The 288358-nt window shown below is 41.0% G+C and overlaps 5 protein-coding genes and 1 long non-coding RNA gene across 9 annotated transcripts; 5 read left to right on the top strand and 1 right to left on the bottom strand.

The window, feature by feature from the left end:
* The first annotated feature begins 32358 nt into the window (after window positions 1–32358).
* foxq1b (forkhead box Q1b) lies at window positions 32359–34037 on the top strand. The gene has a single exon (XM_079670109.1). It carries the CDS (start codon window positions 32542–32544, stop codon window positions 33418–33420), a length of 879 nt encoding a protein of 292 aa, XP_079526235.1. The 5' UTR covers window positions 32359–32541; the 3' UTR covers window positions 33421–34037.
* A 4293-nt stretch (window positions 34038–38330) lies between these two features.
* On the top strand, window positions 38331–42042 carry foxf2b (forkhead box F2b). Its single transcript, XM_079680659.1, has 2 exons — window positions 38331–39791; window positions 41423–42042. Exons 1-2 carry the CDS (start codon window positions 38819–38821, stop codon window positions 41593–41595), a joined length of 1146 nt encoding a protein of 381 aa, XP_079536785.1. The 5' UTR covers window positions 38331–38818; the 3' UTR covers window positions 41596–42042.
* Window positions 42043–58917: 16875 nt separating this feature from the next.
* Window positions 58918–62316, top strand: LOC307025390. Its single transcript, XR_013804152.1, has 3 exons — window positions 58918–58995; window positions 60932–61139; window positions 62002–62316. It is a non-coding gene; the product is annotated as an uncharacterized lncRNA (long non-coding RNA).
* A 6849-nt stretch (window positions 62317–69165) lies between these two features.
* foxc1b (forkhead box C1b) lies at window positions 69166–71364 on the top strand. Its single transcript, XM_079654974.1, has one exon. The coding sequence runs from the start codon at window positions 69482–69484 to the stop codon at window positions 70883–70885; it is 1404 nt and encodes a 467-aa protein (XP_079511100.1). The 5' UTR covers window positions 69166–69481; the 3' UTR covers window positions 70886–71364.
* Window positions 71365–77087: 5723 nt separating this feature from the next.
* gmds (GDP-mannose 4,6-dehydratase) lies at window positions 77088–281424 on the bottom strand. Of its 2 annotated transcripts, XM_079680042.1 has the most exons (11): window positions 281184–281422; window positions 245496–245540; window positions 241355–241442; window positions 237049–237158; window positions 199400–199592; window positions 198153–198257; window positions 182603–182730; window positions 114251–114369; window positions 113089–113185; window positions 78824–78892; window positions 77088–77586 (listed from the first exon to the last, which is right to left on the bottom strand). In XM_079680042.1, the coding sequence occupies exons 1-11, from the start codon at window positions 281280–281282 to the stop codon at window positions 77524–77526; spliced, it is 1116 nt and encodes a 371-aa protein (XP_079536168.1). In that variant the 5' UTR covers window positions 281283–281422; the 3' UTR covers window positions 77088–77523. The 2 variants fall into 2 exon arrangements, with proteins under 2 accessions (XP_079536168.1, XP_079536169.1); XM_079680043.1 differs by lacking the exons at window positions 77088–77586; window positions 78824–78892; window positions 113089–113185; window positions 114251–114369 and adding an exon at window positions 144741–145435 and having other exon boundaries at window positions 281184–281424.
* On the top strand, window positions 256480–260580 carry LOC307030759 (zinc finger protein 862-like). Of its 3 annotated transcripts, XM_079667398.1 has the most exons (14): window positions 256480–256807; window positions 257062–257141; window positions 257306–257468; window positions 257578–257661; window positions 257742–257912; window positions 257985–258160; window positions 258238–258413; window positions 258519–258688; window positions 258799–259037; window positions 259125–259382; window positions 259466–259675; window positions 259752–259982; window positions 260099–260251; window positions 260319–260579. In XM_079667398.1, the coding sequence occupies exons 2-14, from the start codon at window positions 257064–257066 to the stop codon at window positions 260493–260495; spliced, it is 2286 nt and encodes a 761-aa protein (XP_079523524.1). In that variant the 5' UTR covers window positions 256480–256807; window positions 257062–257063; the 3' UTR covers window positions 260496–260579. The 3 variants fall into 3 exon arrangements, with proteins under 3 accessions (XP_079523524.1, XP_079523523.1, XP_079523525.1); XM_079667397.1 differs by lacking the exon at window positions 257062–257141 and having other exon boundaries at window positions 260319–260580; XM_079667399.1 differs by lacking the exon at window positions 257062–257141 and having other exon boundaries at window positions 258018–258160.
* Window positions 281425–288358: the final 6934 nt, after the last annotated feature.

Raw genomic sequence — 288358 nt, 5'->3', positions numbered from 1 at the left:
CATGCTGATGTGAACCCATTCACATGTCTCATACATAAACCAAGTCTAATACTCAGCCATCAAGGCTTATGTTTGATTATAAATAGCAAACATTATCATGGGTGATACAGTGGGGCAAAAAAAGTATTTAGTCAGCCACCAATTGTGCAAGCTCTCCCACTTAAAAAGATGAGAGAGGCCTGTAATTTTCTTCCTAGGTACACTTCAACTATGAGAGACAGAATGGGGGGAAATAATCCAGGAAATCACATTGTATGATTTTTAATGAATTAATTGGTAAATTTTTCGGTAAAATAGGTATTTGGTCACCTACAAACAAACAAGATTTCTGGCTCTCACAGACCTGTAACTTCTTCTTTAAGAGCCTCCTCTGTCCTCCACTTGTTAACTGTACATGGCAACTGTTTGAACTCGTTATCAGTATAAAAGAGACCTGTTCACAACCTCAAACAGTCACACTCCAAACTCCACTATGGCCAAGACCAAAGAGCTGTCAAAGGACACCAGAAACAAAATTGTAGACCTGCACCAGGCTGGGAAGACTGAATCTGCAATAGGTAAGCAGCTTGGTGTGAAGAAATCAACTGTAGGAGCAATTATTAGAAAATGGAAGACATACAAGACCACTGATAATCTCCCTCGATCTGGGGCTCTACGCAAGATCTCACCCCGTGGGGTCAAAATGATCACAAGAACGGTGAGCAAAAATCCCAGAACCACACGGGGGGACCTAGTCAATGACCTGCAGAGAGCTGGGACCAAAGTAACAAAGGCTACCATCAGTAACACACTAAGCCGCCATGGACTCAAATCCTGCAGTGCCAGACGTGTCCCCCTGCTTAAGCCATTACATGTCCAGGCCCCTCTGAAGTTTGCTAGAGAGCATTTATGATCCAGAAGAGGATTGGGAGAATGTCATATGGTCAGATGAAACCAAAATAGAACTTTTTCGCAAAAACTCAACTCGACGTGTTTGGAAGAGAAAGAATGCTGAGTTGCATCCAAAGAACACCATACCTACTGTGAAACATGGGTGTGGAAACATCATGCTTTGGGGCTGTTTTTCTGCAAAGGGACCAGGACGACTGATCCGTGTAAAGGAAAGAATGAATGGGGCCAAGTATAGTGAGATTTTGAGTGACAACCTCCTTCCATCAACAAGGGCATTGAAGATGAAACGTGGCTGGGTCTTTCAGCATGACAATGATACCAAACACACCGCCCGGGCAACGAAGGAGTGGCTTCGTAAGAAGCATTTCAAGGTCCTGGAGTGGCCTAGCCAGTCTCCAGATCTCAACCCCATAGAAAATCTTTGGAGGGAGTTGAAAGTCTGTGTTGCCCAGCTACAGCCCCAAAACATCACTGCTCTAGAGGAGATCTGCATGGAGGAATGGGCCAAAAATACCAGCAACAGTGTGTGAAAACCTTGTGAAGACTTACAGAAAACGTTTGACCTCTGTCATTGCCAACAAAGGGTATATAACAAAGTATTGAGATGAACTTTTGTTATTGACCAAATACATATTTTCCACCATCATTTGCAAATAAAGTCTTTAACAATCAGACAATGTGATTTTCTGGAGTTGTTTTTCACATTTTGTCTCATAGTTGAGGTATACCTAGGATGAAAATTACAGGCCTCTCTCATCTTTTTAAGTGGGAGAACTTGCACAATTGGTGGCTGACTAAATACTTTTTTTCCCCACTGTACATCCAGTTTTCATTGCAATTTTCCTCACCTGAAAAGGTTCTTCAAATTGTTTCTTGAAACAGGACAGGATAAGCCAGATTCCTGCACAAACATCAAGAAAGTTGATCTGAACACCTTTGGAACAAGTTGAAAAGCAATGTTAGCAAGGTAAATGATTTGACCCGTCTGGCAATATTTTTTAAAGAACATTTTTTAAAAAGCCCAACTTATCACTCAGCTGTTGCCTTTGACATTTGTGACATGTTGTTTTTACTCCAGAAATATCTAAAATTCCAATGTGCAGCCAGAACAGTTTGCTGCTGGATCAATCTTCAGCAGAGTTCTTGACTGAAAAGCTCAAGGATATTTACCCTTTGGGGAAAATGTTGTGCAGATACCTGCACGATTAGCACACGCTCGTTGAGTTCTGACGCAAACACATAGGGTACAGCGATGTGAGGTATGCACCTGGACTACACTGTGTGCAGGAGCCCAGTTTGAACACACCTGGGGGACAGGCTCAGGTGAGTCTGGAGCACCTGTCAATCACAGGCCCGGTGGGCCCCGTGGCACGCTGCCAGCTCAAATGTACTGCCCTGATTGGGTTTAAACCTGAGCTTCTGTTCTGAGATCTGTCCTATATAAACATACAACCACATAACACACTTGTATGTGAGACACACAAACACACACACAGATTATCTTGGATGTTTATACAGAACGACTGCAACACAGATCTGATAAGGCTTATCTGATCCGAGAGCACAGCTCATTTAATCAAGTGTAAGAAATTGTCACGCACCTATGTGCAGCTTAAAGAATGTGTGCATTCTTTTTGCATTATTGCATCATTATGATTATGTCTGTTTTACATCTGGAGTCTGATTTAGTTTTTCTCTTTCCACAGCACTTTTTCTGGGTATGAACACAATCAGTGACACAAGTAAACATTAGGCAATTACAAACAATAAAGTGAAGCTCTTTCATGGTTAAAAAAAAAAGGGATGATAGCTGCTGATTGATGATGCTGCGACTGCACCAGTTAGTTTATCTCATGAGTCTACATTTCCTGGATTAGACTGCTGATATCAGTGTCTTGGCAAGTTGTCTGATACCAGACACAAAACGATATTACAGCTAGAACAAGACCATGGAACTATTTGTCACTTAAGTCAGACGACACAGAGTACATTTGCGGCTCAAAGCTGTGTCCAAAACCCCTCCCCCTCATGCACTCTAGATCAGGGGTTCCCAACCTTTTTTCCCAAGAGCCCCCCCAAATGGCTCCTGTTGGAATTTGCGCCCCCCCCCCCCCCCACACACACACACACGGGGGGGGGATCGCAACAGCCGTAATTAAAGTTTAAACGTCTCAAAAATGCTACAACTACTGTCACAAACTGGAAGAATGTGAAGTATTTTGTTAAAGGAGGGTGAAAGCGTAATTAACGAGAATTAAAGGACGGCGCAAGTGGAAACAATTCACAAAGGGATTAAACTGTTTAAAACACATGCTCAAAGTAAGCCGCATTTTGCCGATGTATTTATGTGGATTCAAAAGTCGTAAATAATCTACAAAATGGAGGAGACCGATCTGATAATAATCCAACTGAAACCGGCATGGACAATGACTATGTTTTTAAAATGCGCTTATCCAGATTGGTCCTGGTTTGGAAACTTTACGGGCAGAAGAAACATTTCTATTCAAGAAAGAATTATACATTTCTGTCTTTTTATGCCTTTAATAGCTAGCTTGAATTTTTATTTAAATTAATGAATCAATTATTTTTTATATTTTATTGTAATGTAGAGAAAAGGCTTTTAGTGACAAAACGCAATAGCGTTACAATTATATGTAAAAAAAAAAAAAGTAAAAAAAAAATAAAAGTCTAAATATGCCCCCCAGGTTGGGAACCACTGCTCTAGATGATAAACACTTCATAGTAAACACTAAATGACAAATAAACTGCTTCACTGCAACACAAAGGGTATTTTAAGTGTTAGATATTGTGCAAATGCATGCATTTCACAAATCGTTTCATAGCTGATAAAAACGTCCAGTATGTGCAAAGGAGGATGTGCCTGCACACATTTGAAATGAGTCATTTGTACTCTTATAGGATTTTGTTTTTCATCCGACACTGTCTTGTACTCAGTAAACTAGAAATAACTTAACTTTATAAATCGAGGTATTATCTTTGTATCAGTACAATTTGTCCACATCTGTCATGATCTGATAAAAGCCAGTGTGGATTGACACATCCAGGTTTACCAATCCACACTGCACCAAAGGGTGTTGCTAATAGACATTGTGGGTCTTTATGTTGCTCTCATATTTACCAGAATTCGGACAGGATTAGAAAATGTTAAAATCAAATATAGAAGTAAATGTTTCTTATATAGTTATTTTGGAAATGCGTCCCGCATGAGATCCTGAAAGCATTGGCACTATTTCGTTGTAAGATCAAAACATGAACAAAGAGAAGAATCTTTACTTTATGTTTTTGTAAGGGTACAACTTAATTTGAAGATGAAAAGAACAAACTAATCTAATTTTCTCTTTTATTTTAGGGAGTTTGATGTACTCTTAACGACGTGCGATGGGGAAAACAGCTTCTTTATAGCTTAGTCACACTATCTGATTGATTGTTTTTTGGACTGTACATGCTATGTGTTCTGTAGCTGCTTGGCTCAGTCAGATCAGATCTCCTGCCCCGCCTCTGTGACATCACACACCTCGCTGAGCGTGCCAACACTCTGAACTGACAAAAAATGCCCGCATACGCTGGCACGTTATTGTCGCATGCGTGATAATCTGACTGCAGCAGGAACAGAGGAGTGATGAGGGGACTGATAGGCGGTGGCCAGCCACTGGTGGAGCTGCTCCACGGAGTGTGCAGAGGAGGTGAGAAGGAGGACTGTGATTAGAATGTTGTTACATCTCCAGTTGCGGTTCTAGACCAATTTGACTGGGGGGGCCACTGGGGGGCCAGTTATTTTCTGAGGGGGGCACAATAAATGCAGGACGAAAAAGAGAAGTAGACAGTATGAAGTAATTGGGCATAAGAAAACAATGCAATACAGTTATTGGTATTTGTTTCAGTACACTTATTTATTTCAGATATATCTTATAGTTATTACTGTTAGCTTCAGCTTAAGTTATAGTACCATTTTTGCACTAACACCATATCATATTTATATACAAATAAAGGCAATGAACAGTTACATCTCTACTTTACATAAGGGTGTCTGCATCCCAGGCTGTAGTTTCCTTCCCAAAATCTCACATTACAGCAACAAAATCCTGCGGTTTTTGGCAAACCGATCAACAAGTTTACGCAACAAGAGTACCAGAAAATATACATTTTTAAATCCACAGAAAAGGATTTAATGTAAAAGTCTACAAATCTTAAATGTTGACTTAAATAAAATACATGGATATAGATAGAAAACATAGATTTCAGATCTATTATTTCCCATAAGCACAGACACGTAGGCTATTTAACAAACATGAAGACTGAATACAGAATGCATACCTATTCAGCACGCGCACTGATCAGTTTTGTCTATTCCGTCACATTTCTAATAAACGTAAAACAGTGATATCTGGAAAACACACAGATTTACATATAAAAATAAAGGCAATGAAAAGTTACATCTCTACTTTACATAAGGGTGTCTGCATCCCAGGCTGTAGTTTCCTTCCCAAAATGTCACATTACAGCAACAAAATCCTGCGGCTTTTGTGATTTTTGGCAAACCGATCAACAAATAAGTCAAGATTCAAAGCCTTTGACCCCCTTGACTCAATACTAAGCACAGCCAGATTGCTCAGTCTCGCATCAGTTATGGTGGATCTGAGAAAAGTGTTGACCAGCTTCAATGTAGAAAAACCACGCTCACAGGAAGCAGAACTGACTGGGATTGCGACTGCTATTTTGCAGAGTCTGAAGAGCTCAAAAAACACTTCTTTATAAGGCTCAATGAACTGAACCAGCTCCACTGTACTATCAGGTCTCCGCATGCCAGTCTTTATTTTCCTATCTAAAATTCTGCTGAACTGATGTAGTTCATGCCCCAAGTCATCAATATTTGCATCGTACAACTGAGCAAATTAAAACAGAGTTGTCTCCTTCAGAAATGCATCACTTTTGGGGTTAAGAGCTTGGATGCTATTCATCATGTCACAGTTTGTGTTTGAAAACCGTCTATTAAGCTCATTGAGCCTCTGATCAATGACAGGGTAGAAAAAGGCTGTACGAAACCCGTGTTTATCTTGTTCTGTCTCTCTCTGTCCAACAGTAGTCAGTACGAAGCTTTCAGCAAGTTTAGAGCTCAGTCGTTTTTGTCGTTTTGCTGCTGGCTGAATTGCACATTGCTCAGAAATGTTCAACACTTCATCCCACAAGTTATCAAAAAATGACTCCTGCCGGAAGTCATTCAATGTCTGAACTAAAGACCCAACTAAGTCAACAGCTTTTGAAAGGTCAAGGGATGAAGACTGTAACATGTCAGAGAGACATTTTGTTTCTGCAAACACTTTACGGAGAGTTACAAGATGCACAATGAATTCTAGATCCAACTGTGCCAGCAGACCACGTGCCTCAATAGATCTCTCACCATTGCGTTCTTGGGCTTTGTCTTGCAGTACTCGCTTGAGGGCCGGTAATCTATCCATAATGTTAATGTTTCTATTATGCTACAATGATGGGGTTTTCTTTTCTCTTACTGTGCCACAGAACAACACAAACACTTGTATTTGTATTGTTATTATTTTTAAAGTAAAGTAACTTGTCACTAGTTACTTTTATAATTTAGTAACTAATAAAGTAACGAGTTACTTTTTTAAGAGCAGTAACTATAACTATTACTAGTTACTTTTTAAAAGTAACTTGCCCAACACTGGTAATAAATCATCATTTTTTTCAAATTTTTAAGGGGGGCCACAGGGGGTCAGAAGTCAGTGTTAGGGGGGCACTGGCCCCCCCTAGAACCGCCCCTGTACATCTCTGCTTCTGATTGCAAGAAAAGCACATGGCTCTGAGGAAGGAATTTGAGCCCCAGTATCATTAAATACATCTTCTTTTCAAATGGATTTCGAACATTGTATCACACTCAAAGGGTTAACATTTAATTTTGCAAATACTTCTAGAGGTACTGCCAAAAAATTCATCTTAAAAACATTGTTTTTGTAACTCTACAGTTTGTATTCAAACATGTATGAATACGAGGAATTCTGATAAAAATTGAATCACCTTTCCTAGAAAAATATACCTGGAGGAACCCTGGGATTTTAAGCATGATTGTGCATCTGAATCTGTGGGCCTGTATATTCTCACACTCCAAACCACATCAACACAACTGTCAAATAAAAATACTAAAGTCTGAACCTCAAATGCAGTTAAAAAGAAACGTTACTGCTGCGTTGGTTGCGTGCACGTTAAAATTGAAGTTTACAATCCAGATATGTGAGAACAAATTCATTTTAAAGACCACATTAGTGATCTATTGTGTCATTTTGGCATTAACATGACTTTCTTGGGAAGTTTGTGTACAGGAAAATAAAAACACTATTGCCAAATGTTGGTTATGGATTATTCTGCAAATACAACATTCAATTGTATTGACAACAACATTTTGCAAAACTGTAATGTATAGGTACAATATACTGTAGATGAATGGGTACTATAGTTCTGCAGTTTCTGTAGAAAAAACAGGGCAATGGAAAACAGAATATGTCAACTGCTTGATAAAGATCTTGCTCATGTGCGTGTGTCTTCACTAAAAAAAAAACAAAGCAGACGTAAGAGTCTGGGAACAATTTCAATGGCATTATAATTTCAACCTATTGTTGCAGGTCGTCATGGTATGTGTTAGATGCTGCCCTTCGACCCTGTCTTGTCTAGTTCTCACTTGTAAAAGAGGATTTCATCCCATTAAGATGGTGAACCTGTTTAACATTACCTGCTAAATATTAACATGTTAGCATTGTCATTGTAAGCAATTATAATAATGCTGATGTTAGCATTTAGCTCAAAGAATTGCGTGCATAAATCCACCTAACAAAGCTGCTAGCATCCATGGCTTCAGAGATACTTATGATGTGTTTAATATCACGCACTTCAGTACTTACTTACTGTTTTGGGTGCTTAAGTGCGTCCCAATGCGAAGTATGGCAAAGTGCAGTCTACCTGGATGTTCCACTCATAACGTTCAAAAAGGTGTGGACTATAGTTACTTTTTTAAAAATATATAATTACCACTGCTGCTAGCTAGCGCTGCTTCATAGCTGAAATCAATTATCAGAATTTTAAGCGCAGCGCTGTGTGACAATTGTAGGCATTGCGCAACACCCAAAGATAGCGCTTCCCCCTACACTGACTATACTGGTGCCAAAAATAAGCCAACGTTCATTTTATAGGGTTTATTGAGCAGTCTGCTATGTTTTGGTATTGCGTACGATTGTTGCTAGCTAGCAGTCTAGCTCTTTAACAGCTATTGTCACTTCCAGTGATGGCACAGCACTAGTGTGTGATTAGAGACCCAACCCTGTTGATATTCACACACTGCATGTGTGTTAACAGTGTACGACATGCCATATACAAAGGGAGGTATCTAAATTGAAACACAACGTTAACCTTGTTTCAAGATGTGCTGTCTAATTTACTGTCATGGCCTGAGGCATTCAGAAGAATTATGAGAGGTGACAATTTATACTCAGTGCCACACCTTACATGACACAATAGTTACGCCATAAATAAACTGCCGATTGTTACTAAAGGCCACAACTTCATGACATCTGCCAAAGTTTCCAGTTGAAAGGCCGATGGGTTTGCTGCGCATAACAGACTGTGGTCCTGTGTAAAATCACACACACACACACACACACACACACACACACACACACACACACACACACACACACACACACACACACACACACACACACACACACACACACACACACACACACACACACACACACACACACACACACACACACACACACACACACACCCCAGCACAGGTGTTAAGCAGGAGAATAGGAGGAGTAGGGTTTTAGGTGTAAACCATAATTATGGACTTTGTGTTATTTTTAGAGCTTCACACAGGGAGCAAGCAAGCAGAACAAAACATTAACAAAAACCTTTGCGGCATTTAAGCCACAGACATTTCCTCACCTCCAAACCCAGTGAAGAAGTTGAATCATAAGAGCATTATAGGCCAAAACTAAATGCCAAACCCAGCAGTAAACAAAAGCCAGGAAATCAACATGAGCTTTGTTTGTGACTGTGGAGGGAACCCCTTGCATCTGGTGATCCCTGTGCTATTGATATCTGCACAGATACAATTTCAGAAGAACCTGTTTCTTTTTTAAAGCGCCCACACACACTAACCCCAACTGATCCACACACACGCGATGGCATACTCTCAAAGATGACTCACAGCTATTACCTGACACTATTAGGCATTGTGAAACACTGGCTGGGTTACCCTCAGAGTCCCAGATTGTCAGTCACTGTTTCCTCATATTTCATGCTAATCCTTTTTTAGAAAAACATGGGGGCGAGCAGCTAATAGCTTAAGTATGTTTGGACATGTTGAGTAAGTTACCATGTGACAGGTGATCTGTCACGCACATTGTACATAAACCATGGACCCCCTCCCCCCACAATAACTTGGGTCCATTTGATAAGAAACAAGATAGGGGCCGGACAACAAAGCCCCGGGTCAATGTCAGTCACGCATCAATCTCAACACATGATAAAAGGGGCCACAAAAAACATGCTAGTTATGTAAAATGCTATCTAAACATTGCATAAAGCAGACAGGCGTCTGGTATTGTTGGTTTGATCCCTCACCTGTGTTGAAGATGAAGAATACACCCGTCACTTGACGTAAGTGTGTGTAGGTGTGACGAATGTGTTTTTCCATCCATACAATATTGAGCCGTTATGGTGTGGCCCGGCAGCTCACAATAAAAACTTTAAAGCACAAAGAAACACAGGACCAGAGGCGTATAAGGAGTGGGTGTTTTAGAAGTATAACATTGTGCTGAGTTAAATAAACCTGCCACTTGTAAACAAAGAAATTAGGGCCTATGATCTTACTTTTGATTTTTCCGTTTGCAATTACGAATCAAATGATTGTATTTGGGTGTGGAGGTGCCATTGTTTTGAGTTGTTTTTGGCATTGACACAACTATTTTTGCAAGTCCATTCATGTAGAGAGCATGTTTAAAGTAAAATAATATGAAGATTAAAATAAACTTAATATTTATAGCAATAGGAATATCAATATGTTTGCATTATATTGCAGCAAAGATAAAAAGCTAATACATTTAGCTCAAATTGTATATCATTGGTATACTTTATCAACAGCTCATGACAGTCTGTGTTATTTTCTGATGATATCACAGCTAAGGGGTGCTTCTTCGGCCAAACAGGGTACAATATGACACAGAGGGATCTGTAAACAACAGCTACATTTTGTGTGCTTCAGTCTTCTTTAATTCCTTCATGGAACAAGGTTTGTATTTGCCAGTCAGCTTTAAATATGAATCAGTTCACATCAACAGAAGTGCAGGCCTTTACTGAGACATTAGGGGAGCTCCTGAAATAAGAAGATCCAGGTTTGTGATTGCAGCAGCAGGCCTCTGAACTATAGCTCCCTTCCCTCCCTTGCACATGGACCACCTGGGTGATCTGTTTATGGAAGCCATCCCAGCTTCTGGCCCTGAGCACATTCGAGCTATTCATGCCTCTTTTGTTTAAAGAAAGTCCATTTATAAAGTCTCCAGCACATGCAGTATGCAGATTAGAAGCAGAGTGACTCCTCCAATCATTCCAATGCTTTCAATCTGGATATAAGGCAGCTCGATCCCGTAACATAACCACCACAACATTAAAGGCTTATTTCACTGTTTTGGATTAACATTATTCTTTGGTGGATTACATATAAGAGAAGTCTCGTAATTCTCTAGAAATCTCTAGATTTGTTTCCCTGCTCCCAGAGGAACATCATGTTAGCTTGTGTAAAAAAAAGAAGGAGCAGGTTTTACGTGTGTGTCTCGTGCGAGGCCAACATTTTTCGACAGGTTAATTTGTAGGGAGCAGCTCCCGCTCTTATCACGCACCGCACAGCACTTTGTTTTGCTGCTGCCGTGAAAAGTGTTTTTGAGCTAACCCAAACACAGTCTATAGTAACAGTGATATTATCTACCTGAGCACGCGGGGCCCACCTGCAGGGCTCTGACACAGCGAGGGAGATGTTTTACCTCGTCTGCACGAATGGGCCCGGAGCAGAGGTGGGAGGCGAGGGGGGGGGGGGAGTAAAACACACGGAGAGGGGGGCAGGATGGAGAGTTTTACAAGCTAACACGCATGATGCTGTTTGGGCAGGTTGAGCCTGCAGACTCGATGACTTTTCATCAGCTAGTTTTTCTTCGCCTTAACGGCCACACTGTAATTAATCAGGCGCCTGCGCAGGATAGGCACGCAAGGGCTGGGTTAAAATTCACCTTTTGTTTGGATAGATGCCTGGTCAGGTGTGTAGCTGTATAAATAGTTACTGACTGTTTTCTCAAAACGCCTTTCAGAGAAAGTTCAATTAGAGTGATGGGGGAGCATCAAAGCTCCTGACAGGAATGGGAGCTTGAATTTCTTCTTCTTTTTATGAGCAGTTTTAGATAATTGGACTTGTGTGTAGCAGAGGCGTTCACCGTTCACTGAGCAGTGATTCTATTTACGTCAACACCTGAGGGAAATGTTAATGCTCTCGTCTCAGCTCTGAAACTGCAAAAACAGCGAGACGCTCACAGCTGAGGGTCATTTGAGTTGAAAACGAACAATACTGCTGCATTTAATCCCATAATTCTACGGTTAGCATGCAGCTAACCACCCATCCCAGTCATCTAACAGGTGCTGCCGTTTCCCTCCCCTCCATCCACCTGGCTGTCCCAATGGCCAAACCTGTTTCTCTGGCATGCAGGGGGAGTTGAAAAATCTGAGATTATAGGCACATTTAAGGCCAATTATTTCCAAATTAAACACAAGGGTTGGAGATTGTGACAAAAATATGCCCAAAACTGCTGATCATTGGCAGTTTACACATGGGTGGCATCCATCAAAACTGATGAAAAGGTTTATGTTTGATTGATAAGCCTCATGTTCAATAATATTCAGTTGAAATAAAAAAGTTGTATTATTTTGTGTACGATGTTGTCATTATACATTTAATTAAAGTCAACGGTTCAATGTTTCCAGTGTTCTCCAACTCCCTCCTGGTCTACTTGCAAGTGCAGCTCATCCAGAATGCAGCAGCCCGACGGATCCTCAACCTCCTAAAGTTCTCCTACACTAGACTGCTCCTCCGCTCCCTTCACTGGCTATCTAGGCTGCCTTGAATCCGCTTCAAGATACAGCTACTGGCCTACTGTGCTGTCTATGGATCAGCCCCTTCCTACATCCAGGAAATTATTAAACCTTACACTCCAGCACGCACACTTCGCTCTGCATCGGCCAATCGGCTTTCAACTCCTTCAGTGCGAGTGGGACCCAGGTACCACTCAACAAAAAGCCCTTAAAATGGATGAACAACTCCCCATTGATATCAGGACAGCAGAGTCCACACATCTTCCGTTGCAGACTGACAACCCACCTGTTTCAACTGAATCTTTGCATATAAAAAAAGAAGAGAAAAAATAACCTCTCTGTTCTGTACGTAGCACTTACAAAGGACTTGTCTGAAGCTAATGCAGTAGCACTTAATCTGGTTGGGCTGATAAATATGGAGTCTACCTGCATGATTTTGCTTTTGAGTTTGTCTCTTCATGGTTGAATGCACTTATTGTATGTCTCTTGTGATAAAAGCATCAGCTAAATTAAATGTAATGTATAATCTATTGTCTATAAACAGCCTGATTTTGTTCTCCTTCCCATAGAACGCCAATGCATTCCAAAATTAAACACATACATAAATACATGAAGTGTAATACTTTTGCATGGGGTGACAATAGATCTGGTGCACTTATGTTTTTTGGAAGTAGGCTACAGTAAAAGTGTCATTAATTTTCCCATAAACAAAGTTGTGTGAGTCACATTTCAAGCACCTCATAGGATCAGCATTAAACTCTACCGGTTAGATCCGCAGTACAAAAGAAGCACACAAGACAGTTTACATTTACAGTAAAGGTCACCTATTTTGCAAAATCCACTTTGTCATGTCTTTTATACATAAACATGTGTCCCCTCTGTGGAAAGAGATTCTGAAAGTTTCAGGAAAAAAGATTTGCTCACTTTTTGTCCTGATCCATTTACAGTATATAAAAACCTGTCTGAAAATGAGCTGATCAGATTTTGGCCACTTTATGATTTTTTTGGCTTGTTAAAAAACGAAGAGTTTTTTATGGTTTGTTATTGCCTTCTTTGGACAATGGCTGACTTCTTCTTGACGGCCTCAGAGGCTCATGGGTATTGCATTATATAGAGTTGCCAAATGTTAGACAAAGCAGGATTTCTCAGAAAAAATGTTAAAATCGTCGAAACTTGCAGCTAGAGTCATTGACCTAACAGAGGAGTGTCCTGTGTGTATATGTTACCTTCTATCTAACATGTTATATGATGTTATATGGGTGCTGGGGTTTGCTGTGCAGCCAGGCAGCTGCTGTTTGCTCCATTGAATCAATGCCGGAGCAGAGGCAGGACACATTATAACCAAACAGCCAGCTGGAGGAGATTAGACCTTTTTTTCCAATCAAACTTCCGATTCCTAATGATAATAATTTACGAATTATCACCGGATCAATATCTAATAGCACGTACTACAAACAGTAGCATCTGCACAGGAGCCCGGGTTTAATCGCCCCTGCAGTGAGCCATGGAAGATCTACAGAGATCAGAAACATAATGATATGTGAATGGGGGAAAAGGGGTTAGTTAGACTTTCTCTGTTTTGGGATGTGGACCAACCAAGTGATCAGACAGAGAGACATGGAGGAGATTTCTGGAGTGCTTGCTTTCAATATGTTGAAGTTTTGATTTAACACTCTATGGAGCTGCTTTTCTGCATGTAATTGTTAAATACTAAACTATTTCATCAAATTCACATTTAAATCTGGCAGCTGTCTAGCTGGATGACGTCATTAGTCTTTGTCAACCTACACAATGTGGTTGTAGACCATGGAAGTTTGAGAATATTTGAGGTACACATTCAGTATGGTTCAAGCAAACCCTTCTGCCACAAAAGGGGCTTAATAGGAACTTGACACAATGCCCTTTTAAAATTCTCTATTACTAAAAGATGTCCGCAAAAGCTAAATCCCAAGAAATCTAAATTTCTATTGATATTAAATTAAATTAAAAAGTGATTGGCCGTCATGGCAAAAGTGTCAAAGATGTTCTGCCTCATGCTATTCTTAGTCATGTACTCTACATTTTTTCCTTAAAACAAGCACAATGACTTTAAAAAGCCGAACATTTCCAGGATAAGGGCCTGTGATTGCCGTTTTTAGAAACAGTTAACTTTGGTTACACATAGCCTACTGGTGAGAAAAGTGGAATCTAAATATAACCCAGAGACTAATGTTGTCAATCAGGGATAGGTTTGTTGGGGTTGTCTGTGGTTATGACTCCTTGGTAACTGCTCAAAATCACTGCTATGTTTGCAGTTAAAACCCCCGAGCTAGATGTTCCACCTCTCAATCAAAGAAATAAAAGAGGCGGTTAAGGTTCAGACGGTGCAAAAATAGCGCTACGGAGCCCCGCGGTAGGTTGAGAGGCGGGCGAAACATCTCGTGCAAACCTCTATGCGTGAGTAGAGTGTTTGGATCCTATTTCAAGTTTAGACAGAAAAGGGCTGAACGGCTGCCAGGTAAACAGTGCAGCGCAGGTACTGATTTGGCCCTGTGTTTATGCTTACACAAAAACAGCCTACAGCACTGCTGAATAGAGGTAGGTCCTATCAGCTGCAGCGATAAAGCGAGGTGTCTATGGCTAAGATCAATCATTGCTCCTTTTTCTTCTTTATCCACCCCTCATCCCCTACACTCCCTCCCAGCCTCCCAGCTCGGCATGCGAGGGGACTCTAGCGTGTGAAGAGCTGAATTTGACGATAGCGGGGCAGTTATTGAGCCTGTGTTGCCTGCACGGAGGAGGTTCATTGACAGACACACACTAACAGTAACATTTTACATGCAGGATTAAGGGGTGCACTGAGGTCTGCTTCGCTCTTGATGGCCTTGTGTTTTGGGTTTCTCTATGCTGCAGACCACCATCTGATCGCAGGTTTTTGGACAATATGTTCGAAGTCAACAAAGGTGTTCAGGTGTGCAATGTCAAGGATAGAAGTCGACATAAATATAAGACCACAAAGTAGACATATTGTCATGCACAATCACAAACACTACATATAGGGTTAGCAAAATGCAGAGGAAATGGTGTGACCATCTGGGGTTCCTCTTCCATTGGGGTTGGGATTCAGGTTTGCTCAATAAGTTCAGGTATTTCACGGCTGCTAAGCCCCCGAGATGAGTATTTTATGACCAGATGACCACTTGGTTAAAAAGGGTGGACCTTGAGCCAAACGAATTGGCAGTTAAGAAAAGGTGTATTTTAGTCTGGAGAAAAATACATTTGGTTTCACCAGAAGCTTGACTTTGGGTCAAAAAGGAAACTGAGGAACCAAAGGAGCTCTTTTGCCACCCTGAGCTGCTCACCAGATGGGTCCATGGGCTGTCCATTGGGGAAATAGCAAGAGATTTGCTTGGGCTGACCAGAGTGTAACTAAAGTGGTATCTTGGCTGACGACATGGGCACTGCCAATCAGATGTCCACTTAAGGTAACTAGTGGGGAACTTGGAATTATTGAGGTGCTGTTGGATTTACCTCAGAGTCATTTTGGGCTAACCATGGTTAAACTTTTTTCTCTAAAAATAAAAAAACAACCCACTCTGTAATAATAATGTAGGAATTATAAAAGTGTATTGCATACCAAAACAATCAAACACAATGGGGGACACGGAATGACATCAATACCATTGCATGAGATTTAGGTACTGACAGTGCCAGGCTGCATTCACCTGCGCTTCACCTGTACTTCACTTCTTTCCTTACTTACTTTAATTATACCCTGTTGGCTCCGTTTATTTTTATCTATCTATTTTTTTCTCTCTGTTGGTCTAGCAAGGTGTGAGCACCTCAGGGTAACCCAAAATAGCAACATGTGGTTGCCAACTGACTGCAGGATATGGCGCTTCGTTTTGTCAGATTTTATTTATTAATCGTTGACAGAAGCCAAGATTTACGCTTATCACATAGCCCATGAAACTCTTTGCGTCACTGCTTGTACTGTATCTGTCTGTGTGTACCAGGTATCCAACAATAAAACGTGTATGCTACATGCAACAGTTGCTTAGTGCATTCAATATGGAAGGTTCTTACTTGACGTATCAAAGTAGTTTGTGGGAACTTTTTGTTTGTCACTGTTAAGTGTTCAGGTGTGCCTCTGATTACATGGACTAGGCGCCCCCCCCCCCATCATTTATCTTCCAAAACACAAAGGATTCTGCAGAGACGCAACAAAGCAGGCAGCAAACGCATGGAAGGCCGCATTGTTGAGTAATTACAGTAATCACTTCTCGAAGAATAAACTAGATGGAATGTTTGCGTCTTACTCTTCTATTTAGCCGAAGCAAATGTGTAATCTCACACACTTTCACACCCACACCTGAGCAGACGCACAGTTGCGGACAAACATACACCCCCATATACAAACCCCTGTGCTGGTGCCTACTGTGCCGAGTGCAGGAATGAGGGGAATTGATGTGGAATGTCTGTCTCTTTTTAAGGTTGGCTTTGAAGTAGACACATTGCCGTACCTGTGCAAATGAAGCATGCCGATTATCAGCAGCCTCTGTCAAGGCTAAATCTGCTGCAGGGAATCTTGGGAATCTCAGCCACGCAGCAGTTCTTGTTGCCGTTCTTCACAGCCCACACTTTGTTTATACAAAGACATGGGGGCTGGACACCCTTCACTCATAGAGAAGAAAGAAAACAAAGATTAAATACAGGTAAGATGTCATCGTGAGACATGCAGACAAGGGTTAGCGTGTGAGCGCAGACCGCCACAGAGGTGGGGCTATTTTTGGAGCTGCGAAGGATTCACCCATTGAATTTACATTACTGGAATTCCACTCATGTCAGCACTTAAAAGAGATTCCTCCTCTGGCTCAAAGGAGACACTTTGAATCTCAAGGTGCCAATTCTAGCAGAAACAGCTATTAACGGGTTGTATAAGCATGATGTGTTTTTCTAGTCTTACTGTAGGAGACTTCTCTGACCTCAATGACCTTGTAATCAAAGCCATTTAACTTTATGAAACATATCTTCTTCCATTAGAACCTAAAGGTGAAAGATGATCCAGACCTTCTCAAATGATGCAATGTAAATAAATAAGCCAAAATGTCCAGGGAGGAGTGATAATATGATACTTTACTGATCCCTGTGGGGAAATTGTCTTTCCACTTCTGATTTCAAATTGTCATGTGGAAGATTAAAACTGAAAACAGGTGTGCTGCCTTTCACACCAAATCACTTCAGCGCAGGTGTGCGTAGACGTCTTGGCAGAGTACCTGAAATCAAATACAGCCTTATCACTTTTGCAAAGAAGAAAATACACGCAGACACACCTACCACCAGTGTGTGTTGTAAGAGTGTTGTACAGTGGCGGGGATAATGATAGCACACATGCCGCTGTTTCCCTCAGCTCTGGTTTTAGGCTCACAGCGGTCGTCCTCCTGAGTTTCAACAAAAACATTTTGGTTTCAACCCTCCAGCTGCTGCAGCAATTCTAATTTTGATTTGAGGATGTCTGACGACCTTTGGTCTATGACTTCCTTTCTCCCGTCACAACTACAGAGTTTCTGATATTGACCTGGCTCTGGCCTCCAACTGTTCTGAGGGCATGGCATGTCCAAGAGCTGTCATAAATGTACAGTCAGCATTGCCCATTTTTTACATCACTGCCACAAAAAATTGACTTGGAATGGAAACAAAGGTTACTCTTCCTCTCCTACAACAGTTATCAAGATAACATTTCCCTTTAGCTACATGTGAGTAGCAAGAACTACAAAAATATAGAAAAGCTGACTGAATTTTCACTCTCAGGCCATCAACCTTAACCCTAGCCCTATAGAATAAAGTCAGGATTTAGTATGTTCCACTTTTATGCTGACATATATCTGACAAAACACTCCTAACTCAAGGTCCAACTACAACCTCTGTCCAGAGATTTCAAACACAGCCCACATTCTTCTTCAGAAGAGGTGTTTATACTCAATACTATACTAAATAACCACGGAAAGCGGGTTGAGATGGATGGGTCAAACATACGCCGGAAGTTTACCCAGGAGACCAGTGTTTGTGTCTCGCGAGAAATCTGTGTTCAACATTGACCTTTTTTAATGTACGTATGTGTCTTTAAATAGCATAACCTACATATTTTAAACAATACCTTGAATACCATGATGTTAACATCAACCTTATCAAGTCGTTTTGTTGCCATCATTCAGATTCAATTTTGAATATTAACCATGTGTGTAAGACTGTGAGTAACTTTGTAAAAGACAAGGTTGTTAATGACGATGGATCTGTTGCTGGTAGGATTTCTTCATGGCATTTTTAACACGTCCATTTACAACTGAGAAAACACCGTGTCCTAGTAAGGACCATGTGATATGTTTAGGAATCGATTGGAAAAGATAGCAAGTAGACTTTCAGTTTTGCCAATCTTTTTTCAAAGATCTAGAACGAACATTTAATCACATTTTTTTTATCAGAAGGCACTAGATTGATTGTTTCCGGCGTATATATACCTTAACATGCTAACAGAGGGACAATACACAAAAAAACCTAATGTAAACCCACTGTTTAGGATAAAGTTTACAATCAAGCCCACATACATCTTTCATTTCTATTCCAGGGATGAACAGTGACATTCGAAAGAATAATGATGTATCTTTGTTGGGTTTTTTGGAGCTTATCTGTCATCCGGCCTTTGTTTTCAGTACTTTTAACTCGGTGGCTTTAACACACTCATGCGCACACCAACAGTGTTGAGTACTCTTTAATCATTGCTGTCATGTAATCCCAAGGTGATAATTAGGTGATCACATTTAAGCATGTAGACACACAAACCGTTGAAGGTGGTAAACATAGATTCATATCTCAGTGCTGTCATGAACAGACGGCAAGTTTTCAGTGACCTTTTCTCATATATGATGGTATTACTGTCACATGATTTATTCCTCCTTTTTTTTCATGTGGGTCTGTTTAAGCACAATTCCCAAAATTCACCACTGACTCACTATAAATATTTTCATAAACAAGGTGTATGCAGGTGTAGTATATACAGAGTTGAACTTACAGTAAGTTGTTCAGGTCTCAGCAAAGTCCGAGCCGGTGAGATCGGAGGAGTGCCGGAGAAGACAGTTTAATGATTATTACTGGCCCGAAGCCAAGCTCATAACTCACGTTAACTCTCCAAGCCTCGCTCTGCACCATCAGCTGGCTGTAGGCTGTTGACAGGAGAAGAGTTACTGGGAAAAACATACATTTGCTTTAGAGGTGTCAGGAACATCAGTTTACTTAAAACCTGTTAGGGAAGCTACACTCCCTACTGTATAAGCGTATTGAATATAATTGACGAAGCATCTGCAGACAAATGTGACAAGTCATTAATTTATGTGTCATTTATTATTTGGTCATCAGGTCCAGAAATGTATATCACTAAATTGGGGCTACAGCAAAGACAAGACTTAAAGAGCTTACGAAATGCTATTAGCACCTGTTAGTGGGCTTAGTATAGATGAGAGTAACACCTACGTCACTTCCGGGCAAAAATTACGGCCCCGCCCACTATTTGGGGAAAACAACGCTGTCATTTCAATGGCTGTCAATACAAATTCTGAAGTTTTTGCCCATCCGATAACAAATTTTTGAAAACCGTGGTTTTTTTGATCTTCAAAGAGCTCGATTACGATGGCCAGTCAGGCAAACAATTACATTCGATCATTGGTAATCGACAATCGGTCTTGATATATGGTTAAATTAAAATCAGTAGGCGAGGCTGTAATTTCTCCAGCTGTTACTCTCATGAGTGAGGCGGAACATAATAGTTTTATCATGCCAAAAAGCTGCTGTGTCGTTTATTGCACCTCAAACATTAAAACAAATCCAGAGTTACGTGTTTCCGTACTTCCTTTAAGAAGAAAGGACAGTAACAGAAGATCTCTGTGGCTTCAGGCTCGATCGCCATTCAAATGACAGCCGTTGTTTCCCCCAAAAGTGGGCGGGGCCGTAAAGTGACGTAGATGTTACTCTCATCTATGAAAATAAATAGCCTACTGCTATATTTAAGCAATAGCTCACGACAGGCCGTGGTATATGCTCATTATATCACAGCTAAGGGGCGTGGTTCGGCCCGACGCGAAGCGGAGGGTCGACAACCCCCTTAGCTGTGATATAATGAGCATATATCACGACCTGAAGTGAGCTATTGCTTTTATAAAACGGTCACCAAGTGTAGAAATATGAAAGAAAAATACAAACTCTAATTTAAATAGTTTTTATTAGTAAATAATGATGTCCAAAATAAAATAGTCCCTCCGTTGCCTTCTGCACAAAACATAGTGCAAGGTGGTTGCTATGCAAAAACACTAACAGCAAGCGAACATATCAGACAGGGAGCGTTGATCCATTATTTGGCTGTTTATTTACATTAATGTGTATGTTGCTGTTTATTGTGCATCCACTGAAAAACTGTCCAGCATCAGTAGCATGGCTTACGTGGTCACTTGTATAGGTTGAGGTTGTTCGAGGCTGTTGCTTGGCGTGGCGAGAATATTGCTCCACTTTCTCCGGTCCCCGAGATTGGGCTTCCAGTAGCTCTGGAGAGAGCTTTCGCATCTGTGGCCACTACCGGTCATAATTTCTCTAATTTGTTTCAAGACCTTCATCAGAAAGCTTTTGAATGGTGGTACTTGTTGAGATTTGATGGGATATATGTCCTCACTTTTATGTGGTACTGTACTGTTCCATGTGATGTGCAATGTTGTGCTTGTGCCACAGTGAGGCGCAAGGACAAGGGGTATAGGATGCATGCCTGCCTCCTATAGGCTAATCACAGCTCTTGATTGCCACGTGTGTGTGGAACCAGTTCATTCCAGTGGAGGCTGTCCCCGTGAGAGTGATGCGTGCAGCCCTTATAATAAAATATGCCAGGCTTGGCTAAATGGATTACATCTTCGTGTTTTTCTCCGAATGCAACGTTAAGCTGCAGAACTAAGCGTAACTTAACAGGTTATGGGCCCAGGAGTCGTTCGGAAGAAAAGTTTGTCGGTTTCCACCGTGTAGTAGTCGCAACAAACAGCGTGCTAACGGGTTGCTAAGCTAGCAAGGAGAGCAAGCTAGCATCATGGATCAACGAGGAACAAGCAGGTTGCCTCGACTGGCGTTCGACGGAGATGAGACCAAATATGAGATTTGGGAGACCAAAATGTTGGGACATTTCCATTTAATTGGACTAAAACACACGGTCCTGGGAGAACCGAGGACTGAAGCGGAAAGAGCGGCAGACGACAACAAAAATGCCGACGCGTATGCCGAGATGATTCAACTGTTGGACGACAAGAGCCTCTCATTAGTTATGAGGGATGCTGCCGACGATGGAAGAAAGGCTCTAAACATATTAAGAGAGTATTATGCCGGGAAGGGAAAACCCCGGATAATTAACCTGTACACCATGCTTACATCGCTCCAGAAAGCGGGCGACGAAAGTATTATGGACTACATCGAGCAGAAACAGCCATCACAGCACTGCGAAATGCAGGTGAGACGTTGGGAGATGGTCTACTAGTAGCTATGGTCTTAAAAGGACTGCCTGGGAGTTTTAAGCCATTCGCAATACATGTGGCACATACAAATGATAATATCACATTTGCTAAATTCAAGACTAAGCTACGAAGTTTTGAAGAAACAGAGAAGACAAATGCAGCTGAGTTGGGCGACAGTGTGATGAAGACCCAGGGGAGAACCGGGCGGCGATCCGCCAAGACAAACGCACGTGACCGGTACAAAGAAGACACAGAGATGGTGTGCTTCAAGTGTGGCACCAAAGGTCACCGAGCGAAAGACTGTCGACAGAAGACATGGTGTAGTCGATGCAGAAGCGACACACACAAAGACGCCACATGTAGGCGTAAGGATAAGGACGGTAAGGACAAAAGGGATGGAGCGTGTAAAATCACAGAAGATGATGACGGTGCCGACTTCGCGTTCAAGATGAGGGACGGGGAGCAGCAGCCGGCGAGCGGCATCCAGGAGAAGGGCCTGATGGTGGACACGGGAGCCACATCACATATCATCACCGACGTGACCCAGTTCAAAGATTTCGACAGCGCGTTCAGACCAGAAAAGCACAGCGTCGAGTTGGCAGACGGCACCCGATGCAGCGGGGTCGCTCAGAGAAGGGGGAATGCTGAGGTTTCCCTAATCGACAGCGGAGGACGGCGACACAAGGCGACGCTGAGAGACGCTTTATTCATACCGTCGTACCCCCAGAACATCTTCTCGGTAAAGGCGGCGACTACCAGTGGGGCCACGGTTGTCTTTAAAGAAGAGGAAGACGCACTGATAACCAGAGACGGTACCAGATTTGACATTCATGTTTATGGAAAATTGTACTATATGCATACTGAGGGTGAGTCTAATGACAAATGTAATGCATGTCATGACATTCAGACATGGCATGAGATATTAGGCCACTGTAATTATGACGATGTTCTTAAGTTGCAGAATGTGGTTGAGGGTATGCAGATCAAGGGCAAAGCAGTTAGGCCCGAACATGAGTGTGAGGTGTGTATTCAAGGAAAGTTTGCCCAAACGAGAAATAGAAACCCTGATACCAGAGCAGAGGCTCCCTTACAGATGGTGCACACAGACCTAGCAGGTCCTGTAGCCACACAGTCAGCAGATGGTTACAAATATGCGCTGTCGTTCACTGACGATTACTCGAGCGCAGTGTTCGTATATTTTCTGAAAAAGAAAAGCGACACAGTACAAGCTACGGAAAAGTTCCTAGCAGATATATCCCCTTATGGGAAAGTGATGTGCATGCGATCAGATAACGGAACGGAGTATACATGCAAAGATTTCCAAACACTGATGAGGAAAAATAAAATCAGACATGAAACGTCAGCTCCGTATTCCCCGCACCAGAACGGGACTGCTGAGAGGGGTTGGCGTACTCTATTTGAGATGGGCAGGTGCATGCTAGTTGAAAGCAAGCTACCAAAACAGCTATGGCACTATGCAATACAAACAGCAGCGGTGGTACGTAACAGATGCTTTAATAGGCGTACAGGGCAGACCCCTTACCAGCTGCTGACAGGCAAGAAGGCTAATGTATCTAACATGCAGAAATGTGGGTCTGTATGCTACATGTACAAACAGGATAAGGGTAAACTGGATTCCAGGTGTGACCAGGGGTGTTTTGTGGGATATGACAAAAACAGCCCGGCGTATTTGGTATATAATCCAGATACTAATAAAGTACACAAACACAGGCTAGTGAAGTTTGTGAGCAGGGCAGCTGTAGAGAAACAGACACAGACAGGAGAGACAGACCCAAATGATGGCTATGGCCATATGAGACAGCCTAGGACTAGCGAGACCACGCAAGAGGTCAATAGGAGAGCGGAGAATGCTCAAGAGCCAAGTGTGCGGAGTAGAAGTACACATAGTGGTGGTCCAGGTGCAGTTATGAGGCCAAATGGCCATAACCAAACACAACAGAGTGTGACAGGTGATGAACCTGAGACTAGGAGGTATCCAACTAGAGGAAGGAGGAAACCTAGTCACTTAGATGACTTCGTAGATGAAGACAGTGATAGTGATGGGGTTCATACCACTGTAGACTACTGCTACAGAGCGGTATATGGTGTTCCACAGACTTTTGGGGAGGCTATGAGGTCGGCTAACTCAAAAGAGTGGGTAAAAGCAATGGATGAGGAGGTCCACTCATTAAATGAGAACAAAACATTTACCCCAACAACCCTGCCAATAGGCAAGAAAACAGTGGGGGGTAAATGGGTTTACTCCATCAAGAGTGATGTAGAGGGAAGAGACAAATACAAAGCACGGTTTGTGGCCAAGGGTTACAGCCAGGTAATGGGAATAGACTATGGGGAGACGTTTTCACCCACAGCAAACCTGACGAGTGTAAGGGTGGTGTTACAGAAAGCAGCGCAGGAGGACCTGCTCCTACACCAGATGGACGTGAAAACAGCGTATTTGCACGCTCCCATAGACTATGATATATATATCAATCCACCAGAGGGTTATGAAGAGAAGGATGATGGTCTAGTGTATAAGCTAGAAAAATCACTTTATGGTCTCAAACAATCAGGGCGAAATTGGAATAGAGTCTTGCACGATTGTTTAACTGAAAACGAATACACACAAAATCCAGCCGACCACTGTGTTTATGCCAAAGAGTCAAAAGACAAAAAGGCGATCATAATCATATGGGTCGATGACTTGATCATTGCAGCCAGCAATGAGAAGATTTTGAGAGAGGTGAAAGAGATGCTCGCAGGAAAGTTTCAAATGAAAGATCTAGGCAGACTCAAACATTTTCTGGGTATCGATTTCAGCCAATCTGATGGATGTGTAACCATGTCACAGGAAAAGTACACTAACAAGATACTACAGCGTTTTAATATGGAAAACTGTAGAACCAGAGAAACGCCCTGTGAACCAAAACTAGAATATACTGAGGATGCAGTAAAAATGAATGATGTCAGGATGTACAGGGAGGCTGTAGGAAGCCTTATATACCTAACCACTTGTACCAGACCAGACTTAAGCTTTGTGGTAAGCAGGTTATCAAAGTATTTTGCTGAGCCTACAGAAGAGCAGTGGGTTACTGTGAAACATGTTCTAAGATACCTCAACGGTACTTCTGAGAAAGGGTTAAGTTTCAAAAGAAACAACAGTGAGAAGCTAGGTATACAGGCCTACAGTGATGCTCACTGGGCGTCTGATGTCAGCGACAGGCGCAGTACCACAGGATACTGTGTGAGTCTTAGTAAGAACAGCTGTCTAGTTTCATGGAAAACTAGAAAACAGCCCACAGTAGCGCTCTCCACATGCGAGGCGGAGTACATGGCACTGGCTTCAACCATACAGAAGTGTCTATACCTAGAACAGTTACTAGAAGGTATAGATAACTACAAGTACACACAAACTGTAGTACATGAGGATAATCAGGGAACGATTGCTCTCGCCAAAAACCCTGTAAACAGACAGAGGAATAAGCACGTGGACATAAAGTATCACTTTATCAGATCCACTGTGAGTGAGGGGAGAGTCATTCTGATGTATTGTCCTACAGATGATATGGTTGCTGATATAATGACGAAACCTGCAACTAAATTGAAACTGAAGAGGTTTGGTGCAATTATTTTTGGAGTTTGAAATGTGTAACAAGACACAGGGGTTCACATTCATTCTGTATTTTTTTTCTGATGTTTTTGTTTTGTTTTTCTTGTTTAAGATTATAACAACCTGAGAACAAGTGGGGGTGTTGAGATATGATGGGATATATGTCCTCACTTGTATGTGGTACTGTACTGTTCCATGTGATGTGCAATGTTGTGCTTGTGCCACAGTGAGGCGCAAGGACAAGGGGTATAGGATGCATGCCTGCCTCCTATAGGCTAATCACAGCTCTTGATTGCCACGTGTGTGTGGAACCAGTTCATTCCAGTGGAGGCTGTCCCCGTGAGAGTGATGCATGCAGCCCTTATAATAAAATATGCCAGGCTTGGCTAAATGGATTACATCTCCGTGTTTTTCTCCAAATGCAACGTTAAGCTGCAGAACTAAGCGTAACTTAACAGTACTTTTCCAGTTGTTCTACCTGCTCTTCACGTAGCTCTGCATGTCGTAGTTTAGGTGCTTTTTTTTTTCTGGAGATAGGCACTGCTCAATCCACTCCTTCATACTATAGTAAGACCCCCCCGGAGGTCGAAGTTAATCTTAAATGTTTCCATTTTATGCTTTGTAAGTTTGTTTCGTAACGGAAGAAATTTAAATATATTTATAAAACTGACAAGTCAAATCAAGCAATCTGATTGGTCGATAGCGTTTTTGCGGACCTCTTTGATTACAGATTTGAAAACATCGTTGCTTGCTTTAAAAGTAGCACAATTCATTATGTTAAACCTTCAAAAGTATCTAGATATCCCTGCCCTAATGCCAAAGGAACTGCACACTGAATATGTTTTGCCGTTTGATGTTTATGTCTGGACCGCTGCGTCAAAAAGGAGGGCTTCTGCCCCATTACTTCTCCGCTGCTTTCTTGTTCCAGTATGAAGCCTGCAGTTTGCTTTTCAGCCCAACGGTATACTGTTTTTCTCAGATGCGGAGGGATACTGACTTGTTGTGAAAAGTAACTTACAATTCTACCCGTGGTATACGCTCAGTATATCACGGCTAAGAACCAATCAGATTGCTTGATTTGACTTGTCCGTTTTATAATTAACCATATATCGAGCCCGATAGTAGATTTCTAATGGCTTAATGCAATTGTTTGCCTGTCTGTTCATTGGAATCGGGCTCTTTGAAGATCCAAAAATCTCTGGTTTTCTTACATTTCTGATCGGATTGGCAAAAACTTCAGAATTTGTATTGACCGCCGTTCAACTGACAGCATTGTTTTCCCCCAAAAGTGGGCGGAGCCGTTATTTTTGCCCGGAAGTGACGCATTTGTTACTCTCATCTATATGATAGAGGTTGCATTTGTATTGTGAAATGTGCCATATGATTTTTTTATTACTGATCTATTTTTAATAAATCACGATTATAACAGCATACAAAAGTTGTCAGTTAGTAACAATCGTTCGTTGCGCCGGAAACATCAACTTCGGCCATTTCCGGCGGTGACGTCATGAGTAGAACACAGCTGAGCTCAGTCCCGTTTGAATGCATTGAAGGGCCAAATATTATTACAAAGGATGCAGAGTAATAAGACGCCAAGAATAATTGGCAAGCGATATGTTGTATGGGGATGTGGGGCCGTCTCAACATCTGGTTATGGGATGTTTTTGTTGGCAAAAAATTATCAAATGTTGCGTATATGGACAAAACAAGTGCGTCGTACGAGGCGTACTTTTACTGGACCAGGTAACCCGGGGTAGATGAAACCGACGATGTGTGGGGGCAGCACATCGAGAGATCGTGTTTCGAACAATCAACAATGCCCGCTAAGGAGAGAGAGTAAAAGCTTTCTCGAAGGTTCGTTTTGCTTTCTTACAACGTTAAGTTAACTTAAAGAGCAACTTCCAGGTTAAAGACACCTGTGAATAAATGTGTAGGAAAATGATGAATACACTAGATTTTCTAAAAAATATTCAGAAATATACACTACAGTGACATCTGGCGTCGTTTTTGTAAGAAATGTTCACTTTCGCATAAAAAAGCCTCGGCACGTGACCTCCCGCTTGTGACGTAACACGGGGGACACAAGGGGGAGAGCGGCTAGGCGTCCAAGAGACCAGGAGCAGCCAAGGATTAGAAGAAATAACGGCCATCGGAGAGAAATTGAGCTGTCGTGTGAGGAGAACCAGTGGAGAACTGGGCAGCTATCTTGGTGAGTGACCGGCATTAGCTACAGAATGTTAGCTAACGTCACATCACAACATTGTAAAGTTAGCTATCATATATCAGGCTATAACTAAAGTAGCATTGATAATATAGTAACGTTACTGGCAGGACTGTTGATACTGATCCATAACAGAAACTAATGCGCAAGTATCAGCTGTATCTCGCGTTAACTAATGCAACTCCACACTACGGTGCTGTGTACCGGAGGAGAGACGCGAGATACGGCTGATACTTGACGATCTGGCGGAGAAAGGTTGTGGAGCCTCCGTTGATATGCCGTTGTAAATGGCTTGATGGAAAGCAGGTGTGTAGTCGGGGAGGGTGCACAGCTGATTGCAGCAGGTGAGTGGAGGTTGAGCCGGGAGCCAGGAGTGACAGCCACCACGCACACACAAACAACACAAACAGGGGGAAACAAACAAACACAAAGGAGACGGCTGGAGCAGTACAACCACCACAGCGTTACCTAATGCAACTCCACACTATGTCTTACGGTGCCGTGTACCGGAGGGGAGAGAGAGAGAGCAGCGAAGGGGGGGGGGAGAGAGAAGTAATACGGTTTCCTGATAAAGTTGTGGAGAGTATGTGCTGCAGGGAGGTGGATGCACAACGCACCCAGGAACGAACGCTAGCTCCGGTCCTTTTTACTGTGGACTCGATGTCCTGACAGGCTGGTATTTGTGCAACCTGCACAAACACAATACTGCACCATGATTACAAATGGCGAAATACAATGTAAAACTACTGAAAAATACCAATTCCTTAAAACGCAACCGCTCTACTCAACGCAACTCTACTATACCCGCGGTCAGAGAGCGGAGATGTGTCCCCTGTGTGATGTAATATGACGCGTTTGACGTATGACCTTAAAAAAAAGCCGTTTTTAAGAGCAGAGCTCAAAATTGCTCCTTTCCCTCTGAATTCCTGCCCTTATGTCTCGTAAAACATATCAAATCCTGCATTCACTTTTTTAATTGTAATTTTCAAGCAAGTCTAAGCATAAATGTAGAAAAAATAAAAACCTGCAAGATGCTCTTTAACCTTAAGTTAGCCATGAGGCTATGTTACTTCCCTTAAGAGCTAGCTGTCTTAGCTAACAACAGTTAGCAGCTAACGTTTTCTGCAGTTTGTGTTTCCACTGAAAAAAGTGATGTAGTTATTTAAGGGTAAGTTATCTTACAAGTAGAGAGAGTTAAGTTGTGTTTAAAATCGTCAATGTAATGCACGTTAAAGGTTTTGTGTTGAGCATGAAGTTAGCGGCAGCTTGCTTAATACAAAGAGGGGTTTTGTGCTTCATTGTAAACTTTTCTTACAAATGTGTGTTAATCTACCTGAAATTGTATCGACAGTTTTTTTCTACTCAACTATACAGACCATTATTGAGGAGATGCAAAACATACTGTAAATGAGTTGGGTCCGACATATACTTTGAGTAATGTTAGTTTGCTGCTAAAAGAAATGAAACATTATCAGATGAGGAAATCACCAAAGTGTGTGAGTCTGTCAGGGGATTTGATCTGTTCTCTGCATGTCGCACAGGGCCTATGTACACACTGCTCTGGTATGAATTAAAAATATAATTGTAAAATGTAAGTCTCTTGCTCTTGTCATCGTTCAGGCGTTGCATTTGAACTCCTATGACTGGTTACGGACTTGAACGGAACGCCTTCCTGACGTCCAGGAAAATGGTGAGATTCTAAGCCATTTCAATGCCAAAAGCAAGTCATTGTTTTTTACTTTTTTAATATGATTTTTTGGGGAATTTCTGTTTTATTGGATAGTAGAAATCTACTGGAACCTAACACCAGAGAGAGAGAGAGAGAGGGAGGAGATAATATGCAAATGTTAACATAAATGTCAAGTTGTCTTTTTACAGTGTACTTATATCTGTACATTGCCTTTCACTTTGCTTCAAGAAGTGGCTTCAGCAGACAGAAGTGCAGTCCAGATTGGGAAAGGCTGGACGCTACACAACGGGAAACATTATAGACATGAACAAGGAAAAACCAAAAACACTTTCTTTGTTGCCTTTTTCTTATCATATATAGTGTTACTGTTTTTGTTACCATTTAAATATTGAATTCTATGTCTTACTTTTATTTTTAAATCAAATGCACCGGTTTTAGATAATATATTTATTTTGATGTGTAGGTTGATTTGCAGGTTGGTTGTTATTTGTATAATTATTGTATTGTTACTGTGTATTTTATTATATTAACTAGCTATTTATTAAATTAAAATAATGTTATGAACATACATGTCTTTATTTTTTGGTAGATACCAGAATACATGACACAATGAATCTTTGTAATATATTTATGTTCTCTTGTTTAAATAATCATACCAGTATTTAATGTGTGCTGGTCACCTGGAATCCTGGTAAGCTCCGAGCAGGGTATATTTAATACTATTATTAAACATAAACTGGTGATATATGGATGAACCAGCCATCCTGGCCAGCTAAAGTGTCCAAAACCCCTCTCCAGCCAACAATTCCAGAAACTGAATCTACTGGCTGGTCAATTTACAACAGCCTGACCAGCTAAATTTATCTAAGCTGTTTTTTTCAGCAGAGTCATTATTATTTATTGACTATTTATTGAGAATCTCTATGAATTATAGTCAAATGTATAGCCTACCAGTCTCTGTTCTGTTGCCTGCTACATTACGATGTATTATTATTGATTAACTATTTATTGAGAATCTATGAATTAAAGTCAAATGTATATCAGTCTGTGTTCTGTTGCCGCACCGGATCTCCGCCAAATCCAGGATCATCACCCCCCTAGTTCAATCCCGTCCGTACTTGAATACTGTGGCTCAAACTGCTATGGTTCCACCACGTTAGACTCGCCCGCAGGATCTGATTCCACCACACCGGCATCCTCTTCAATAAAATCCTCCTCTTCTTGAAAGTGCACCGAGTCTATTGACGACTCACTGTCACTCGATTCTGTCTCCAGAGTCCGACATCAGCCATATAGTGTATTATTCAAAAAGTGTTCTACTCGTGACGTGCGTGACGTCACTAAACGGCGAAAGCTGTTTTGTTCGGAGCGGTCGTGTAACATAGGAAGCGAGCATGGAAAGTTGTAATAAACCACGATTTATAAATACAGCGGGCATATTGTCATCATGAATGACATGATTTCCCATTAATAATAGTATCGTAATAAGAACAGTATTGTCCTTCATTTCGTAAGCTCTAAAAACAAATAGACTGAAGGTCCTGCATTTTCCTCTGTCTATTCATAACCATTTTGGCTCAATATTTGCCTTTTCTTTTAGCTGGCTAACTACTAAAGTGTTTCTAATTTTAGCTGATTCAACATGTTTAATTGGCCGCAGAGTCCATCAGTGAAAGAAATCGCTGTGATTGGCTGTAATCAGTGAAAGCAAGCAGACGAGTCAGCATGGCACAAACAAATCATTTCTATGCAGAAAAACTGAAAATTAAATAAAATGGTGTGATTTTATTGGGGATTGTTTTACCATGACCTGCTCTATATCTGCCTAATACTTTACAAGCACTTTGATGTTAATTTAATGAATACCTAGATACAGTATTTGACATTTTGAGATGTATTTAAAAGATAGTGAGTCTCTCTGAATGTTCTCTCCATTCATGGTGATTTTAAATTTCGTGGTAAATTGGTACTCGACAGCTCAAAGGGGACATCAAGGGCGGTGTCATCACACTGCAGGCTTTATGGGAAAATAACCACCAGCCTGCACTGCAAAAAGACAATTCTAGGAACACAAAATATCTGGGTCTGGCCCTGCCTCTCAGTTACCCTATCCTTAAACTATGCTATGATATGCCACTGTTTCTTCACAATATACATTTTAATCAATAGCACTCAATAGTGTTTTCTAAACCATAATGTCAGAAAAATTGTCTACATAAAAAGCCCCAAAAAGTAATATTCTTTAGAAGTATTCCCCTCTACATCCCAAAGTAAGATATTTCCAGATGTTTTGAGAGACAGACACTGCCCCCCCTCTGCTTATTTGCATCACTAGTTCAGCCATGAGTTGCCTGTTCTGGCTTTTTTTTGCTCTAGTCTAGTGTTTCTTTGCATGCAGGTGTGGTTGTTCTCTGAACTTTATATCACCTCTTAAACAATATATTTTTGTTTTGTATTCCCTCCTCAACCCTGTTACTTAACCCGAGAGTTACATATCATTCATTGGAACTCCTCCAAACCCATCTCTATTATTTCAGATGTGCGTCTGCATTACTTCCCCGTTCCACCAGTGCAGTGAGCAGCAGGTTGATGTGAACAATAACATTAATCTACATTTTTCCGTTTAGTGTTCTTTCATTTTTATATTAATTCAGTGTTTTTACTATTTATTTTTCATTTACTGAATGTTCAACCCACCCTAGAGGCTTTGTTGTTGTGTGAAAAAAGATAATATTCCCCAATAAACAACCTTAAATCTAAGTGTTTTAATAAGAAGCGAGTAAACCAATCTAAAATATATAAACTGGACCTGGTAAAAGGCATTTAAACTATTTTTTGACACTTTCAAGAATTGAATGAAATCCAAATAGGAGAAGGGGAACTAAGAAGAGCTATTGTGTTATGAAACGTTGATGTAGGCTACATAAGTGTACTTTATTATCTGTGTGATAAACTACTTTTGGAAAAAATAAAGGAAATGAAAGACAGACAGACAGACAGACAACAAGAAAGTAGATCGATCGATCGATCGATAGATAGATAGATAGATGCTGGTTGCATCTCAGACTTAATTATTATTCATACCTGCCCTCTCTCTCTTCCCTCCCCCACTCCCTCCCTCCCTGGCGTGGCACGGTAGCGTCCAATTGTAAACATACACTAAATCACTCAATCGCTTCAATGGATTGGGGCTGGAAACCCCGCCTGTGGGCCGTCCCTTGCCGAGGCATTATATTATAGCAAGACAATCGTGTCTCCGGAGACAGATCTGTATTCTGCTCCAGACTGAGGCTCAGGGTGCCTCCAGCGATAAAGACAAGCCTCTACAACACAAACACACTGAGCCATTGCTCTGCTGTCAGGACACCTGCTCTGCCGCTCAGCACAGAACACTCTACGGAGGAGACTTAAGAGTAACAATCAGCTTTTTGTGGAGGAGAAAATGAAACTAGAAGTTTTCTCTGCACACCACTTCGCGCAGAAGCCGCTGGAGTTGTGCCTAGACGCAGAGGGGGGGATCCCGTCTCCTCTATCCGGGGACGAGCTGGGGTCGGACGGGGACTTCGTGGCCAACAGCCCGGCACCTGTCGCCCCGAGCGGGGAAGGCAGCAAGGGGAAGCCCTACACCCGCAGACCCAAGCCACCTTACTCCTACATCGCCCTCATCGCCATGGCCATACGGGAGTCCAGCAGCGGCCGCCTCACCCTGGCGGAGATCAACGACTATCTGATGAAGAAGTTCCCGTTTTTCCGCGGCAGCTACACCGGCTGGAGGAACTCGGTGCGCCACAACTTGTCCCTCAACGACTGCTTCCTCAAAGTTCTGCGGGACCCCTCTAGACCCTGGGGCAAGGACAACTACTGGATGCTCAACCCGCATAGCGAGTACACCTTCGCGGACGGGGTGTTCCGCCGCAGGAGGAAGCGCATCGCCAAGAGGTCCGGCAAGGAGCGGGAGAGCCCGGACATCCTGAGCGAGGACACACGCCTCCCGGAGGAGAGGGTGGGGGTCAAGTTTTCCAGCTCCTTCGCCATCGACAGCATCCTCAGCACACCCTTCAAACGGAGGGAGGACATCCACGTGGATGCACAGACCCACGCCCCCCTGTTCTACTGGTCTCCAGGGGCCCACATACTGCCTTACACTCTGAGTTACCCCGCACAGTACCTGTCAGAGGGGGCGTACAGCAGCACGGAGCCCGGCAGGGATGCACTCACATACCTCCAGCACACACAACCTGAGGCCGCTCTGCACGGCGTGCACGCGCTCAAGATGCCCAACAAGGCGCGAGGTTTCCAAATAGACTCCCTGCTCTCATAAAGTACGAGGACTGCTGTCAGACTCTATGTGTTGATCCATGATGTGCACTTTGTGGGCGCTCGTAACTTTCAGTGCTTTAGCTGTTTAAATGTTTGAGAACTGTGTCTGTACTGTAAGTCATTCTGCTGTGAGGGAAACACACATGTTGTTAATATAACGGATTGTGGTGACTGGCTAATAGTTGCTATCATCGCAGGACATTCCACTGCGTGTGTGTGTGTGTGTGTGTGTGTGTGTGTGTGTGTGTGTGTGTGTGTGTGTGTGTGTGTGTGTGTGTGTGTGTGTGTGTGTGTGTGTGTGTGTGTGTGTGTGTGTGTGTGTGTGTGTGTGTTGTTTAAAGATGTGTGTCTTCATGTGTCCATGGTTCTTTGGTCATTTCCACTGTATGACGGCAAACAAGCGCCATAGTGAAACGTACCACTGTTCATCTATTTATAGGTTCATGTTTTGTATGAACTGCTGTGTAAAATATTGTTGTATATATATAAAAAAAAATTGACTGAGCTGCGATGAGAGTCACGTGGCTGCACTAGAAACGCATGGAAATGCCTGATGTTTTTCCTAATGATTCATGCATGTCTGGTTATTTTTATGAATAAAAACGTGAGACAATGGGACCCTGATGTTCAATGAGTTCTTCATTACAGAGATGAAAGGGAAAGATCAGAGGCACGTGTACAGAGGGAAAGGCGGGGGGGTTATACCTGTTCAACAGGAGAAAGGCCTGCGGTGGAGTTAATTGAAAATGCAGAAAATAACGGGATTATTGGTGTTACAATCTATTGGTAATTACCTCCCGAATCATCCTCATCAAAGTCAAAATCAAAAAATCAAACAAAACAATTATATTGTCTTTTACTTTGATTCCAGGACTGGTTTTTGGCAATTGAACAGCTTATTTTATTATTTGTATTAAAATAAAATTAGAGAATAAAAAGCTAATTATATTAAAATGTTGAAATCAAGGCAGATATCGCAGCAAACAAACACAGATAAAAATATAATGAAGAGTTAACATAAGAAACACTATTGTTAGAATTATTATGGTATGTTTTATTGTGGTTAAGCCCACAGCCAACAAGAAATTAGTGTTGCAGTGAAACGTTTTTACCTAAAGTCTTATATAATAAAATAAATAAAATATTGATTTGTTTTTATACGGCTCTGTTTATTTTATCTGGCACAAAAAGGGTTCCCAGTTTTAAAAGTGTTTATAGTTAAATATAAAAATGACCTAATCAAAAATAAAGGCAAATAGAGAAAAATACTTCTGCCGTTTTTGTAATACTGTCATGTGATTTAATATGGGTTACGCATTGTTTACTAAAACATATTTTAACAATGTCGATGCATGTAATCAGTATACGTCGAGATCAATGCATAACAGTATCTCCCATAAAATGACAAAGAGATGCAAAGTAAAACGTGTAAAATGTAAGACAAAAATAAAATACTTAAAAGGTATTTTCTTTTAAATCATCAAAACATAAATATTATTTTTAATCATATTTTTAGCAGGTCTTGTGTTCAGATTTTCATGCACACGCAATATTATGTTTTTTTACGCACACTGTCCTGCAGTTGTTGCTCTCCACGGTCCTGAAACTGACCCCAGACCCACCAGCTGCTCCATGGGACGAGACATTGTTTTTGTTAAATCTAAAAGACATCTGTCCTTTAAAAAAAACTATTAAAAACAAACTTTTTCAACTCTATATTTAGAAAAGAGAGCACTTTTTGACTTCAATAATTCCTTATCTTTGTTCTTTTATTTAACTACCTCAGATTTTTCTGGGCATATATCATCGAACCAAAAAAGCGTCCCTGAAAAAATATTTATGCATACTTTATGATATTCATGTTTCAAGAATAATAATTAAACAAGAATAATATTACATTACATGTCACTTGTTAGACGCTTTTATCCAAAGCTACTTACATACTCAATACTGTGGCCAATCCCCACAGGAGCAATTTGGGGTGAAGTGTCTTGCCCAGGGACACAACGACATGCTGACTGCAGTGGGGTTTGAACCTGTGACCCCCTGATCCGAAGACCAACGCACTTGTCCACTGCGCCACGTCTCCATAAAATATAACATAAAAAGACAAAATAAAAAGAGTAACCTGCTCTAAGACTGATACAAATTACAAAATAGATATTCTTTCAGATGTAAAGAAAGCGACATTTATTAAGTATTCAAAAAATATATATATATTCCCCATGAATACATTAGGCCTATACTAAATTACATAATTTCAGTAAAATGTTTATTTTAATGTTGGAGTTGTGGGTTCCTCTAATGCAGGGGGCTGAGTCAAAAAGAATCTGCACATTTCCAAACTTATAAGTTTATCAAATTATTATAAACAATTATTTTTTATAAATTGATATAGATATCCTGTAGGCCTATGTTTTAATCAGCAGTAATCTGAACATTATGTTCTGATAACACTCACTGACACAGCTCAGGCCTGTTCTCTGCGTCTCGGGCCCCTCCTGATGGCTACACGCGTGCATGATGAGGCTTTAAACCGGAAGTTGTGCTCGGCATGCTGACAGGTGACAGGTGAGAGCTGCTCCTGTTTAAGGGACAATGCTGCAACCTGCAGGTGAAACACCGGAACAGCACACCTGTCTGCAGGAATATCCCAATATTAACTTGGATCATGACGCGCATTCATAAACAGCCTTTCTCTGCATTTATAATTTTTAACTTGTCTCGAACTTAACACTACGCTGCCTGAGCAGAAACTCAGGCCTGTATGGCTGCTTGTATGAAAAAGGCCCACAGTGTTATGAAACCAAGCTTAAAGGCAGGCACAATGTTAGGAAGTCCAAACAGTGTGTCACTCCGGCAGACTGAACCGCGCCTGACCTCACAGTCCCGGAGAGGCAGCTCCAAAGCTCACTGCCCCGCCAAAGGAAGCGCAGGAGAAGCCGAAACAATATTAAATAACCATTCAAAAAGAGCTGAACTCGGTGTTTGTTGTTGTTTTGTTAATGATGTGTGTTACAGGCCTGTATAGTATAAAAACGATACAAATCATGGGGCATTTAAGAAAGGCCTAATTATTATTATATGAAACTTGTTTTTGTATATTATTTGGGGGAAACTTCTAAATATCAGTACATTTTTCTCTTTTTAATGAGAAATAGAGGATCCCTAGAATTTAATTTAGATAATGTAATACATTTAAATGTAGTGTATAATTGTATTCAATTCCCAAAAGTGTTCTAAAACAGGTTACCTGAGGTCAAACTGCCCGTCAAACATTCCTACAAAATCTAATCTATCTAATATTTAATGAGGGATAAACAATATATTTCAGCCTAAACATCAAAACAAACATAAGGCTGTATTGTGTCGGCTTTAGGCCTCTAATCGGGACTCCAAAGGCAAACCTCCTCTATAATACCTCTGAATAGCGCTCGTGGAGGCCGATGGTCACTCGATATTTCCAATAAGCTAAATTAGGAACTCATAATCTCCGTGCGTAAAAGCAGCCGTCTTCAAAGCGCTCCCAGAACAAAGATTCCCTCTGCAAGCAGAGGCATCCTGATCTCGGCGGGGGTCATAAGTTTTGATGTCGCCGGAAATTTCTGGGGCCGTTAAGCTGCTGTGTGTCATAGAGGAAAATGATTTTATCCGCACGTCCTTTGTTGTGCAAAGTGCAAAAGGTTATCATTGTTGCTGCTTATTGTTTAGGAAACTCTCCAGGCCATATCTAAACTTAAAGAGATTGATTCCGCAATCACGTGCAGACATAGGACGTAACCTAGGAATGTGGACCTTTTTTCTCCACTGATGGTAAATGTTTAATCTCGTGCAAACATTATCATCGTGAGCCTGCAGGACAAAAAAAGACGCAATTAAATGTACCTTAAATTAAACCTAAACAATATAAAGACAAGCATGCACAACCTATCCAAAAAGCTCTGCGACAGCCACTTTTCTTTTTCTTCTTTCAATGATCTCCGTCGCAGCAGCACGGATGTTGATATTACCTTTATGGGATATATAACTCCATCATGTTGGACAAATCTGTGTGTGATGTCTCCATAGGGGAGGAAACTGTCGACGCCCGCTCGCCTAATTTCGCTTTTCTCTCTCTAATGAACGCGGGGCCCATGGGACAGGCTCTGGCCCGGGGCGGTAAGCTGACACTGGCGCGCTGTGTGTGGTATCCAGGGCCGGGCTTGATGGAAAAAGCCTGCTTCCACTCATGTCAAAGTCATTTACTCAGAGCAACCCCCCGCTTACACACGCACGGTAAAGACCACCACCTCTCCATCTCTCACACTCCTTCGTCCCAGCACGGCACCGCGACAGTTTGTTTTTGTTATCTTCTGGACTCGTTTGGGAGGAAATGATGAGCAAAATAATACAAATAATACACGAGGGTGCGTTTTTTTATTGCTTCGCAGCGATGCGTTTGGGAATCATCGGCCGCAATAGCGTGTCAAGGCCCCAATTGAATGTTTTGTCTCATCGTGGTTTCAATTGCAAGCTGGACTTTTTCTGCACATATTGGTGTATTCGTGTTAGGAAAATGTATGATCTGTGGCTGAAATCACAACTTCATACGTGAAGGGGGGGGGGGGCATGCTCGTTTTTTACCTTGTACGTCTGGCGTGTGGCGCTGTTGATTAGGATGTCTGGGGGAGGTTTGATAGATGGCTTAATTGCGTGTAGTCCGAATTTTGAGAGGGAGTGGGTGGGAGGGGGAGGAAAGAAGACGAGAGTAGAGAAGGAGGGGGCTTTAACGCTGCTGAGAACGGTAAGTGGACTTGGGCCAAATTTGGCTAGAGGGTGGAAGGGGGGTGGTTCTATTCGTCACTGATTTCAGTTAGTTTTGCAGTCGCAGAGTGCGGATAAGAAGAAGAAGGGGGGGGGCACTTGAAGAGGGACGAAAGATTTATGAACTGATAGGTGGTCGAGCTTTGTTTGGCTGGACCGTTGCGCGCAATAAATCGAAGGGTTTTCGTGTTTCCTCCACTTGAGGGATTATTCAGGCGCTCGATGGCCACCCGGCGCGCCACACAGCACCACTTAGCGCCACTGTGACACCCAGTGGAGCTCCGAGCCCTGGACAGCAAGTCTCCAGTGGATAACCAGCTCCCCCCACTCTCTCTTCCTCTTCCTCTCTCTGTCAGTGCGTGCATTCTGCATGCGTCAAGGGAGCACCGTGCGTAACGGGGGAGAGTCGTGCGTAACTGGAGAAAGATTTCACTCCATTTTGCTCTGGGATTCTGAGGACCACTGGCGGTGTAACGCTCTCACGCAGGGACACTGACCGCTGGATTTCGTTATATTTTCCTCTTTTCAAACATCTCACGGCCCGTCTTCTCTCCCTCCCTCGCTCTACTATACGCCAGTCGCACGTCAGAGCTGACATGACGACCGAGACCCCTCAGCAGCAGCTGGACCCTCCGCCTCCTCTGAGATCCAGCGCGGCGTCCGGAGTCCTGCACCCGGACATGCTGAGCCCACAAGCCGCCACAGAGAGTTCTTCCAGCATTAAAGGAAAGAAGACTGCCTCCGGTTTAAGGCGACCGGAGAAGCCGCCGTACTCCTACATCGCTCTCATCGTTATGGCAATACAGAGCTCCCCCACCAAGAGACTGACACTCAGTGAGATCTACCAGTTCCTGCAGGCTCGCTTCCCATTCTTCAGGGGCTCATATCAGGGCTGGAAGAACTCGGTGCGGCATAATCTGTCCCTGAACGAGTGCTTCATCAAGCTGCCCAAAGGGCTAGGCAGGCCGGGGAAGGGCCACTACTGGACCATCGACCCAGGCAGCGAGTTCATGTTCGAGGAGGGCTCGTTTCGACGCAGACCCCGAGGCTTCAGAAGAAAATGTCAGGCTCTGAAGCCCATGTATCGGATGATGAACGGAATTGGTTTCGGAACCTCCATCCTCCCGCAGAGTTTTGACTTTCAAGCTCCATCCGCCTCTCTCGCCTGTCACAGCAACGGCTACAACTTGGACATGATGAGCAATTCAATGGCCGGGGGGTACGACGGGCTGAGCAGCGGCCACCACGTACCCCACATGTCCCCCAGCCCCGGATCCACGTACATGGCGAGCTGTCCCGTGCCGTCTAACGGAGAGTACGGACAGGACAGCAGCAGCAGCCCTGTGCCTTCCTCTCCGGCCATGGCCAGCGCGCTGGACGGACACTCCCCGTACGCCAATTCCTCCGCACACTGGGCGTCCTCCGGCGGGTCTCCCTACATCAAACAGCAGCCTCTCAGCTCCAACAGCCCCGCATCGTCCGGTTTACACTCCGGCATGTCGCCTTACTCCCTGGAGCAGAGCTACCTTCACCAGAACGGCAGGGACAGCCACAGCAGCGACATATCAGGTACAGCACACTGACTAATGAGTATACGGCAGATAATATGTTTCGGGGTGATCATTAAAAAAATAAAAATATTTTATTTTTTAAATGACCGGATAATCTGGCAACAGAGGCCTGTGAGAAATGTAAATGCTTGCAAGAAGTTCAAAATACATTCAAAATAAGTTCCTTTATAAATATTAGGCCTACTCATACTTACATAAGGAATTTGTGTTTATTTAAAAGGAAAAGTCATATTTAATTGAAGTTTACATATTCGTGCAATATAAATACATATGTAATCACTTCCTAATAGTTTGATTTATTTAGTTAAATTGCAATTTCTGCTAAAGTATTTTCGGATGAGTGTTAATTTCCAACATATGTGGCCGACACATTTAACGATTGTTAAACTTATTTTATTTACTAATAAAGATGCATTGAAAATGTAAAGAATAATGAAAACCAAAAAGCCATGATTGGTCCATAACAACCTTAGTTCCTAAATGTATTTGAGGCCAATAAATCATTAATATTCTAATGGAAAATGTTGAATTATATATTTAATCCACAGTGTGTGGGATTCTCTGACTCACATCTGTATAAATGTTCACGGGGCATGTTTCCTAATAAATAGATTAGGATAAACAGCTATTTAGCGAGCACGTTCTTAATTCCCCTCCCCAGTTCACACTCATTGGCTTTAACACAACACACCGAGGCTTTACTAAAGTCTGGGGATTTCACCGAGGCGAGCAGACCATGCTGGAGTCCGAAAGGGTCCCAGAGGTTAACCAAACAAAGACTGAGCAGGTCGGACCACACTGGCGGAGGATTTCACCCAGCGCGTATCCACAAGAAGAGACGGAAGGCCTTGTTCAACTTTACGCAGCGTCCTAATTGAGGAGGAGAAATGTGTTGCAGTGCGCAGAGCAGCTCGGTCACTGCATGTGTGATGTCTGTGAAACGGCCAGAGAGCGGTGGCCCGGAGGATAAAGCCTGCTGTCTTCCCCTGAAAAACACAGTCACATCTGGAGTCCTGATGACCTTGAAGCCACAGACATTCCCATTTATTTTTTCTCTTTCTGGAAATAGAGGCTCACTTACACAAAATGACGGTCACTGAGTCAGATTTAAATAAGCATGCAGGTTAGGGGCTCTCCAGGGAGGAAAAAAACTCGTACATTGTTATAAATAAAAAAAATAAAAGCATTAAATAGATTATTTTAAAATCGCTCAATAAAAAACGAGGTGCCTTTTCAAATACATATGTATTGGAAAGTGGTGAGGCGCTTTAAGGCAAATTCCCCCGAAATATATCATCACAAATTAAGTTATTTCTTCTAAAATGTTAAGAATTAACCCATTTAGGAGCTGTTTATCCAACTTGTTATAGGAAGGGATAAATATCGCTTAAACAATATTTTTACTATAAAATAAGGCCTTGTGCATCCTCAATTTACTTTGTTAGCTCACACAATAAAGTTATTTGTGTTTATTCTAACCGTTTGTACATTTTAATTTTGAAGATATTTCACATTGGCCTCACACACACGCACACACAGTGATTTGATGCAGCACTCGGTTTAAGATGCTCCATAAGACTTTATGATGAATGTGTTCACCTGTATTAACTTGCTCCTCTCTGCCTGCAGTGGGGATCCCGCGCTATCAGAGCCACTCCTCTGTGTGCGACAGGAAAGATTTTGTGTTAAACTTTAACGGCATCTCCTCCTTCCACCCTTCTGCTGGAGGATCCTATTACCACCATCACCACCACCACCACCCCCAAAGCGTCTGTCAGGACATCAAGCCCTGCGTGATGTGAGCTCTCCTGCAAGAGGACATTTTTTTCTCCATTTGTTCTTATTTTTTTGGACATACGGAGGATGTATCGTGGCGTCCGCACTCACACTTTGCGTGCAGCCAAAGTAGCTTTCTTGGTTGGACTTGAGAAAACTATGCAATTGAAGGAAATTAATGAAGAAACCCACAGTGGCCTTTAAAAATAAAATAATAAAATGATAAACCACTCTGCCAATATGAACCCCGACAAGCGCTTTCTTCTTCAAAAGAAGCTTCAGAAACTTTTTTAATGTGTTTGCTCTTGTACCACGTGCAAACTTTATATTCTATGTAACTATGTTCTATCCTATTAGAGTACACACACGACGCTTTAGGCTAACATGAACTGCAAACAAGCCTTGCACTTATTGTATAACCCTTTGCCAACTTTCTGTCCTGTAAAAGGTTTCAATAAAGCTGATATATATTTTAGGCTATATTGTCTTTCCATGAACATTCATGTAGAGGAGGTGTTTATATTTTGCATTAAGGGAACTCATAATTGAGCTTGCATAAGGCACACACTTTTAATTCCATATTAAATATTGCTTCCTCGCTGTATATTTGCACTTCAACAGAGTATTTCCACGTTCTTCTGCTTTATGCAGTTAATTAGTGAAGATCATTTGCATAATAATGTTTAAAATCTGAGATAATTTATAATATCTTAAGCATGACGAAAGCTTCAATGGTAGAGCAGCTATCATTAAATCATTATGCTATCAAAAATAGCAGGTAATTCTGCATAAAATAGTATATATATACTATATTGCTGTTAATACTTCTGTACTCAGATAATGATAATGCAGGCCTTTATTTATATTTACAAATTATGCAGTATTTTATATCATGGTATTAGAATTTTAACTTACTTAATTTTCAGATTAGTTATCACACCTCTCAGGTTTTGAATTAGTATTATCCGGTAAAATTACTGACATTTAAAAACAAGGTCCCCAAAGCATGTTAAAATAATGTGCAACATTGCACATATTACTGCCTTAGAAATAGCTATTTTGAAGCTTATTTTTCAGTAAAAATAAGCTTTTATCACTAGATTGATAATGTACATATTCAGAATTATTTAAAATGTACATATCTCTTATTCTTATAGTTCCTGTTTTGGTGTGGAACTGACAATAAAGGGGATGTGCAAGCGGCAGAAGAAGTATTCAGATTCAGATTGTTTATATACGTAACTCAAAATGCCAGTATATTCAATAAGTTTGATCCACCTTTACTGTATCTGCATTCAAAATAAAAGACCCACATTTTAAATCTATCGTAAGTATTTAAAGCAAATAGTATTTATAAGATTAACAGTTAAACTACACAGAATTGCTTCCTCATTTATTAACTGATTTTCAAGGTTGTATATGGTCAAAGTGGATTTAATGTATATCCTGTTTTAATTTAATCTAGAACTATGAATATCAACTATCCCTTTCCACCACTGTTGATAAGAAGACATTAAAACACATAGCACAAATCAATATCTGTCTTTTATACTGATAAAACGCAAACATTTCCCAAATTGGGATCAATAAAGTACATCTTATCTTTTCTTATATAAAAGGCTAAGCAACCCTGAGGCTGATCATCATAAAAACTTTTGTAGATTGATTATATAAAGTGTGTGGCTCAAAGATAAACGTGCTTTAAAAGCTAGATTTCCATCTAAAAGAGGGACACCCCTTCTTATAGAATGTGATTATTCTTAGATTGAATATTTGGGACATATTGCATGTTTGACAGTCCCCTCCAGCCTGTGTAAAACAGCTGAGAGTCGTTGCATCCTGAGGTCGCTCCTTCCTATGTGGACATCCAGTGCTGCCAAAATCTGAAGACGCCATATAAACAAATGGAACGACAGCGCCCGCGTCTCTGGAAATGCAACAATTTGGTATTTTTAGAGAGAGCTGCCTCGTCACACAAACACAGAGCAGACTGGGGCGGCTGCTGCTCTTCCTCTTGGTCTACATGGCTTTGATCAGGCCTTAAATGCAGCACCTCTCATGACTCATATATTCAGATGGAGGATTTGCAGGAATAGCTCCTTATGACATAATCTGGCATAATCAAAGTTTAAAAAAAAATGCTCTGTGAAGTCACTATTTGTGTCTTTAGTGCAAGAGAGATTGTTTTAATGTGTAATATCTTTAACTTCAGTGTTATTTGTTTGTGTTAAAGTGCACTATGGCTTTCAAAACCATTATTTAGGGCACGTAATTTCTAAATACCATGGCCTAAAAGCAATTTAGTAGGAATGAGATACAACTATGGTATTACAATTGAAAACCAAATGAGAAATCCATGCTTCCAGAAGATATTTTTCACATTTAAACTGCCTAAAAATCCAAATACATCAATTCACATGTGTATAAATGATTATGTTTTCTTGTTGTATGAGGCAAAAAAGGAAGTAAGATCTGGCAGCAAATAATACAGCAGATTTTGTAAGGAATCTCCCGATTCAGAATCAGTATCAGAACTGCATTGACTGACTGAATCCGGTTGGTTTTAATGAAGTGGCCTCCTCTGGTTTCTTGAACACTCTGGGCTCCAAAAAAAGTGATATATTGTTGACGTAGAGACAGCATCAGCAGCCACCTATCAAAAAATAAAACGTATTTGACTGCACAACTAAATCCTTTCTAATTTCCACAAAGCAACCCTCCATAGTGAAAAGTCACACAGCCCAGCAGCTGCTGGATTTTCCATGACAAGATTTTTGATGAGGGTTGAACTTTCAATATGGTGGAGCATACTGCCATCAAGTGGTTGAGACCACTGCACAGAGATCATTCCTGCAGTAGGGAGATGTTATGAGGCACACACAAAGCAGAGACTCCCATGCCAGGTCCATTTTACATAAACAGTTCTCTGAGGATAAATAAATGTGTAAAAGTTACTCTCTTACAATAATAGTTCATATTTGACTTCTGTCTCAGCTAATAATGAACTTCACCTGCCTCATCCTACTCAATTCAAGACATAAGTAATATATTAAAAGTATACTATTCATATATATTTGCAGGACAAGTAGTTGAGCAGTTTTTCAATAGACCTTTCACAAGGTAAGTGAAATAGAGTTCAGCTGCTAAATTCAATTTCTTTCTGTGTAAACAACATATTAACAGTCAGGGCCACTGCCACATTAATCCCATCAAGGGCCAAAGTGTATTCTAGCAGTGGGCCCCCTTTGCCCCTTGTTTGTGGTTATTTTGTTAAAATCTAAATGTTCCTGAATATTTTTTCAAAACAACTCACAATTTTGGGGCATTTTGGTCCCTGAGGATCCAGGTCTGCAAAAGAGATGGTGACTGCAGGACAGCAATAGTTCTCATCTTATGTGTTGTACTGTTTAGGAATATAGATGGTTTATATTGGCCATATAAATGTCCATACCTTCTCTTTAATATATAGGAGCTAAATGGCACATGATCCAACTACTTAAAATAATCAGTTTGTGTTGTGAGAAGTTTTATGTAGGAAATACTTTTTTGCTTCCATACTTCACCCACCAATGAGTGAGCACAGGTCTCACATCCACGGTTGTTTAGTTAAAGAGTGAAGCAGAATGAAGTGTTGAACAGTGTCGTGTAAAGTTAAAATGCTTCGTCAACTAGGCCTACATAAAATTAAAGGTGACCTATCATGCTATTGTGACCTGCCCCACCGGGGGGGCTGTGATAATAAAAAGGGGGTTAGGATACTTAACGCTAACCTGGGTTCCCCAATTCGAGCCCTTAGGATAAGTCACGCAGATAAGAATAAAAGGATGGACAGGGACGCAACACTCGTAATAGTCACAGCTGATTTGGGTGAGGTGTCAGTGGGCATTTAAAGTGTAGTGGGAGATGCTGAACTACGTACAGCTGCGGCGTTTTCCTTATATGGAAGGGCCAGCTGACTAAAGAAGGGGGGGATCCAGAAAACAGTAGCGCCGGCTACAATCTGCCCCCAATTTGTTGTATTGGCGACCCGCCGATATCACCCAGTACTATAACAGCTGATTAGTTCCAGGGTCTAAAATATGCAGCTACCATATTAATAAAACCAGGGACCCGAGAGGTTACAGCCCCAGGTAGCCTAACCTCTGCAACCTCAGGCAGGCGATGAGGGTTCAAGTGTTGACCCGCTGTTTTCCGAGCTGTTCTCCTTGGGGGCTCTGTCCCGCTTCCTGAAGCCACTGCGAGGGATGAGTTTAGAGGAAAACTATTAGAAGAGGCTGGTGTTATCTGGAGCGGTCTTGATTCTTCACCAAAGGACCTGGTCACCACAAAGAGACCATCACCCGCTTCTTCCTCAAGCGTGTCCCTGCCCATAGCCATGTGGTCCTCACTCTCAGTGGGGGCATTACTGGGGTCCTCTCTTGCAGATCCTTGAGGGAAAAGATTAGGAGGTACAGGTTTGATCATACATCGATGGAGGTGTTTCACTTTGTGGGGATCTTCCAAGGGGGTCACGGAATATCCTGGATTTTGACTCTTCCTCTTCTATTGTGGTCTCTCACGTAGACCAGCTGTTTTTCCTGCAGGTCGCTGGCATTAGCTCCAGCGTCATGGCGTTCCTTGCGAGAGTTTGCAGCTTTCTCCATTCTCCAACGTGCCCCGTCGTAGGCCACCTGTAGTTGTTTTTGATGCTCCTGGACCCAGGTTTCAAATCTTCCATGGGAAGGTTCTGGAACTCTTCCCAGGAGAAAGTCAACAGGTAAATGAGGCTCCTGTCCAAACATAAGGTAGTAAGGGGACTCACCGGTAGATTGGTGGATGGTGTTGTTGTATGCAAACGTAACCTGAGGCAAGTATCTAGACCAATTCTGCTTCCTTTCAATTGGGAGCGTACGGAGTAAATCATTGTAGAGTCCGGTTGAACCGCTCACACTGCCCGTTACCCTGGGGGTGGTATGGTGTAGTCCGGGTTTTCTGAGTGTCGTAGAGTTCACATAGCTGTTGAATAAGGGCACTCTCAAAATTCCTACCCTGGTCAGAGTGAAGACGAGCGGGCACTCCAAACTTGTAAAACCACTCTGTCACCAGAACATGTGCTACTGTTGAGGCACGTTGGTCCTTCGTTGCTACAGCCTGGGTGAACTTTGAAAACACGTCAGTCATCACAAGGACACTTTCATTGCCCTCTTGCGAGGGTTCAAGGAGAGTAAAGTCAATTGCCAATATCTGATTGGGTTTGGAGGCCAGAAGGTGGCCCATGGGTGCTTTGGTGTGTGGTTGAGTTACCTTGGCAAGTGTGCAGCGCTCACCCTGCTGGCACCACTCTTTGATGTCTCTGTGCATGTGGGGCCAGTAACATCTTTGTCGTACAAGATCCGTTGTCTTCTCCATCCCCTGGTGGCCATGACCCTGGTGTAGCTGGTGCAGAACCTCACTCTTCAGACATCCTGGAAGAAGTAGTTGGTAGAAGTCCTCTCCTCCATCTGGCCTCTGGGTACGGCGATACAGCAGTCCATCCATCTGGGTGATCCTTTCCCATTGCCGACACAGCTCCAGGATCTGGGGAGAGAGGGTTGCTCTGTCTGCCCTGTCTGGGCGCTTGTGGCTTTCCCAGTACTGTAAAAAAAATCCCTATAACAGGGTCAGCCATCTGAAGAGCAGCCAACTCAGTGCCTGAATGTGATGGAAGGGTAGAAATGGCAGCTTGGATTACCAGGTTATGGGCCTCTGAGCTGGAAGGTTTCTGCAAGGCCTTGGGAATGAATGTCCCTGATAGGGGCAGCTCTATGACCTCATGGGGTGGCACAGGGTGCCTTCTTGAGAGTGCATCAGCATTAACGTTGGCCCTGCCTGACCTATACCGAAGGGTTTAATCAAAGTCTGCCAACGCCGCGGCCCAGCGCTGTTCAGTAGCCCCTAACTTTGCTGTATTCAGGTGGCTGAGGGGGTTATTATCAGTCCAGACAATGCATTTTTGGCCCTGCAGGTAGTCCCGGAATTTCTCTGTCATGGCCCACTTAAATGCCAAGAACTCAAGCTTCATGGAACTGTAGTTGGACATGTTTCTTTCTGTGGGTTTCAACCCACGACTGGCATAAGCTGACAGGTCTCACTTTTCCCTCCTGCTCCTGCAAGAGAACTGATCCTAGACCGCCATAACTTGCATCAATTTCCAAAATTAATGGAAGGGAAAAGTTTGCGTAAGCCAGAACAGGTGCACTCACCAAATTTGCTCTGAGATCCTGGAAACTCCTGTTACTCTCTTCAGTCCAACTGTCCCCCAGAGGTTGCTGCTGCTTCCGGCTATGGGTCCGTTGAGCTTCTGGAACTAATCGGTGAAGTGGGGCAGCAAGCTTGGCAAATCCCTCCACAAAGCGCCTGTAGAAACTAGCAAAGCCCAGAAAGGATCGTAACTCCGACACAGTAGTGGGGCAGTTCCAGTTTGCCACTGCAGAGATCTTATCCGGATCTGTAGACACACCATCAGCAGAGATGACATGGCCGAGGTACTTTACCTCCTTTTGGAAGAATGCACACTTGCTCAGCTTCACTTTCAAGCCCTCTTGCTGCAGCTTGTTCAAGACAGCTCCCAAACGATCCAGCTGTTCATCCACTGTGGAAGAGAAGACGACAACATCATCCAAATACAACAGTAGGGACTGAAAGTGCTGGGCCCCAGAACATCCGCTCCATCAGTCTCTGAAAAGTGCTAGGTGCGTTACAAAGGCCAAATGGCATTCTATTGAATTCAAACAAGCCAAATGGTGTGCAAAAAGCAGTTTTCAGTTTGTCTTTTTCTGCCACAGGCACCTGATGGTATCCACTTGCCAAATCCAGGGTCGTGAACCACTTTGCTCCTGAGAGTGCCTCTGAGCCAACCTGAGAGGATATGGTAGCCGTGACCTGCGTCATGGGGTGAACAGACACCTCAGTGATTCCTTTTGGTAAACTCACAATTTCAGCAGGGCTCAGCGTACCAACAGTGGTGCAGGGGTTAAGGGTAGCATCAGTAGCACTTACATTTACCACTGGAATATAGGCTAGTCCTCTCACTACTGTGACCATGGCTGGAGACACTAGCACACCTACAGGCAAATGGCTTTTAGCAGTGAGTGGCTCAAAAAGACCGGCACCAGTGGCACCGAACCCACCCTGGGGACATGTGATGGCAACTATCTTCACTGTACCAGCAGGAATGCACACTGGTCTCCTCCCCCTTACCCTGACCATGCCAATTGTAGGGGTGTTTGTCTCTACCTGATGACACTGCTGGAAGGCTTTGCGCCAAGGGGAGGAAGGTTGATGAACAAAAGGGAGGTCAAACAGGGCAGCACCATGCTTTTGAAGGAGCTCATTGTAGCATTCTTTGATCACACTCATACCTAGAATACCTGGCACCTTAGGCTGGGGTAAATGTGCGGAGGGGTCCTTAATGACCAGAATTCCCTGACTAGGGACCACTTTGCCCAAAACTTCTACATCAGTCTCTAAGTAACCAACATAAGGTACTTCGATGACATTTGCTGCATGGAGTTCAAGCCAATGACAGGAGTTGGGAACTCCCTGAAAATGCTGGGCAAAGAAACTCTGAGTGATAGTGGTTACCATTAAGCCGGTGTCGAGTAAACAATTCATCTCCACACCGCCCAGGCCAACAGCTACAGTTGGGCAGGACCCTGACAACTTTGAGACAGCGATGTCATCCTCTGAGCCAGGAGCATTCCCTTCTGAGTCATGGCTCTGCAGACCAGAAGGCATTAGTTTTCCGCTGGCTGCTGGTCATTGGCTGAACCTAGCCTGGGGGCATAGGGCTTGGGGTTTTGCTGAACACGCTGATGGGGACAATTTCGAGCAATATGCCCTGGCTGCTGGCAGCGTCTGCACACTACAGGGGCATTTTGAGTGAACTGTTGCTGTCTAGGAATATTTTGTAGCTGCAACATATTCTGTGAGAGCTGGTTAATTTGTTCTTGCTGCTTTCTCAACATGTCTTTTAACTAGGGGTGTAACGGTTCACAAACATTTAGGTCCGGTACGTACCTCGGTTTTTAGGTCACGGTTCGGTTCGGTACGTTTTCGGTACAGCAGAAAACATTATCACAAAATACGTTTTCTTTTTTTTAATTATTATTAAACTGTGAATAATGTATTCACTCAAATAAATACAAAATATAATAAAATAAACATTAAGGTGCAACATTTCGATGAACTGAAATAATCTGTATTTGAATGTTACTGTACTAGTACTCACAAAAAATAAACTATTAGTTTTGGGTTTTTTTATAATCTGTATTTGAACTGTACTGTACTAGTACCTAAGCAGCCAGTTTGACATTATGACTTGCTTGTCATTGTATTTTCATGTTTTTTTAAAGAAAAATCAACTTGTCCACATTGGTTGCCGAAAGGGCAGATCTGCTGGCACTAACAATGTCTCCTGCTGTGGAGAACACCCTTTCGCTAGGGACAGAGGTAGCAGATCCAGCCAGGTAGCGCTTTGCTAACATGGCAACATAAGGATATTTGGCGTTTGTAATAGCTTAGGCTCGGTCTAAACTTTTTGTGAGTGGTGGAGGCTTAAATGCTAGTGGGAGTTGGGTTTGCACTTTAGTCTTTTTTGTTTTTCTTTTGGTACCGATATTGATATTTACGTTCGGGTAATGCTTTTTCAAACGAGTGTGCACTGTACAAATTTGATGTATTGCCAGCCGCGTAACCAATTTTAGTTGAGCAATGCCGACAAACAGCTTTGGTTCGGTCCACCTGTCTTTGTCCGTCATCCTTGTACATAACTGCGAAACCAAAATGTTCCCAAACCGGAGACTTCAATGATGCTGGAGGATTTTCGAGCTCAACTTTATCTGCGTTCGCCATTTCGACAGTTCCTCAAATTACTGACTACATTTGAACGCATCCCTCTGACCAGCTCTCATAGTATGCCTCTCGTCCAATGAAATGACTTGCTTGCTCTATGACGCGTTGAACCCAATGTGAGCAAATTACTCTGAATGCTGCGACGCAGCACCTGAGATTACTTCCAAAAAGTTGTTCAGGTTCTCAATCTTTTACGTTTCACGTTATATTCGTTCGGTACACTTCGGTACACACGTGTACCGAACCGAAGGGCTATTCGGTACGGGTACGTGTACCATTACACTGGGAACCTTGGACTGCACAAAATGATGGCACGGAGTGACTTCTCTCTCTCACAGGTGACTGGCCCTCCTGTTCCCATCTAAACGCTTCTGTCCTGACATCGAGTAAGGTGTAATCTGGGTGCATACGAACCAGGCGTTTTAACTCTCTACGTAAGGCAGGTTCCAGTACATGCTCTACAAATTGGTGCCTATCAGTACAGCTGAATTGGTCATACCTCCGGGGGTGCTTTTAACCACTTTCTCCATGAGGCAGAAAAGGGCATGGGAATACTCCTGGAGGGATTCTCCAACTAGCTGCTTTCTGGAAAAGAAACTCTCTTGTAGAGCAACATAAGATTTAGAACAACCAAATATTTCTTGCAGAATAGTTAAGATTTGTTCTGGATTTTCACGTTCACCTTGTGGCTGGTACCTAACCTCCTCTCTAGCCTCACTTTCCAGATGGTCATAGATAAAGTAAGCCTGATCTAGAGGAGAGAGGTAACGAGCCCGCATGCTGGACCGCACCTCCTCGACCGCACCTCCTCGACCCAATCACTTATCCCTATACCAGAGTCAGCGCCATATAGATAGAAGAGTTACGACAACGGAAGTCCAAAAACGGTTATCGTCACGTGGTTCATGCAGACGAGGATCGTTCCCCGGAAGTTCATGGCGGGCAATGTGAATGCATTGATAACAGGAGATAGAACTACGATTTTTGCTAATTATTAGTGAATAAAGGTTTTGATTTACAATATTTATACAACAAATCGATATGTGTATGTATTTACATCAATATGTTTTAAAAAATAAAATAGAATTTGCTAATATTAATTGATAATATTAGGATTAGTGTGAACAACTAGTTTACATGTTAGGCTAACAGTGCCTTGGTTAAAGACCCTGTTGCGGTTTATTTATAGCTTTGAATTCTTTAAAACCAATATTATCTTCTTAAACTTGTATGGTAGTCAGGAGCATCACTTTCTAATGTTTATTGATATAGTTAGAGGGAGGGGATCTAAAGGAATGCTTCAAAATTCAGATTAGATTCATTTCTACCATTTTCTTAAATTCATGGTAGTTTCAGTAATCCCATGGTAATTGAGGACACAAGTTATCTAAATGACTAATGTCATCTTTATGGCTTTCAGAAAGGACAGGAGACCGACAGGTGACTATCAAAGGACTAGCAGCAGCAGCAGCAGCAGCAGCATGATGATGATGATGATGTTAAATGTGTTGTTTTAGGAATATCCATTGCAAATACATGGAATTCAATAAACATTGAATAGCATATCATGCAGTTTGTCTGTGCCTTTTCGTCCGTGTTGTCCTGGTTTGCTGTGCTGCCTCCTAGTCGCCACCATGGTTTGCTGTGCTGCCTGGGGATGCTCAAATCGCTCCGAGAAAGGAGTACGAATGTACGGCTTCCCCACTGACACAGAGCGGAGGAAAAAATGGCTGGCTCAAGTCAGCAGTAACAATTTCACGACCAACAGCAAAAAATATGTGAGGTTATTATATACAAACACTGCATTTGCACTTTTTTACAAAACGAAAACTACACCATTGGGAAAGCTTAATGTTTTGTTTAATACAAAAAAACAGGGAAAGGCTTGAAAAACACTGAGAGTTGAGACTCAGGGTGCAGGGTGAGGGTCTCAATGCAGGTATTCAGGCTCCATTGAATCCCCCTCTGGTTCTTGTGCTGAAAGAGGGAGTAACAGACAGGAGAAAGGGTTATACACACCTATATAGCACACCTATTGGATGGGAAATTGCCTTGGGGAGATAAGGTGTGGTCTTTGTTCCCAACTGAAGTTATGGAACTTTATTATTTGTGAGTTTAACAAAGTATGACAAATGGCATCAGTAACAGATGTGAAATGAATTTCTATAAAGTTGTCTCACATTCTTGGTAATATTTTATATACAGTATGTAATGAGTATAACATGTCCAGTAAGTATAAAGTGTTTCCTAATACTGTGTATTCAACCACTATGGTATAGTGTATGCCGGTACTATGGTATGGTATCCTAGCTTAATCTGTTATCTGTAAACGTTCCCTAAATCTACTAATTTAGGGATAATCCACTGACATCCTTTAATACACATGTTAATTTGAATCAGATGTACTGATAATATCCGCAATATAAATCTTTAAACTTCTTCTTACCTTTAAAAGTCCGTCACGAACGGGCTATTATGCTGCAACTCTACAGCTCTGTTAGCCTTGGCGCTAACTTCCGGGAACGATTGAGAGGCTCCACGATCCGCCATTGCTGTAAAAAAGTGGTCCATTGGACTGAACGGAGATGACGTAACTCTCAGTCTATATGGCGCTGACCAGAGTTACCTCTAAACACCGGACATTTGCGTTCTCTGGGAAGGTAGAGAACTCGCTCGCTGGTGTGAACCCCCCTTGAGGTGGAGGGTTGTGGTGCAGTGGATGGGCCCCCATCAACGCTGGTCAAACCTCGAGATGCAGCACGCTCCTGTCGCAGGTGCTCATTATCAGCCTTATGCTGGGCAATCATTTCCATTAAGTCTTGCAGATCAGCCTCCATGGCTACTGCGGCGGGAAGAAAGAACGGTCATTTACTGGTTGCAGGTGAATTAATTCAGGGACCGTACAGCACAGCCAGGTCTTCAATCACGGCCCGTCTACACAGCAGCGTTAAAAAAGTCTTCCAACGCTTCCAACGCTTCTCTGCCCATTGACTTTGAATGGGGTGACGTCACTTTGACTCGCTTTGCGCCGAACTGCAATGTGGGGAAGCAAAGCGAAGATTTCCAGGATTTCCAAGATTTTCAGGATTCAAAAGTTGAGCAATGTTCAACTTTTGAAGCTGAGGTGGAAGCATCAGCCAATCAAATCCTGTTTATGCAAATCTGACAGTACAAGCGCTAGCCAATCAAACCGCGTGCAAGCTGGGAGAACCAGACCGCAGTTAATTTTCTATATTCCTGAAAATGGAGGAGAAATTAGTTATTGCGCTAGCAAATCACCCGGTTCTTTATGACCAGTCGCTAATAATTTACCGGGATACAAACCGGAGGAACCAGACATGGAGGGAGGTGGCAGAGATAGTGGGTGAAACTGGTAGGTTTTCGCCTATTTGGGGATTTTATATCCAGTTTACTTCGTTTTAACATTGCTATTGCTTTGTATGTCGGGGCGGGAGATTCATGTGATTGGTTGGTTGATCGCGTTGCTCGCAAAAAATCCCCAAGCTTTCAGACACGCCCAGCTCAAAGATTGTCAAGCTGCTGTGTGGACGGGCCGTCACTGTTTCAGTGCTGTGGGCGGAACGGAAATCGGAATTTCTCAAAAAGGCCGTTTAGTTGGAGATGGTCCTGAAGCTGGGCGGCAACTACAATGATGTCTACTAGCATGTCATGCACTCCCTGGCTGTGGCACAACAATTAGTTTGTACAGAATAGGAAAGACAACAGCATTCACCAAACTCAAGACCCATCTCAGCGAGCTCAAAGATCTGGCCCATTTTGGACTATCTGCCAGCTTGGAAGAGTCTTTGCCAGTCGCAAGAGAATTGGCGCTTCTGCTATATGGAAAAAAGAAAAAGCAAATTGGACTGATGTGCGCAAACTTGGATGAACTGAGGTTCATAATTGCATCAACAACAGATGCAGTCTCGGAAAATCTTCCGCCAACAGAGGATGCATTTCAACAACATGTGTAAAGAGCAATGTTTCAGACAGCGATATGGTGCCACAGCCCGAACCCAAACCCTTGTTATGGAGTCCTGTTGGCAAGGGGTGAATTGTCGGAGATGGAGCCATTCAACCAGGGGACACATTGACAGAATGTCAAAATGTGTCCCCTAACGTTTCTGAGGAACCTGACATTTAACAATCTATTCTAGTATCTATACTTGACCTCTCACAGAATTATCTGATGAATTGTATACTGTACTTTGAATTAATGTTCCAGTTTCAATAAAACCTGTACTATTTACACCTATGTCTTAGAGGCTTGCAATTTAGAACTAATACACTTTATTGTATTGGGCTACTCTTATTCTGACTATTTGGTGATGTAGTTCAGCCACCTGGTATTTCCCTCTCCAAATATAATGACCATCAGAGTGAGCATTCTTAACTTATAGGCTATTATGCCACTTATCCCCCATTCAGAATTTGACTCTATCAGAGAAGAGGTAGGCCTGCCTGTGTCTAAAGAAATCTCACTTGCAATAGAACTGTACCAGATATTTCCATACAACTACTTGTTAGTGTTCAATAGCACCCTAGACAATAATGTTTTTTTTAGGGATTTCTGTTTTTCTGATAAATTAGAAAAGTTATGGAGTCCTATGTTCCTATCACCAAAAGTACAATTTCCTAAACTAAAGCTAAGTTGACAGGACTATAATTCAGTATTTTCTTTGTTAAATAATTGTCTGACTATTTGGTGATGTAGGATAGCCACCTGGTTCATACCTCAGCAAATCTAAAGAGGATAAGAGAGGTCACTCTCAAGTTATGGGCTTTTTTGACACCTTTCTCATATTTGGCCTGGTCTAATTTGGCTCTTTTTCAGGGATTGGGGTAGTTCTAAAGAACAACCCAAAACAATTTTTCCCCCAAAATAACATTTGACAAAAATCAATTTCATTAATGGGAGACCCTAAAGACAAGAAAAATCATTGTTGTCATTTGTTCTACCTCGGGTAGGGGTATCTCAAGATCTGAGGGCCCTTCCTGCTAGACTATAAGCAACGCTACAAAATTACACCCAGTCTGAGAGTAAAAGCTTTCTCGAAGGTTCGTTTTGCTTTCTTACAACGTTACGTTGATGTTAACGTAACCTTAAGTTTGCTAGGAGGCTATTGTTACGAGCAAGCTGTCTTAGCTAACAACAGTTAGCAGCTAACGTTTTCTGCAGTTTGTGTTTCCCCTGAAAAATGTGATTTAGTTATTTAAGGTTAAGTTAAATCAACGTTATTTTACAAGTTGAGAGAGTTAAGTTTTGTTTAAAATCGTCAATGTAATGCACGTTAGAGGTTTTGTGTTGGACATGAAGTTAGCTAACTCTACCAGGTTAGCATGTTAAGCTGTACTTTATGTGGCAGCAAGCTTAATACAAAGAGGGGTTTTGTGCTTCATTGTAAACTTTTCTTACAAATGTGTGTTAATCTACTTGAAACTGTAGAGACAGTTTGTTTCTACTCAACTATACAGACCATTTTTGAGGAGGTGCAAAACATACTGTACATGAGTTGGGTCCGACATATACTTTGAGTAATGTTACTTTGCTACTAAAAATGAAACATCATTATCAGATGAGGACATCACCAAAGTGTGTGAGTCTGTCAGGGGATTTGATCTGTTCTCTGCATGTCGTACACACTGCTCTGGTATTACTTATCTTGTAAAATGTAAGTCTCTCGCTCTTGTCATCATTCAGGCTTTGCATTTGAACTCCTATGACTGGTTGTGGACTTGAAGGGAACGACTTCCTGGCCTTCCTGACATCCAGGAAAAAGGTGAAATTCTAATCCATTTGAATGCCAAAAGCAAGTTATTGTTTTTAAATTTTTAAATATGATATTTTGGGAAATTTCTGTTTTATTGGACAGAGGCCGTAGATATCTACTGGAAACAGTGGAGAGAGAGGAGATGATATGCAGAAAAATGGCCCAGCCGGATGGTTGCTGCTCCGTGTGGAACGTGTTCTCTCAGGTAAAGCACTTTGTAACCAGTTATTTATGGTATTGAGTTTGAATTTAGCCTTTGGAATATAATTTCCAACAGTGCATTTTAAAGACCGAAAGATGTAAAGCTTGACATGATTTGGTCTCTTACTTAAAGGTCCCATGTCGTGCTTTTCCGGTTATTACCCGTCCGCTTTAAAGTAACCTGTGTTCCCAGTGTCCAGCTATGAGTTTGCTTTAACATATGTGTGTGCTTAATTACTTTGTATCAAATAGTAGCAGTCTGTATAACAAGAAGCTGGAAATATGAGAAGTGAAACATTTGTATTAGGAGTAGTGGAGATGTGAGAGATGAGATATCCTTATTTGGACACAGCATGTCAAACATCTGGAAGGCTGCATGGTAAAATGGGTGTGCGTTCTCTATATATGTTTCTGTAAAGTTCTACTATTTCAAAAGCATTGCTGGAGGACTGCTTGAGAGCAGAGGTAATGTTTTCCTCGTTATTATTTATATTAAGGTAACTCACATGTATTACTTGTATTACCCAACTATAAACAACTATATCTTAAACATGTCTTAAAGATGCCAAAAGTATTTGAAACTGTGTGTTTATTAAACTGATGGGGGAGGGGGTGGAGAGAAGGAAGTCTATGCAAAATATGTGTGTACGCTGCCAGATGCAAGATAACGAACTTGTTATTTGGAGCAGTTTGCGCCGGACACCAAATGTGTCTGTTTTAACTCAAACATAAGAGACTCTTGTTTCCGGGTCGCCTCGGCTGGCTCGCGCTGATTCGTTGCGACAGGACATCGTTTTTGTATCTCCCAATAAGATGACCCCTAGGGAGGAGCAACCGACACAACTCCTCCCCACTTGTGTGTATAAATATTATGATATTCTTATACACGGCGCCCTTCTGACTGACCGTCCCCGATACATGTATCGCACGGTAGTAGAATTGAGCCCAGAGTACTCTGTATTGTTGTTTTTTACCATTAAAACAGATTATTGTTTAACCTTTATCCTGGTGCTTTGAATTCCTTCTTTTATAATTTAACCAGCTCATCAAAGGACGCGCGGAGCCGAGGTGGGTTTCAGAACACTCAGCGCTCCAACACCTTGTGTGTTATGAAGGTTTTTATGCAACGGTCTGCAGAGTAAAAAACCCTCAAAGTACACCCTGTAGCGAGTAAAACTCTAACACAGAAAAGACCTCCCCAAAACGCCTTGTTGGAGATTTCTCATTTTCTTCCTGGGTACTCTGACGTGTGGGGATACCCAGAGGACACACCCTCTGCCAGCCTTTCATGAAACAAAGCTTCCCAAACTTTTCAGCGATTCATGACGGATATGTACAGCGTAGGGCACTGAAGAACGATGCTGTTCCTACTTTGTTTGGACCAGCGGGAGATTCGGGTACACAACATTTATGATGTTTAAAACAAACAAGATATCTACCACGATGGGTAAACGTTTTTCGGGCTACTAAATTGGGATCGCGGAGAAATGCTCTCCGCAGACCTATTGTTACGGCTGCCGTCTTCCTGGTCGTCTTAACTGTGTTAATCTGTGTTATATGTAAATGAGCTGTGCGGTTGCCCTGAGGTCATTGGCTGCCGGCACACCTGCTGGAGACGACTTTAAAGTCTGACCGACGATCACTCTGGAGGCTCTGCTGTGTGAACAGATGCCTCTCGCTAGTTGCTCTACAAATCTGTTAACAGTGGTTAACTTGTGTGGTCCGTATGTGTCAGTATTGTTGTCATTAGATGTGCCTAGATTAGTTTAGTATTGTTTGACTGTTGTTCTCTACCTTAGTTGTGTTTTCTTACAGCCTCCCTTTGTTAGTTTGTACCACTTTAATAGTGAGGGTTGTTTTTTTGCTATTTAGTTTGTTAGTACCTATTTCTTTGTATGTAAGTAGGCTCCGTTATTAGAGTCCTTCCTTTGTTGGTTGCCTATTGAAACCCACGCCTTTTTTGGCCCTTTTGTTTGTTCAGGCTGCGTGCCTTCCATTTTGTTCTACCTATTTATAATTATTAACAATTCCAACGGGTGTATGTTGCTTTCCTCTTCCCCTAGTTGGGACGTAACACCCATTCTCACAGCGTTATAAGCCTTTTTCTTACTCAATATCAAGCCACACTTATTGTTTTTACTTTGGCTGTGAGTGTTTGTGCGTGCTCAGGATGAGTTTCGCTTGTTCTAGCTGTATCGCCGAGAGGCTCGTTGCTGCGATCTCGCAGCCGATCGCAGCAACGAGCCTCTCAACGTCCTGACCTATCAGAGCACACTGGGCCCACAGGGAGGGGTGCAGGAGCTCCAACAAGCCATTTAGGACAGAGAGTGAATACACACACTATACAGAGATGCTGTATGAGAAACCAATGTGAGTTTGGAAAATTGCACAGTATAAATCTATTTTAGTAGACCTCAACAATGCAATTATGATCAGTATAAATGGCCATGACATGGGACCTTTAAGAGGATGTTTGTCCTCCTGTCTTCTCTTATTTCATTATCTTTCTTTCAGGTGTAACATCTACCAATGGTTGCTGTCCTACTAGTCAACCCTTCTGATCAGGTCCTTTCCTAAATAGCGGTAAGTTGTTTTACAGTTCAGTATACGTTAATTTAGTAAGTTAATGCTTTACCGCTGTTGAATAAATCCTATATTGCTATTTGTAATTTTATTAAAACTACGATTTGTAAACTTTTTGATTCCAATTACAATAATCTTTTTGTTATAATTGTAAAACATATCTTAAAATCCATCGGCAATCAATACAACAAATCATCCAACACAAAATAGAACAAATTCTGACCTATTCTATTTCTTTTTATACAACAGCATCTATTGGGACCGCTCATTGATGTGTTCAAGAGCCATTGAGTCTACCTTTTGTAGTCGGCCTCTTATGGCGCATTTCCACTACACGGCCTCGCTCGGTATGGCTAGGCCTCGTTAGGCTTTGTTAGGACTGGCTCACTTTATGGTGCATTTCCATTACAGTTTAGTAGCTGGGGCAGTAAATAGTAACGCAGTGTAGGCGGAACCGTGACGTCATCTTCGATGAGAACCCCAGAAAAACAACATCAACCGTTAGCTGTTAGCACTCAAGCTCACAGCTCCTCATATCTGTTCAGGAGCATATACGGCGTTAGCTTAGCCCAGTGGTTTTCAAACTGTGGGACACGACCCCTGGTTGGTCGCGGAGGTGCTGCAGCGCGGGCGCGGGAATATTTTTTTATTTTATTATTTTCTCCTTTTAGCTTTGTGAAGCACCTTGAGATGATGTTTTTAAAGTGTGCTATATAAATCAAATGTATTATTATTATTAATATTATTATTATTCAATTGTAAACAAACACTGCTCGAAAATATCTCATTGGTCAGTGACCTGTGGACATAATTCTGCCTTTTGCAACATCATACTTGTGTGAGATAGGCTTTTCTTGCTGCCATCAAAACGAAATACAGATCAAAGCTGAACATTGAGGAATGAACTGAGAGTGGAAGTCTCAAAACAACAGCCCCGGCTTGAGAAGATCTGCGAGGGAAAGCAAGCACACACAAGTCATTGATAGGCTATGTGTGGAATAGGAATGGTAAAGTGATGTGATCGTTTGCAACCTGCAGTAGAAATAGTAGTTAATTCATATATTTTCCTTAAAGAAATTTGCATTTAAAAATCTACAACTCTGGGAAGAAGGCCTGCTAGTTTTAATTAGGCCAAATTAATTCACAGTATCTATTACAAGCACTTTTGTGTAATCCATAATAAAATATACAATTATAGTTGGATCTTTGTATCTTATTATTATTAGCAGAGAAAACGTAATGTTTTTACAAAAATATACAATTAATCCTACCAATATAGATGGGAACCGGGTTGGGGGGTCCCGAAAATATTTCCAATTAACCAAGGGGGGCCCGACTGAAAAAGTTTGGGAACCACTGGCTTAGCCGATCTCCATTTAGACAACACGCATTTTAAAAGGTTTTTCAAGCTCGGTGTCATCGTATTGGCCAGTCTAAGGCGCTGAAAGTGTACCGTCTGATCACTAGGAAGTCCTATGAGAGGAAAATAATGGATGAAGTTAGTCTGAAGCTCGGGCAGGACCGTGCGGTCCTGCAGAGCATGCTCTTGCTCTTTGATACCTCATTCACACCAACGCAACTCCGGTTCAAGCTCCGTGCTAGAGCTTTTCAGGTTCAGAACCGGTTCTTCGGTTTAGCTCTGGCTCTTTTCACACTGCCCAGAGTCCGACTGGTGCTGCGTCATTGCGTCATCGTTTGCGTCATGACATAACCGTTTGCGTGCCTGCTTCATAAAGTCAAACCGCGCGGAAACCCCTCACAGCTGACACCGACAACAACAACAATGGCCGATTGTGCTCCAGCTTCCTCTGTACCTCTTCGGAAGACCAGATTCCCAGTAGGTAGCTGGTCTCTTCAGTGGACCACTGCTGCTTGTTAAGTTTCTCCATCGTTGTGTACAAACTGGATAAAACGCCGTTTTTTTGTTGTTGTTCAGGAGTTGATCCCGCCCCTGCCCCTGCCCCCGCCTTGACGTAAGCGTGACGTATGCGGTGCTTTTGCTCTGGCCGGACAATTTTTTGGTGCTCAAAATGAACCGGATTCCGGAGCTAAGAGGCGGCTCCGCTGCGGTGTGAAGAGGAAAACCCGGTGCTTTTCAAGCTCCAGCTCCGAACCGGCCCTGAAACACCGTTGGTGTGAATGAGGTAAGAGAGATACCAAGTGCTTGGTTATTTGAAATGTAATATTGATGATGTATTAATTAAAACTAGGGATGGGTACCGAGCCCCCGGGGCTGAATCATTAAAGACCGTTAAGGTCCAACGTTATCGATCTTTTTATCGGTAGGCTACTGGAGACATTTAAAAAAAAGATGTCATATGTATTATTGCTAAATAAACATTATATCGCAGTCTTACTGTCGCCAACTCCTTTTCTAATATGCAATAAGACTACAAAATGCGTCTATACGTATTTTCGATTTCAACAATCCAGACGAGAGATCTCTCCCCTGTCGGTATGCGAGGGGGTGGGGCAGTTTACAAACACACCCTGCTACATGCATTACATTTTTTTTTTTTTGCATTGCATTTTTTTTATGCATTGCATGCCCCCCCCCCCCCCCCCCCACACCCACACACCCACACCCACACCCACACCCACACACACACACACACACAGCAGAGAGAACTAAGCGCCCTGAGGTGGGGTTATATGTTACCCGTCTTGAGCATGGAAGGCGGGGTCTCGTTCTTTCCTATGAGAGCTGCTCATTGGCGCAGGAAGTCAAAATGGCCCAATTTTTGAAAGAGCGAAACTTCACAGATTACCCGTCATGCCTGGCTGTCAGAGCAGAAGAACCCGTATGTGTGCTCAGAGCATGCACCCCTTAATCCCCGCCTCCTGTCATTAAGCCCCACCTCCCGAGCTCCCACTCTTGGCTCACTAGAATGAATGAGAGAGAAAATAAATCTAGATTAGGCTTTTAGTGTAATTTACAATTTTAAGGACCGAACGATTATATTTTTAGACGATATTTGATACTCTGATCTTTTCATTTATTTTCAGTTTGCTTCAAGCAGTGGCTGTACGAGAAAGACGTGGAGGACCAAGAAATGCTGGCCAGATTGGCAAAGACCGGAAGATACATAACAGAGAAGATAATGGATATTAACATGAAAAAGAAACAAAATACTTAAAGGTAGGGGAAGTAATTTTGGAGAAACCAGCTCGAGTGCGCTAGAAAATACACAGCCGGAAAAAATCAGCCACTTCCTTACAGAGCCCCTCCTCCAACACACATGAACGCGCACATGACCAATGAGGGCACGACCAATCATTTTAGCCGGGGCGGCTAAAATGATTGGTCGTGCTTTTTACAGTACTGCGGCTTCCACAGATGACATTTTTTAATGGATTTTTTGTCAAAGCACTTAAGATATTCATTGCTATCGGGATTTTAAGAGCATTCCATGGAATATAACAAAAAGTGTATCTCGAGCCGGTTTCTCAAACTTACCTACGCCACTTTTAACATTTTCTTAATAATTTCTTTTTTGCTATTTAAATTTTGAATTATATTTGTTATTTTTATTTTGCAATCAAATGCATCCGTTTTAGATTATATATTTATTTAGATGTAGGTTTTTTTTGTAATATTATTATATTGCTAATGTATCATTTATTAAATACAAATACTGTTATGAACACTATACAATGTCTTTATTTTGATAGTTACCAGAATACATTGTGTATGTAATACTAACATAAGCTGGTGATAGATACATAGAGTTATCCGGTGTGTCCTGTGTTGTTCGCAGCTCTCGGGAAAACAGAAAAAGATATGGAAATGCTAGCTGTTTCAAGTTCAAGTGTACAACAGATAACCAACAAACTAACATTGTCATCCCTAGAACCCCGCTGCTAGTATGAGGTCCAGAATCCTCACATATAGACATCAGTCATGCATAACCCGAACATTAAACAGAAGGCGGTTTGGAGAATTGGCTGAAAACGGTTTTGCAGGGTATGTTTTTTTCCTGGTCTATTCTTTTCTAAATAGCAGTTTTGGACATCACAACATCCACATTTACACAAAGTGTGCTTGATGCTTATGCTTCAAAAGTAATGCTCTGGTTATCTTTTAAAAGACTCCCCCCATCTGCTTCACTAGAGCACCTTTCTGCAGCTCCTTGTTGTAGTTTCAAGAACGCTTCCTGACTCACTGTAGTACTAGTATTCTCAGCTTTTTTTATGTTTCTCTTTCAACTTCTTCATCATATGCTTAAGCTTATTTTATTTTTGTATTTATTTAACAGGGACAGTGCACATTAATGAACATTTCTGTAAATGTGCCAGAGTTAGCCAAGAAGCTATTTTTCATCTGTAGTCCCTGGACAGATTTTAAAAGTCAACCAAAAACACATTTCATTTTAAACAAGTAAATACAATACATTTAAAACATGCAACAGACATTACTGGGATACTTAAATAAAACAATTTAAAATACAGAACATTAAAACAAAAACAAATAAAACAAAACAAAATAACATGTTAAAACACAGGCAATGGGTTGTAAGGAGCAAAAGATTGGGTCAGTGCTGGCAGAGCTGATTCCTCACTAACCATATTTTGAGTTTTGATTTAAATAAAGTGAATGTGGTCTGGTCTCTGATTATAATTCTGTGTTTTTTTTTTAATGAAACAAGTTTACTGAGTTGTCTGGAAATGATGCTAAGTAAAACCTTATATACAGTGTATGAGTAAAACCTGGAAGCTCTGAAGATCTAAATACAGGGGTAAGAAATTACATTGAAACAACTTTGGGTATATTCTCCCGGGAAAGCTTCACAAACTAGGAAAAGTTCCAAAAAAGTGTCTTAGTGTATTGTGGCACATACATATTTCTGCAACAGTAGCCGCATGTGGCATTACAAATGGATGGTTGTGATTTGTGTAAAATAACAAACTGATACAGGGGAACATATTGGATAGTGCTGGAAACGTATCATTACCAGCAATCCAGATGCCTTTAAGCAAGGCATTGTATCTCTTATTCAGAGAGGCTGGCCTACAGATCACCCTGTCTTCACTCTGCAGCTCCTTCAGCGACAGGCTGCTGCACCCCCGCTGTCTCACGGAGAGATACCGCAGGTCCTTCCTTCCTGCAGCGGTCAGACGATACAACCAGCACAGCCCCTGGTAGACCCCCCCCCCCCCCTCCCCCCACCCCACCCCCCACCACCACCACCACACAAAACAACACAGCCATTGCTGTTAAATACCATCCAACTCTGCAATATGTGCTATATGTGCAATACCTGGCTGCTAAATCCTAAGAACTGTTACAGGATGTTTATTTTGTAAATTGTGTAACTTTTTTAATTTTATCATAACTTTTTTTTTTACTTAGTTCTTTTCAAAGCATGTAACATATGTAACATTAAGCTGTCTGTGGCTCTTTTTCTGCTGTAACAACGTACATTTCCCCTCTGTGGGACGAATAAAGGTATTCTGATTCTGATAACTGTTATGTGTGAATGGCATAGATTTGCTCCTTAAATGATTTGGACTTTGAGAAGCCAACACGTTATAAATACAGTTTAAAATGAAGCTACCCATGCTTGTTCTTACAGATGAGGTTGCTTTACACAAGAGGGGGGAAAAAAGGAATTAAAGGCAGAAGCAAAGAAGGACCAACCGATAAGAGGTGTGTCTGTTGTTGTCCACCAGGGGGCAGAGTTTAGCCGCCCTTGGAGACTGCTGTTTAGCTTTAGAAGAAGAAGAATTCAGTTTCCACTCTGTCGTACACACACACACGCGTTTTTATACAGGTACTTTAGTAGTCTAAACTGTAGTAAAGCTTGTTTTTAAATTACATTTAAAATACATTAATTGAAGTTTCATTAAGGTTAAAGACTGAAAAAACTGAAATTCGCATAATTAAATATTTTCTTACCAAGTGGGATTGCTTTAGCATTTTAAAAGCACATCAAGGACAGGATTTTTGGATAGTTTTAATGATAAATCTTCTTTTTCTCTGAATCTTTCTCCACTCTTTTCAAAATGGATATGTAAAAACTTGACCTAAATGTTAAAAAATCCCTCAAGACTTTCTGCCACGAATGTTTAAGACTCTTTTTTCATAGTCCTGTGCCTATTTTATAGCCAGGACTTACATTTCCAGCAAGACACATATAACTGTAAATAATTAAAGGGTACAATGATTGACAGGGCACTTAATCCAATCATAGAATTCAGGGTTTTGGGCAGTCACTGCAAAGACAAATATGGTCTCAAGTTCCAAGAAGAAATTCTTTCAGGCAGTTTTTTCGGACATAGACTGAGACAAACAGATCAAAATATTTGCTAATCTTGATTTCATTTGAAATAGCGTGCAAATACAGACGGATTAGACTGTTTGTGTGTTACCACGTGAGGAAATGATGCCACTCATCAGGGCTGCTAAATCAGAAACAGCTCAATCTCAAGGAAAGGGTTTTCTTCAGTGTTTTCCCAAGTCAAGTTTCGGGTAAAAAGGGGAAAAATCTGCCACACTGAGGCGCTTTGTGGCCTTGAGAACAGCTTCACCCTCTTCAAACCAGTCACAGCCGGAGCCCCAAACGCAAGATTAATGTTTTGCACATGGATGATTGGCAGCTATTTATTTGAGAACCAATTCCAATGTGCTCTTTCAGTGCAGGACTTTGAGGTCCTGGGATATTTTGGAAATCTGTCTGTGTTTAATTAGGCTCTTAATATAAACACTGTCCACGTCACACTGAAGGGCCCGCAAAACAATGTCATACCCGATCCCTCAGGAGAGAAACTTCATAAGTGGAGACCACAAACTGATGTGAGGTCACCAGTAAAAATATAGAGGGTCCTTTTTTTCTTATGGATACCGTATGTAATTGTGGACTTTAATTAGCTTTAATTAGCTCATTAATCAAAGTTTCCTCCTCTCTTCCCTGTTATTGCTGCTGTAAGTGCATGTGCCGCAATGTGGCAGCAGAGGACGCTGTGGTACTGTTTAAGGCATTAGTGTGATAAAATGACTTACAAGCTCGTGACACTCATGGATGATGATAATGATGATGATGATAATGATGATGCCTATAAAAATAAATAAAACAATGTTAAATTGTTTTATATTTACAGTAATATTGTATAACTGCTACATGGAGTGCTAGATTTCATGTCTGAGAAATTCAACATTTAGACCTTTTTCTCAAGACATGTGCCTGGTCGACTTTTGGTAAAGACCCAAATGTATACCTCACGCATCAACTTTAACACCTTGACATCCAAGTTGTTTCTTGGGACAACCTTTTGTGTTGTGTAAGGCTTCAATGTACAGATCCTGTATTTGCTCTCTTTATATCACCAAATGTAAAACTAGTATAATTGTTAGTCTTCAGTGTGTGAAAAGCATCAAAAATAAGTGATGCGTTTCAAATGTCAGATCCTCACTAAAGTCTCGAAATCTATTTTCATGATATCAAATTCCATCGTTTTTTGGTTTGAATTTTAGAATAATCCATTTATAAATTGAAAACTTTACCTGTAGAGATATATTACATAACACCCAGATGTCCTGTAGATAAGGCTTCACAATACAAAGCATAGAAAAAAGTGTTTATGCTTTTGTGAGTATAGTGAGTAAGATAAGTCCGAATCAGAAAGCAAGTATTTTACTGTTCTTGTTATTTCCACTTTTGTTTTAATTTCATGCCCGTTTTTTTCAAGTTTTTCTTCCAACACTGGTCAATACAGTCGATAGTAAACAATAAATTAAAAGAGCCAATCTGTGATGACGAGGTGCATCCATAATGCACTTCCATTTCCTGCCCACTGGGTGGCAGGAGTGTGTCGTACATTAAGAGAGGGACTACTACAAAAACCTTCAGCTTTCTCTCAAGCAGGAACTTCTGTCCAATACAATGATGATTAAATTCTCCTAACCATTCATTCTTAGGAAACTCACATGACTGCTACATTATCAAAATATTCACACGTTGGATTCGGTGTGTTATTTGTATTTAATCCAAGATTTTATCTCAGGAAGTGGTTGGTTTTCATTGGAATCTCTTCAATGACAGTTGGATGTGAGTGCTTCAGATATTAACGGGTTTGTAGGCTACTCTAACAAATGCCAGGATTCATTAATATTAAATGTATCGTTGTACAAATATTTGATCACACACAAGTTCAACGTCGAATGAGCCCACCACCTGGGGTCCAGTTCCCTGCAGGTTCCCCCCATCCATACACTCCGATGGTGATGAGGAGCGGGCGGCACTCCGCGGGTCAGCAGGGGTCACTGGTGGTCCGTGTGGCCAGTACTGAGGGCTCACCTCCCGGACTTATAGGTGAGAGGCCGCTCTGCAATACATGCATCATTTGCTCCCTCGTGAGATCCTGATAACACATGCTAATCACAGAACAAAGAGCAGAATGAAAACACAAAAGTGACACAAACGTGAGAAATGAACTCTTCACACAGATTATCAATGTTTGCTCGGGGTTGATGGTTCTTTTCTCTTGTCATTTAAAATACATTTCTGCAAATCAATCAGGATAAAGAAAATATAAAGAAACTGATTTAGCTAAACTTGTTGCATTAGACCTGAACTCTTGATAAATATTTCCATGGGCTCTCAGATTATTCGAGTACCATTTAACTGCATGTTTCTTCCCAAATCAATCAAAAAGCAGAACTAAAACAGTATCCTCAAAATGACCAGACAGGTCTATGCTGTTCTTACGCCACAGCTGTAAGTATTAAGGTAAATAAAGACATGTAGGAATTATTTTCGTTTTTAATATATTCTGGAATTTAAAAAATACTTAGTTGGATTTCTTAAACTTTAATGCATGAACCTTAAATAAAAGATTTCATTTTTAGGTTTCATAAAACCTATTAAAAACATTGTGGGCTATTGGATTTGTAACGAAATGATACATTTGGCAATATGCTACTTTTATAACTATATGTGACTCGAGATATAAAAACCACCATGCTAAAACAGAACCTTGGATTGAAAAATCAAAATGTTTCAAATAAAGCCACATGCTGGGCTGCTTTAAACTTTAAAAAATGATACAAACGTTTAAAGACGTTTTCTTTTATGATACATTTTTAGACCCAATGTGAAAAAAATACAAACCTTAGAAGCACTAAAAAGCAGCAAAAGTACTCTTTATTAAAAAAGCATGGCACATATAAAAAAGAAAAGAAAAAGAACAAAATATATTTTAGGATGGATATAAAATAATGGTGGTTTCTTTTTAATGCATTTTAAACGCATATTTACGCGATTTTTCTCAGTTTGATAATACAAATACAGAAGAATATCGATATTTATTCTATATATATTTATTTGTCAGTCTCCCTTAATCGCCACCATCGTTGAAATGTTTTAAACGATTATTTCCATCATGCTGCTGTTGTTTTTAGGCTTTGCAATCAACACACCGAAACACCACTTTAGGAGCCAGAAGGCTGTGTTAACACCATTCCAGTGTGAATGACATTTGGAGGTCTTCATCTTAAAAAAAATCCCACCTCGGTCTCAGCAGCCGCTCGCACCCAGGGGACCCTTTTCTCACCCAACTCGACCAAATGATCTTCATTTAACCTTTAATTAGTTTCCATACACCGCCCACCGGCGCGTCGGGGTGCAGGAGGGAGCTCACACCCTTTCATGTCCGTCTGTTTATTCAGAGGCTCAACCGCAGGCAGCTGAGGAGAGATTCTCACAGCCTCATTAGTATCAACTCGTTTTGCATTCCTAATTGCTAATACCTTTGGTCTAATTAGAGGTTTACGCATCAGAAAATAAGTTAATAAGATACAGCTGAAGGGGAGATTTTGGAAAGGGCCTTTCATTTCCGGGCCTGGGGCTGAAATTATCCTGATAAAACCAAATATCAGCCATTTTGGATCAATTCCACTTTTAAGCGGATTTTGGATAATTCTGAGATATAGAGCAGGATAAACCGATTTGGCCCACAATAAACTTAAATAATCGTTTCGAAAATAGAGAAAAAAGTATTTTTATACCTCGCAATATTATTGTATTCATAGAAAATAATAAATGTCGAGCATTTTGCGTCATTAAGGGAATTTCTTGCCATTTTAGGTGCACCCTTAACATAATTTCAATAACTCCTGAGGAGAGAAGGGTGCGGAGGGGGAGGAGGGGTGTAGTAACTTTTGTCACCATGCAGCTTTTCCACAGGTTCATTTCGTCCTCCAATTGGATGATGGAGCAAAAATTAGGGGAGGAGCAGCCCTAGAATGTGAAGGCTGAAAAAAACGTCCTTGCTGTGTAGACTCACGCTCCTCCAGCCTCACTTTAGCCTCCTCACTCTCCCCAATGTTCACTGCGGCAGTGTGCGTTCTCTCCGATTCATCGTGGTGAGTTGTGGCTTAACAGAGGACTAGACGACTCGGAAAGAAGATAAAACAGAATCGGAGCATACGCAGAAGTTGTGAGAGTTTTTGCAGGTACACAGTTTGGGGAGCTTTTACGCATTGCGCAGGATGCAGGCGCGCTACTCCGTCTCCAGCCCCAACTCTTTGGGAGTTGTGCCCTACATCAGCAGCGACCAGAACTACTACCGGACCGGCGGTGGTTACACCGGGATGCCGGCACCCATGAGCATGTACTCCCATCCGGCACACGACCAGTACCCGGCCAGCATGGCCCGGGCGTACGGGCCGTACACCCCCCAGCACCAGCCGAAGGACATGGTCAAACCCCCCTACAGCTACATCGCACTCATCACCATGGCCATCCAGAACTCAGCAGAGAAAAAGATCACCCTGAACGGGATTTATCAGTTTATCATGGAGAGGTTCCCCTTCTACCGGGACAACAAGCAGGGCTGGCAGAACAGCATCAGGCACAATCTGTCTCTCAACGAGTGCTTTGTCAAAGTGCCCCGGGACGATAAGAAGCCCGGTAAGGGCAGCTACTGGACTCTTGACCCGGACTCATACAACATGTTTGAGAACGGCAGCTTCCTACGGCGCAGGAGGAGGTTCAAAAAGAAGGACGTGCAGAAGGACAAGGACGACAGGCAGGGCAAGGATCCCCACACCCCGGGCCATGAGCAGGATCCATCGGTGCCGGGCTCTCAGCCGGTGCGGATCCAGGACATAAAGACAGAAAACGGGACCTCCACGCCGCCGCAGGCCGCGTCCCCGGCACTGAGCACTGTAGCGAAGATCGAGAGCCCCGACAGCAGCAGCAGCATGTCCTCAGGCAGCCCGCACAGCGTGCCCTCCACCCGGTCCCTCAGCATGGATGGACCCGAGCACCACCAACACCACGGCCAGGCCCCGGCGCAGCGCTTCAGCGTGGATAATATCATGACCACCCTGCGGGGGTCTCCGCAGGCCGAGCTCTCCCCGCCACTCATCGCCTCCTCTCGGACAGGTATCACCCCCTCACTGTCGCTCAACTATTCCCCCAACCAGACATCTGCGTACGGCTCGACGGCCTGCAACCAGAACAACATCTCCTCCAACGCTAACGCCACCTATCACTGCAACATGCAGGCCATGAGCCTGTACGCGGGGGACAGATCCTCTGGGGGACACCTGGCCCCGTCCTCCACCGTGGAGGAGGCTCTGCCCGACTATTGCATCACCACGACCAGTGCGACCCCGCTCGGACACGGAAACCTGAGCCAGGGCCAGGAAGGCCACCACGCGCACCAGGGAAGGCTCCCGTCCTGGTACGGGGACCTGAGCCACCTGAGCCCGGGGTATCCGGCGCAGCAGCAGAACTTCCACTCTGTGCGGGAGATGTTCGAGTCCCAGCGGGTCGGGCTGAACGGCTCCCCGGTGAACGGGAATAGTAGCTGTCAGATGGCGTTCCCGTCCGGACAGTCCATCTACCGCACCTCAGGAGCTTTTGTTTATGACTGCAGCAAGTTCTGAAAGCCAAACTATGTCTTTTAAATTAATAACTCTAATATATGTTTTATATTTTTTTGTACTTTTGGTCTTTCACTCACACTCCGAATGGACATAAGAGATACAGAGACTTTTTCTCTCGAGGCGTGTGTAACACCGAAAACACGTAAGTGTCCTTCCCTCTCACTTTCAGAACTGTTTATAAAGATGGCTCGAGTACCAGCTTCTGTGACCATAGACTGTACATTATAACCTAATATAGTAATTTATTTTTTAGAAAAAGGGAGTGGTTGGATATTGAGGACCAAACACTTTTACATTTTTCCAGTTTTCATATTGCTGCCTTTATTCGTCCCAGTTCTTGTATAGAAATAGAGACTTTGGGACTGTGTAGTCTATTCTGACTTCACCTATTTTATTCATTTTGTCTTATTTGTTTAAAAAACTATTTTGAAGGCATTGCATTTTGTTTGTTTAATAAAGTGCCATCTATTTGATCCTAATCTGAGTCATTTATTAGCAGTGGTAAGAGAGTGTTTATTTTAAATAACAAATAAGAGGTCAAAATGCGTTTTTGGGTGTAAAATATTTATAATGGGCTGAATACTCTAAAAGGGTGGCCACTGAGATCAGTATTTATTTTATTATTGTTATTTTTTTAATTAGAAAATATGAAAGGAGCATGTAGTGAATCCACATTATTTAGATTTCCTTGTGAAAAAAACAACAATAATTAATATTCATATGAACTGCTTGGTTCAAGGCCTTTTTCATACAAATGGGGCCTTCAGGGGTCTGTGGCCCTACATAGGCCAATTTAACTGTACATGCGAGGATACTTTAACTATCTAAACGTTAAGAAAGACTAGTGTTTACTTTGACTTGCAGAATAAAAGCTGACCTGCAGGTTTTATATTTTTAACGGTCATGTATAAATGCAGCCGGTAAATAAATACACGTGTGGCAGCAGCAGCAGCAGCAGCAGCAGCAGCAGCAGCAGCAGCTCTGCAGTGCGGTTAGAACTCACTGAAGGCCTTGTTAGCAAAATAAATCTGTCATTACAAACCGAGCAGGCTGTTTGTGACGGATGGTGATGGGAGGTTTTGGGATTAAAATATACTATGGATGTTATTCGGGGGTGCATTTTGCTGCAGACCCTAAACGTCCTGCAGATGCATGATGGGTACGGTCTGATTGATATGATGTGTGGTAGAGCCTGCTTTACAGTTTGTGTCCTGCAGGCTTATGAATGAACTTATTGCTGCTGTCAGATGTTTATTTATTTCAGTATAGTGCCCTGATGACGTGGGGCAACCCAAGCAAAAAGGCCCAGATTCTTATGGAGATCAGATTAGAACATATATATCTATATTTATATATCCATATATAGATATATATATATATAGATATCTATATATAGATATATATCTATATATAAAAGGTGTAGGCCTATGTGCAGGCAGATCCACATGGCAGCCGGCATGTTCATTTATTATTTCGAAATCAATATTAAGAAAACAATTATTTTAGACTAAAATTAAATATTATTATTAATAATAAGTGAATAGACAACACAATTAGGTTGAAAATATTAATATTAGAATAGATTGAACTAAACACGCAAAATAGGTATAGGTGACGTAAATTAAATTATGATAAAACGTATTCTGATTCAATTAAAAACATAACCAAACGTAATAATACAAATAAGAAACATTAATAAATGATAAAACCGTATAATATCATGTGGTTTCCAGGTTGGACAATGTTAACGTGTTAACTAATAATAACGTTATTTTATGTTGTGTTGTATCTGCTCAGTGCAGCAGCCTGCAGGAGCTGATGATGAGACATTTTCACTCTCTGGCAGACAGTAAAGCCCCTCTGGACTCGGAGCAGTGTGTGTGTGTGTTCGTGTGTGTGTGTGTGTGTGTGTGTGTGTGTGTGTGTGTGTGTGTGTGTGTGTGTGTGTGTGTGTGTGTGTGTGTGTGTGTGTGTGTGTGTGTGTGTGTGTGTGTGTGTGTGTGTGTGTGTGTGTGTGTGTGCCGAGCCGGCGGTGAAAGCTTAAACGTGACTGTCAATTTCAGGCCTGCGTGGATGAGATTTAATGAGTCAGTGAAACTAAGAATTCCAGCGCGCAAACGCTCCCCAGGGCCAGCAGTCAGATGAGTCAAAGCCATAAAGCTAACGTAAACAATGAGCTATTGGCTCCACATGCTGCACTTTCCACAGGGAGGATTAAAGCGAGTTTAACTGCAGAATTGACATACAAAATCACTCCATATCATGCACAGAACGCCTCATAATAAAACAAAAATAGATTATTGCTTCAAAACAAACGTCTTTCTGTGATTGATGCAGCACTCAAAAGACAGGAAGGCAAAAGCAGTCACGACTAAGAATAATTTTTCATTGTGAGAAGACAGGAGGAGGTGATGGAGGTCAATGGAGAGGATGTCAACAATGCACGTTAGGAAAGGACGGTGAGAAGCCGTAAAGGCTGTCACTGCCTTATCTGAAGACCCCCCCCCCCCCCCTCACTGGTGTGTTGGTGGGGCAGTCTCAGGCCTCAGGATAAAAAGAGTCCCAGAACATGAGGCTGGATATTGCTCGCCGCCAATACGCGTAAAAAGCGCACTAAGAACGCATTCAATGCACAATGAAGGATATGTTATTGCGCCATGTTGTGTTTGCGGAATTTTAATATTCGGGTAATTGACATCAGTCTATAATATACATCGCCTCAAGGCGGGATCACAGTTGTGTATGAGCCTGCTGATGTCCTGTTAGGGGAATTCCCCGATATAACATTCAAGAGAATGCTATATCGAGTTTAGAAGCAATATGAGAGCTAACATCTCATGTGTGTTGCATGTATGTCAGATAGGAAAATATAGAGTGGATTCACTGAGGGACTATTTTATTGCGCAGTAACTATTCCGACTTTTAAAACTATTTGTTCACCGAAGTTTTCAGTTGAAGTATGTATAACAATCCCAAATATGCATGGAGGTTTTTTACATTCAAAATCGTAAGGAAAAGGAAACATTAAATGCAATATTTAAACGAGACAAATGCGTTTTATTTTAAAAACTTTGCAAGAATGATAGTTTACAGTAATACTAACATATTGGATTGCAGGGATGTATCATTAAGTCCAGAAGCGTATATATACGTTCAAAAAGATTATATTTAGGCCCAGTTTTAATACTCACACTATTCTGTGTGATGTGTGTGAGTTATATCTCGGTGTGCTGTCTTTAAGCATTATTCTGACACCATACAAAGATTACACTTTTGCAGTTTTCTGCCTCAAATGTTGCTTTTCGAGTTTTCCCAAAAATATGAAGCCCTGATAAGCTAACTAGGCCTACTTGTTCTAGTATAAGCCTACAAATGAATTATGCCCGTAATTTTACAAAAAAAATGTCAATCAAATTATACTCTTCTGGTATATAGGCTACATTTCATGCTGAAGATTAGTTTTATGCGTCACAGATTATTGCTGATAATTGGAGGTTTGTTTTTTTCAATTTCATATTTCTTTCAAAATTCTTCAAATATTGTAACTCCGTCTCCTGATTCATTGATTCATGAGCTGATTGTATTTTTATAATTTTAACTGTGCGACGTATTTCTTATTAGTATATTTCGGAAAGCTGCAGATTGATACAAAGTTAGATTGCTGTTATAATAGTCGTCCCATAACACTTATATTAGAACATAACTACAGCTAGAAATGGCAACAATCAATTATATGTTGTTATCAAGCATGGTTTTTAGTCATTTCGACGTTCTTTAATAAATGATGGACGAAACATCAAGATACTTTTGCGACCTTAGCAGCTCGAACCTGAATTGTTAAGTTACTTAACACTTCATTTTGGAACACAATTTAGATTGCGCTTCCATAGAATATTATTTTACAGAATATTATTTTCTGATAATTGATCAACATTTTTCTTTTTACCTTACTAAGTTCGGAAACAAGCAAACAACACTTCAAAATGACTGCTTTGAACGAAACGTTTCTTCTACCTCCTGCAGTTTTCAACTACTTTCTCCTAAATCCTGAAAATCATTATATTCGTCTCGTACAGGGAATTATGGAATCAAAAGTTTAAATCGACCGTTTCATCTCCTTAAAATGTTTGTGTAGCTGCACGGAGGTTTTTATTTCGTTACAGAGGTGGTCCAAATCCTGACGAGTTTTACTTTCTTTGAGAGCCAACAGTAAACCTGATCACACGGCTCGGCTAATTGTTGTTGAGCGGTCCGCAGTGCACCTGCGCGAGGCTGCAGCTCAGAGTGTGTGTGTGTGTGTGTGTGTGTGTGTGTGTGTGTGTTTTCTCAGCGCGGTTTCAGGGCCCAAAACAACCTCAGTGCACATCTGGATCCAATTGAAGCAGCGCACAGACGCAGCACTGTCCAGGAGGATCACAGAGTCTTTAATGTCCTGTAGGTGCTGTCCCAGAAACACAGAGGCCTCCACCCTCTCACACATAGCTCCACAAGGTGGATGTCAAACCACTCTACTCCAAAATAAAACCAGTGGAAAATAACTAAATACATGTACTAAAGTAACATTTTTAGGTAGGCCTGCTTCATTATTTTCTATTTACCTCTACTTTATGCTGTAGGCTAGTCATTTTACCTGACAGCTTTTGTTACGTCACAGGTTCTACACTGACATTTTTTAAAACGATGACTTTAATTAAATGTATTATGTCAACACATTTCACAAAACTATTAGGTTAGTTGAAAGCAATAATATTACGTTTAAATAGGTTCAACTTAATATTATTGCTTTACATCACCTAATAGTTATGTGACATTTATTGTTTTGTTAATTAAAGTCAACGTTTCAGTATTTTCAGTGTAACATAAGAAAAGCATTAACATATCCCACAATGCTTTGCTTTATACTGACCTATATATACGGTTTATATACTACCATAAAAGCGGCAACGTATGTATCAGACTTAGTAATCTAATAATATTATTATATACAACAATAGGCTATTATCACACTAGCAACTCTGCATTCATGATAAAACACTAACTATATTTATTTTTCTGTTGGCAGCCTACTTTTTATTGTCTAGGATTTTTTAAGTCACATGCTCTTCTTATGATGAAGTAAACATCTGAACACTGGTAAATCCCTCAAATACAATAAACAAATACAACCTATGGAAATAATGTTCCAAAGATAAATCACAAAGATGCTATTAAATGTAATTAATATGTTTCTAATATATGTTTGCGAATAGTTTTATTTCAATTTAATACATGTTATAATCCGGGAAGCTGCACTGAAAAAGCTGAAACGTTGACTTTAATTAAATGTATTATGTCAACACATTTCACGTGACTGTAATAAGTTAGTTTAAAGTAATAATATTAAGTTGAACCTTGTTTGAACCTAATGTTATGGCTTTCAACCAACCTCATATAGCTATGTAGAAATATGTTGACATAATAACTTTAATTAAAGTCAACGTTTCAGTTTTTTTAGTGTGTAAGAAAATAAAAATGTATCAAACAGATACTAAAAGTTTTTTGTTTTTGTCAGGCAGTTTTTTTTGCAACAAAGTGATCTTTAAAAAGATACAAATCTTTAAAGATCAGCAATATTCAGGTGCAGACGCTATTGTGATACACTTTTGTAATTAAGTGTAAATTCACTTAAGAGAAGAGGGTGCTGCTTGTTGAAGCGAGAGGATGCATCTCACTGGGTTTAAATGTCTGCTGTTAGAGGAAAGGTTTTCCCTGCAGCAGGCTCTGCACGCTCACTGCACCCTCCACATTTGCAGCCAGACAAGAGGCGTTTGAGAGCGGGGCTCTGGGGCTCCGGGACCCCGGCAGAAACTCACTTCCTGCCGAATAAAAGAGCGCAGTGTGCTCTGAAATAAAAAAACCTGGAAAGCTGGAGTGAGCAAATTGCAGAGAAACGACAGGAGCTGAGCGAGCCGACCTCTGCACAACCTGGGCACACACACTTACACACACACACACTTACACACACACACACTTACCTGACTGACTGACATACCTGCATTTAAATCCTGCACGAAGATTTGCTTGCTGCTGCCTTCAATTCACACACCTTCAATGGCAGGCCTAACAGGGTAATCACATAAACAAACAAACACACAAAAAAGAACAAGAAAATAAAAGAACATCACAGTTGTTTAGCATTAAAGACTCTCTCTAGGACAACATGTAAAAAGACCAATCTTTATTTAATGAAACATGTGTTCATTGAATGTCAGACAATCAATTGTATTTTCCAAAAAGAGATAAAAACTTTATTATTTCATTCATTTCTATCTTCTGCCGTTTCATCCTCTGACAGAAACAACATATTTGTCTGATGTAAATCAATTACAATCAAAATAAACCCTTAAAATGTGCCATTTATATAGATAATGACATCATGATTGTGGAAATATAAAAAGGCACCTCTGCTACATGATAACAAATCAGAAATCATAGAATGCATTTAACGAAATAGACATAAGCCTGCAATGAAATGTTACGTTAATTCTCAACAAAGAACCAGTTACTTAATTTGGAAATGTCACCAAGATAAAAATACAGCATGTTCTCGCCACGTTTGGAACTGGAGTGCTAAAATGGATGGAATGACTGATTTGGACTCAGGCGTTTGGGTTTTTCTTCATGAGCAGGATGTCAGCATCCACCATCTCCTTCACCAGCTCCTGCAGAGGCAACACAACGCTTTTTGAGTTTCATGAAAAGGGAAAGTTTAATAAATAAGTAACAAAAACCCAGTAAAGCTGCTTTATAAAACGCAGGACTGCCATTAATACAAATGCTCGTTCAGTATCAGCAATAACATCATAAAGTCATTTATTGACTGGTGATTATGGCCAGATATTGAACCGACATTTATTTAATGCTTTACAGACCAAAATGTATCTCCTGCACTGAATTTGGAAAAATCTAACTAAATGAAAAGGAACTGTCAGGTCAGAGTTTATTTGAGAAGTCAAACAAATATTTGTGGTATTTGTATCAATCTCAGGCAGCGTATTCGCAGTAACACAAAATAATATTTAACAATATGCAGCCCTTCAGTCTCTACAGTGTATGATGTGAAAATTAAGTTGTGTATATTAATGCTTATAATTAAATATAATTTAAAAAAAAGTTATTTGGGTCTTTGCTTTTAAGTTTTGAAACTTTTGCCTGATGTTAAGCATGATGAGAAAGCTGACATTTTAACTTTAATTAAATGTATTGTGTTGTTTTAATTACACATAACCGTATGAGGTTAGATGAAAGTGATAATGCTAAAGTCAACGTTTTAGTTTTCAGTTGATAAAGTTAATATCTAAATATGCGAGCTAATTTAGTTAAATATGTAATTTAGTTAAATATGTTGCTTTGCTATATTTGGAATCCAGTGAAATACATATTGTGTTTTATTATTTTCCTTTAAAAGAAATGTTCGATTAAGGTAGCACTTTATATTCCATTCCATATAACATATTGTATATTTAGTCTAACATAACATATGATTACTCTGAGACTTAAAAGTGTGCTTTTAATAGATGCTTATTTGTTGATTTTCTAATGAATGGTTTGATGTTATGGGCGTCAGTAGTCTGATGACAAAAACTGGGCTGGTGCTCAGTCACTATACAAGAAATACCATATCCTTCATCTCACTATCCAACCCACATACCATGCTATCTCCACCCATCGTCTACCTTTGTAGATAAATATAGAAATACAGATTCATAGAGAGTCACAGTTACAGCATTCCTGGTCCTTTATGCTTCAGACCGGTCCTGATTCAAAGGTATTCTTTGGCATTTCATTTTAGGACGGTCCTTTCTTTGGCAACATATTAGAACTCCAATCATTCCATGTCTGTACTTGTGTGGAGTTCAAATCATCATATACATTTTCTATCAACTGTGTGTCACGCACCTCAAAAGCGACCTTTGGCTTCCAACCCAACCTCTGGAAAGCTTTGGTGCTGTCGCCTTGTAGGTAGTCCTGGTAAAAAGAAAAACAGAGATAGAGAGACAAAAGGGGGGCGGGGAAATGGAGGAAAGAAAAACAGATTATCTGTCACGTCTAATCTGAGGAGGAGAAACCTGCAGCCATCGTCACACACACACACACACACACACACACACACACACACACACACACACACACACACACACACACACACACACACACACACACACACACACACACACACACACACACACACACACACACACACACACACACACACACACACACACACACACACACACACACACACACACACACACACACACACACACACACACACACACACACACACACACACACACACACACACACACACACACACACACACACACACACACACACACACACACACACACACACACTCCCCTCTCTCGGGGAAAAAGGGAGGTCACAGAGTCTCGCTGGCCATCAATCCCCCTCCTCGGCTCCGTCCAGACAGCCCCCGTCGGTGCCAGAGCATGATGAATTGTGGGACTCTGGTGGTGTAACCCCCAGCCCAGGACCCCCCACTCACCCCCCCCCCCCCTCCCTCCTCCTACTACTCAACCCCTTACTCATTTCCCCCCTGTTGTGTTATGCACCGGGTTCAAGATCCAGTGAGACCCCTTCTTGAGACCACCAAAGCGACTGCAAAAGAACCTTTCGGTTTCAAGAACTCGGACTCTTTTTTTTCTCCCACTTCTATTTCCATCTCAATTTGTTTCATCAACAGTATTACGTTTGTTTCAGAAACACACATGTTGGCCTCGAGGGGTCTAATAAAACATTGTGGAGTAACCCGATACTGAGGAATCTTCTTTTTTGAAATTACAGACACTGTATCTGGCATGCTAATTCCAAAATAAATGAAGTTTCCAAGAAAATCCTTTGTTCAAAGGACTTTTAATTGATATTTTTTTTGTTTTGTTTTATGTGCTGCTCTCCCCCTTTCTTTCTGAAGTTGTTTTTGCCTCTGCATGAAGGTTACAATTATGACATTATTTTATTTAACTTACATGTGATTGCTAATCATATTATTCTAAAACCACCTACATGGAGTCTTCAAAACTTTGGAACCTAAATGCAGGGATTTGTTTTAATTCACTCACAAGAAGATTCAAGTTGACTTATACTTGAGTGTTAAGTTGTTAAAGTTTAGCCACAAAATATATGTATGTAGCTGCTTTAGCTAACCTGGCCCCCAACTTAAAAATAGCGGGGAATTGGAAGCACTTTGATTGGTCGGCGTGGGCTTCTTTGTTTTTTTCCTTCAAGCCTCGGATGTTGTATTAGGGCTGCACACTAATCTTTCCGCTATCGTCAGAACTTCGACTTTGCCATTCCTGCAAAAGACTATTGTGCAATGGCGGCAGATAAACTCACAATGCCCTTCAGGGCGGACTCTCCTTAGTGTGAGGGGTCAGCGACCATGTTGGTCATCTACCCGACACGTCTTCAAACATGAAGTTCATCCTTTAAATGTTGCATTATGGGGCTGATTTTATTGCAAAATCTATTTATAGATCTAGCCTCCTATGCACCACACTGATGCTTTTAAATTGAACATTTACGGATTTTAGGTAGACAATTTCTCTATCGATTCACATTGAAATCTGGGCCTATGTATCAGGAAAAAAAGATTGCAAACAAATTATTTCCCCAACAACGTGCAACTCTTTGTTGTTTACTGTACATTTGTATGTCTTTGATGATGTGTTGGATACATGCCTTTGGGAGAAGCAGAAAACAATCTTCTCCTGAGGTTCACAATAAAGTCAATCTAATGGAAATATTCTCTTTTTCAGTAATACTAGCAAAGACCAACTCAATTGCAAATGTTGTGACTTTCCGTCACAGTACTGTAAAAACAAAAGTAAATTCAGCAACGGCACTGAATAGTTTTATACTCCCAAATAAAAAAGGCAGACTTTCCTGTTGTCACTTGTATCACAGGGTAACAAAATAAACATGATACGGCCTGAACACATCCAGTACAAGGTGTTGGATACAGTTGAAGATTAGACTCTATGGAGGCCAGTTAAGTTCTTCGACATCTACCTCGGAAAACTTTCTGGACGTGACTTTTTGAAACAGGAAAAATAGTTTTCCTCCTAACTGGGGCAACGTAGCAGTGCATTCTTGTCTGAAATATTGGAGGCTATGGCGCAACATTTCCATTAATTGGCAGCAAGATTCTAAGCTCAAACCATGAAAAACAGCCCCAGGACCAGAACAACACAGTGAAAAATGAGAGCAATGCTTCTATCGGACGTTGAACCTCTTGAAAATGTCTTCACTGGGTGATCCTATTACAGAGGAACGCTCACAGCAGCACTGGCATAGTTCAGCCTTTAAGAAAGCAGGGTCCCACATCTCAGAGAGGCTCAGCAGCGTTTAATCACACACTTCTGATTACACACAAATGCAAGAACACTGAACACAATGAACAAGTTCAGGCCGATTCAGACACTGCACAGTTTGAAAGCGCGGTTCAATTCCAGGTCTTCTTATTTTGAACTCCACATGGTGCACATATAGCCCCGCAGATGAAAGCTACAGCCCATTTTCTCCTCCGTCCGTAACGGCAGCACAAACAGCCCTTTCTCATGTGAGCAGCTCTGTACATTACTCACATCAATTGTTGGCTCTGAAGCCATAACTGGGAACATTTTCAGGGTAATTACCTACAGCAATGGGACATAATTTATCATGGGGCTGAATGTAATTATTATAGGGTGACTTACTCCATAATTACATCAAATAATCCACTTGCTTGATAATTATATTGATTGGGGTTAGTAATGGAGAACCTTTTGTAGCTGGCATGAAAGAAACATCAACTGGTCTCGTCACGAACACTGGAGCAAGTCTATGAAGTGTAACACATTATATATTATTATTAGAAGCTAAATCAGGTGTAACATTTGAGTTTTTCTGACTCCTGTGTTGCTAAATGCCAAGAGGGCGGGTCTCATCTGAAGTCATGAGGTCAATGGCAAAACAAAATGGAAGAAAGTTGTTTAGTTTCTGTGTGTGTCCAAACATGATTCAATGAACTGATAAAAATTCAAAGCTGTGACAAAGTGTCCCCTTGAAGAAATACCAAAGGATGAAGGAAGAGAGAGAATACAACCTAAGAAGACCCCAGTGACTTGTTCAGTTGCCATCGATCTGCGACATTTTGCTGATTATGCGGTAAATTCTGCGATCGCAGGATCGCGTTTTTCTGGAGGGTCTAGGCTATTAGTCCACACAGACATGAGCAGAGGACGGTAACTAAAACAAAAAGACCCTTGTGGCCAAACAACTGGAAAGCATACACCGACTAATTGGCCAAGGGTTGGTTAATAACTCAATTCATAATAATCATAATTTTAGTAAGCCTTTTGCCAAAAAAGAAAATGATTTCTGATTATTAATGTTGCAAAGCTTCATGTTGTTGTAGTTAAAAATACAGCTGATTGCTCTCTTTGCTGACCAGCTACAAATCATTGAGGACTCAGGAAGTCGACCTTTACTGCCAAAATGTCATGTATTGTAAGTTGACATCAGATGCTTGACATATCGTGCTTTCATTTTCTTGATCAGATATTATTGAGTAATGTTCCTCTATTGCTGATTGTGTTTAAGATATTTATTGGTGGTCTCCCTGGTATTGTATTGGCACTAATATGAAAACCATTCAAATAATACCCAGTGCTACCAGGAAGTAAACAAATCATGTCTATTATCAGTATTATTGCCATGCCTGGCCTCTAAAATCTCAGTCTGAGCTTGGCAGGACAACATCTGTTGAAATCAGACTCTTGTCGGCTAAGCTTGCCGTCTTAGCAGACAACCACACAGTTCAGCATCCAGGAAGTTAATCCAGCGCCTGGTCTGTCTCAACCAGGATTTCTGCAGGTGACAGACAATCTCACCCTCGCAGATCCGTGTGCAGAGTGTACGGCTCAATGGAACAAAAGCTGCTTCCAAACTGCTAACAAGAGCAGCCAAGTGAACTCACCCCAAACAGAGCATGTAGCAAATAATTAAAAACGAACTACTTACAGATGGGGGCACAATATAATCTTCATATGGATCCGATTTGGAACCAAACCCAATGTTTCGGTACATCCTGTTTAAAGCACTGCTCTGCCCATGTCTGCAAATATGCAGCCGTGATAATAACAAGTGGTAGAAGAGAGCCGAAGATTAGCCGTGACAAAGTGTGCCCCTCAACCTGCGAGCATTAAGACACATTTAAGAGGATATATGTCAATGAACTACGCCCAATAACTATCCGAGACCCTGTTACAGACCTAGCATCACAGTCTCTGAGGAGTGGATCAGGAATTAAAAGGGTGAGGGCTCGCATGCAAACGGTTTTCATATGTGAACCAATTGGGAGAAAAAGTAGACCACAGTTTCATTTCTTATCATTCATTTGTTATGATGTCTAAGAGGATTTCAGAGCAGACAGAGCACTGGTGATACTGAATGCAATTTCATCATTTTCTCCATCATGCTCATCATCTACGCAACAGATTATTGTGAGATATTGTGAGAGTATGTTGATCGTTCATTTTATGTTAGCTAGTTACTCAACACAGACACACAAGTCTTTGTTTCTGAATTTCGTGCGTTGAAAACGACTCAATGCTACAGTTTCAATAAGTCTTAGTGGTTGTTGCTGCGGAAGAGCTGTCAGAGACATAACATTTGTGAATTGACTTTAGCAGTACAAAAACTGGCAGTGTACTGTCGATGCTCAACCAAATGTAATCGTTCCAAAATCCAAAATGAATTGATTCAAGTTTCTAAATTAACTCAATGACGAGTTCCACTCAACATGAGCTGCAGAGTGAAATCACACTGGACATGGATTTAATTGATGTACTTATGTCAATTTACAGTATTGTTAATTGTTAGAACTGATAAATTATTCGGGAGACTTTTACAGCTAATCACATACGCACTTTGTTTGACTGCAAAAAAAACCTTTGTTTATGCCAACTTGTAAAGGACTTCTTATTTCTCAAAATATGACTTCTGTTGCTCTGAGGCAAAGGCAGAATCAGCATGACTGTGTTATGGTTCTTTTAAACATCTTAGAAAGGAGGACAACTATTCACATCCTAATTCGTACCATCAGAGAATCTTGGTGTTCTTTAACTGCGACCAAACTTTTCCTTAACCCTCTCTTACAAAATATGTTTTTGTACCTAAACAGTCAAACATTGTAAATGATCTGAGATAATGCCATTTTGTAATTCTTTTTTGGAATGCAACGACAAATAATGTCTTCCTGGTAATATGTGTCACCAAATCAGAACTTTTTTATATGGGTATAGTTCGCAAGTACTAGGTATACTAACAGAGGGGAATAGACCTTGCCTCTCTACAGGACTGTTCTTGCCGTACCCTTGATGATTCAATCTCGCGCTCAGACGTGAAGAGTTCTCTTTAGCTCTAATAAAACATCCAAACTTTAATATCTACTGGCCAACTACCTGACCCATCACTCCTCAGCTGTCCCTTCTTGCCTTTTCCCTTACACTCTCTACTCGAATAACGACAGAACGCCATAAAAAATAATCTTTAGAAATGTAAAAGTCAGAGACCAATAGAGTGTGATCATGCTCCATAAAGCACACAGGCAGTAAAAGGCACTCAGAGAAGGCATTTAACGCAAAGGAATTCTGGTATCACTGCAAGGCCTTTCCATAAATCACACAGCAAAGCGGGGCTGACCTCACCACACACACACACACACACACACACACACACACACACACACACACACACACACACACACACACACACACACACACACACACACACACACACACACACACACACACACACACACACACACACACACACACACACACACACACACACACACACACACACACACACACACACACACACACACACACACACACACACACACAGGTATAAAAAAGCTAAATTTCCCTAATTTTATTTGACTTTCTTCCTACTGGAAACCCACACACTTACGGGAGACACATCGAACATTCTAAAGAAAACAAGTCCCTCTCTTCCTCTCTCTGAGGGTTGCATGTGAGACTATGATGTGGTTTTGGAAGCCCAGTAGCGTCTCTGGTATTTGTACAGTAGTGGACATGAGAATGCAAATACAGAGACTTCAAAAGGAATCAGATAAAACGGCCGGGAGCACTGTGAGAGTTTGGAGCCCACGGTCTCCATGTCCCCAACAGACCCAGATGTTCCGACCAGACCAAGACGCTCTGACCTTTGACCTCGCTGGGGTTTAGATGGAAGAACTTCAACTTGGTTCTTGGCTTTTTATACCCAGGATGAATGGCTATGGGACAGGAAGAAGGGACGAAGAGGACACATTCATTCTCCCTCCAGAGCCCTGACGCTGCTTCCTGTCTGTATGGACAGGGATCAGCGTGGTACCAGGTGTGAGAGCTGGTATAAGGGTGGGCAGGTGGGGACACACTCTCAACGCAAGAAAAGAGAGCTTCATCTTTCCTAGTTGATCTGACTGAATTACAAATCTGTCACTGGTCGATTTCTTGAAAGCTTGACTTGCTTTAAAGCTCAAAAGGTTTCAGCTGTATGTAGGAAATTGTTCTAACAGATTTAATATTTATTTCATAAAAACATTTTAGAACATAATTTCTCCGTCCTCCAAGGAGTCAAAAGATAAAGCTCATGGATAATGAGATGATTTACAAGACTCAAAATAAGAAGATATAACACAGAATTGTGTTTTTTCCTTAACTCACTCAAATGTTTCCAAGTCCTAGAGAGTTTGAGAACTATTCAAATGAAACAATTGGGCACCTAGCATCCCAGAGCCAATAGCGAGTAACGTAATTAAGGTCATTCATGAAAGGTCAAGACTTTGTTTGACTTCAAAGGTTCCAAGACAAAAAAGTTGAAACCAGTAAAGTAGAAGGTAACATACATAAGATAGACTTTTGAAATAGTTAAATTCTGACTTAAGATACTTTTCTTTTGTCAATAGATAATATTAAAATCAACATTGTATCTTTGAAATGTAATACACAAATAATAGAGAGAGACTTTTGTGCAGAAAAGCATAGGTTAATTAAAAGTCAAGTTTATTTGATTAATGCATCTTATATATTTGGATTTACATTTTTGGATTGCTTTGGAATTATGCATGAACATTACAATCAATATAATACAATCATAATTAGCTTTTCATTGACCCTATAGAATGTTTATACAATAATAAGTCAAATAAATAAATCCACGACTTTTGTACTGCTGCACTGTTCCATCTAAGGAAAACATTCAACATGATGTATCTGAGAAAAACTATTTATTTAATACGATAAATTAAGTTCTGGAGGTTATAAAGTATCGGTGAATTACATTTTTTATTATTCTGAGATGCTGTGTCTTTAAGACAGTTATTAGCCTCTGCCAGAGAGAGGTGATATGTTAGGTCCAGTGTGTGTGTGTGTGTGTGTGTGTGTGTGTGTGTGTGAGAGTGTGTAAGCGAAAGTAGGAGAGACAGAGAGCTGTGTGAGTTATAGCTCAAGTTTCCTTCCCCGACTCCCCATGCAGTTTAGCCTGCACACAATGTGTTGAGTGACCTCTAAAGGGTGGCCCTGTCACCCTGATGAGTATGAGTATGTACACACACACACACACACACACACACACACACACACACACACACACACACACACACACACACACACACACACACACACACACACACACACACACACACACACACACACACACACACACACACACACACACACACACACACACACACACACACACACACACACACACACACACACACACACACACACACACACACACACACACACACACACACACATTGATTTCAAGACGGACCACTGCAGGATCACACACACACAACACAAAAACAGGAAACAATTAGCAGGAGGGCAGTGAAATGTGAATCTCCACAGGAAAACAGTAAAAGCCACTCATGATATTACAAATCCCAAACATCTCATTACAAACTGTCACTACACTTCATCTCCTCAGGCTCTGTCGTTGATTGCTCTCCATCAGTGCTCATTAAAATTCCTGAGGGAGCCGTGTGATAAATATTTACTTGGCTGAGGACACACTCCGCACACTCCAAACACACTCCGGAGCTGCCGATAGTGGTAAGTGCCCAGGAGGCTCTGGCAGGCGAGAGGGATCCACAGCCCGCCGTCTGCTTCAGCGTAAGGCATTTGTTGTCAAGATAACGGCAGGGGGGCGTCGATTTATGGCCGTTAATCAAAGGTTTGAATTTCTGTGTGTGTGTCAACGTCCACTGAAAACCGTTTAATGTGAGTTTAAAGGTTATGGAAATGAAGAGGAAAATCACACACACACACACACACACACACACACACACACACACACACACACACACACACACACACACACACACACACACACACACACACACACACACACACACACACACACACACACACACACACACACACACACACACACACACACACACACACACACACACACACACACACACACACACACACACACACACACACACACTTTAACCACAGTGAAGCTGGACTCCTCACTACTGTTCCACTAAGCTGTTGCCCCCTCCTCCCCCTCCTGTATTCTATTATTCCTGCGGACGGGAAACAGATCATAATTCCTGGAGTCAGCAAAAAGCTGCAGACTGAGAGAGTGAGAGGTGGGAGGGAGAAATAGATTGAGGGGGGGGGGGTCTCAGGTGACATGTTCCCTTCACTGAGGTCAAACTGAAACTGTGCAGTTAGGTCATTACAAGTGAAAAAGTCTTTACTCTGTTTGCGCATTTGTATAATATAGATTGGATGAAGTAACCCTTTGTGTAATATGTGTGTGTGTGTGTGTGTGTGTGTGTGTGTGTGTGTGTATGTGTGTGTGTGTAGTGGTTTTCTATCAGCCTCTGGGTGTTTCATATTTCAGGAGACATCAAAGGCGAACATAATTTCCCTTCTTTAAACAACATTCTTTACAATCATACTACAAAAAGAAAGGGGGAGAGGGGGAGGCATATACAGAGAGAAAAATGTCATCCCGTCTTATCTAAAATTGTTTCGTAATCTCTTCAAAGCACTGAGAGGACTGTCTGGGCTTTGACACCCAGCCTTGCTGTTTAGGTAGATGATGATTGTTTAACAGCTTCTTGTACTTTTTTTTTCTTGAGAAATCTGGCTCCTATTTTTGTTGTTTGTCCATGACTCTTTTGAAATTAAACAAATAAATCTCACCAGAAACAATGCTATTATTGCTGCTCTATGAGAGGGAACACATATCACACATCTATGCAAACATAGAAAGTGTTTATTTTGTAAATATAAATAGTTCCTAATGACCCTTAATTTCTGAAACTAAATTGCCCAGTATGGTTTCTCTATGTATTGCACAACTGTGTGCATATGTATTCTTCTTATTTATGATAAACAAAAAAGTACTGAGATGATTACACGGCTTAGTTGACTATTCGACTCCGATTGGTCAATTAGGACATTTCAAAGGATGTTAATCTCTCTTAATAACAGGTGAACAGATCGTTGTTAAGTAGGGTCAAGGGACTATTTGTTGTCATATCAATCGGCAGAAAGAAGTCACATAAATGTAACTTTGGGATCCTGTTCATCTTGCTGCACATTATCCCTTACATCAGGAGTTCCCAACCTTTTGTCCCAAGAGCCCCCCCAAATGACTCCTGTTGGAAGTTGCGCCCCCCCACCCCCCACACACACACGGAATTCTTAGATTATCAGGGACAATTTTATAGACCCTGAAAGGCCTCTTGTATCACACAAACAATTCCATTCAGTACCTGATCAGCCCCAATAAATCACCATCACACATACATAGTCCATAGCTCACATACCAACCCCCATTTTAGGAGCTGTTTGGGTAAAGTTGACGAGGATGTGAGGTGCAGAGATACAGAGTCTAGTTTTGTTGAAGGATAAGCTCATAATGTAACACACACATACACACTGGATGTGATATATGGTGTCTAAATCAGGCTTTGGCAAAGTGTTGAGGTGAGGCGAGGTGGTTCCACACACAATTTGCAGTCTGCAAATCTCAGCTCCCAACACACTATGTATTAATCTGTCGCTCTTTTCACCTCAGCTGCTCTATGAACATGCTAACGTGCAACCTCCTCCTTCCTCGCCTACTCTTATAGCCTCCCCTCATTCTCTGCATTGAGTCGGGTTAAGAAGAAGGAATGGGCTTTCGTTTTACATCTACATACTTAAAACATGCATACAGTTTGGATCAAGCAGTGTGTTATAAAAGGTGATCGAAGTCATTAAGATATACTAGGTTTGAATTCTGCTGGCCATTTCGGAGCCGTCTTAATCTATTGGGTATTTCTGCAGACGATATTTAAAAAAGGTCACACGTTGCTTGAAATAAATCAAGGCACTGTGAGACAATTAACAAGGAAGAGATGAAGAAAAACGCTGAAGCATTTAAATAAGCGCGAAGAGAGGGTGCATTTAAAAAGCAGCTTCAATTCTGGATTTAGACGGTATGTCTGAGTTGACTCAAATATAATATTTCAAAATGGCTTTAAAATGATAAAAATGTTTAGTATGTCAGTGTGAAAAAAACATCCTTTTTAACCATTAACAATCATAAAACATAATTAAAAAAAAGCAGGTTCATATTGAAAACAGACCAAAATCATCTCACCACAAAGCTGGTTTTTGCATTTCAAGGATAGCAATGTTTGAAAAAGTCAATAATGGATTGTATGTTTTAAATGGTTACCAAAATAAGAGAATGCATATATGTCACTATCCCTGTAGCTGTATTAAGGAATACGAAAAGGATGGGATTCTTTCCTCAAGCTTTGGGATATCCGCAAGATTTTTGATTTGACAGAGCACTATCCACTTGGGGAAATATTCTGGTAAATCTACAGTTCTGTCAAACACAATTTTCCCAGGAACAATGTCTTTAATGGAAAGTGGCTCCATTGAACACTGAAGGTATTTATCATTTATTTTTCTAAAGAATCTTCAATTAAGCTTCTCAGTATTGAACAGAAATGAAGTGAAAGGTAAAAGGAAGGCGACCAGAGAGAGGGAGGCTATGGGCATGCCCATCGGTCCAGGGTCAATGGATCTCAATCCCTGCCGCCTTCTCTTCTTCCTGTCTTTATCCTGCCACAGCAGCGGAGACAGAAGGAGAGGAAAAGCTTGGTGGTGGGTGGGGTTGGATGACACATTGGGAGGAGGAGGGAAAAGTCTTCTATAGGCTACATCTCCCCCAGAACGGCGTTTCCTCTCTGAGCAGCATTCCTGACCTTATCAGCCTCAATAATCTGCCGTTCTCATCGTGCCCAAACAGGGAGAGTCGGAGAGTGTGAGTGTGTAGGAGAAACTCTTTCACACTAACTCTCTCTTTCTGCGTCTGCTAGCTGGTGAAAGAGGGATAAAGCCGGGAGAAAAACAGCGAGCTGTCTGACGCTCCGAGAAAGCGGCCGCTCAGTCCCGCAGACAGAGCATGGTACATCGCAAATAATCTCAGAGAGATGTGAGAGAGCAGTTATTGAAAGTAATGCATTTAAGTACAACTGAGGTACTTTGTTTAAGTATTTCCATTATATGCCGTTCTATGTTGCTACTTCACTTGATGGTAAATATTGTAATTGTGATGTCACTGCAGTTGTTATCACAAGTTACTATGAAGATGCAAACCTTTTTAACAACAAAATGTGACTATCGAATCACATAGTTACCAAAATAAAAGCAGGCATGGGGAACTGTGTGGGAGAGAAACTTCAGACTCCTGTGGAGTCAACTTTAGCCTTTGCAGACCATTTATATGCACACAAACCTAAATAACACACTACAGGAAAGGGAAACCCCAAAGAGCATTAGTTTTATGGGGCTTCTCTTTGAAGTAGCTAAAACAAATGTTCTGCCATCCCTGTCCAGTTGCACATTGTTTAGCTGTTGTGCTGCTCTCTGTTTCTCCAAATTGAGGCTTTGCCCACTGCCAACTACTGTACGTAACGCACTAAGAATAGATGAGAACCTCAGACAACCCCGCTTTAAATAACTATCTCCATTCCTTTAGTGCATAAGTAATAATTATCCAACATCATTATTGTATCATCTTGAGCAGGAGCAGGTATGCCGAAAGCCTTCCTGAATGGACGAGCATCAAACCTGTAGATACAAGTCTCCTTTTATGTTGGTGATGGTGAAAACATTGTAGTGCACAATGTAGAACAATAAGTCTCCGCACTTCACCTGTGGTTAGGCGGTGAGTATTGATGTGTGTATGAATAGTTGGGTTCCACCCAATAACGATGCAAAGACTTGCATATTGCTAAAATAATATCTGCTCTCCATGAGTCCTGATTATATACAGTATGTATAATACTGACAGAAACACACTTTTGATACAGCAGGAACCTTTTGTTCATAGCATTTTCAAAAAAACACAATCTATCATGACTTTGCGTTTTTTCTTATTGTGCAAATGTAGGGACACATCAGGCTGGTTAAAAAAGTAGGTCAGATGTGGCAACAACTATGAGCAGTAATGAAACATCAAACTAAACTTTATTGGGCGAGAGAAACAACAAAGGTGACCATCAATCATAGTTTACAGATTGTCATACCGGTTTTACCACCGTAATGGCCTTGTGTACACTCACGGTTTAATTGTGCCATTACTGACATTGTGGGAGGGTTCACTTTTTGTTTTATTATCATATACAGTGGTTCAGATAATTAAGTAGATCAATTGTCCGACTTGATTGTGCGAAAGACCAGGGTTGGAAAAACATTCTGTTGCTGCTGTGAAAACGTGCTCCAAGTAGAGAGGAGCAGTTGAGCAGGGAGGTGGGAGGCAGCAAAATATGACGGACGAGCTCAGAGAATGATTGAGTGAGAAAGAGAAATAAATTGAGTAAGAAGTGAGACAGTGAGGGAGGGAGGGAAAGTAATGTGACAGAGCAGACTTAGGGTTACAGGAATGTGGGGGCTCCTGAGTTCAGTAGGGTTCGAGAGTGTGAGTGTGTGTGTGTGTGTGTGTGTGCGCGCGCGTGCGTGTGTGTGTGTGTGTGTATGTGTGTGTGTGTGTATGTGTGTGTGTGTGTACACACGTGACAAAGATAGACATATGAGTGTGTGAATACTGGGGCGACTGAAGAGAGCAGCCCCAGAATTAATTACCCAATCAAGATAACAAGCCAGGGAAAGACATTAGAGAGGTCACACTACAATTAACCTCTTAGTCCAAACCTCTCTCTCACAGACACACCAACACACACACTCAATGAAAGAGTCTAAGAGGTGGAGGTTCATTGCAGAAAACACTCTGAAGTCACATTTCAACATCACCTACAAGGGCTGACTTTAGCTGATGACTCAACACAAAGTGCTTTTATTTTGAAGTATTTCCTGTATCCTGCTTTCTTTCTTTTTTTTTAAGGGACTCTACCTGTCCCGTTCCAGAAACCCTGGCGGAGGTGGGTTGTTTACAGTGGGATATTGAGTGAGTCGGGGGCTCGAGTGGAGTGGAGTCGGATGTGGTTCACACATTCCACCAGAGACTCAGATTACACTGCAGGAAACACCGGCCCCGCAACACACACACTGCCCGACTCTGTGATTTATAAACACACCGCTGTATGGGACACACACACTCTCGCAGAGGCACACATTAAAATCTCAGCGGCTCGCTCCGAGCCGGTGCTACACCTCATTCCCTCACTCACTCTCTCCTTCCTTCCTGCCTTTCCTGTCATTCTCAATCTCGCAGCTCTGAGCTCCACATACGTTTTTCTCTTTCTGACGCTGATCACAATGAAGACAAGAGGCTCCAGAGGGATGACATCACCTTAAGAAGTGAGATAGTAATAGTAATATACCCAGACATAGTTGATGCTTCAGTAAAAAGCAGTCAATAATGATTTTATGGATGCAGAACTATATCTGAACTTCTCATATTAAAATTCTTCTTTGTGGTTGACTACTGTGAAGTTGGCAGAGAGGAAGTGTTGCACAATCACTTTTTTAGTTCTCAAGGAGTATATTTATATAAATAAGATGGATATGTATTTTGGGGGAAAATAACATGTCCTATTTGCAATGAAATTGGATTGCACAATTGTTTTGCAATTGTACGTTTTGATGGCACAATAATATGATGTTGGCTTTGGATGGGTAGAGGGTTGGGCACAATTATGTAATACTGGGAGACAATAAAACGTCCTGTCCTTGTTGCACATCAGTGATCAGGTTTTAACAGTAGGTGGAACACCATCAGGAATTATCAAGTATTTACTTTAAATAATATGTTAATTATTTTTTGTATTGAAAAATATGCAGATTTTTCTCCATTAATTCTTTGGTAAGTAACATTTTGGAAATGTCCATGTCAACTTCCAAGGTATTGACTTTTCTCAAAACGTCCAAATAATCAGTTAAACATTATATAAAACAGAGAAAAGAAGGAAACTGAAATGAAAAATTACTTAAAAGATTGATCTTATCAAAATAAGTTGCAGAAAGTTATTTTTTGACCAAAGATTTTGTATATATAGTCCAAACCTATAAGAGCTTGTCTGAGGGACAAGGGTGGCAGGTTATAAGGTTTTCGTTGGTGTGTATAAAGTTCAAACACTGATGTTAGGAAATGCTGCCTGCAGAGCCTGAGATAACCTTTAGGAACTAAACTACTTTTGGAAGATTGATTTTTTAAATTCTCGTTCTCATAATCCTCACATTACAGCCCAACATTCAAAACAGAAAGCAGGATCATTTATAAAAACGTCCTGACAGTGAAGGTTGAGCATTGGCTCTCGTTCTCTCGGGGTTGAGGTCTGAAAACCTGCCCAGATCCTCCCCTCTGACAGTCTGACGGCAACGCTCCCCGAAAGCTGCTCAGTGGAGAACTCTGGGTAATCAAGCCCAGCTGCGACTAGGGGGCAAAGACACAGGCTGACATAACGCACCCTTTTCTCCCTCACGCTGTCAACAACCCTCTCTACCTCTCTATCCCCTCTTTTTCCACCTCGTCTGGCAGGTTTCTCTCGTCAGGCCCAGCGCCGAGTAAGGCTGGCTGATAGCGCAGGAATCCTGGCCCACAATCCTCACTATCTTGGGCTGACTGCGGCCAACACATTACTATAAGGTGCTGAAGATACACCTATCCATCGCAAGGCTGATAAAAAACGGTATTAAAATACATGCAACACAACTTCTCAGACAGTTGGATATCTGCCTACTGCCTGGAGCAGAACTGGAGACACTGCCTTAGATTGTCGAGCCAATGCGTTCCTCGCCTTAATAACACAGTCTTAGTTCCCATCTTTATCAATGCTCCTTTATATTCCTGCACCTTCATATCTAATGTGGCTGCCATGTCTCTGTTTCTCTCCGGGAGCAGTACCGGTTCAGTCTGTGGGTTGGACTGCCGAGGGGCCCAGGGTGGTTCCGCTCTGACGGTAGGAGGAAACTCCTTCAGGAAATACCAAACTGCCAGACACACACACAATCCACAATCTTTCTTTCTCCTACAAGCAGACTAAAGCTGCTGCACAAACTGCTCAGGTTAACATTCAAGTCCTCTCCTTTCAGAGAAGCCTTTAAAAACACAGCTATGCTTAGTTTAGAATATTTTCAGGTAGTGTATCTTGCATGCAGTGTTTCACAACACAGATTCTGGCTGGTGGCCAGGGTTTTTATAGTATCAATTACAGCTAACTTAAACGAGTCAGCTCAATTAAACAGTAAATCACTGTAGAGCCAAGGTTCTTCCAAGGAGAGCCCAACCTCTCAACTCAGACCAGTACATATCGATTGAATTATTTGCTACCTAAAGAGTGGGAAATTAGCCTGCAAGAAAAAAAGACAACTACTGTATATGCCAGATTTGACAAAAAAAGAGCCTGAATCCTTTGCTAAAATTAAATTAAAAACAATGTTTATAATTTGAGATTTAGAAAAAATCTGGTGTTTGCTGTAATCAAAAAACATGCATTTAGTAGACATTATTAGTGAGATCTCTTCTCTTTTCAAAATTAAAGTAATTTTAAGACTGTTTTCATTGCATGTGATTCTACAACAGACACAAGTACGACTTCCTCTGCTCAACATCATTTTCTATTTTTCCAGAGTAGGGGAAGATGGGAAGAGGAGGAATGTCCATCCAAATATATAAATCATGTCGTCCTCCCCTGACATAATCAAATCCTTATAGGTTAGTGATGACGCAACATCTTCGGGCTGGTTTGCATGCCTTTATATCAGTGACGCTCGGCTCTCCTTTAGAATCCGTGTTCCCTGTAGATAAGCTCGATCTCTCTTATACACAATAAAGGTCAAGAGAGAAAATAAACTATTCATATGAAGATGAAAACTACGCAAGTGGTGGAAGGTTTGAAAACAAAGCAGAAGTGATTTTTATTCTGATGTGATTTCTCTCGCTGATAATACTGCACTAGAATTAGAGAGAGATGTATTTATAGAAGTTTTTGTTGCAATTTTGAGTCCTCTTATGTAACGGATTGTTTTTAGTTTAACTGCACATATACCCTGGCCAAAACAGAGTTGCTTGCACTCATGACTCCAAATGCAACTCCTTTTTTGAGTTCCATCCCCTAGGTAACTTTGGTGGAGGGCAGCAAAAATAATAACATCTATCCAAACGGTCTAAAGATCCTTTCTTTCAAATTTCTAAAGATTAATTTGGTAAATCATTTATTTTAGGTCAACGGTCTGCCTTATTTTCTTGGCTTTTGTTAAGACTTTTGCAAATGTATCTTGATTTCACAATATTTGTTGTGTTTGTTTTCTTTTTAATTTTGTTATGATTCTTAATGCAGTGATACAAAAGCCAGACTTGAAGCCTGTTATACACATATTTCAATGTACTGTAACTCTGTAATGTACCTCTGTGTGTATTTGTACATCTCATGCGTCCAAGCGGCAGCGCTGTGGCTGACCACAGGAAGTTCTAATCAGCAGCGCGGCATAGCTGCTACCTTCCCTTTCCCCTTGTGACCTCCTCCCCTCCCCTCTCCTTCCACAATGGAGATACCAGGATCACATTACAGATTCTGAGGGTTAAGGGTCAATCCCATTTTTCAACCCTCTCCATCCCTTTTTCCCCTTACAGATCCTTTCCCAGGGGTTAAAGCCTCCCGTCACCTAAATTCACATCAGTTCACGCGTGGCGAGGGAGTGGTATCCGTCGGAAACCCTCCATCTTCTCTCCCACACTAACCCCCCGTTTTAAGGTCCCCTTGACAGACAGCTCTGTGATCCCAGGGACCACTCACACAAAGAGTTGGACATGGTTAAAAACATGTTTAAAACACTGCTGGCCTCTTTGTGTCATTGTGTTGGTGTGTCTCCGTTACACCCCAGTTAAAGTCTTTATTTTAGAGCTGTGGAGGATCAGGTTACTTGGAGGTAAAGCTTAGCCTGACCTCCTGTTAAGGAAACCAACCACTTTACAATAATAATGCAACGTAGGAGGTTATATTGTTCACTGAGGATTTAAGATCCTTGAGAGCCTTCTGTTCAAGGTTGTTACTTGTGTTTCTGTAGTGGAAAAACTGAACACTTAAAGAACTATATTTTAAAAAGGAAAAGCAACCAACGGACTGACTTTGTGTATTCTCTGTGCTGTAGGTAGCATGGACAGGTGGCATGGATATCGTTATTGATAACTATAAGAGAAACTGCATTTGTGGAAGCCTGAGAAAACATGCAGCAGGTTCGAGTTAAATCAGCTTGATTTGGGGCTCTGAGTCACTTTTGGTAAAATACATCAACTATCGCTGGTTTTGTTTACAATGACAAAAGGTCAACATTTTCTACATCTTTGGTTCAAGTCTTATTGACTTGCTCTCCTTGGCAATAGTGTCAGAGGCACTTGGATAATAAGATATTTAGCTCAACTTAAGAAAAAAACGACAACATCCTAATGAGAATGACACCGGAGCTTTTGATATGCTCTTTGGTGGGGGCCATCCCTGGAGTTGCAAAGCAGTTCTTCCAACAAAGTTGTTATATTGAGCTTGAAATTGTAATTTGGAAACTACATGGAACATTCAATCCGCTACACAAATGTATTGGATCCTTCCGAGCCCAATGCTTCAGCCTTTCACCAAGTTTCATGAAAATCGTGCCAGTAGTTTTATGTAATACTACATTCAGACAAAGAAAATAACCAACAAACCAAGCCGCAAACATAACCTCCTGGCAGTGGCATTTTAGAAATGATGGACTTTAACTAAACCTAAAGCAATGAGGAGAACCTCCAATTGAGAATAATTTGAATCCAACGTTGACAACAATGATGAAAAATACTTCTGTCACCACCAGCCACTCCTACCACTTTGCAACTCTATACGTAAGTGGCAGATGACAAGGAAAAGTGTAACAGTCTAACAAGCCACTTAGTATGATGTACACATGGCTAAAAGCAGAGCAGTGTTTAAATCATAGCTTCTATACTGAAGACAATACCGCAAAAACCTAACATGAGCACTGTACGAGCGTTCTCTCCCTCGACACAAATCTGCTTTTGATCGTCCTGTGGTTCCTCGAGACTTAATCCCTTTTAATTACAGTTTTACTCTCAATCAAACAAGAAAGTGTCACTGAAACTGACAGGTAATCATTTTCTCACAATTACAAGCTTTGACACACACCTGTATTAAACACAATCCGTACATATTAAAAGATGCTTACTTACAACAACACTTAGTGAGATTTATAGCAAACTTGCTTCTGTGTTTTAATTTCAAGATTCCGATATAAAAGATATTACTACCTCTTTAATGTATTTGTTGTATGTTCTGTCAAGTTTTTCAATGTCTACTGGGTTTTAAATTATTTTTATTCAACCAAATGTCACGTAGATAAAGCAACATCAAATTTAACCAAATAGAGACAGAAGGAATGAGGAAACGAGGAGACAGTGACGTCATCAGTCAAATGGGCCTTTTTATGCTTTTTGGGGTCTTCCCTCCCTGTAGTGTGGGTTATAGGTTTTGGCATTTAAATGGTCTGCAAGGCTACAATCCTAAAGTTCCCTCCAGACAGAGTTTCTCTCCCACACAACCGCCTGACTGAAATGCCTCTATTGGACTCCTTTGTTTACTTCTGTAACATAGTGACATCTCTATGTTATTCACTCGTGCTACTATTGGCTAGCACTCCAACACATTGTAAGTGATAGGCCAAGGGGATGGGATATCTCTAAGCGGTTGAACAATCACAAAAGAGCAGGCCAGCTACCCAATCAGAGCAGACTGGGCTCTGGTTTCAGACAGAGGGTGAAAAGAGGTGCTGCAGCACAGGCAGTATGAGAAAAATAAAGACCGTTTTCAACACTAAAGCATGAAAATATTGCCACAGTACTGGCACAAAATACAAATCTGAACCTAAACATTTGTATAATGTGTCCTTTTCAAGCATGTCTATGGGAATATGATTATAGCCATGACAAACATATAGCCAATCAGTAAGGTTGTTGTAGGGATAAGTAGGTAGCACACCTCTAAAGAAACTGCTCTTAGACTTAAATAGGTCATACGTAGAGAAAGAAAGGACAAAGGGCAGACACCTCTTTGTAATTCCCTAGTATTGAGGGTACCTAGATCTAAACAAGGTAGATCACGTTTCTGGGTATTTATTCATTAAAAATAATATTGAAATATTTATTAAAACTGGCTGACATGCTGCAATAGACAACATCTATGATCGAAAGTGTGCGATCGCTGCTGCAACCTTTTCTTTTATTGTTCCCCATCATTTTCCATCCAGACCAGCAGAGAGCCCTGCTGTCAGTGATATTTCCACAGAGCAGATTTCCAGGTAAAGGAGAAGTGAATGGCTTGAGTCCAACCATCTTGGAAAAGGACAACCAATTCCTCCCTAATATACGGAAACCTTTTAAAATAATGCTAATAGTTCATGCTTGCTTTGTGTTCAAGTATCGTGGACCTCTGCCAATCACCCAAACTCAGCACTGATAGCCATTTTGTGTGCCAAGTGCTGTAAATCAAGCCAGCGGAGCTCGATAAAGCTTGTTCAATGTATAAATCTTGCTGCTCATAAAAGCCTTTTGCTCCTTTATGTCTGTCTGGTGTTCAAACATTCACCTCAATCCATCAACGCGGCAAACTGCTGTCAGAACACTAAGGCCTCTCCTAACTTCACATTTCCCCTTATCACTGGCTGCAATTCAAAGGAATCTGAGGAATCCTGGGGCTCAGTCTGTTCGCCAACACCCAATACGACGTGGTGAAACACAGACACATGCTGCTTTTTAAACGCAGACTAATTTCTGACACATAAATCGCACAAATTGATCACAGATGCTGGTGCTAACTACTGCGGCTGAGAAACAAGTGTGGAGTAAAACAGCATAATTGACAATGATGTGTGAACCTGAGCTTTGGGACAATGTTTTGCATGGTAATAAAGTCATAAAATGGCTCAAAGCCGACCGCTAACTCTTCTTGTTTTAAGACCTATAGTACGATAAAGGAACTCCACCCAGTGGAATGGGCTGAGTTTGCTGCCTCAGCACTTCTCCATCCAAACGGCTGCGGTTCAGTGAGAGGTCTCGCTGCCTCGGCCCTGAGATGAAGCACCTCAGAGAGCCAGCAGTCCTAACTGGCTTCCACCGCCGGCCTCTGACTGACACCACTGCACTGCCAGAGACATAAAGAAGGATAATAATAGCTGCTCCTTCTTCCATATTCTATACCAACCAGACAGGCACACAACCGTATCCAAATTGCATGATAAAGGTAACTACCAGTCTACAACCCAACTGAAATCAGATTTGAGTTCAGTTCAAAATATTTAGCAGGTCATTATCTTGGCAGGTCATTGATTGATGTATTTTGTGACAGCATTGTAATAAAAGTAAAACAAATCCCATATAAAGTAAAATTACATTTATTTATGAAAAAGTTGTTAGTAAGTATTTTGATTTCGAAAAAGAGCTTTAGGAGCCATAAGACATAACTTAAGTTAAGTAAAAAAAGTAAGGTAGATGCGACCAAAATGTTCATCCTATAAAGCAGTGCGATCTACAACGGAAAGGGTAAAGGCAGCATCATCACATGAGCCATCATGTTTTAAACAAGCCCTCACTTAACATTAATTAACTAGATATAATTGGCAGGATCCTACTTCAATGGGCTGATGGAAAAATGACAGAGGGCGGTGTTTGTCCAAAAAGTCAGTTTGTTAGCGATGGACTTTTGGATTCAGCAACCAGCAAAAACAAAGTGAAGCTGAGCCTGATTGTGGTGGTGAAGGGTGAATCTGGTGCGTTGATTCACCATTCAACTCAATACACTAAAATATATGCTGCAATAGAACTGTCTACTGCATTGTATAACTGTGTGTTCACCACCAAGGCAAATACCCAAGGTCAATGTTGGATGGACCATGACAAAGCGATTCAAACGATTGCCTTTGAATGGTAGTTCAATAGTTCACTTACCCAAACCCTTCTTCGTAGCTCTTCAAAGTTTTTTCAGACAAAGTGGCAATTAAAGACGTCACTACATAAAGCAGTACGAGTAGTGGCATGGTTAGGGAGTATACAGCTGAAAACCTGAATGAGCAGAAGCAAGGGTGAATGAAGGGGCAGCGTTTCGTTACACACCTTTCCCATCAGTCTTCTCTCTGGATTTATTACAGTGAGGTTGACAGGTATATAATTTGAAGACAAGATAGATCCATATAAGATTTTGGCCTGCTTTGTTCTGCAAACTCTTAAAGGGAAGTCTCAGTGTACTTTAATTGTAGATCTTTTTCATGCATTTTCACCAGGGCGCTGTATCTTTACAATCAAGCTGGGGGTTCAAAAGTTATGATACGCTGAAGGAATAAAGGCTTTAAATAACAAAATAAGACCCACATTGTACATTTTTCCTGGTTAGTAAAATATCAAATAGCTAATGGGCTTATTTGCCTAGTGCGCTTTGAAAAACTCAAACTGAATACTGGAAGAGAATTCCAACCTAATACTGGGAAACTCTAAAATAGCCATCATATTTTTTCAGGCTTCATTAAATGGCAGATATTACGCAACAAAACAGTCCAACTGTTAAAATCCTCTCTGGGGCACAGGGACCAAAGTGTATGAGTTAATGGCTGCCAAGAGCCATTATGTCAGCAGCACACACACATGTGTGTGTGGGGCCATACCTGTTTTTCTCATTGCTAGGATAAAGAATTTGCTCTACAGCAGGGTCTGACACTGCGGTTACTGCTTTGGACCATGTCTGCATGAGTTGTCTGACACTTTTTATGGTGTGCTAGAAAGTTCAGAAGGTAAAAGCACTAATTGGTGTGAATTTAAGAAGGGTTATAGGAAATCTGCCGGAAAACTAAGACACTTGACAGCAACCAAAACAGAGCTTGTCTCGTCCTCTTCCAATCAAATAAACTGTAATACTCATTTTGTGTGTGGAGACAGCACTACAAGGATCCAGGGAATGGATTTATGAGGTCTTGACCGCCTGCATAAAGTCAAATGAAACCCAACACCAGCTCTCTTTCTTCAGTGAGGCCTGAGAACCAAGCACCTCATGTCTACTAATATACAACTGTTTCTAAAAGTTGTCAGTATGCCTCAACCAAACTCCTTAAACAGAGTCTGTAACCACCTCCTCCAACCCCCTTTCACTATTGGAATAAGGGGGACTGTGTCAGACCAAATTTCACTTTCGGAAACCAACAGTTTGACAAGCACAGTCACTTCTCACAGTGAACGACGAGAAAGACTTTCTCAAACTCTTTTTTTTTAAATTCTTCCCCAAACTTTTTCTTTCATTTTTTAGGTGTTCAACACCGTAAATGCCTTTTGGAAAGTTTATCTTACAATGAGCAACGCCATCTACATTTAAATGACTTTAAAATTATTCTAAGACGGACAGCTTTTCACTGCAATTTCTAACAGTCACAATTTGGAACGGTAACACAAATGTGCTGTCCAATGTAGGTCCTTAAAGTCCCCACTTGCCCAGTCTGTTTTTTTTTTACGATGATGCTTATACTACTGCATTGTGATCATAATTATGTTCCCTTCGGTAAAGCTTTTGTCTACCTTACTTTCTTTTATTTGGTTTAGTTTCTCGAAGGTTCAGTTTTTTCATTTGGCTGAATAATGCTTTTGGATTGCAATGTGTGTCTTTTGAGAGGCACGATATAGGAATGGGGTTTCACAATATCGCATGACGACTTGACGTTAAAAAATAGCCCTCTTCCACATTCTATGACAACATTGCATATATATTATGTCTCTGTTTGTAGTAACACTTCATTGTAACTATAAAATGCTTACACAGAATGAATTACATTAACCACCATGTTATCATGGCGGCACCATAACATCATGTGGAAATGTTCAAGCTATAATGTGATTTTGTACACATTTGTCATTTTTTATGTATTTTCCCACAGTTTTATTTGACATGTTCTATACCTCTTGAGTCCTGAGACATGTACTTAGAATTGAAAACAAAGTTTTCCTCTGAATACCTGTACCAAGATATTTAAAGTGAAGCTATAATTCAGCCTTGCAGACTTACCAAAAATACATGTGCTGCACTTCAGGTTTGATGTCTGACCTCCAGAATGAGACATGTAGAGAACCCTTTTCTGTAGCTTTTCATAATATATAGGAATGTTAAACAAACACCTAGATAGAGATCTTTTGTAAAACTGTAATGGTTTAAAGAAATGTTCTCACAAAATTACAGAAACTGATGTTTTCAGCTTCTCCAAATATGGAGATTTCTTACTTTTCTCAGTTTTTGTATATAGTTAAAAATATATATTTGGGGTTAGGACTGGCAAAACTGAATATTTAAAAGACATCATCCTAGAACTGAAAATCTTGGATTAACAATTTTCTATATATACACTGATATTTTAAATACCAAACGAGTAATAGAGAACATTAGCTACAATAGCTGCCCACTGCTCCTAGTACTAGACTCCTGGTACTAGGATGGGTTAAAAGCAGAGGACACATTTCACTGTGTGTGCTGTGTGCTCTGCATGTATGACCATTAAAGAGGGTTTCAGCCCTTCCAATTCTATTATATTCTATTATTGGTAGCTTAATCGATAAAGAAATTGATTGTGAGATGCAACCATAATAGAATTATGTACTGTAATCATTTGGTTTGGCCAATGTCTGTCACGACTTAGGGCCTGGAACCCACTTTGAAATGGCTCTAATTGGGGTTCCAATAACCCACTGGTGCAAAATAGTTGTCTGGCGAGGTAGCAGGGTTTGTTTTTTATATCCGCCATTGCTTAGTCCCAGTCTGTGTGAGCAATCAAAGGACGCTCTATGAGACACATGAGATCACTACCTGAATAAGTGGAGGCAGGTCACAACACTTCATCACAAAGCCACGAGGAATGCATTCAACATCAAACACCTACAATATCTAACAGTGACATAGTGTCCAAGCGTGGGATTCTCCTTAAAACACAATAAACCTTGACAAAGCAAAACATTATTTAGTAACAAGATCAGCTAGGTATGTCTTTGTCACTTTGATGAGATCAACAGGAGGGTTTGCTCTGCTTGCCAAAAGTCATAAAAAGTTACCATAACACTCGCCGTCTTTATTCCCCTGTATCACTGGAACCATTGTATGAGCTGCTCATCCAATGACGACAGGACTGATGACGTATTAGAGTATGCAGCAGAGTGTGTTTAGGCACATCTCAATGTTGGAAGGACAGCCAACCGGGGCAAGAAGGAAGTTAAGAATAGAGCATTTTGTACATGCACATGCACGGACAGGTGGTTGACAGATGCCGAGGTGTGGTGCGTCAACAGGGCTATTTTTAGGGGTTGATGTAGGAGCTTTTGATTCTAACCTGCGGTCCGAATAAAAAGACAAAACAGGTCAGGCCACTCCTCTGTGAGAATCCTACAGGTTTGATTTCACCCCATATGTTCTTTGCATCATTACATGCCAGTTTATGTAAGAGCTTCTGTTATTGTATTGCATTATTAAGCTGGCAATGGCCATTGAGTCATTACTGCTACTGAAAATAAAGAAATGTATGATTCAGAGAACTCAAATGTAAATAAACACTGAACAAAGCAGCGCTAACTAGCGGGAACTTGGTCTGATACAGTATCAGGATGTCACTTTGGGACATTGCAGAGATAAGAGGATTTGTTTGATCAGTGTCTTCCTCTCTTTGCATGAAGACAACAGATAAACCTTAACCTTTAAGGACAAACTCTTTATTAGGTCATCTCTGTTTATGTGTATTCAGCACACCCTCAGTCACGGGGCTAGTGCTGCAGCAGCTTTGGTATGTAGCACTCCAGCTTTCACACTTGTTGTGCAGCGCAAGAATATACTTGTTTGATTGAAACAAAAGGATCCTCAGTCAGCTATTGAAAGTGCATGACTTCACTGCATGGAATGCTGGTATGTGACTATAACCCAGCCTTATTTACATTTGTTGATTTTGATACTTGGGAACCTCTAATGGGGAATCCTCTCCTTCAATCCAAACACAACACAGAGATTAATATCCTTCAACTCTTGCCACTGTGAACTGCACTATTAGTTGATTAATTGACAGGCGGAAAATTAAACAAAAACAATTTTGACAATCGATTAATCTTTGGATTAGTCTATCAAATTCTTGATTTTGACGTTGTTACTGAGGGCACTAGGAGATTAATGCAACATGTCCTCCTTTTTTTATACTTTTTTTAAATTCGAAAAATTATCTGATAATTAGGAAAGATAATAGATGGAAAAAAAGATAATACTAAACAGCCGCACGTAAGAACTCAAGCAGAGGTGCCTCTTGCTAGCCCGCTTCATATCTTTCAACAGACTGATAGCTAGATGGAAATCTTTCCAAACTGTCCAACCTGTCAATATACCAGGATGACTGCTAGATTGTACTGATAAAGATAGCGTGGAACGCTTGGAAGGTTTGTAACAAGCTAAAACTGAAAACAGTTCATGCTGATGGCACTCTATTGACCTGCCTGGAGAAATGCCAGTTTACTCCTTGGCACTGCTGAGGTGCTCTTGAGCAAGGCACCCCACCCCAGACTGCTCCCGAGCACTGTAATGTAGTTACACACTGCTTTAACACTGGGATTTTCACATTTCTGTTCTCTTAGTTGACGATACAAGTCGATTCGATTCGAGGTCTGGTTTTTGTGGAATGGATTCCCTTTTTCGCCTCGAAAATCATTAGTTTCAGTCGAACAATAATCAGAGTTGGTTTCTTTCATCAGTCCTGATGATGGATAGATGACGTGTTCAATTTTGGTCTACAGCAGAGCGAGTAATTGATAAATGGGGAAACTGTCTGTCTGCTTTTCACCTTTCCTTATAGGTAGATAATCTCCCCCGGAAGGGCATTCCTGTGCTGCCGACCAATGCCTGCTATCACTGTGACTGAGACACAGTAATAAGGGCCAAAAGGGCAAAGAGCTGTGCGGTAAAAATTAATGTAGAAGAGTTATGCAAAACACAAATGGAAATGAATAGTGAGTGAAAAGACAGACCGAGAGACAACTTCCCATTTATCACTGCTCCTCTTCCTCCTCTGCATGAGAGGAAGGACAAAAACCACAGCGCTGTCACTCAACTGGCAGCAGTTTATTCCCTACAGCGACACATGAACTTGAAAGTATGACAGCCAGGCTGCATTAGCATGGACACGCACAAATGTTTACATGCACAGACACACACCAATGTAAATATGTGAACACAGAAATCATCACATCAGTTCAAACATGTGTCTACAGTGCTTCCAATACTGACTTAGACAAATTGGAGTCTGCAATACATATTTCAGGTGAAATTAAGAAGTGTGAACAAAGGAAAAAAGAGAATCGTCTGCAGGTTTTGTCAATCATATGACATACTGTAAGGTGTTGGGTAAATCCCCAATACTTGCATTTCACATTTATTTTGGATCAATTCTGTGCCAAATCAAACTATTATATTGGATACAATATGTTCTTGGAGAAATTAAAGGGGAATCTGACTGAATGTATTTGGGGATTGGGGGGTGGTGAAAGTGCAGTGTATTCCATTTTGAGTATGGTCTCACAGAACAATGTCCAGAAAATGAGGTGCTCACATGCGTGCGCACAACAGGAGATTGTCCTTGAAAAACGCATTCTCACTTATTGGCAATACTCTGAGGTGGTGCCTAGGTAAAGCTTGCAGGAGGCATGACCTCACCTAAACTACAAAGCCAGTTCAACATTTGCTCATTAACAGCAGGGTCTTTGCTGGTCTTTCAATTGGTCAGACGATATCAGCGTCTGCCCTGGTTGTTCTGTTGGCGTTTGTTTTATCGTAACCAATGATTCAATGATAGATAAATCATGCATCAGCATGCCCAATGATCCTTTAAATATTTGTTTAGAAAGATTTGAACCTTTGCGTCCCAACATATAGCCGCAATAAAGGTAATATCTGGAGAATTTATTCTGTGCATGTAAAAAAACTAATTACGATATGTTGGCCTCTGTAGCAACGATCTTGATTGTTTCACTTTTTAAATCTGATCCTTGGAAATCCCCCAGTTTATTGTATGGTGCAGTTACCTTATAACCGCTTTTGTGGTATGCACTGTTCTTTTTTCGAGCATATTCTGTTCTTGACTTTCCTTATCAAAAGTATGGCAACACTACTATCACTAGTGTATAAGTAACTATTATAAACTAATCCATCTATTATACTGTACTAATTAACACACCTAATAAAATATATACATTTTAATTTGTAGCATGGTTTATCACCCAACAAGGTCTAAACACAACCATGAGAACCAGATCAAGGAAACCACCCGATCAAGCTAGGAATATTGAAAGCCATGGACACGGCACTGCATGTCACGTAGCAACCAAAACAAATAGTCACTATTAGGGCATAATACCTCATGACTCACCTTTGCAAAGACTCAGGCGGAGGCCGCTCACCTGAGCCAAACCTCCGTGCTGGCCGAAACCCACAGGTGACGTGAGATTACTGACAGCTCACAATGGAAACATGCAGCAGCCATGAGAGATGGAGCAGTTTGAAACTTTCCTGAAGCGTTATTCCATACTACCCTGACAGCTTCAAACTACACGTCTTTTGCTTTAACAAATAAATATAGCTGAAGGAAGTTGCGGTGCCTATATTTACAACCAGCATGTTTCACATGCCGTAAACAGCTTCCGTAAACAAAGTTAAAGTCGCTGTCATTTCTGCTGCCTCAAGGCGTTGTATCCCAAATAAACACAGTCAGGTGAAGCACACCTGCACATTTAACTCCCCTCTCAACACGCCATGGTTGCTAGCCCCTGTCCCAAGGGGCTGGGGAGATAAATGAGCTCATGTCAGACACACACACTGACAGAGATGATGATGAATTACATATATATTAGCACACAGCCTGAGGACTTACTCCTCCTGCACACAGCTACGCAAAGTTCCGAATTCCCTTGCACCGAAACAGCAAACAACAACGAAAGAGTCTGAGTCAGCTGGATTCCTTAATGCACGTACGTACACAGACTCTTGATGACAGGTATTTCCACTTCAGGAGAGACACAATGCTGAGCTGTGAGCCCGGTGTCAGCTACTTCCTGTCTGAATAGGTCAGAGGTTAAACACTCTTCAGTCTCTTTAACTCCTAGCACAGGAATAAAGAGACTGTGAGACGGAGCGGAGGAATGGCGGAACAGTTTCCATCTTCTTATCTCTGCAATCTTTACCTTTGTTTCCTCTGAGGTTCACATGTGCAAGTAGTAGAAACTGCTGGTTAATCTACCTAAATAACTGAAAAACTGGAAAGTGAAATGCAGACTCTGTGAAGCATTGAGACAGAACAGTTGATTTGAGTGATTTCTTCAAGAAAATATTTGCTGGTTCCAGGTGCTCCAATATAAGGATTTCCTGCTTTTGGTCGCTTTTTTTATTATTCTGTCAATCTAAATTATTTTGGTTGTGTCACCTATTTGCATCGTCTGAATTTGTGATTGGCAATTATCCAAAAATAATCTTTATATTTTGTTATTTATATAAGTGATGCCAAACAGTTTTAACCTCAAAGTTGAAACAATAACATTCTTCCTAGTTTCCAAACCCCAGTACATGGGGCTCTACCAACTGAACTTTAAGGCGGCCCAAGAGGAGCCATTGATAGTAATGTGGTTTCTCTAAAACAAAGCGCTGATTTTGCCGCATTTTTATTTTATTTTCAAGAAGATGTGCAGTTAAAAATTCTCTGTTTGATCATATGGAGGAACCAATTATTGGAAACTATTTTGAGTTGTTCTGACCGGATCTTGAAATCTTCCTGAGCACCTGCCTTCACACTTTTCTTTAGCTGATCAAGTCTATAAGCGGATGTTGCAATTAGTTTTAACTCTATTATTGGACCAGGTTGCCTAATAGGGTAGCTCACCACTACACAGTATATTGTCCATTAGTTCAAAAAGCTCTTGTAAAAGACACAGAACTTTTCCCTTGCTGATAGGTTAGCACTGGTGGATTTGAAAAGTGTCTGGAGGAGTTCTCAATGTGGATTCAGGGTTAAGACCATAAATGAATGAGCTCAACACGCACAAAGAAACAGGCCCAGGTGTGTGACCGGTGCTTCCATCTCCTCAGCAGTCAGTCAGCAGGGCCTCCTCTCTAATCCGCCGACATCACTCAACTTCATCTCAGCTCTAATCTCACCAGGCCAAAGCTCAGCAGAGGCTTTAAACCGAGGGCTGACGGCTAATCTCGACCACAACACCCCTGGGTAACTCTACACCCTCCCCAGGGGAGCAGCCACAATACCCCTGGGCCACAGCGATGAGAGAAGGACCTCCCAAATATCAGAGACACTTCACACCTAGGGAAAGATGGAGGGATAATATGATTGCTCTTTTTGGTACAGGCAGCGCGTCTTTTTCTCATGGGCTTTCAAAGCAGAATCCATTCATGAGAATTGCTTCATCAGCTGAATGAGTCCATCAAATACACTTCCCCTCATACATAAAGAACAGAGTACTTGCCTGAATATGAGTATTTTTTCAGCACAAACGGGCAGGATTCTGCCTCCATTACTCTTAAAGAGGCAAACTGGCCTGTTTCCAGCTGTATAACAGCTTACAGTAAGCACCCAGAGGCTGTCAACTGGACAGCTGATAAGTGTTCTCTATGGTCCCAGACACAATGACCGGCGATCAGATACACGCATAGAAAACATGAAACATTCATGTTAAGGTCAGGTATATGGAACGTGCGCTGTGTCATGAATTACTTTCTGTACAACTATATGAGTTACATATTATTATTATTATTATTATTATTATAGCAGAGCAACTTCATTCTGCAGCAATGTGTGCAGTTTGTTGATATGGTAAGTATTTCTGACAGTACTGCAAGCAAAAATCAGTGTCAAACTTGTTACGCAAGTAAAAGTACAAAAGTATAAGCATCTAAATATACTTAAAATATCAAAAGTAAAAGTACTCATTCTGCAGTTTGGTCCATTTCAAAATAAAATATATGATATGTTTTAATTATAATGATTGATGCATTAAAGTGTTATCAAAGCTGGTAAAGGTGCAGCTAGTGTTAATTACTTTTTATAAAACGGACAAGTCAAATCAAGCAATCTGATTGGTTCTTAGCCGTGGTATAATGAGCGCATACCACGGGCAGAATTGTAGTTACTTTTCACAACAAGTCAGTATCCCTCCGCGTCTGAGAAAAGCTACAAACGTTACATTACGTCCATTACGAAACTAACTCACTAACAAAGCTTAAGATGGAAGCATGTAAGGGATAATGTGCAGCAAGGACTTATTGACCGCTGTTAAGGAAGCTCACATCAGCAGAAAGAAGTCCGGTCGATTTAACTGTATACAGTTTGGCAGAAAAGCAAACTGCATGCAGTTTGCTTTTCAAACTGGGACAAGAAAACAGCAGAGAAGTAACGGGGCAGAAAGCCTCCTTTTTACGCAGCGGCAGTGGCGGTTCTACGGGGTGGCACGGGGTGGCCTGCCAACCCAGCTGCCACCCCAGTTGGCAGCTTTGTTTTGAAAGAAAAGTTGTGGCTCATCGGACATTTATGAGAGAAAAGCTCTAATGTCCGAGTGCAAGTGAATGCAGCACAAGACGCGAGCCTTGTAACCCCTCCCCCGGCCCTGGCGCGAGCCTGGAAATATGATTGGCGGCGATTTCATTTGAACGGGGGGACAGCGCAAAACGAGAAGCATTTCGGATCCAAGTGGACGGAAGGAATGAGGTATTTGCGGTTTACAGTGACAGAGAAGAGCATGTCAGGTTTGGCTGCAGGGCAAGTTTATTTATATAGCACTTTTCTGTACGCGACAATTCAAAGTGATTTACAAAACAAATTAAAAGACTTTTTAGGAATACATACAGTAAAAACACATATATAATGGCATTTTACAACAGACATTACAAAGCAAAGATAATAAAATAATACAAATAAACACCACAGGTATACAATACATGTTTAAAAGGCATACTGTAGTGCGAATATGAGCACCTCAATTAAAAGCAGCGAAAGAGATATGTTTTTAGTCTCCATTTAAAAATAGTAAGCGTTTCTGCGGACGTGCTTGATTTGGGTAGTTTGTTCCAGAGTGTCGGGGCATAATAGCTAAATGCTGTCTCTCAATGTTTTGTTTTTACTCTCGGAACCGATAGCAGACCCGTCCCAGAAGACCTGAGGCACCTTGATGGCTCGTAATTATGCAGGAGTTCAACAATATACTTTGGTCCTAAACCATGTAATGATTTAAAAACTAGCAATAGTATTTTAAAATCAATTATTTGGCCGACTGGAAGCCAGTTTAAAGATTTCAGAACCGGACTGATGTGATCCACTCTTTTAGTGTTAGTGAGGACACGTGCAGCGGCGTTCTGAATCAGCTGCAGCTTTCTGATGGATTTTTTTTGTCAGCCCTGTGAATACACTATTGCAGCAGTCAAGTCTACTGAAAATAAAAGCATGGACAAGCTTTTCTAAGTCCTGTTGTGACATTAGTTTTGTAATCCTCGATAGGTTCTTCAGGCTGTACTCAGCATTGAATCAAAATGCACCATAGCTTTACATCTTAATAAGTTTGTGAACAAGATGGTAATCGCCACATTCAGCTGTAATAGGCATGCCAACTTGATGCTCTGCTCACGGATGACTCGATGAGCATAATAAACTGTTAAGATGATGACCTTACGTGTGTAAATATATATTTTTTCTTTGTGGGGGTCTGCCCCCAAAAAACTGTTTTAAGTCCTGAGAAAGTCAAATAAGACGTAACATTTCACTGCCCAGCCAAAAAAAAGTAATCACTTTGATTTAACTAGGCCAGTAGGTAAGGGCTTTCCACTGGATAATAACTTACTGCAGCGATGTATATGTTTTAGCTGAATACACGTTAGTCATTTCTTTAATGTTTGTTCTTTCTGATGTAAAGTCAAGGTTGTAACTGTTTGTAAAGTCGTGGGGCGCTGAACTGTTCCTTTGAATCTTTTGATATATGATAGTAATTACTTGTCTTTCAAATTTGAAGGAGGGTGAGCAAGCATCTTGAGGAACATTCATCATTAACTCCTCCAAAAAATATAGTTAATTCAATAATAACACTGAATATGTGAATCATAAAAGGGATTGACAGCTGATAGGAATAATATGATTGTTAATATGATCATATTCATACAGACACACATCGATGAGACAGTTAATTAACGTACTTATTGCAGCAGTCTGCATAGATTTGGTACCCCTGCTGGTCTAAGAGTGAGACAAACTCATTCAGTTAAAATTCATTCAATTATGTCTGCCACCTTATATATTTATATTTAAGGCTTTACTGATGTGCCACAAAAATGTCACCAAATGTTATTGAGTTAAAATATTAATATTGTGGCTTTCCAAGTCAACATTGATTGATATGACTGCGATTAAATCAGCATATACTTCTACCAGGGATGCCACCCCTCAAAATCTCCTGCCACCCTCTTGCCACCCCATGAACATTTTTCTAGATCCGCCCCTGCGCAGCGGTCCAGACATTGACATCAAACGGCAAAACATATTCAGTGTGCAGTTCCTTTGGCATTAGGGCAGGGATATCTAGATACTTAGGGTTTGAATTGTGCTACTTTTAAAGCAAGCAACGACGTTTTCAAATCTGTAATCAAAAAGGTCCGCAAAAACGCTATCGACCAATCAGATTGCTTGATTTGACTTGTCCGTTTTATAAATATTATTACATTTTGTCCGTTACGAAACAAACTTACAAAGTTTAAGATGGAAACATTTAAGGTTCACTTTGACCTCCGGGGTGGTCTTACTGTGGAGGAGTGGATTGAGCAGTGCCTATCTCCAGAAAAAACGACGACATTCAGAGCTACGTGAAGAGCAGGTAGACCAACTGGAGAAGTACTACTATTCAAAAGCTTTCTGATGCGGGTCTTGAAAGCAGAGAAATGATGATGACCGTTAGTGGCCACAGGTGCGAAATCTCTCTCCAGAGCTACTGGAAGCCCAATCTCGGGGGCCGGAGAAAGTGGAGCAATATTCTCGCCACGCCAAGCAACAGCCTAGAACAACCTCAACCTATACAAATAACCACGTGAGCCATTCTACTGATGCAGTTTTCAGTTTTTCAGTGGCTGCACAATAAATGGCAACATACAAATGAATGTAAATAAATAGTCAAATAATCGATCAACGCTCTCTGTCTAATATGTTCGCTAGCTGTTAGTGTTGTTGCATAGCAACCACCTTGCACTATGTTTTATGCAGAAGGCAACGGAGGGACTATTTTATTTTGAACATCATTATTTACTAATATTTACTAAGTACAGTACTTGAGTAAATGTACTCAGATGTCCATCAGTTATGGTCTTACTCAATGAAATAGCAACAACAACAAACACACACATGACTAAGTGTTCAGGTCATTTTGCTAGCTCTTAAAGAAAGATTTCAATGTAATAGAGGGTTATATTTACTACTTTCATTACCCATGAATATCCTTTTAAAAATAACATTTTTATCGCGTTTATTACGTTTTGAAAGATCTTTAAGAAGAAACAAACATTTGTATACACAAACACAGGGAGAACCCCGACTTACCACTTCAGTAGGACGGAAGTATTTAGGGTCCACCTTGACGTGTACCACTCCTGTCTCCTGGCAACGGCCAACTTCCTTCTCATCCTTCCCCTCCCACCTGGAAAGACACACATTTTAGCGGGAAGGAAACATTTTTCCACAGCTGCCGTAGGCTTCAGCCGTCCCTTCCTCTGTCTCCCTGATTATTTCTTGTGCAGTTTGTTTCTTTAACGTCTGGTCCCAGACACAACATGTCACCCGTGGGTTTTCTGAAGCCAACACGGCAGCGCCACACACCTTCATCAACATGTCAGTGTCTTCCACGACACAAGGGGGAGGTGAATGAGAGGTGAGAAAGAGGAGGGAACTGAGATGTGGTATCGAACGGGAGACAGAGGTTTTCTAAATAAAGCCTTTTTCAAACTTGGAACTTCTACTATTTCTTGCTTGTTTGTGCGCCATTCAGGATGCATCGGGATGACATTCTTTACTTATTTTTGAATGATTTTCTTTGGTAATCGATGTACATTCTTCCTCTTCTCCGTCCAAGAAAATCTATTGGTGCTCCTATACATTGTTTTCATCCACACTGGTACCTATTTAATTTGGACATTTGCAAAGCCTAGTTTGCAAATTGTCAGTAAAACTGATAACATTTGCTGGATTTCACATTTTTGGCAGGGTTGGTATCGACCAGGGTTAAAATGGGGACTTAGCTGATAGCAAGATGATTACTTTCCGGGGTGTTACCTTATTTTGTATTGGACCATGGAGTAAAAAAAGTAGTATAGTAGTACTATACTACTATATATATATATATATATATATATATATATATATATATATATATATATATATATATATATACATACACTATGGTTTATATATGAAATACTTTATAACATGTGAAGAGAATAGTCTATGCACATTTATATACGCTCATCAATGGTTTTATTGTCTTTTTTTACTTCTGAATGAGAAATTATAATTAAATCACAAATTTATTACAGTTTATACAGTTATCTTTATTTCTCAAATCAGACTGGAGTCTTATACAAATATTATTATGTGCTTCCTGCGATTGTTGCGACCATCATGGAAACCTGACCTTTTTCCAGAAACAGAGATGCAAACACATTTTTGGAAACGTGTGAGATAGTATTGTGTGTCTGTGTGCACTTACACTATTGTCTTCCCCACACGTATGAAGGCCTTCTCCACAAACTCCCTCACGCTGTGCACCTCCCCCGTCGCTATGATGAAATCTTCTGGCACCTCCTCTTGCAGCATCAGCCACATAGCCTGTAAGTGACAGAGAGATAGGGGCAGAGAGGTTAAAACACAGAGATCATAAAGACAGTTCAGTGCTCCAAACTGGACCCTGCCCAACTCGGTCCTGACAGACAGGAAGTGAACCTGCGACCTCTAAGCGGGGCATTCGCCCGTACCTCTGTCCTGACGTCACAGCATGGGCTCATGGGACAAATAGCGTGGGAACGGAGGACAGAACACTCCCATAGGCCCACTTTGCTGCTGGCACACACAACAAGGCATTTATGTGTCCATGAATGCACGTGCACCTATGCACACGCACACAACTGCACTGCTCAAAAGCACTTAAAATGACTGCAAAAGGAGATGATAAACATTCAGAAATAAAATGACAACAGTATCCAGTCCTGACTAGTGTTCACTATTTCTAACTCCACGGTGCAGGCAGTATTATCATTAGCCTATATAACCCAGTGAAAGCTGAGAGTCTGAATCCCTCAATAGACCAAGCACTATATTAAACAGCCAGCGAGGGCGTCTGTGCGTGGTTCCATAACATTTATGATGAACCAGAGCCAGCGGGTCAGAGCTGCCGACCTCTGGCATGTCTAGCCTCATTAGAAAAGACTCAAAGGGGACAGAAAGAAAAATGGACAGAAGGACAAATGCTCACATTGCACACGCACTGACAAATGGAATTAGGACACAAGAAGAATAACCTAATGCTGAACAAGACATTATTTGACCATTAACAACCTCTTACAATAAACTGTCATGCCATGAAAGGGTTAAAGTTGTAAGACAAATCATGGACAACACCCAAACCAGACATGATAGCCTCAACCTAAATCACACAATATTTGATTTATCAATTTGACTCTAAATGGCACATGGACATCATAACTAGTAGTGTTCTGCTCTGGCATATTAATGTGTTCAGCCACACAGTTGCTATCTATAGGTGGTTTCCTATCGGTCTCTAAAAAGTCACTCAGAGGATCAGTTTATATGCTCTACTTGGATTTGTATTGAATGTTATGTGTGTCTGTGTTCCATCCAGCCAAATTAGGATGTTGTATTTGATACAGTTGGACAAGGCAGAGACTTGCTGTCTCCCGCCACACATTCAGCAGTGTTCCCTGTGCAGAGGTACTTATAGATGTGTCTTTTGCAGATACACATACAAATAAAAAAAATAAAAAAACTTCCCAGGAGAAGATCTTACAAGAATCAATGTTCATTAAATGTTCATCTCACAAAAATAAAACATAAAGGGTGCACTCTTTTATTCCCGCTAGAGCATGATTATACTCAGTCAATGCTTTAAAAAATGTGCAAATAAGATGTTGATCCATCTAAATCTATCCATCTTTAGATTTAAATTGCATAAGAAGAACACTTTTCCTAATAATTACAATTATTATTATTTTGGGGAAAAACACAATGAGAGTCCTGATTATCAACAGAATATTTAATGTAATCCTAAAATCAAAGGAATGAATCTTCTGGGGGGGACCATGAATTTCCAGTTCAGTTTTCATGGCACTATAATTGGTACACATGTTTTGTAAAAGCTTTACATTTCACATGTTGATGTTGCCACAGAAGATTTAATTGTGTCCAAAATGGACAATGTTCATCCTCTTTGGTGAAAGCTGCATTTATCAAAATCTCATGAAAAGCATTTACTTGTTCTCCAATATTATGGCAATGATATCTTACTTTGTACCATGCTGTCAATCATTTGTTTTAAAGTCAGACAGATCATGGTATGTTATAAGACTTGTGTGCTGAAGAACTGTATGTTCTGATTAAGGTATTGTATAAGCACAAGCATGCTGTGAAAAACACTCACACACACGCACACACACCGATTAACACACACCGATCAACACACACACACCAGCGGCGATGGAATGCTCCTCCTCGGGGAGGCGAGGCCATCCTATCTCAGGATCGTTCAGGGTCAACTGACCGCTCAACACTGATGGCTCCCCTGAGCCCGACCCCTCACCCGCCGGCCCCTGATGAACACACCAGATTCTCACACTGCTACATGAGCCAATAATAGCACCTTGTATATGACTGACAGCTGAGCAAACGAATCGGAGCGTGTCCAATTTTCCACGACGAGAGGGCCTTCAGAATCTGTGTTTCCAATTGTTTCCACATTTACTGCTTGTTAAGCTGACAGGAGAAATGTAATATTTTAGAATACCATGTGCTTTTGTGTGCAAGAGATAAACAAAACAAGGATCCACTCGTAGAAAATCAGCTTTAGTGCAACTAAAGGTGTAAAACTGTAGTAATCAGCATTTCAGCAGATAAATAATAAATAATAATAAAGCTTGTTACTAGTTCTAAGACAACAGCTGGTTAGTGGATTGCCAGAATTACAGTTTCTCAACTTTCTTTAAAACATGTTTTATATACACCAACAATTATACTCATCAATTGGATTAAACTTTTCTCAAATTTTTCAAATCAAAATTGGAAAATTGGTTGACATTGAACGTTCTTAAATGTAAATATTTGTATTTCCTATGCTATATATCATTTTAAATGGAATATCTGGAAAAAAACTATCACATTTTGGACAATTCTTAATTCTTTTGGTCATTTTATAGATCCATTAATCAAAACAACAAAAATATCTTACTTGCAACTTGACATGTTGCTATGTCATGTTTAAGCAAACAGTACACCATCGATATAGCCTAAGATTTCATTTGGACCATAACATTCTGCAATTTTTAAAGAACTAAACCCTTCTCGATGTAAATCGGATTAATCAGCTGTGAAATTTAAAACACTCTAATGATGTTTTGATCATCTGGACTGGCTGATTATTTGAACTTGTAATGAAGCTTTAGGACTGAGTGATGAATGTGTGGCCTCAAGTAATCTGAATGGCTGTGATGATGGGAGTTGGGAACGCAGCTCGGATTCTCTCGCAGCCAGAGAAAATGTTTACGGCCGGAGCTGAGTGATATGGCCTCTGCTGATTTTTAACCAGGAAATGTGATAAATAATATGCTGAGCATTTGTCTGGAAATAAAATGAAATCACAAGAGACTGTGTTGCATTCTTCTCACCCCGTTAAGGGATAACAGCTAAGGGGATAGTATTGGCTTCAATGTGGGTATTCCCACATTTAACTTGTTTATTCAAACTTTTTTTACATCAGCCCACACGATCCATTATTTTACCTTTTGCCCCCTTTCTCTTCTCCCGTCTGCTGCCCCCTCCTTTCTCCCCCAGTCCCTCTCAGGATTGCTCTGCTTCATTAGCTATCTGATAAACAGCTCAGGGGTTCAGCCCTTCACAACGAACCCGCACCTTCCTGTTCACATGGCCACAGGATGACCCCCATCACACACTCCACACTCCACTCCGGCTCAGAGACAGATACTGACCCCTGCAGCCACCCGCAACCCCTTTACCTGAAATATATTCTCACACACACACAAGGGGAAACCTGGTGACCAAAGTTCAAATGCTGTGTTTAGTGCAATGTAGAAAAACATGGGTGTGTATAATGTCTGTTGATATGTTTTAAGTTACTGATGGGAAGGTTTGGAAATCTGTGTTTTGGTTTTCCTTTCTTTGTCATTTTTGTTAGTTGTCCTAACAGAAAATGTAAACATAGCCAACAGTTGAACTGTGATATTTTGCTACATGTTGTTACGTTTTTTGCTAAGTCTAACAAATCTGTCCTTATTAAGGTAGAGTCGGAAAACCGTTAGAAATTGTATTTTTGAAAATATATTAAATGGAATGTTACTAGCAGAGCTGCAAGATTTTACACAAGTTTATTGATATTTCAGATATTAAATTACCCACAAATTACCATCTGTTTTTTATAGTAGGCCAGATGTGTTATGTATACTGCCCACTTTGACTGTATAAGTATATCCTTTGATTGACTGATTTACTGAACTACAAAACACACCAATTGTAGGTATAAGATGATGAAGCAACAATATTATTTTCCAACAAGGACTACAAATGTTAAAACACAGACACAAAATAGAACACCAAATAAAGAAAAATGTGTCAAATAAAGAAAAATGGCACTGAATCCATCCTGAAAAGTAATAGTCTGAAGAGGTTGTCTAGCTCACTTATGTCATTTTGAAATAGAAAAACACACCGCACACAATTTATAATGACATCAAATTGAAAAAAGCAGTGAATCATCAGAAATAAGTAAATATGAGAATGTGCATTTCAGGCTAAAACCAACAAAGTTCTCATGGCTTCAGTATTGCTGATATGTCACTTCTCTCTTTTTACCGAAAGTGAATTATATTTAATCTTTTCCATATGCCCCTGTCAGATAGAGAACAGATAGAGCACAACCAAAGCTACTACGCAGCGGGAAAATCCCTGGTACAAACCAAAGGCAGTCTGCTGACTCAGAACACTTCTTATAGGTCACACAGTTCACTCAGCACCGTGATGCCATAGACTGGAACAATGCTGTTTCAGGCACTTAATTTTACTTCTTAGGCCTAAATCTGCTAATATGAATGTAACACAATGTAATACTTTGTTAATCCCCGCAGATTGCTTCATTTTAGATGCTATTACAAAACAGAATCTCCAAATAAATAATGTTTTACTCCAAGTCGCCTCAGCAGGGTGGATGTTTTCTGGCATACTAAACTGTCTCGCTTCCCTCCCAGCGTCCCAGGCTGCTACGGCCCCTCACTCCTTCCTCTCTGGCTGCCTGACTACAGCTGACATGTGGAATGGCTCACGGTAAACACTTAATGGAGCTGCCATTATGGTTGCAAAAAGCCATCAGCCCCAATCATAGCCCGCTAATGCCATTAACCCCAGGGTTTGACTAACACACACAGTTAAATGTGGTCAACAAGTACCCACATGTGCACACACGGACAAAACATACACACACACCCTTTCAGTCCAACCCACATATTCAAACATAAAACAGAAACCACAAAAAACACTTCTAATAATTCCAGCAAAAATAAATAAAGCGCTTTAAAGGGGACAGGACATGCTCATTGTCAGTTGCATACATTCATTTTGGGTTTCTACTACAACATGTTTACACACTATAATGTTAAAAAAACAAACATATTTTTTAACTCATACTGTGTGTCTAAATATACAGTATTCATCTTCTCATTGAAACGCTATGTTTTAGCCCATGTCCCTTTAAGCCCCCAATTCGAAAAAAGCCCAATCTGCTCTGATTAGCTTGGGGGGGAAATATGGCACACCTTTGCAAAGGTAATTATCAAGCTGTGGGTGGAGAGACTCAGAAAAAAACAATATGTGACATAGCAAGGGGAGCCAAATATGAATTGCATTTCGAATCACTTGAGAGAAACCCAAATAAATGTTCACAAGCACTACAAATTTGAGTTTTCTTCCAATATGTTCCGTTTAAGTTAAGTTCAAAGTAACAATATACTAAAGTATAAAAGAGGATCAGCCACCTTCCATTTCTAATCACTTAAAACCACATACATGTATGCATTTGTCTGAATGATTGCAGACATTCTCAAAAAATGTAACTGGCTGTGATGTTAACTGAGTTTTGGAGAAGCTGCAGGTTCCTCTCTTCCCCACTACAGACATCGGCCAGAGTCGGCTTTTCCAGATCATTAGTAGCTTAAGAGCTTCTCAGCTCTGTTCCACAACATGCTTGCACAGCTGCCAGACAAGAATGTTAAAGCTTGAAAAATAAGAAGAAAAGTGCTCTTATATTGGCGGGGACCAGAGGGAAGCCTTGAATTGGAGCAGACGCAGCTCCCGCCTGCCAACCCCACCTCATACCACTGATAACGAGATTAATGAGCTGCACTCACAGCTATGATACAGACATTCATGCATCACGCTGGGACGTCACATTTTGGGCTTGAACATGGTCTCACTCATGCACGTCACAAGTTGGTGTTATCAGCCAGTCTCTTTGGAACCCACATCCATCACTAATTTCCGGACACACTGGCAATCATTTGCAGCCATCTTGTACTAAGATTAGTCAAATAGTATTGAAATTACGACTCCAGAATGACCAAGGCGCCAAAACTGATATCACACTGAGGAGGGTAACCTCCTACTACTCTAGATGTTTACGTAGGACTATATTTAACTTCAAATTAATCAGATTTCTAATTATAAAGAGTTCTGTTTGCGTCATTATATTTCAGAGAATTCCAGTGGTTACATCCGCTACGTTGTCATAAAGAGATGTTAATCTCGACTACAGTTTTAGCTTTGAACACTTGCCAAATGGTTGAATGGCAATCTAATCCTTTTTACAAATAGGGACACATACTGTGTAGGTGTTATGCAGCTGCTTTTTGTATACTTTTATATGAATACAATGTAAAATCTATTATGAAAGGTTGCTGAAATGGATTAAACCATGTCCATAAAAAGGGAGCTTAACATGAATACATCGACAAAGAAAATAAAAACTAATTATATCTATAAACAATAACGTGGTCCAAGATGATTGACTGTTCATAAAAATGTTTGTGTTGCATTATGGGGTAAAAAAAAGTAAAAACATAGTTATGACAATTATGAAACATATATTCACATTAAACAAAGACATTTGTCATTTCCAGGTTAATAGTTTGGTCTAAATACATGTACAGAAATCTAATTTCTCTATTTACAAGGTATTTAGTTCAATATAATATAAAGAAAAAGAACATCTGGAAATCTCTATCTTTGAGAGGCTGAGAACATTGTTTCTGCCCTTTTACTATAAGAAATTAGTTTGATAATATATTTAAAAAAGAGGGGCGATTCTTTTTCTGTTAATTGACTGTTGTTGCTGTTTTCTGTCCACAATCAAGCCTCATCTTTAGGGTCTGATTTATATAACAGTAAAATAATTCAATGAAAACACTTGTACTGTTTGTGGCTATAATAAAACTCAAAATTAATTATCCTGGATGGTAACTTATCCAGTGACGAAATGTTGTTATCATAAATGCATCACCTAAAATGTGAGCTACAGTTAAAACCATTGTAGTAAATGGCTCTTTAGCAAGCTACAACAGAACGGAGTCATCTTTAAAGTTCATTTTGGTCTTATACTATCATCTGTTATAAAGGTATCACTGCCTTAAGTTATTCAAGTGTTTTGTTTACCTCTCCAGCTATATAAAAACCCAAATCTATTTATTTTCTTATGTTACAGATGTTGAAAAATATACAACCATCCATATGCTGTAGGGCATTGTCATTTCTGTTGGCGCTCTTATGTAGATTATGTTCAGCCAACCATGGTGCAAGTTCTTAAAGGAGGTGGGACTAGCTCTGCCTGCATCACACTGACTGTTTACATTCACAGCCATTTGAATGGTGGGTATGTTTGTCACCTGAGCGAACAGAGAGTGCATGAAGTTGGATGTGAGTGACTGACAGCACATTGTGAGTGTGTCTGTCTGTGTGTTAAACAGCATTCCATAACAGTGCAGGATAATCCTAAACACCGGATTAGAGAAGAATGGACACGTCTGACAGCTTCCTCTAAAAGTCTGCTCTCAAAGGATCCTTTTGTTCTTTACGCATCTGTGTCGTAATGCATGGTAACACACACCTTTACTACACACACCTCCGAGGTAATGCAATATGCTAATAAACCAGGGGATTTAAACAGTATGCTATATAACAAATTCAAAGCCCCGCCAACGCAACACTTACACATCAGTATGAATATTTTGACACAGCAGGAGATGAAGACAGGCAGCTTAAAAAAAGCATGCAGAATCCTTTGTATTTACAAATAGTTTTTGAAACTTGGCCTTAGATCAGATTTATGGGAGCACTGTATATTTTTTTAAATAAAGCTAGAGCAATCATACATTTAATCAGTTAGCATATTTTGTTAAATAGGAAAAATAGTTATTGGTATTCACACAAATGTGGTAGTTTCCCCTTACTTTTCTTTTCGTCTTTGCAGCCAATTGAACAACACATATTTAAAATTATTCCTAATAAAAATACAATTTGTATATGATAAAGGCTACTTGAATGATAACCATGTTTAAGTACATACTTTAAGTAATTGAAACCCTGCAGACTACTAATTGGTCCAAAAGTATTGTGACTTCTGCGACAAAGGACATCCTGCACAACCCCCCATTTTAAAAAGTGTCTGCCCGCACTATTGCGTATAAATGAAAAAGTGAAGATTGTTGACAAAAGGATTCAGCGAGTTTTGTTTTGAAGATGATGAACAGTGGTGTCATGCTGGTTCACTAAAGCAATCAGTTAAGAATCTAGACTTATTGGGTACTATCCGCAATTAAAAAACGTACAAATCGCGAAAGGAGCTGGTACCAAAAGTGAGTTGAGCCGAACCACACGGTGGAAAATTGTGCATTAGTGTCTATAAACAAACAACATGTGCAATGATCTTTAAATACAAAAACAGAATATGTTATGAAAGTACTGTAAGTTGCCCTTAACAGTATTTCCTGTAACACTTATCACAATTGAGAACACAAACTCACAAGCTTCAACAACTGGTCAGAGACACTCTGAACACAGACAGTCTGAGGCTCAGTGACTAAATCCTGCCCCCCATTATAAACCAGATTAACTGGAAAAGATCATTTTGAAAAAAGCTAAGTATAGCACAATGAGCACCCACACCCTTTCAACAGGGAGTCACAGGGACCAGATATCGAGTGGGAAAGCGGATTAAAAAGCACTGAAATGGAAAGTGGTGGGCTAACATTCCACAAGTTTTTGAGTAGAGACCGTTTCGTCCAATGCGCCTTCCTTTCCAACATATTTTATTTGACTTACTCATGTTTGACTACAGTCCATTTTCTCATATAAGGACAAGGCTTATATTCATGTGTCTGGCTGCATCCTGCAATCCCCGATAGTCTTGGAGAGTCAGTAAAAGGGCAGGGGTGTGTTTGGGCTGAACCGAGCCGAACCTAACCAGACCATACCAGGATAAATTGTGCTAGAGCAGGCCAGGCCAAACCGAGGAACAGAGGGCCATATCAGCCCAAACAAGTCTGCTTTAAACCCTATTCTGCGTAAATGCTAGTAAAAACCTCAATCATTCAATTTAGGTCTACATTCACACACATGACCTGATACGCACACACTCACGACATGCTAGTATGCGCAGCTAACTTTCCCAGGCTCCACCTCAGGGAGCACACATCATCCAAATGGCTGCTTGGAGCTGTGATTTTTAGCAGAACAGCTTTTTTTTCGGTTACTGAGTCCCCTATTTTTAGAGATGGTTGAAATTATTAAAACCCTCTCCTCCACACACACACACACACACACACACACACACACACACACACACACACACACACACACACACACACACACACACACACACACACACACACACACACACACACACACACACACACACACACACACACACACACACACACACACACACACACACACACACACACACACACACACACACACACACACACACACACACACGCTCTCTCCTGCCCCTCCTCCTTTTCTCCCTTGTTCCCTCTACTGTTGTGTTTTGACCAAAAAAGTCTTAGACTGCAGCGTTTTTCCTTGTCAGACAGACTGTCTGGACGTCGAGCCGAAGACAGACGAGGCTATATTTACAGTCTGACTTCACCCCAAACGCACACTCACACACAGACTTGTGCACATGCTGAAACGTGGTTGGGGATGACGCAGAGATTACCGTACCACGTAGCTGTCTGTTTGACTTTGACCGTGCTCTGCTGGCCTTAAACCTCACGGCAGTGGGCACACTCAGAGGATGCTCTTCCGTAGACATCTTGTTATAATGAAAAGGTCACACAGTCTGAGAGCTGAGGGAAATGACAGTCGATCATAGTTCATCTGAAACATTTCACTCAATTGGTATGTGTTAAATAAAGTATGCGTCCAAGAAATAAAAACGTAAAGAAGGAATATGCCAATATTTTCTGAGATTTTACTCACTGGATGACTACATTCCTTCTTTAACCAAGCACTCAATAATTAACAAAATATATCTTGTTTGTTTATCTGTAAAATAAAAAAATATATTAATAGATAATTAGATAATTTAACAGCACTAATATATTATTCTATAATCATTCAATCAAGCATTATCTGAAAAGCCAGTTTTGTGACGTTGCTGCATCTAAAAACACACCTTTTTCTCATTTTAACATTACTAGTGCACTTGAAAGGCTTGTTTTTTGGCTTGGCTTGATTTGTAAAACAAGCAGAAATGATACACTCTTTGGAACTTCTGTCAACTGCGGAAAATTGGTCTTTATGTGAGCATTCAGGCGTAACAACTGAGCTTTGTTTACGCAGCGAGAAAGCGGAGTTGACAAAACTGCTACACTCTTTCAACTGTTGTTTAAGAATAGACTTCAAACATGATGAAGCCATGAAATGATGGTTATAGTCTGAACGAACAAAATAAAATCACATTAACTACCACCGACATTGGTTTACTTTTATATGTCACTTGATTTTGACAAAATATTCAACACTAAAGCGTTGTAGCTTTTGGAGTGGACAGAAAACTACACTGTGTTGACCAACTGTCTGACATGTTGGACTTTCTGTGGATGATGCTTTTAATGTTGGCTGTGGACTTTAGACATATTTTTCGCTCAAATGTAGTGATGTACCACAACGACATCATACAGATTATATAAAAAGTGTAAATGGAAAATTTGTAATAAGCAAAAGAAAACTGTTAAAGGAAATCGGAATTCTCTCACCCTCATCAAACTTATGCCAGCACCCATTCCTTTGATATTATCAGCGTGTTTGTACATCTAAACATAGCCACACACACGGGGAAGTACACACACACACACACACACACACACACACACACACACACACACACACACACACACACACACACACACACACACACACACACACACACACACACACACACACACACACACACACACACACACACACACACACACACACACACACACACACACACACACACACACACACACACACACACACACACACACACACACACACTGTATGAACCACTAGTCCTCAGTAAACAATCTTTCCATGTTTGCACCAGAGGAAGGGAAGGGGTCTCATAAAGACTGTCATTCACTATTTAACGTTTAAAACACACACTGCAAACTAAATCGCCCATGCTTGCACACATACACAGGTTGGGCTCAGCTCTATGTAACGTGGACAGAGCTGCTGTTTCTTGGAGCTGTGCGATAGCGTCATTTTTACACCGTGAGAACAAGAAACACATTTCTCAAAGGAGCCCTCTCATTTGCAGTGGGTGTGTAACTATTTTTTGGAGGAAAAGGGGGGACTGGATCCCACATGCACACCAGAAAAGTTAAAGTTATGTTAAATATAGTAGCTAGATGTTAATCTAGTCATAGCTGGGATATGAATAGGTAGTAAACGGGGGATAAAGAGGATGTGAAAGGCGTTAAAAATAGTCATTTCACATTTTCTGGTCTTTATTTAACGTACTGTAACCCACACAGATATGTACACACACACATCATCGGCTGTCAGAGGGAGGGTATCAATAGCAGAGGAATGAGTGATGCGGGGCCAGAAGAGCACTTTCTTTATTTTGCCACATTTGAACCGGTAGGATAGAAAACATCAGCAGGAGGAGGGGAGCGACATGAAGTTTGCCAATAAACGGACCTGCTGAATGTTTAGATTTACTTATATATCTCTCAACATGCACCAAAAGATTCCTGCAGGATGTAATATCACATAACTGAATTCCTGGAGAAGTATGTAGGGTGATAGAATACTTGCAAAGTCAAAGTGAAAATAGAATTACTGCTTCAAGAGTGTATGCCTCAGCCAAACATCATCATTAGATCTTGTTAAACATTTGTGTGAAACAAGCAAATTCATTTTTGAGTTATTACCAAAAATGTGTTTTGTGAGGTCGCAGTGACCACCTAAATCTGGTTAGTTCATCTTTTTGTCCAAGTGGATACAAGTTGAAGAAATGCCTCCAAGTTGTTTCTGAGATATTGCTTTCAAAATGCAATATGAGCACAACATGTGTGTTTCGCATCAATATTTTCACTTAAAATAAGCTGTTATCAGCATGTTTCGAATTGAACAAATATTTTCCATTGGGATTTTCTTTTTTGATTGATTGATTCAATATGAATTAAAAGAACATATCATATTAAAACTAGTGTGGTCCATCAATCAATTCATCTTTTATAAATACATTTGATTTCAACTCAGTTCACTATCAGACAGTTGTTGCCCTCATCTGCTGCGTATAAAGGCATATCTATAAGTGAACGTCATACAGACTCTCTTAAACTCTGCAGAAAGGTCGAAGATGGTTGGCTATTGTAAATTAGCATATATTAGAAATGGTAGGGCAGTTCTTGGAAGGCAGCAAAGCCATGTGAATGTGCCCTCAGGGAGTAACAATGTCCACTCATCCATCTTACTGCACGACCATGCCACAGATCTAACAACTACACATACAAATGTTTGCAAATAGAATGATGTGATGATTTAATCATTATAAAGCAGTGACCTTATTGAGACGGGTAACTGGAAAGAGGCTGCATTGTTTTTCCTCAATAACCCTCCCTGAAATCAAGTATTTGTGAAGCAGAGAAACCGTCACCTCACAGGAAGCTACTTTTACGTAGGTTTTGTTATCGGTGACAGGGTAATGTGATTGGCTAAAACTGATAGCACCTTGAACTGTAGGAGTTGTAATATTTTTAGACTTTCCACGAAATCTGAAAACAGATAAAGCCACTGGATGGATGGAAACTGGATAAAGACAGACCAGATGAACAGATGGGGAAGTTTGTTTGTTTGTAGGACAATAAGGAAGAAAGGGAGGAGTGAGGAGTCAGAGATTCAGTCAGAAGAGCTGCTCTTGTTTTCTAAAGAGGCTTTAAGTGAGAAACCAGAAGCAGGGACGAACAGTCAGGGGGCGGCGGGTGAACCGTACGGGTGTCAATCCAAGGTATCTTTTTCAATTGAATTTCCAGACTTCCTTGATGGGTTAAGTTTGAACTTTGACCCAGAAACACATAACCCCTGACCTCAAGGCTAACAAACCAGGAGCAGTAAGGCTAGAAGAAGACTCTGTTTACACTGTAAACGCTCATAAACACTTCACTGCTGCTCCTGTGTCACTCAGAACAATGCCTGCTTTCCTCTTCACAGGGTGTGTGTGTGTGTGTGTGTGTGTGTGTGTGTGTGTGTGTGTGTGTGTGTGTGTGTGTGTGTGTGTGTGTGTGTGTGTGTGTGTGTGTGTGTGCTCTGTGCTCAGTCTCTCTGCTTCAAATACAGTTCCAGCCGCAGTGATCTCATTTGAGATGCTATCAGCCTGTTTACTGTTTCTCTGCTCCCCTGCGGCCACTACATCGCTTACAAATTGGACAATCAAGAGCAGGTGTGTGTGTATGAGGTACGACTGAGTGCATGTGTGTGTGTGTGTGTGTGTGTGTGTGTGTGTGTGTGTGTGTGTGTGTGTGTGTGAACAGCAGCCCCGTTTGACATTTCAAATGTAACTAAATCCTCTCCCCTCCTCCTCAAATCTCTACTGCAGGTGGAAGAGTAACTTGTAAACGTTTAATGGCATTTTGTCACATATTTAAGAATGCTGTTAGTGTATTTATGGTGGGCCAGGGGCCACGGGCTCTACATGGGGCTGTGGTCTAAATGAGAGCCATGTTGGATTGATTAGGCGGCCTGGGAGGGGCTGCAGGGCACTAATCATTCAACACCAACTGTTTATGAGGGCTGATAGTGCACTGGTAACACTTGACTCTGAATGTTAAAAGAGACTTTTTTTTTTTTTTGTCCTGGTGTCATTTTTAATTGTTAACTCCGGCAAGTAGGTTTTGTTTACAACTTAGTTTGTCTGTGAGGATTACAGAAATGTGGTTTAAAGGCATAGTATTGGCAACAAAAGAAGACACTCCCCTTTGGAATGGATCCAAAACACAGGGAGAATACATTAGTTAATTTTCACTTCCATTTACATAACTATAGGGCGTTTGATGCATTCATGTGGTTTCGGAAAAAAAGGAAACATTACTACCCAACTGGGACAATTCCTGATTGCGCAGAAGAACAGCTAAGAAACAGATATCAAGCTAAATCATGCATCGTCTTGACAGCGTCCATGTTTTTTTCACATTATGACTAAAAGGAGTACGGTAATTGGACCATTTGAAGAGCACATGAACACATCTTTGGCCTTGGTGGAGCTCTGAACTCACAGTGCCATTCTGATTAATTATGGCTTCGGCCATGTTGAGGGCGATTTTCATCTTATACGTCTTTTAACATTCTAAACCCGGCCATCACAATTTCGTACTGCAGCCAATAATTGTTTTTTGGCAGTGCACGGGACATGCATGGTCAACATAACAATGCAATAACATGTCCAGGTTATTCTGTCTCTCAGAGTAAAAGTCTGTTCCATAGGACAGCCTAGTCTCCTAGTCTTGAGTTCATAAAGTTGTGCAGCAAACTATACATGTCTAATGTCAAGTTTATGGGCCAATTATGGAAATCGTATTTCATTTTAGCAGCAAAAACTATTGTGAGCGTGGTGAATGGGCACATGGAAAATAAAGCTTTGACTAGAAAAACTGAGTTTTTTTTATGTCTAAAACCAACATTTTCAGTAGTGTATTTCACCATAATCTTCTTTCTTTTATGTAACTTTATTTTCCTATATTCAATCGAATGGCATTCATGATACAGTTGCCTTATTCAGATATTGAAGGAATGAAAAGAGAATGGGAAAGAAGATAAAAAAACATCAGGATTTTTTCTACAGGATGATCCAACATTATTGCTGCCTGCAACCGGTCTTATCTATATACGCTGAGACAACATTGATAAAGAACTAGGTAACAGAGAGAGGGGGGGGGGGGGGGGGGGTAGGTAGGGTTGTGAGATGTTCGTGGTCTTTGGGGACAGCTGGGAAACTGCACATTCATCATTTCCAAAAAACATAAATTGGGAACACCATAATATTTTAAAAACAGATAAAATCCGCTTCCATCCTCTTTATCTCTTTTTGGAGTGATTATTGATTCATTAATGTTATCTGAGCCCCGCAGCAGGAGCGAAGGGAGCCATGAAACACACACAAACACCAACAAACTCACCATTTCCTGAAACACCCGGGCACACACACAAGTTTCCTGCGGGAATTTGTTTTCAAATCTGCAATCACCTGCTGTAAGCTGATTTCGCTTACAGCCTCATCCTCAGGCTTAACACCATTGTCATGTACAGGAGTCAGAGATGATGAAAGTAAGCGCCATGAAAACACAGAAAAATTGGAAGAAAAACATGAGGGAAGGTCACAGAAAAGACTGGAGATAGAATACACTGTGGCAATCATTTTCTTTTTCTTAAAAGTGACTGCTGTTGACACATTTTAAAACATGTTTTTTAAATGTTGATTAAATTCTAATTTGTTTTAATCATCAAACACAATACAACAGTTTAAGCCAAATGGACTTGACGTAACTAATTATTATCTTATGGTCGTACATTTCAATATTAACACTTTTCAATTTATTTGTTATTACTTGTTGAAATTGTAACATACGTTCATTCTGGTTTTAATCCAATTTTCTATTGTTTCCTAAACATTTCAGATAATTTGATATTAAAAATATATTTTCACACAAACAGACACAAATGATCCATGGTGTTATCAGCAGGGAAACCAGATCAGATAAGAGCGGCATCCCAGTGAAGTGATAACATCCGGACATTAACACCAAACGACACTGAAAGGACAAGCGACTACAGTCATTGGGGTCGCTCCACACACACACACACACACACACACACACACACACACACACACACACACACACACACACACACACACACACACACACACACACACACACACACACACACACACACACACACACACACACACACACACACACACACACACACACACACACACACACACACACACACACACACACACACACACACACACACACACACACACACACACACACACACACACACACACACACACACACACACACACACACACACACACACAGCCCATCAGAGGTGTGTGTTTTTGAAATGTTGCTGTAATGTGTCCAGTGTCGAAGATAAGACAGGAATGGTGTAAACACTAGTGTGTGTGTTGCATGTGTGTGTACTGAATGCAGTGGCTTCAGCATGTTGAGCATAGGAAACAGATGCCTCACCCCTGGCTATGAGAGAGAGAGGGAGAAAAAGGGGAGAGAGAGAGGTTGTGTTTGTGTTGGAGCTTTCCAGCAGGGACTCTGCAGTCCTGTGGCTGTTGTTCCACATCGTTCCACAGTCAGACACCCAGAGGGCTACAAGGATAAATAAAGCAGCGGTGAAGTTCGGCCGTTTTCAGTGGTTCATGCTGACCTTTGCAAATTCTTCACATATGGCAATCTGCGCGTCAAAGGTTCTCGAGAGAGGTTCTCAAAGTCTGCACTCTTACACCGTGAAATACACACGGAAAGCTAAAAGGTTCAGTAGCTGTGGAGAGTTAACTTGTAACAGCTACAGCTGACGGAGAGGACCTCCTACAGTATGTGACCCACAAGCCACTGAGAGCCTCACTTCAAAGATTGTTTTTGGTGTCCCTAAAACTGTATTTGTTTACCTGAATGAAACCTATAATGTTCTGGGGGTTTGAAATTGTTCAGATTGTGGCATGCTAATAATGGTTGAAAACATACTTTAAATGTTGGTATGTATTCAAGACAACTTAAAACGTTTGTCTTGTCAAGCTAAATATCTGTTCCAAAACTCAAGCATTTGCCTTATTTGAAGATGAACTAATAAAGAATTGGTTAGCTGCCCGGCTCTGTTTTGATTTGTCAACCGCTTAGAGATGTCCCGACCCTTAGCATATCTCGTACATTGTCATGGAGCGCTATCAAATAGAAGAGCAAGTGTTACATAGTAATGTCATTAAATAAGGAGTCCAATGGATGCGTTTTTAGGCAGGGGGGGGAGTGTGTGGAAGATACATTTAGGATTTGACATGCACAATAACCTATAACACTCTACAGGAAAGGAAAACCCCTAAAAAAAGCATAATAGGGCTTCGTTAAAATACGATTCTCGACATTATGATGAGTAAGCATATTTGAAGCGTATTTGAAGTACGTAGTGTGCCTAATTCATCGGTTTGTTTTAATTATAAATCCCTACAAATATGTTATATTGTAGAAGTAAAATCACATTGTAGCCATTGGATCTAGAAATGTCCAACCCTACTAACAACATAGAAAACAAGGTTTTGCTTCTGAGATTCCATTTAGAATGGCAGAAGGAAAGGTGTTGTACTCTTGTTAATCAACCAGTAACCAGCACAAACGATATCTTGCCACCAAAAAATAAAGGAGGCTATGAAATCCCAGGAAAACGATTCATTTCAATTAAGAACTTTTAGGTTAGCTGATGTTGATAACCTTCTCATTATAAGCCCCTGCCATCAATCACATTGGCACCTCTGGGATGTACTTGAGTGCAGCTTCACCAGAAAGGAGAACAATGATTGGCAGACGCACAAAGAACTAATATTTGCACGTTCAGCTAAAAGTTCCTTCTTTAGTCACTGTTATAATGCTTTCAAAAATTGTCTTCCTCAGTACTGACCAGGAATTCATTGTATTTCCTGGTTACTGAGAATATTCATAATAATATCTCCATCCATCTCTTTCCTCCCTATTTTCCACTTCCTCCCTCATCCATCTCTCACACATTCTCCCCTCTTCACTCAATCTTATCTCATTCTGCAAATCCCCTCTCCACCATCTCTGCCCTCCCTCTACCAGACTGAATGGATCTGTCCCAGTGATGGTGCCTGAGGGTGCACTAACTTTGTCCTTGCACTTCTGCTCCAGCCCTTCCTGTGGAGCTGCAGAGGGAATCACTGAAGGAAGTCTTCATCTCAGAGGACAGCCCACTTCCTCCTGAGAAAGCCGAATGGAGTTGAGGGTTGTGAGTGAGGGAATTACAGAACAACAAACCTGTTGTTTGCAACAAAGTGTACGGAAAACCCCTCTGCTTAAGGGCTTTAAAGTCTTTGTGGGTTGTAAGCAAGTGGTTCTACTTCATTTTGAAGCAACGCTGAAATTGAACATTTAGCTTTGATAAACTAGTTTCAATTGTCTTTATTGACATTAGCGACCATTTTATTTGTAGTCGTCTATGTTATAGAAGTGTCTTGGAAGCCTAAATAAGCCTAAAATAGCTCTAACCATTGTGACAATACATTCGTTTTTTTCCAAAGACTTAATATTTGATATGGTTATATTTAAGTTGAATTAGTCTAAAATCTATTTTTAGATCGAATCAATCATCACGCTTTCAGCAACAAAACAAGAAGATAAATCCTAACAGTGTTTATTAAAGGTCTTCCAAATAATTTATTTGACTGCATATGTGTGCATATTAACTAATAATTGAACAATTATAAATAATTAATTTTAATAAGTTAGAAAATAATTTGCAAACCTATTGACTGACATATTGTTGTTATTAAAATATAAAACCACGGATTACTTTTCATTTGTGGCCTTGCAATTTGAGAACCTTACAATATTATTTTGTATTTGTGCACTATCAGTGCATGGCAACTGGGTGAATGTCAAAGTATGGTTAAGGTCAAATGCATCGGAAATGATCGTCGTAGAACTTCCCAAAAAATACATCATAATAATTGATTTGTAGAATATGAATGCTCTACACACCATCCATTACTGCACCTTCCACACCCTTTCTTTGCTTCCACAGTATTTCCTGTGTTGGCATTGAACATCTTTACCAGGATGTGTCAACATGACCGTCACTCAGAGAGATGCCGCGTTGATGTTTTAAATGAATAACAATAGTTGTGTAACAAGAATAAATCAGCTGGTAATCTCAGCTCTAGAACTCCAGCTGATTTAAAATGCTCAATTAAATTAACTGAAGCGTACCAAGGAGAAAGGTGAGCAGCTGGACATTTAACAGGTGGGTGGTCATATGTTCAGTGCATGTTTGTATACGAGCTAACTTTATCCTGGAACCTCATTGTTTCTTCATCACGGTCAAGCAAAACCTCCGTCAAACTCTCAGAAATGCTGCATAAATCAGTGGAACCACTTAATATTTCATCTGCTGCCGCTGGCCAGAGGTCTTGGCAACTACAGGCTTACATGTCCAGCGTTTCAGCTGTATGAGCATGCATAAACATTGCGCGCACACACACACACACACACACACACACACACACACACACACACACACACACACACACACACACACACACACACACACACACACACACACACACACACACACACACACACACACACACACACACACACACACACACACACACACACACACACACACACACACACACACACCAAAGAACAAAGTCGATTCAGCAATGTAGTAAGACAGGGTTAAACAATTCATCCCCACAACCAGCCTCCGAACAATAGAGCCACTGTGATCCGAGGTATGAAAAAAAAATCTGTCATTCTCATTCACTTTCCCTATCCCAAACATAAAACACACACTCTTTCTGTCTCCACTTCACCAAGCGTTATTGCACAAAAACCACAGAAACTACAACCGCTTGCAAACTGGATGACTCCTAGCGATGGGTGCATAACAAAAAAAAACAAGAGCACTTTTTGTCCGCAAGCGACATTTAGCAGGCAACACTGCACAGAACAAACAACATGAGTGTTTTGTATTTCCCCCCAGGCACACTCGCTGAGAGTTAGTTGGAAATATTTTCCTTCCTATCAAACACAATTGCCTGAGGGTGTTTCCCTGCATCTAAATATTCAAAGAATCCTTTGTTTTGATAAGATACCAGTTAAGATTCAAAGGGACGCAGCAGCTTGAATGAGGCGCTCATGCGACAACAATTCCTCTTTTTGTATCAGTAAACTGTGATAAAAGGATCTTTCATCAGCCGCATGTGCCCTACTGGGTTTATGATGTACAAAGGAAAGCAAAACTAAAAGTTGATGCTTCACTGTAAATCACATTAGACTATGACCTCTCCATTACTGGTACATGAAGCCCCTGGTGCCTTTGCAATCAGGATTATGTTGCTTAATTATGAAGCAAATCAAAGCTGATGGCACTATTCTACATTAAAAACAGTCTTATTAAGGGATGTTGATGATATTATTTTCAAATTCACTTCAATCTATCTTTCAAAGACAAATGGGTGCCTGCCATAATGATAACTGAAATCAAAACAGCATTTATTTTGCAAATCTTTTCATAAAATAAAGGAATTTTCATAAAAAACTGGATCTCTGAAGAGAACGAGACACATTCAAACTGTGGGTACCTCAGAAAGATGATCAGTTTTTATTTGCTCGTTGTGTCTGCGCGCAATAAGTGGTGATATGTGGTGGTTAGAATACATATATATTCACAAGAGAGAGGGGACATACGAAAATGTACATACATATAATTTTATCAGGAACCATAATAATTATAAATAATGTAATTTAAAATATGTACCGTAATGTATTTTTAATTGGTTCTATTTGATCAATCTTTATAAATATAAAAACTTTGCCTGCGTTGGGTAAAAAAAAAACTCCCAATGAAGAATGATTATTTTGTAGGATGGTGTTGTATTTTGAATAAGTATAAATGCGATATAATTAATTACTGCATTAATAATGTGGATTACTTTTGTTGCACTTACATGTAGACTACAACAATTAGATGTGGTTACCAGTAAGGGTGGATCCATTGATGACAATATCGTTTTTTAAAGTAGGTCAACATGTCATCATAATTAAAAGGATGATCATACGTTTGGTATGTAAAATATTTTACAGTAAGTAAGACTTACCTTTATCTGAGTATAAGGTAGAATGTATTGACCAAATACTGACATATTTTTGAAAGTTAGAGAGAGAGAGGGAGGGGGTTGGAGAGAGAACAGGGGAGTAAAGAGGCAGATCTGGATGGAGTTAACCTTGAGTGGACCTTGTGGGTGGGTGGTAGAAAACCAGACAGGCTTCTTTATATACTCAAGTTAAAACCTCGTTAAAAGCCAATTAGGCAAAATAATAATCCACGCTAAATTAAACAGAATCTTACAATCTGCAGCTCTACCTTCTCCCAAAATAAAAAGAGATCATTTTGAACAAAGGAAATGTGATCTCAAGTATTTTTTTCCCCTCAGTCTCTCTGTGTGTGTGTGTGTGTGTGTGTGTGTGTGTGTGTGTGTGTGTGTGTGTGTGTGTGTGTGTGTGTGTGTGTGTGTGTGTGTGTGTGTGTGTGTGTGTGTGTGTGTGTGTGTGTGTGTGTGTGTGTGTGTGTGTGTGTGTGTGTGTGGGTGTGTGCGCAGGGGGGCTGGTTCCCAGGCTCGTGGACCTCCGGATTGAGCAGGTCGAGCTTCCAGGCGGTAAAAGCCCCAGGCGGTGTAAAGGACAAGATGACAGTCCAAAACAGGACTGATTCTTCTTTCAACAGGACACTTTAGGTGACGAACAGGCTGTGTAAAATTTCAAGGAGGCTAATTGCTGGGATTCCAATGGCCTCACCGAATACATCAAGTGGCCATAAAAGCACATGGTAGTGATTAGGTCACACCGATAAGCATCTACAGTATGTTCCTCTGCCTTTCTTTCTCTCAAGTCCACACCCACAGAGCTATTTTAAAAAAGTGATACAAAACAGGCATTCCCTGATAAGCATCTGACACACACACACACACACACACACACACACACACACACACACACACACACACACACACACACACACACACACACACACACACACACACACACACACACACACACACACACACACACACACACACACACACACACACACACACACACACACACACACACACACACACACACACACACACACACACACACACACACACACACACACACACACACACACACACACACAGTGATGACATCATACAGGTGTGGCGACAGCAACAGCTCAATGCATGGTTGTCTCGGTGCCAAAAGGATCAGATGAATCATTCTCCGTGCCCAATCAGCGCTGGAGTTGCGTGAAGAATGCACAACCACCCAAAAAACCCTACGGCTGAAACAATTATCCGCCATGATTGACAATGTTAGCAACAAATTGTTGAATTATGTCTCTCTTGTTGACTCAACAGTTGATTTGGGTGTCTGCACTTAGGAGAGGAGCATTCCCACCTCATGTAAAGGTGTAGCTTTAAGACTAACATTTGGAAACGCATACAAATGCAATATCTCCAATTTTAGTATATAAATATAACGATTCTTTAAATACAGAAACACAATTAATGACCTATTCCTTCCTCCTTATCTTCACAAAGTGGGATTGTATATTTCTTACACTACATTACATTTAATTCAGCTGACACTTATCTAAAGCAACTTCCAATAAGTGCAATCAACAATGAAGAGAACTACTCATAACAAATACTAAGACTCCTACAATATCATTAGCTTTCAAAAAGCCAAACCAATGTCAGTGCTACTGCATTGGCCTCAAAAAAGCCAAACCTCGCTATGTGCTGTAGTGAGTAGTGATACTTTATTCTTCTTGTAAGCGTAGGATTTAAACTGATGACACAAAACCGCTTAATTACATCATAGCTGAGTAATTAAGGAAAGCAAAAGGTTGATTGCCACTAGGTATTGCATTTCGGTCAATTTGTAGTTCTAAACCAGAACAAGACAAACAAGTTCACTGCTATTGTTCAAACATGGCTCACTACAGTACAAGGAGACGTATTCACTTACAAAAATAGATTCCAAATACCGAATCAGAAATAGATGATCATGATGAACGCCTCTGTGCAGTCTCAAAGCAAATGCGCATCAATCTTGTTGTAACCTAATTTTATCCTAATTCTAATACGGAATCCACTACTTTTGCTATCCAATTAAAAATATTGGAGTCCCATTTTGGACTGTAACCCTCCCAAGGTTTTCTTTATGATTTACTACCATCAATCTTTTCAAAATTGAAGTCCAAACAATCTAAGAGACGTACAGTATGTGTGCTGTATAATATGGTCAGATAGGATATATAATTATAATTTACAAATTACAAAAAAGTTACAACACAGTTTCACCACATATCAGTTGTGCGAATTTGACTGCTGGACTGGGTTTGCAAGCTGCGTTCACCAAGGATAGCTAGGTGTTTTTTGTTAACAGATGCACCTGATGATACTCCATTTATTTTCATTGTTGGCATGCAGTCTTTCTTATTTTTCCTGTGCGATCTGTATGTTTATGAGACAAATAAGAAAATGCACGTGACAAGCGCAATTTTTGGAGCTATTTAGTATTTACATTTTTGTGCCAGGTAAATTCACGTCTAATATTGGGCCTGAATTGAAAGAAAAGGTAACATTTTTAAAAGGGGCTAATTACTGTACTGCTGCTGCACAGAAGACTGTCTCATTCTAAAGTATAGGATTGAAATATATGTCACGTTAACACTGGCTTACAAGTCTGCAGTACAACTCAAGTCCCTACAATCTACAATGCTCTGCTGCTGCTGTATTTGAAGTGTAAAAACACACATTCCTGCCCACAATTACTGTCCTCGCATCCAGATGTAGAACCTAAAAAAACCTCAAGCTACATAACCTCGCCCCTGTGACACAAAAAGGTAAAACAACCTGCTCGTTCATTAGAAGAAGCGCTCGGCACTAACAGGCTAAATCAGAACCATGTGGCTCTCAGGGAGCCTCCCTGCCTTCTGCCTTTCAATATAGTGGGATGAACATCAGAAAGGATGGGCTGACGAGATACATATGTCTAACACTACATTACTACATGTGGGTGTACAGCGGCAATCTCTTTAGGTCAAGGGTTTCACATTTCTTTGCTCCAAATTATGTCTAAATAGTGATACCCTGGGAGAAAGATTTAAAAATAATTCATAGGATTGTTGGGGTTCTAGGAAGTTGGGAAATGCTGCAGTACATTACTTGAAATAAAAAATGTTTTGGTTAAGAAATCAGGGGTATACTTTTTGAAACCCAGTGAGATCCACAGGTAGAGTCTACGTGGCTAGAAACTTAAGCAGACGGTACTGCTGTGTAGGCACTACAGCTATTCCTCCTTGGAATGTCTTTGTCTGTTTTCCAGAGGGAAACCGTATCCCCGGTATTCCTGCCTCCACTAGGCCATCGGGGAATGCCAGAGAGCAAAAGAACCAGCCCGCCCAGTGCATACCTCCGGCCTCCGTCTTATTGGAAAACTGGGATAGCGCACGGAGGAAATGCCTGGCATATTCCCAGAACAAAAGGAGCAAAGTAGACATCGAGGGCAAAGAGGAAAATATATTAAGTTAAAATTAAAGACATTTTTGTCATATTCAATACGCAAAGTCAAAAATCAGAATCAGATGAGGTTAACCAGGCGGCAGAAACGAGAGGAGCTGGGTGATACTTTCAGCCTGGTTTGGATACAGCTCTAAGCAGTCCAGACACATATGTGTGTGCGTGTGTGTGTAAGTCTGAAGTGTGTTGTGACTTGTGAGTGGTGTAGACATTAAGTGGCTGACATTAGATCTAGTCTTTGCGGGCTGGTGCACTCGCGTGCCTCCTGATGTGTGTGTGTGTGTGTGTGTGTGTGTGTGTGTGTGTGTGTGTGTGTGTGTGTGTGTGTGTGTGTGTGTGTGTGTGTGTGTGTGTGTGTGTGTGTGTGTGTGTGTGTGTGTGTGTGTGTGTGTGTTTTTTCCTAGATCGTACACCTGTGTCATATAAATCCGCCATGATCTTGCTCCCGTAGCAGCGCTACATTTCCAATAACAGTCACAGAGAGGGCTGGAGGCGAGGGGCGGAGAGATGGCTACTGTACATTGCTGTAATAGAGCACAGCTGTGTATCCCTGAGTGTGTTGTATGCACATGTGTTAATACAGTCAGAGGGGTTTCACAGACGAGTGTGTTTCAGAGGGAGGGAGCTGGTTTGCTAGCTTCTTGTATATTTAAAAAATTGGCTTTTTATTGCAATTGGCAGCAGCTGAAATAAAGCAAATCGCTTTATGACATTTCAAAAAAACAAAAAGACACATTTTCTGTCTTAGGTGTGACTTGATTGTTGACATAAAATACATTATCGGTAGATATTAATGTTAAAAATACATATATTGCAGGAATTACTTTTTTAGCCGTACAAAACATGTACAGAGGTGTTCTTTTGAAATATGGCTTTTTTCTATGTGTTATAGCTTTATTTCTCCAGACAAAAACGGTATTTTAGTTTTTTAGAAAGTTTCAGGTTTTTAGTGTTGAAAAGTTTGTGGTGTTGGCTGAAAAAATACTGAAAACGTCATTGCAACACGTCAAGTCAACATGGAGTTTCTCAATATTTAACCAAGGTCATAATCGTTTAATACATCTGATCAAATGCACTAAGCTGCCTTTAAATAACCAGAAAAACAAGGGCTGCATATAACTCCAACAAATGTTTTTATCTCGTACCAATTTACTGCCGAAGTATTTAAATTGTTACCAATTGTTTTATAACTACATTAAAGAATATCCAAATTTGTTTTTAGTTTTAACAAAAGAAGCCAGAGTTATCAAGTATCAAATGTTGTCATATGTTTATAATAAATAAGTCTTAAATAAGGTTGTCACATTTTTAAGTTAATTCAAAAAACTTTGAGTAATGGACATGTTTAGTACCAAACAGATTTTTACCAAGCCTTTAAATTTGGATTTTGTTTAAAAAATAACTGAAAATGTTGAGAGTGAATGCTTGTGTTCATTCTGTAATGATAATTACAGAATGAACACATACATCTCATCGGTATGATCAATATAAACTTTTTTGTATATTGTAGAAAACAAATACTCTAGCTGGCATTGCGTTTCGGACAAGACATGTCTGTTAAAGTAACGGTTTAATCCTGGTAGTCTGTTGGCTTATGAAAATTGGGAAAGTAGAAAAGTGGATATACAAAGAAAGAAAAATCTGTCAAGTAGAATTGCAAAGTGAGAGTGAAAGCACAGAGAAAGTCCTCGCCATCACAGCCTAGCAGCAGGCAGTGTGAGGGCCCAGGATGCCTCTCTGTGTTTTAACTCTGTGGTTTCACTCCGGAGTTCTTCTCCCCTGGGAAATAAAAACATTCTTGTTTTCCCTCCAAATGAGCTTTCTGGGGGCAGCCAGATGTGCAGTAGGGGAGGAGGAGGAGACTCATCTCAGACATACTGAGGGGCTGGGCGGGGAGACCTCCAGCACCAGCTCCTCTCCTCCTGGAGAGGCAGCCCACAACCTCACCTCTCACCTCTGACTCCTTACCCCGACCTGAGCGATGTGGAAGGGAGGGGGGGGGACTGTGAAGAGCTTGGAGAATGTAAACAGCCAATCACCATGTACAGAGTGACTTCCCCGAGTACTTTTTTGTCCTTACTGGAACAAAGCCCAACAGATAGTTTTTTCTCTTTGTTGGTTTGCACGTATGAATACATATATGTGTGCATGTGGGGGTGGCTTTTGGCCTTCGTCCCTCCCTGAGGTAATTTAGAGAATTGCGTCAGCCATCTATTCTGGCCTGGTGGACGATCAGGAAGAGAATACCATCAATCCTTCGGGGACCTTGCGAGAGACCACCGGCTAACAGGGAGGAGAAGTCGCGGAGGGGGAGGAGGAGGACAAGGGTTCGAGCCCTGAACCATGGGAGGAGAGACTGAGAGATGGAGGGAGGGAAAGATGTACGCAGATAAGAAGGTGAGCGAGAGTGGGATAGAGGGGAGAGAGAGGGAGGGCATGAGGTGTTGAGAAATAGAAGATGAAACAAGTGAGAGGGAGTTGAGAGAGGAGTATGAGGTAAAGAGAGCAGGGAGGGGGGGTCGGAAGAAAGGAAGGATGGAGGAGGTATCAAGGGAACGGACTTAGTACAGGACGCCCTAATGCTACTTCACTTCATCCTTCCCTCTGTATATCTAAATAACAAATTAGGTGGCTTTCTGGAGAAGTTTGTTCTTTATGCATCCAATGTTTTGAATAACAGCCTTATATAATGACAGCCTATATATTACTGTTAATATAATCGCAAGTCTTTATCAATATACAGTATTTAAACATATTGGGATAAGTTGCAAACTTAAAGTCTCCTCGGAGGAAGTTATGGCAGTACATACAAAACTTTCCAAAAAAGACTATGGGATAAACTTTGTGTTGGAACTATGGATTGCAAAGACTGAGATATAAAGCTTCAAATGGCATTTTAGCCATTTTATCACAGCCAAGCTTCCCTGCAGACTTGAGAAACATTTCAAAATGGTGTGACTTAAAGGTGAACTATCATGCAAAATGCACTTTTGTACGTCTTATATACATGAATATGTGTCCCCGGTGTTCCAGGGAATTCACCAAGTGTCAGAAAACACAACCCTCTCTATTTTCCTCCATACCCAAATCTCTTAAAAAGGGGCTGCAACTGATCTGATACAGACTGATCCAGATTTGAACATTTCTGTGAAGTCACAGAAGTGGCGCTACGGCTATTGGGCCAACTCCACCAATCAGGAGGAGACAGCCACGGACATTGCCGTTTGAAAGCGCTGGAGACGCTGTAGTACATAGATACTGTAGATGGTGCTGTTCTCACAGAATCAGCCCATGCAAAGACAGTGTTAAATTGAGCGAAATGAGGAATGGCTAAAATGCATGATCTGTTTGGTATTTTGAAAAATAAAAAGTATAAATATGCCTTATATATGTATGGTCCTACACTATATTTTTCAAATATAACATGATAGGTCCACTTTAAGAAAAAGACTGCAAGGTCAGGCGACGTCATTTTCTGACTGGAGGTTCAGAAACAGCAATTTTAGATAGGTAACTTCTCCAGCGGAGAGAAAAACCTACAAAACTACTTTGTTGTGTGTTTTATTTTGAAATGTGTATCATTCTTCATAGAGCTAATATTATAGAGCAGACTCTCTTAGCAACTCTATAAAGCACCCTGAGGAAGACACTGTGCTGTGTTTGGTGAAATAATCTGCAGTAAGTTATTTTTCCCATTTGAATTTCTTCTTGAGCAACTACTATGCAGTGATTCACTTTCTTCTACTCTTAACTCGTAACATGCCCTCTCTTTTCTACCTCAGGGTGCAGGTTGATGAGAAAGCAGCGCACAGGGCAACCGTCCAAGGTTACTTTCACAACCTCTCCCAATAACAGTTGTGAGATTGTTGCAAGTCAGATAGCTGGCATGGCATTCTTCTCGACAGGAAGCGGCTCTTTTTTTCTCCTTACTCCCAGACCTGGCATGCTAGGAAATCAATGCACTGCCCTCATAAAAGCCCTCACTTCCTGTCTATACAGGAAACAGTCAGTTGCTCGCTTGCTCCTGATATCCTGCAGGTCTCGGTCTGTCTGTGAGATTGTTCTGCCAATCAAAACATGTTTATCAAAGAAAACAAGCGCAAGAATGTGACCTTATCAGCGCGTCATTTGTTGTCTGAAGGCGAGAGTTTGGCTTGATTTATGTTCTGTGATGAAGGTAGTGTAAAGCAATGAAAGCAAATGACACAAACTATCCAATCACAAGACTGTTGCAAAATGAAGCCGTATCAAATGTAGACAAAGTTCAATTCAGACGTCTTTTTCTCCCACACACACAAAGTTTCAATGTCTTTACAGCTAGCCTTCCTTCCTTTTTTTCCTGCAGCCTTTTCCACACAGCAGAGCTTATGTTTCTTTCTTTTTTTTTTTATCCCATTTGTACGTTTTCCCAGCAAGGCTGAGTCTCATGTTACTGGTTGCAAAAAACATATTAGGCGTCATAAAATGAAATGGAGCGCTATCAATAAACTCTACTCCTGCCTTCTGCAAACAATCAGCACCTGGTATTGCAGTTTCTGTTTCTATGGGAAAGCGATAAATGACATGTTTAAGACAGAAAGACAGAATCCCCAGTAGCGTCTCTTGTGGGGATAATTGTATCCCTGCTAAAATCACTGATTTCCCCATATTACCGTGTCTCCCACACCAGAGGTGCTAATCCAACAATGGTTATAAAACCTTGTCAACTCTGCTTCCTCTTCAGGTGAAATATGCCCCATCCCTTCAAATCAATTACCCCCTCCTCCCTCCCAGCTGCCCAGCTCTTATTTATGGGCTGAACCTGGAGCCTGGGATTATGGCAACATTTGACCTACCACCTCCGACCCTCCAAGACGACCCTGTGCAACATTAAACTGCCTCACTCCCGCTATTACCCAATCTGATGAGTCACTTAAGGGGGATCCCAGGTAACATGAGAACAAAATGGCCGATCTACCTGCTATAATGGCCTTGGAGGAAAATGGCTGTCAATTAATGGAGAGCGGGGCTTCGGCGAGCTAGAACTACTGAGATCACCAACAGCTCTTGGATGAAAACAGATATATCAATTTACATCTCTGTGGTTTGCCACCCAGCGGCCCCTCAGGCAACATCTGCTTCATGGAAAAGATCAGTTAACAGCCTGAAGGAGCGATACTGTTAAGCTTTTCTTTCCAGTTTCTTTATTGTACACTGGAAAATAAAATGTGGCAATGCTCATTTGCATTTTATTGTATTCTTGCAGCAGCATGTGCAAAGTTAAGACGCCATATTGTGCTTTTTGGGAATTCATAGATTTTTGTGCATGTAAATGGTCTGCAAAGGCTAAAATCCATAGGTTTACGTCTTTTTTACGAGTTTATCTCCAACATACTCCCCCCCCAAGCCTAATATGGATTCATTGTAGTCCTTTGTTTAAATCTGTAAAATGGTGACATCACTACATAACAATCGTGTTTCTATAGCTAGCGCTCCAACACATTGTACATGATGGGCTAAGGGGCGGGGCATCTCTAAGCGGTTGACCACTCACAACAGAGCCGGAAAGCTAATCAATCAGAGCAGACTGGGCTCTGGTTTCAGACAGAGGGTGAAAAGAGGTGCTGCAGCACTGGCAGCATTGAAAAGGTCCCCTATTATACTGTTTTTATCAATATATTATAGGTCTCAGATATATACAAAACATATCTCCGAAGTGTTTGGCTGGAAATACCAAACAGATCATCGCAGCATCCCATAATCCCCTCTGTTTCAGCCCTGTTTCAAAAGTGCTGATTCTGGGTCTGTTACTTTAGAGGAAAATAAGGAGCCCCTCCCCACGCCCCTCTGAGAGATATTCGGTTAAAAAACACACAATGGTGCTCTAGTAGGAGATTCAGGTGATAAGGTGGGGGGGTTATCTTGGTTGGTGATTGGCTAATGGTTACACAAGCCAAAACATCGTTATGACATCATAAAGTGGCCAAAATCTGATCAGCTCATTTTCAGACAGGTTTTTATAGAAATGGATCACAAAAAGTGAGAAAATCTTTTTTCCTGAAACTTTCAGAATCTCTTTACACAGAGGGGACACATGTTTATTTATAACAGACAGGAAAAAGTGAATTTTGCATGATAGATGACCTTTAAGCATGCACACATGTCACAGTACAGGCACAAAATACAAATACGAAACCTAAAAATTAGCATTATATGTCCTCTTTATGGAAATAAAATACTGTTTCTTACATATCTTGAAGGTATTTGTCTTCTATGGGCTCCTTTTAATTTTCAAGTGAATGTGGGATAACAGTTTGTTTCTCAGTTTACGGCATGTTACACGGAAAGTATTTAAAAAATAAGAATTCATTAACTAGGATCCTTAGGATTTGACAATAAGTAAGTTAGGACAAAGAGCAGCAATGGATGAATTGAGCTGAAAAAGAAGGAACCAGCTGAATCTGAGAGCCACAGCCAGAACTCCACCTGGCCTCGCAATGTTTATTATTACCATTATCCAGTGGTAATGGAAAGTTGAAAAAAACACTGGTGCACCTGTTAATTTCACCCCCAGGGAAACGGGCCCACAAACTCTCCAGCTATTTCCTGTGGCCTTGGGGAGGGCGCGGGATGGGCAAGCAGAACCAGATGATGGGGTGTTCGGAGGTGGTGGAGGTTACAGCTTAGAAGTGTGGTGGCCATCAGGGAGGTAGAGTCAAGGGGGTAAAGGCCAGGGTGGAGTGGGTTGGGGGAGCAGGGCTACAACCAGTAGGAAAAGAGGAGGCCATGAGAGAAGAAGAAGACCCGAGCCCTTTATGTGAATCTGTTCCAGACCCACAGCTAAATGACAGTATATTGGATCCAGACATGAGCAGTGTGTGTGTGTATGTGTGTGTGTGTGTGTGTGTGTGTGTGTGTGTGTGTGTGTGTGTGTGTGTGTGTGTGTGTGTGTGTGTGTGTGTGTGTGTGTGTGTGTGTGTGTGTGTGTGTGTCTGTGTGTGTGTCAATATATTATATCAAGAGACACACATGACGATTGATTATATCAAAGTAAAAGTGATGTGGGTGTCACAACTTTCTCCTGTAGTCCTTGGAGATAACAACTAAAATGTCAAATGCTAAAACTATGTTTTATATTAACAAAAAAATGATTTTAAAACTATCCAAACAGCACAAACAAAAATAATGTGAGCCATGAGTGAGGGTATTATTTTAGTATCCAATTGATCAGGATTCGAAGCAGATCCAGCTGAATTCATTTTTCTCTTTTAGGAAGTTTAATCACTTCCAGCTCTGTCTGTAGGGTTCCCCAAAGTCCCTCCATTCACTATCCAATTGAAAAAGCCAATTCTCGCAGTTTATTTGTCTTTTCTTCATGAATTACAGCATACTTTTACAAGGCAAACTGTTTTTCATGGATGGATGTGTGTGTGTCCCATAGCAGAAAGAAGTTTCTGATCGGCAGGATCTCTGATTATGGTCTCCTTTGTTTACTTATTGGTTTGACGAGTGATTATTGGTGTTAATACTAAACACGCTTATCAAATGGAAGATATGTTGTCCTAGAAGAAGTAGAAGTAGAGGTTTACAATGCAAAGTTTAGGTTCTAAATTTAAAATGTGTCGTTTTTTTCTCTTTCAAGTAAGTTTGGGTAACCTGGCGGCTTTATTCTAATTTCAACTAACTAAAGCTGGGTAAAATTGTTTTACTTCAGTATAAAAGGCCATGGTTTAAAAATACTCAATTTAAAGTAAAATTCCTAAATAAGAAATAGTACTTGAGTAGAAGTACAGAAGTGTTACGATCAAAAAGTGCTAAACGTATCAAATTAATCAGTATGCAGAAGGGATCTTTATATTTATATAGGATATGATATTATTAAGTTTTTATCACCTGTTGTAGATTCTCAATATTTTCAATGCTTTTTTTTTTGTTACTTTCTGATTCACTGAATAGATTAGTAGTATAGTACTACATTATTTTATACAAGCATATTATGTGTTACTTACTTTATGTAAAAAGTCACTAGTTAGTTTGGGTAATAAATGAATCGAGTAAAAAATAAAATATTTTTCTTCTAAAATGTAGGGAGTAGAAGTATAAAGTAGTAGTACTGAAGGCTCCCACAGGATTGTAGTTGACATCTTCGTAGATTCATCTTCTTATTACAGACACACGCATTTCCTAACATTTGGTCTACCTACGCTGTAAAATGTATTATCTCTTCGATTTACACACGGCATCTTTTGCATGTCTGTCCATCCTGGGAGAGGGATCCCTCCTCTGTTGCTCTCCCTGAGGTTTCTCCCATTTTCCCTTTAAACTGTGGGTTTTCTCCAGATATTTTTCCTTGTACGATTTGAGGGTCTAAGGACAGAGGGTGTCGTTTTTCTCATACTGATATTCTGAACAATCTGTGCTGTTGTATTAGCTGTAAAGTGTCTCTACTGTAGGGTATTTTTATTATATGTAAAGCACTTGGCTCGACCAAAAATCGTTTATCAATGTGCTATATAAATAAAACTTGATTTGATAAAATATAAATACTAGTAAACTGCAAGTATGGGTTAATAATACTTAAGTAGAGTGCTTGAGTAAATGTAGTCTTAGTTTTAATCCACCAATAAGACCCATGTTGTAATAAACTTCCTTTAGCGCTTCAGATTTGTTCACTGCATTATTCTTTGTCCTCCTTCGATTTCGACATCATTACCTCTGGGCCTTTAGACTTAAAACCATTGACGTACAAAGATATACGGGATGACGCTCCCCGAGCCCCCCCGCCTGCCTCCCTCTGGTGTGAAAACATGATTCCTTCACCCTGATCATCCTCCGCCCCCTTATGCTCCTTCTCTCCTCTGTTCCCCCCTGCTGTTCTGCGCTGAGGGGAATTAGAAAGCAAAACAGCCGAGAGGTCCACTCTCATGGAACACCCAGGTCGCTCTCTACTCCCATCCCATCCCCTCTGCTCCACCTCCTCCAGGCTTCCTGCTCACACAGCAGGCCCTTTCTTCTCTCAGACCCGTGTTTCAGGAGGAGCCTGTTCACCAGCACACCACACCGCTGAAGCAGGGCCGTAAAGAAGGCCTCCGAACTGTGGGGACGGACCGCTCGGTCAAATTGAGCATGGCAACACTAAATCCATCACACAGTGGAGAAGGGGGATGCACATAAATATAGTTTAAAGGATAAAGGGACAGGAAGGAAAAAAGCTAAAAAAATAATAATGGTGGGGGAGCACAACGGACAGAGAGACACATAGCTAAGTACAGCTCATAGGACTTAGCTAAGTACTTTACAGTATATAAAAACAAAATCCAGGTCTTTTTCTCAGATAAAGTATTGAGTTGGTTCCATTGCTAGTGAACTCATGAGCACTTCCTGAAACAACAAGTCGACAGAAATATCATGACAAAGAACTGTGCCATCTTAGTTTGCTTATGCTACAGGTTTTGGATGCTGGCATAGATTGTTAGTAAAGACAACATTGAGCAAATGGAACAGTGATTGATTCCTTTGCAGTGCCATTAGACCAACATTAGCTCTCTAGTCCCACTTTCACTGCAGCACAGTGTGATTTCCTCCTGGACAGCACTGTGAGTGAAGATTTTAGAAATGTAGGCCTCGTCCACACGGAGACGAGACAAAAACGAAAACGAACCAAAGTCGTTTTCAAAGAAGTCTTCCATCCACACGGAATCGGCTCAAGAAACGTGTTCGTCCACACGAAAACGCTGGAGACGCTGTAGTACTGTATGTGCTGTAGTACATATGCCGTACGTAAGTGGCGCTGTACTTCCGCCACAAAATACACCAAAAGCAGCAAATAAACCCCCCGAGCATGGGCATAAGGCATAAACAAACACATAAATGTCCACTTGTTGCTGATGGTTTTGGTAGGGGAGCTGTAGATTTTTTGCATTAACATCTGTATCATGTACAGTAGCGTCTGGAGCACGAAAGCAACCCTGTGATCCGCAATTGTTGTTGTTGGCGAAACGCATCAGCAATGACGTGGGTGACGCGGGGGTGAGCAGGAGAGGTGGGGAGAGGCGGGGCTATGACGTCATCGTTTCAGGAAATGATTGTATAAGGCGTACACACGGAGCCGCAAGCGTTTCGTCCCCAGACCTACCCACTTGGGAGCCGTTATCAAAGTGTATCGAATTTGGGCCCCGCATGCGGCCCCCACCTCCTCTTTTTGTGGCACTTAATTTATAAACAATGTAATTAATAAAAAATAAAAAATTATCTTTTTATCTTTTGACTTGTAGTACTGATACTGTCCACTAGACTCCTAGTTACATCACGAGCTGCATACATGATTTCGTTCGGCAGCCAAATACCGCAAAATAATCTGTGCATTGTGTTTGTTTCCCGGGGAAACACTCACAAGACACACCGGCTGTGACGTTAAGTTACCCAGGGCTCGACATTAAGGACTGCCCGATGGCCCGGGGCCATCTAGTATTTAGCTCGGGCAATGAAGCCTCACCTGCTGGTTGCCCGATCGGGCAATCTATTATGCCAATATCATGCAGCTCGCGGATCCAGTAATGAGTGACCCGACAATAAAACTAAACATATGTATAACTAGTTTAGGTGGTTTGAGAGGTAATTAAAATAGCTACGTGTGATATTCTAACCTGAAGTGTGTGTTTTGTCCGCTCACTGCTGCATGTGATCATGCGGAGCTGCGTGCCGACTCGTCAGCAGCAGCTGATCTCTCTCTCCCGTCAGTTTAGACTTCACTCGCGTTTATGTCCATATCGATCAGATCCAGCTAGTTCTAGCTAATGATAGGACTACCTGCTTATTAAAAAACACCTAAACAATAAGTATGCAACTGGGTGAGGTCACAAAGTATAGCGCAGCATTATGCATTTGTTTACATGCCCACCGGAACCCCGAGGCATTACCAACAGATCAACACACAATCAACCCATACAGGACATCTCTTTCTCCACATTAAGTGTTAGACATTAGAATTGATTATTCTTGTCTTTCACATACTCTTCTTGTCTGTCACATAAGTGGCGCAACTGAAGCGGTATTGCGCTAAAGCGAAATTATTTTGACTGAAGAGATTTAGATTTGCCGGCTAACGGGAACTCTGACGTCACAAACATTTTGAACAGGGGCCATAATAGTGTAAATAATGTTTGTTTTGGCAGTTACAACTGAATGTAATGTTTTCTACTTTTTTACATCTGGGAACTGGGAAGGCATTTGCCTTCATCAGATGGAAAGTGTCTTGACCAACAACTTAAGTATTTCTTATAGCTATGCAGGGCATGCAAGAGAGCAAACACAAACAAGAACCAACAAACAAGTGAAATTAAGAATAAAATTGAAATTGTACAATATAATATTGTTGTGGTTCATCTTATAATTCAGTCTAGAGAATGTACCAGAAAGCATCTAAGACCTGCAAACATCTACATTTCCCCCCAAACCCTTCGTGCCATTTCGTCCGCGCGCATTTTTCAGGGCAATCTCTATTGGTCTCAGGGCCATCTGTAAATTAGCTTAGATGGCCCACAGGGCACTGTTACCGCTTGTAATTATGCCTTAACAAGCTTAAAAGTTGTATTTATCATCTCAATTTGGTGAAACAAGTATAATATTCCAAAAACCAAGACTTTGTTTATTTGAAATCAGATTAAAACAAAGTCTCACGGACCCTGCCGTGTTATCAATGATTACTACGCTTTTCATTCATAATTTCAGCGGGAGGGAGGGGGAGCGGCGCTGAGGAACAGCAGAGTACGGGTTGACAGGTGTCTGTGTTGACACTCCCCTTATTGTGCGTCAGCAGAGACAGGCTACAAGTGTCTTAGGTTCAAGTTAGACAACTAATGTCTGGGTTAGTGTTCATGACTTCATGTTTATGTCATCTTAATGGTTAATCTAAATGCACACACATTTTCCGTGCTTTCCAATAGTTTAAAATAGTTGTATTCCTCTGTTAAATACCCTGTTTAATACAAACATGCCACTTGTAAAAATGAAATAACATTTCTGTGAACTGATATTTGTTTAGTGAGCTTATTAGAGGATGTTCCCTGAAAGATTGTACAATGTCAATGAAGAAGTCAGACTTAATATATTTGTTAATAATTACATACAATAGATGGAATTTGTGTGTGTGTGTGTGTGTGTGTGTGTGTGTGTGTGTGTGTGTGTATTCCAAGTGAATCTGCGGCCCCCTGGTGGCCAGTACATAAATGATATGGCCCCCACCACCATCCAAGTTGCCCAGCTATACGATAGAGAACGTTAGCGGATACAACTGATATCGTCTCCGTGTGGACAGGGCCTTAGTTTTGAACTAAGCTAAAGTGACAGGAGTAATTATTTCAAATGCCTCAGGATCGGGATTTGGGATTAAATAACTGCTTTCCAGGATTTTAAAATCCTGTCTAATAAGCTTATAAACCTCTAAGGTGTGTTTTGTGGTCTGATGAGTTTAAAGCCTGGCAATACATGTCTGTAATGGGGATCATCAGATTGAAAGAAAATGTAGACTATAGGTAAATAATGACAACAGCTTTTATTTTACTTTCAGTAGGGAGAGGTTTTTTTTTTTTCTGATCTGGCTTTATAAAAACACTTTTAACCAGTTTAGCCCTAAGCCTGTTTTTCAGGTCTCAGGCTCGAAAATGACATTCCCAGAACAAATGACCATATCTTCCCTTCTAAAAGGGTTAAATTAATAATCTTTTTTCTCAAAGTAATGATAAACCTGTGAGTTGGATGTAGAAGAGTCACAATCAATATAGATGTTTTTTATTTTAAAGAAAATTCAGATTGAACATAGTAAAAAACTGTAAATTATAGTTTCCGTCCAAACATTATTTTTTACTTATAGTGAAAACTACCCTTGGATGATAGTAAGGTAGACTAAAAGCTTTAGGAAACCAAAGTACAACATATAATAAGTAACCTGTATCAAGATTGATGCAAAACAAGTGACATTTGACCTTTTTAGAGAGGTATAGCAAACAAAACTCCACCTCTGAGGTGATTTGGGTTGAAATGGGGGTTTTACCGTTTCTCTGGAACCCATTGGTCGATTTTGGTGATTGACATCTCTTTCTGACCGTTAGAGCCAATAGAATCGAAGGGGAATCTCCCCACTCACACATATGGTAAAACAAAAAGGTGGGGGCTTCGCGGACGCAGTTTTGCATGAGAGTGAAGCTATAGAGCTATAGCTCTAGGTCTGACATCTGGAAACCGAAAAGCAGGTTTATTGCTCATGGATGATCAGAAATAATTTCAGAGGGACACAAACACATTGGATTAACCTATGGATTAACTTCAGCAGTGTTTTTATCGTTGTAATGCCATTGAAGACCACTTTTGACCAGACTACGACACAGGTGAGCCATGTTAGCGTTTTTAGCTACCTAGCGCCATATGTTTTGATGTCTGTTCTTGTTATTATCTCCGAGAGTTCGTATAATTGAGTGATAATGAGGGTACCCTTCGATTCTTTGTCACCTCACAATGTGAAACAATCGTTGTTAGTTCAGAGGCTCAGCGTTAGCATTGTGTTTTTTTTTTTGAAAAGTTAGATGAGTTTCTTCCCGTTATATGGATATAAAACATTCATAGTTTATTAAATGAACATGCCCTCAGACACTGTTTCCTGCAAGATGTTGCAGGAGGGCCCCGGTACCGGGGTCTGTCTGGCTTAAAAGGTTAAGCATTCGAGTCCTTGATGTCACTAATTCATGTTTGCAAGTAAATGAAAATAAACTTGAATCATGAATCAAAATTCAAGGTACTTTGTTGTCTTCAGTCCGCTGAGGTTCACATCCATGCAATTTAACGGCAAAGACAATCGAGTGCTTAGGTTTTGGGCTGAAGACTCTTCAGACAAGAACACTGAAGTGCCTTGAAGAGTAAGACTCCTCCACATGTCTCACAGTGTGAAGAGACTCATTAGCTCATTTATCACCTCATCGGTGTTGGAGCCGGGGCCACTTTGTGCCACTAGACGGCTATCATGATCTCTCTGTCTGTCAGTGAGTGTGGGGCCTCGGCTTTGATAAAGATATGGGCGAGGAGGGCGCACTGAGAGACGAGACGGGAACTCAACTACAACCCAAACAGAGGTAGGTAAGGGAATGGAGAAAATAAAAAAATAAAAAAGAAGAAAGAGTAAGAAAAAAACAGGGAGGTCAGAGAGACGAATTGACAAAGAATGGTATGTTGTTCCATTTTAAGGAGTAGAGCTGGAGATGATTTACAAGAGCTGAGCGAATCCCTCCTAACGCGATCTGACCAGACACGGAGCACAAATCACCCCTCGGTGGACGCCTGCCATCACCGCCATGAATTAACCCTCCTCTTTCAGACTCGTGGCATGCGCCGAGGAGGATACTTCAAAAGAGTTACATACAACCAATCCATTATGCCTCATCTCTGCTGGACCACCGCTATTATCATCAAACTTGTTAAAAAGGAGTCAATTTAATAAAACCGCTATCTCCCATATGTGTAAGAAATGTCCTCCCATCTTATATGACATGTCGCATTAGTTTCCCTGTATGTGGGAATGTAGGCAGGTTTGTCCGTGCCCAGTGTAGAGACACATTACTCTTCAAGGTTGATACCAGCCTCGCGACCCTGGAGCCAACTTCATCGCTATGGAGATTACCTATTTCTGATTTACGACGCTGACCCCAAGCCAAAGATCCTGCTGGTAACATCACTCACACACACCGACAGACACACACACCTGTCCCTGACCAGCTGTGAAAAATCAATTTACAAATGGTGGCATTCTCTCCCTGGCCTGCTTGGATGTGATTGGCCATCTGCTGTTCTTTCCGTTTGGCCCTGTTACAAGGATTTGCCAAGCAGAATTAAATGTGAAAAGTAGATGCAACTAGCCAAACCATTTGATATGGGACACTGAGCATGGGAATTTATCATGGCAGTTGATTTGTTGCTAGTAGGAGGATGAGGCTTGATAGCTGGAGGATGAACGACCAGAATGATTGCAACATGTTGCTGATACCTGTTGCCAGGACTGCGAGTGTATACGTTTTGAATGCCAAGCTATTTGGTTAAATCTCAAGCAATGCGGTCACTGAAAATGCCACAAAATAAAATGTAAGATAATAATATTCTGTATCCGACTTATTTTATTCGTAATGAGCTACTCTTAGTCTTTTTGTATATATCAAAGCTTTGAGTTAGGCAGTTTGCTCTTTGAAAACAGCAACAACAAAAAAAGTACATTTAAGGTAATAAAGAAAAACATATATTGTAATTTGTCAAAGAGACTTCAAAAGTACAGGACAGATTCTCTTTGCTTGCTTGGTCTAATATAACAAAGAGGCTAGAGCCTAACCGCTAAAGGATTACACATTTAAATACGATTAGATAGGCCAATTTAGTGTGGCAAAATATGCAATGATACAACATTGGCCCTAATGGGGAATTGAAGATGATGTTTCTGTTCTGAAAAATGTAAAAGGGTCATCATACTTTACATCGGAATCAAAATAAATAAGCCACTTTTATCACAGCTTGTTTCTTGTCATAAAGTATAAGCTAATTGAACAGTCAACGCTCAAATGTGCATCATACTGAATTATGGGTCGACTAGTCCTAGCATAAATGTTTTTCAAACATAGAAACAATTTAACCTATTCCTACATTCGTGTTTTCCCGTAATATATTAGAAAAGGATCATTTTTTACATTATTTATGGTTTAAATGTCATACACATTCAATATTATGACTTCTTAAACCCAACCCCTTTTAACCCTGACATTTGAGGAGAGAGTGGACAAAGCAAACTACTGTCCCTTCAGAAATGTGAGTGTGACCTTTGACCTTGAAGCTGGATGGGGCAAAGTGTCACAATAACCCTAACGCTGCTGCAGGAGCCGGAATTTCTTCGTTAATATAAATCCAACACATGCAGCAACAAATGGCAGACGCCAGCCATGTTGGTCTATGACATTAAGGCTTCACCTCAGACTGAAAAATGGACAGAAGACTCCGGAGACAGAGAGAAGACAGTCTGGAAATGGGGGGTCGTATTCCAAATAACCTCAACTAGCCTTAAACCCTTTCACAGAGAGAGTAACAAGGAGACGACAGATGGTGGTTTGTGTTACACACACGCTAACACACATTCTCAAGCACTCCAAAATCCATCGAAAAGGGATGATTCATGATCTCTGGAGCCACAGGGGAGCAACAAACACACCGGACACACTTTCTACGTGTGTCTTGCTTGAGGCTGCTATCCACAGAGATCCTGTTATTCATGCTATCTTCACTATGGAACAAACAGTCAGTCCTTTAGTCCTTTGGAGGGGATACACACAGAAAGCCACCAGGGCCGGAGGGGGATAATAACTCAGGCCGGGAATCTCACGTCAGCTCAAGTCAATCTCCCCACATTCACAACACATCACGTATAGTTCCATAATTAAAGCAACAGGAATACATTTCCCATGTTTAGCTGTGAAGTTTAGTTTTTGGAATTGTATTACACAAAGCATTTAACCAGAGCTCTGATTTGATTTAGTTTACGCATCATGAAGCTTTGGATCTAAGAAACTTGAGGTACTGAATACAGTAGCATTCAAGTGTTGACGTTTATTTATTTTGAATAACCTAAGATTATCTTATGAAGGGTAGTTGGGAAATATGATGTGCTAAAGCTGCCAAGGTACCGTGTTTTTTCAATAGAGCTAACATAATGTAACTTACTTACAGTAAGGACATATCTGCAATTTGCAAAAAGAAATTGCTGCACTTTCCTGTCATGGTTCTCATTTTAATGCCGTTCATCTCTTCTCACTCAACTGCACTGTAAATGTTCTCCACACGAGTGCTGAGTGACGAGTCAGGCCATTAATGTCCCTGTAGTTATACTGTACTATGTTTTTATACATTAAAGAGGACATATTCTGTTAATTTCCATGTTACATAATTGTATTTTGTTCCTCTGCTGTGACATGTTTCCATGCTTTAGTGTTCAAAAAGCTCTTTGTCAACCACTTAGAGATGTCCCGCCCCTTAGCCTGTCATGCACAATGTGTTGGAGCGATAGCCAATAGAATTGCGATTGTTACATAGTGATGTCACTTAAGTAAATAAGGGAGCCTAATCGGGGCGTTTCAGTCGAGAAACCCTAGGCTTTGCAGACCATTTACATGCACAAGATCCTACATAACACACTGCTCCTAGTACTAGAATGGGTTAAATGCAGAGGCCACATTTCACTGTGTGTGCTGTGTGCTCTGCATGTGTGAGCATTAAAGAGGGTTTCATCCCTCTGATTCTATTCTATACAGGAAAGGGAAAACCCCATAAAGCACAATAGGGCCTTTTTATAAGTAAAGTTTGGCCAGAAAAAACAAAGGGTCTTGTTGGTTGTGAGATGACACATTTGAGCACATTTCTAAAACACAATGTCATAATCATGTATGGACTCTTTGCTCCTTTCTTGCAAAATAATGAAAACATTCGGAAAATGCACTCAACTTACATACATGAAACCTTCAGTATGAAGAGAGGTTATTGATTCATTTTAAGTGTTCGGAGCAAAACATTTAGGCACCTGTGATGTACAGTCTTTACGACTGCATTCAAATAAGCAGTTTATCACAGCTCAGGTGTGAACCAAAGCAAGTTTCTCCAGAATGTTTGAAAGGATTTGATACAAATTGTCTTGAGAACACGACCAGAATAGAGGTATAGGGTGGGATGTTGCATTAATTGTACGTATACCCTTAACGTCAGAGTTTTCCAGCTGGACAAAAAGGACATACGTGTAGTTCAACACCTGAAAGGAAGCATCAGCGTCAAGAATTTGACAGACTTAAGTGAACAGACGTAGTGTACCAATCACTGCGTGTCATAGTGATGCGATGTGTTATGAGTAAACAATGAGCCAAAAAAGTGAAGAACCAGAGCAGAAACATGTCTGTCATATCTAGTTTGTTGGATTTCAGTTTGATGAGGCTCGACATAACTTCAAAATGCTATAAAACCATCATAAAATCAAACAATAGAGCCTCCCACATGTCCAGTGAGCTGGAAAACAAAGACAGCCAGAGATGTTTAGGTGCTCTCAGGTAATTGTTGAATGTGTGTTGACATGCTTTGCTGCAGGCGACTTGTCATTAGTCCTGTCTGAGGCAGAACGGAGTGTAGCCGAGAACGGAGAGGTGCTAATATTCAGAAAGACAGGCGGACAGATACATGACTCTCAGTTAGAGATGAGCTGCAAACCCGTCACAATTCACTGGTCTCCTTTCAGCACTCTGGATTCTGCTGGAGGCTTGTACACGCCACTCATCACTGCACGACGCAAAACACACACATTCAGTGATGAGTATTTCTATTGTGCACAAGGTCTGAAACAGTGGTGCCTTTCTCTGCACACGTACACCTGTCTTCACTTAGCCAGCATGTACACCGATAAAAGACTATTGTGCCAGGGATGACAGCAGACAGAAGACAGGGGATGGGAACAAAGGTAGCATCTGTACGAAAAGTACAATCTAGTTTGTCCAAGAAAGAAAGAGTGATTTAATATCAGGCATGAGCATAAACTAGCAACTACACCAGTCATGTTATTGAAGTTCTAAGAGTATTGCCTTTTGTTTTCAGGTGTTATTGAGCGAAAATGTTTTAAGGTTAAAAAACAGAAGTTCAACTATATTAGAAAAAAAAGATTCTATATAGCCATTTGGATAATGTCAGTTTTTCTTGACAACATTTGAAGAACTTTAGATACACTGGCAATACCATATAGATTCATGGATTGTTCATAGTTGCATGTAAAAGTATTATCTTTATACATCAGTTGCTAGTTTTTCAGATATACCTCGTCTTATGGTGCATTCCACCACTCTATAACAAGTTCTGTCTTGTTGTCATGAGGTGCACTACTCGGCAGTAAAAACTATTCCATAATGTTGTGACGAAACACTATTGTTTTTCGGTTCAACACATTCAAAGTAAATGCTCCCAGTTCCCTTCATTACTTAAAACCAGGGGTCCCCAAATTTTTCCTGTGAGGGCCACATAACTTTTCCCTTCTCTGATGGGGGCCGGGGTCAGTTTGTAACAGAAAAAATGTGACGATCGCAGGGGTGCCTAAAGGTAAACATTTATTGTTTTCTAGAAAGCCACACATAACCAAATATTAATAACCCTTTCCGGGATCTTCACAGAAAAAAAAGTCAGCAAATAAATAATAACACTATTAATTAAATTAATAACACTTTATGAAATACATAATAACCAAATAACCCTCTCTGGGTTCTTCACAGAAAAAATAAAGTCTGGAAATATATAATAACACTATTTATGAAATAAATAATAACCAAATAACCCTCTCTGGGTTCTTCACAAAAAAAAAGTCCATTGAACATCAACTTTCTGTTGTGCCGTGCACAATCTTAACAGGTAAAAGTTTAGCTTAGTTGTCAGAGCAAAATCTATTACTCAAATTACTCATATGAGCAGTCTCTCAAAGTTCTTGTGTTCCTTCCTTATAATCCTTTTGTAGGTTCCAGTAGGCTTGTAGACACCGCTGTTTGCCTGTGAAAACCACAAAGCAAGCAGGCTGAGAAACCGAACTAAGTGATACAGCACCTACACAGCACAATACATTTCACTACCAGTATGATTGTGGAGATGGATTTTATCGCAGTAGATTCTATTATGATTACATTTGTTTATACTCAGAATGACTCATTCAAGTCAGAAAAGTGAGCTTACCTATGTATGTTCATCAGTGTGAACCGTGGGCCTGCATCTGTCTGGTGAGAAGTTGAATGTCAGGTTCCATTCTAGTCACAGCCAGTCTCAAACACTGATGCAGATGTTCATCTGTCAATCTTGATCTTATCTGAGTTTTCAGGTGTTTTCATGTGTGAAAAGGTCAGATATATATACGTGCTGCCAAAAAGTGAAAAACATCTTCATTGCGTGTTTTTTTATGTTAGGGTACGTGTCGTTTGGGAGGGCGGCATAGAAGTCAATGAGACTGTTGGGCTTGAATGCGTCTTTCAGAACATCACAGTTCTGTAACTCGGCCAACTCAAACTGATAAGAAGGCTGGGCTTCATCGATGTCGGCAAGAAAGGGGTTCTGGAAAAGACGGATTTCTTTTGCATTAACATGTAGTATCCGGAATCGCAGAGCAAACTCCGCCTTCAGCAGTTCCAGTGCTTCCACACACTTTTCAGCTGGGAACGGGAACGCTGGGTTCTCTGCAGAAAGGTTTTGGGTAGCAGGGAGATGGATGAAGTTGTGCTTTTTCACTTGTTCCAAAAGCAGCGCAAGTTTCACCTCAAATGCTTTTTTGTGAGAATACATGTCGCAAATGAGTTTCCCCTGGCCTTGTTGCTGCAACTTAAGGTTGTTCAGCATTTCTGTCACGTCCGTTAAAAATGCGAGGTGCCATTTCCATTCTGGGTCGATCAGCTCTGGGACCATTTTGTCTTTTGAATGAAGAAATGCGTTAATTTCGGGTAGCAGCTCTTAAAAACGCCTCCAAACTCTGCCCCGGCTCAACCATCGGACCTCTGTGTAGTAAAGCACATCGCCGTGCGCAGACTCCAGTTCAGACAGGAATTGTTGGAACTGCCTGTGTTTAAGTCCCTTTGTTCTGATGAAGTTTATGCATGACACCACAACCTTCATGACAGAATCCCACTTCAACACTTTGCACCACAGCGCTTGCTGGTGAATTAGGCAGTGGACTTGTAGCGGGGCCGTGAGACCCGGTTCTTCCATCTCCCGGTTCATGCGTCCTATTAGACCCCGAGACACGCCCACCATACTAGGAGCCCCGTCAGTTGTGATGCTGGCAAGCTTTGACCAGTCTAGGTCCAACCCTTCCATGGTTTGGCATACTTTGACGAAAATATCCTCCCCTGTTGTAGTCCCTTTGAGACTTTGGAGGGCTGCCAGCTTCTCGCACATCTCAAAGTTTGCGCGAACTCCACGAATAAAAATTAGCAGCTGCGCTGTGTCTTGCACGTCCGTGCTCTCATCCAGTGCTAATGAAAAAAAGTCAAATTATTTCGTCTTCCGCTGCAGCTGGGCATATACATTACCCCTGATTTCTTCAATGCGTCTGGTGATTGTACTCGCTGACAGACTCACGGTATTAAAGACACCTTTCTTCTCGGGACACACCTCTTCCGCGACAGCATTCAAACATTTCTTGACAAACTCTCCATGAGTGAAAGGTTTACCGCTGCTTGCTATCAGTTGAGCAACTCGAAAGCTGGCCCGAACGGATGACTGGTTTAGCTGAGCTTGGCGTACAAATGTATTCTGCTGATCTAACAGTCCACTTTTTAGCTTTGAGAGTTTGTCTGCTCGCATTTGGCCTTGCAAGTTATCATACTTGTCTTTTTGGCGGGATTCATAGTGTCGGCGCAGATTGTATTCTTTGAATACCGCCACCGCCTCTTGACAGATGAGACAAACAGCCTTTTCTTTGCATTAAACAAAAAAATAATCGTTTGACCACTGCAGGTTAAATACCCTGCATTCTGAATCAATTTTTCTCTTACCTAACCTTTTCGCCATTATTCCGTTCTATTTGACAGGGGCTAGTCTAGGATTTGCGTGGCCAGACTGAAAAAAAATCATAATGCGTCTCTGGTATTGTTCAGGGGGCCGGGCCAAATGTGGAGGCGGCCCTTGAACGCTACGATATGGTGGCTACTCTCTCTACTGTAAAAGGAGCTGAGCAGAGGAATGATAACAGACAGCGGGATCAGGATGATGTAACAGTGGGTCAGATAGTAAGACGAGATGTATGTTCGGCAATAATAATCAGCACTAACTCTATTAGATATTATTTTTTGTGTTTCAGTGTGTTGTAACTAAGGAGAGAATTGCAGCATACTCCTCGGGTCGACATGATGTCAGCGGTCAAACAGCTTTGCATGCAGAGAGAACCACACAAAGTTTTACTACGAACGTCCAGTCTCCTGCTTGCATCAATAAAGGCTGTCAGTTGAGTCTCACGCAGGCCGGTTCCACCTCATTGGCCGTGATTAATTGTCTATCATGTTTTCCCATGATTCTCAGCGTGTTCAGCAGGGACTGACTCCAGCTCAGCATTCTGGGAGTGGACTCTGGCAGCGCTTCTCATCAGAGCCATGACCTCTCCTTCCCTCCCTCATCGCCTGGACCCCTTTAACCTTTCCACTCTACCCTTGAAGACTCAGGATGGGCTGGCATTGGTGGGGTGAGGAGGTGAATTATGGCCCGAGTCAGGACATGGTCAACATGCTGGATTTCTTATGCTGACTGAGAGGCATGGCAATTACGATTCGAGCCAATAATTGAAGCATAATGAAGATGGATGGGGTCAGGAGGGAATACGGCGAGGTCGCATCACGGGCTAATTCACAACATTTATTTTGGAGAAAAGCATGCCAATTGCTGGGATACAACAGGTGAAGTGGGCTAAACTAAGGACTCCCAACACTCTGCCCACAGTGGTAAGCATGCAAACAATCTGCAGCTGTAATGGGTTCTTCCTTTTCCCATTCTTCACTCTGCCACAAAGGTTTCTGCTTAGGTATTATAAAACGCAAACATAAAAAATAAAAAATAAAAGAAAGATTTCTTAAGCTAACTTTTCATGGAAATAACTCCACTGTTTGTTGGAGCAGAAGACTTAGGACCTTTCTTACTTTTTTCAAATTTGGAGAAGCTGATGATGACGATGGTTTGATTTTTTACATCTACATTTTTTTTTTAAATAACAGGGCAAAATATTGGTTGAAAAAGTCACTCCAGTGACTAAAATCTAAATGTACATGTGGTTAAAGTGAAGTATACAAAATCCTTTACATATATAAGCATTATAGTGCAGATCTTCAAACCAGCCTGAGTTGGTTTAGTCACTCCAACTAACAGCGAGTATACTACATGAAATTGCCACCAATGCTTTTGGCAAAATAGAGGCAAAGCTACAAAAACAGCCCCAAAATTCCCCTCATGCTCGGAAAAAGGATATTGTAAGCAGTGGTTGTGAAAATAGACAAGAACGAGTCAGAGATAACATGTTAATACGTTTTAGTCTGTTCACAGCGAGCTGTATGAAACACAATAGGTCGGGTTTTCGTCCATAATCTTTGCTCAATCGGCCATAATCTCTTCATAACTCTGAGTAATGCCCGGTAATATGAACAAGGGACGAGTCTTGGAGTCTCTCCACGGTGAGTAAATATACAACAACCTGGGAGCCGCAGTTCTCATATCTGAACCCATCTGAACACACTAACAGTCTAACACAGGACCATCTGTGTATCTTTGGAAGGACATTGAGGCCTTATTGGCTTCTTGAGAGTGAGCTTGTGTTAGCTAGAAACCATGCCCTGCCCGGAGGAAACAGGGGAATGGACGGGTTTGGGATTCAAGAGGATCTGGCGCTGCCTTTAAACCATTGGTGGTCTCCACAAGCTCTTTGTAAGAGATTACATACTCTTACTGCGTATTAACAATATTCCTTTAATTAATTTCGGTGGTATAGAATAATTAAATGTCCTAAAATGTCAGTAAACAAGGTGCAGAAACATGCAGAAAGAAGCACACAGTGCAAATTGGACCTCAACCCAGCTCAACGTCTGTTTAAACTAAATGATCCAAGTTAATGCGAACAAATATCCAGTGGGCTGCTCAGAAGTTTCCTCATATCCTGCCCACACATACACACACAGCATGGAGGTATAAACACAAGCATACATATTATTCTCTAGCTCAAAAAGGGGCCCCAGAGTTACATTTACAGTGTTAAACCATGTCTCTAACATTCTTGAGAGCCATTTGAATCCCTCCACCAACAATGTCCTTTGTTTCTGTGTCGAGGATATATTTAAAAAAATGGCGCCTGGGCTCGTTTGTCAAAATGGATATTTTTGTCGGTCTAAAACTCCCCAGCTTTCCCCCTGCTGTGTCAGACTTTGGGCGTACCTCATAGCGACTTTGCCAAAGCTTGTACAACCGCTCGGTAAAATAGTGCCAAAGCAGTCTGAATAACTCGCCAGAGTGTTTTTGGCAAAAGCTGCCAGCATGTTTCTCGACAGTGACCCACTGTGTTTAATACGCTGCTGACTGCCAAGGGTCACTTTCCATTTGGCTTCAGCGCATTGAGATTTAAACAGAGAAAGACATGGAGACAGCGAGAGAGAGAAGAAGCAGACATCTGCTGCTGTTTAAGCAGGAAACACCCTTTCTCTGTGACAAATAGATGAACAAGCCCACCTAACACTTTTCCCCTAATCAATAATTCAACAGTGACCTCATATGAATAGAAACAAGCTCTGAAAATGCAATAACCGCAGCGTTATCCAGCGCAGCCAAACATTTGTCATGTGTCTACATTTCGCATTTGTAATATTTAAATCCCCTTATAAACCTTGTGTTGTTAATTCAAACTGTGTCTCTGAAGATGTGGTAATGTAACACCCAGGGGTGTCAGTAGCATGACACTGACTGCGCTGTGTGTTTACAAAAGCTAATTCTCATGTCCAACTGAGCTCTTTCTCACAGCTCCTGTCTGCTTGTCTGGAAGGGCTGATGCTTCTGTCGCTTTCTGTCTCTGGCTACATCTGTCTTCTACTGGCAGGGATCGTTTTTTGGAGCACAGCAGGAGGCCAACAACTGGCCCCTCTGTGGTCCAGTTTCAATCTGCCAAGCATTGAAATCATGTTGGAGAACAACGGACGACAAAGGAGAATCTGGTCTGTGGTCGGAGAGTTTCAGGACACATGTCAAGGACGTCAGAAGAAAACGATGGCTGGAAACTACTCATTTTGGGATTTGTGGAGAGTGGGGACAATACCAGCCGAGGCTTGAGAAGGAGACATTTACACAGAGTAGGAGGGATATCATTTTGAAAGAGGTGGAGGATGACAGATAGCTTTCCATACAGGGACTATCCATTTTCCACAGACTAAAAACAGGCATGGCGTCTGACAGTTGTTTTTAAATAGCAGTATACAAAATGTGCTTTATTTAAGCCCTAAAACTGAACAGAACATTACAATATAATCCTGGTATATTGGATGTTAGATCCTGTTTTTCATGGTTTGGGCAATTTTTGTTCTGGTCATGATAAAAATAGACTCAGCAAAGTAATTGCTTGGACACTAAGATTTACAAAATCCAGTGAGTCAGAAAACACGAGCAGTCAAATGGTCAGATGGGTGTTAAACAAGCCAATAGTTGAGCTGGGAACCATTTGTGAACAGGAAGTGATTGCCCCAAAAATTACGATTATAATATATAAAAAAATACTTCATGCACATAAGTAGTATAAGTACAGTAGTAAAAAGTTAATTTGGAAAACAGAACATTTTAAAAAGGTACACCCTAGTGTTTCAACTGGGTATCACAACTTTCATCAGACGTTAGAGTTCCTTTAGTCATCAGTAAGGTAAGCATTGAATGTTGACTTTGTTCTGACTCCAGTTCAATGGTTGGGTCATCTCTATGGAAACTGAAAAAACATTATCTAGTTGTTAAGACTAGTTAAGCTAATTATTTTAATGCGAAGTGTTTTTATTTAAACAATTTCTGTTATAATCTTTTCAACAACTCGCACTGCCAAACTCTTAGATTAGACTTCCTCCTCTAGCCCATTAGTATTTTGGACAGGTGCAGTCATTAACTGAGAATGTCTGTCCAAGGAAAGTTTTTATTTTTTAAGTCAGAAATGTGTGGAATATTGTGGTTCTTCCCCTCTACAATTCTGAATCTATTTAGCTACTTCCACGACTCCAAGACCCGTCACTACTCCACAACCCCACCTTTGTTCGTAACTACTCGGCCTGATGTAGGCAGACCCCCATCAGTGGCACCAACCACCCTATTTTACTGCTGTTGCCAACAGGAGATATAAAAGGGCAAAGAAAAAATGACAAGTCAAAGGATTAAAAAAGTGTGTGTCTGGGATATGAATAATGTATGAGTGGCAGGTCTGATTGATGTGGGGTATTGGGTTTCCAGCCAGCCAGTGAAGGGGTGTGTGTCCGTGCCCAAAACCCCATCACACAGCACTGCTGACTTCAAAGGGTGTGGTCTGGACTCACTCATACACAAACACAAACTCTCTCTGTCACACACACACACACACACACACACACACACACACACACACACACACACACACACACACACACACACACACACACACACACACACACACACACACACACACACACACACACACACACACACACACACACACACACACACACACACACACACACACACACACACACACACACACACACACACACACACACACACACACACACACACACACACACACACCTCACTGAGTTATTCACTCACACTCTTTGAACCACACGTAGATGAAGACACACATCTGCACACTCTCTTTCCTCACAAAAATGTACACAGACAGGCACACACACACAGACATGCTGGACTTCCTGTGCTCCCAAACAGGAACACACAGGCTGCTGTGTCCTGGATGGTGGGTCTGGGATATGGGTGGAGGCAGGCCTGGCTTTCCACACCTGTGTTTGCAGCAGTAATTAAGGGCGCATGCTATTTCGGGGGCTGCTCTCTCACACACACACTCTGAAGCATACAGAGGGAGCTCTCAGTGCCTGAAGCGTACAGTACACGTAGGCTGGTGTTTGCCCAGCAGCACAGCGCCTTGTGTTTTCTGTGGTTGGACAGTGTGAATGCTAGTGGAAAGATTTAAATGGACTGTAAATACAAACAGTCATATTTCCAGTTCCAGGTCATTTAAGAGCTAGTCATGGTTGGCCCACGAAGGCCTTTATGACATGACTGGCAGCAGACCTCAAGCAGTAGCTCAGCTAACGTGCTTAGTCATGTGATCAGCTGTGTTTTACTCAACTTAATATGGGTATTATTTCACCTTTTCATTATAGTAGCAAAAAGTACTTTACAGACCATAATCGTTGTTACATTTATCCCACTAATAAGTATTGTCTGCATAGCAATAACTTGATGTACCTTAACCAGTCCAAAGACACTTAATGCGCTATTATTTAATATTATATTATATAAATGACTTGAATAAAGCAAAAGCAAGCTCCCCCTTTCCGACATCACGACATATCGGCAGCTAATCTGGATCAGCCCGTTGTACCCCCGTTTTTAGAGATTTGTGTACGGAGGAAAATAGAGGGGGTTTTATTTTCTGACACTTTGTGAGTCTCCTTAAACACAGGGGACACATATTTATGTATAAAGACATTAAAAAGTGAATTTTGCATGATAAGGTAGGGGACCGTTCAATTATCTATATAAAATGAAGTGATCAATTTTGACCTTGTAGTTATACACAAATTAGCTAATCTGTGTCTTCTGGAAGTAAACGGGGAATTCTAAATTAAATCTAATGCCATATAGTGTCCAACAAGCATTTCTGGAGAATGTTCAATATAACAGTGCTTAAAGAGTTGGTATGTATGGCAGTCATTTGTAGGGTGTGGTTACGAACTGTGTACTTTTAAGGCTTCCGACCAAATTCGTGTACCACTGAGTTGTGTTAACGTTAAATCAACAGGTGCCAAATGTGTTATTCTTGAGCGCATCTGGGTTAGCGAGTATGAGTTGGCTGAAATTATATTTTCATATCTACAGAGAGATTATAGTAACATGTTATTATGGGTAGAGGTATCTGTTCAAATGAGCACTAGTCACAGGTCAAATGAGTAAAATTGGGAAAAGCAGATAATCACATACTTCATTTACAGTAGCATCTATTCTGTTCTGGATTTCTAAATACATCTGGTGTATTTCTAAATCCTCCCACATGGCCACTACATAAGACCACTTTACCCCACACCGAGACATGTCATAGCAGTCTGCAGCTCCAGGATCTCAAGGAATAAAACAAGCATGACGGGCCATGACAGTCACCAATCTGAAAGGTCTATACTTAGGGGTTGTGCTGGTTTGGAGAGCAACGAGGCAAGCTATTGAAAAGCGTAAGATTGGAAAAGATGGGGAGTAAACACAGGGAGGGAGAAACATGCCTATTCATTCTCTCTCCTCCTCGCTCCCTCACAATCTCGTAAACACACGCGCACGGTAATTATGCCTCGTTAGGGCGCTCAGGGCCTTTCATATAGCTGCCGAACATGGCCACCGTATCTCCCCTCTGGCCCACAGACATAAACAAACACTTCAGTTGGCCTGCCCTCTGGAGCCACGGAGCCTCCGCTCCACCACGGACAAGTAGGGATTCCCCTACGCCACGGCGCATGTGTCCACCTCTCCCTGCACAGCGCCACCCACATCTCCACTCTTGCTCTTCTTCTGTCCTTTCCGTGTTCTCTAAACAGACAGATAAATGAAAACAGCAAGAGGGAGAGAGGGTTGAAGACAGAGAAAGAGGGAGACTGGACTGAGAGAGCTGCCTGCCTGCTGTCGGTTGATAATGATATAATGAGAGGACTGCAGTGTTTAGTGGGTGGCTCTTTTTATAGTAACTGTCAGGACAAATGTGCAATCATTCATTTTGATTGAGTGAGTGAGTGTGTGCGCTCTCTTGTCTACATGTGTATGACGGGAAACTGACTAGGGGACTGTGACGTGTGCCAAAGAAAGAGACGTAGAGAGTGAGGGAAAGCCAAGTAGAGAAAAGGGAAAGGGAAAGGATTGGAAGAAAAAAGGTGTCATATAAGGAGAAGAAAAAGGCTGACATTGAGCGGAGGGTCAGCGAGAGGTGACGGCCGGGTCAAGCGGAGGTCTAATAAGGTGCAAAACGAGTAACTCTGGTGCAAGTTTAGAATGAAAACAAACCTCTGCTACCACTGCAGGTCACAGTCGGGGCCTCCCCCTCAGATTACTCACACAAACACACACACACTCATATTGCTGGTGCCACTTAATTAAAAAAGAGATCCCTGGCACTCCCTCAGAAAGTCCCACCTTCTAAAAGCAAATACACAGCTCTCCATTGCTGCTGTTTTAACAAGGATAGGGTTCAATACAAGCAGCGTGGAGTGAAAGCCTCATTGTGGTGGATAGAGTGGCTCTGAACGCCATGTCAGTTCTCTCCTCCTCCATCACGCAGACACCTCGCAACAGCATTTCTTCACCAATTATACAAAGGGCTCCTACCTTGCGGTACATGTGCCCAAGTTCAAGCTCGTCTGAATTATATGAAAATATACATGTGTGTTTTAATCTTAAGTATTTGTAACTGTGACTTGTTGTGACCAGGCCCAGCGAAGTATTGCAATTTACACAAGTGTAACAAAAAATGTTTTGTCTGAGTGCCATACGGGGACATACAGCCGGTGTAATATCGGAAGCCTGCGTGAATGTGGATCTACTATAAGTCTAATAGAAAACAGACAACACGAGGAAGCCATTTGGTTGTGCGATGAGGGAAAACGGGCTTTCAGTGCTGTGACCCAACAAATGTTTCCATTCCATTAAAGCCATCAGGCGTGTTTGAAGTGGACTGGTTGGGATGCTGTTTCTGCCACGCTCAATAGACTACAGGAAGCTCTCAGTGGGCCTGGCGGGAACATCATGCATGGATCTAAAACATTCCATATCTCTACCTGGAGTTGTGTTCAGCTCGTAGACAAATCACAATTAGCTTTTAAATGAGGCTGTTCTACAAAGGAAGGTAGCACTCAGTGAAGAGCAACACATTATTCTTTCCTTATGGAGTTTTAGTCTGTCATACTGGTGAAATGTACAAATATATATTATAATAATGATATCAATAATCTTAAAATGGGATTTTAATGTAGAATTACCAAGAGCTTGGGAAAAGGAACCACAATACAAAAGATAAAGGGGAAAACAATAGCCTAAGGTCTAAAAAATAACAGGTGAAAGTTAATAAATGAATGTATAATCAATACAAAAATCTATCAATACAACACAATTGAGGACTAAAGTGGTGAAATTCAGAGCTTTGTCGATTTAAATTAGGGTCTACATGTAAATACATCTTTTGTTGTTGGTGCAAATAGTGATGTTTATTTTTCAAATTAGAAATCTTTCGCAATTTTTATTCAAATATATTTGGGGAGCAAAAGCCGACAAGCTATATTAAAGTGCTGTCTTTTAAAGGTGGGGTATGTAATTTTGGAGAAACCAGCTCAAGTGCGCTAGAATGTGAAAGTACAATACCGGAAAAAATCTGCCTCTTCCTTCAGACTTCCTTACAGAGCCCCTCCTCCAACACACACGAACGCGCACATGACCAATGAGGGCACGAGATAAGTTTGTGCACAGATTGAAGGCTGACAGGCAGGTAGGCCATCCAGTTATTTTAGCCGGGCCGGCTAAAATGATTGGTCGTGCTTTTTACAGTACTACGGCTTCCACAGATTAATTTTTTTAATGTATTTTTTGTCAAAGCATTTAATATATTCATTGCTATCGGGACGTTAAGAGCATTCCATGGAATATAACAAAAAGTGTATCTGAAATAAATTACATACCCCACCTTTAAGTTTGTTTAAAAGTTTATTTAAACAACTTTAGATTATCTTAATAAAGGTTTCTGTGGTAAATCTGACACCCGAGATGAGCCTTTGTTCCTAAAGCACGAAACAAAAATCACACAACAGATGCAAACAATGACTTTTCAGATGTGCATGATGGGAGATTTCTGGTAATATCGAAGTTAGTCCCACTCCCTATCACAGTATCAAAAGAGTTCAGACAGTCACACACACATGTAATGGAGAGGGAGAGAGCTGTGAGAGAGTAAAAAAGAGCTGACACTGTGACTGAGCTCTTGTGATATTTGGCTCCGTTTCGACACTCCAGAGTCTAGTCGGGGAATCTTCCCACGAGCCCCTCGACTGTCTGACGGAGCGAGAGACACACGGAGAGCGAGTGAAGGGAGTGTGAAGGAGCGGGAGAGAAGGTCACACACATTCCAGTCCCAAAGAGCCGGCCAGACTCCTCGCACAATTAAAATACGCTGACCCCCACCCTGTCTGCTCTAAACATCCCTCTACTACATCAGTCCTGTCCGATGGACCACTGAAGGCTTCACTTCACTCCCTGATACTCCCTGAAGCTCAGCATTTTCTTTAGAACAAACACACAAGTACACACACACACACACACACACACACACACACACACACACACGGAGGGATTATTGCATTAGGGTGCCTCTAACACTTGTGCTCCCAAATCAGGGAGGTTCTCCGCTTCACAGAGCAGCTGTGGGTCCTCCACCTACTGTTACTGTCTTTCTGTTCACGGCAAATCAATTAGATTCAATAAAGCTCAGTTGCCTTGAGGCTAGGTATCCAATCAATACTTGGTATGAACTGAAATATGTACAAAGCGTTGAAAATGGCCAAGAATGATGAGTAATCTAAACCAAACCCTAACTCTGTTCACTCTAACATCAAACTTTCAAGAAACTGGTTTTATAGAAAATCATATTTGATGAAGTATTAATATATTAGGTATTAGGAAAACCAGAGATACAAAACTGAATAAAAGTTATAGAATGAACGAAAGATGAATATAGCATATGTTGATGGAGAGATTCAAGAAAGAATAAGAACATTGAGCTTTTAGAAAAAAGTATTTGAATTGTCTTGATAATAAAATATTGATTTTGGATGATTAATAATGCCTAACATTTTCATAAAAAACTGTTATTATTAATTACTTTAACGAAATATATCACAATGATTGAATTTGAAGGAAATGTTCAAGTGTTCATTTATATTTTGCTGAGTAGCATTTAAATACATGCAGGCGCTACATGGAGGACAGAAGCTGTCTTGAAATGTAAAGTTATTACTTTACAAATATTTTGGGAAGTCAATAGACTCTTTCTGCCCTAAATTGTCCCCTCTTTCACCACTACCCACTCTCCCCCACCAGCTGACACCCTCCCTCCTGCCCCGACCCGTTAAACCCCCAGCAGGGTGCCGAGACCCCCACCACCTACCCCCTCTGGAGCCATCAGCCCATCAATTTCCCTGCTCCTCCAATCCTGCTCTGTTCCCCGACCAGGTGGGAGGTATGACTCTAGTGCTGTGTGTGTGTGTGTGTGTGTGTGTGTGTGTGTGTGTGTGTGTGTGTGTGTGTGTGTGTGTGTGTGTGTGTGTGTGTGTGTGTGTGTGTGTGTGTGTGTGTGTGTGTGTGTGTGTGTGTGTGTGTGTGTGTTTTCACCCTACACCCACACAAACCTGTCAAACGCAGCACTAAACCGCAGGACAATAAACTCTATGGCCTTTGTTTCCTGTTTTAAATCAAGACAACTGAAATAAGCCACAGAAATACAGCGCTGTTAAATCAGTGAGCGTGTTTAAAACAATAAAGCATTCCTGGCGGGAAAAGTGTTGCGCAGTCTCTGGCTGCCTCCGATTATATTTACTGGATATTGGATTAGACCATTGTTGTTGTTGGGTACTTTACACGGAAGTGTTCTTAAGTTAGTAATCCATCTGTTGGCTTTGGTACACATTCTTTTATCAGATATTCCCTCAATTAGATCAAGTAGTCAATGTTAGAATGTATATATTTGTACTTATACTTATAGTTCAAAGTAGGGTAATAGGAGGGAAATGGGGTTCGTATCAGTACCAAAACTCTTTTACTTGCAAAGTTAGAAAAAACAACAATGGTTTGTTTTTGGAGATATCAGCTTCATAATGGACCAATTTCCATAAAAGAGAAACAAACCACAGTTTTGTTGCTGTGGTTGCCTCATCTTCCGCTTTTTGGTTTTCAAAACAAATACACTCAAAGCTAAAATCGGCATTGGGAGAATTAAAAACATTTTATGACAGCAGACAACAGGGTTTATGGTGTCATTTTTGTACATGAAGCACCTTTAAAATAGTTTCCCACGTTTAAAACAATTTGGGTAATTCATATTTCCTTATGTTTTGTCTCTCATACATCTGTGTGTCTTTATTGACAAAAATGTCAGTTTGTCTAGCTAACCATCGTCCTGTCAGCCTCTGTATCTGTGTCTTTGCTTTCTGCAGGACTCCGGGGTGCAAACTATCCTACGGGCTTCATAAGAAAGCTGAGGACTCTGGTTACACACAGCGGCGAGGAGAAAAAGGAGAGAAAAACAGATCTGGAGAAGAAGAAGAAGGAGAGCATCTGCTTTCATCCTCAACCCAGCAGGAGAGAGCTTAGGCCTGTCACATTGAGAGAGACGGCCAGCTGCGGCTGCTGCCTCCGGAGCACACACACATAAAACACACACACACACACACACACACGATACAAACTTGGAAAAAAATACAGAATATTCTTGTAGTACCATTAAATCTCAGTATCGCATGAATTGCTCTTATTTTCGCTATTATAAAGACATATTCCTTATATTAAGGCAATAAATAAAATACAGGGAGTACTGCAAAGTAGGTTCTAACGGGTCCAAAACGTTCTTTCCAACACAAAGGACTTTGTACTCTCATTCAAAAAAGAAAAGAGAAAGACAATCCTCATACCACAGCCATCAAAGGCGTCCAGCTGGACATACCCTCTCTATTTAAAAAGGTAAAAACATACACCACCCAGGTATTTTGCACTCCATCAGGCAGAAAGAGTCATTGGCATGCCTATCTTAAGTGCACTGAAGATGTTTGGTGCCAATCATTTGAACATGATTTGCACTCACGATCAATACCGCTGTAAAAAAGTATTAATTCTGACATACGTTTGCATTAGAACTTCCAAAAGTCGTTCCTTAACTGGAGAGGGAAGACTTTTTTTTTTACGGTATTTTTATAGGTTCTTGACTTCCAATTCTTTATGGGGTGAAACAGCCTTGAAACAGGAAAATATAGCTATTACATGTGTCAAATGTAATCATCTTCACGGCCTAATGCTGAATAAGTGGGATAATGAGTGCTCGTCGCGTCATTTTTGGGATGGTAAGTGAACAAGATCACAAACACTGAACAATAAGATTGTGTATAGAGTTGTGAAGCACTTCAAACTAAATAATAATTCAGAGACATTTGAGAGAAGAATGAGAACCAAAACACAAAAGAGCGATTGGAGGACAGAAAAACAACATCTGGTTTAACCAACAAGAAAAAGATTAGAGAAGAAATCCATTTAGTTGCATTTCTTGAGCTTGCACAATCTTGCTTGAGAGATTGTATTACCACTTTTTGTTTTTCGCAGGCACATCAAAGACTCACTGTTGGCTCGAAAATGTATATTAAAAGTTCATTCTCAACTTGAAATGGGAATTTCTCAAATATATTTTCAATGATAATTCTCAAAGTGGATTGTTTAAAAAGAGCAAACGTCATATTGCAATTTGTTATCTTTCATATGGTCCCAATTAATGATCTGTCCATTAGATGTATTTTTCCAGTGTCTCTAGGATTAATCCATCCTTTATCAACTCATCTTGTCCATGGACAGCAGAAGGTTGAGTTGTGAAGAGGTGAAGCATGCAAAATATAAAAGAAAAAAAACAAACTGGGGTTTCGCCTTGGCAAGAAATGCTGATGTAACAGCTAATAATTACAGTCCTCCTTTGTTTCGAAGATTATTTAAAGAGCTCTGGTTTCATCGATATAGAAACAGATTGTATTCATATAAAACTCCTCATGTCCTTGCCAATTTTACCTTTGATCAATTCTCACAAACAAGTGCTTTACGGCTTAAAGCTGACTAGGAAGAAACCGAAGTGGTAGGGAGGAAAAAAAGGACGAGAACTGAGGGGAAAACAAGAAAGCTGTTCCCTGAAAAACCCCTGAATCTCACCCCAATATTGAGGACACTTCTGGGTCGGGTTTCAGTCTGTAAAGCTTTAAACCCTACTGTGGCCCCTTTACAAAACCCTAGAGTCTGTGCTGTCATGGATCTGTGTGTTATCTCTTCCTCTATTGTTAGAGCAGCGAGAGGGAGTCACTTATACACAACCTTCCTCCATTTATCTTCCCTCAGCTCGGATTATCTGGACTGTGAAAATTCTCCGTATCTCTGCTGTATGACTTTGGTACGATGCCACGGTCACCTCATGTTCGATGATTTAGAATCTGAACAGAGATGGGGCAACAGAGGAGATCCTTTCCTAGTCTCTCACCCAATTCATTATTCTTATCGACAGACCTCCTACGCATCTTTACTGTGCGGTTGTCCAAGTGCAACCCCCCTTTGTTTGTCATGACTAGATCAACAAAAACTCAACTGAGTGTCAAAGCAGAAAATCAAGCCATATGTGTGTGCTTACATTCAAATATGCAAAAGTAGAATTAAAAGAGACAAATTAAGTGATTTACTGATTGACACGAAAGTTACCATGAACAGTTGAATAAGCACACATTGCAGTTTAAATCTTTCAAGACATTTTAGCTCAAAAAAGGGTTTAGTAAAGTATTATGTTTAGATGAAAACTGAACGTTATCCCAAATAATTGTTTCTTTACAATAAAAACATTACTGTTATATGCTTGTGCAAAATCATTCCATCTACCAACAATGTAAACAAAAAAACATAGCTAATAAGCTTTGAAAAAAGTAACTACAATTCACAAGAGACACTTTCAATTAGGGAGAAAAAACACCAAATAATTCCTTTATAATGTCCTCTGGATTTTTCTGATGTTTTTTCTACTGTCCTTCTTGCAAGAGGATCTATTGGCACTCCAAATCCAAAAAATACAATTAATTACTGTTGATACTTGATACCAGAGGTGGGGACTCGAGTCACATGACTTGACTCGCATATCTTTTGACTTGAGACTTGCTTGACTAATATTGATAAAAGACTTGACTTGGACTTGGTATTCATGACTTGAGACTTGACTTAAGCTTGAGACAGATGACTTGAAAGGACTTGACTGTTTAAAATTAAATATTTGCGTTTGTTTTTGTAGTGGGATATTACGTTTAGTTTTTTTGAAAAAAGTGATTATAACGCCATGCGCGCAAACCTGGCAACCCACTAGACGGCAGGAGTGTCAGTTAACATGGCAGCGGCTAGCTTTACTCCAAAAATAGTTAAATTTGGACTCAAGGATTATTTTGTCGATGACGCTAATAAGAAGAGAACAGCGGTATGCGGGGTCTGCAGCATAAAGAGAGAGAGAGAGAGAGAGAGAGAGAGAGAGAGAGAGAGAGAGAGAGAGAGAGAGAGGAAAAGAGATGCCTGGTTTATTTCCCCTGTGTTATTATCAGAAGTTACTGGAAACTTTTGAATAATGTAGTTCATCTACTTTAATAGTTTGTTTAAATGTTTTAATTATGTTGTTTTTGTTTGTAGAAGTGCATCATTCCTTGATTTATTGTAACATGAATCTGAACTTTTTGGCCTGTTATGATGATAAACTGAAGCCATTTCTAAATTAACCATGAACTGAGTTTTAAATCGTCCTACTTAGTTTATAAGGAAATTATGAAGAGGAACAAATTAAATGGTTTGAAAATGATATCGATTTAGGTGTTGGCGGTTCTAGTTTTAACAGACATTTTAATTAAATATGTGTAATGGCAAATGCCATATATGATTTTCTTACCTGGAATTCTGCCTTTTTGAACAGACTTTTTGAGTCCTAGCTATATTTTCTACAGTTCTGGGGTTAATATGAATCTAATATGATTGTCATCGGTCTAAATTAGATTTCAAATGATTAACTGTGTATGTAATGAAGATCATAGTGTGGGTTGAATCCATTTTCATAACCACTGTCTTTTAACTGATTTAAATGCGGAAACTGGGCTTATTCATCAGAATTTCGTATGACTTGACTTGACTTGCTTGACCTGAGCAATGACTTGAATTGACTTGCTTGACTCTCACCACAGTGACTTGGGACTTGCTTGATACTCGTAGGTCAAGACTTGAGACTTGCTCATGACTTGCACATGTGGGACTTACGGCCCGTCCACACTACAGCTTCGACAGCTTCAAAAACGGTTTCCAACGCGTCTGCCCATTCACTTTGAATGGGGTGATGTCACGTTGCCTCGCTTTTCGCCGAACTGAATTGTGGGTAGCAGAGCGGAGCTTTCCTGGCTTTTCAGGAAGCAAAAGTTGAGCAATGTTCAACTTTTGAAGCTTCTGAAGCTTTCGGTGGAAGCATCAGCCAATCAAATCATATGCCAGTACAAGCTCTAGCCAATCAAACCGCTGCTTGTGTGTCAGGGGTGGGAGATTCATGTGATTGGTTGTTGGTCGAGCTTCAGACACGCCCGCTGGCAAGCTTTTTTTGAAGCTGTAGTGTGGACGGGCCGTTACTCCCACCTCTGCATGATACTGTAAGAAATGTCTTTGGTTGAGCCCATATTTAAAAATGACATCCTTTAAAGGCTCCATGGACCAATTAAAGTATTCAGACCTTGGATCAGATATAAGTCCTTTATGTTTTTGTTATGTCATGATGCGCTGTACTGTAGGTTAGACCCTCCAGAAAAACGCGATCGCAGAATTTACCGCATAATCAGCAAAATGGCGCAGATTTTTAAAAGGCCGCATATTTATCAAAAGTCTGCATAATCCCCGCATTTTTCCACACAAAGTCGAGAAAAAAAAAAGTTAACTCGTCTTGACAGGAAGTAGTGATGATGATGACGACGTGACGTCATCAGCTCGCGCATCACAGAAGGTAAACAACACCGTAGAGGGAACGTGTGGAACTCACACGACGAAAATGTCTGCTAAAGACCAGGCAAAGAAGTACCCCGATGTCTTTCACGAAGGTGGGGGGAAACTATTCTGCACCCCGTGCAACTGTGTGTTGGAGCATACGTCTTAGAGAAAATTGACGGTGACGACCCACTTTGATTCATTCAAACATTCGACAATGCTTTCTGCTGCTGCGGACAAGAAAGCCAAACAACTCATGTTCACCGAGGCATCAACCTCCAAAACCCTTTCGAGGGCTACAAGAAACGAAGTGAGTAGCCTACAAGATTGAAGCTGGTCAGATAACGAACGAGTAAATGAAAACAGAATGAGGCGGAGGTGTGTGTGTGTGTGTGTGTGTGTGTGTGTGTGTGTGTGTGTGTGTGTGTGTGTGTGTGTGTGTGTGTGTGTGTGTGTGTTTAAAATAGCCCCATTGCTTTTACAATAAATACAAATTGAATGTGTTTAATTGAATAGGAAAGGGGTTTAACGTTAGTGGCAGGTTGTGTATGAGAGAGAATAAATAAGACAGCCCAATATTTTAAAAAAATCTATTCTTTTTCGCAACTTTCCACATATTTTGCAACTTCCCGCAATTTCACCGCATAAAAACCCCGCATGTTTAATCGCATAATCAAGGATTTTAGCCCGCATAATCAAGGATTTTTGCCCGTGTTTTTCTGGAGGGTCTAGTAGGTGTAAATATACAAGTGTGTGTGTGTGTGTGCACGCGCATGAGGTTGCTGTAGGTTCAGTAAGCTTTTATTGCTCTGAGCCACAGGGGGGCAAACCCCAGTTTACTAAGCTGCTGAAAAGGCCATGGGTCGAATTTCACCCGCAACACACACACACACACACACACACACACACACACACACACACACACACACACACACACACACACACACACACACACACACACACACACACACACACACACACACACACACACACACACACACACACACACACACACACACACACACACACACACACACACACACACACACACACACACACACACACACACACACACACAGCTTGTGTGGGATGCTGTCAACAGGATGGTAGCAACTGACAGTGCCTCTCTTAGATGATCTACACTCCATGAGAATGTGCACACACACACACACAGGACTTTATGATAATGTCAGCATGGGTGTGTTGGGCCATCAGTGGTGGAGTTTAGTTGTAGTCAGGAGGTTTTTGGTGATAAAACCTAATGCGCCCTCTCCTCTACCCTATTAGCTCCCATTTTAGCTCTTTACTACTCCAGCTGTGTTTATTAAACCTTACAGAGCGGTCAAAGGTATTTATCAGCTCCCTGAACCACTGTAAAGATCCAGGCATGTGACACACACACACACACACACACACACACACACACACACACACACACACACACACACACACACACACACACACACACACACACACACACACACACACACCAAGCAAGGGTACAGCGCCCTCTACAACACAGCGAAGTGCCTTCACAAGTTTCAATGCCAAAATGCAAAAGACAGCTCTCCATTATTGATGAAATCAAATGGTATACAAGGTAGCTTTTCCCAACTGTAAAACAAGAGCCCAAACTAGACGCATAAAATCCCCATCTGACATGATATCTGTTGTATAAGTGTGATCAGTTAAACATATTTAGCCTATGTTGTGCGTGGTTAGTTCAGTAGCTTTTGAATTTCTTAATTGGAGCTGCAACAATTAGTCACAATTTTCATAATCAAATTTGTTTGGTTTAGGCAAGTTCTCTAATCCAGTTACTCCCATGTATAGATATGCTGGTTCCCAGGATCTTCAACAGTTATAAACTGAATACCTTTGGTTTTAGATGGTTGGTCTGACCAAACAAGATATTTGAAGAAGTCACCATGTCTATTCATTTGCCAGAGATATAGGTCAGTGAAGAAATTATACGTTTTTACTTATTGTGTTCTCTTATTAATGTTCCTACTTTAACATGTTCCTACTTTTTAATATATTATATGTAAGTCTACTCCTTTTACATTTATCTGCACTGTACGTTTTCTGTTGTAATACCATGCATTCCCTGTTTCAGGAAAAATAAAAGGATTTCTGATTCTGAAATGGGGAAGAGGAAGAGAGGGGTATGACACGCAAAACAGGTCCTTATGCTAGAATTGAACCTCTGATGTTGGAGTTACATGGCCTCTACTCTAACCACTTGGCTAACAAGTGTTCCAGAAAATGTTCTCTTTCTCACATTTTATATATTAAGTGGGTATTCCTTTTTCAATATAATTGACACAATCTTTAGTTAGGGCCTTTTTAGCAAGTAATATCAGCTCTGCTTTTTTCCCCTTATTTCCAAATAAATAGAAGACTTGGAGTTGTTAAGTTCCCATGAACTTCAAATCTCTGATCCGTTTTTTTTAACTAGCAAAGAGCCATGTAAAAACATAATGTCTGTCAAGCTAAAACACTCCCATTAAAAGAAAATATCTGATCTCCACAGCCTTTTATCCAGCATCCACCACGTCTAACACCTTGTCAAAAGGACTAAGAAAGATAGTGAGGCGCTTATGCTGTCTGTTCTAAATGTAGACGTTCATGTCTAGTGTACTGTACCAAGTCCTGAAGCCTGCCCCTGCCATCACCTCCAAGGCCAAAAACATGTGATGAATGGCCCTGCGCTCTCATCAATCATCTGTGATTGGCCCTGATCTGCGCTCTGATTGGCTAATTAGCCTCATCTGTAACCATTACTGCACAGAGAGGCAGCTGCAGCAGTAAAGAGAAAAAAAAAGGGGATAAGAAAAATAAAGGGGGTGAAAAATTACACCATCAGGGCTGTCCTGTCACCTTGCTGCCTTCAGACAATGCCAGGAATCAGACAGCTACCGCCACACACACACCTGAAGACTGCAAGGAGACGCCTACCAATGCCCAGAATTTCACAAGTAATTATATTTTGAAAATAAATATGAGAACAAGACGAGAGCGAGTTTTCAGGACTGTGTGTCAGCGGGTCAGCCACATCTCATCTGGCAACAGTTTCTGCCCCTTCCAGCAAGCGAGAACAGCAACACCAATTCCAGTCAGGGGAAAAATAAGAGCCGGTTATTAGATGTCAGAGGGAAATATCTGGTAACTGGGTGGTAAATGCTCACCCAGCGAGGGCCGGACGACAAGGAGCGACAGTTTGATGGAGCACTGGTCGAGAGACGCAGCTTTTCAGGAGGATGAAACATCAAAGAGTAAAAGGTTAAGTGGTGGGAGGAACATGGAGAATTATAAAAAAGGCGGGAGAGGAAACAGACAAATAGAGAGAAAGTGAGGCAGGATGGAGCCTGGGGGAAGAGAGAGGGCCAAAAACACCAGGCCGACGCCTGCTCCTGCTCCCTCCCAGCCAACCCTGTTCTCTGCACAGGAAATGGCTCTCTGCAGACATAGGAGGAGGAGGTGGTGTGTGGGAAGGGGGGTCGAAATAGCTGTGCCCACCATTGGCCAACTCAGGGCGAGGGCAGAGGCTAAGAGGATGGAGGAGGGAGGACTACTCCTACATCTCTATCTTCTCTGGTAGTCTCTAGCGAGTGATTGAGGGATTCTCCTTGACATGGCTTGATTCAGAAATATTTTCTGTATCACCAAATCCCAGAAAACCACAGTCAAAAGGGAAAAAAGGGACAGCCAAATGTCTCAAACCCCATCACCAAACTGGAAAAGTCCAGAGCTTAACCCCTTTTAAGGAAATTGAGATCAGGGGGATTTAAATTAATTTATCTGGCGATTTTATACCTAAGCTCCCGGCATCTATTCCATAATAACATAATAATAGAAGGACTCCATTGAGAGTAGCCGGGCAGCTTCAGGTCTCAGACACCCGATACCCGGCAGAGACGATGCCCAGCCAGCCGCACGCCTTCAGACGTCGTTAGAGCAGACACACAGCACGCCCCTCCTGCCACCCACAATCCATCCACAGTCAATTACAAGCAATTTCCCTGTCCTGGGTGGGGTGAGGAGAGGGAGCGGGAGAGAGGGAGGCAGGGAGGAAAAGCAGTTGTCAGCCTAAAGCAGACACACATGGTTCTGTTTACAAATTGCAAGTTGTTTGGTTTCGCCATGGTAACACAGTGCTGACGCTGGCCGGACGGATATTTGGAAGTGAGACGGAGGGAGAGGGTGGTGGTGACAGTCGTGGCCTTTGATGGTCTGCAGGGTGGGGTCCACTTTCAGCGAGAGGGATGGTTCATTTATGCTTAATGTACAAACTTCCCACAAACACGCGTCTGTTTCCCTCCTGCCTTCATCTTCTCCCCCTTCTTCCAAATCAGTTCCCCTCAGCACCTAGGGCTTCTGTTTGGCTTCCCCGAAATCCGCTCTTACGAAACTGGAGACGCACAGTGAGGAGGTGCCTGATTCACCAGAACTGGAATGTCTGCCATTCCCACAGGAAACCTGGGGCGTCTCAAGCCAGGGTGCCCAGGACAGGCGGGTGCACACACACACACATAAATACGGAAAACAGGCAACAGGGTTGCTCACACAACATGTAAGTACACAATTGGTCAGTCAGACAAATATAACCGGATGCTGGATGCTGAATGTGACCAAACAACCAGACGTACAAACATAGTAGCCAAGTGGGCAGAGGCACTGGAAGTTTTTATTACTAACTGTAAATATACAGTTTGAATGTTGATTTTATGACAACCTCAATATTTCTCAAAGCAAACATCTATTACTATTTTACGCTTACTATTAGCCTACTGGCAGGTATGGAGGAGAGATAAAAACTAGAGGGAAAGTAAAGGCAGCAGTACGGTATATATTAATAGTTTCAGTTTCATTCATTCTCGTGATTTGTTTGTAGCCTTTCTTTTTAATCAAAGAAAAAACTTGGTTGCTACAGGGTTTCAAATTATTTGCACTCATTGTAGGGTATTCCCTAATCCGAAGGCTGGAAAAGCACTATACAAAGTACATTTGCAACTTACCACTCAGAGCCAATACTGTACAGGCATTTACTGTAGCAACGGATCACCATGTGGGACAGCTCAGACTCTCACAACTTAAAACTCTAGGTCTCTTTTTCTTTCAGTTTTCCCTTGTAAAATCATTTTTGTACGTTCAATAAGTAAAATCCTACAGACACACTATCATCTCAGGTGGGTGAGCCATGCATTTACTGGGAATTTGAATCTCTTTATGACAACCTTTCATTGATGTTTCACTTAACGGTTAGTCAACTTAGAAGTGGTGGCCTGTTTGGTTGACCTTCATATATTATGACATATAGTGCATCATCCTTTATTTTGTCCATGTGTTGGACTGTAAAATATTATTACACAAAGCGATTATTTTTCAAAAGCAACAGACTTATTGTGGTGCCATTTTAGTGAATACAATTCAAGTCCGACTTCCAACCACGAGGCAAATATTATTCATTGTGGTTATGATCGGATATGATTGATCAGAGGTCTTCCCGTATCAGGCAGTGACTGCTTCGCTGACGCCTCTGTGACCCGCCTTCACGGCGTGATCCACCACCGCCCTGCACTGATGCAGAGACCCCACACTGCGATCTGCAGTCAAACCCAAGTTCGCCGCCGTAACCTTCTCACCCCTGCTCCCATCTCAAAGAGCGCCCCCCGCCACCCCTGCCACCATCACCTCCTAATAAAAACACGGTCCACTGTGCGGGGTCTGCTGTCAGACATGGCAACCCCGTTGAGTCTTTCATCTCAACAGCCACACACACGTGCTCAAACCTTAACGTATCACACACACATAGGAATGTGCGCTTCCCTACACACATTCAGAAACACAGCTCCGTCTGCTCCTGGACGTTGCGACCCCACTGTTTCGTTTCATCTCCACACTCCATTCCCTGCTTGCTGCTGGCACCATTACGTTAACACAAACACTATATTTCTGTCATCGTCCCCAGGACGCGGCGTTCCCTTTAATATCTTTCTTTTTTCTGCGGGCGTTAGGGGAAAAAGATGATGGGGGCCTGAAGGGATCTGGGACATGGGTGAGTTGTGGGAAACCAGAGTGCAGTCCGTGGCCTCACAGCATGAAGCCCTCTCTTTTCTTCTCTCGCTCCCCCTTTCTTTCTCTATCTGTTTCTTTTTTGGCAGAGAATCATAGGAGGCTTCATGCAGATCGCATATTTCGGCCAAAAGCGATCTGGGAAAACATGCCCTGTTAATGCTATGTTCACATTTGAACCCTGTTCAACCCTGAAGCGGTGCACTCATGGTCTGTCTATTTCTTTGGGCTGGTGTGTGGTTATGATCGTGTGTGTTTTACCTCCACATAGTCTTTGGCGTGGCCCCAGTCCCTCTTGGAGTCCAGGTTGCCCAGGCAGAAGCACTCCAGTTGGCCGAGGTGAATCTTTGCCACAGAACGGCTGATCTTACGCGTCACAAAGTTTGAACCTGAAACACATACATTAAAAATGCTATGTTAGCATCTTCTGAATTCAATCACAGTTTACACGGGATATATATATTACTGAGGTTTATCTCGATCCAACACATACAAACACAGAGACAAAGAGCAGATAAGTGAAAATTAGGTCTTTGCATGGAAGATGGAGTTAGGAGATCACTACCAAACTCTTTCACCACACGCACACATACAGATGTCTAAACCGCTACTACTGCTCCAACTGCTCTTTAGCCAGAGTCAAATCAATTCTTTACCACCTCACATTACAGCCACTAGATCCTTTTAGATTCCTTCTCTCTCATTTTCCTCTGTAATTCACTGTTTCAGTGTCAAATCTGGGCTGGACGCCAAGATAAACCTCAGAGCATCAGTCGGTCTACACCAAAAAAAGCAACATGGAAGTGCCAAAGAAAAATGACAACCAAACAGGACCACCCTGGCTCAGCCGGAGCAGGGTCCACTCCAGAATCACTGAATTGACACACTTCATCTGCTAGATCGCCTAGCGGTGTTCCACGTGGCGATATAATATATGTTGGAAAACAAATGGGCCTGTAATGAATATTTCTGTGCCACTAGAAGGTTTCGAGAAGCTTTTGGGTGTTTTGGCGGGACACTTAGTGCCGGTGTTATGTTCTCTTTTCCTGCAACAGGCCTGCGAATAAATGGATCAGTTCTCCAAACCAAGCACATATTAAGCTGGTGGAAATCAACACTAAATATCAGGGTGTCATGTCTAATACTGCCACTGTCTTAGTTGAAACCGCTTATTATGGCTTGAGGGGCTTATCCCTGGCTAGGGTCTTCTGCCTTGTGTTCAAAATGGCAGATATGTGGGAATATGTCATTTCAAAGGAAAGCTTGAAGCGTTCATCAAAGAGTTGGCTATTTTTAGCCCAAACAACATCTCTGCTGTATATAAATCTCCCACAACCTTGCGTGAACCTTTTTTTCGAGACTTCTTAGGAGCTCATACATGTTTTTTTCAAACTCATCGTGCCTGAGATGAATGTTGCCTTTTAGCTCTGCGCCAATCCAGTCCATAATACCCCGGCTCTCTCTTGACACTGTATCACTGTTGCCCTGACATGGAGCAGAGCCTCCATTTAGACACAGGAAAATCCCATAAACCCAATCATGCGAATGCACCAAATTTGTAGTAATTATTTCATAGGAAAGCAACAGCCCTGGGCAGACTGAGCTAAAACAGACCAGAGAAGGTTAGACACGCTTACTTGAGAAAACACAGCATGTTGTGTGTTGGTAGCAGGGCACATGGCCCTCTTGTCAACGCTGCTTTGTGGCCATGTTGAGTTGGAGTTAATAAAGTTTAAATAAGGCTATAGGTAGATAGTCTTTAGACTTTTTCTGGATTCTAAATTAAGTCCAATCTCCAAATCGTTCTATTATTCAGAAAACAGTGAATTGGAACTGTTGACACCTTAATTAGGAAATAGCATGTGTTTATGAAGCGTAGATTAATTTTGGATGGAAACCCCCTCCGATGTCAGACTTGTCCTGTATTTGCATGATTGTCTCATCTGGCCCTCGGGCCCTTTCTTTAACCTGGCAGGTCATTTGTTCTGGCAGGCACCATTGCTCTTGCTAACTACAGTCAAATGTTAAGCAACAATTATTCATCTGACACTGACACATCCGTGATTGTCAGCCTTTCACTCAGGCAGCAATACACCATGCCATGCAGCTGCACACACATGAACTAACATCATTCACACTTCATATAATGGGTGCTCAAACAATTAAGCAATTGGTCAATGGACAGTCACTTAATCGACAACTATTTTAAAAGGGGAACTCCACAGATTTTACACATTAACATCAGTTAACTAGTCATGTAGAATGAATACTATACTGAGCCAAAAAGTTGAATAATGTTTTCTGCGAAACAACTTTCTCAAGAAAACCACCAGGGTTATTTTCACTTGGACTTTTTAATGAGAGTCTGCATTACAATCTTAGGGATAGCAGTTCTAACAAGGGGATTTCAACCATGTTAGGGAAGTCCAATGATAAGATGATATGTTGCAGTATGGGAGTTGAAAAAAAAGTATTTTTAGGACTTAAAGTCTCAGTTTGCTCAGCTTCCGCTTGCTGGAATGCTTTTTAAATAACTAATTATGTCTTTAAAAAGGCAAAGATTTCAACATGTGATGTGTTATCCTCTTAAATGTCAGTGCTTACTACTATACAAATTGTAACATGAGTAAGTTCTATTGAACGCATTCTTTTTGCAATAAGCAATGTTTGTTCTCTTTTGTGTTCCATACGATTTGATTTCTGTCATTGTAAATACATTATTTGGGATTTTTGGATTGTTAGTCTGAAAGCACGTTATTTCGTTGGTTTGAAAATTTCTGATAGACAGTTCATTTTTAATATCGTTTTTTACATTGTTGGCTTTAAAGATTCAGCATAAATAATCAGAGATTGAACAATTATCCAATTGTCATTAATTGCGGCTCTGTAAAATATATTCTTTATTAGGACCCAGTAGGGCACTTAAATGTAACAAGAACCCAGATCGGTAACTAAAGTAAATTGCAAGGCAGGGGTTTGATTTGATCCAACATCCAAGGGAAACTCAAGTTTGCAGGTTAAACACAGGTTGTCAAAACTGTGCAGAGCCATGTTGGCCCTTAAAAAGGTGGCAGAGGGATACAGTGGAGTACAGCACACCCAATCAGTAATAAAGTCCATTATTTCCCCCCTAGCACACCTGTAGTTTCCTTGTAAAGCTCACACCTCTGTTTTGAGTGGCTCTGCTCCCTGCCTGCCCTAATTGGTGCGGTGTGGACCAGAGCGTGGGCCTAATGGACCGGCCTGCCTGGCTGTGGACAAAGCCTGCTCTGTTACTGGCCCGGGTGTTAATGTGTTTCCTTTACTGGCAGCGGCACCGCAGGACAGCCAGGAGGAGGGGTTGGAGGCAGGCTGACAGGAGGTTTCGAGCCCAAACGGGGCAGCGGTGGCCGTTTAACCTTGCCCATACCCCGGCGGAAAGTCTAATAAAACCCTGGGCCGTGAAAACTGAGCAGACAGCAAAACCCATGCCAGAAATGGACACTCAATCTATTTTTCTCCCCCTCTTTCTCTTTCTCACTTAAACGTTTCATTTCGTTCTTTTTTTTTTACGTCATTCGTTTTTTCATTTCTTGGCCAGAGGAGCGACAGGAAAAGCGTAACACACTGGCTTCTTTGGCACAGCTGGACTAAGGTTTGGGGGGGTAAGGAGAGAAGGGGGAGGGTGAAAGAGGGGAAATTTGCGGAGATGTATCCCATCCAGAGCCAGGCCATGTGGGCCCAGACAGGATGGGGACTGGAGCTGTCAGCTGGGGGCTCGGGTCTGGAGGAGTCACGGTGGGGATTGTAGGTTTGAGGGGATTTTGGCCAGACTTGGTTACTCAATAGATTGTGTTGTTAAAACCATGCTGCTAAAGAAAGGTGACTTATGAAGTCTGCCTTCACACTGTGTGACGGCCCAGCCCTTACTGTATGAACTCAGACCTCAAGATGTCTGACTCACACTCATCTATATTACCGTCTGCAAGTGTATTTGTGTGCAATGCTAATTGAGATTCAAGCGCAGTGTGATTTATTCAAATCCCTCTCCTGTTAAATTTATTTTGAAAACATACTGTACTATGCAGTCATGACTCAGCAACATGGCACATCAGCTCTGGAAAAACTTAAAAATGTAGCTTAGTCAAGTCTTGACAGTATTGAGTTGATTTTATATGTCACACTTACACAGCTTGAACATCTACTTCCCATAAGCCCAGTCTCCTCTTCCAACTTGTTTTTCTTTACAACCTAAATCTGCTCCAAGTTGATTTGCAGGATGCTAGTGATTTCTCCATTTTCTTAATAAAAATGTGGTATGACAGACTGCTTTAATGAGCCACATTCTAAAAATAGAGCCTTGGATCGCTTACTCTTCATAAACATAAACATTCATTACAACTTTTTCAGAGTTCAGATATTCTGTTGTGAGCTTGTCTGAACTGGCCACAAGCTGGTTCCAAAGAAATTGCCAACATTGTATTTGATTGCCACAGTGCTGTAACAAAAACCCTTCGGTTACCTCAACACACACCTGTTTTGGAATTTAACCAGAACTGTGAATCCCATAATCCCTCTCTGTCTTTGACCAACTGCCTAGGGGAGTGAAAGGCTTTGTGGTAGATTGGTAGTGGAAAATGCAACCTTTAATTTCCATCTCCACCCCCACACTTTTCAGGGTTTGAGGTTGACGCTGTAGGCGTGTTCACATCAAAATGATTGTGACCTCATCTTTTACCCATCTCCTTTATCGGTACCGATTTATTAACAAAATACCTGACTTGCAGGAGTACTGAGTGATTCTGCAGGAGGAATATTCTCCTGGTCGAGGATTGGCCAAATTCCACCAAGGCCAAAGACCTGTAAGTGTCTGCCATCACCATTATTGCACAATTGGCGTTCTGACTGATTTCTGAAGCCTCGACGAACGGAGAATATTTGCGTTACATCCAAAAGAGGTCATAAGCTCAGCTCTGCCAACACAGCGTCTATTCACACCTGACAGACTGTTGCACTCGTTCTGGGATGACTCACATGGAGAAAAAATGTGATGCAAGGAGGGTAGGAATGGGGCTGGAGGATTGCGAAGACAAAGATTTTTTTTTGTTGGGGTGAGATAAAACTAAATGGATAGAAAGTACAGGGGTGTGCAAATCTGTTGGGAAAGAAAGGGAAGGTATGGAGATTGACAAGGGGAGTAGATGATACATGTTTTTCTTGAGCTGGAGCACTGACGGTACCACCTCCGCATTGCAGAACCGAGAGCGAGACAGAAAGTTTCACCCTAATAGTAATAAAAGCAAAGATGTAATTGTGTTTCATTCATTCCGGTAGATCAACTAAATGATTGTAGGGCAACATATTGGGGTTCGATCAGCTTCTGACAAGTACTTGCAAAAGTTGAGCAAGCAAGCACTCAGTCAAGAAGATTCTTGGACACCATGGTGATCTGGGACAACAAACAGATCTGAAACGACCACGGAATATGTCAGAAACCAAGGTAAGATGAGGCGGAGTGAACACCTTTTTTGGCCAAGTGACAAAAAGTGGAGGGAAGGGGTGGAGGCGATAATCAATCAATGTTTGTTCATATAGCCCAATATCACAAATGTTACATTTGTCTCAGTAGACTTCGCAGTTTGTACAGAATATCAGTATGACAATACGACACCCTATGTCCTTAGACCCTCACATCATACAAGGAAAAACTTCCAGAGAAAACCCACAGTTTAAAGGGAAAAATGGGAGAAACCTCAGGGAGAGCAACAGAGGAGGGATCCCTCTCCCAGGACGGACAGACGTGCAATAGATGCCGTATGTAAATTGAAAAGATAATACATTTGCAACATAGGTAGTCCAAATGTTTGGAAATGCATGTGTGTATAATAGGAAGATGAATCCACGAGGATATCCATCCAGGACTTATGATATAGGACCACAGCCACGACTCAAGATCCAGGACTCGCGATCCATGACACAGGACCGCAGGATCATCCATGACTCCGGATCCCGGCGTATATAGACACCAAAAAGAAAGACATTTGGGGAAGCTGGGTTAATCGGAACATGAGAGTACACAGGTATAGACAGAGAGAAGGAAGAAGTAAGATGTCCCCCGACAAACTAAGCCTATATCAGCAAAACTAGGGGCTGAATCTAATCAGCTCTAACTATAAGCTTTATCAAAAAGGAAGGTCTTAAGCGCACTCTTAAAAACGGATAGGGTGTCTGCCGTCCGAACACAAACTGGAAGCTGATTCCACAAAAGTGGAGCTTGATAAGAAAAGGCTCTGGCTCCAATTGTACTTTTAGAGACTCTAGGAACCAACTCCAACAACCCTGCATTCTTGGAACGCAATGCCCTAGTAGGACAGTAGGGTATAATGAGTTCTTTAAGGTAAGATGGCGCCTGCCCATTAAGGGCTTTGTAGGCGAGAAGAAGAATTTTAAATTATATCCTGTGTTCTATAGGGAGCCAGTGTAAGGCAGCCAGAACAGGAGTAATGTGGTCCCTTTTCCTAACTCTGGTTAGTACACGAGCTGCAGCATTTTGAATCAACTGAAGCGACTTGACTGACTTCTTTGTACACCCTGATAATAAGGAGTTACAATAATCCAGCGTTGAAGTAACAAATGCATGGACTAGTTTCACTGCATCGTTTTGAGACAAGATATGCCTGATTTTTGCAATGTTACGTAGATGGAAGTAGGCGGTCCTTGAAATTGATTTTATGTGGGTGTTAAAGGATAAATCCTGATCAAATATAACACCAAGATTCCTTACAGTCTCACTGGAGGCCAAATTAATGCCATCCATAGTTAGTATATCTTTAGATAATTTGTTTCGTAGATTCTTCGGTCCAAGTACAATAACTTCAGTTTTGGTCGTGTTTAACATCAAAAAATGTAAGGTCATCCACGTTTTTAAGTCCTTGAGGCAGTCTTGAATTTTATTTAGATGATTAATTTCATCAGGCTTGATTGATAAATATATTTGATTATCATCTGCATAACAATGAAAGTTTACAGAATGATTCCTTATAATATTGCCTAACGGAAGCATATATAGTGTGAACAAAATAGGTCCAAGCACTGAGCCCTGTGGCACTCCATGGCTAACTTTGGTTTGCATGGAAGATTCATCGTTGACACGTACAAACTGAGAGCGTTCAGATAGATAGGACCTAAACCAGCCTAAAGCAGTTCCCTGTATGCCAACTAAGTGCTATAGTCTTTGCAATAGGATATCATGGTCGATAGTATCAAATGCAGCACTAAGATCGAGCAAGACAAGAATAGAGACAAGTCCCTTGTCTGAGGCTATTAGAATGTCATTTGTGACTTTAACCAGAGCTGTCTCTGTGCTATGTTGTGTTCTAAAGCCAGACTGAAAATCTTCAAATAAATCATAGTTTTTTAAGTAATCACACAGCTGTTTTGCGACTGCTTTCTCAAGAATTTTTGAAAGGAACGGAAGATTAGAAATAGGTCTATAGTTGGCTAAAACCTCTGGATCGAGGTTGTGCTTTTTAAGAAGCGGTTTTATCACTGCTACTTTGAACGATTGTGGAACATAGCCTGATAATAAAGACATATTCATAATATTTAATAAAGAAGTGCTAATTAATGGAAAAACTTCTTTTAACAGCTTAGTTGGAATCGGGTCTAAGATACACGTTGATGGTTTAGAAGAGAGAATCATTTAATTTAATTGTTCAAGGTTTATGGCTGAAAAGCATTCTAGTTTACTATCTAGTGTAATATTAGAACTAGGGCCGGGACTCGATTAAAAAAATTAATCTAATTAATTACAGGCTTTGTAATTAATTAATCGCAATTAATCGCATTTTTAATCACATATAAATATTTGACCTGAGAACAGTGAGAAGCAATTTTGTTCACATGGATTTTAGTATACCATTGAATAATGACTGAATACATAAGCTTAAGCAACAAAACATTGTTTATTTTTTTCAAGGTGGTACTTAACAAAGACCAACAGAAAAGTGCAATTTTTGCCATAAAGTGTAGCAATAGCATATTTAGGAATATAGTAAATGTCAGAGATTCAGGTAGCCTATAGGTAGGTAGACCTTCTGTAAACTATAACACTTTGTTTTTTAAGTAAAACACAATACTTTCAAGTACATTCAAAACATTGGAAACCCTGACTATTAGAAAACATCTCTCTGTTGCTTCAGAGGCCATAATAGACTTTGTTGATTTACCAACAGTTGATTTAAAAAATCTAATCAATTTCAATCCAACTCTCTCAATAACCTTGGCCAAAACAATAAACAGTTCAACATAAAGTGCCAGTTGCACCAACAACGTAATAAATAGTTCAACATAAAGTGTACCATTTAAAATAAAATAAAAAAAGTGCCAGTGATTGACCTCAATCCCTCCTATTCTTCCAATATCCTGATGAAAAATAAAATCTCTCTGTTGCATACGCCACTGTTTGATCAACGCGAATTGGGTGTGGGTCCTTGTACTCCGAGTCGGGCTAACGTCCACGCTAGCTTCCACGCTAGCTGCTATATGTTTTGCATTGAGGTGATACTTGAGGCTTGATGTGCTGCGGTGATATGCAAATTCATTTTTGCATAATTTGCAAACAACCGTGCTCTTATCGATGCTTCCATCTGTCCGTTTTTTAAAACAAAATGTCCCATCCACGGGGCCAACCAAAGCGGTCTCATCAGCTTCTTCGTTCACGTTTGACTATTGTTCACTGTGGTTTGTTGTTGTTTGAAGTCATGAACGTTAGTTGGTGCTCCAGTATAATCGGTACCCCTGAAACTCATCCAGTGAGAAACGTTCCGCGGTGCAAAAATAAGTGCGATTAAAATGCGTTAATTTTTTTAACGCGTTAATTTTTGTGTAATTAATTAATCTTAATTAACGCATTAAAGTCCCGGCCCTAATTAGAACTTACGTTTCCTGGAGCTGTTGATAATACTATACTGGTCAAAGGCAAGAGGTCATTGATTTTGTTTCTAAGAGTAACAATTTTATCATTAAAAAAGCACATAAAATCATTACTACTGAGTGCTATGGGAATAGAAGGCTCAGTCGAGCTGTGGCTCTCTGTCAGCCTGGCTACAGTGCTGAAAAGAAATCTTGCATTATTCTTATTCTCATCAATTAATGAAGAGTAGTAGGCTGCTCTCGCTTTACGCAGTGCTTTCTTATATTCATTGAGAGTAATATGCCAAATTAAACGAGATTCTTCAAGTTTAGTGGAACGCCATATCCTTTCAAGTTGTCTCGACTTTTGCTTTATTTTTGCAGGTTTCGGCATTATGCCATGGAGCTAATCTATGTTGTTTTATTTTCTTCTTTTTCAAAGGAGCAACAGAGTCTAATTTTATTCGCAGCGCATCTGTAGCACTATCAACAACATGATCAATTTGGGGTGGTGTACATTTTGTATAAGTTTCCTCCCTTAAATGCAGACATGCTATCGAGTTAAGTATTGGTGGAATCTCTTCCTTAAATTTGGCTATAGCACTAACAGATAGGTTTCTGCTGCAGGAGCTTTTGACTAATGCTTTGTAGTCTAGTAACAGTACTTCAAAAGTTTCTAAGAAATGGTCGGATAAAGCAGGATTATGCGGTTCGACTAATAGTTGCTCAATTTCAATACCATAAGTCAGAACAAGGTCGAGAGTGTGATTATAGCAGTGGGTTGGTTTATTTACACTGACAGAAACCAACAGAATCTAATATAGAGTTAAATGCAACAGTAACGCTATTTTTATCATCGTCAACAAGAATATTAAAGTCACCTACGATAATTACTTTATCTGTTTTAAGTAACAAAGCTGATAAAAACTCAGAGAATTCTGATAAGAATTCTGAATAAGGACCTGGTGCACGGTACACTGTAACAAATAAGATTGGCTGCAAAGTTTTCCAGGTCGGATGCGCAAGACTAAAAACGAGGCTTTCAAAGGAGGTATAATTTAATTTTTGTTTAGTATTGATAAGTAAACTTGAGTCAAAGATTGCTGCAAATCCACCTCCTCGGCCCGTGCCTCGGGCAATATGAGTATTGATATGGCTGGGTGGAGTGGCCTCATTTATGCTGACATATTCTTCATGTCTCAACCAAGTTTCAGTGAGACAGCATATATCAATATTATAATCTGATATTAAATCATTTACCAATATTGCTTTAGATGCTAGAGATCTTATGTTTAAGAGACCACATTTAATCTTCCTGTTTTGTTGCACTGTAGTAGTTGTTACATTTACTTTTATTAGGTTATTATGTATGACACCTCTATTAGGTTTTACCTTAAATTGTCCTTGGGCAGACACACACACCGTTAATATTGGGTATTTTACTGGGTTCGGGATTCCTATGGATGACTGCCTAGGAGAGAGCGCAGAGAAGCGTGTAAGACTGCGACTCTGCCTCCTGGTCTCAACTCCAGTTTGTCATGGATTGAGTCCACAAAGCCCTGAAATGTTTGCCGAAATGAGATTTGCACCTTCCAAAGTAGGATGAATGCCGTCTCTCTTAATCAGACCAGGTTTTCCCCAGAAGGCTGTCCAATTATTTACGAAGCCCACATTGTTTGCTGGGCACCACCAAGACAACCAGCGCTGAAATGATGACATGCGGCTATACATGTCATCATTGATCAGATTGGGGAGGGGATCAGAGAAGATTACGGTGTCCGACATTGTTTTAGCATAACTACACACCGACGCCACATTAAGTTTAGTGCATTCTGATTGGCGTAAACGAACATCATTACCACCGACGTGAATAACAATCCTACTGTATTTACGTTTATTTTTAGCGAGCAGTCTAAGATGCGCCTCAACGTCGCCCGCTCTGGCCCCCGGAATGCATGTGACTGTGGAGGCTTTGGTCTCTAAATTCACGTGTCTCATAATAGAGCTACCAATAACCAGAGTTGGCTTCTCAGCGGGTGTCTCGCTGAGTGGGGAATATCTGTTAGATACGTGAACGGGTTGGTGGGGACCTGCGGGTTTCGCGTTATGCCCCTTCTGAACAGTCACCCAATCTCCTTGCTGCTCGGGAGTTGCTGGGGGACGGCTAAGAGGAGCTACCTTTTGCCGGTCCGCACCGGCTAGCATGGGCTTTACTGTAGCTGAGTTATTTTCTAAGATGCGGAGCCGGGCTTCTATGGCTATGATTCCCGCCTCCAACCTAACAACTATACTACATTTAACACATGTATCGGTACCAGTAAAGGAGGTAGGGAAGTAACCAAACATGAGACAGTTAAAGCAGGAAATAGCACCCGAGGGTGGGGAAAGAGCCATGGCTAGCTATCAAGCTAAAGTAGCTACCGTTAGCAAACCCGAAAAGAGTGTAGGCAACTGTGGAGTTACAGTCGCTAAGAGAAGGAGAGTTGTGAGTGCTTAAGCTGTAGTAATGTGTGATTACAACGTCAGGCAGTTGCCGTGATCAAGAGTTTTAAAACGATCGATTAAGTTAAGATAATAAGCTATCAGCAACAGAACAGGCACACGGGATACCCGGAGATGACAACAACAACCGGAAGTTACAACATGCTTACCGCAATAGTGGTCCGTGCTTCTGGTAGAAGATAACTCCATCGTCAGTTCTGCTCTTCACCTGGCCACAGTTCAGCTGAGGTTTAGACTGCTCTCACCCAGCCTTTTTCTCATCAACACCCGACAAACCAAAAAACTAAAAATGCCCGCTCAAAGCAGAGTTCCTTCTTACAAGATGCTTTCAAATCCCCTCGACGCCCTCTGACCGAGTCATTCCTATTTGAAGATTTCCTTCGTAAATAATCTCTCCAATAAATGGAAAACATATCCTTTACAAATCTATCATGCGATCTGACCTTTTGGGCTCAACTTCAACGAAAGCAGAAAGATGAAGCTAAGGCATGTAGCGGCTCAGCGGCTGTACGTGTGAGTATTTGAGGGGGCAGCATTGACTTTGGCAGTGCTATTCTAACTTCCCCAATGCTAACCGGTCTTCTCTCCTAACATAACAGTATATTATTCTATACTGCCAAGCGTGAACCACAGAGCTCTCAGGGTGGAGAGATGGATGGGACTTCCCCAAATAAACCATGGGATTAGCCTACAACTGGAGCTGGTCAGTAGCAGCAACAGTAGATACACAAAACATGTTACTCTGCTGATTTACTGCATTGACTTAGATCAACACACTCTTAATAAATATAAATGATACTTGGGTTTCCTAGGTGAAAATTGGATTGTTGGGGGATTTTCAGGTGCTGTATGTTTGTTGAATGTGACGACCAAATAAATATATGAACTGGTTATTTGCACAGGTTTCACTGCTGATCACTCTTGCCAAGAGACTGTGGATTACTGCACTGTCTCATATGTCAAAGCAATATGGAGTCTATTTAGCACCCATGCTATTGCTAATCCCCCTCTTCAGAGTCAGTGTGAGGGCTGTTTGTTATGGCTGACAACTAGGTTAAGCAGAAAAGAGCTAGCTGCGGTGTGAATCGGCCAGGAGATGTAGGTTTCTGTTTGCTTTGCTTCACGCTGGATTTCCACCGGGATATGTTTTCATCACGACCGCCCGATTCCGATTTCCTTTCGCGTAGAACAATGGAGATTGACAGTTTATTGGTTGTACGAGAAGTGTAAGAGAAACCAGAAGTGCATTGCTGCTGCGATTAAGTCATCCTAGAAAGACAGTAAGTCTGAGAGGAAACTGGTGTAAAGGTTTACTCATTCCTCTTTAAACATTCCCAGCTGCCACCAGACCATCCTATGTGACACACCATGCCACGTTACAGTGTGCCATGGACATGATTGGCCAATGGAAGGTCACTTTGGCAGACACTTAAGAGCAGGACCCAGTGAGTTTTTTCTTAAATGGAAAACTCCCTCAATGAGGCAAACATCTATTTGTTTCCCAAACACAGTCCAACACAGCCAAGTCACCCTGGGACAATGACTTCACAGCTTTTCCTATGTGTGGGAAGTACGGATGGGAAAGTGGTTGAGTCAAGACAACTGACACTGAAATCATGGACCTTCCCCCTATATATGACTTATTATTCAGAGGTACAAGAGATGCTCAAAAGCAATGGAAGGGGCAATACACAGATAATAATAAAAAAAAAACAATATCTCTCTTTTACAAATGCATTTACACACAAGGACAACATTACCTCTGCCTCTGCTGATCTGCAGTAAGTTTCTCAAGTGATGTCATTGTTTTTTTTTATTTTGGGGAGAAATGTAACCCAATTAGCTTTGAAATCAAAGAAGAAGTGTGAATTTAAAGATTTATTCGGGGAGTTTTTGGTTTAGTGTTATTGTGTTGGGAGGGTTTGAACTGCTGACTTCTTAAATGTGTTCTCTCACTGTTATTCAGTGATAAAACAATACCAGAAATACATTTAGTGTGTCCCACTATCATCGCAAAAACAAAAACTACTTGATTATATCAACAATGAAAATAACATATAACTCTATTTTACAATAGTTGTTAACTCAAAACCAATGGTACCGTCACTTAGATTAAAGGTATGTTTGGCAGTTGAACCAGTATTCTCTCTGTACAGTATGAGTACAGTAGTAATATATCTCACACTGTCTAATGTACAGCAAAACCTGACACTTACACAGTGTACAGTACAAGCGTACAATTGCTCTCATCTAAAGCTCTCCTGTGGGTGACGGAGTAGATGGCCAAATGCCCCCTGAGTGCCGCAGTGTCATGGCGGACCCCGGGGGCCTGGATAAACACAGGCCAATCCAGCCAACACAAGCGCCACACTGGTTTGTGCAAGGGAGCAGTTGGACATCTGGCCACATCACAGCACAGCGTTCCTGCTTTATGAGCAGCAACAGCCGTAACTCTGAGAATAGAAGTGGCAGAAGTAAACCCAAAGGCCTGCTGCAGAGAAGCTGACTGTGGAAGAAGGAGGGCGAAGAAAGAGAGGAGTGAGCATAGATAGAATGGAAAGAGAGGAGAGTAAGAAAGGGAGATGAGAAAAGCTGCCCAAAGATTAAAAGGCTAAGGACTTGTTATCGAGCGAGCAGAGAACTGTGCCCTTATAAGGTTGTGTGTACTTGTGTTAAAAGTCAAAAGCATCTCTGATTTCACAAGTTCACTCAATCCGCCTGGTTATCTATAGAACTGCAACTAATGATTATTTTCATGATCAATAACACTAATAAGAGTATTTTTTTGATCAACTAATTTATTATTAAGTCTATAAAGTGATTGAACAAAGTGTATAATACAAAGTGACATTGTCCAAATCTTATTTTGGTTAGACCAATTGTCAAAAGACATTATCTCAAAGATAATATATTCACAAAGATGGCTAATCAGCAAATTAAAGAATTTGGAACCAGACAATTTAGGTCAATTTTGCTTGATAAATGAGCAATAGACCAATCATTTTTATTGTTTGGGATTCATTTTTTGTTGATTGACAAATTGTTTCAATGCTACTTATCCATTGCGGTCTTTGGACTCTTTTCTGCATCACACATCACTCCCAGTCCGACCCAAGTACTCCTCCATTACAAGACCTCAAGGGTGACCGCGCCATCTTTGCTGAGCTGGCTGTAAACTGCACCAGTTCCCACACCTATCTATCTGAGGTAACCCATTAGGGTTTACTGGCTGACCCCCGACCTCGGCCGGGGTCGTGGCCGGGGCCTTCATTAGGGGATAAATCATAAACACCTGAGCGTCTGACCTGAGCGCAGCGCTGGGGGTTTCAGTCATGTGGTATTCATTTTGGGTCGCGGTGGCGTGTAAATCGGGTTAAACCAGCGCCTGCGACCCTCGGGCTCAGAGCACATATTAAAAATGTGACCACAACACACTCTTTATGTGTCAGAATGCGTGTGAGTGTGTGTCAAGTAATAGAGAAACCTGCTGAGGGAATATGTCTTTATATAGAGCATGTCATTTAATATTTGTACACGACCCAACAATAGTTTACCCTCTGTTTTACTGCTTATGCTAGGTTCAGCCTGTTGAGCAGGCTAAGTGATGTCATATTTCACAATGTAATTTAAACTTTACAAAAATGTGTCCTGTATAATATATAGTCCTTCCTTACTGGCAATATAGTTAATCAGTAGCCCGTCTTATAAAAACCAAGAAAGTTTAGGGGATTATTAACTTCTAATTTATTAACATGCATCCTGAGATTACTGTTTTCATAGAACAATGTTAAATGGTGGCACATTTTTTGGTTTCATTGATAGATCGTTTACTTTATGTTTTGTAAATGCTTAATGTGATGATGTTAAGTGACTTTTATGATTGTATATGCTTTTCTTTTCCCTAAACATAAGGTGTATATTAAGATTTTTACATATTGACAAACATTTGATCACAAATATTAAGCCTTTTTCAAACTTTATTTGTGTTGTGCTCTTGCAAGTCAAATTATTATACCCAAGCCAAATCACGTGTACACTCCCCCGCTGCCTGAAACGCCTATATTAGACTCCTTTGTTTACTTCCATAAACAAGTTACATCACTGCTCAATACTCGCGTTTCTATTGGCTAGCACTCCAACAAATTGTAAGTGGTAGGCTAAGGGACTGGACATCCCTAAGCGGTGGACCAATCACAACAGAGCTAACAAATTAACCAATCAGAGCAGACTGGTCTCTGGTTTCAGACAGAGGGTAAAAAGAGGTGCTGCAACACAGGCAGTATGAGAAAGATAAAGAGCTTTCTAAACAGTAAAGCATGTAAAAATGTCAAAGTAGAGAAACCAAATAGAAATATAAACCTGAAAATGTGCATAATAGGGCCCCTTTAAAATAAGAGTATGCGTGCTGTAAGCTCACCTCTCCTTGGGCTCTCATGGTTAAAGAGGATCCCGTTGACAGCAAACATGTTGTAGGCCTCTCTAAAGTTCACCACGATCCAATAAGCGTAGAGCTTGGCAGCACCTGAGAAGAAAGGGGAAAGAAATATGGTGACAGAAGCATAATAGTACCAGAAAAGTAAAGAGATGTCACTGCACATCAAACCAACAGTCTTCTTTCAACTTCACTGACGTGGTACTTTTTTCCCCTCAATCAAGAAACACAACTTTATTGACAATGTAAGAGAAACAGAGAGAAACAAAATATGCAGAAAGACCATTTAAGAGACTACAATACGTGTCAGAGTTGAACACAGCGGTATTGCAGATCACATTTCGACATCAGGTACGTGTACTGCAGACTCCTGCTGATTGACCGAAAGCAGGCTTGTACAAAAAGTTCTCCCCTCATCATCTTCCTCCTCCTCCCTTCTGCTGTGATGAAGGGGAATACCATAGAAAGCTAAAGGGAGGCGCCCGTTGATTAAGCCGTAGGTCAGGATGTACACTGGAGGTGAAGGGAGGTCACCATGGAAACTCCCGCCTGCCCCAAGTCTAATTAATAGAGGAGCAACCCTCCGCATGATGGTATGCGCCTCCCATGTCAGTCTCACATATTGAGTGCTGACAGATGGGGAAAGTGTCAGTGAAGAGAGCATTTAGACAACAGAGAACACGAAACCTGATCGCTCTCACACGTGTACAGCCTCTGTGTGTGTGTGTGTGTGTGTGTGTGTGTGTGTGTGTGTGTGTGTGTGTGTGTGTGCGCGTTTAAAGTGTGTGCTGAGTGCTGTGGATATAAAGGTGTCTTTGTTAAAGTGAGAGCCACTCCAGTCTTCAGTCAAACGTTTTGGCCTCGGGGTGTGTGGAGAGCTCGAACGCTGCCTGAGCACTGAAGCAACCACACACACACACACACACACACACACACACACACACACACACACACACACACACACACACACACACACACACACACACACACACACACACACACACACACACACACACACACACACACACACACACACACACACACACACACACACACACACACACACACACACACACACACACACACACACACACACACACACACACACACACACACACACACACACACACACACACACACACACACACACACACACACACACACACACACACACACACACACACACACACACACACACACACACACAGTGTTCATTAGTGTTTGTGTATTACCGTAAGGTGAGCGAGGGTAGAAGGGCGTGGTTTCCGTCTGAGGGATCTCCTGAACTTTGCCGAACAGCTCGCTGGTCGAGGCCTGGTAGAATTTCACGGTGTTGGTCAGGCCGCACGTCTTCACGGCGTCCAAGAGACGAAGCGTACCTACGCCGTCCACATTAGCGGTATATTCAGCCAACTCAAAGGAGATCTATACAGGATGGAAAGGGGAAAAAAAGAGAAGAAATCATTAAAAAGGGACCGCAATTCCTTTCCAATAAAACAAATTCTGTAAAGGGTTCATTCTAATTAATGACAGAAAAATTAGATGTAAGATTTTGCCTTGTGTATTTTACTATTGACTTGAGACTTATATATGTTTAACAAGTTGGTTTTGAAGTTGTCTGGAATTACATTTTTGTTTCTGGATCAACAAACTTCGAAAAAAGACTAGTCAGTTCTCTAAGGGCTGTCTGTGATGGGGGGATTGTGCGGGAAAGAAACTCCCTATGGAGGGATTTGGGGGATTTTAGCCTTTGATGACCATTGACATGCACACAACCTATATAACACAATACAGGGAAGGAAAAAAACCCTAACGGCATAATAGGGCCATAGCAATATGATCAACTTGTAAATAATGAAGGGAGTTGCTAAAGTACGCCCCAAAAAAACAAAACAATGCAAAGTAAATTCCACAAATGTTACAAGGTCACACAGTTGGCACAATGTCACCAATACTACCATAAAATAAGGCAAGGGGGGTGACAAAAAAGCAGAACGTAATTGGAGAATTTGTTGATTCTGGATTCCATCAGAGCTGATCAGAAAGCTCATACCTCAAACCAAATACTCCAACTCCCAGAATGCCTGTATCCACTGCTGAAGGCCAAGAGGAGGGGGAACTTAAACACTTGGGGGGAAATTAAGTTTAAATTAGAAATGTCTGTGCGCGTGCACGACTGTGTGACGCCGTGCACTTGAACTGTGTGCGCTTGTCTGAGTGCCAGCTTGGCCTCGGGCTCCAAATCAGGTGTGACGGTTAAAAGCCGTGCTGGTTAGTGGTCACCACACCTGGGGCGAGCGGCATGAGCCTCGTCTGTACGGAGGAAACGCTTCGGCCCTTTAGTGCTCCCACACCAGCGCTCTACACACGGCCAGATAAAGACCCCTTATTTAAAGCTGGGGCCCAAGAACACTGGGCCTCTATTCCACTCAAAGTCCATACACACACATGCAGCGACACACACAGTGAGCAGGTTGGATCAGGTTCAATTACACTCCACAGCTCGGCGTAATTACCTGTGACGCTCCACTCACGCTTTTACTTTGCATTCTGGCATTTTCATTTACATCATTTACAGGGGCAAGTGAGAGGTCGCTTTACACACCAACATATACTGTGTGTTACATTATGCAATTTTCTACAGCAAACACACAAGGTGCACACTGAAGTGGCAATACCAGTGGAGTAAAAGCCAATCTAAAATCACAGTACATTGAAGCCTAAAAAAATTACAGAAAATAACAAAATGGATGATTATTATTTACTTAAAGTGGACCTATTATGCTATATTTGAAAAATATATTGTAGGGCCATACCTATATAAAACATGTCTGTGAAGTTTTTTTTTCAAAATACCAAACAGATCACCCATTGTAGCCATGCCTCATACTGCTCAAACCCCTCTTTTGCAGCCCTGTTAGAGAAACGCAGATTTCAGGCCCTTAGCTTGAAAAAAAGAAAAGAAGAGGAGGCCGAGCTAATGCTTGATCAGAATTCTATAATATGAGATAAAGTTAAATTTGGTTGTGATAAAATGTTATCCTGTTTAAACCACGTCAAGGATTTTTTCTGAAACAGTATGGAGCTCAAGTGCTTTTTCTCTTGCAGGTTTATCACAAGGTGAGTTCTTTTTTTATCTCCTGCTTTTTAAACACATATGCTCTCCAGTTTAGGTTAGCTCTGAGTGTTAGCGAGGCTTGCTAATGTAAACAAAGACGTCCAAAACACGTCAGGCATTGTTTCTGATTGCAACTTTCTGTGGGTCCGCCGCCGCTATGAAGTCACAGCGGATGGAAATCTGTATCCGCTCGTTGTACACCCGTTTTTAAAAGATTTGCGTGCAGAAGAAAAGAGAGAGGGTTTTATTTTCTGACGCTGTGTGAGTTCCCCGACGCACCGGGGACACATATTTATGTATAAAAGGCATCACAAAGTGCATTTTCCATGATCGGTCCCCTTTAAGATATCTTGTATGATGAACATTGTGTCATAGGGAAGTTCGACTATGTCCTCAAAACTCCTTCCCAATTATTTTTCAGCTATCTCACTTTATTTATCTGTGGGAATTCAACTGATCATACTGATGATAATTAAAGATAATTTACACAAACATGGATATAAAACTGAAGATTATTTTTATTATAATTTTTTTTATTGTGGCAAAAGGTCAAACAGTGAAAAACAGTGAAGAAAATGTGATTTAAAATGTTGCATTAATATTTGTAATATAAATGAATCCATCCAGATCTGATGCCTGATACCATGATTTATATTTGCGGTGTATTGCAGACCTTGACATGAAGTTTACATTAAACTTCTCCAGCAATTGGGGTGTTTTTTTTGTGCATGCTTGAAATTCTGAAGATTTTGGGACTTGCTTTTGTGACATGAATGTTTGTCACTTTGCTTTGCTTTCTAAATGTGGATTAGAAGTTTTAAATAAAATCTAAATGTGCTAGGGAGTTCAGGACCGGTGCTCCCGGCACAAATTGGCCCCTAAACCTGAAACAGAAAGTACCTGCTTTCATGTTCAGTGGAAGAGAGGGGACACTCACACATATGACAGACATAATGTAACTCCAGCTCTCTAAGGTCCACCTTCAGCTCTTCCTCCTCCCCTCCTCTTCCTTCCTTACACATTTCTCCTCCTCCTTTGTCAATGCTCATCTCCCTGGACCTCATAAAGTTCATTTTTGTACTACTACAGCACCTTCCTCACCGACACCCCCGCTCTATCCTGCTGTCTGTGTGCAAGTCCCTGCATTCCTCCTGTTTTTCCAACACCACACACACTCTGCAATACACACAAACTCTGCGTATCAAAACCAGCTGAGAGGGGCAAGGTCCAGGACGCCTTGACAACTTAAATCAAACAAATTGCCTTAATGCCTCCATTCTCTGTCATTATGTAAGGCAGGGCCTGAGCGCTGACGGTTTAAAGGCCAGACATTTTTGTACACCACTGTGTGTGGGTGTGTGGGTGTGTGTGTGTGTGTGTGTCTGTGTGTGTGTGTGTGTGTGTGTGTGTGTGTGTGCTTGCGTGTGTGCATGCGTGCGTGTGTGTGTGTGTGTGTGTGTGTGTGTGTGTGTGTGTGTGTGTGTGTGTGTGTGTGTGTGTGTGTGTGTGTGTGTGTGTGTGTGTGTGTGTGTGTGTGTACTGCTGGGCCCCTCGTCCTACCTGGCAGATATTGTTCTATTCTGGGAAGTCAGCCAGGCCCTGTCAGCATTGGGGGTCCGCTGCCGACCCGGAAAAAAAGCGATCCGTTTAAAAGGTTCTAAATGTACAGGCTATACGTGCTGCATTTAGTGGTTTCATTTATTTCCTGCGCACCCAAGGCCTGTTGAAATGCATGCTTGAAACTGGGGAATGTGAATCTGTGTGAGCGTGTGTGAGCGTGTGTGTGTGTGTCTGTGTGTGTGACTTGACAGATGTATAAATATGAGCTACAATTATTCAGGCATGGCCTCTCTGCATACTAGGGCTGGACCCGAATATTCGACTATTCTTTCGTTGGCCAATTATTCGGGTTTAAATTTCATTATTCGGATATTCGTTTTTTAATTTTTTTTCAAAAGAAATATTTTTTTTTCAAAAAAACAAACAACATTTCTTAATGTATGCTATCAATAAAGGTGAATTGCCAGATTCTTATACTATATTTATACTTTCGAATTGCACTGTTAAAATGCGGAAATATATACAATCTCAGCCTGTGCTCCTGACATCGGGTTCACTCACAGTCACGAACGCAAAATGCCGAAGACTTCAGCTGTGTGGGACCATTTTAAAGAAAGAAGAATATGTGCCAAATATGCGATAAGAAACTGGCCTACCACGGCGGCACAACAACTCTGAAAAGTCACCTGGATGCTGTAAGTAGTAGCCTAGCTTAGTTTAGCTGTTGTCAAGTTGCCATGATGAAGCTGCTTTATCCGCCGTTTAAACAGTAACGTTACACATGATAAAAACGTGCACTTACTTTGCTTGGAAAATAGTTGCAAGCAAGCAACCGAATTGTTTTTTTATATTAGTTTTTTAATTGTATCCGAATAGTGAAAATAATAGGAGTAATGTGGGAACATCTGGGGTTAAGGCAATTATTGGCATAAAGTTGAGTAGCTCAGCCTAATAACACTGCGGTCAAGCCAGCCTCCACTCGGGAAAACCTAGTCAAGCCAGCCCGCACGTGATATTGCGGTGCGCGAACATCCTATGCATTACGGTAGAGTCCAGGAAACACTGCCTCATATATGAGCTATCATCCCTCTGTATTTACATGAGAATAAAACAAAAACTGTCCAGTATCAAAGACTCATTTCACTCCAGGGTGATAGCAGGACACCCCATGGCTGGCTTGACGAGGTTTTCCCGAGTGGAGGCTGGCTTGACCGCAGTATAATAACTTGTAGGTGCATCCCCACGCATCCCAGCCATCAACGTCCTCAACAATACAGCAGACCCTACAGTTACCCTACAGAGGACACATTTAGTTTTAATGTTTGCAAGTACTGAGACAATAAATACATATAAATCGTAATAGTATGCTCTTTCTGCGCTTCTGCTTAACAGTGTGTTGTCAGGTGTCTCTGATTCGGAGCCTGTTATGAAACCTTTTTGAAAAAGAAATATTTTTTTGAAAAATATTTTTATTAAAAAAAATGCAAATCTCTTCGCACCGAATATTCGCTGCTGATTACTACCGAATATCCGGAGCCCGAAAAATTGTATTCGGGACAGCCCTACTGCATACCTGCGTGGCCTTCCATAAAGGTTTATCTGACGGAATTAAACGACATACACAGGGGTTAACAACGTAGGTTCTATTGTGCATTGGAAAAAAATAACACTTCACTTTACAGTACAGAGCAGCAGAACCACATTTTCCAAAATGATTTGAATCGAAGATATACATATATATAATAGAATGTTCAACCCCAAAACTATTTGACCAATATGTATGATTTATTGAGTAATAAACATTTTCTAGTGTGGGACTTTATTAGAATATACCATTTGTGTTTCACAATGTGTATTCTCCAATTTGAGATCCACTGATAAATTATATCAGGGATAACATTGGTTAGAATCCTAATTATGAATGCAGTATATCTAGTAGTAGACATTAGATTTTTTAAGTATTAGGTTCATGAGTACATTTCAATTGTATTTCTTTCGGTCAGTTTTTTTTTTATTCTTCATTTATATCTATTTCTAGAAAGATGTATTGGTTTAGAAAAATGTTTTAATCTTAAATTTGACAATACAAAATAAATCAAAAAATCATACAATGTTCTATCCTTAATTTGTATTATTCATGCACTGAAAAAATGAATAATTAACTAAAACATCTTCGATTCACCTAAAAGTAAATCATGTGTCTAAGTCATTTTTTATATTGTAAAATGGGATGAAGATTGTGGCGCAGATGATTGAAGCCAAGTCCTTGTCATTGTCATTTTAAGTAAAAATATGTAATGCGTTGCTTGATTTACTATAGTATACTTTAATTCTAATGCTCAAAATAAACAGAGAAATCCTAAAATAACACAACAAAATCAGCCCTACACAACCTTGTTCCCTTGTCCATTGCTGTCACTAAAACGCTGAAGCAGCAGATGAATGACCTCTGTGCGCACAACCATCATCATCACACCTCAGATTCCAGAGAAATTACAGGAGAAAGGCTGCCCCACTGTGAGCAGCACTTTCTCGTTATTTTGAATTACGTTGTCAAACCCTGAAACTCACACGCATATTCCTGCCGACAGCGAACACCTAAATAAAGTATTCACCCCGGAGGTGGAGACCACTGGAAGAGGGAAAAAGGGAGCAGGTATGAAAGAGAAGAAAAATAGACATACGGCAGAGAGAGAGAAAGTGTGGGTGTGTGTTTGTGTGAGCGTGGGTGGGGGTAAGATGGGAAAAACCACAATCAATTACTCCTTTACTCATCACTTTACAGGCCAACTGAAATTAGCCTGTAAAGTGATGAGTAAAGAGCAGTCGTGTGTTAACAGGGCAAAAGCAAACAGGCTGCAATCCCTCCAGAAGAGAGGTTTAGACCCGATCTGGCAACTCACAAACTGACAGACAGATCAATGACTACGCTTTCATCGACTTAACTATGGTTTCAGTCATTTCTATCGAGACCCCAAACTTAAGTCAATCGTTGCTCCACTCAGTGTTAAGAGAATTTCTTAGTAATCAGAAACTGGGATTAATGGATGGGTTTGTGCAATTATCCTTTAACTCTAATTCACAGCAATAACAAAGAAAAACAACTGCTAAAATGGCTAAATAAGTAGAAGCCTTGGGAATTCATTCTCAGACAGTGCATTAAAGTCTTAAATATATATAATTTTAATAACTGCTTAATATCTACCTAAAAAGGGCCACTGTTGCCGCAAGTTAGTGCGGCCGACTCCCAATCAGAGGTTCGATTCTAGCAGTCAACAAGTCGATGTGTTCTCGGGCAAGATACTTAACCCCAAGTTGCCAGTGGCATGGCCAACAGTTAATATTAGTTTCCCCAGGCAGATGTAGTTGTAAAGTGCTTTAAAAAAAGTAAATTTACCATTTACAAACATGCTGTGTTTTAGATGCTCCCAGCTTGTTGCCTTAGTTGGTATACTACAAACCCAGAAGGTACATTGATGTTGGTTAGCAGACACCTTTTTTACTGGTAACTGAGGATGTTTAAATAAGGCAACTTCTTTGTTAGGGATCAAGAATCAATCTTCATGGTTGGAAAAAAAAGCTTGTAGGAGACAGAACGCAAACTGTGATCTAACATTCAAACACACATGCTTTGCACAGCGAAACCACCCAAACCAAATTCATGTCCCAGAAAATGATGACGGCAAGTTGCGATTGTCAGGAAAAATGTAAATGCTAGAAGATGTGACGCAAGCCGGAATGACAGAGCAATGACTTGATGATTTTGCTTTAGGTCAACACTTTCAAATTAAGACAACCTTTTCTGAATAGGTAACTCTTGTAACTATTAAGACCTGGCTCATGTACATTTTCATCAACAGACTATGGGTTAACAGATCGAAGTCTTAACTAATAATTTTCTCCTTGTGTTGAATATATGCACCACACTGCACAAGGAACTAAACTGTCTGTGTTTGCACATTGAAGCCAATCAAATCCTTATAAAACGTCTGTCAACAATCTTGATTTGGGATTGCCCATTAGATGTTATTGTGTCTATTTATTTAAGGGAATCCTGCAGTCACTTTCAATACCTTTATCTGAGAGCCCAAGTTGAGGTTTTAAACTGTCATGTCTTCTTATCAACGGGTGTAGGAAAGGGAATTGATTAGATTTTGTTGATCCCAAGTTGGGAAATGTATTTGTCACGGCAGCATGTAGATAAGACATTATTTATTTCTGGCAATTTTTGGGAGGGGAAAAACTGTACGTACTGTACAGGTTTGTCAGCGCCTCACCCAAACAAAATTAACAGGAACTATAAGGTTACTCTTTCATTGGTAATTCAGAGGTCAGTGAGGACTGTATGGATGTAGAGCAACAGGATTTTGAGTTACTACACAAGCCTATGTTTCCACCAGCAACCTGCTGTAGCCTAAGCTACTGTTGCTGTATGCAGGCCCACGCCAACAGCGCACTCACCAAACAGAGCTGTGTTACCATCACCAAGTGTTGTGATGACACTTGAGGGGGAATCTCTCCGCCTCCAGTTCTGTCTTGTTGTAATTGTGTGACTTAAGCCTGCATGTACAGAAACCTGTTAGAACAACAAAGTGCTATTTTTTCCTTGCAGTGTGCCAATCTGCCTTTCTCTGAGACGCAGACACAATACAGTTCAAAGGAGATCAGGAGGTGTAGGCAGTGAGCATTGAGTGACAGGGAGTGCAAGATAGAGGCGTGGATGACATTGCATCATCCCGCAGGAACGCGTGTTGGCTCTCTGAGTGTTTTCACTCTGGGAACCAAGTGTTCTTAAATGGATCTGTAATGGAGGAGATCTTTGGGGCCATAGATCTTGGCCTCCGTTACAGATTGTGTAGCGTCCTTATTGGCGAAGTATAGTGGATTTGTTCCCTGGTTTTATTTTGAAAAGTCTTCCCTTTCCCGTCTTGTCTGTTACTGGTGATTGTGGTCACCTGGTGCCCTGTGTTGTTTCCCCCCTCACCTGTGTCTTGGTGGCTTGATTAGTCTGTGTGTATTTAGGCTCTGTTTTTACAGTTATGGCGCATTTCCACTGCAGCGGGTAGCCCCGTTTAAGTGTCCTCAAGCGGCCAGGCCAGTTTTTGGTGGCCTTTCCATATAGCGTAGCACCGGCTAGCGGGTACTTTTTCCCTGTTTTTCCGGCCCCATAAAATCGTGGTTCTATCAGGCCAGGGCCAGGGCCGAACTAGTGACGTCAACATTCTCGACTGCTGATTGGTCAGAGAGAATCGTCACAAGATCGCGCGCAAGATCATCCCTAGCGTCGCATATATATCTAGAAGCAAGCTTGCAGCATTTTTATACAAAGCATTTTTTGACGTTCCTACATCTCATTGGGGATGATAAAATCCAGCGGGAAATCGACGGAACAACTCGAAATGTGAAAGTGTTCCAGGATGTCTCTGCACAGGTGCCCCGCCTACACTGCGTTGCTACCCCAGGTCCTAAACTGTAATGGAAATGCGCCAAGGCCTCGGACGGCCAGCGAGGCAGCCCGAGGCCTGAGCGAGGACGTTTAGGGACGTTTAAACGGGGCTACCCCGCTGCAGTGGAAATGTGCCATTAGTGTGTGTGAGATCCTTGTGGCTGCTGACTGTGTTCAGGGAGGACAGTCATATTGAGGCTGTGAATCATGTGCCCATGAGGAATAAATGCCCACACTGGGTTATATTTTAACTCTCTGCCTCCTTGCTTGGTCGGGCGGCTCAATTGTCAGCTTCACAGGATCTCAATAACAATATCACTCACCAAGTTACGTAGACACCATGGACTACAGGTATCTCACATAGCATCAACCTATTCTTAACATTGCAAGCTTGTCAGATATTCCCAAATAACGACGAACATCATACACACACCCTCGTCTTGCCAAGAATTCCCCTGTAACCAAAGTCCTTTGTGTTTAACAAGTGACATGGGTCTGAAGATTATATATAGACATTGACAAACGGAAACAATTCAATCCTTTAAAGAGCACTAATTACAGGAAGCACCTTAAGGAATTCCAAACAGTGGGGTTATTAATAGAACGTCTGTTTAACAACAGTTTTTAGAGAAGCACAAAAGGCCTACATGGCTGTCATGGTTTACATGAGTTGCTTTATCGATGGGTTAATGAAGGATATTAGTTTACAGGAATCAGGTATAACAATAAAAGATGCCTTTTTTATGTCTTTGAAAACAAAGGCCTAAAAGACTTTAATCTTTCCCTTTGTAGATAAATGCCGTGACTTGGTTTCCCGACAAAATATTTATAAACACAAAAGCATCCATTATATGTTCCGCATCAACAGGGCCATGAGGACCTGCATCTTCTTTTAATGTTTTCAAACTTCCGTGAAGTCCAAAATGCACGCACACAGTCTTGTTTGGAATTCCACCACCTCAAAATCCACACTCTTACTTTATGTTTCACAAAATACTGGCCAAGTCCAACAATGGCATTGGTTGTTAAACGCAAGTTCTATTGTCAAATGTTCAAGGCTGGTATGACAGCACCTTAGCAGAAACAGAATCTCTGACAGGAACCTTGTTTTGGTGCCACTATGAATTTGTGAAAAAGTTTACTTATAATGGATTTATTTGTAAAAAAAAAAAGGACCTACATCTTTGAAACAATGCAAAGGAGGCCTACGTAGGTGATGAAGGGGACAATCTGCCATTTCATTTCTGATTTGGTATATATCCATGATGAAAATTCAACTTACTTCCCAAGGCAAGAATCAGAAAAAAAGATCTGCACATTGTATTAAAAGCTTGCAGATATTTTAATATTGCAAATGTTTAAATAAACAAAGCTCTTCAGCAAGCATTGTCAACATAACTTTGTGTCTTACATCAATTCACAATACAAGCATTGTCTACACCCTGTCATTGTATTAGTTAATATTGACTAGTGACACCCAGGGCTTGTTTGCTGTGTAAGTTAGATATGTGCTATGCAAGTTGTCGAAGCAAGGTGTCTGTTTTATAAGTGAACGCCATTCAGCACTGCAGTAGTGACAGTTCTTAGGCCATGAGATACTTGCAGGAACTTGTTTTTTGAGAAAAGGGACAGATTACATTTGGATCTTGGTTAAAGCAACATTAAGGTACTTTTAGTGGAAATGGGCCAAATGATTTGCCCGATAAACTTGTACATGACAAAACGTACAATCACTGTTCTATTGTTTATGTTGAATAAACTTCCTCGGGTGATAAATAATAGTTGTAGGTGACAACATGCACTTATCTTCATCCTGTTAGACAATGTGTTTGGACACATTAAAAGCTTAATTTCACTCAGGGATACAAATGATCACTGAGGATGTGTTCCTTGGCACCTTTCATGTTGAGAATGAAATGCACCAGCTTGCTTTAAAAACAAATGGCGCAATAATTTATTCAACTACAGAATGAATGGCTAAGTACTGAAAAGTTCATCGGCTTGCAGGATTACAACTATAAACTTTGGTAACTTCAACATGAAGGCAAATACAAGCTTAACATTATATTTTATTTTACTTATCTGTCCATGGCATGCATCTACCCAAAAATCCCCCCCACTGATGTTCACTCATCGTTGCGATCTCATATCGATCTTTACGTTTTTTTGTGACTAATTAAAGGCCTCTTAATGCTCGGTGAGTGTGGAGGCTGCTGCAGCTATGGCAACAAATACAAATCAAACAGACCAGGTGGATCAGAGAGACAGATTGAGACGCGAGATGTGCACGCGCAGAGATGTGCACCCGCAGAGAAGTACGTGCTGCGGCAGTGAATGTCAGGGCAGGTAGACTGAGAGTTGCAGATTGGCTGTCAAAAAGGATTTATGCAGTCGAGTCTGGAAAGTCCCTGTCTGCCTCCAGGCATCCCACTCTACCTCTTTCACTCCTTCACTCTTTTGCTGCGTCGTTCTTTTCTTGATGGCATTAATGTGAACAGGTGGTGGCCAGTCTCCCCACCTCTGCTGCCCTACTCCATCTCTCAGGGTAAGGAAATAAAGGAAATGTGAAGGGGTGCCTGAGCCATGAGCCAATGCAATCAGTTTGTGCTCCAAGACTCCATCATTTAATTTTGACAGTTTTTCCAGGACCATTGCCAATCAGACATCCATAGAAATGAATCATGTTGCAATGAGCTGCAATGTAAGTAACACAACGTTATTAAAGAAAATACCAAAAAATGTCAGAAATGAAAAGTTCTCCAGGCAGAAAAAAAGCCAAAAGAAGGCCAACAGAAACCTTGTTGTTGGCTAAAAGATACAGAACATAATAGGTTTATAGTAATATACCACTTATTTGCCAAATGTTTTCAAAAAATTGATAATAATACTAATAACACTGTTATTAGTATAAGAAAATAACTAGGGCTGCTACCGCGGTTCATCTTTCTTTTTACGAACACAGGTAGATATCTTTAAATTTGAACGTTTTAGTTAAAAACTCAAAGATATTGAATGCAATGCATCAGATAATAATGTGAAAACATTATGACAATATGAAGGGGTTGCAGTAAATCTAAATGATCAAATATATCATATCTAAAATATGCTCCAATATTTAAATAGCCAATAAATCTGATCAGTAATGAGTCTAATACCAGTTCATAGGAGAGCAGAGGTGCAGTGGTACACCCCATTCCTTCAGCGTTGGATAAGAGCTCCTTGGAAGGGGAACTCCCTGGAATGTCAATCAAGAAAAGAAGAACCCCTTCATTCCCATCGCGTGATCTACCCTGCAGACATTTACCACCAATCAATCACTCCAAGCTAGGAAATAGGAACACGCTTGTAAATATGGCAACAGGTCTAACTGCAGCAGGCTGTGTCCATGCCTCTGGGATTGCACGGAGCAATCTATGTCATCCGTAACATGCTCTTGACAGGATTTCACATGTCAATACTGGGGTTGTAAGGTCATGTTCACGATAAAACCAGAAAGGGAATTTGTATCAATGTTTTAGTATGGATGTCTTAATATAAAATAGTCAGTGTCCACATTTTCTACTGCAAGTACCATCGTACCCATAACGTTAGTAATGTAGGGAAACAGGGTTTAAGACTAACAGAAAATCAGCTTTGGACAAACGATTTTTCTCTAAAAATGCTTGATTGTGAACAAAAAAGTATTATTGTTTGATGATGTGCTCAAAAGTTTGACTTCCTAACAATATTTTTGTAATATATGCAATCGTGTATTTCGAAGTACATGGGACTGACCGTTTTGTCTTTAACATGGTATTGATTTGGATTTCCCAGAATTGATTAACTTAACTGGTATTTGTATGGACTGCTAAAACTCTGGTATTGAAAAGAAATAAAATTACAATTCCATTAGTATTTGTGAATGTTGACAGATTTTGTTTAAGGAATGAATGAATAAGATAAACCTTTTCTTACAACACACAGGAAGACAACTGAACCTCTCTATCTCTGTTCCTCACACTTTGGATCAGCTGACCAGGACCAGATGACTTCAAAGTGAGAGCTCAGCGGAGAGGTGAGGATGGACCTCCCACATCAGAGACTCCCTGCCAGGACCAAAATGATCCCCTTGACGCCTCCACCCCCCTCCCCATCTTTCCTCGCTCACCTTACCCCCGACTCCAGCTGCTGCCCCCTGCTCCATTTGGCTGTAATCAGCACCCAGCATCCTCTCTGATTAGAGGAGGCGGGGGTTGGGGGAGGTAAGACTTGACAAATTGGCACATTCTTCTACACCCATTCCCCTTCTTTTCCCATCCCTCTCAATCTTCCCTTTCCCCGCTCACGCTCCCACAGGCCCCACTTAATTCCCCACCACCCCAACCCTGCACCACTCACTTGATGAATGATGTCCTTGTGAGCAAATCAAGCCACCAACGCACGCACACACACACACACACACACGAATGCATGCACACACACACACAAACATTATCCCTTAATAGAAGTAAAGTTTAGGGACCACCGCCTCTGCAGGTGCTACCTCTCTTGGTTACACAAACACACACACTTACAAATGGAGTCATATGCATACACCACCACACAGACACACTCCCATAAATACACACACTGACCACAGTCCGCCACAATAACGCATACTAACACACACTCTGCCTGCTCTGGTAGCTGTCACAGAGCCATGGGACCGAAACGGAGCCCAGATTATGATCCAACATTATGCCTGATTTACACAAATTCCCCTCTCTCCACAATAGTGCCCCACCTCCCAACCTCAAACCCCAGCCAGTCTATCCCGGTCCACCCAGGACCCCCTGGACAGGAACAGCTGTGTGTGTGTGTGTGTGTGTGTGTGTGTGTGTGTGTGTGTGTGTGTGTGTGTGTGTGTGTGTGTGTGTGTGTGTGTGTGTGTGTGTGTGTGTGCACGCGCACGCTTGTGTGTGTGCGTGTGAAAGGAAAAGGAGCAGGATCAAGGTTATGACCAGGCAGTTACAGGGTGCTGTTCAGTTATAAATACCTCCTCGTCTGTCTTGCAGAGTCATTGAAGTGTTGTTTAAAGAGATGATTAAGGATTGTATTGTGGTTGTAATAGCATTGAAGTAGTCAGCGTCATGTAAACAAGAAACACAGTTCTGTAAAAGGGGTCTAAAAACATGTAATCGAAGCAAATTACGTATAGAGAAAGCCCATTTCTTTGTCACATGTATGCATAACCAGGTGTCTACTTATCCTATCAAACTAACTACCATTTCCCGAAACTTGAAATCAAATCACGCGGGACTGTCTTTTGATTTAATCCATAAACTTGGATGGCAAAAACATTTGACAGTATTAATGTGATCATTCTATGTTGCATGCTTCTTCTTCTACTAATACAATTCAAAGTAAAACACCAATGAATATTTAGATTTTTTTGGACTGTAAAAATGTAAACGGTCTCTGCCCAATTGTTCAAAATAACTTAACGGTCCCCTATTATACTGTTTTTCATCAATATATTATAGGTCTCAGATATATACAAAACATGTCTCTGAAGTGTTTGGCTGGAAATACCAAACAGATCATTGTAGCATAATCCCCTTTGTTTCAGCCCTGTTTCAAAAGTGCTGACTCTCTGTCTGTTACTTTAGATGAAAATAAGAAGCCACTCCCCACGCCCCTCTGAGAGATATTTGGCTAAAAAGAACACAATGCTGCTAGGAGGACATTCATGTGTTAAGGTGGGCCGGGGGGTTACCTTGGTTGGTGATTGGCTAATGGTTACACAAGCCAAAAAATCGTTATGACATCATAAAGTGGCTAAAATCTGATCAGCTCATTTTCAGACAGATTTTTATATAAATGGATCAGGACAAAAAGTGAGCGAATTTTCCTGAAACTTTCAGAATCTCTTTACACAGAGGGGACACATGTACATGTATAAAAGACATGAACAAGTGCATTTTGCATGATAGGTCCCCTTTAACGGAAACACATTTATTTACTGACCTATATTAAATAAGTATTAGCCAGCATAAAGTTAACATTATAACTCAAAGCATTGAGTATCAAAACAACAAAATCTCAATTCTGAATAAAACTGAAACTAAAAGTAAAGTGTGGTAGAGTCTAGAAGCCTATGTTGTTAAAGTTGTTTTTGTTTTTTTGGGATAACATTTGTATTTAACAATACAGTCTTCCAATGATGTTGTTTTTATTTGAATATCTAAATGTAAAAGTGATTAAGATGGTGGTGCTGAAACAGAAACCTGAAGAGCCGCCCTGCCTTGGTACACAGCAAGATAAAACAAAGAAAGAAGAGGGCTGGTTGAACGAAACTGACAAACCTCCATCACCCTGCAGTCAGACATTTGCATATTTGTGACCACATGTATGTTTGTGTTGCTCTCCTTCATTACTATGGTGACAGTTTGTTCGAGAGCAAGAGGAGTCATAAAGGATGGTGTGATGTAGGAGTGGCCAACCTTTTTCCCGCCCTTTCCCAACCCTGTCCCACCAACAGCTTTCATCTGGAGCGGATTAGAGACAATAGCACTTTCTTATCTCCACGCCTCCCTCGGTGTCTTTCACCATCTCCCCCCTTTTTCCTGTCTATTGCCTCCAACACAACACCTTCCCACTTTTATTTCTCAATCACTGTACCTGTGCAATCTTAAAATTCTCTAAGATGTCATGTTAAAAGAGGTGGTGGACAAAGAAGGAGTGAACAACAAACTAAAGTGTGTGTTGTTAACCTACTTATAAACTGGCTTTGATTCAAGTACATAAATCAGCAGCTCATATTTGCATATAAGCGCCAGCCATGTGCGCTGTGCTTTGTTTGAACACACAAAAGTATGCGCCTTAAATAGGAGAGCTGATCAATCACAACCCTGATAGCAGTTGTGCATATACACACGCAGATATTGTGCATTACACTCACAAGTGACCCCACTACAATATCTAAACCATGCTGTGTTTGTGCATGTTGTCGCTCAATGTGCAAGAGGCTTACGGACATTACAGGAGTGCTTGCACAGAGGCTAAAATTAGCCCACTCATAAACAAACACACACACACACACACACACAGCCACTAATCCTCATTAATACCAGTCATCAATCTCCAGATGATGGCATGTTAGGCTGTCCTTATTGGGAAGAGATATGACAGCGTGCCTAGTGGGAGTACGTGTTACAGAACCCGGGCCTTGATGGGAATTTAATCTTGGTCATCCATCTCTATTAAAATGGCTCCACATAGCAGATGGATTAGAAACTGGTCTGACAAGGCTACGCAGTTACTGAGTCTGGACTTCACAATATGGACAACATTCACAGCATGAGCAATTCCTGACAGCTAAACAGACAAACTGCCTTTGACACTGACCACCCAACTTGATAATCACTGCATCCTGCTGTGTATTTAATTAATATAACCAATAGTAAACTGTTATTTATTCTGGTCAAATCAAAAAGTGAAATAAATGGTGATGAAGGTAATTAAACAATTGGTTCATTAGGTGAACAAAGAAAATATTTGAAATGAATGAGTATGATTCCCCATTGCTGCTGAATGTGTAAATATTAGAAATAAAAATGTAAAAGGGGAAGCTGTTTTTTCAGTTTTCTGATATATTATGATTTTGTTTCATTATTTTCTTTGCAGTTGATGACATGCCCAGACAGGCTTACTGTGGGACAAGGAGAGTCTGAAAATCATATTGTATGTGCTCCATGATTTTTTTATTTGGAATATAATGGTTTTCTGGTATTTCATTATTGGTTTGTTTTGATCCATTTTTAAATAAAATAATATATTTCCATAAAAGCGAAAACCAAAGTTTAACAAACCCTGCTTTTCATCTTTATTAACCAACACTCATCAGAACAAAATCGTTTCCAAAGCCACTGCCCTAAATATGACTCATCTTTCGTCACTTTAAAATTGACCGTTTCCCTCTGTGAGGATTTAGATCATCACCATTCAGCCATTACAGTCTGTGACCTCAGATACCAGCAACTCGTTTTTGGCAGAAAATCATGATTCACACTTCTACATACCCACGTGGACACATGTCAACACACTCACACAGAAAGGTTAGCAAAAGACAATTGCTTGGGTTCAAGTCCAACCCGCCTCTCTCAACAGGGCGGGAACATCGGAGCAGGGGTCGGCATGCCGGGTCGCACCGTTGCGGAGTGGCCGGTCTTTGAAGGAGGCCTGAGGAGGGGAAGGGTTTTCGGGAAGGGGAAGTGCTCTGTTGGAAGTTTTGGATATCAAGGGAAAGGCTTTCTCTCTTCCACACATGGCTGAAGGGTGACTTTCCTTCATCTTCCACTACTTATCCCACAACAACGGAAAGATAAAGTCTAAGGAACAAGTAAGAGGAAAATTCCCTGAAAGAGACAACCCTAAAAAACTGAGGGGGAGAATTCTCTTTTGCAATATACTGCATCATGTTAAAACAGTCAGGGTTCATACACTTTTTCACCAATGATTTTCAATGACTTTTCCATGACCTTTACCTCATTTTCCAAGACCAAAAAAATTACTCACTCAGCGGTACCACTGAAAAAGTTTTAATTTAACATGGAACAGGAAAATAAGGTCTGCATTATGAAACATGTTGTGCCTATCTAAAACAAATCAAATAGGCTTACTAGCTTCTACACGCTAAAGCAACTAAAATCTCTCACCAGCAAAATACCTCGTCAGTTAAATGCCATTTTATGTTTCATTACTATACGATAGTGTTTATTCTCATTATAGTATTACTATTTCGGCGATTTGATAAAATATAAATTATATTTGATGCAACTTTAGTTACATTTCCATGACTTTTCCAAAACGTTGTGAAAAATATTGTTTTCCATGACTTTTCCAGGTTTTTAATGACCGTAAGAACCCTGTACAGTAGGTGACTAGTATCTGACCGTTTAGATGTAGATAGAAAAGTTGGTGGCTGATGGACAGATGACGGTCAGCCCACAGGCAGAACATGTTGGAAGAAAGTCTTCTGACCCCAACTATCCCACGATCCAACAGAAACCTGGCTCGACCACATGCACAACCTCTGGCTATCCAGCTGTTTGATGCAGAAAATATCACTATGCACACACACTCACAGAGACACACTGACACAAACCAGCAGGGAGTAGTTTAAAACACACTCTCAAGTTTCAGATAAGGTTAGAATGTTCTCTCTCGGTGGACAGTCTGACAATGGCTCGTTCACCATGTCAAAAACGTTGTACACACATTTTAGAGAAGCTATCCTTCGGGAACGGTTGATTTACAAGATTGATAAACAGGCTACGAAATACGTCTTGGTATTGCAAAGATCCTGATGTATGCTGAAGGTATTTATTTTCAAATGTGGTGCCCCCCAGTGGTAGTAGCGAACAAGATACAACGGAGAATGTCATGTTATCGCCTTACAAGACTGTAGTCAATAATCATTTGCACGGCACATACTTTCATACTATTTGAGGGTACAACATTAGGCCTAAAGCTAATCCCTTCATGTTTGACAGTCATGCCAGTTATAGCTTTTATTGAAGGTTGCTTCCAAATATGCTTTAAAATATGTTATGTTTCTTTTATCTTTGGCTGCACATAATCTGTATGTAAAAACATCTACCAACCATAGTGGTGGCTCTGCAGTGACCATAAAAGGTTTATGATCCTGTAAACTCTACTGTAATGTAAAGGCGTAAAATGAATTTCACTTCATTCAGACTTGTTGATCTTTTCACTGAGTTCTCTGTCCTGGCCTCGCTTCCACTGCTCCACCACAACAGCCGGAGGGAAAGGGCTCCCTCTCCTCTCTGACCTCCCCCATCTCCGGGCGAGGCTGACCACAACCCGTCCAGCCCGGGTCGCCTTACCCGTTTACCGCGTGGGAGCGGATACCGACGCGGAATCACAGAGACCCATTCAAAGCCTTGCATATGAAATCTCTTCCTGCATTGATACCTTACACTTGATCTGCATATTCACATATTCAGAACCCTTCCTGTCTGCGCGAGATAGAGGGAAAACTGGGCACAGACGTAGTTGTTTTTATGAGTTTTCAAAGGGTTTTTGTCACTGCATCTTGGAAGGCAACCAAGGGGCAGCAGAACGTTTCGCGCAAAGATCCTCGGACTAGACTGACATCAGTAATACGACTTAAAATATAGAAAACAAAATAAAATGCAATCAGATGGTTGTTTCAAAGCCAAGATATTAGGCCGTGTCTTACCCCATCAGACAACGATTTGTTGGGGGAAGCAATAAGAAAGAAAATAATCTATTGCATGTTTAACTGCCGCTCGAGGTATTCTGCCGAGACCTGCCCATCACGTAGCCACTACGGATCATCTCTCAAGCTGACAGCAAGTGTCAACAGACGCACAGATGGAAAAATGAGAGCTGCTATTGTGTGACAATCTCCCAGTGTGGTTACACTTGTAAGCAAACAACATACCAAATTGACACTCCTGGTGCTCTGCCAAGTCAGCCCTGGCAGCTGCCTTGCTACGCAAATCACCGGCTCATTGGAGTTGATGGTTTTTAGTGGGGGAAACTTCTGAAGCAATTGGAAACAGGACTCAAAGAGAGACACGAGGGAGAGCTGGAGCTTTGATGGCAAACACGGACGGTTTATTTGGAGCTTCGGCCGGAGAAATCACAAGACATGTTACGGGCCACGAGTTGACCACACGGTTGAGATGCCACAATCAATTCTGAAGACCCCTCCTGTAGCTCCAGGTTTTAACTAGTTCAGAGTGTAATAATCAACATTGTTCAATTGATAGACTAAACAGCTGAGGGACACTGAATCACAGTTGTTGTCGCTTATGGCTCGGGGTCATCTACACCCCGAGAAGGGTGTGTTCCAGGTGTCCCACAACAATAACTATCTCTAACTGAGAGTTGCCCGGTCATAAACTGGTAACAACAACCAAATGCTAGGGCAGCCCCCTTCTTAAGAGAGATAGCGGCTGCCCAAGGTTGGGCATCTGCGTCAGAGGGCGAAAGATGACATGCAGGGGAAATTATTCCCTCACAGTTTTGATATTGTTTTCTGCTGCTGTGCATCGGGAAAACGTTTGCCCTAGTTTAAATAATCAATGCCGCATTCCCGTTGCATAGGAAGAGTCAGTATGTACTGTATCTATTGATATCAGCTCTTCAATTCATGCTCTTTCAGATGGGGACATTAGCGGAGGTATTACCACGTTCTCGATTCTTTAAATGTCTTTGGCACATGAAACAATCACACCTTGTGAGAGGCTTTATACAGGTGACTTGAAAGCAACAGGGTTTTTGTGTTGCACAATGTAATACGCATGTAGAACAGTAATTAGAGTCTAATAACAAAAAAACAGACAGATAGTATCGGACTACCAATTTAACCCACACTGTCTTAGGCTTGAAGTTGTTGCATGGCTACATGGTACATTTCACTTTCCTTCCACATTGTGGAACAACCTACTAATTATTTAGTTGTAAAGAGAATCCAAGATTGTTGATGCTTGTAGAAAAAAAAAGCAGAGGGTATTTTTTTCACTGATGGAGCCTTGACTTCTATTATTTTTTAATGATGTTCTTTTTTTCTGCTCCCATTGTTTTTGCCAGTTTTAATTTCCTCATCTCCAGTATATTTTGAGATTTTGTTCATGTCCACCCAACATTTATGAGAACCCAGAGGTCACTACTGTGTGCAACTAAAGATGATTGACAAAGGTTATTTTATTATTTAAAATGTTACTAACTTAGTACATGAGATCACTCAATGTAGAGATCAAATGTATGTTATCCAGTTGGTCATATCCAAGTTTGGTATTATTATAACATAATTGTATATATATCTTTTTTATACACATTTCAAAATTATTTTGGATGCATAAATAACATAAATGTAATCTTTAAAAGCACAGAGTTCCCAAAGCTGTATGAGCTAGGTTGGAAGCCTTTTTTGTTATTACTTACAATACATTCAAGTTAAGGGCCATGGTGGAAAGTAAAGAAGTACATTTACTTTACTTAATTTCCATGTTATGCTACTTAATATTTGTTATGTCTGTACATCTCAGAGTTAAACTGTATTTTTTCTAAAAGCTATAGTTATTTAACAGATTCTAAAAGTTAAGACATAGTTGCCCAGTAGTGCATAAAGTAATTTAAATGAGCTCATATTTTACCAGCTGCAACATAATAATATAATCCGAGAATATAATATCTTTCTGTAATGGGCCATTATATTTAGATTCTGATTATATTCAATAAATATTTTGGTTGCAGGACTTTGATGTGAATTTTTCCAATGACACCGCAGCTATAATCATTCCGGGATACCCCGGATGAAAATCCTTCATCCAAACACATTGTTTTATTTTTCCTAGGACGTTGCTGTAGGTAAGTGCTCAGCTGACGTCTTTTGCCTGACTGCAGTTGAAATAGTCTTTGTGAAATCCTAAAAGGATCTAAAACAAAAACGTTTTGAGCACGGCTAATCGAAACCCTATGAAGGAATCCGCGTCATGCTTATTAAATTGCGAATAACAAGGCTTTAACACAGGGCACTCTTTAAATTATAACTACAGTAACATCGAGAGCCTGATCCATAAATCTGCAGAAATAAGGAACAGTAGCTTTGAGACTTCACATGTGGTTATGATGGGTCATATTTTCTTACTTAACCCACACGTCAAAGTCAATAAATGAGAGATGAACCACTTCTTACCAGAAAACAGGCCTGCTACGGTACAGTCACCCATGACTGACTCTGTGTAACAGTGTGTGTGTGTTTTGTGTAAGTGTGTGTGCGCTGCTGCGTCCCTCCCTGGGGCAGTGAGGTACTGACTGACACTCTGGTAATGCTTCAGTGCCTCTTAAACCTGAGCAGGGTGCGCACACACTGGATGAACAGACCTGACAACACAGAGTGACAGAGACACGTCTGGCTGCAGGACGTTCCCTCGGTTGCTCTTCTGAGGCCTCGGCTTCCAAAACCATGCAAGTTCAGACACAATCCAGAGACAAGAAAAAACAAGCCAGACCAGCTGTGGAGGCACACTGTACATTACAAATATTTAATTTACATATATTATTTGTAGGTTTGTTACTTGCAAAAGGTATCCAATTATAATGTTTACAAGTGACAATAAATACATTCATTAGTGCTAACTTGTTTCTCCTACAGTAATACAAAGAAATGTGCCACAACATTTAAAGGTTTTTTTCGAAAAAACATTAGCAGCACACAAGGATCGAAAAACACAAAGGAAGATCTATATAATGCAAATAAATACAAAAACCAATTAATTAACAATTACTTTGATCTATTTAATTTTTGACTGGTAATTTTTAAAAGATGTAGCTCGGGGTTGAATTTATATTATTAAGTGTTTATTTTATTCTGACAACTATGTATTAAATGCAACAGGAAGGAATAAGAAGATTAGAAACTTTGTTAAACTTCTGACAACATTCATTGGTGATGAGCTCTAGTTTTAGAAGTTGTCTGGTAAAAAATAATTGAACAATTGCCATAACTTGATAATGACGATTGGTAATGATAATCAGATGCAAACAAATCAAGGATAATATGGCTGTTTCATATTTCTAAGGGCAGAAAGTAAAGTTTTGTTTTTCTTTAGAACTGCTCTAAACAAATGTTGATTTAATAAAGAAAAAAATATATTTTGAAGGTCTGTTCCGTCGTTTTTTTTTCTTGTGTATTTTTGGACCAGAGAGCCTTTACTGGAGATCTTAGAGAAGAAAGGGGGAGACAGAGGGGAGGACATTGCCTGAAATGTTCAGCCGGCTCGGGAATCGAATGTATACCAAGTTATTTTTAGAATTGAGGGTGAGGAAGGGCAGAAGATTTGCTGTAAGGATGGAAGCCCTTTGAAATGCAATCTGTTATTGTATAATTGAATAAGTGTATCACTTTAAAAGGCCTAAGGATCAAAACCTAACGCTGAAGAAAATATGTTGGGAGCATCCAGTCTTTCAGGTACTCAAAGCTAACATCATAGTTTAATAAGAACGTTTTAAACAGTATTTTTCCTTTTTTATTGCTAGCTATTTGTATTTGAACAATATCAAGTTTTGCAGCAGCTGTATAGAACAATATCCGACAAACCAAGCCCTAAACAACCCCATCACTCCTGTCAAACACACTTGGTACATACATGTAAATGCACAAAACAGCCAAGTGACTTTTAAAAAGTTAACACACAAGAAATGTCTGAAACTTTTCTCCACACGCATGTATTTGAGTACACAGACAGTATGACACCTGTGTATGTGGAAGGTAGAGGTTCTGGTGAGCACGTGGGTGTTTTTATTCCACGGTTTACAGCCTGGCTGCCCGAGGCAAGGCAGTTTAATTTGACTATAATAAGATCAGCACACAGATTGGTTTCACTGCACCGGGCGAGACGCTTGACTTTTATTACAACAGGCATCACTTGGAGACTATTATTGTAAACGTTTAGCTGTGGTGGTGGCCTGCGCTGGCCACACATGTACATAAACGCAGAGCTTAGATTACCGAGCCACAGCAGATCTTACCAGACCAGTGGCGGGGGAGACGTAGGAAAGATTTTAGCATGGGAAGATCAAAATCCCAGGTGCATGTGTGTGTGTGTAATGGTCGTCACTGTCAAAATGACTAGCCGGTCAAAGGAAAGTGTGAATACTGCCCTGGCCAGTGTTTGTGTATCTATGGCTTTTTTCCCCATCATTATGTTCATAATTCGGGGGAAGGAATGCTTGAGGGAACAGTTAGGAACGTCAAGGGACCCTCAAGCTTTGCCGCTATGCTCTTGCTACACCCCGAAACCCCCTAAATGTGACGAGGTCACCTACAGCAGAGAGAAAGAACACGATGTAGACACACTTTTGTTGCGCAGACACACAAAAAGTGCACACCAACACAACACCCACTCTTCCCCCTGTCCCTTCTTGCTTAACTCTCAGTAATCGTTTAGAGCGCATGTGTGTGGAAAGCAGAGAGAAGTAAAGAAAACAGCGGGTGTTTTCTTTGGAGTTTGCCCACACTGCACGCAGACGACGGAGGAGAGCAGAGATTATCTCCTGACTAATCGTGTTCTGTTCTCTCTGAGATTGCATTTATCGCCCCATCACCCCACCCACCCCCTCCCTCCTCATCATCATCATCGTGGATGTCCGATCACACATATTCTCGAGGCGCTCCAAAAAGGTTGCACGCACACACTTATGGACAAATATCACTCATATCTCAGGGTCACTTAGTGCAGCTTAAGCATGTCTGGGATGCGCCATCCGCTAAGAGCGCACTTGAGTGAGTGATTTAAAAACCTAAAATGAGGGGGCTGCCACGGTTTCATCACAAAGGAAACTCCTCCAGCATGTTGACTCCAAAAACAATTCTGCTCATCCCTATCTGAGCATCATGATTTACTTTGCAAAACACACACCTTAAACTGAAATGTTGGTAGATTCATCCATTTGGAATGTGGTTGAATGTATTAATTACTATACTCATGCATAAGGCAACGATGCCAAGAATGTATTAGTTCCAGACTCTTAGCAGTGAGGATTTGGTCTGTTTGTGCACAAAACAAGCTATTTGAACAACTTGGCCTGACCCTTTGATGGGCAGTATTGGGCACAATCTCTGACATATTATAAACTAAGAATAAATGATGAATTGTTTTATTAAGACTTAATACCAAACAAATACAAATGAAGGCTAGTATTTGTCAATATTAGATTAGATAGGAATAATGTTTTACTGTTGAACCACATGTTGTATATTTTACATAATTGTTTAATGATGTTACTGTAGTACCACCTTGTACAACGTGCACACTTTGTTTTTGATATGGGCATGCCAATAAAGCTTCTTTGAATTTGAAATGATAAAAAACACACCAGAAATTCCAATACAGAAATGCCAAAAATATGTCAAGGACCATTGAGCAGCATTTCCAGAGCCTTTGACCATATCAAACAATCTTCCTCAACAGATTGAGTTTGCTCAATTGACGTGGAAAACTTAAAGGACTTCTCTTTCATGCCAGTCTAAAGTTACAACTTTCTAATGTAATTCCTGATCTTGAACGTTTTGAAAACTGCTTGATTAAATGATGCAGAACAGTCGGTAAAATGTCCAATGCTAAGAATGAAATGTATTATCAAAGTTTTTGGTAACTTAGTGACATTGTCACCATCAAATAATTTGCAATTTTACAGGTGAGAAATTTAAACTGCGGGATTTAAGGGGAAATTTAGGCATTCAAATATAGTTATACATACATTGGTATACAAACAACAGTCTTGATAATGGAGTATAGGTCATACATTTTGCAATTATTTGAAAAAAGAATCAAAAGATTAACTGCAGCCCTACAGATAACCTCAGTTTAGTCTCTTTTATGCTAAATTGATTACGCCACCGTTGGTTGATTTATGGTATGATGATGGTGAAACCAGGTTTGATTCAAACAAAAACAAATATGTGAATTTGTCTTCAGGATGAGCACAGGGAGGCCGTGAGGTTACAAGCTTTAAGTCAACAGTTGGCAGCCTTTTGACAGCTCTGTGCTCGTCTTCCTCGCATTTCCGTCCACCTAACTCACCCCATCGATGATTGATGGTACCGTGGATAACTGGAAACCATTTTTCTCAGTGACAGAATCAGAGTTCCCAAATAACAGAGCAGTGGCAAATGAATCACACTTTGCAACGAGCTTCTCACACTGTCGGAGACTTTTCTCATAAATGCTGTTGATACTTGCGCTAATGATGGTAATAGGGAGGAGTCAACATGATCTTAACTACAATCCTACAGCAGCCTCAGGGCGAGTAAGGACATCTTTGAAAGATCCTGAGACACTCTATTCCGACACCCCATTGCTAAGATAGAAAAATAAGAGGAAAAACAACCAGGCAAGGAGGCAGAGAGAAACAAAAAACAAGTGCTGATAGTTTGATTAATGATCACATTTTTCTATTTGCCAATCGTATAACTGGCAGCATCTAACCGCTGGCCGGAGAGGTATCAGAAAATAGACCATGTTCGTGACTCACCCTCTGAATCATTATTGCAAACTCAAAATCAAAAAGGTCAAAAACAGCGAGAATGGGCTTGTCTCATGATTCCCATTTCTTTCAGATAACGTTTCAGTTCTTTTTTAGTGTTAGGACATTCTCTAACGGTTCGTGTGACTTATTAGTTCCAAATAAGAACATCTGAATGCTTAAAAGCATATTATGATATTTATGATGTTATTGTAACTTTCCAACTAAAGCGTCAAAATCTTAAATGGTAACATTCCTCCAGTGTATCCAACATAACACTTTATAATATGGGAACAGAAAAAACATGGTTGCCTAAAGTCAACCAAAGTAGTTGCAGTAGTTGTAGTGCAATTTAAATGCAAATATCATGGATAGTTTTATATAATCAATGCTTGCCATTAACTCTGCATCTGCAGGCTTGCAAGAAAAAAAACATGGGAAATTTGCCCATCTCTAACATCCATCCCAGGGTGAAAACATGACAATCAAACAGCAGCGGACTGCACTGTTAAAAGGGCTGAAAGAAGCAAATCCCTGCAGCTACGTTACTAAAAGCTTGTGTGAAAACTAAAATCAGACTTCTTGTTTGGCTGTTGTAGCAGCAGATGCCCATTGGATGGCAAAAAACGGGGCTTATATTTTGATGTCTACATACATTTGGTCATGTGGTGTATTTATCATGACTAACATATCATGTTTACGTCTAATTAAATGCTTTTAAAAGTTATTATATTATAATTGAACAGTAGAAGAGTTCAAGTGAAGATATGTTTTTGCGTATGCATTTTCTAGAAAGTAAAACATGCAACACTATGTATTCAACTGCACTAAGAGCCCTCAGGTGACCTTGATACAATCGTTCTTGGAGTGCAAATAAAGCAATGTGAAGAGAGTACATATGTCTCATTGCTGTTGAATAGTTCCTCAAGCAGCTGGGCTCCCTGTTTATTGTACCTGAACATCCCACTCTCTCTCTGAGAATAAAGGCCGTTTGTTTGGCTGACAGCAGACAAGGTGAGAGTGGCCCATCCCTTCATACAGGTATGACAGCCTGATTTAAAGCTTCAATTAAAGAACACAACGGCAAAGGCAGCGGCCTACACATACAAAGAAGCTACAGATACAAAATAAATTCCACACTGTATAATAACACCTTTATTAAGTCAACAAAGGATTAAAACGATTAAATTAATCTAGATTAGAATCTGATGTTGTAACTCATCCCGTCCCACGATTCAAACTCCTTTTGTTTGTGTTCCCCCGATCATTATCCCATGATCCAAACAAGTGAGCTCATGGCTCATTACAGCAAGGCTTTTGTAAATACAATGCAATCCTCAAATTACCCAACAGACACGTTTGTAATGCGGAGAACATGGAGTACACCCACTTGCACTCTTAACGATTAGAACCACTTTAGATGATGACACTTTTAAAAAGGTAATTTACAGATTGTGAAATAACAATTACGGTACACGTTTTTTCAGGGGGGGCCGTGCCTTTTATCCCTAATTTGAGTTCAACATTTTCGAAACAGTTAGAAACAATCGCTAGATTGGGACAAGACTGCAGGCCACGCTTTGAGGAGAAACTCCAAACAAACGGCTGAATTACACAAACATGCCATTAGCAGGGGAACTGTTGGGCTGGTGCATATGCGTGTGCATGTGAGTGTGCGTGCGTGTTTTGTATCTATAACGGTGTGAGCACACAGCAGTGTGGGCAGCAGCAGTCAGGACGTGTGTTTACAGATTAGCAACAATGTTTACTGTGAGTAATTAGCTTATGTCACTTATGGGAGGATTGAGTGAGGCTGCATCTTTTCAATGTGTCTCACAGCCCATTGTGAGTGTTTGGGGATACGAAGTAATATAAAGCTCAATTGATGACAGAATAAGTTTATAATTTATATAAATTAATAATTTTATGACAGATTTTTATCTTGAAATAATAACAAAGTCTAGATAAAGTTTGGTATCCACCACTTGGTACAAACAAGTGAAAACCGATGGATCTTTTGACACTAAGCCTTTGTGTGCACGTGTGTATGTATAGTCTGTGAGTCTGCTCACAAAAAGCCCTTTGTACACATGATATAATGTCTATGTAAACATCACTGGAGAAAAATACCCATACTGCCAAATCTCTGTGTCAACTGAGACAGTGAGGCTGTCAAATGCGCTTTGTGTAAACTAATTGGACTGAAAGGTATGATCACAGAGGTGTTTTTATCACAGGTGTGATTTAGATTTAGTACAACCAAAACGTACTGATGCAAAATCAAACGATATGGCGCACAGCATGTGCATGAAGCACGAGAAGCCATCAGTGAGGGCCACAATGTCAAAACCAACGCTTTATTAAGCACTGTAGAGAATATCGAAATCTGTCAATCAAAGAAACTAACTGAAATATCGTGGCAAACAGTTTGAAACTATGACGATTTGAATAAATGGTACGAGTGGGAAATATCTGTGAGGGCTAACATCTTAAAGTGAGAGTTATTTATCATTCTAAAAAGGTACCACAAGTCATATATAAGCAACAGCTGCACTTGGGATTTGTCATGTATTAAAATATAAATATTTTAAATATTATTCGTTCTTAGGGAGACTCTCCATCTATCTTGGCAAACGCATTTACAGAAATGTCTATTATTTGCACTGTCCCTGAGTAAACTGATAAATACCGCTATGCCAAAAAAAGGGGAACATATAAATAGACAATACAAAGAAAGAATTGCTTGAATCGATTTGTAAAATTAATAATATGCAGTATGATGATGCAAATGTAAGGACAATTTTGTGGCCTTTTTTGTTAATGGAAGAATAATTGTATACAATTGAGTAATTGAAATGGTCCAGTTCTTAGCATAGAAATTTGCGTTAAGTATCAGACTAAAATCGTCAGTGGATGATAGCTACTGTAAAACGCGTTACTATGGAAAACCAGCAAGAGTAAGGTAGATTTCTTATATTTAACGGTTAACGTTATTTCTCTCTGCCATGGCTTCTATCCAAAACAAACCAAAACATGATGCAACGTGGATAAGCCAGTAATTCTTGCTGTCAACTGTCAAATTGTATTTATGAGACGATTCGATGTGATTAAGGTTGCATTTCCAGGGAATCAAACAATTAGGAACCAGTTCTCGATTGCTGTCCCGAAATGTTCATACTCATAACTGTCAAGGAAGCATGTTGGTATTGGGAGATTTAGTCAGTGGAAGACTTTTGTTTTATATTTTTGTCAGGGCATTTTATATATTGTTTGTCGTTGGATATTTTGACAAAATAAGAAAATGCTCAAATAAATGGCCTTTCTTGGCTTAAAAATTATGGGAACTGGGGTTTATTGGTTTTTGACATGTTAAGTTATAAACAAGAGTCTTTAGTTAAGTGTGATTCTTATTTATGGTTATATTTTTAATTGTACATTAGATATATTGATTTCCAAACATCCTGCCTGATAACTTGTTGCTGCACTGCTAAACAAGGAACAGTACTTGTTCTTGAAAATGGAGTCATATACCATACATATTGTCAATGGATTGCACTGCTTTCCAATGTTCTGCACGTGATAGCCAACTTAATAAAATGTTTTGCAGTGCTGTCATAACATGCTTTTAGTTACATCTTTTAAACAAATTGCCTGGTTCTCCTAGCACAAAGGTTTCCACTTCATAAAAAATGTGTTTGCTATTAAACATGGTTTAAACATTGCATTTGGCAATCTTGTACAAAGGTACTTAAAGATATTTATAGCTGAAATAATGAGAAAATACCACAAAAAGTCAGACTCTAATTATAGGTAAGGTCTAATTACCTTGTGAATTATAACCATGCAGCACGGCTCCATAAAAGTAGATTATTTGGAACTATCTGAAGAATAATCTCTTAAACCGTGACATGCCTCGTTCACGGATCACAGAACCAGCAGAGCAGCAGATAAATCATTACAGGTCATCAAATATGAAGCTATGAAGCTGATTATTATTGCCAAATGTCTCCCTGGAAGACATAGCAACAGGAAGATTGATGAGTTTGATAAATATTTTGTGGAATCCCTGGATACCGTCTTCTCACCTCGGCTTTCCGTCTAACACCTAGCCAATTAAGCACATGATCCCATCTTTGTGTGTTTATTGTGGTTAAGTTCTCATATTGTCAGACACGCTACAGGCTACTGTCAGTCACTCACTACAAGGGTGCAAATGCAGTAAGAGGGAGGGAAAGCGACAGAGAACAGTGATAACTCAAATACAAAAACGGTCACCTCAGCTGCACAATTTGACCAGTTTCAATCTCTTACATTTCATTTATTTTGTTGACGTTTTGAATGAAAGAGACTTCAAATAATGCCTTATTTCAACCATGATACTAAGGTTTTACAATTAATCAAAATGTTATCGAAATCAACAATACGGACTGGTCGGTTATTGAAATAAGCGCAATATTTTTCAAAAAGCGAAAAAAAGTGAAAATATATTTCTGAATCAGGTATTGCAATGCTGCAGATACGATTGGGCCTAAATAGTATTCTACAGAAAGATATTTTAAAAAATGATCAATCCTTTTAGTATTGTAAATCATATTGCAAATTCAATATCAAAATAATTGTAATTGGTCTTTTATTCCGAATCGTCAGCCTTTCATGAGGCAAGCATAACATAGAGAAACCTATGGTAGTAAATAAAACCTTTTAAATAAGCAAAAAGACATGGAAGACATTTGTTTTTCCTTTTTCTCATGGGTCTAAATGCAGCCTGAACATGTAAGCCTTTAGTCTGCGATGGAAGAAGTTTAAGGTGTCTGCTGACGGAGGTTATCAGGGCTGGGCTGTATGGTTGGATCATGTCCTGGATGTCTGTTGGTACTAAGTCCGGCACAGACCAGACACTTGAATCAGATTTTAGAAGCAGTGAAGAATGGGAGAACTTGGACAGGTTAAAGACAATCAGGCTGGAACAGCTTTTTTCTGTATTTTTCATTTGACTTATTTGACTAAAAAAGCTGAAAGTAAACCCTGATTAAATAGCCGTTCTCCTGAACAATGCCTCACTCTAACCATCCACAGAGGAGCAGTAATGTGACACACTGACCTGCAGAGGGCCTCATCCAAACCTGGAATGTGAAGAAGATGCCTAAACCATAGACTAGAGACATACTATTATTGGGCTGTAACATTTATTTTCATATAAGAAATAATAAGTATGAAAATGTTTTTATCTGCAAAATATTTTTAAAAATCGAAGTTGTTCAATGTAGCAACCTCAAGTTATTAACCCAAAACCATGGTCAGTCATTCCAAAGACTATAATAGCAAATCGTTGAGAAGTTGAGAAATGTTGGGGGGAAAAAATATCGATTGATTATATATGAACAGTACAGAACACCAAGATTAAGTTATTTAAATATATTGGTTTGTCCAACCAGCAATCCCAAATCCTAAAATACAAATGTTACTGTCGAACAAAGAAAATAAACAATTCCTCAGAATTGAGAAGCTGTAAACAGCATTCTTTTAAATAATGTATTTTTGGATAAAAATAATGATTACTATCAATTCTATTACCTCTGTAAATGTAATTATTTTATACCTGGGTTAGCCCTTTTTAGTAACATATTTATATATTTGTTTTCATTGAACAACGCTGCATCTTCTAGATTAAAATTTAACATTTCTAAAAACAGAAAAGCAGCAAATCTTCACATTTGAGAAGTTGAACCCTGAGTATTTAGCATTTTGTTTAACCGAAGATTTATTAATTTATTGTTACACATTTTTGATTCACTAATCAATATATATTTAAATAGATAATTCATTTTCAATTATTAGATTGCCGCTTAATTCCCTATAATAAAGTTTGATCCTATAAATGCAAAAGTATTTTTTATTCCCCAGACTGGACTGACTTCAGTCAACAGTGGCTCACTGCTGCCACCTATGAGCCAAAGGCCAAAATACATGTGCACTTTGTTCAATGTTGACTTCTGTATTTCACCAGTACAAGACAGGAGTTTGATGTGGTTTACTGACATAGATGCAATCATATTTAGCTTTGTGATACTATGTATTGACTCAGTGTCTTGACTTAACAATCCTCAACCCACCCCATCCTTTCTCAAACTGCATTTTCCCAACTTTGCTGGAAAACAGAAAAAGAACTGACTCATGAGCGCAGCGTCGAATCTGACCCACAAAGCTCAACCACAAAACATTCCCTGAATCTGAACGAGGAAAGTGCAGACGTTGTTTCTCTTGGCCCAAAAGAGGCTATTCTTAAACTAAAGTTCACTTTGGATCCAGGACAGGCAGGCTGATTCTTACGAAGGCCTAACCTTTCCAAACAGGGATCGGTCTGCTCAGGGAGTTGTTCTGACCGCTGACTACCAGCCCACCAACGCAACACGGCCCTGTTTCTGCTCATTCAATAGGAGGGATGCATGAGAAAATTTTGCCTCAGAGATTATACTTCATCTCCCTTTGGCCAAAAAAAGAAACACCAGGATTCTGATCCTGAAAGGCAATTTTAAAACAATGGGAAACATGGCACCTTATCCACACAAAAACCGCACACGTGCAGCTAATGAGTCCTAAGAGACAGAAAAACACACACTTCAGTGAGGAATTTGGAAATGTGGTTCTATGCGGTTCTTTATCCCAGTGAGGTACACACACCGCAGCAAGCGTGCCACTGAAGGCTGATTGGACGGGAATAATATAAACACCAATCAGAGAGTGAGTAAACCCGGCCAATGGGCTGTTACGGAGAGTTGACCGCTCATCATTCACCAAGGGCTTCCTTCACTTCCTGTGAATAAATCGTTTCTAATAAAAAAAAAATTAAGAACTGAGAAAAAAGGTGTTATTTACTTTAAGATAAAATGCGCAAGAATTGTGAAATAAAGGAACTTTCACATTTACAATTTTGGCTATGAACATTCCTTGAGCTTTGTGTCAACGTTTTTTTAAGAAAATGTGATATTTTACTACGAAGCTGGGAAATTGGTGTTAAAAATGAGTTTCACTGTTCCTGAAAACAATAGTCTCGATGTCACTTGTTCAATGCTTTTATCCAAAGCAACTTACATACATTCAGTACTTTGGGCAATCCCCACATGGGCAAATTATGGATGAAGTGTCTTGCCCAGGGACACAACGACATACTGACAGCAGCGGTATTCGAACTCGCTCTCCCCTGATCCGAAGATAGGGGAGCGCACTGAGCCATAGCATCTTTTTGGGGATAGTTTAATGGCGATTTTAGAGGGATTTCCTAGCTTTTTCCACACCTCAAAGCCTTCTTTAGTTTAGTATTTTCCTCCATAGTTAACTGAGGATTTGTGCCAATGTTTATTTTTTTTATTAGCCTAAAACAAAAGTTAAGGCATTTTAAATGGCAATGTTGACTTGCTATGACCTAAAACGAAAAGTCTGGTTTTGAGCTTCCTGACAATGCATATCTTACACACATTAGTATTGGCCCAGCAGGAACGTCTTTGGATTTATTGCTTCTGTCCATTTCAAAATCGAGAAATGTTTAACTTAATCCTATAGAGTTTTAAAAAGGCCTCCCATGAATAATCCCAACCCAAAAAAGGTGCATTTACTGTTTATCTGAAAAAATTAATTCCCAAATATTTGTAAAAAAATTAATTCTCCTTTTTACTGTAACGCAAGCCGGTACTTTTTGGAGCATAGTGGCAAGTATTGTGTAAAAAAATGTCATCCATAGTTAAAGTGCTAATAAGACAGGAAGTAGTGGCTTTAATCCGCAACCACTATCACAACCTCCTGGATGACACACAGGGAGTCAAAATAACTGAATCACATAACCAACAAAGACTGCATAACATGCACACAAACTGTAGTAAGTAGTGGTATTACAGCCGTAGTTTGAGAGTAAACTGCTGGCAGGCTGCACAATGGCGGCTTTAAGCCTATAAACAAATCAACACACCGAGCAAACAGTGCGGAGCTTTGTGGGGAAACAGGCGTGTTATATCCTGTGTGTGTATCTGGCGTGGGAGATTCTACAAACCTGGATGGGGGAGAGACCAAAGGGTAGCGGAGAGCGAGAAACTGTAAGAAGATGATAGGAGGAAGATAAGTCTTTGTGAAGAGGAATTCGGATATGGATAATGAAGGATATAGATGAATGAAGTCTGTCTCCTGAATGCAATGTGAACTTTTATCGCAAAAGTCTTCAAAAATGTAATGTAGACCCAGTGCTGCTCTCACCTCTTCAAACTCTTTCCACCTTGTCTCTCTCTTTATATCCCCCCCCCCCCCCCCTTCGCTTTTCCTTTCATGAGCCAGTGTGTTAATAATTTAGCCCGTCTCCTCGTGTGTCTTTGTCTGACAGCTGCAGGTGGGATAACTCTCAGAGAGAGACCAACGTTGAGGGGTTATGTTCAGGGCTTTCCTGTGCAGCGCTTCAGTGGGAGAACACAATGGGGTGGTGTTGAACCCTCAGATGCAGAACAGATTACTGCGAGCAGTCTGTGAGCACTTCCCCATCTCCGGATTCATGACTATTTCGCGAGTGAAGAATCTATATATTCCAGTTACTTCATTGTCAGATTCATAATTAATTAATTCATGGTAGTGTTTATTTTTGGTCGGTAAATCCAATTCATACATAGTTTGAAGTCTTTTTTTTATAGACCCACCCTGACACAAGATGATGGTTTTGTCTATTTTGCTCAACACCTAAAAAGGCAGGCAGATCAAAGCTTACATTGTCCAATATTTTGGTTTGTGACCAGAAACCCTCAAATTAAAGTGTTTTTAAAAAGTATGTTGGCCATCTTTCCTGTGGCTTATAACATGTGGAATACTGTTTTCGGGAAAGATGGCTGATCAAAAAGATCAACTCTCCTGCTGTTACGGTCACAAAGTAAAGACATAATATCCCTTCTGTTTTGATCTTGTGCTGCTCTTTTGATACTGCAGCTGGCTGCCTTGCCGGCCCCTCCAGTGTCCGTCCACTATTCCCTGTCCACATCTGCCCCTGCAGCATTAGAAAATAACCTTCACTGTGTTCTCAGTGATGACTCTCTACAGCGGAAACAAGCACCCACACACACCCTATCTCAAACCGATACTACAACTCAAATCATTCAGAAGGGATTCTATGTAAGACGGAAGGAGCGTGGAGAGGGATGATGGGAAGGAAGAGAGAGGTGCCGAGTATTTGCTGTGAGTGATCTTTTCCTCTGTGGTGGGAAATTGACTGGAAATTGCTCCACAGCATTCTGCCAGTAATCCAGCCGGCTCAGCTGTTCAGGGCGGGCAGCATGTGGTGAGGCGCTACCAGAGCCGGTTTATTGGTGTGGAGACAAATAAACACAGAGAGCCTGGTACAGGTACAGAGATGTTCTGTCACTCACAGTGTGTGTGCGTGTGCGTGTGTGTGTGGCCTGAGGATGATGTACCATGTGGGAGGCTGGAGCAGAGTCACGGCCTCTGACCAAAAAGGATGTGGAGAGAGGAGTCATCGCTCATTCTCCCACTCTCTGCTTTTTCTGTCTGTCTGTTTTCCCCTTGGTCATTTTTTTACATTTCCTCTTTGATGCTATTGGAGATATAACCAAAATAACATCTTTATCACCATATAATATTTGTTATACTAACACTGAGTTACATTTATTTGTTTTTTCTCAGAGCTGTCATGGACTGAAACATAATAATTATTTTCAATATTAAATAATCTTTTCTTGATTGGTCTAAAAACATTTATTAGAAATGAGTGAAACAGTCCATGTGCACGTCTTCAACTTCAGTCCAGCCAACAGGGAGAAGATATTAAGTGTAAATTGCTTAAAAAGAGGGACTAGCAGTTCGTCCTCACATTGGAAAATGTGGGGACCAAACCAGAGCGAAAAAGAGAGTGGGTGAATATTGGACATCAGGTGGAGACAAACACAACTCCAAATGAAAAATCATCATACTGCATGATGTGTCTGTTTGATGTGCAAATAAACTAGTTTACATTTCAGCCACAACCACTTTCTGTCAAACATTTGTTTTGTTTGGCCTGCCTAAAAAGGGCCAAAAAATGTTTTAAGTAAGATTTAGTTATAGAAAATAATTTAGATCATTGAATAACTAAAAACGGAATTTGAAACTGAAAGGTGGGAATGTTTGATGTTTTTCCTTAAAACCGAGAAATCCAGCAAAGCTTTGACTCTGTCCCAGAGATGTGCAGGACGACCTGGGAAAATGATCACCACATAATGATGAAATGAAACCAGTGAAAAGCAGCGTCTCATGTTTGTATTACAAATAGCCTAAAATGGCCTATGACCTAACTAAACTCTTGGCTACGTATCCCACCCTGTGGTGAAGGAGGATCAGTGCTGCCTGGAGTCTGTGTGTCAGACCCCGGTGTGGAGGGGCAGGAGGAAGGGGCGGGCCTGAGGGATCTCGTGGGATCACCGCAGAGCTTCGAGACAAAAACGACATTGTGGCACAGACTAACCTATCCAAGAACACATGACTTCCTGTCTCATCAGCTCCAGCGTCCCCCACACATGAGCTGCTTGATTCCCAGAACTGAGAGCCTTTTTATTCAGTCAGTACTGACCATATGCACACACTGGAACTCACAGCGAAATATATTTGAGGAGGAACCAGCAACCACTAAGTTTCAAGTTGACTTGACAATAACATATATATATATATATATATATATATATACTATAATACAGAAGGTTTCATCTTTACTAGATGTTACAGTGAAATATAAGTCAAGAAGAAAAAGGAGATAAAGTGAAAGAAGAGCGGTAAAAAGAGCTTTAAATATGTATTATAAGGTTTTATAAAAATATCTATTCACTTGAGTATTGCGATATAGTATTGCATTTGTTTTACTATTGTGAGATGTTGAGATTCTTGCCAATAAGTAACAGCATTTAAGTATGGGACCATTACTATCAACTACTACTACCTTCAATTACTGCTGAGAAAGTAAAACTCCAGTTCAAGGAATCATATTTCTTATCTTGCAGTCACTGGCTACAACTCATGTTATTTATGCTATGAAAATAAACTTTAAAAGACTAAGAGGCAGCTTGACATACCAGCCAATCCTGCTTTGAGTTCTATTTAAGGGGAACTTCACATATCAAAGTCCGAAATATGAAAAGATCCCTTGTAGCACGCTGCTCATCTCTGCTTAGGGCTAGCTGCTCAAAGCTACCACTGTTAGTATAACACCTTTGAATATCCAAAGGTACTTTCTAAATAATTACATTTGTTGTAAAACACTTTAAAATGTCTTGTGCAACTCCCATACCATATGTGCAAAATGCAATTGTCAGCATGGCCCTGATCTGATTGATGATGATAGAATAGCTCTGAATGAAACTTACATATAGCAAAAATAAACATATTGTGCTTACTGCGATGGAGTACAAATCACACAAACCAGATCACCACCTAAAACAGTAAGCAACCTCTAACACCATCTCATTTTACATAGTGAGTCATCTGGTCCATTTATTTATTGTGGCAGGTGCAAGTGCTTCATGACACTAAACAGGAACCAGTGTTACTCTGGAAGTTAACTGTTACTGTCATCAGCCCTTTCCCATGCAAAGTGTTTCCACAAAGGTAAGTGAGTAAACTATCAGAATCATGATGGCCTTCATTCTGAGGAACACATCAAGCTCCATGAGAGTGCTGGAGATGTGTTGGTAAGATCACAGTACCTGGACATGACTCTGAGCGCCCAGGTTGTAGATCTCCGACGGCTTCACCTGGTTGATGATCTTCACCAGGCACGTGCTGTCCGTCAGATCGCCATAATGCAACTTCATGTCTAAAAAAGAGAGGGACAAACAGTAAGTTCAACTATTTTGGTGTTCTCCTGTGATGACCCATCTCAAGTGGCCACAAGATTAGGAAGACGAAGCAGAGAAGGCAATAAGCATAATAGCGCCCCTTTAGTAAGGATTTAACTGGAAATATTTTTAATAAACCAGATAAAAAGTAACCAAATGATGTTCCCAAATTAAATCGTTAAATGAAAATCTGAAAAGTGGAGGAGGTGGGATTGGGTGTTGTGCAAGAATAGCATAACGGCAAACGAAGGCAACATAACCAATCCAGATAGTGGTGTGCCCTGTAGAGAGCAGCAGAGGTTGATTACACTGCAGCCACATATGCAACCCAGGAGTACATGTGGAAGCACAGCTCAAACTTATCAGCCACCAGAGCAAGCAGGAACCAGCTAAAGTACATTTTATCAAACAAATGATGTATTTTCACTTTTTAAATCAGAAATCAGTGTTGAATGCATGTGTTTTAAGCACCAGGCAAAACCTTACAGTAAACTAAAGCAACATTATCAAAGCTTGATGTGCTGTACCTGTCGAGGGGAACATAAAGAGGGGTCATTACAAGAGTAACTTTAAGTTATTTGGAGATTTCTTTTTTTCTGTAATATCCATAAAAGATCAGTTTTTCTGTGACGTGTGCATGTGCTTTTCTGCAGCCTAGAGAAATTGATATTTTTCTGAGGTCTTAAAGTAACAGGCTCCAATTTCTATACTGTCCTAACATTTGGATATACATATAAACTGCCTGTGTTTATACTTCTATACAATTTGATGTTTATTATCTCATGGTGAGGGCTTTGCAGATCTGATGGTGCCAAAAAAAAAAGTAAATTGTTTTCCGGTATCTGCATTTGGACGATCAATGGTATTTTGTATCACGGCAAAACACAAGTCATTTAATTTCTCTAAGGTGAGGTGACAGACAATATCTAAAAGGTGTTTGTGACACTGCAACTCTTGGTGTTTATCGGAGATTGTATGGAAAGACAGACAAAGAGTCTCGACTCCCTAGAGCAGTGGTTCTCAAATGGGGGTACGCGGACCCCTAAGAGTACGTTGGAGTACTGCAGGGGGTATGTGAGATTTATTTTATGTTAATGAAAAAAAAAAAAAAAAGATAATTAAACCAATTTTAGGAAAAGTAACGAAGTTTGAGCAGTGTGAGTTTTATATTAACAGAGTTACACATATTTCAAAACACAAAGTGTAATAACTGCAGTGGCCTCCCTGTTAGAATGACAAAGATCCTCAGTGAAGCTCAAGCCCATTTTTCTCACTAAATTGTAAGTACAACTTGTTAAAAAGATCAGTTCAATGCAACTAATGTCATCTTAGTGTTATTGCATGATGTTGAAGTTGGTTGGCCATACATTTAGTGATGGATTGTAAACATTTGAAATGTAGCATTTTAGTGTTTCTCAGTTACAATGTTGTTGTTTTAATAAATCAGACACTGATGGTACAAGGCTGTACTGTACCTCTTTAAATAGCCTTTTTTCCCCTAACAAATTGTTTTTGCACTGATCATGGGGTACTTGGCTGAATTTCTTTTTCAAAGGGGGTACGTTATTGAAAAAAGTTTGAGAATCACTGCCCTAGAGCAGTGTTTCCCAACCGGGGGTACGCGTACCCCTGGTGGTACGCGTACCCCTGGTGGTACGCGAGGGAACTGCAGGGGGTACGTGGAATTCCAAGGTGACAAGTAAAAATAATAATAATCCCGTCAAAAATGATAGTGCGCGATTAGTTTCCCTAGGGAGACAATAGTCTGTGGCACAACCGCGCCAAAATCCCACAATGAAAACAGCTGCTTACCTGCAGCCAGAAAAATACTGGTAGGTATGCGCTATGGATAAATGGCTGAAACGTCCGCTTGCTCTGGATTCAGGCCAGGAGGAGCCCGCAGAGAAACGTAAGAAAGAGGCCAAACTGAAATCAAGGCAGTACAGTGAAACATATATATTATTTGGATTCATTTCTACTTCTGCGGACAGTCAGTTCGCTTTGCAGCTGGATGAAATGACAGACGTGAGTGAAGAAGCGCAGCTCCTGTCCTTCGTGCGTTACAAAGATGCGTCGGACATAAACGAGCATATTTTATTTTGCAAAACGCTGCCAGGAAAGACAACAGGGGAAGAATTGTTCCAGGTTATCGACAGCTTCTTCAGAGAACATGATCTGCAGTGGAAAACCTGCAGCCACATCTGTATTGATGGAGCAGCTGCGATGACGGGGCGTGTCAAGGGACTTTTTGGGCACGTAAGAAAGGTAAATCCTGACATTAAATGGATGCATTGTATTATTCATCGTGAAGCACTAGTTAGCAAGAGGATGAGCCCTGATTTAAGTGCTGTTATGGATGATGCTGTGAAGATGATAAACTTCATCCAATATCGGCCATTGAATCACAGGCTGTTTGAAACTCTTTGTTATGAGAACGGCACAGAGCACGATCAGCTATTGCTTCACACAGACGTGCGCTGGCTGTCTCGTGGGAAAACGCTACTGAGACTTTATGAACTTCGCAATGAAGTTTTTGTGTTCTTGACGGAGCATCTGCATCCTCTTGCTGTGCAGCTTGAGGATGACAAGTGGGTGGCGCGTCTAGCATATCTTGCTGATGTGTTTACCAAACTCAACGAGCTCAACCTATCAATTCAGGGCAAGGAGTCACATATCCTGTAATTGTATGACAAAGTTCAAGGATTCACAAAAAAGCTCAAACTATGGGAGAGGAAATGTGATGAGGGAGACGTGAGCTGTTTCCCACTACTCAATGCCCATCTTGCCACAACTGCTGTTGCCAGGGGTCCAGTGGTCAAACTGGTGCAAGCACACCTCTCCAAAATCTGCACTGATTTCAGCCATTATTTTCTGGACATTGAAAATAAGTCAGAAAGACTGGATTGGGTGAGGAACCCATTCATTGTGAGCGAGAGCAGCAACAGCCTTCCAGCAATGCTGCAGGAGCCTCTGATGGAATTATCATCTGACCGTGGCCTGAAGATGGCATATGCTGAGAAGTCATTGACTGAGTTTTGGTGTGATGTGGAGAAGGAATATCCTGAACTGGGAAAACATGCACTGATTGAACTTTTGCCGTTTGGTTCTACTTATTTGTGTGAGGTGACCTTCTCAGCTTTAACACACATCAAAACCAAGCAGAGGAACAGACTGGACGTGGAGACCAGCCTGGTCACAGCTGTTTCCACACTGCCTCCAGAACTATCAAAGCTTATGAAAGACAAGCAAGCTCAAGTGTCTCATTAAAGCTCACATGACTGGTGAAAAGAAACTGCTAGGCCTATACTGATTCTGGATATTATTTTGCTAAGTGTTTTGTTCCCGAATTAAAGTTTAAATGCCTGTTTAAAGGGGACTTTTTCAAAGGGGCTCCAGGTTTAAGCCTAAATGTTACAAGATATATAGCAAAGATAAGTTGATTATTATGATTTCATATGTATTTATTTGATTATATTATTTATTTTCAAGGCAAAATATTCATTTTTATTGAGTGATTTAAGTTCAAATTAAGAAAATTCCTGAGAATTAGATGTTCAAATTAAGGAGATGAAATAAAGTTATTTTCATTCAATAATCAGTTACGTTCTACTTGTGAAGGATCATCAGCACGTATGAGAGAGGGGGTACTCATGGTATGACAAAAGGCTCAGGGGGTACACAAGACAAAAAAGGTTGCGAACCACTGCCCTAGAGCATGAACTAGCCAAAAAGCCCCAGATATGGGAGCCGCCATCTTGAAGTTACTTCATTTGAAGCCAGTAGTGATGAGGGGCTAAACCTCAACCTCACCAATGTTACCACCAACAAAGGCACAGGCCAATCCATGCCTTCGCCATAGTAGAAAAATAATTATTGCAACCGCACATACAGTACACCTGTCAGACTCAATGGAAACACGGTCATGGTCATTGCTGTAAGCGTGAAAGCCAGCGTGCTGCTAGGCTTCTAGAGTAGCTGTTTCGCTAGATTTTCCACTGTCAGAAAATGAACACTCAGTAAACATCTTAGCATTAAGAGCTACCTAAAAATATATGTATTTCACGTGTAATTCGATTTTTGTTTTCTATTGCCCATCTGCTAACATGTGTGGTTTATGTCTTCATCTGCCAATAGTTTCTCTGGGGAGACGTCATGGTGTGAAAAGGGTACTCACTGCCTTCGGTGTGCGTCTGTGGGTTCTGGTAGAGATGCTCAATGCGACCCGTGTTGAAAGAGCTGGAGCGTCGCATAATACCATGAACCTGTGAGAAAAAGAGAGGCTTTATTATACCATATTTCTTTTATTGACAACAATATATATTTACACCACTGCAGATTAACATTATTAGAACTATAACCTTGCTTTGTTAACTTTGTGAAACTTGAATATTTTCTTGAAACACATTTGTGTGTTTTGTTGCTAATTTTGTGCAGCTCCTAAACAGTAAAGAACACCCACCCAAGAAAATATTTCTTCATTATTACAAAGCATTGAGTTACCCTCACATGTACTGAAGAAGCTAATGGGTGCGACTCATTGTTTAAAGTTGACCCTAACCCCAGCCAGCAGCAATCTAAAATAAAACAAAGAGCTATTCTATGGTCACATGTCAAGATCCCATTTTGTAACAGATGGTTTCAGAATTAAAATGGTTCTGCAATTAGATCCAGGATCCTGTTGGGGAGCCAATCTGGTATTGAAATATGAAAATGTAATTTTCCAATGAAAATGTTGAGTTCATATTATTACCTAAAGAGGCCCTATTATGCTTTCAGGGTTTTTTCCCCTTTCGTGTAGTGGGTTAGACTGGACTGAGAAAAATAAAGAACTTCTTGAACAATAAAGCATTTAATCTGTTAAGCCCCAAGCCTGTTTTTCAGGTCTCAGCCTCGAAAATGACATTTCCAGAACAAAAAATTACCATAACTACACTTCTAAAAAGGGGGAAATTAATAATCTTTTTTCTCAAAGCAACGATAAACCTGTGAGTTGGATGTAGAAAAGTCAGAATCAATATAGATGTTTTTTATTTTAAAGAAAATTCAGATTGAACATAGTAAAAAAATGTAAATGATTGTGTCTGTCAAAAATAAAAGATTACTTATAGTGAAAACCACCCTTGGATTATGGGATCGGAGACTAACACCTTTAGGAATCCAAAGTACAACATAATATCCTGTATCAAGATTGATGCAAAACAAGTGACATTTGACATTTTTAGAGGTTTAGCATAAAGGTTTAGCACACCTCTGGGGAGATTTTGATGATTGACATCTCTTTTTAACCGTTAGAGCCAATAGAATCGAAGGGGAATTTCCACATACACACGTTACCATTGAGAAATGAGAGCTATGCGCACGCAGTTTGCCCATCTTCCGCTCTGAAATCTGAAAAATTAAAACTAGGTTTATTGCTAAATCATTTGAAAGTAACACAGACACATTGGATTAACCAGGGGTGCCCAACCTTTTTTGAACCGAGAGCTACTTTTAAAGTTGCCAGTCTTCCGAGATCTACCAGTCCAAATAGAGAGGCGTAGCCATTACTGACAGCCTACTACCAGGTAAATACACACTTCTATTGTATAAAACTGACCTTTGTATGATTAATACTTCATAAAATACTGCAGATCCTTTATCTTACCTCTTTCTAATCTACACACATACAAGTATTTAACTGAAGTTACACAACAGTGTTGTTGATACAGAGTTGGAGTTTATTCACACGTCACATACTACAGTGGGTAATGTTTTCTAGAAACATTGAACAGTGCTGCCACATATGACACAGGAAGAAAAGAAAATACTCTGAACCCTTTCTTTGCCATTATATAAAAATAGTGTTGCTACAAAAGTATAAATTAGGCTTACTAATAAGACAACTCAGATTTGAAGCTACACAGGAATCTGCTGCCAAAGTGCAATAAAAAAAGGCAAAATTAAAAGAATAAAACCCTTTTTTTGTTGCATTTTAGTAGAGTATAAAAAGAAATGCCTTTAAAATAGGATGCAAGCAACACTAGTTTCTTAACCTGAATTGATAATAGACTAAAATCTATTTAAGTTTGCATTCTTATACCATTTTGTACAATAATTATAATTAATAAGTTCAAACAAACTAAAATGTACAGCTAATTAATAACGGTATCTAACTTGAGTTTTTATTTTATCAAAAACCTGTTGGAATGCTACTGTTATTTTTACTGTCCCCCAAAAGCGCGCCGGCAGCCTCCACGAATGCTTTTTTCACAACTTCGCCGTCTTTGAAAGACTTCATGTGTTTCGCAAGAATGTGACTGACAAGATAAGATGCTATGGTAGCAGCCTTGCTCTTGTTGTTGGGCCTGGTGAAAATGGACTGCTGTGCATTTAGCTGTCCTTTCAGGTCCCTCCCCTTTTGGGAGCGTAGGGCAGAATTAGGAGGGAATTCCGTCTCGTAGCGTTTGTGCACTGTTTTGAAATGCCGCTCCTAAATTAGCCACACTCGCATTGCAGATGAGACAGATTGAATTGGAATAGATACAAAAATAATCATCCTCCCACTCGGAGTGAAAATGATATATTTTGGGCTTTTATGCTTCTGCCATAATTGCGGTCTTGTGTGTTTGCGGACTGTCACTCCTGTTGACACGGACAACGTCAGCGAAATAGTGCCCACTGCCCACCAGCCACGCCCCGACACATGGGGTCACGCCGGCCAATCACAAAGCTTTGATGCGTTCAAGTGCATTGCGGTCGACCATCCAGTCGATCGCAATCGACTGGTTGGGCACCCCTGGATTAACCTATAGCAGCGTTTTTATCGTTTTAATGCCATTGAAGACAACTTTTGATCAGACAACAAAGGCAAGACATATTGCCGTGTTGACTACCTAATGCCACGTGTTGTGATGTCTGTTTAGGTTTCTCGTGTCGCAAGTTTTGATCATGGAGTGATGATACCGATACCTATCGAATCTGTGTAATCTCACGATGCTAATCGATGGGTTGGATGTGCATTTACGATAAGTAATAAGGGTTTTATACCGTGAGTTCTGTGCTAATGGCGTTAGCATTTTTTCGCTCAGGGCTAATTCAGAGGCTCAGGTTAGTCTTGTTTTTTTGTGCTAAAAATGGTTCATATCATTTAGCTGAGTTTCTTCCCGTTACATGGATATGAAACATTCATAGTTTATTCAATCTTAAGAAGCCCTCAGACACTGTTGCTTGCGGATGTTGGGGCTTAACAGGTTAAGCATGTCACAGTAGAGGCACACAATACTAATATACTTTAATATAAGCCAGAGTTTTATTTCTAGGCTCATCTTACATTTTAGGGTTTGTGTACAATGTCTCAATGTCATGAACACTGAATTTAACTAAAGCTTGTCATGTTAACTGTATTATCAGTAGTTTGTTTGGCAAATACAGTGTTTTACTAAAGTTGGCAACAACAGTATTGTGACTCATGGCTCCAGCTATCTTTGTTTTTTAATGCTGCCTGTGATCTAGGATCTGTTCTCCATGTTCTGAGGGGGGGTAGTGAGGAAGCTCTGCTCAGGAGAGATAACATAACCTGATCCAAGGGGAGTCCGTTAGCGGGAGGCTGCTGTGCCCTAACCTCACTTCCTTTATTCACTGTGTATTTCCTGCCTGCACGCTCCTCTTTAATGCCTCCCCCCCACCCCCTCTACATGCAGCATCTCCAACCTGGACCCAGTCCACTTCCTCTCCAGGCTGAGCTGAAGCTGGGTGAAGGTATGTGAGGGAAATGATGTCATGCAGCTACTGTCAGGAAAACACAATGTGCCCTGGTGCAACACGTATTCTTATGCAAGTGTGTTGTACTGTATGTATGGTCACTTTTCATGGGTGTGAAGCTCAGGCCGAAGCCTTACGTAGCAGTAACAGCTTATTAACCTCCGCCTGCAACCACAGGCTGTTGACTCTCTGCGCTCCTAAAAACACATCGAGCAGCAGGTGAAAGTGAGTGACCTCAATCGTATGGCCGTATAAAAACAACCATTTCCCTGTTAATGGTGTGACCCAGGGGTAAAAGGTGAGGGGTCAACAGGCTTGAAGCAGCACAAAGGGCCTTATCAGGGTGAGGTGTGAGTCAGCCTGCGTACAAAGTCACGTTACGTCACGGTTCCTCAGGAGCTCCCACACACCGCTGTGGCTGGAAGACGCTTATCGAGGGAATGTCGCTCAGTGTGTATGTCTGTGTTTGTTGGCATTGGCGAGCGTCTGCATTCATTTCTGTGTATGTGTGTGTGTATGTCTGAGCTTTCACCGGATAAATTCTTTATACTGTTACTTCCGGATTTCTCTCTCACCTCGTAGCCTTTAGCGAGCAGGAACTCAGCCAGGTAGGAACCATCCTGAAAGAAAGAAGACAACGCTGATTAAAATGTGTAAAAGAGCACTGCAAATACATGACATTAAGAGTTTCTTTGACTGACTGAATAACAGCAACTTAACCACACGTGATTTCAAAACATCTTTGCCCAGGTTGGGGCGAACAGAATTAATTTAAATCAGGAAGTGTAACAAATTTTACTTAAATAACTCTTAAGTGCATTATCTTTGTCGAGTGTTTTACTCACTAATTTTATAACAACCCTGAATGATTATCATAACCTATTAATGATATAATGGGATTTAATAAGTGCTGTGATTTTTGTGATCACATCACTACTTATTTTTGCATTTTCCACCTATGCAGTTTTATGATTTGCTAATCATATCTGTGTATAACAATAAACAAGGAGGTATACCAGAGCAATCCATAGATCTCTGGGCCGAAGGGGGAAATCATCATTTTGAGACTTATACACAATATTAACGGTGGATCAAGAGTGGACATGTTTTGCAAATTGAGTACAATCACATTTTTCAGAACATGGTAACATTATAAAGAAATGTGCTTCTAGCATGTGTGTTTGATGTCGAAATGTATAGACAATTGTTATTTAAAATCTGTACACAATAAAAGGATCAAATGTAACCTGAAAGAGATTAGAGACCAGAAACTGTTCAGGAAATGAGTGTAAAGTTCAGAAAAAAAATATGTTTAATGAAACACAAGTTGGTTTCTGTAAAATAGGTACAGTTGTGCTCATTTTTTCATTTGAGAATTACGCCAATATATGTCCAAATGTAGTGTTATATTGGAGGTTTTAGAGAGAATGTTCGGGGTTAACTCAACAGAACATTTCTAAATGGACTTTTAATCTGATTATTCTTGATTAAACTGGCTGGTGCAGCCAGTTTAATCAAGAATAATCAGATTAAAAGTCAGGTTTACGTTCAAACCAATCACTGCACCAGTGATTGGCTTGAAAGTAAACCTGTAAATTGTTCAAGTCACTGTTTATTAATGTAAACTAAATGGTGTTGGACCAGAACACTCTTCAAACCTCCACACTGTGGCTGAATACTGAGTCCTTGGATCATTTGGTGTGTGTGTGTGTGTGTGTGTGTGTGTGTGTGTGTGTGTGTGTGTGTGTGTGTGTGTGTGTGTGTGTGTGTGTGTGTGTGTGTGTGTGTGTGTGTGTGTGTGTGTGTGTGTGTGTGTGTGTGTGTGTGCCCTGTCAATAAGGTCTTGTTCCCCTCACCCGTGTTACTCTTCGTCTTTTTTCCCTACTCAGACTTTCCGACCGCACATTCTAGAACACTCTGGAACATTCCGAACTAGTCATGGCATTCATCCCTCAATCCCCCTCACGTATATGCATGCAACACACACACACACACACACACACTCACCCTCCCTGGGTTACCGTCAAGGTGGAGGGCAGTGAGCAGAGGGTTTACAGGGGCTAGAACTTGGAGGACACCCAACAACCTGGCAGGAGAGTCATGTTTGAAGCTGCATTAAAGGGCCCCTTTCTGGCGAGGCTCTACAGTCGGGGCCACCACTGCCACCCAACATCTGAAGTTGTTATGATCCTCGACTATTTTGATAATTGATCAATCGTTGAAGTAATTTTTTATGCAAAATAATACTTCAGAATTGTATAATCTAACATTGGGGCTGGGCAATATATGACAGATTACACTACATATTCCCCTAGATTTTGAAATGGTAATATTGTAATTGTCTTCCTGGTGGTAAAAAGGCAGCATTTACGAGGCTTTTTTAGCCGTTTTAAAAGATTTGCCGTTACCCAAATAGTCCTGATTCAACCCACATTAGTGAGGAAAATGTATCAAAATTATCATGGTTTATATATTATATCAGAGCGGTCAACCACAGCGTCCTCCGCTCTTTCGCTATCGATGTATTTTGCCAAATGATTGTGATATTTGTCATACCGCCCAGCCCTAACAGACTTTGCCAGTCTCAGAGATAACCCCATCCACTGAGGAAGTGTTTGAGATGCAGTTCAAAGTTATGGAATATCTAAATAGGTATTTTCTTGTTTATATTGTTCTATATAACTAAAGGCTGCTGTATGAACACCCTGAGGAATGTGTAGGCCAAAGATGTTGTTAATTGTACCCTCCTGAATAACAGTTATTGGATTTAGACTTGCATTTCTGCTGTTTCGCCCTGAAGTTAAACTTGATTTGCTAAACAATTCTAACTTCTTGAACAGAGACACAAGTAGCAAGTGTATGCTTTACAAGTTGAATAAAAAACAATGTATGGCTCGGTACTACCTAAAAGTATTCTCAAGATCATTTATAGTTCTGCAGGTTGAGCTCTCAGGTTGTGTGGTCGTTGGCACTGATGCCCAACCTGTTTCTGCCTTATCCGGGGGTGGGGGGCTGAGCACAGGCACTGGCAGCCCCTCATCCGTCCCCACGGTGTTCAAAGCTATGGCCGGTGTCATGTTTTCCTGCCCCAGTGCCAGGGTCAAAGCGCTCCACGCCAGACCAATATGGAAAACCAGCCTGAAGAGCTACAGCTCTGTTTCAAAACAAGAAGCTCCTTTGAGGCCGTATTAGCCCATAAACCCTGGCCTCACCTTGCTGTTTCCTGTTATGGGGAGCTGGAGAGGGTAGACACACACACACACACACACACACACACACACACACACACACACACACACACACACACACACACACACACACACACACACACACACACACACACACACACACACACACACACACACACACACACACACACACACACACACACACACACACACACACACACACACACACACACACACACACACACACACACACACACACACACACACACACACACACACACACACACACACACACACACACACACCAGGTCAATATCAAACCACAAAAATCCTCCAAGTATCATGTTGGTATCTAACACAGTATGCGTCTACTCTATCACTCCACTTAATACAAGCCAAAAGGCTGGTTTAGGAACAAAAGGGTTACACGATTTGAAATGGTAAACCCATTATAGTCTATTATCATCATAATCATTTTCTGCAGGGGACAAACCTGTGAAAACAACCCTTCAGGTACAAGTGTAAAACCTTCTACATACACTTTATATTGTGAGTTCTCTCTAATGTGATGCTCAACTAACTTTACATAATTTTTTACATTTTAAAGACTGAAGTGTGTATTAAAGTTATTTGGAAACATATCATTGTGTGTGGTTTCATAAATAAACACTAAACTTTAAAGTAAGTTTTTTTCTCCTGACAATGAAATAGAGAACGAAACACATCACCCTTAAAAAAAATGAATGTGTCTTTGATCAAAGTTCTGTTAAACTAGAAGGGTAAGGAAGGACAACTCAGACTTACAAATTAAAAAAGACCAAAAGAGGGGGAAAGGACAGAGGGGGGGAAAAGCTGAAACTGATGTTGATGTTAGACTAAATCAGTCCATGTGTCTGAAAAATGCTAACAATGTTCTTTCATCAGATCTGCTGTCGTTAGCGGCAATCAACATTCCCATCATCATTATCACATCATCATCGAGTGGTTTCTTTTAGAGGATGGATATGCATCAATATCAAAAGGTGTGTGTGTGTGTGTGTGTGTGTGTGTGTGTGTGTGTCATTTTCAATTCAGTACTGCCGATACAATATCTGACTTATCTATAAGATACAAAGGTGTGTTTGTTTTACCAAAAAACCTTCTCCATACCTTTTTTGCTCACTATATTTATCTGTATTTGTCCATTGTTGTATCCATGTCCTTTCTGGATCAAGCATAAGGTCTGTAAATGTCATGATTTTCCATAGCACAAGTTTAACAAATCAAATTGCTTGTTTTGTCTAAACAACTCTGAACTCCAAAGATATTCAGTGGTCTTTCATTTGGAAGAAAAAAATGCAAATGTTCACATTTAAGAAGCTATAACCGCTGAATTTGGGGCATGTAACGGGTACATAATGAACAATGTGAAAATAAACAATGCATTCAAGTATAGCCTGTTTCACTATTAACCCTATAATCAGACCTTCAGCTACAGAGATGAGAAGAAGGGAGTATGTGATTTCTTTAAACCCCAGCACTATGAGCTTAGTACCCCCTGCTGGTGGAATAGAATGATTTGGGCTCTTTACCAATAGCATTACTAGGGCCGCTCGGTGACCTTAATACCTAATTTGGTTTAAACCATCTGCATATCATTCAAGCAAAAATACCTTACAAAAATTAAAAGAGTGTAATGTGTGACTGGAGGAATTATTCTGGAATTTATGCAAACATTGAGTTCATGGCCAAATATTTATTTATCATTGTGTGTGAAGTGAACTACAAATAAATCACTTTAATGTGCTTTCATTAGACCGCAATGAGAAGCTCCGAAACACGCCACTGCTCTGCAATTAGGCCTAATATGGTTTGATCACATGTGCATTCACATAAACAGTAACACGGCAGTAAGTAGGAACAGTTGCTTCAGTCTGGATCTCTCCTATTGACTCAAGCACAGGCTCAGGCGTGCTGCTATAATACATAAAAAGAGCTTCCTGGTGTCAATACACATTACTGTAATCTTGACTTTGATCACTGAATGTAAAGTATTTATTAAAAGAAAAATGGATTTAAAATACATATCTATGTGTTCGCTGCAGCTGAACTGACATCTATATCTGTGGAAGTTACGAGACTTCATCCACAGCGGAAATCAACCTTTAAGGAGCCATCAGCAGCCATTATGAGCAACAGAGGAGATGTGTGCACGGATTCTTAGCTTTATGATTATTATTGCTGGCACTTGCTTGGATTCTATCCTGTGCTGCTAACAGAGGGAGGAAAGATTGAGAGCGGTATCAAGCGGTAACAAAGAATAAAGAAAAGAGGCTTGCAGGACGAGCATCAATCAGCTGTGAGGGGTCGTATCACAGCGCAGCGATGTTTTTTTTCCAAATGGAGCAGCTCAAGAAAAGCGTTTGAAGCTCAAAGCCAACACAAAGTTGAAAAGAGAGGCAAGACCTGTCCTGTCCATAACCCTGGATCGTAAAACATCACTATCAGCACGGCTATTAACTGTGCCTTGGCACTCAGGTGGTCTCTCATACCTCACACCATCTCACCAATACTTCACACTGAGAAGGCAGTGAGAAACATTCAGACTGAGCAGCATGCTGCCATGAAATGTATGAACAGTAGTTAGCCAGCCGATTTATGGCATCACTGTGACCCCGGCACCCCGCTAGTAACTCCTGAGATGGTCTAAACAGATGCCCGGACCGGTGGTATAAAAATTAACACCGTTATGTTTTGTATTCTTTTAAAAAGACAGTGAAGGGAGAAGAAGCTTTCTGAAGTGCTGCTTGACAAACGGAATGTGAGATCTTGAAAATGACTTTTCAAGACCTCTGATTCTGGGGGGATACTGGCTGAATTCTGGGATCGTCCACCTCAACCATGCAACAATCCCCAAGTCTCTGCAGCCAATTTATTTTTGTTTTTATTTGGAAATTGACACTTTGAAACTGTCATGCTGTTCTTCTCACACATAAACAACAAAAACCTGTTTACACGTACACACTTGTCCATACACCAACCAAGAACCACAGAGGCAAATGTCTCTGACATCTTCATGATGTGTCAACTTGTTTAAGAAGAAGCCATGCCTTAAAATGCAAACAGTGTTATCTAGTTTAAAATATTATAGAATCTTATTTCTAGGTATGTAAAAAAAAAACAATGTATCTCAAACCGTTTGTCTGAATATCTATTCACCCTGATACCGTTCCCATTTTAGCGCCTGTCTCTTCAAACCCCTTCCGAGAAAGCCCAATCTGCTCTGATTGTTCAAAGGTAGTTCTAATCTAGATCAGTAGGTGGAGACACTCAGACTGTAGGTGGTATATACAAATAGACGGTATGTAAGATAGGAAGGAAAGAGAAAAGTGAAGTTAATGTGAAAGTGCCTTGAACTTGCCTTCTCTCCAATAATCAGCAGCAAAATGAAGTCTGACTGTATCGAAGTCTTAAAAGAATTACCCTGCTTCTTACTTTATGTATTACACCAGAAAATGTTTACTGAAGAGTTTATAATCTCAATGGTTAGTTTTTACTTTGTATATTGTTCTGATATTTAGAGTAAAATGCACGATAAATTGTGAAAGGGATAGTGAATCTGAATTTCTAGCAACTACATGATTCTTGATTCAAGAAGAGGCAATATGGATACAATCTTCATGTAGCCGATCTGATTCTTAATCCAATATGAATATTGATATGTATACTTTACCATATGTATTAATGGAATGTTCAAGCCATATTAAATTGCATCTGGAGCGTCTGACAAATTATAGTTGACACACAGAGTAATATCTTGCATGAAAATAAGCTTTACAAAAATCGGAATTGCATCACAGTTAATAAACAAAACTGTTTTTACAACAGAATTTCCCATAAGGCACTATTATGTTGTGTCATTTTTGTGTTCCTTATTATTGAGGATTTATTCATTACTGAGCATTTGGCCATAAAGCAAGATAAAGTGTGATTAATTAAAAAAAAGACACAAGGAAAGAAATAACATGAAACCAGTAAAGAAAAATAACCTGTCAAACGTATAAGCACTAAACGAGATAACACTGTGTCAAGCAAATATCCACTGACAATATCGCATAAACTCAATCTAGAATTGACGGAAAAAAATATCACATTTTGAACTTCCTTACTACAATCAATGTGTTATCGTCAGTCGCTAAACCCCACTGAAGGACTTGGGCATATTTGACTTTCAGGATCTGCTTTTCGTGAATTATGGGTACTGGTCCTTTCTCCATTGTAACCATGAAAAACAACTTCACACACTTCATGCAAAGAAACTACAACAATGGAAGCCATAGAGTAACATGATAGCAAACACCCTTGACAACATCACTCTAATTTTGTCATTTCACCATCGTGTTCATGTCATTTTTTTATTTTGGCCCACTGTCTATTTGAGTTTGACACTCCTGCTTTAGGTGAAAGTCACACTGACCTTTTCTAAAATGATAAATGTTCCTCACCACAGTAGCAACAGTAAGTCATAAAGTCAATTTGGTACTTGCCTTCCTGTAATATGTGCTTTCAAATTCCATGCATCAACCTAAAAAATTTGTTCAGAGCCTGTTCCTGCTCCCAGCTGGATAAAACAATCCATTATTGCAGGTGTAACCACTGACTGTAAGAGTACATGTTTGAACTGATTGGGCCAGAGTCTGTAATATCCATTACCAGTGTTTCCCTATATACAAATAGTGGTGGCGCAGCGCCGCTGCTGAAATATGCGTGTTGCTGCTAGGGGGCGCCAGCCAGGTACCCAAAAAAAAATGAATTTTTTTGTTTTGTTTTACTTTAAAAAAGATTATTAAAATAATAATAAGTGGCGACCCTTTTTCATTTTTGATTGTTTGTTATGTGGATTTGTGTTACTGTATGTTCAATAAAGGTGTATTTTTGCAAAATCTTGAGACATTGCCACTGTATGTACTAGGCAGGGCCGATTGCTGGCATAGGGCGCCAGATCTGGGGAGCGCTGCGCTGGTAGCTCTGGGAGGGAAAAAACATTTTTGACCGTTGGCGCTCATCCTAATTTTTGGCCTTGATGTAACAACATTCATAATTAAGTAAATGTAACACCCTTTTCATTCCGGTTGCACTTTTCATTTGCCCTGTACGATGGGCGCTGTAAGTGATGAAAGTGGGGGATGTTGGCTTATCAGGCGCCCGCAGCCAAAGTGCGAGCGTGGGAGCGAGAGAGCGAGCGAGGGAGCGAGAGAGCGAGCGAGGGAGAGAGAGGGCGCACCCGGACCGGTGCTGTTGTTATTAGAATCTGGTGCTAGCTGAGTTAACGGATATAAGAAGTAGATGTTTCTACAACCAGGGTGGAGGAGAGCTCTCCTGTCAGACTGAGAGGCTCAGTGAGGTTAAGGACTCTCTGAGTATTTAGATAGTTAATTTTAGTCTAAGTTATCTCAGTGGGTCTCAAACGTTTTGACCACAAATTATGTAAACACATATTTCCAAGGCCCTCCTTTATAATTATTAGGATAAATACAAACGGGTTTGAAATCATTCCAATGTATAATATAGGACAGTAATCCAAAAATATTGTTTAAAGTTGGAGAGATACAAAAATATGCATAAATAAATCAATGTTAACTAGGTAAAATAAGATATGAATGAACAGAAATAAAATAAGTTACATTTATTTGTTATTGGCTATGGTAGGTTAATGGTTATGTTCATATACTTATTTGATTATTAAAATGTAAACCGATCTTTTTCATATGGGTGTTTTAGAGTTGTACCCCCTAGATCAGGGGCCGTATTCACAAAGGATCTTAGGGCTAAAAGTAGCTCCTAACTGGCGAATTTAGGAGAAACTCCTAAACATAATGGGCGTGTCAGTCTTAAATTTAGGACTCCTAATTTTATTCACTAAGAGCAATTCACAAAGTATTTTAGGCCTAAAAGTAGCACCTAAGTTTAGGAGAGCTTAAAAGTCCTCGAGAGGACTCCTAACTCAGTAAGACCTATTCACAAAGAATCTGCAAATGGCTGCGAGACGAAATGTTTTGGAGACAATGGAAGACTGTGAATTGATCAAGAGATATAGGCTAAATCATGAGGGTATCAAACTTGTTGTGAAATTAGTGCGGGATGCAATAACATCCCCGACTAACAGGAATAACCCTATTAGTCCGGAAATAAAATGTTTGGCAACACTACGATATTTAGCAACAGGGAAAATGCAACTTTGCAATGCCGACGATTTAGGAATATCGCAACCATCAGTCAGCCGTGCCATAAACCAAACCATCAGCGCGCTCTCTAGACCACATATCATCCAACAGTTTATCCGGTTTCCTTTGGACAATCAACACCTACACAGGATCAAAGCCAACTTCATGGCAATTGCAGGTATGCCCGGTGTGGTCGGTGCTATTGACGGGACGCACATAAAAATAATTGCGCCATCAAAAGATGAGGACGTGTTCGTCAATAGAAAGAAAGTACATTCCATCAACACGCAGATTGTTTTCATTCATCATGATAGGGGGACTTGAACGGCGGTATGGGCTGTTATTGAAAGTGTTTAAGTGCTGGAAATATGCTCATTGGATAATAGTTTGCAGGGTGCTTTTAATTGCCTCCTTGATTTAATGCAATTTACGTATTTTTATTGTTTGCTCTCTCTCTTTAACGTGCATATACAACGTCATTATCGTGGTCTGCACAAACTTGTCATCATGCGTGTATTCTGCTAACTGCACTGTCCATAACTATTTGATAGGAATACATTTCTAGCCTAGGCTATTTCCTTGTTCTTCTGTGATTTAGTGGGCTCGTTTGTGGGATGTTGCGGATGAGTTTCACCGAGACCGCCTGCTCTGAACAACCAATCACCGTACTGACCGCTTCTAAACGAGAATCGACGTAATCCATAGCAACGGCGCGTCACTCTTAGTTCACTCTTAGTGATTTATCCTTAGTATGAGTAGGTCTCAGCGGCTTTGTGAATAACTTTTAAGAAGAAACTTCTACGTAAAATGTTTTAGCGCGAGTTAGGAGCACTCCTAGCGGTAAGATAAAATGCTTTGTGAATACGGCCCCAGGTCTCTAGTAATTCTGCTCAAAGTGCACCATTTTACTTTAAAATGTTCAAAAAAAATCTTCAGGGGGGGGGGGGGGGGGGGGGCATACCGGACCCCCCTAGAGGATGTGACTTCCACCCCCCTATTCAAACATGTTCATACAATAATTAATACATTTGAAGTAATTTTGACGTCTATCACCTATGTCAATAAGTTTCTGTTTTTGTAGTGCATTTGTCTTTTGTAGAGATTTTTCATTTATTCTTTACATATAAACACAGAAACAAATTGGCGTGGCGCACTTCGCACACAAAAAAATTCCACGCGCTCCGCGCTCACATTATGCTGGGTCCACGTGCCTTAGCACCGCTGCTACGACTCCATCCTAGGGGAAACACTGATTACACATCTGTTATATTCACTCACAGAAGGTTTCCAGTTTTCAACATTTACTATGAAAATAATGTATGTACGACTTAGTTGTGCAAAGCTAGGAACCAATAAAAGGTAGTACTACTATCAGGCTATCAAGTGATAATTGAATATATTCAAATAATAGTTTTATTCTGTTGACTTGTGGATGTAAACATCTTATTAAAGAAGATAAACGCTTGCCACTTGTTGAGGAGTTATCTGTCTGCATATCTGTACTCATAACGACAGTAAAGCGGCCAAAAATCATAAAAATATAAGAAAGAAATATAACTCAAAGCAAAGTGCCGCTGAGGCACCCGTCAGCTAATCTTACGCATGGGTAAAAATCAAGGTCCGAGCAAAAGTAGTTTTAGTCCAATTTATTATACACATATACAAGCCCTTTTCTTCCTTCTTACCCGATGGTAAAAAACCATAGGCCTACCGGGTGCGCCGCGCACTACCACCTGTTTCCCATATTTATAATGAGCAGGCCTCCCATCCCCTGGTGCCCAAAGGCCGTCTTTACAAAACAGAGGCATAGTAGGCTTATTTAATAAACTTAAGTAAGAATTAAAGGAAGATTTACTATAAACAAAAAAGAATAATAAAATAAAGGGATAACTATTAAATAATATAAGCTCCTAGATATGGCTTCATCATACCGGCCCCTAATTGTGATGCTATAGCAAATGAATTAAAACAAAACATTATATGGAGCCAGGTAACACCTTTAAATATTTTAAACTACGCAAAATATCTAATCACATTTCTGTTTATCATACAAAATCTACTAATATGCATATATACATTCAACAAGTCATTTCAATTAGCCCCCACTTAGATCCCCCCCCCCAAAGTTCATGCTGCATCAGTGTCTTTTGTGGTATCAGTGTTTCCCACACAATGTTAATACTTGGGCGGGCCGCCCAGGTATATTAAGGCCCGCCCAAGTATATTTCGGACCTTTTTTTATTTTTTTTATCCGTCCGCGAGCGACGCCATCTGCGAGTGATTAACTAATGGACAATGAGCCCTCGCTCTACGTCTCCTGTGCCTGTTCGCTCTGCGGTTGATTAACTAGGGGACAATAATCCCCCCCTGTTCGCTCTGCGATCGATTAACTAGTGTATGATCCCTCGCTCGACACCTCCTGTTCGTGCTGCCATCGCGTGGAGGGAAACGAGAAACGGAGAAGACGACGTTAATTTAGAAGACGCGGACACTAAGGTAAAGTAACTATTTTCTCGTTATTGTGTTGTTGTTTTCTGACTTTGGTAGGAGATTCGAATTATTTGAAGTTAGTGGCAACTAAGAGTGTATTTAACGTAATCAGGCCAACTTTGCTGCGTGCAAATTACGTGTGCTAAATTAAATATAAAAAAGATTATAATTCGTTTTCTCTTCGGGCTATGCCAGTTAGAAGGACACAGGTAAGCTGTAGCTAAGGTTAGACTGCTAATTTCCCCTGCATTACTCCTCAGATATGAGTATTCAAAAATATTTTAAGAGAATACGGCGTGAGGATGAGGAGGAGAGACGAGGAGAGGAGGAGAGACCACAGGTAACTTAGCCAATGTTAGCATTTTGCTTGCAATGGCAATAATAAATGCATAAGTCTCAATAATGATATATGTCGGTTCATTTGACCTGAAATTATACAATTGCGGTCAACAGTGAGTTGCAATGCAGAGACCAAACTAAATTCAAGCTTGTTTTCAATTCTAGCCGGTGGTCAGTGAAGATGCTGGCACAACTAGTCAGAGTACTGAGGGAGAGGCAGCAGGTCCCAGTGTGGTAGAAGCAGCAGCAGGTCTCAGTGTAGAAGCAGGTGCAGGTCCCAGTGTGATACAAGCAGCAGCAGGTCCCAGTGTGGTACAAGCAGGTGCAGGTGAACAAGCAGCACAGTTCCAAGCATCACAGACACATACACAGACATAGTATAATAGCAAGGAGAACTCTACCATTTAAATGCAGTAATAACAATACATTATTTTCAGATTCCAAGCATCGCCACTCAGGATGGAACCCTGATTGGCTTAAAATGCCACAGTTCAAGAATTGGCTCTACCTCACCCAGCATGGTATGAATGGCATTTGCAAGTTCATATTTGTAATAAAACTTATTTTTTGTAAGAATTAACACGTTTTTCTTTTTAAAAAGGAATGTTTTGCCGAATCTGCAGGCAACACAAGCCTCCAATAAAGAAAGGCCCCTTAAAACGGGCTTTCATAGAAGTTGGGATTCTTGTTTTCCGCAAGGATTATATCGAGCGCCACATCTCCTCAGAGCCTCATCAATATAGTGTTAAGCATCAGGTCTCACTTGCATCAGGTAAGCTAATTTCTGCAACCTATCAACCATGTTTGGCTCATATAATGAATTATGTATTTGCCCTTGGTCTAGGCTACTCAGTGATGCAGGCTTTTGATCCCACAGTTATTATGGAGCATGAGGCCGTCATAGGTGGATTCAAATGCCTTTACTGGCTAGTAAAGAACGAGATTGCTCACCACACCAACTACCCTAAGCTCTTAAGTTTAGCTCAGCTTTTGGGTTGTGATTACTTTGAAAAGCTGAAGGTAAACCTAGTACAAAATGATGCTTGTGAAACTAAGAACTTTAACCAGCTAAATGTTAAATGATCTCTTTTTCTCAGGTGGATCAAAGAAACAATTATCAATCACACAGAATAGTGGATGAAATGCTGGAGATCCTTGCAGAGATAGTAGAGTCGCCTATTTTGGAAGAGATAAGGTCATCTCAAGCAATCAGCCTAGAGGTTGATGAAACCACAGATGTATCTGTAAACCGCCAGCTGGATTTACATGTTAGGTGGGGTATTTTTTTAAGGAATGATGTGCATTAAAATAAAGATGTAGGCCTAGTTAAACTTAATATTTATTAATATGTGTGAAAACCTATACATTTTTATTTTAGACACCTGGATAAAGAGGGTTATGTTTTCAACCACTTCCTTGACCTGGTAACTCTGGAAGATGGGAAAGCTGACAGCATTGTTGCTGCCATCAAGAGTGTACTACAGAAGAAGGATCTCCCGGTAGACAGGCTCTACGGACTCGGGACAGACGGTGCAGCAGTGATGACGGGTATGGAGTTTATTGTTAAATCTAATGGATTGTGTGAAATGTGTATTGTCAGCTGTTATTAAAGGAAACAAAATGACGCCCTCAACACTGCATTTAATTCTTAAACTTAGGCCGTCTGAATGGAGTGGCAAAGCAGCTCACAGACAGTTTTCCAAAGCTGGTTTCTGTAGCGTGTGCTGCTCACAGACTAGCACTGGCATGCAAAGATGCCTCAAATGCTGTCAGGTATATGGCAAACTTCAGGAACCACCTGCAGGAACTGCACCTATTCTTCCGAAATAGTGCAAATAGGTCAGCCACACTGAGTGCTGCCGCTACCACTCTTGGTCTGAACGACTTGAAAGTCAAGGTGTGTTTTCACCTATTTTCATAATACTATTGTGGTGTCATATTATTTACATATATTTTACTTACCAGTGTTTCTACTTGTTGTTAGGAGGTGAAAGATACAAGGTGGCTATCGCAGCACCTAGCCGTTCAAAACCTCCAGAGGAACCTTCCAGCTGTGCTGGCTGCTCTGGCGGAAGAAGCGAGCACAAGGAAGTGCCCAGTGGCCAAAGGTCTATACACCTTCTGTGCCACATACCGCTTTGTGGCTGCCCTCTACCTTCAGGCAGATGTGCTGCCCCACATTGCAATGCTGTCCAAGGTGTTTCAGAGAGCTGATGTGAACTTTCTCCACATAAAGGAGCAGGTAGATTACAAAGAAATGCATTTGATGCTCCCAGTTATTTGCATTATCCATCCTATTATATTGTTGTCTTTTTCCACATTTAGGTGCCAGTCACACTTGTTACTCTGAGGAGAATTCTGGAGGCAGGCGAGATCCCACTCCCCGGAACGTTCCTTGCTCGCCTACACCAAGACTTGGACAACCCAGGCGGACTTGGGGCGTTTAGCATTGCCGGAGAGGAGGAGAGGATCAGGAGGGGACACGGAATTCTGGAGCGCCCCCGGGAAGATATGTGGGCCAGATTTGTCAGAGATGTAAATACATCCCTTCTTACTTTTACATTCCAATATTTATTTTCCTTGAACTGAAAAATGTATAATATCATTCCAGGTCCTCAAACCTTACATCTGCAGCCTGGAGAGCAACATTGAGAGCAGGTTCCAGCATATTGAAGTGCTGGGGGCCTTCAGTGTCCTGGGTCCAAAGGCAGTTACCTCAAATGATGTAACCAACATTTCAATGTTGCAGACCCTTGCCAACAAATTCATCCCAGGGCAGGATGCCACAGTTAAACAAGAGTGGACCTCCTATAAGCAGCATGTTCTTGAAGGAACAGTTAAGGTTGGTAAATACCTAAATTAATATGAACTTGACGGTTAGAATTGCTTGTTTTGACATCTGTAAATGTTTCAATTATACTGTATACTCATTTGCCCTGCCTTGGCTAATCTCTGAAGGACAAGACGCAAGCTGAGATCATGCAGCTCCTGGCCAGTGAGAAGGACGAATGGGCAGAAATATACCCAAACCTCAGCCTTCTCTCTTCAGCGGGGTTGGTCATCCCTGTCTCCAGTGTAAAATGCGAGAGGGATTTTTCTACGATGAACAGGGTAAGTGTCATTCCCTGTTGCATGTCATTCTGTATAGTTCATTTAAAACAAACTGTCTGTTTTACAGGTGAAAACTGACATGAGAAACCGACTGAAAGGGGAGCACCTGGCTGCATGTATGCGGATAGCAGTCAGTGGACCAGCACCAGAGGCATTCCCATACACACAGGCATTGGAGCTGTTCTTCAACAAACCCAGACGGATTAAGTGCTCTGACAAACAGTGCCATCTTTGTACAAAATGAATATTGCCATACAGTAATGTAAAGTTAATGAATAAACATGTTGTTAAAACTTGTTGTTTGTCACATGTGTTGCACGTCACAAAGCCCGCCCCGCGGTCCGCTCGCACCGTGCTCCGCTCGCAGCCCCCCCCCCTGGCACCTTCCCCCCCCCCCAAGTATATTTCAGATCTGTGGGAAACACTGGGTATCACCACTCACTGTCCCTGAGGCAGGAGACAATAGTCAAAAGGGTATCAGTGTAGTTTGAAATAGAGAGGTTTGTGTATGGAAAGATGTAAGAAAGATAGTAGGTGTGTGTGCAGGGGATAAAGGGTAGGGCATTGGCTAGCTCTTGGCTCAGTTGGCTTCCAGGAGTAGACAGAGCTTACTAATGGGCCTTTGCAGGATGTTAGTCTTGGTCTGAACTAACACACTTCTGACCAGACCTTTGAGTCCAGGCAGGGTTTTAACCACACGGCCGAGGGGCCATGAGTTCCTTGGTGCTGTTTCATCGACGATGACCACAATATCGTTGGGTTGAAGATTCCTTCTAGTGTTGACCCACTTTTGCCTTTGCTGCATGAGTGGCAGATATTCTTTAGCCCACCTCTGCCAGAAGAGGTCTGCAATGTATTGAACTTGTCGCCATCTCTTTCTGGTGTAGAGGTCATCTTTGCAGAAGAGTCCAGGTGGTAAGAGTGGTTTGGTTTTCAGCTGCAGCAGGTGGTTTGGCATGAGGGGTTCTAAATCATTAGGATCAGCTGACACAGTTGTGATTGGTCTGTCATTGAGAATAGATTCAACTTCACAAAAGGCAGTTTGTAGCATTTCATCATCCATGACCTGATGTTTAAGAACTGAAAAGAGTACTTTTTTCACCAGCCTGATCAGTCTTTCCCAGACTCCTCCAAAGTGTGCTCCTGATGGGGGATTGAACAGCCACCTGACTCGCTCAGAGAATCCTGGATCCATCAAGCTGGTTTAGAGCAGTCTCCAGTTCTTTCTGAGCGCCTACAAAGTTGGTCCCACGATCTGTTCTGATTGTCAGAATTGGTCCTATTCGACATGAAAACTGCATTATGGCGTTGATGCAGGAGTTAGTATCTAAGGTACTCACCACCTCCAGATGAATACCTCGACTCACAAGGCAGGTAAATATTACCCCCCACCGCTTCACATGGCCTTGACCTCTTTTAACCACGATGGGTCCGAAATAGTCAATTCCCACATGAGAGAAAGGTGGAAGGTCTGGAGCCACACGATCTTCAGGTAGGTCAGCCATTTTTGGTTCTCCAACTCTAGCCTGCATGCGTCTACAAAAAACACAAGCCTTTATTATTTTCCTTGCAGAAGAGTTCGCAGAGGGTAACAACAATGTCTGGCCTAGTCTGGAGAGCATGTGGTTCCTCCCAAGCAAGGGTAGCAGCTGCGAGCTCCAATCTGGGAATGGTGATTTGCTTCAGAGGATTAACTCTGGATTTCCCGAGAATGAATGACACATGAGTATCTCCTTTGTGGTTTGTGAATCTAAATGTAGCTTGGAGTGCCATGCCCTGTTTCACTTGCGTCACAGAAGTGATGCAGCTCAGCAGTCCTTATGAGTCCAAATTGTTCAGGCTTCATGCACCTGTCCACTTCAAATCTGCTCAGCTGATCTAGTTCTGCAATCCATCTTTGCCATGACTTTGAAAGGTGTTCTGGGATAACTTCATCCCATCCAGACTTATCAATGCAGAGTCCTCTAAGGATTTGCTTGGCCTTGAGGATGAATGGTGAAAGGAAACCGAGGGGGTCGTAAATAGAACTGACAATAGAAAGAACTGTTCTTCTTGTAGGAACTCTGTGTTCGATGGCAGCAGTGAAGGTAAAATTATCTCACGATATTCCACTTGATGCATAGAACTCTTTCTAGAGGTGTTTTTTCTTTGTCCAGATCTAGTTGCTCAACTGGTTTAGCTCTGTGCACTTCAGGGATGGTTCTAAGCACGTCTTGGCTGTTACTCACCCATTTGGTAAGAGTAAATCCTCCTTCGGCATATGCCTTCATTAGATCCTTGGTAAGATCGATAGCTTGAGTTGTAGAAGCCACAGATTTGAGACAATCATCCACATAAAAGCTGTTCTGAATGGTTTCCAGTACTTCCATGCTGTATTTACTGGTATTGTCTCTTGACACTTGTTGCAAGGCAAAGATGGCTATGCTTGGGGATGATACTGCACCAAAGAGATGCACATTCATCCGATAGACTTCCAGTGGCTTGCTGATGTCTCCTTGAGGCCACCACAAAAACCTGAGATAGTCCCGGTGGTCTTCCTGCACTTGTACTTGGTAGTACATTGCTTCAATGTCAGCCATTATTGCAACGGAAACTAAGCAAGACGCCTAGAAGGGGATTAGTCAAGTCCGGACCTTGGAGGAGTTCAGCATTAAGGGACTTTCCTTTAAATGAAGATGAACAGTCAAATACAACCCTGAGTTTCTTCTTTCTTTTATGGTAAACCCCATGATGCGGTATGAAGCAGAGCCTGCCGTCTGATCTTTGAAGTTGATCTTGTGGAACTTTTTCGGCATAGCCCTTTTCCAATGCCTTTGCCATGAAGGCTTTATATACTTCAGCGTAAACTGAATCCCTCTTGAATTTCCCAGCAAGGTTGGTTGTGGAATGTAGTGCCATGTTGTAATTGTTAGGCAGGGCCAAGTCCTTATCACGGAAGGGTAGAGGTAAATTGTAATGTCCGTTTTTGATGATTATCGAACTTTAAGCCAGGTCCATGAATTTCCTGTCCTCGCATGACATCTCTCTTTTTTTCCTCATATTCCTTTTCAGGGAGCTCCTGGTTGTACTGTGAGTCTAGCTGGTCCCTCAGATTATCCAGTGAAATTCTATTGACGGTTGCTGACATTGTTTCAGAAGTATCCATAGCAGTGTGAGATTTGAGGGGCCCATTGATCACCCATCCAAACATTGTCTTCACTGCATATGGTCCATTACCCTGACTGTGGATTATATCCCAGGGTTCCAAGGCTTTGGGAACCTTCATCCCTATCAGCATTTCAATGTCTGCATCAATTTCCTTGATTTGGATCTGAATGAGATGAGGCAATTTTTCAAAATCGGATCGTGTGAGAAGGTTTTCCTTTGAGACAGGAATCTTAGTTTGTGTATACACTTCAGGCAAGTTGATAAATTGTCCTCCAACTATGTTTCCTATTTCCAGTCCTGTGATTCCATAGCTTTTTGCATTCCTTTTTTGTCCCATTGTGCGTAGTAGAATTTCAGTCTTTCGTCCTTTAGCATTCAGTTGGTTCATTAGGTTTTCAGTACAGAATGTGGCCGTGCTCCCAGGGTCAAGAAAGGCGTAGGTTTGAATATACTTGCTTCCTTTTGCTGCTTTCACTTGCACCGGAACAATAGCAAGGGCACAATCCTCACCGGCCCCTGTTGAGTGATAAGCTGCACTGTTGATGGATGCTCGCTTTGGTTCTGTTCTACTGTCTTGCAAGGTGACTTGCTTTGAATTTAAATCATCAATATGCAGCAGTGTTGGATGTTTCCTTTGGCATGTTAGACAGTTTAGCTTCAATGTACAGTCTTTGCTCATGTGACCCTTCTTGAGGCAACCAAAACAGTAACCATTTGTCTTTAGATAATTAACATTTTGGTCATGAGGCTCTGATTTTGAGTTTTAAGAAGTCCACTACTGCATGCCTGCCTTGACAGAAACTACATATGGTTGCAGGGGCAGCTTTGATGTAGGTTGGTTGCTGCACCTTAAATGCCTGTAGCTTGGTGTCAGTTTTCAGTTGCAGCGACAGCTGTGGCAAAGCTACTGCTCCTTTTAGGTGTTCTGAGGTCAGTTGTCCTATTGTTGGTGATTGTCCTATTGTTGGTGATTATCCTTTTAGTGGGATTTGAGTCTTTAATTTCTCCAAACACTGGGTGCAATAATATGTCGAATGCTTTTCGGTGAATTCGACCAGATGTTTGAATCTAGCTGATGTTTTTCTTTTGAAATTCTTTATACGCTGTTGTGCGCCATCTTTCCCTGAGCTTATATGGTAGCTTGGATACAATTATTCTTAACATTGATGTAACGTCTAGCTCATCCATGTATTCCAAGTCCTGCATGGCGTTAAGGCATTCTCTTAGGTATAGTGAGTAGGCATGAAGAGATTTTCAATCATCTGGCTTTGTTAGCTGTCCAGTTGAGTGCCTTATCCAGATAAGCATTTGCAATTTTCATTTCATTTCCATAATGTCTCTTTAAAAGTTGCATGGCCTCTGAATATCCTCTTTGTGCATCCATGTGAAGACAGCTACGGACCAGATCTCTGGCTTGACCTAATGTAAACCGTTCAAGAAAGTAGAGCCTGTCCTGGCAGTTACTAGTTTTTTCTTCAATTAGGTATCTGAATGCACGCATGAAAGGTTGATAAGAGAGTGCGTCATCATTAAACACAGGCACCTCTCTCTTAGGTAGCAGGGATACATTTTGTTGCATTATCATGAGATCAGCTATGTCCTTTTGTCTCTGTGCCAGTGTGTTAAGGTTTTCCTGAGTAAAAGTGTTGATTGCAGGATTTTCCAGTTGTGGGCTTGATGCACCATTTGCTTGCCGAGATCTTTTATGAAAATCCACAATTGTTCTATGTAGTGGAGTTTTAGGTACAGCAGCTACTTCAATAAATTCCAAGACAGAAGTGTCGATATACGTTTGCTCCACATTGTCCCGTTTACCTTCTTCATCTAAATAAGCATTCATAGCATCCCCAAGATGATCATCCTCATTTGGGCTGAGAAGTACCCTCATTTTGGCATCTGCTGCTGCAATCTGTGATTCCATCTCTACCTTTTCCATTTTTGATTTGAGAATTGTTTCCTCCAGTCGCAGTGCATGCATGTCCTTTAAAGCAGCAGACTTGGCCTCCAGCGCTGCCCTTTCTGCTGATGCTAACTTAGCAGCAGATGAGGCCCTTGATGTTATAGTCCTTTTTGAGGCATTGGAGATACTGTCAAGTGGATCAACTTGTAGTTGTGCAATACGTTCTCTTCTCCATGCTTTAACTTCCTTTGCAAAGTAATTAAAGTTAATAATTCTGGGTTCATACCAGTCTGTTACATCAATGTCCCTTTCCTCTTCAGATAAGAGTTGTTGGAGAGAATGATGCACTTTATTGAATTCATCCATAGCGGTTTTAAACATTTCCACCGTCAGTGAGCAGGGCTTTAGTTTCATTTAGTTTTCTTGTGCACACTCCAAGTTTCCCTCTGCGTGTGGCCGTGAGGAATTTTAAAAAGATCCTCTGCCTCCATGACAGTTTTAGGTTCAGTCATTTTTACTTGAAAGTTTCTTTTAAAAAATTGTATTAAATCCCTTTGATCAGATTGAGTCTTGGTTAATCCGTAACGCTGCTCTCCGCAGTGTGCGTAAAACTGGCTTGCACAGACGTCCTTATTTCTTTGATGAAGCGTTTAATCATTCCATCCATAACATTTGACACGTTTGGCTCATATGTTAATTTGCATATGGATCCATTAATTAAATCACAACAAGCATGACTCATTCATTTTTTCCTCTTGTTTACTCACGAGTCCCACGCGCACTGCCTCGCGTACAAACATTGCCAAAAACAAGGCCGGCGTCTGTCCTCCTCTCTTTTGTCTTTCCAAGCGACTCACAGAGGTTGCAATAAGGAAATCCTTTTATCCCTCTTTACAGTGGGCCATCCACAGAAAAAAGGTTTCCAAAAAAATAGTATCCATTCATGAGGCGGGTTTTTTACTATAAAGCGGCCAAAATCATGAAAAATATAAGAAAGAAATATAACTCAAAGCAAAGTGCCGCGGAGGCATGCGTCAGCTAATCTTACGCATGGGTAAAAATCAAGGTCCGAGCAAAAGTAGTTTTAGTCCAATTTATTATACACATATACAAGCCCTTTTCTTCCTTCTTACCCGATGGTAAAAAACGACAGGCCTACCGGTTGCGCCGCGCACTACCACCTGTTTCTCATATTTATAATGAGCAGGTCTCCCATCCCCCGGTACCCAAAGGCCGTCTTTACAAAACAGTGGCATAGTAGGCTTATTTAATAAACTTAAGTAAGAATTAAAAGGAAGATTTACTATAAACAAAAAAGAACAATAAAATAAATGGATAACTATTAAATAATATAAGCTCCTAGATATGGGTTCATCAGACAGTGAGGGCAGAACAGTATATTGTTATCTCTGATTTTAGGACAGAAGTAGGCAGGGTGATTGTCAGGGCCGGCCCTGACACATTTGTTGCCCTAGGTAAGATTTTAGCTGTCGCCCCCCCCTCCCCCCAAAATGCAGGCACTCACTATGACTCGCGTATGCATGCACATGCACGGTTATCGCATGCCCACCAAAACAGAAAGACATGGACACAAGATGTGTGCAAATGTATTTATTATCCTATCCATTTGAACATGATTTAATTAGGGGGTGGACCTAACCTCCTCTTGGGGGTTCCGGGGGCATGCTCCCCCGGGAAGATTTTTTTTTTTAAATAAGATAAACAATAATATTGTCATCACCGTTGTATGACCATTTTAGACCACTGACGAATTATTATTATATATAATTATTATTATTATTATTATTATATAATTCAAGTACATCCTTTCAAACTGCTAGTCACATCCACATGTAAATGGCAATTTATCGAGGTCAGAAAAGTTATGGAGTTCATTTTTATTTATCGTACGATAAGTCAATTAATTGCTTATTGATTGATTCTACACAGGACCACCGCTTGCGGACAGGCAAGGCAGGCAACTGCTTGGGGCTCCAGACCAGTAGGGGGCCCCCGAGGGGCAACACATCTTTAAAAACGACATCAGTGTCGGGTTTTTTTTTATGCAAAATTCAGAACAGCAAATTAAACAGAAAATACAATTAAACAGACATCATACATTGCCATAAGCCTTCATCAAATTCAGTTAATCTACAATAGTAGGGGCCCCATTATTGTAGATGAACTGAATTTGAGTGAGTGTTTGAGCAATGCGCAACGTTTGCAATGACAGACAGTACGAGACCTCCCTAATGGGGCCCCACCTTGTCCAGGCTCACTCCAGTCAGTGTCGCAAATCGCGTGCATGATTGTTTACAAAATAATCCTGATAACAAGGAAAGGCACTGAAAAATGAAGAGAAATTATCTTTCTGGAAGCGAAAAAAGGAAGAAGAAAAAAGATGAAGATGAGAGAAAAAAACAAGACAGTGGTAAATGTGATATTCATGTAACTGTATTGTGCTCTCAGTATAACTGCGCCCCCTGCTGTCTACACAGCATATAGATATACTAGCAGTGATGAAGTGCACAGTAAGCATGTATAACGTGTGTGAGCCAGCACTGGTGAATAAACCCTGTTAACGTCCAGCAAGTTGAGTCTTTCATGTACAACATGGAAACATTACATTGGCGACGAGGAGTAAGCAAAAGGGCACACGGAGGATAAACACGGACTTTGCTGAGTTTTCCGGAAAAGAAAAGGAAAATATCATTAGGTTTTAACGATTCTACTACTTTTACCGATACCGCTTATCGGTCCGGTCTTTTAACGGAACTTTTATCGGTTCTTTTGGAGAAAAAAAATAAGGTAAACTAACTAAACAAATTGTGAACAAAGCTAAAAAAATAAATAACTCAGTTATCTCTAATCATTAACCCATATTTGTATAATGTAGTTAACTCCTTGTGTTGCTGCTAGCATACATACCTGACGTGGAAACGTTACTCCGTGTGTGTGTGTGTGTGCGTGTGCGTGTGCGTGTGTGTGCGTGCGTGCGTGGGTGTGTTGCTGCATGTAGCAGCTGCGTGTGTGTAAACTGCCCCACCCCCTCGCAAGCAGGCGGGGGAGAGAGATCGAAAAAACTAAAAATAATCATAGAAGCATTTTTGCAGTCTTTTTGCATGTTAGAAACGGAGTTGGCGACAATAAAACTGCAATATAATGTTTGTGTAGCAATAATACATATGACATTTTTAACATGTCTCCAGTACCGATAAAAGGACCGCTAACGTCGGAGCTTAACTGTATCACGGTCTTTAATAATTCAGCCCCGGGGCCCGTTTAATACCGGGGCTCGGTACCCATCCCTAAAAAAGACGGACAAGTGGAGAGTGAGGCTAAGCTAACTACGTTAAGCTAAAAACGAAAAAGTGGCCGTCGGCGCATCGCAGCAGCAATGGCCGTGAATACCGCTTCTCTCCCACCGTTTGACACAGAAACGGACCATGGCTCTGTCGGACCTCGCTGGATGAAATGGATGCAAAGGTTTGAAAACTACACCATTGCTATGACCATGAATGGCGATGCTAGGCTAAAGGCATTAATGCTGCACTTAGCGGGAGAACGTGTGCATGATATCTACGACACACTAGCAGGAGAAAATGACAAATATGCAGACGCTAAGCAGAAGCTATCTGCATACTTCTCACCCAGGAAAAACGTCCAATATTAAGTGTACATCTTCAGAAAAGCTAAGCAAGATCCAGGTGAAACTTTGGACAGTTATCACACAAGGTTGAGGATGTTTGCTAAGAACTATGAGTTTACCAGCATGGATGCAGAGATTAAAAAGCAAATCATACAAAGCTGTGCATCATCCAGACTGCTCTGAAAGGCACTGAGAGAACCAGATTCAAGCCTAGATGCACTTTTAGACCATGGAAGAACAATGGAGCTGTCCGAACTGCAAGCAAGTGGCATAGAAAAGGGCACAACAGCTACAGTCAACAAGCTGGATCAAAAGACTGCAGAGAAGCATCCAAGCAGCAGTAAATGGTCGGAGAAATACTTTTCCAGCACTGCAGAAACTGTGGAGGTAAATATCCCTATGCTGGTGAATGCCCTGCTAAAAGCAAACAATGTAGAGCCTGTGGTAAACTAAATCATTTTGCAAAACAATGTCGCTCAAGATCTAAAGACAGTGACACAAGACAAGCACAACGCAGAGCTAACACGCATGCTAAGAAGATTCATAATATAAGAGGGGCTGCACCAAATGAGAAAACAGAGCATAACTCATCCAGCAGTGACGATGCTTATGTTTTTACAGTTGAAGCTGACAATATTTCAGAGCTGCCACAGACTCATATCAAGCTAAATGAAAATAGCATGCTTGTTTTAATCGATTCAGGAGCTACAGCAAACTGTGTCAGTGAATCAAGCTTCAGAGACCTGGTGCCTCTTCCACAACTCAGCCCCACAACAACAAAGATTTATCCATTCCGCTCCAACGTCCCATTGCCTGTTTGTGGATCATTCAGGTGCAATGTGGAGAAGGGACAGAAAAACACAATGTGCACATTCTTTGTGATTAAAGGAGATGGATTTAATATTCTAAGCTACCAGTCATCCAAAACACTGGGACTGATTAAAATTGTCACCGCAGTGTCATCCAGACCACATCTCACAGTCGCAGATGAGCTGGTGGAAAGAAATCCCGAGCTGTTTAAGGGAATAGGCCAACTGAAAGACGTTCAGGTAAAGCTTCATATAAATCCTGACATCAAACCTCATGTCAACCACATCGACGAGTACCATTCCACATCCGCCAGAAGGTTGAGGATGAACTTTACAAGCTAGAAGCAGAGGACATCATCGAGGAGGTGACTGGACCGACTCCATGGGTATCACCTATTGTTGCAACACCCAAGCCTAAAGACCCCGACAAAGTAAGAATTTGTGTTGACATGCGTCAGGCTAACACAGCCATAGAGAGGGAAAGACACCTCACCCCCACAATGGATGACGTGATACATGAGTTAAACGGAGCAACTGTGTTCTCTAAACTTGACCTGAGAGCTGGATATCACCAGCTACAGATGTAGCGCTGCATTTCAGACGCCTACCCCCTGCTGAAAAGGAAAACCCCCCTGCATGACTTGATACGCCCCCTTGATAAATAAATGTAATTTTAATGAAACCAGCTGCAATGGATCATGGATCCACCAGGGAGAGCCGTGAAAAGCTGCCACACTGGAACTCATGTGAAATAAACAGCTGACAGATCTACAGGTATCTGATGTAGCGGATATAAGATCCCTATGTCACGGATAGGATCATATTCTGTGCTAAATAAGAGACATGTAATCATTTACAAAACATCACCATGTTTTTATTTAACAAAATAATGTTGTTTAATTCAAGTTGGCGTAAGTATAAAACCATCGCAATGTTTTTTCATCAGGAAATATAGCCCGGCTCAAACAAAGATTTTCAATCATCATCCTCACGATCATTTAATGTATCATATGTTCGCGAATTTAAATGAATGCACTAATACGTAAGGGATAATGTGCAGCGACGCGGTCATTATGGGGAAAAGAACACCGACAGGCTGATCAGGAGCCCGACGCGAAGCGGAGGGATCTAGATCGGCATTCAAATATATATAAACATCAATATATGCTACATCCGTGCTCTCATCCAGCTGCAGAGCGAAATATTCACTAGCTCTCACTTGCTCCAAAAGCTGAGCAGATACTCAGTTAAACTCTCAGTAGCGGCAGCTCGATTCTGATTGGCTTGAAGGGAGGTCGTGTGATTTAAATATATATATATATATATATATATTAGGGATGCACCGAGTATTCAGCCACCGAAAATTATCGGCCGAAAATGGTTAAAAAGGCCCTTTCGGCTTTCGGCCGAAAGGGTTCTAGCACCAAAAAAATATCACCGAATGTCTGAGAACAGGGTTACGTTGATCATACTCCGCATATTTGTCCGGGTGTTTTGATTTCAAGTGGTGGAGTAATCCCGAAGTGGTGAAAGTCTTTGCAGTTATACCCCCTCGAGAAATGTCAGCTGAACACGTTTTACAAATCGCAATCCGCGCCTCTCTCTCTGATATTTTTTAAATATCTCCAAGCGGCAGACATGTTGGCTCTGAGCCAGCCGCGAGCATGGTCGCGCGCCGTGCTTGTCGCCGCGTTTTGATTACATCATCACAACAACACGTTAGATTACCAAACCAAACTTATAGGTGCATTTGTCGTTGTTGAAGGCCTGGCTGTTACAGCCTTTATTTACACTATTTTGTTGTAGGCCTACTGGCCTAGATGTTTATGCAGTTTTAAAGCACCTTGGCTTTGTTCTGAAAGCACTTTGTTGTAGTTATCCTACAGAGAAAAGAAAATGCACTTGACTTGGAATTAATGTATGCATTCAAAAGGGCTGAATAAATGTTTTATGGACCCATAATAGTGATTATTATTTAAGTTAAGTTTTGCCATAATCAGGTAGCTGAACAACATTGGTAAAAAACTTATACATTATATATATATATTTCTATTAATCATTTTCGGCCTTTCGGCATTCGGTTTTCGGCCAACTGTTTCCTATTTTCGGTATCGGTTTCGGCCAAGAATATCCAATTTGGTGCACCCCTAATATATATGTATATAAATAAAACATATTAAAAGATTGGCATCAAAGGACACATAGATTGATAGATATGCAGTTATTAATAACATCTACAAAAAAAAAATGTAACTTTAAAAAAAAAAAATTCCCCTTTCCCTCAAACTTTGCGTGACCGCCTGGCGGCCCCCCGGGGGGTCGGGGCCCCCACTTTGAAAAACAATGGGCTGATTAACTGATTAAGCTGTGTCCGACTGAGCTAACTGTCAAGCTATGAATGTGAAATTAGGACATTTAGATACAAGACATTTGGACGAGTGTACTCTAAATAACTTATTGTTAAGTTAGTGTTGAGTGTATTTTATTGTATTTTCTCTTCCAAGGAACGAGGGGACCGTGCGGCAGAGTTTCAGTTCGCCGGTCAAGATGTCCGTCAAAGTTTAAATCTTCCGGACAAAATTAGAAAAGTGCCGGTCAAAGGTCTTCTTTGTTATTTATTGAGCTTTAAATCAAATGAATAACGACTCTATATAATAATATAATAAAACACGGATGACGGAGATCTATTTTTCTCCCCCTCTTCTGACTTGATCAGAGCACGCTCCCCTCTCCTGCAGGGGGGCGTGGTCAGCTGCAGCTCACAGAATCAGCCCCCTGCAAAAACAGGGCTGGAGAACAGCAAATAGAGCGAAATGAGGCATGGCTAAAATGCATGATCTGTTTGGTATTTTGAAAACAGAAACGTATAAATACACCTTATATAGGCATGGCCCTGCAATACATCATTTAAATATAGCATGATAGGTGTCCTTTAAGTATTCCACTTTTAATTGATTATACTGTGCATCGCACTCCAAAGGTTCCTTGTAACATGATATTCCCTGTTTCTTTTTTGGTCATAGCAGTTCAGTCAACATCTACCTCCAGTGGGGCGTCAACATCCGCCTCCAGTGGGGTGTCAAAACCTGCCTCCAGTGGGGCGTCAACATCTGCCTCCAGTGGGGCGTCAACATCTTCTCATCATGAAGATGACACGTCAACCTCCAGCAGCACTACCACAAAAGGTTTGATCACATCAGACGACCCTGCACAATGGCCAAATGTCCTAAATGATAGTGAAAAGTGTGGACTAGTAACAAGAGGACCAATACAAGAAACAGATAGTCTTTCCGCAGAATACTGAAAAAACTTCAAGTAGATTTACAAAGGAAAACTATTCTGGTTTTAATTGTTCTTTATATTTATATAAATTATTATTATTATTAAGTTGTTAAATAAAAAAAATGTTTACATTTAGCAATTTTTTTATTTATAACACAATGATGATGAAAGCTGGTTCGAGTCAATTTTTGCCTAGGGCCCCCACAGACCCTAGAATCGGCCCCGATTCTACAGAAAAGGTGGAAGTACTGTCACTCACTTTTGCAGACACCGAAATACATGACGTTGACCTAATACTCAAATTCATTATACAGTGGGGCAAAAAAGTATTTAGTCAGCCACCAATTGTGCAAGTTCTGCACTTAAAAAGATGAGAGGCCTGTAACTTTCATCCTAGGTATACCTCAACTATGAGAGACAAAATGAGAAAGAAAAAAAATCCAGAAACTCACATTGTCTGATTTTTAAAGAATTTATTTGCAAATTATGGTGGAAAATAAGTATTTGGTCACCGACAAACAAACAAGATGTCTGGCTCTCACAGACCTGTAACTTCTTCTTTAAGAGCATCCTCTGTCCTTGTTAACTGTATTAATGGCACCTGTTTGAACTCGTTATCAGTATAAAAGACACCTGTCCACAACCTCAAACAGTCACACTCCAAACTCCACTATGGCCAAGACCAAAGAGCTGTCAAAGGACACCAGAAACAAAATTGTAGACCTGCACCAGGCTGGGAAGACTGAATCTGCAATAGGTAAGCAGCTTGGTGTGAAGAAATCAACTGTGGGAGCAATTATTAGAAAATGGAAGACATACAAGACCACTGATAATCTCCCTCAATCTGGGGCTCCACGCAAGATCTCACCCCGTGGGGTCAAAATGATCACAAGAACGGTGAGCAAAAATTCCAGAACCACACGGGGGGACCTAGTCAATGACCTGCAGAGAGCTGGGACCAAAGTAACAAAGGCTACCATCAGTAACACACTACGCCGCCAGGGACTCAAATCCTGCAGTGCCAGAGGTGTCCCCCTGCTTAAGCCAGTACATGTCCAGGCCCGTCTGAAGTTTGCTAGAGATCATTTAGATGATCCAGAAGAGGATTGGGAGAATGTCATATGGTCAGATGAAACCAAAATAGAACTTTTTGGTCAAAACTCAACTAGACGTGTTTGGAGGAGAAAGAATGCTGAGTTGCATCCAAAGAACACCATACCTACTGTGAAACATGGGGGTGGAAACATCATGCTTTGGGACTGTTTTTCTGCAAAGGGACCAGGACGAATGATCCGTGTAAAGGAAAGAATGAATGGGGCCATGTATCGTGAGATTTTGAGTGAAAACTTCCTTCCATCAGCAAGGGCATTGAAGATGAAATTTGGCTGGGTCTTTCAGCATGACAATGATCCCAAACACACCGCCCGGGCAACGAAGGAGTGGCTTCGTAAGAAGCATTTCAAGGTCCTGGAGTGGCCTAGCCAGTCTCCAGATCTCAACCCCATAGAAAATCTTTGGAGGGAAAAGTCTGTGTTGCCCAACGACAGCCCCAAAACATCACTGCTCTAGAGGAGATCTGCATGGAGGAATGGGCCAAAATACCAGCAACAGTGTGTGAAAACCTTGTGAAGACTTACAGAAAACATTTGACCTCTGTCATTGCCAACAAAGGGTATATAACAAAGTATTGAGATGAACTTTTGTTATTGACCAAATACTTATTTTCCACCATAATTTGCAAATAAAATTCTTTAAAAATCAGACAATTTGATTTTCTGGATTTTTTTTCCTCATTTTGTCTCTCATAGTTGAGGTATACCTAGGATGAAAATGACATGCCTCTCATCTTTTTAAGTGGGAGAACTTGCAGAATTAGTGGGTGACTAAATACTTTTTTGCCCCACTGTATATGTTGAATACATAGAGATTGTCTTTGCAATGGTACTAAATAAAAAACAAAAAATGGTTTTATACATAAATTGTAATTTATTTAAAATGCCAAGTTCAAGGAACTGGCTTGTCACTTTGATCATACATGGAAGTGGAGCCTATATAAAAAAAAAATCTAATTTATATTTACATAACATTACATATAACACTGACATGGTAAAAAAACCCACTAATTATTAATAATATCAAATAAATGTCAGTCACCCCAAATTACGTCATTGGTGTTACTGCTACACAAAACGCTTTTATTTTTTTAATAAGGTAGTGTCTCTGAAGTGCTTCCTGTAACAAGAGATCATTTGAGACAGTGCAGTGGACAAAGACATAAGGAAATTCAGATACTTCTTATCTTTGTTTGTTAAAGGTGTAATTTTATCTTCAAATGTTACGTGCGTCTTTCAAGTCTGTCATTAGTGTTACTCATTTCATAGCCCTAGGGGTGAACATTTGAATGGGAAAATGTATTGTATTGAAGAGTTAAACAATTTTGACATTGACTGAAGCCATATTTGGTCTGAAACATTGCAGCCATTTTGTTAAAATTGTCACTGGTGTTAACGTCACTGGTGTTACTCTTCTTCCTGGTAACACCAGTCACGTTCCTATATAAATAAGCTTTGTATAATCTATTAAAATAATTAAAATAATAAAAATACTTTAAGCTCTACTTGTTGTGGATTAATCAAGTTAATTGTTAGTTATTGCTATTCAACAGGTTTAGAAGGAATATATTTCCGCAGATTTGTATCACCCAGATTCCACCTTTTCTGTAGAATGACTCTCGCGACAGGCCTATGCACACAATAAAACAGTGGAAACAAACATGTGTTTGGCTTTCATTAGTGACTGAAACTTTGTGCCCTTTATAGTCTGTGTCCAATATTGTGTGTATCGGACCCGGCGCCACGAGGGGGCAAAAGGGGGCATTGCCCCCTCAGTTGTATTCTTTGCCCCCTCACTTTGAGCATCATTCATCCATCAAAAAGTACGATAAATGTCACAATTATTAAATAACTTTAAATAATTTTTTTCCCCAATATACGTTACTATGTTTGGATCAGATATGTGGGCAGGCAGTCAAGCAACGTGTAAAAAAGCCTCAACCCCAAGTGAGTTTGTAGTCTTAATTCATGTTAGCGTTTGTGCTTAGCTGTAAACACAGTCCACAGACCAAAACGTCCGTTTTCTGGGCAAAGTCGCCGTTTTCGGTGGCCGGTACCCGGTTGAAACTCCGGAAAATGCTCCCGTTTTTGAATATGCATTAAAAAACATAAAGCAAGGTGAAATAAAATGTTAGATGTCAGTAAAAACCAGTCTATGGTAAAAACAGAGTAACAGAGTTGTGCCTGTTTGTAGCGTTAGCGTATTTCTTCTTCTACTACTTCTACTTCTACTTGTAATTCAATGTAGGCTACCTGCCCGCGAAATATATTATAAATATTCACATAGTACTACAACAAAGCTTTAAACGAGGTAAGTTACACATTTATATTCTCAATCGTCAAGTGTGGGATTCAATATTACATTAGTTTAGATTCAAATTTTACTATAATAATAATAATAATAATAATATTAATAATAATATGCTGTGTATGATATAAACCGTATTGGTACAATGAGTGACATCTAGTGACGGATTGTGGAACATTGATTCAATTTTTCGGTACCACTTTACAATAAGACTACCCTTATAAAAGATTCATAAATAATTAGGTTATTCATTAAGTTGTAAACACTTTATTAATCATTAAGAACCATTTATAAACCAGTTCTAACATAGTTTTCATACGTCAACACAGGCTCACTATTTGGCAAGATGACTAAGCCTTATATTGGCTAGCTTACTTCGTCTTCTTCATCAGCCAGCATCCTTGGTATCTGTTGTTCAGTGAGTTTATTCCCCCCTTCAATCAATCAATCAATCAATCAATGTTTATTTATATAGCCCAATATCACAAATGTTACATTTGTCTCAGTGGACTTCACAGTTTGTACAGAATATCAGTATGACAATACGACACCCTCTGTCCTTAGACCCCTTTCATCTTGATGTTTCTTGGCATCTCTTTATAACCATTTATTTATGAGTTACTAACATTTATAACTGCCAAAAGGGAGCCTTATTGTAAAGTGTAAAACACATTCCCATTTATTAATGAGTTACTAACATTTCTAGTACGGCTTGGCAGTACAGATAAATGTGGGCTCACTATTTGGCAAGCAACCGGTCACAGTTGCCCTGTTTATCTCAAATCTTATAAAAGCTTATTAATGATTTATAAAGTTTTCACAACTTAATTAATAAATGAATTACAAACTATTCGTAAACCCTTTATAAGGATAGTCTTATTGTAAAGTGGTACCAATTTTTCTCATGGCAGTTTGACTCTAGAGACAAACCAGGGGGCTTTGCTTTTAATCTGTGTCTGTCCATTTGGTGTAGTATTTTATCCAATATTACATTTGGTTTATATATTAGTCACTTTCTTATGAAATGCCAGGTTTTAGGCCTTGGTTTGAACATTCAATTCTGAAAATAAAAATCAACCATTTAATGATGATTAATGATTCCTTTTTCTTTAATCCTGACGTGACTAGTGTAGATAGTAATTAAGTAAGTCAATCTGTATAGGAAGACGAGTTAAGGGATAGAGGAGAAAAGGTTATGGTATAATTACAGAGCCTGTCAATTTATGAATTGAGGAAATCAAAGTTAGTCTGTTAACCAAAGTGCAGCCATCTAATAATGTACTATCTGTTATTAAAGATCAGAGGAAAAGAACAGAATGAGAGGGGTAAATCCGGAATAAAGAAGCAAAGAGATTGTAGAGCAGTGAGAAGGAAAGGAAGAAAGAGAAGACACGTTTATGTCAGGATGGATATCCGAAAGTGGTTGTCCAACAAGAAGGCTGGTAGTTCTGGCAGCAGCAAAGATATTGTGGAGGCCGAGCTTCCACAGAGGGATTTAGTTCAGAGCGAGTTAACTCCACCAGCCAGAGAAGATGTCCCGGCGGCGGCCAGAGCATCTTGTTCCACATTAAGCACTAGAATGGCTCAACAGCCGCCTCCAGCTCCACCTTTTAATGCCACTGCGCCTGACGATCTTGGGACAGAGGGGCTAGCCCTGGTTATCCTGCAGTCCTACCCTGTCCGAATAATTAATGGCCAAAAACGCACCTTTACCAAGAATTGGTTTAATGGAAGAAAGTGGCTGGAATATTCAGTTGTGGCTGATGCTGCATTTTGCTTTCCATGTAGAAAGTTTAACATAGGGTGTGGTGCTAATGCAGACAAAGCCTTCACACAAACCAGCTTCTGTAATTGGAAATGTGCAACTGATAGCACCAAAGGTTTTTCAAGACATCCCTCCAGCAAGGAACATTTGAAATGCAACGCTCTCTGGATCGAATATGGTGCTCGTAGTGCTACAGGATCTGAGGTCTCCACGCTTGTTAATGAGGGGCAACTGGCAAGAAATCGCCAATATTTAAGTGCGATCGTGGACATCATTGAGTTCCTTGTGTCACACCAGCAACCGCTCAGGGGGACGTTGGACGCTGTGGAGTCAAGAGTAGACGTAGAACGTGAACTGTTTTTGTCTATGATGGAATATACACTGAGGAAAGACCCGGCCTTAGCAAAGGCATTCAGCACTATTCCGAAAAATGCCACATACACATCACATGACATTCAAAACGAAATAATAGGGCTCATGAGTGAAATAGTGACTAGTGAAATAATTGAAGAAATAGGAGACAGCTGGTACACTTTAAAGGTGGACTGGACCAAGGATCCAACAGGTTGTGAAAATGTGTCAATCGTGGTCCGTTATCTAAATAAGAACAATGATATTCATGAGAGACTGCTGGTAATGGCCACTACGAAGCATTGTGATGCCCTAAGTCTGACAGACCTTGTCATTTCTGAGCTAAGAAAGGCAGGCTTAACAACAGCCAAAATCCTCAGCCAGTGCTATGATGGTGCAAGTATGATGTCAGGGAAAAGAGGAGGCGTACAGAAAATACTGCAGGAGAAAGTTGAGAGAGAGGTCCCATATGTGCATTGCTTCAATCACCAATTACATCTGGTGGTTATTCATGCCATGTCCTCAGAGAACACTCTGCAAGTATTTTTTGATGTGTGTGACATGCTTTATCGGTTTCTGAAAAAACCAACCGTGTCCGCAGTGTACACAGGACAACGCCTGAAAAGGTTATTGGACCAAAGGTGGACCGGTCACCTAGGTACCGTGTCAGTCATAGTCAACAGTTATGACGCTGTCGAGCAGTTCCTTGCGGAGATTGACAGCAGTGGCCTTCCCACCCAACTAAGAGTAGAGGCAGCAGGTCTCCTAAAAGCAGTTCAAGAGCCCCACTTCAAATGTACTGCGGTTATGGTCCACAAAATCCTCGCCCTTCTGGACCCTCCTAACAAAGTCTTGCAGGATAAAAAAACAGACCTCTACACTGGAGTGAAGGTTGTTAAAAGTGCATTGGATTGTGTGGAACATCTCAGGAGTGACTCAGAGTTCCAAGCCATTGGGGCACAGTGTTCCACTGGCAGCTCAGCTGATGCATCAGAACCAGCAGCTCCTCCACCAATGAAGAGAGTTCGCCAAGTCCCTACACACCTGAAGCAGTACGTGGTGGAGAGTACTATAGGTCAGCAGGACATAGGAAGTGAGACAGAGTGCAAGCGGCTCTTCTTCAGCAAATTGGACAGTGTCATTGGGGAAATGAACAGGAGATTTTCTGAACGAAACAGCCAGCTGGTCGAGGCGCTTTGTGCCCTTGACCCAGAAAATCCTCACTTTTTGGATGTGCAGAAGGTGACACCGCTGCTTGAGCTCACAAAAACCACTTTGGTGGAATCTGAGTTTGCTGTAGCTCAAAACTTTTTGCAGTCTAAAATGGCCCGCTCTACTGGGGATGTATGGACCCCCACTTCCATCCTGCAGCGCTTCTCCAGGCCTCTTGCCGCTATGCAAACCGTGCTTACCGCACTGAAACATGGAGTGACTTTTGGGGCATCCTCGGCTACGTTTGAGAGCACCTTCGCAACGCTAACGAATGTCTTCAGTCAGCACAGACGAAGCATGCTACACCCAAGAAAAGCCTGCATGATACAATTGGCGTGTGAGGCGGATCTCACAAAACAATTTCGGGAAAAAGACTGGAAGGAGCGCTTATTCAGAAAGTTCAATAAGCAAACAAGGAGGCTGCAACTTTACTGAAATAAGGTAAGATACAATTCTGCAGATTTATCTTGTTAAAAAAATGTCAATTAATTACATTGCCAGTATTTTTCGTTGTTATGTGACGACCCCTACTTTACCTGTTGTGTGTGTGTATGTCCCTTTAACGTTCAGCACTGATTGAGGGCACCTGGCTGTCGGTACGGTCATGAGTAGTGAAAGCCCGAGCCAGAGACTGGCTTGCTCTCTCTGTTGGAGGATCTGTTTTGGAGAGCAGCTACCTCACTTATGATTTTGTTTCCCTTCACCTTAGTTTGGCATTCAACACTTTGCACGACCACACCATGTTCAAACACCCACACATACACTACTGATCTTACTGATTAACACATCCCATTGTGGTAGCTCTGTTTAGTTTAATGATAATAATAAATATCTTTCCTTACATCGCGTCCGTTCCACGTTTTTGTTATGGCCAAGAGCCAGGCCGTGGCAGTTGTGAAAAAAAAGTTGCCCCCTCTGATTTTTGTAACAGCCCCCTCAGTCATTTCATCCTGGTGTGTGTGTGTGTGTGTGTGTGTGTGTGTGTGTGTGTGTGTGTGTGTGTGTGTGTGTGTGTGTGTGTGTGTGTGTGTGTGTGTGTGTGTGTGTGTGTGTGTGTGCTAAGGTCCCGCTACCTACACGATAGCAGTCATTTAGTGCGCACATGTGTAATTAAACAACCCATGATATCAAAATCTCACTCCAGCCAGGTACCCAAAGTTGGCAACCCTGGGTTAAAGGTTAAGTTTTATGGGAAACTGAGTCACAATAGTGACAGACACTCTATGAATCATGGAAAGACTTGAGTTTTTAGTAGCTGACACAGGTATAGACGCCAGGAAAACGTCTCCCGAATGCATCACGATCTTTATAGTCTATGATCACGACGAAGGAGGTGTCAAGCTGTTTTAGAGCAACAGTGTAGCTAACGTGAGATGCTGCTGGGGTATGAGCGTTACCTGTCCGGTGATGCCGGTGATAACGGCCACTTTCCTCTCCTTCTTCGGCTCTCCTTTCACCTCGGAGCTAACGCTAGCAGGCTCGGAGCACAGGGCCATCTCTTCTCGTCAAAAAGGTTACTGTCTGCTGCAACAACGACCTGAAAAACCCGCCAGTGCAGAGTGTTCACAGTTTACCGACGAGCCTCCTCAACATCCGTAACCAAACTACACGCCGCTGTCACAAAACAAAGTACGTAGCAGGAAGCGGCCGTGAAATTAGCCAATAGGAAGAGAGCAGGTGGAACAGAGGAGAGCGCTTTGTTAAAGAAGGCAGAGTGAGTGAGAGGGCTGTAGGTCCGTAGACACAGCGCCCCACGAAGGATGAGTGGCTATTCACAGAGGGGCAACAAGACCCTTTACTTGAGAAAAAGTAAAAATACTATGGTCTTGAAATACTCCATTACAAGTAAAGGTCCTGAATAGGGAATTGTACTTAAAAGTACAGAAGTATTAGTAGCAAAATGTACTTCAATTATTAAAAGTAAAGGAATCTGTGAAGAATGGATCTTTCACAGTTTTATATTATTATAGAATATTGTGTTAACTTAATATGTTTTTGATCATTACCAAATACGTTTTTATGTTGTAGATTGTAAACGTTGAGCCTATTTTAGTAACCAGTATCTATTAGTGTGATATAATGGATTGGAGTAAGAAGTACAATATTTGCTTATAAAATGTATTGGAGTAGAAGTATAAAGTAGCGTAAAATGTAAATATTCAAGTAAATTACAAGTATGTGGAAAAATAATAGTAAGTAGAATACTTGAGTAAATGTACTTAGTTATCTGTTTGTCGCTCTGGTCTGAATGATCTCATCCTTTTTCATCCATGCATACACAGTGTTTCCCATACTAATCTTTAATCACAGTAACATTTATATACCTTGACAGAGTCTTTACATTCTATAGACATAAACAACTAATTAAAAAAATAGCCCCTGAAACAGTCTCTGTCCGAAGAGTTTCTGCAGTATGTTGGGAACTGTCAATTAACTCACTCACAGTATTCAGCTGCAATTTGACCTTAAAGGCGGGGTAGATCATTCACTTCAGAAACACTTTTTGTTATATTCCATTGAATGCTCTTAACATCCCGATAGCAATTAATTCATTAAATGCTTTGACAATAAATACATAAAAAAAATTCATCTGTGGAAGCCGTGGCGCTGTAAAAAGCTCTCTCGTGCACAAACTTATCTCGTGCCCTCATTGGTCATGTGCGCCTTTCTGTGTGTTGGAGGAGGGAATCTGTAAGGAAGTCTGAAGGAAGTAAAGAGGCAGATTTTTTTCGGCTGCGTAGTTTCAAATTCTTGCGCACTCAAGCTGATTTCCCCATTCTTACCTACCCTACCTTTAATACCAACACTTTATAAAGTCATCTTTGATTAGTTTTTAGTCTTTTAAACAAAATGTATTATATAGAAAAGAAAATATGTTTTGTTGGGTATCACACTGTCCTGCCTGCACTGGCATGAAGGTCTCAGTCAGTTGACAGTAGTTCAGCTTTGTTGACTCTTTATTAGCATAGTAGTCAAACATTTGCGTAGGAACGGTGGTTTGTAGTTCTCAGGGAAATTTGCCTGAGCTTTCAATTTGCATGAAAAGTCAGCACTTAATGAGGATTTTTGTCATTTTGTTTTAGCAGCAACACTAAAAGTTTACGAATCAACCGAGTGAAGAGGAGTAACAGAAATCCCAAATGTTATTCTTTTGCGAGGCTTCTTTAAGGAAATGTCAACCTTTTTGTTACCACAAAGACAATCATCCACTAAAAAATCAATCTCCAGAAGCAATAATGCTAATGTGTGAAGAGAGGACATGTCTCTGTCCGTCGCACATAATTTCCCTGCCAACGTTTTATGTAAATATAGTTCAGTTAACACCAGTGGTGTAGTGGTCGTTGGACGCGGGGGATCGCCGTCCCCCCACTTATTTGGAGCCCCCACTTTTTTGAAGCATGATTCTTTTTGAATAGTCTAATAAATATAAAATCCTTGCCATTGTTATCAGTTGCAAGTGTAATAATGAGGAAAACATAATACATTTCACAATAATTACAATAAAAACGTAGCTCAAGTAGGCTATTTATGCAAATTGATTTAAAGCGTGTGTGTATATTAGGGGCAGCACCGTGTGTGCGTAGGGTGACCAGGTTTCCCGCTTTGTGCGGGACTGCACACACAGCGTTTTTATCATTTGTCCCGCGTCCCACAAATTGATATGTCAATATGTCATAATATGTCCCGCATTTGAGTGACAGACGCGCAGAAAGGCCGGCTCGTTTTGCTGACGGCCGGCACCGTCATGTAAGTTGCGCTGACAGGCAACAGAGGTCCAAAGTGTACCCCCCCCCCCCCCCCCCCCCCCCCCCCCCCCCCCCCGAGGATGTCAGTGACACATCTGTTGTTAAAGGAACCTGTTGATCATCAACTAATGCTTAATGTAATATTCAACTAAACTCTGAAGTTGCTTATCTGTTGATCATCAACTAATGCTTAATGTAATAGTCAACTGAACTTTAGTTGCTTATCTGTTGATCATCAACTAATGCTTAGTTACTTGTCGGTTTGAACGGTGCTGTTGAATCTCAACTGATGCACTGTTGACATGCTACTATATGTCAACTGATGACTTATAGAGTGTTAAATATGGACTATCAAAATAAGGTGTTACCCAAAACGGTATCTTGAAACGAGGGGTTACGTATTGTAACCCTAGTTATGTAAGCACAGGCGGAGCCCTCTACTGGAGTCTACGGGTACTACCTCTCAACCATACCATGCAAGCATTCACCTACTGAGATATCTATAAACGCAGCCAGTCCTGTGTTGCCCCAGAAAGCACAGACGACGAGAAGGAGTCAGACATGTCCAAGAGATAAAACTTTATGAACGGGCCTGTCGTGGACCAAGACGCCATAGTGCATATGTCCTCCCAACACATTCTCACCCCCAACCCGTCACATGTTGACGGACGGTCAGGGCCCCTCCCCGTCACTCTATTACGGACAGGGTACCCCTTGAAAGTCAGTTTTCAACGGGCAGGGCGTCCCATTGACTTGCATAGACCTCCATGAACGTTGGTAATAGACGAGTTGGGATCGCGGAAAAATGCTCTCCGCAGATCCATTCTCACAGCTTTTATCAACCTTTTTCTTACTCAATATCAAGCCACACTTATTGTTTTTACTTCTTTATTTCAATTGAATAATGTAGGACTTTTGTTGCCGTCAGTTATGGGGAGAGTAGGGGCTCAGAATACTGAAATCTGTATTGTTTCATCATTTTTACCTTCTAATTTTGTATTATTTTCTAAACCACACACTGTTATTTACTCAACAATAACACGTAATTATCCTTGTGTTTATTTATTTTTTTGATTAATAAACACAAGTTGGAGTCCGTCAGGACCGAGGGTCGGAGCAGCTCATAGTAGTTGCTTTAGAGAATTTTACACCCGGAAGTAAGTATTCTCTCCGCTTCGCTTGACAAACCCCGTGATAGTCCTCAACCTCTGTGATTGGATGTTTGAGTGTGCGCCGAGGGTTACGCCGAGCGTCGAACAGCACTTTGAAATGGGATGGAACCACGGCAGACTGTCCAAAACTGGATTTGAACGGGTCCACCCCGTCCCGTAAAACATTTCAAGTGCTACTCAACTGGCTTTAGATAAGCCAGTCCTTTATTAGTATATAAGTGCTTAGATTGTAATTATATCGCTCGAAGTGGAGTCGAAAGAGATAAGAGATACTTTATTGATCCTAAGTTTGAAACATTTGCGTTACATCACGTGTAACAGTTGTAAATATGCAGTGGTGTTTATTTGTAAATCATTTAGTATAATCACACAAATTCTGTGTTTTATATTTAATAATTCTGTGTTCTTTATTTATTGATTGTTCAATACCTGACAAGGTCGGAGATGAAATACCTGGGTTGCAGGTTCCTCAATAGTGCATTACAAGACATCTATCAATATATACCTCCACCATTAATCATATTCTGCACATTTCTTATACTATCTACATACATCTTATAAGAGTATAATACATATGTATAATATCAGTTAAAATAAGTGCTTAAACATACAGTTGTTAACATTGCAGGAAAGCAATATATTAGTACTTTATCAGGCTTAAAGCCAAAGCTTTTTTCTTATTCAAAATAAGACCTTAACCTAAAGTATTCTTTAATGTTTAAATAAAGCCTTATTAGTTTGTCTGTCTGTGTCTCCTATTAATATCTAATAATAAAAATAATACATTTCAATAACGTGCTTTAACCACCAGGTGTCCCTTTCTATCAGCTGTGCACCGTTATGGTGTACATATACCAATATACCGATTGGATCAAATATAAAAGTCAGCCGAATTAGTATTGATACTGCAAGGAGACGTATTGTGTGAAGAGAAATGGGAGATTTTGTTTGATTGCTAATATATTTATGATCCACGTCATATTCAGTTTCGGCGGCAGTTATTCCTGTTTGTCTAGAAGTCCTCTCATCAGGGCTCTATAAATAGCAAACTACGGCAGATATGTAATATTTAACGCAGCCGAACCGTGTATTACAATGCCGTTATGTGATGACCTTCAAAGAGAAAAGCAAGCAAACTCGGAATAAAGTATTATTTTATTTTAAAAAAATGTTTTCGGATTTCACATCAACAGGAAGTCCGGTTAACTATAATGTCTGTGTGCAACAATACCCCAAACCATAGATCCGCGGGTGAATAGTAATCACCACATTACACACATGCCTTCACATTTAAATTTAAATTTACATTAAAGTATTTTGTGAGGCCTTCTAAAATGTTTTTAAATATAATTAGGGTTGTAGTTGAAGAGTTTGTAAATTATTGCGTTGCGCAATCGCACAACGGCATGTCCATTAATTCCACAACCACACACATGGATTAACATCGATTTAATATATTAATGTAGCCTTCGTTTCTGCTAAAAGATGTGTCGACCAGCTGGGGCAACAAGAAAATCGGCAAAATCGAGTGTGACTATTAAAAAATAAATAATTATTATATTAATATTGACAATAACAACCAACTGTCGGGGTAGCATTTGGGGGAGTATTCTCATGGCGTCTATTATCAACGCTATGGGAGGTCTATGAAGGTCTATGGGATGCCCTGCCCGTTGAAAACTGACTTCCAAGGGGTACCCTGTCCGTAATAGAGTGACGGGGAGGGGCCCTGACCGTCCGTCAATATGTGACGGGTTGGGAGTGAGAACATGTTGGTCCTCCACACTCACGTCGTTGAATAAGGCTTTGGCCTGTAACAGGCTGTGGTGGATCCTGCTCTTGCTCACAGTAGGTAAACTATTGCAGATTCAGTCTTCCCAGCCTGGTGCAGGTCTACAATTTTGTTTCTGGTGTCCTTTGACAGCTCTTTGGTCTTGGCCATAGTGGAGTTTGGAGTGTGACTGTTTGAGGTTGTGGACAGGTGTCTTTTATACTGATAACGAGTTCAAACAGGTGCCATTAATACAGTTAACAAGTGGAGGACAGAGGAGGCTCTTAAAGAAGAAGTTACAGGTCTGTGAGAGCCAGATATTTTGTTTGTTTGTCGGTGACCTAATACTTATTTTACCGAGGAATTTACCAATTCATTCATTAAAAATCCTACAATGTGATTTCCTGGATTATTTCCCCCCATTCTGTCTCTCATAGTTGAAGTGTACCTAGGATGAAAATTACAGGCCTCTCTCATCTTTTTAAGTGTGAGAACTTGCACAATTGGTGGCCGACTAAATACTTTTTTGCCCCACTGTACATGTAAATAAAATCAAAATACAGAAAAAAGTTTTTAATGTGTATTTTTGATCCACACATTTATTTTCCGTTTAAAACCTCTGAACCTGCAAACACAAACCGCTTTCTGTGCACGGATCGCTGTGCATTCGTGTGTGGGTTTTTTGAGACTCCCCTGACGGTCAGCCGATTCGTACTTGTAATTTTTTCTATCTATAGCCAATCAGATGTCTCCTCAATTCTAAGCCAATCACATGAGCGCGCCCCCACGAGGGTAGAATTATTGCGTTCATGACGTAGCGCTTCATGTACGCATTTTGCGCAGTCCGGAGCTGACAGGTCCATGGAGCCTGCCTGCAGGCGCTAATCTCAGGACACCTCCACTCTCAGTACATTGCCACTTCAAGGTTCAGAGCCACTTTCGATGAATGCTTGTGTGTACACAAAAACGGCAGGCAAAACCGTTTTAAATGTGTGTTTCCTGAATACAGCTAGCTGCTTTATTTATGTCTGTATGAAGTTGTTTTGAGTGTGGAGGGAACAGCTACAGGTTAGCTTAGCCTAATCGATCAGTGCACTACGAAGTCAGTGCTAGACAGTGAACTGTCAACGGGGGGAGCCCCGCCGGTCATTATTGGCCGATATTCACTCTAAATAGTTTGATCGGTGCTCTCTATAAAGGCCGATCCGGAGAGCTGGATCTGATCGATATGGACATAAACGTGAGTGAAGTTTAACCGGACGCGAGAGAGAGATCAGATCAGCTGCTGAGTCTGACGGAGACACGCAATCTGCATGATCAACTGAAGTTCCCCCCTCTGTTTAGCGAGCTGACCGGACAGCGCAAAATGCGTATATGAAGTGTCATGAACGCAAGAAATCATACCCTCGTGGGGGCGCGCTCATGTGATTGGCTTAGACTGGAGGAGACATCTGATTGGCTATAGATGAGAGAAATTACAAGTACGAATCGGGTGAGCGTCAGGGGAGTCTCAAAAAACCCACACACGAATGCACAACAATCCGTGCACAGAAAGCGGTTTGTGTTTGCAGGTTCAGGGGATTTAAACGGAAAACAAATAAGTTTGGATCAAAAATACATATGTAAAACTTTTTTCTGTGTTTGGATTTTATTTACATGTATATAAAACCGAACACATTTGTGTGTGCATTGAAAAACACAAGTGTGGATCTGGAAATACAAGTGTGAATCCTTCTGTGTGCATGTGTGTATTATGAGAGTGTTCTGAGCCCATATGTTTTCTCCTGCCCGTCCTTGTGCCCGGCACCCCTGAGTTCCCCAGCCGCGGCCTTCGCCCTCGAGCTCGGCCCCCTGAGTGCCGCGGTCTTCGCCCTCGAGCCCGG

The sequence above is a fragment of the Notothenia rossii genome (genome assembly GCF_949606895.1).
Source record: "Notothenia rossii genome assembly, chromosome: 1".
Classification (NCBI taxonomy): Eukaryota; Metazoa; Chordata; class Actinopteri; order Perciformes; family Nototheniidae; genus Notothenia; species Notothenia rossii.
This window is presented reverse-complemented; position numbering and strand designations above follow the sequence as displayed.

What these genes read in the sequence shown, in the direction of transcription:
- foxq1b (XM_079670109.1), top strand. Translation starts at nt 32,542, where the DNA reads ATGAAACTAGAAGTTTTCTCTGCACACCACTTCGCGCAGAAGCCGCTG.
- foxf2b (XM_079680659.1), top strand. Translation starts at nt 38,819, where the DNA reads ATGACGACCGAGACCCCTCAGCAGCAGCTGGACCCTCCGCCTCCTCTG. An exon ending in CCACAGCAGCGACATATCAG is followed by an intron (nt 39,792 to 41,422) that starts GTACAGCACACT and finishes CTCTGCCTGCAG; the next exon opens with TGGGGATCCCGCGCTATCAG.
- foxc1b (XM_079654974.1), top strand. Translation starts at nt 69,482, where the DNA reads ATGCAGGCGCGCTACTCCGTCTCCAGCCCCAACTCTTTGGGAGTTGTG.
- LOC307030759 (XM_079667397.1), top strand. Translation starts at nt 256,709, where the DNA reads ATGATCCCTCGCTCGACACCTCCTGTTCGTGCTGCCATCGCGTGGAGG. An exon ending in TCAGGTCTCACTTGCATCAG is followed by an intron (nt 257,913 to 257,984) that starts GTAAGCTAATTT and finishes CCCTTGGTCTAG; the next exon opens with GCTACTCAGTGATGCAGGCT. An exon ending in CAGCTGGATTTACATGTTAG is followed by an intron (nt 258,414 to 258,518) that starts GTGGGGTATTTT and finishes TTTTTATTTTAG; the next exon opens with ACACCTGGATAAAGAGGGTT.
- gmds (XM_079680042.1), bottom strand. Translation starts at nt 281,282, where the DNA reads ATGGCCCTGTGCTCCGAGCCTGCTAGCGTTAGCTCCGAGGTGAAAGGA. An exon ending in ACAGACGCACACCGAAGGCA is followed by an intron (nt 237,159 to 241,354) that starts GTGAGTACCCTT and finishes TCTCTTTTTTAG; the next exon opens with ACATGAAGTTGCATTATGGC. An exon ending in CCATGAGAGCCCAAGGAGAG is followed by an intron (nt 182,731 to 198,152) that starts GTGAGCTTACAG and finishes TATGTGTTTCAG; the next exon opens with GTTCAAACTTTGTGACGCGT.